Below are 285,425 nucleotides of genomic sequence, written 5' to 3'. Positions count from 1 at the left end.
ATATGCCCACCTCAGCCTCCCAAAGTGCTGGGATTATAAGCATGAGCCACTGTGCCCAGCCTACAGCCTCAAATTTCTAAGCTAAAGTGATCCTCTTGTCTCAGTCTCCCAAGTAGCTGGGAATACAGGTGCTGATACGGTTTGGCTGTGTCCCCACCCAAATCTCATATTGAATTCCCACATGTTGTGGGAGGGACCTAGTGGGAGGCAATTGAATCTTAGGGGCAGGTCTTTCCCATCCTGTTCTCGTGATGGTGAGTAAATCTCAAAGAGATCTGATGCTCTAGGCCCGGATGCGGTGGCTCATGCCTGTAATCCCAGCACTTTGGGAGGCCAAGGCGGGCGGATCACGAGGTTAGGAGTTTAAGACGAGCGAAACCCTGTGTCTACTAAAAATACAAAAATTAGCTGGACATGGTGGTGCATGCCTGTAGTCCCAGCTATTTGGGAGGCTGAGGCAGGAGAATCGCTTGAACCCAGGAGGTGGAGGTTACAGTGAGCAAGATCGCGCCACTGCACTCCAGCTTGGACAACAGAGTGAGACTTCGTCTCAAAAAAAAGAAAAAGAGATCTGATGCTTTTATAAGGGGGAGTTTCCCTACACAAGCTCTCTTTGCCTGCTGCCATCCATGTAAGACATGACTTGCTCCTCCATGCCGTCCGCCATGATTGTGAGGCCTCCCCGGCCATTTGGAACTGGCTTTTGTAGACCTCTTGCTTTTGTAAATCACCCAGTCTCAGGTATGTCTTTATTAGCATTGTGAAAACAGACTAGTATAGTAAGTTGGTACCAGTAGAGTGTGATGCTGCTGAAAAGATACCCGAAAATGTGGAAACAGCTTTGGAACTGGGTAACAGGCAGGGGTTGGAAGAGTTTGGAGGGCTCAGAAGAAGACAGGAAAACGTGGGACAGTTTGGAACTCCCTGGAAACTTGTTGAATGGCTTTGACCAAAATGTTGGTAGGGATATGGACAATGAAATCCAGTCTGAGCTGGTCTCAGATGGAGATGAGGAACTTGTTGGGAACTGGAGCAAGGGTGACTCTTGTTATGTTTCAGCAAAGAGACTAGCAGCATTTTGCCGCTGCCCTAGAGATTTGTGGAACTTTGTACTTGAGAGAGATGATTTAGGATATCTGGTAGAGTAAATTTCTAAGCAGCAAAGCATTCAAGAGATGACTGCTGTTAAAGGCAATCAGTTTTTTTTGGTGTTTTTTTGGTTTGAGACGGCGTCTCGCTCTGTCGCCCAGGCTGGAGTGCAGTGGCGTGATCTCGGCTCACTGCAAGCTCCGCCTCCCGGGTTCCCGCCATTCTCCTGCCTCAGCCTCCCGAGTAGCCAGGACTACAGGCGCCGCCACCTCACCTGGCTAGTTTTTTGTATTTTTTAGTAGAGATGGGGTTTCACCGTGTTAGCCAGGATGGTCTCGATCTCCTGACCTCGTGATCCGCCCGTCTCGGCCTCCCAAAGTGCTGGGATTACAGGCTTGAGCCACCGCGCCCGGCTGGCAATCAGTTTTATAAGGGAAGCAGAGCATAAAAGTTTGGAAAATTTGCAGCCTGACAATGTGCTAGAAAATAAAATTCCATTTTCTGAGGAGAAATTAAAGCCAGCTGCAGAGATTTGCATGAGTAACAAGGAGCCAAGCGTTAATCCCCAAGACGGTGGGGGAAAATGTCGCCAGGGCATGTCAGAGGTCTTCATGGCAGCCCCTCCCATCATGGGCCCAGATGCCCAGGAGGAAAATATGGTTTCCTGGGCTGGGCCTAGGGTTCCTCTGCTGTGTGCAGCCTAGTGACCTGGTGCCCTGCATTCCAGCTGCCCCAGCTGTGGCTGAAAGGGGCCAACATAGAGTAGAACTCAGGCCGTGGCTTCAGAGGGTACAGGCCCCAAACCTTGGCAGCTTCCACATGGTGTTGAGCCTGCGAGTACACCGAAGTCAAGAATCAGGGTTTGGGAACCTCCACCTAGATTTCAGAGGATGCATGGAAACACCTGGATGCCCAGGCAGAAGTTTGCTGCAGGGGCAGGGCACTCATGGAGAACCTCTGCTAGGGCAGTGCAGCAGGGAAATGTGAGGTCAGAGCCCCCAAGCAGAGTCCCTACTGGAGCACCACCTGGTTGAACGGTGGGAAGAGAACCACTGTCCTCCAGACCCCAGAATGATAGAGCCTCTGACAGTTTGCACTGTGCACCTGGAAAAGCTGCAGACACTCAACACCACCCCATGAAACAGCTGGGAGGGAGGCTGTACCCTGCAAAGCCACAGGGGTGGAGCTGCCCAAGACCTTGGGCACTCACCTCTTGGATCAGCATGACTGGTTGTGAGACATGGAGTCAAAGGAGATCATTTTGGAGCTTTGAGATTTGGACTGCTCTGCTGGATTTCGGACTTGCATGGGGCCTGTAGCCCCTTTGTTTTGGCCAATTTCTCCCATTTGGAATTACCCAATGCCTGCACCCCCATTGTATCAAAGAAGTAACTAAATTGCTTTTGATTTACAGGCTCATAGGTGGAAGGGACTTGCCTTGTCTCAGATGAGACTTTGGACTTTTGAGTTAATACTGAAATGAGTTAAGACCTTGGGACTGTGGAAAGGCATGACTGGTTTTGAAATGTGAGGACATAAGATTTGGGAGGGGCCAGGGGTGGAATGGTATGGTTTGGCTGTGTCCCCACCCAGATCTCATCTTGAATTTCCACATGTGGGAGGGACCTGGTGGGAGATAATTGAATCATGGGGGCAGATCTTTCCCATGTTGTTCTGATGATGGTGAATAAGTCTCACAAGATCTGATAGTTTTGTAAGGGGAAGTTTCCCTGCACAAGCTCTCTTTGCTTGCCGCCATCCATGTAAGATGTGACTTGCTCCTCCTTGCCTTCCATCTTGATTGTGAGGCTTCTCCAGCCATGTGGAACTGTTAAGTTCATTAAACCTCTTTTGTAAGTTGACCAGTCTCAAGTATGTCTTTATCAGCATTGTGAAAACGGACTAATACAGGTGCACACCGCTGCACTGGCTCCAGTCCCGCTTTTAAGGCTCCATTTGTTTCTTAATTGTGACTGTTTTTACTTGCAATGTAAAGGCTTCATTTCCCCCATCTCTGAAATTATTTTTTTTCTTTTTCAAAAACGCTCTGCCATGTATTCAAGGTATCTGCCATCTCTTTCAAGCATGTGATCAGCTTGATAACTTTTGCTGGGGGTCAGTGTTCGGAATGACAGGCTGGAGTGCAGTAGCACAGTCATAACTCACTTTAGCCTCGACCTCCCTGGGCACAAGCAATCCTCCCATCTTAGCCTCCTGAGTAACTGGGACTACAGGCGTGTGCCACCACAGCCTGCTAGGTTTTTTGTTTTTTTTTTTTTTTTTTGGTATTAATATTTTGTGGAGAAAGAGTTTCACTGTGGTGACCAGGCTGGTCCAGAACTCCTGGGCTCAAGCAGTCCTGCCTCAGCCTCCCAAAGTGCTGGGATTACAGGCATGAGCCTCTTTCCTGGCCCTAGAGTTTGCTAATTTCATTCTTTTTGTTTGTTTGTTTTGAGGCAGAGTCTCACTCTGTCACCCAGGCTGGAGTGCAATGGTGCAATCTCGGCTCACTGCAACCTCTGCCTCCCGAGTTCAAGGGGTTCTCCTGACTCAGCCTCCTGAGTACCGGGGATTACAGATGCCCGTCACCATGCCTGGCTAATTTTTGTTTTTTTAGTAGAGTTGGGGTTTCACCATGTTTGCCAGGTTGGTCTCAAACTTCCAACCTCAGGTGATCTGCCCACCTCGGCCTCCCAAAGTGCTGGGATTACAGGCATGAACCCAGACCTTGATAATTTCAGTGGGGAAAAAAAAATCTTATTTACATGTTTGGGCCAAGTGCTGTGCTAATGGGTGGGGACACCTTGATAAGTATTTGATAAGTTATGTTTCTTGTCTTAAGGGAGTATAGAAGGAATGGTTAAGTCAGCACTGGGAGGAGTGAGAGAAATTGAAGCCCTTTGAGGTAGGCCTTGAATGAGCAGAAATTCCCCCAAAGGGTGGGAGTGGCAGGACCAACCTGGCCAACTTCGGACCTTCTTTGAGTTCCAAAGTCAGGTACTTTGAACTGGCTTCCAGGATTCCTGGAGTAAAGTACAGTTCTGCTTGAAGTGTTTGTTTGGAAACATGAGTTTGTTCCAGTGAGGCTGCTGTATTAGATAACCACTTGAGAGTTTGCTGTACACCATGTCATCTGTGAGAAACGTTAGGTGATCGTGAAAAGTTGAGGCCAGCTGTACCAAGCCATGTAATATACACCCCTTCAACATAGATCAGTCACCTCAGTTGACTTGTTGTATGTGAGCCACAGTTGTGTACATCGGATGTTACAGCATTCACTCGCTTTGCAAACTCCACTTCTCAATAACTCACAAGCTGTAAACCGTCTGAGGCCCACTTCCACAGAGCAAGCCTCAGGCCTTTTTCAAGGTAAAGTATCACAGTTACTTGTTTTTTTTTTTTTTTTTTTTTTTTTTTTTTTTTTTTTTTTTTTTTTGAGACGGAGTCTCACGCTGTTGCCCAGGCTGGAGTGCAGTGGCGCGATCTCGGCTCACTGCAAGCTCCGCCTCCCGGGTTCCCGCCATTCTCCTGCCTCAGCCTCCTGAGTAGCTGGGACTACAGGCGCCCGCCACCGCGCCCGGCTAATTTTTTTGTATTTTTAGTAGAGACGGGGTTTCACTGTGGTCTCGATCTCCTGACCTTGTGATCCGCCCGCCTCGGCCTCCCAAAGTGCTGGGATTACAGGCTTGAGCCACCGCGCCCGGCTTTTTTTTTTTTTTTTTGAGACGGAGTCTCGCTGTGTCGCCCAGGCTGGAGTGCAGTGGCCGGATCTCTGCTCACTGCAAGCTCTGCCTCCCGGGTTTTTACGCCATTCTCCTGCCTCAGCCTCCCGAGTAGCCGGGACTACAGGCGCCCGCCACCTCGCCTGGCTAGTTTTTTTTTTGTATTTTTTTAGTAGAGACGGGGTTTCACTGTGTTAGCCAGGATGGTCTCGAACTCCTGACCTCGTGATCCGCCCGTCTCGGCCTCCCAAAGTGCTGGGATTACAGGCTTGAGCCACCGCGCCCGGCCACTTGTATTTCTTAACCATTTAACGTGTAGAACTTTACTACCATTTTCACTAGATTGTTTTGTGTATGTGTGTCACTGACAAAATTTTTTAGTGTTGTGCCCCTAATTCCATTTTTCCTCACAAATGGTGGGTTTTTGCGTAGCAAGATGCTTTTTTATTTTTTTTAAGAAACACATGTCTGTAACTGCAAATGAACCCAGAAAAGTGAGGAGGAGTTGGGAGAGGAGGTTGGCTATATGATATGAAGACTTTGGCGTATGTTCTGTAGGCAATGCTTGTGATTATTTGGGAGCACTTGCAATATTCTTGGATATTTTGGAGCCTGGTGATTCTTTGCATTACCTTGTGGTGCTTTTAACTTCCATGAACCTCCTCCTCCCCCTTCTCCCTTCTGCCTTCTGTCACCTTCAGAGCATTCCTGTTGTGTGTGCCTGTTTTTCTTTATCTTCACCGGGAGCCAGTGATTTTTTGACTTGCATGTGTGTTTTTGTTTTGTTTATGATATTTTTTTGAGACAGTTTTGGTTTTTTTGTTTTTTGTTTTTTGTTTGAAGACAGAGTCTTGCTCTGTTGCCCAGGCTGGAGTGCAGTGGCACAGTCTCTGTACACTGCAAGCTTCGCCTCCGATGTTCACACCGTTCTCCTGCCTCAGCCTCTGGAGTAGCTGGAACTACAGACGCCTGGCTAATTTTTTGTATTTTTAGTAGAGACGGGGTTTCACTGTTAGCCAGGATGGTTTCGATTTCCTGACCTCGTGATCTGCCCACCTCGGCCTCCCAAAGTGCTGAGATTACAGGCGTGAGCCACCACACCCGGCGTTTTTGTTGTTTTTAAGACAGGGTCTCACTCTCACCAAGGCAGGAGTGCAGTGGCGCGGTCATGGCTCACTGTAGCTTCAACCTCCCACTCTCAAGTGAGCCTCCCACCTCAGCCTCCCAAGTAGCTGGGAGCTGGGACTAGAGTCACACACCACTATGCTCAGCTAAGTTTTTGTATTTTTGTGTAGAGACGGGGTTTCCCCATGTTGCCCAGGCTGGGACACTGACTTGTTAGTTTACTTTCTAGGTAAAGTGTTGAGAGTTGAAGAGGGTCTAGATTAGGACTTCTGGATGCTGGATTTCTCCACCAAGATGCAAGCCCTTAAAGAGCTGGGTTTGGCTAGCCCTTTGGTGACAGCTTGTATTGCTCCTCAGCCCACAGATGCACCTGACTAAGGATAGAAGAACATGTCTCTGTTGAGGAGCCTGGAGCCGGAGAAAGTGCTGTTTGAGATGAGGCCTCCTCTGGTGTGCCCTTCAGAGAATCCCATTGTGGGGCACTGCTCAGCTGCTCCCACCTGGTATGGGTCAAATAATCAGATTTGTGAGCGTCTCACAACCAACTCTATAGCCCAACCAACCCTGAATTCTGGATACAGTAGAGGCAGCTAAGCTGCTAGCTGGTCTTCTCCAGCAGGCTTTGTGCTCAGTGGCCATTAACACCAGGTAGCTTGGCAAGCCTGCCTCCTGTGCTGACTGTGGGCTCTGGGGAAGTGTCGAGAATGTTGACGGCCTCTAGCAGTACACCTGCCCATCGGCCTCTGGAGGAGTTGATCCTTCGATTTCCTTCATGATCTTACCCTTTCTCCTGGCCTCCAGAAATTACGTTGTGTTTGTATGAGACTCCAAAGCCTAGGCCATCTTGGCTGAAAGATGGGAAAGCCCTTTGTGCCTTTCAGGACCCTGGGGATTTTGGTTGTAGCCTGATCGCTGGTGGCAGCTTAATCAGGGCCATAAGATAATTTTATGGAAGACCTGGTTACTTGGCATCTGAACCTGCCTCATTGCCTCTCTGAGCATAGTCTGCTGCTTTCTGCTTTGATCAAATTCATTCCTCTTGTCCCTGCAAACCTTCAAGGGAGGCCAATGTTCGAGGCCCCTGAGCCTTAGGAATAAATAACTCTGGGTGAGAACTGCCTGTCATTGGCTCTGTGCCGGCTTTCTTCAACCTCCTCTGAGTCCTCCTCTAAGTCTAAGCCATTGTGATTAGCTACATCCTGCCAAGTCTCTTCTGGAAATGAATAAAGCCCTTGCTAAGAGCCGGAAACATTGGTTCCAGTTCCTCCTGGGGTGAAGCTTTGTTTTATTGAATAGCACTCATACCTGTAAGAAGAGCCATTTTCTCCAGCCCTTCTGATATAACATCTATTTATTACTTAATGTGTTGATCATTTGTCCAGCTAGGATATATGCTCCTTGGGTGGTTTTTTGTTGCTGTTTCCCATTCTGTTCCTAGCCCCTGGAGCAGTGCCTTACCCAGACTAGGCACCTGTGAATAGTGAGCGAATTAGCTGATAGAGTTGCCTTCTGGGTGCGAGGAACCATACTGCGTGTTTCATTCAGCGGCCACTGGTTCCACAGAGGTGAGGCGTTCTACTCAGTTAAAGATGCGGACACTGAGGCACAGAGGGCAAGTCTTTGTCCAAGGCTGTAGGGCTTATTGGCCAGCCACATCATTGCTGACCACTTACCACATACTCTCATTTGTATAATGAGCAAGAGGCTCGTATTTCTTCTGAGTATTAAGATGTGGTTTTTAATATGACTGAGGGTATCAAAGTTCCGTTTAAGAGGTGTTTGTGACCAGGTGCAGTGGCTGACTCTATAATCCCAGCACTTTGGGAAGTTGAGGTGGGCAGATCACTTGAGGTCAGGAGTTGGAGACCATCCTGGCCAACATGGCAAAACCCCATCTCTACTAAAAATACAAAAATTAGCCGGGCATGGTGGTGGGTTCCTATAATCCCAGCTAGTTGGGAGGCTGAGGCATGAGAATTGCTTGAACCTGAGAGGTAGAGGCTGCAGTCAGCCAAGATCACACCACTGCACTCCAGCCTGGGTGACAGAACAAGACTGTCTCAAAAAAAAAATTATGTGTTTTTATTTATTTGTTTATTTTGAGACTGAGTTTCACTCGTCGCCCAGGCTGGAGTGCAATGGCACTGTAAACTCTGCCTCCTGTGCTCAAGTGATTCTCCTGCCTTGGCCTCCCGAGTAGCTGTGATTACAGGCGCCCACCACTACATCCAGCTAATTTTTGTGTTTTTAGTAGGGAGTAGGTTTCCCCATATTGGTCAGGCTGGTCTCGAACTCCTCACCTCAGGTGATCTGCCCACTTTGGCCTCCCAAAGTGCTGGGATTACAGGCGTGAACCACCATGCCCATTTCAGTGGGTGATTGTATCAGACCCTGCCTCCCAGGCAGGATTTGAGGGTTCTGTGTACCTGATGTAGGGCTGGGCTAAACAGAAGAGCTTCTCATTAGAGCATCTCCCCGTGGACTGGCTGCAGAGTTACAGCATCATTCTGGTTCTGGTGTGCTCCCCACTGCCCCTTTTCCGCTGACTCACTCTTTGCTCATAGGAATACAGTGATATGAGATAGAGTTGTAGAATTTGGTTCCAGTCTAACCCTCTTCCTGTTTCCTGCCCGCCTGACAGTCTGTCTCTGTCAATTAGCAGACTCTCTTATATATGATAGAGACACATGCACATATGAATACACCGTCTCTGACTTAGTGGGGTTTTTTTTGTTTTTTGTTTTGTTTTGAGAGAGAGCCTCGCACTCTTGCCCAGGCAGGAGTGCAGTGGCGCCATCTCGGCTCCCTGCAGTCTCCGCCTCCCTGGTTCACGCCATTCTCCTGCCTCAGCCTCCCGAGTAACTGGGACTACAGGCGCCCGCCACCGCGCCCGGCTAATTTTTTGTATTTTTAGTAGAGACCCGGTTTCACCGTGTTAGCCAGGATGGTCTCTATCTCCTGACCTTGTGATCTGCCCACCTCGGCCTCCCACAGTGCTGAGATTATAAGGCGTGAGCCACTGCGCCTAGCCAATTTACAGTGTTTTATTTAGGATTTTTCAACTTAAGATTTATTGGGAGTTAACCTCATTGTAAGTCGAGGAGCATCTGCACATCATATACATCCATAAATATACATAATTAAATGTCATACTCCTGCTAGAGTTGGGGGGGTCAGTATCTGAAGTGCTTATAATAGCTTTATGTGGGGGTGATCCTCTAAGAATAAGAGAATAGTTACGTAGACCTTAAATAATAAATTATAAGAATGAAGAAAGCCCCGAAGCCCCCCCGACTTCCACCCTGTCAGTCACCTCTCTGTCCTATACTCTGTCACTACCCCTGAGCCTCACGGCTTTCTTCATGCCTGGTCTACCCTGAATCTCCTCCTTGGTCTACCGTCTGACTTGTTCAGTCTCCCATCTGTTCTCTTCGGCACCTTTGTTGTCCTCAGTTCTCTCCCCACCTCCACACAGTGCTTGTCTGGGACATCCCTCTTCCTTCCGCCCACCCCACCCACATACATTGTTTCTTGACTGACACCTCCTGTCACTTTAGGCCCCATTCAGTGCCGCTTCCTCTAGACAGCCCAGCTTGATCCTCCGTGCAGTTAGGCTGGGACTGCAACTCCTTTGCTGCTGCTTCCACTTGCTTAGGTCACCGTGTCCCACTTCTGTGTCTGAGCTCACTGGCTGCCTTTTAGTTCCTCAGCCTGTGCATTGGAGCTGTTCATTGCTTCTTCCTCCTTGAAGAAGGAGGTTTTGTCTAAGTGACAGCTCCAGGTTATCATCCTAGCTTTGTTTCTTTTAAATTCTCTTTTACAGATTCTATCTACCTGCTTCCCCAAGTTTTCACACATTCTGAAATCTCTACGTCCATCCCAGTTCTCACTCTTGAGTTTCCAGCTACCTTCGGCCCTTTCTCCCTGGGTATCTCACACCCCACTTTTCTAAAAGTACACTCAGCTCCTGTTTCTATTCTCCCTTCCCTCGTTGGGTTTTGTGGTATCACTCTTGCAGGGTAAAAAGCTAGATAACCTTGACATGAGTTGTTTCTCCTTTCACCTTGGAACTTTAGGGCTCTCTTGACCATCCCCAGTCAGGAATGACCACTTCTCTACCCCAGCTCCTCTTTTCTTAGTGGCGGGGGTGCCATCAGCACCCCACTCTTACCCTCATTTATTCCTTCAATAAATGTGAGCATCCGCTTTGTGTAAGGTCTTAGCTAGGTACAAAGTAAATCGAGCCCTGTCCTCGTAGCACTTGTGTAAGTGAGAGCATCCTGGACGAGAGGCTGGAGGATGGTGGGGCCCTTTCCTGAAATGGAGTGTATGTTGGCGGAAGGAGGAGGCATGGGTTCCTTTTGGAACACACTAAATTTGAGATATCTGAAAAATCACCATCAGTGTTCCAGCTAGTTTCTAGAATTGATGTATTTGATTCTGGCACTAACATACCTATTTGAGGGTGCAGGTTTTGGTGTCAGACTGCCCTGGTTTAAGTCTAGGCTCTGTTTACTAGGTGTGGACGACTTTGGGCAAGTTACTTAACTTTAATCCTTAGCTGCTTCATGTGTAAAAAGGGGACCATAACAGTGCCTGTTTCCCTACTGGGTGATACGAGGAGCACATGTGGTAATATTTGGGAAGCACAGTGCCTTGTGCAGATGCATAGAAGGCACATCTCAGTGTTGTTAGTTTTCTTATTCCACTGGACTCTCACCTACATGATCCTTTGTAGTTGGTGAGGGCTACTTTCCCATGACCCCTAAGGTCTCCTTTCACTCTGCATTTCTACATTTCTGCATTTATTTATTTATTTATTTATTTATTTATTTATTTTGAGATGGAGTCTCGCTCTGTTGCCCAGGCTGGAGTGCAGTGGCCGGATCTCAGCTCACTGCAAGCTCCACCTCCCGGGTTCACGCCATTCTCCTGCCTCAGCTTCCCGAGTAGCTGGGACTACAGGTGCCCGCCACCTCGCCCGGCTAGTTTTTTGTATTTTTTAGTAGAGACGGGGTTTTACCGTGTTAGCCAGGATGGTACATTTCTGCATTTCTACATCCCCACTATGAATGAGGCAGGGAGGTATGCAGCCCCTTCTTAAAGCTGGGTGGGAGGTCGGGCGTGGTGGCTCATGCCTGTAATCCCAGCACTTTGGGAAGCTGAAGCAGGTGGATCACCTGAGGTCAGAAGTTCAAGACCAGCCTGACCAACCTGGTGAAACCCCGTCTCTACTAAAAGTAGAAAAATTAGCTGGGTGTGGTGGCACACGCCTGTAATCCCATCTACCTGGGAGGCTGAGGCAGGAGAATCGCTTGAACCTGGGAGGTGGAGGTTGCAGTGAGCTGAGATTGCACCACTGCACTCACTCCAGCCTGGGCAACAGAGTGAGACTCCGTCACAAAAACAAAACAAAACAAAACAGTGGGATGTGATATCACACAGCGTTTTAGGGCTTGAGCAGAAGGTTGGAGCTGGGCACTGGAAAGGTGAATTTGGAGAGACTGTCAGCCTGTGCTGTGGGGCTGAGTGTGGTGATGGGTATGTGTCAGCCCACAGACCCTGAGCCTTTACAGTGTGTCTGCACTGCTCCAAACACTCTCTTCTAATAACTTCTGGAATCCTTACACACCATTGAGGTAGGTGCAGTTCTGTTCTATAGACAAGAAATGGGGCACAGAGAAGTTCAGTGCCATGCCCCAAGGTCACAGGTTGGGGTTCAGGTGCCTGGATTTTTTTTTTTTTTAGATGGAGTTTGGAGTTGGGCTCTCGTTGTCCAGGCTGGAGTGTAATGCTGTGATCTCAGCTCCTCCACCTCCTGGGTTCAATAGATTCTTCTGCCTAATTCAAGAGTAGCTGGAATTAGAGGCATCCACCACCACTCTCGGCTAATTTTTTGTATTATTTAGTAGAGATGGGGTTTCACCATGTTGGCCAGGTTAGTCTCAAACTCCTGACCTCGGGTAATCCACCCGCCTCGGCCTCCCAGAGTGCTGGGATTACAGGTGTGAGCCACCGCACCCAGCTGGTGCTTGGATTTCAATCCCAGTTGCCTGGCTCAAGAGATGTGCCCTGATTGCAGTGCCAGCCTGGCTCCACACCATGCTTAGGAGTTAGGTCTTGATAAGGATCCAGGGAAAGTTGCTGCGGCAAATGTTTTGGAAAGATGGCCTGGCAGTAGGGTAGATGGGCACCCAGGGACAGGAGACCCAGCATGAGCAGGCATGGTAATGGTGCAGAGAAGGATGACACGGCAGCAGCACTGGGGATGCACAGAGGGTGGATATGAAGAGCGTTCCTGTTGTTTCCACCACCTAGATCCCTTTCACCTGTGTCTGCTTTGCAACTCCATCCCATTATGCTACTTCAGTATGTACCATGGTGTAGTCTCTGGAACAGCAGCACCTGGGAACTTACTAAGACGTATAAATTGGAGGGCCTAGCAGCCTGGGCTTAACAAGCCCTCTGTGGGGGAGCCTGATGCTTGAGGCTCATGCTTGAGAAGCACTCTCCTAATCTAAGCTGCTAGCACCCAGCAGTGGGTGACCACAAGGGTCTTGTCCTTGCTTTGGCTCTCTCCTAGTCCCTCAGCCTTGTCCTGTGCTCAGGGCTTGTGGCTCCATTACCCACTGCATTGCTGACACTGAGTTTACCGTGTTCAGCCTCACTTCTCAGTGAAATCCAAGGGCCTCTCAACCTCTGCATCTGGTGATTTCTCTGCCTTTGCTCAAAGCTTCTACTTGGCTGCCTAGTCCACAGTCTCCTGGTTCACCATTCACCTGGTCCCAGCAACAGAAGTCTCAGCTGGACACGCAGTGTGCTTTAGAGTGAATGGCTCTTGTCTCCTCAACTCTAGATGGTGACAGTGAAATTGTGGGAAGAGCCTGAGGCTCTGAGCTCTGTTTGGCCTCAGAAGCTCTTTCCCTTCCCTTCCGGTTACGGTTACTGAGGAGTTGGTGTGGTCGTGTGTGGCAGTCCTGACTTGCACCTCTTCCCAGGCGTTAGCACAGTACCTTGCCGAGATGGCAGGAGCCAGAAAGGAGGTACCATAATAATTACAGTTGCAGACTTTAGGATCAGGAAGTCCTATATGCAACAAGAATGCTTGCTTCCTAAGATGAATATAGAATTAAGGATGTCATTGCGTAACATATTCAGCAAAGAACCTAGGGACAGAAAGGACCAGTACTTTATCGAGCTGAGCTTTGTTTCAGTGATGTAAGTGGCAGCATTTATCAAATCAGTATCTTTGTTTTTCAGGACTTGAAAATACTGGAAATCTGTCCGGATCCAAACTCTTTTGCAAGCCAGATGAGTAACCAGATGGCATGAAAGGTTGAGAACATTTGACTTCCCTGCAAACCTTGGTATAGATCACTTCCTCTCCTGTAGGTTGGCACCAAAGAGCACAATGAGTACAGTAAGTTTTATCTCTTGAATTTGTGATTTTTTAGGGCTAATTAACTACCTTCTTCCTTGTAGCACATGAATGAAAGTGAGTTCCATAATGGCACTTCAGAGTAGCCCCACTTCTTGAAGGAGTGTGTATAGGATCTTTCTGGTAGTTACATCAGCTCACTTATCGACACTGAACTAAATTCCAGTCATAAAGGGCAGTGCCCAGAAGACAAAAGGCTAAGAAGGAATAGCTTAGGGTTTGGTAATCTCAGACCTTCACAGCAGTCGTACTAAGACTTTTTGCTTTTTAAAATTATTTGTAGACTGGGCATGGTGACTCACACCTGTAATCACAACACTTGGGAGGGGTTAAGGTAAAAAGATCACTTGAGCCTAGGAGCACCCAGGGCAACATAGGCCCTATCTCTACAAACAAATAAACAAAAAAAAAATTGAGCCAGGCGTGGTGGGGTGCACCTGTAGTCCCAGCTACTTGGGAGGCTGAGGCAGGAAGATTCCTTGAGCCCAAGAGTTCAAGGCTAGCTATGATGACACCACTGCACTCCAGCTGGATGACAGAGTGAGACCCTGTCTCTATAAAAGTCTTTCCACCCAGTTTTCCATTTTTCCTTCTATTTTGTTTCTCTGTGACGTTCTTGGTTCATTCATTGTGAGCATGATAGTAATGATCCATAGTGAAAAGTTTCTTATATTCTGTGACCAAAGTTGATTCGTCATTATAATAACTGTTTAGAGCTTTTGTTTATTTTCTGAAACAGGGTCTTGCCCTGTCACCCAGCCTGGAGTGCAGTGGCCCGATCTTGGCTCACTGCAACCTTCATCTTCTGGGTTCAAGTGATTCTTGTGCCCCAACCGTCCACATAGCTGGGATCACAGGCGTGCACCTCCCCGCCCAGCTGATTTCTGTATTTTTAATAGAGACAGTTTTTGCCATGTTGGCCAGGCTGTTTTTGTTTGTTTTTTGAGGTGGAGTCTCTCTGTGTCGCCCAGGTTGGAGTACAGTGGCACTATCTCGGCTCGCTGCAACCTCTGCCTGCTGGGTTCAAGCAACTCTCCTGCCTCAGCCTCCTGAGTAGCTGGGATTACAGGCGCCTACCACCACACCCAGCTGATTTTATATTTTTAGTAGAGACGGGATTTCACCTTGTTGGCCAGGGTGATGTCAAATTCCTGACCTCAAGTGATCTTGGCCTCCCAAAGTGCTGAGATTGCAGACATGAGCCACTGTGCCCAGCAGTTTTTGTTTGTTTTTAAGAGACAGGGTCTCTGTCTCCCTGTCTGGCGTGCAGTGGTGTGATCATAGCTCACTGCAGTCTCCAACTCCTGGAGTCAAGCAGTCCTTTCACCTCAGCATCCTGGGTAGCTAGGATCATAGGCATGCACCGTCACACCTATGATCACAAAATTAGCCACACCTGGCTAATTTTTAAGAAAATATTGGTTAGGGCCGGGCGCGGTGGCTCAAGCCTGTAATCCCAGCACTTTGGGAGGCCGAGACGGGCGGATCACGAGGTCAGGAGATCGAGACCATCCTGGCTAACACGGTGAAACCTCGTCTCTACTAAAAAAAAAATACAAAAAAAAAAACTAGCCGGGCGAGGTGGTGGGTGCCTGTAGTCCCAGCTACTCAGGAGGCTGAGGCAGGAGAATGGCGTAAACCCGGGAGGCGGAGCTTGCAGTGAGCTGAGATCCGGCCACTGCACTCCAGCCTGGGTGACAGAGCGAGACTCCGTCTCAAAAAAAAAAAAAAAAAAAAAAAAAAGAAAAGAAAATATTGGTTGGGCGTGGTGGTTTACACCTGTAATCCCAGCACTTTGGGAGGCCAAGGTGGGTGGATCACAAGGTCAGGAGCTCAAGACCATCCTGGCTAACACGGTGAAACCCCGTCTCTACTAAAAATACAAAAATTAGCCGGGCATAGTGGCAGGCACCTGTAGTCCTGGCTACTCGGGAGGCTGAGGCAGGAGAATGGCGTGAACCCAGGAGGCAGAGTTTGCAGTGAGCTGAGATCGCGCCACTGCACTCCAACCTGGGGGACAAAGCAAGACTCCGTCTCAAAAAAAAGAAAAAATTTTTTTTGTAGGCATGGAGTCTTGCTTTATTGCCCCGACTGATCTTGAGCTTCTGGCTTCAAGCAATCCTCCCACCTAGGCTCCCAAAGTGAGTGACCATATCCAGACTGTTTAGAGCTTTTATTGCATCTGTGAGGCAGCTCTGGTTTGGTGTAATTCAGGTATCATGTGGAACCCCTTGAGCTCTAGAGGAGATTGCCTGAAGGTCCCCCTGTCCCAGTTTATTCCCTACTGATAGAGTTCCCACTGCAAGGTGGTTTAAATGATCTAAACTCTAAAACAACTGTTGTCTGAGATCCTGAATTCCTTGTCAGACAGACCAGATGTGAAATAGCCTGCTGATTTCTTCCAGTGCTCCAGAGATGCTGTGAATGGTATGGGAAGATGGATGGTGGGGGCAGGATGAGGCTGAACAAACAGCTCTCAGAGGGAACGGTCACGGAAATGCTGGTCACACCCTCTGAGTCATTTGAGTGCTCACCCTCTTCTGTTACTTCCTTTCCTGGCCCCCATTTTGCTCCAGGACCCACTTTTGATGGTGATACACAAAAAAGCCTGCTTCTTTGACCTCCCACCTTGGTGCTTCACCTGCAGGTTACCACGTAGCTCACCTATAGGGAAATAGGTGCTCTAAGCCTTACCTCTGAAGCCCCATCTCTGCTTAGGCTGGATCAGAACAGGCAAAACAATGTAGCCTTTTGTGAGTGTGTGTGAAGAAATTGGTTAAAATTCCTGAAAGTTATGGTGTGGTTATAGCTTATGTGGTTGTGATTGGATGGTCAGTTTTCACCAAAAGCTATGGACCTCTGAGGGCCCTGCTAGTAAAAAGGAGAAGAGTTATGACCAGAATTATGGGAGGGCGAGAGGGGAGAGTTCTGCAGATATTCCTGGATTTATTGAGCCTGTCTTGAGTGGTGCAGGGAAGCTACTTGGGGGGAGGAGGGGGCTCAGAGAAAGCAGAGTGGGAGGGTGAAGGATGTCCTCAGGAAGGAGGTGACATTTGAGTGGGTTCTGGAAAGCTGGGCAAGAATTGGCCAAGTGAAGAAAGGGAGGGATGGGTACTCCAGGCAGGGAAGAAGCTCTGGATAAAGGCATGGAGGGGTCGATAGAGCAGGCAGGAAAGAGGATTCCTGAGGTTAGGGAGGGGTGGGGACATTCCTGTAATTATCCATGAGGGGAGATTTGGGGTCCAGGACCCATGGCTGCTTTCTTGGCTCCCTCAGTGGGGCCCCGAAACCACACAGGTAGCTGTGGGACATGAAGGTCTGCTTAGCAGTGTCTAGTAAGAAAGACTTGGTCTGCTACAGACTGGGCATGGTGGATCACAGGAGTTCGAGACCAGCCTGGCCAACATGATGAAACCCTATCTCCACTAAAAATACAAAAAAAATTAGCTGGGCATGGTGGCAGGTGCCTGTAATCCCAGCTACTCGGGAGGCTGAGGCAGGAGAATTGCTTGAACCCAGGAGGCAGAGGTTGCAGTAAGCTGAGATCGTGTCACTGCACTCCTGCCTGGGCGACAGAGCCAGACTCTGTCTCAAAGAAAAAAAAAGACTTGGTCAGCTACAAGGGAAGGAGGGTACAAGGACAAAGGACATTATCAAAGAGAATGGGATAAATTTTTTATTTATTTATTTTGAGACAGAAGTCATGCTCTGTCGCCTAGGCTGGAGTGCAGTAGGTGCAATATTGGCTCACTGTAACCTCTGCCACCCGGGTTCTAGTGATTGTCCTGCCTCAGCCTCCCAAGTAGCTGGGACTACAGGTGCGTGCCACCAGGCCCGGCTACTTTTTGTGTTATTAGTAGAGACAAGGTTTCAGCATCTTGGCCAGGCTGGTCTTGAACTCCTGACCTCGTGATCCATGAGAATGGGGTAAATATTAAAGAGTCCTAAGTGTTTGAAATGCTTGTTTTCCGGTGCTGTAAAAAAACAGCATTTGAACATAAATTTAATATTTTCAGCAAGGCCTTTTTTTTTTTTTTTGAGACGGAGTCTCACTCTGTCGCCCAGGCTGGAGTGCAGTGGCCGGATCTCAGCTCACTGCAAGCTCCGCCTTCCGGGTTCACACCATTCTCCTGCCTCAGCCTCCCGAGTAGCTGGGACTACAGGCGCCCGCCACCTCGCCTGGCTAGTTTTTTGTATTTTTAGTAGAGATGGGGTTTCACCGGGTTAGCCAGGATGGTCTCGATCTCCTGACCTCGTGATCCGCCCGTCTCGGCCTCCCAAAGTGCTGCGATTACAGGCTTGAGCCACCGCGCCCGGCCAGCAAGGCCATTTTTATACTTTCTGCAGAAAGGGTACACTCACCAGTAGTTTTGCCGTGAGAGTACATTGAATAAAGGAGACAGGGTTATTTATAACTTGGTGTGTTTACCCTATTGCTGTGTTCGGTTTTTATTGGCTGGAATGGGACCTCACATTCTGTATTTGTCCCAATTGGTTAGTAACTTACAACTTTTTGTTGTTGTTGTTGTTGTTGTTGTTGTTGTTGTTTTTGAGACGGAGTCTTGCTCTGTCGCCCAGGCTGGGGTGCAGTGGCCGGATCTCAGCTCACTGCAAGCTCCGCCTCCCAGGTTTACGCCATTCTCCTGCCTCAGCCTCCCGAGTAGCTGGGACTACAGGCGCCCGCCAACCCGCCCGGCTAGTTTTTTTGTATTTTTTAGTAGAGACGGGGTTTCACCGTGTTAGCCAGGATGGTCTCCATCTCCTGACCAAAGTGCTGGGATTACAGGCTTGAGCCACCGCGCCTGGCCGTTGTTGTTGTTGTTGTTGGGGGGGAGGGGAGATGGAGTCTTGCTCTGTCTTCCTAGGCTGGAGTGCAGTGGTGTGATCTCGGCTCATTGCAAGCTCTGCCTCCTGGGTTCACACCATTCTCCTGCCACAGTCTCCTGAGTAGCCGGGACTACAGGCGCCCGCCACCACGCCCGGCTAATTTTTTTTTGTATTTTTTTAGTAGAGATGGGGTTTCACCGTGTTAGCCAGGATGGTCTCAATCTTCTGACCTCGTGATCCACCCACCTCAGTCTCCCAAAGTGCTAGGATTACAGGCGTGACCGCGCCTGGCCAGAACTTTGTAAAAGAGGCAAAGGCAGAGGAGAATAAAGGAATGAGGAAGTAACTTATGGAATGCTGAGAAAGGTAAAAATAACCTTTAAATAAGGAAGAGAAACAGGCTATGATCTAATGCTTGCTTGGACTAATATAAGCATGCTAGGGTAAATATTTAGGCTAAATTGTGGGAGCTAAGAATATAAAGTACATTGATTTCTTTTTTATGGCTAGCAGATATTTAATGTTAGTACAGGTCTTTGAGTAAGTTTTGCTTTTAAGAGAAGTTACTGTTTATTTGTAATTAGATGGGGAGGAAAGTCTTTGAAGAGGAACGTCTACTTTTTACATAAGTAACCTAGTAACTGCTGGGGAAACCCTTAAAACACTAGGCAGTAGAACTCCACTGAGGTTGTTGTCAGCTCACTTGAGGCCAAGAGCAACTGCCCACCTGGGAGTTATGGCTGCTGTCACTTGGCCTCTGGGCCCTCCTGGGGCTGTTTTTGTGCTCCTTAGTCGGTGGGAAGTTGCTAGACCCAGCTTCATTTCCAGAACATCTCAAGCTGCCATTTGATAAGAGTAGCATTGCAACACAGATATAATTAGGCTTATCCCTGTTACCTGGCATGGGCTTGGCTGGGTGGTGAGTGTTCCTAGATCTTGTATGAATCTCACTTGCAATATCTGGTCCTTTCAGAGTTTCCTGGGACAGATTGACCCTAGTAAGGCTAAGGAATTGGCATAGTAGCATATTCCACCTCTGTGTAGTACTTTACATGCATGATCTCATTTAGACCTTATAACAGTTCTGCAAGGCTGGTACTGGTGGGGAACTTGAGACTTAGTAGTGTAGTACTTGTCCAGGTGGTCCAGTGTGAAGGATAGCAGGACAGGGCACAGGGGAGAAGAGCACAGAAATAAACAGTGGGAATAACAAGGCGACAGGCTCTGTTGGGAGGCTCTGTCTCTTGGTTAAGGTGGAGGGTATTCTCAACTTGTCTTTTGGGACCAGCCAGCCCAGAAATGGCTAGAGCATATTGGCAAAAGGCAGCCTAAGGATTTGGAAGAAAGGCTGGTCAGAGCGTCAGTTGCAGATCAGCCAGTTGAAAGCCTGAACCTTCCGGAAGACATGGCTCTTGGGTAGCCACTGGGAACATCCTTAAAACAGGTTTGGTTCTCTGAGTTCTTTGTGGGGGATGATTGTCTGGTGTGAATCACAGTTGATAATACCCTGAAAGGTTCAAGGCCACATTTCCCCGGGGAAGATGAGCTTTCCACAATGTATAGAAACTCAGAAAACTCCAAGTTCTTTATGCTAAGAAACAAAAAGGGCTCAGAAAGGCTGGACACAAAGTCAGGGAAGAGAAATTGATAACTTGGTTAAAGGGAAGGGTTTCCAGCCTTTTGGCCAGGGCATCCACGACAAGTCCAAATCCTGACTTGCCCTGAAGCTTTTGTAAAGGGATGCATCGTGTCCCTTTTGACGTGCCAATAGTTTTTGTTTTTTTGGGTTTTTTTGTTTGTTTGTTTTTGAGACGGAGTCTCGCCCTGTTGCCCAGGCTGGAGTGCAGTGGCGCATCTCAACTCACTGCAAGCTCCGCCTCCCGGGTTCACGCCATTCTCCTGTCTCAGCCTCCCAAGTAGCTGGGACTACAGGCGTCCGCCACCACGCCCGGCTAATTTTTTTTGTATTTTTAGTAGAGAGGTGTTTCACCGTGTTAGCCAGGATGGTCTCGATCTCCTGACCTCATGATCCACCTGCCTCGGCCTTCCAAAGTGCTGGGATTACAGGCATGAGCCACCACGCCTGGCTTGTTTTTGTTTTTTTGAGATGGAGTCTCACATTGTTGTCCAGGCTGGAGTACAGTGACATGATCTCAGCTCACTGCAACCTCCGCTTCCTGGGTTCAAGCGATTCTCCTGCCTCAGCCTCTGGAGTAGCTGGGATTACAGGTGCCTGCCACCAGGCCCAGCTAACTTTTTGTATTTTTAGTAGTGATGAGGTTTCACCATGTTGGCCAGGCTAACCTTGAACTCCTGACCTCATGATTCTCCTGCCTCAGCCTCCCAAAGTGCTGGGATTACAGGCATGAGCCACCACCCCAAGCCGACCTGCTGATGGTTTGATAAAACAGAAGTTTTACTTTCTAGAATTTCTACTTGTTGTATGTCTTGGATGATTTCTCTCTATATAAGCATTCAGTATTCTGGAATCTCAAGTTTTGAGAGGAACCCTAACTTCAAGTCTACTCACTGACCTGTTAGTGAGGTGAACCGTTTCTGTTGTTGCCCCTTTAGTTCTTCCTGAAACCCTGACATTCTGATGTTCATGTGACTATTCTTTCCCCCTTGCTACTCAGAGAAAACGTCGTGGTGGAGCAATAAATTCTAGACAAACCCAGAAGCGAACTCGGGAAGCAACCTCCACCCCCGAGATTTCCTTGGAAGCAGAGCCCATAGAACTCGTGGAAACCGGTAAGATTGCCAGGGACACTACAACTGTGGGATGTTAAAGTGGAGAGAGGTGGCTCACTGTACCAGGGTGAGCTATTAGAAGGTGTTTTCCGTGTCTTTAGAAGGCCTATGCAATCTCAGCTCACCATTTACAACTCAAAGCTTCACGGATTCTGAAATAGCCTCTCAGCTGGTTTAACTATTCAACTCTGATAATGTTTAGCAGTGGGGTAGGACCCATTTAGAAAAGTCTCTAGTGCCAATGAGATAGCCCACCTTTTCTTTTTGAAATTACATCCCCAATTTGCTTGACCTCATAAAGGACTTGGCCTTCCTCCTCTGGTTTTCATTAAGACACAAAGTCACCCGCAAAGGTAAACCTGTCCACAGAGCTCTCTGTGTTGGAGCTTGGTGTAGGCAGAGTCCAGATTGGATTTCGCCTTTCTGCCTGCTCAAGAAGTGGTTGATGACCCGCCTGAGTTAAGTCCCTTTGCTCTGCATATATTGTTTTTATAACTAGGATATCTGCAAACTGGCATTTTAAACAGAAGCAACTTAGTGCAAGATAAATTTCATGGGCCCCCCAGGAGTAGTGAAGTTCTCTATGTGGTCTCTGAGTTTCACTTCTACAAGTGAATTCTTGAAAGCCTTGACTTGAGGCTAAGATCCTGGCTCTAGACCAAAAAGGAATCAACCGCTTTCCAGCATGGCACTTGTCATCCTCTAGGCAGTCTTACCCCTGTGTGTGCTTAGGGCTGCCCATTAGAGCACTTTTTTGTTTGAGACGGAGTTTCACTCTGTCACCCAGGTTGGAGTGCGATGGTGCGATATCGGCTCACAGCAACCTCTGCCTCCCAGGTTTAAGCGATTCTCCTGCCTCAGCTTCCCAAGTAGCTGGGATCACAGGTGCCCACCACCACACCTGGCTAATTTTTTTGTGTTTTTAGTAGAGATGGGGTTTCACCATGTCAACCAGGCTGGTCTCAAACTCCTGACCTCAGATTATCCACCTGCCTTGGCCTCCCAAAGTGCTGGGATTATCAGCATGAGCCACTGCTCCAGGCCTAGAGCACTGTTTTTGTAAGAGCCCAGAATTGTGTTCACCAGAAAGAGAATGGTTCAATAAATTGTTGTATATCAGTATATGGACTGTTGGGCAGCCCTTCTTTTTAATAAAGAATGCAATAATGTTATATAAATTATATTGTATATCTAAGGTTATCATGGTTTTTATTCCTGTGAAACTTTATGATACAAGAAAATAAAACAGGCCAGCCAGATTGCTTGAGCCCAGGAGTTCCAGACGAGCCTGGACAGCATAGCAAGACCCTGTCTCTACAAATAAAAAAATTAGCCAAGTGTGAGAGGCTGAGATCAGAGGATCACTTGAGCCTGGAACATTGAGGCTGCAGTGAGCTGTGATCATGCCACTGCACTCTAGCCTGGGCAACAGCAAAACCCCACCTAAAAAATAAATAAAAGAAGTTACGTTAGGCTGGGCGCTGTGGCTCACGCCTGTAATGCCAGCAGTTTGGGAGGCTGAGGCGTGCGGATCACCTGAGGTCAGGAGTTCCACTGTGCCTGGCCCATTTAGTGCTTTTAAATATTAATAGTAATCAGAAACAAAATGGTTGTGAGTCATTTTTTACTTTCTATAAATGGAAGTTGTACATTAACTGTTTGGTCCATGTCCTTTTCACCTTCATCCTGTGCTCACGTAGACATCACAGTATACCCTAAGGGCTGAAAGGCAAGCTTCACAAGAGATGCAACCCATTTTGTGTGCTGAGGTTCTAGGGACCAGTAAATATCACTGTTATTCTCCATCCAAGTAGGGAGACACTTGGGAGATAAATGGAGATTAAAAGTTTGTCCTTGGCTGGGCATGGTGGCTCACGCCTGTAATCCCAGCACTTTGGGAGGCTGAGGCGGGTGGATCACAAGGTCAGGAGTTCAAGACCAGCCTGGCCAAGATGGTGAAACCTCTTCTCTACTAAAAATACAAAAAAATTTAGCCAGGGATGCTGCCGGGTGCCTGTAATCCCAATTACTTGGGAGGCTGAGACAGAATTGCTTGAAGCTGGGATGCCGAGGTTGCAGTGACCCGAGATGATGCCACTGCACTCCAGCCTTGGCGACAGAACGAGACTCTGTCTCCAAAAAAAAAAAGAGTTTGCCCTAGATCCCTAGATTAACCAATGAAGTCATTAAACTAAGCCTGACTTTTGGTCCTTAGGCCAGGGGAGAGTGGTCTGCTTCCCCTACTGGGAGGAACGAAGGTTTCAGGCTTGTCCATCCCAAAGAGAAAGGCCCAGGGCTGGGCATGCATGGTGCCTTCTCCCAGATGGGGCACAGAGGCATAGCCGTGTGGAAGTGGGATGCCGTGGCATAGAGGTGTGCGCGTGTGCACACATATATAACCGCCAAAGTACATTTGTAAAAACCATACATCCCCACTCAGAGGAGAATTCTGGAAGGGTGTTGACTGGCTTTCCCTCCTGAAGGAGGTGTTGGTCCTGGTGCTCTTTACAGTGTGTACTTCAGGATTATTTTAGTTAGGGGTAAACGTATATTACGTTTGCAGTCATACTAAAGAGTAGAGGGATACAACCTTATTTTCCTCTTAATGCTTGTTGAAATACTTTCTTTTGAAGCTGGAGATGAAATTGTGGACCTCACCTGTGAATCTTTAGAGCCCGTGGTTGTTGACCTGACTCACAATGACTCTGTTGTGGTAAGTGTTGGAGTGTGAGAGTCGGCTCTTTCTTGGGTGTGGGTCCCTGGCCAGTGCCAGCATCTGACAGCCTTGGTCACAGACTACAGGTCAAGGTTATAGCTTATGCTAAAGAAGTTCATGCATCTTGTGGAATTGAGCTTTTAGAAAGAAACTGTAACAACAACAATAATAAAGAAGTACATGCGGCCGGGCGCGGTGGCTCAAGCCTGTAATCCCAGCACTTTGGGAAGCTGAGATGGGTGGATCACGAGGTCAGGAGATCGAGACCATCCTGGCTAACACGGTGAAACCCCATCTCTACTAAAAATAAAAAAAAAAAACTAGCCGGGCGAGGTGGCGGGCGCCTGTAGTCCCAGCTACTCGGGAGGCTGAGGCAGGAGAATGGCGTAAACCCGGGAGGCGGAGCTTGCAGTGAGCTGAGATCCGGCCACTGCACTCCAGCCTGGGCGACAGAGCGAGACTCCGTCTCAAAAAAAAAAAAAAAAGAAGTACATGCATTCAGTGATGAGAGCCCAAAATGAAAAATGTTTCAGGAAAAATTTGTTATGGCCTTGTTGCCTATGGAGTAGGTCTTTGTAATCTGACCTTGCCACACCTGGGCACAAAAGTGGTTTGGGGAAAATCTCAAGGCCCCCACATCTGCCTTCAGTCCCTGATTACTCAGTTTACACCAGCTGTGTGACCTTGGGCATGTGACTTAGCCTCATTAGCCTCATTCACTTTCCATGAAATGGGGACAGGTCACTCATGTCAGTAGGGCATGGTGTAAGAGATCTTACAAGAGATGCCATGTTTGAGTGCCTGACACCTAGAATGGTGCCCAGTCACTGTGAGTTTATGCCCTCCCACCTGAAAGGAAAGAACGTTGGCCCAGCACTGCCAGTGGGAAATCTCTCAAGTTCTAAAAGCACCTGCTGTTGAGCATGGCCTCGGGATGCAGGCTCCCTGCATTGCCACCTGATGCCTGCTGTGTCCTGATGCCAGGGAGGCCGGAGTCCAGGAGGCTGCCTGTGTCCCTGTCCCATGGCATCGGTTGCAGACTGCAGGGGACGTGTGTGTTGCGTGTCCTGCCTGCCAGGAGGGAGGCCTTGTCTGGTCAGAGGACACATGGAGAAGCTATTTCTAGTAGACCTGTTTCATGGTACATGCAGGTCTGGGAGTCTGGTCAGCATCCTAAGTGCCGGTTTGCCTCCGCAAGATGCCACTTGAGCATTTTCTGACAGTGTGCTCGGACTGCAGATCAAGGGTAGGGGCAGTGGCACACTTGGCAGCATTGGCAGTGGGGTGGTAGGTGCTGCTGAGGAGGACTGTAGGGTGTGGGGGCTGCTAGTAGCTGAGTCTTCGCCTTGGCCCTGGGCTCACTGGTGTTTGGGTTATCCTGTCTGGCTGATGCCAGGGTATCTGAACAGGGACATACCATAGGTGTTGCTTCTTAGCTGTGCTGAGAACTTCAGAATAGGGTTATACTGAGAAGTTTCAAGACTTCAATCCATAGAAAGGGGCAGGGATAGAAAACCATCTGAGATAAGCAGCAGTGGGTTTAGTTGTAAGTGGTCTCTGCTTAGGTCTCATTAGTGTTTTCTCTGAGGTGCATATACACATACGACTTTGCGTATCGTCCCTGTGTACTCCGTGGATTTCTGCAAAGAGAACTAATTTGGTATGTTAACTGAAAGCTACAGCACAGTCACTGATTTTTTTCCCTGTTTTTCTTTTTCCCAGCTGACACCTTGGTTTCACCAGTTGCTAATTAAAGCTGAAAAGTGGTGTCTGCAAAAGTTTTTTTTTTCTTGAATACTCCATGTTCACCAGTCTTCTTGGCCTTTTCTTTCTGCCGGACCCTGAGGAGAGAGCTAGGATTCTGACCACAAAAAGACAATTACTGATTTTTTGTTGGCTGACAAACCAACATCATTTCCCCTTTCACACTTGTGTTTTCTTTTGCTTTAGAAACAGGATCTCGGCCGGGCGCGGTGGCTCAAGCCTGTAATCCCAGCACTTTGGGAGGCCGAGACGGGCGGATCACGAGGTCAGGAGATCGAGACCATCCTGGCTAACACGGTGAAACCCTGTCTCTACTAAAAAATACAAAAAACTAGCCGGGCGAGGTGGCAGGCGCCTGTAGTCCCAGCTACTCAGGAGGCTGAGGCAGGAGAATGGCGTAAACCCGGGAGGCGGAGCTTGCAGTGAGCTGAGATCCGGCCACAGCACTCCAGCCTGGGCGACAGAGCGAGACTCTGTCTCAAAAAAAAAAAAAAAAAAAGAAACAGGATCTCAGACTGGGCGGGGTGGCTCACGCCTGTAATCCCAGCACTTTGGAAGGCCGAGGTGGGCGGGCCACGAGTTCGGGAGTTTGAGATCAGCCTGGCCAACATGGTGAAACCCCATCTCTACTAAAAATACAAGGATTATGGCGGGCACCTATAATCCCAGCTACTGGGGAGACTGAGGTAGGAAAATTGGTTGAATTCAGGAAGTGGAAGTTGCAGTGAGCCAAGATCATACCACTGCACTCCAGCCCGGGCGACAGAGTGAGATTCTATCTCAAAAAAAACAAAACAAACAAACAAAATATAAAACTTAGACAGGCGTGATGATGCGCACCTGTAATCCCAGGTACTCGGGAGGGTGAGGCAGGAGAATTGCTTGAACCCAGGAGGCAAAGGTTGCAGTGAGCTGAGATCACGCCACTGCACTCCAGCCTAGGTGACAGAGCAAGACTCTGTCTCAAAAAAAAAAAAGAAACAGGGTCTCACTGTGTTGCCCAGGCTAGAGAGCAATGGCATGATAAGACCTTACAAATGCAGCCTCCAACGCCTGAGCATAAGTGATTCTCCCACATTATCCTCCTGAGTAGCTGAGGCTACAGGTGCATGCCACCATACCCTACTAAATTTGGGTGGGGTGGTGGTGGTGATTTTTTAATATTTTTGTAGAGACAGGGTCTCACTGTGATGCCCAGTCTGGTCTTGAACTCCTGGGCTCAAGCAGTCACCCACCTCACCCTCCCAAAGCACTAGGATTACAGTTGTGAGCCACCACACTGGCCAGCTTTGTTTTGTTTTGATGACTAAACTGCTCTTGCTACAAGGGCTTCCTCTCTGCACTTCCCTACCTTCCTTCTGTTTCCCTGCGCTAGGGCTCTATGTTGTCAGTCCTACTCCCAATTAACCTGGGGCTGCCTGGTTAACCTTTATAAGATCTGCAGTCATTGGGAGACCCAGGGACTGGGAATATTGGCATTGAGGGAGCTGCCCTGGAAAATGGATGGGTGGCCAGAGGGAGAGCTGATAGGTAAAAGGGAGACACTCCTGGCTTGGGAGGCAGGAGTCTTAGGTTCTGGTCTGAGATCTACTGGTCAGTTTGATCAGTGGATTTATCTCACACTGTCCTTAGTGTTCTCAGCCACAAAATAATTGTTTTGGACTTGATAGCTCTTGCTAATCATTCTCCACTTATTTTTGGTTTTAATAAGTCCATTTAATAAATGCCAGTTTATGAATTTACACTGAGACATATACCTGAGTTTGGAATTCTGCCTCTCTGAGCGAATCTGTTTGGGAGGCCTCTAATGCTATTCACTGAGGACAAGGGGCATCTATAGATGGATCATGTGTTCAGGGTGACCCTAGACTCCACCTGCAGGAGAATGTAAAATGGATAAATGTATTATTTCTGGAAGTGGGGTAACCTTCCTTACCAGTTCCACCAGGACCTGTTGAATAGCTTGAGTGCACTGCTTTAGCTCCTGGAGCTCTGTACCTTTAAGACAGGAATCCCTGGATACCAGGATCCAGAGGTAGCCGTCAGAACATCAGGGAACCCTCCAAACTCTGTGCCTGTGGTCCCAGCTACTGGGGAGGCTGAGCAAGGAGGATCTCTTGAACTCAGGAGTTCAAGGCCAGCCTGGGCAACGTAGTGAGACCCTGTTTCCTTCAAAAAAGAAAAAAAGACTGGAAACTCTGCATGCAGGTGTGCACCTTCTTCCAACTTTCAAAGGAATTCAAAGCCCCTGAAATATGAAGGGAAATGAAAAATGTGGTAAGATGCAGTGAGAGACTTTGTTCATCTCGCTTTATTACTTTCCCTCAAAATGAACTTTCATTTTTGGCATTGCATTGCCTAAAAAAGGCGTCACTGCTGCGTCCCGAGGTGTGAGTGTCTTTGAGTTTTACTGGATACATGCCAGACTGTTTTCTAAAGAGGGAGCAGTTCACATTCGTGCCAGTGTTTGAGGTTCTCCACATCCTCATGGTCACTTTTAATTTTAGCCATTCTGATGCTTGTCCAGTGGTGTCTCATTGTAGTTTTAATTTGTGCTTTTTGATTACTGATGGGATCAAACACCTTTTCATGTTTATTTTTCTCTTTTGTGAAGTGCTTGTTTTTTTTTTTTTGTTTTGTTTTTTTGTTTTTTTTTTTTGAGACGGAGTCTCGCTCTGTCGCCCAGGCTGGAGTGCAGTGGCGCAATCTCGGCTCACTGCAAGCTCCTCCTCCCGGGTTCCCGCCATTCTCCTGCCTCAGCCTCCCGAGTAGCTGGGACTACAGGCGCCCGCCACCGCGCCCGGCTAGTTTTTTTGTATTTTTAGCAGAGACGGGGTTTCACCGTGGTCTCGATCTCCTGACCTTGTGATCCGCCCGCCTCGGCCTCCCAAAGTGCTGCGATTACAGGCGTGAGCCACCGCGCCTGGCCTGCCATTTTTAAATCACAGAACACATTTTGTCATGGGTAAGACCCGTGCATGGAAGCTAGGCAGTTTTTGCCCTGAACGTCTTGAACAGTCAGCTTGAGTTTTCTGCAAATCAGCAAGCCTTCAAACATAACCCTTGAGGCCATCAGATACAATTTTGGTTCCTTGAGTCCTATCAGCTTTTTAAATAGTTGAAGAAATTGAACTAGAACAAAGCAAACTATTGGTTGTCTTCTTTTCCCTCCCCGAGACAGAGTCTCCCTCTGTCACCCAGGCTGGAGTGCAGTGGCACAGTCTTGGCTCACTGCAACCTCCATCTCCAGGGTGCCAGCGATTCCCATGTCTCAGCCTCCTGAGTAGCTAGGATTACAGGTGCATGCCACCTTGGCCAGCTAATTTTTGTATTTTTAGTAGAGATAGGGTTTCACCATGTTGACCAGGCTGATCTTGAACTCCTGGCCTCAAGTGATACACCTGAGTCAGCCTCCCAAAGTGCTAGGATTATAGACGTGAGCCACCATGCCCAGCCTCCTTGGTTGCTTTTAAATAGCAAATCTTTTTTTTTTTTTTTTTCTGTTTTGTGTGCCTTTTCCAAATTTGTTGATTTTTTTTTCTTTTTTTTTTTCCCCCTTGAAACAGGGTCTCACTTTGTTACCCAGGCTGGAGTGCAGTGGTGCCATCACGGCTCACTGCAGTCTATACCTCTTGGGCTCGGTTGAGCTTCCTGCCTCAGACTCCTAAGTAGCTGGGACTATAGGGGTGTGCCACTATAGTGATTTTTTATATTTTTTTTGTAGAGACAAGGTCTTACTATGTTGCCCAGGGTGGTCTCAAACTCCTAGGCTCAAGCAATCCTCCCACCTTGGTTTCCCAAAGGGCTGGGATTATAGTTGTGAACCACTGAGGCTGGCCTTGGATCACTTCATGAGCATTTTCAGTATGCCCATCTCTGCTCTGGCTGGAAGCAATGCAGTGGTAGAAAAGAGACTGGCACCTCTCTTCAAGGAATCGAGATTTTTTAGGGGGAGATTATTGAAAATGTTACTTAGGCTGTTTTTCTTAAATTTCCAAATATTGTCTCTTAGGTTGATTTTTCTGGAATCTTTTTTTGGTCTGTTTCTACAGTGTATTAATAAGTCACACTATTTGCTTTTTATTCTGTATCCTGCCTGGTTTTCCATTTATGAGACTCTGTAGAAAGGATGCTTGATATTTCTGGAAGGAAGGACGAGACAGAACCCTGTAGATCTCTGGGTATAAAGGACACAGGAGGCACACTCTTGGAATAAGTGAGCCAGCCCAATTCTATAGGAAGAAAGAAGAGCTCAGAAAAGCCCAAATATCATATCCAGGAATTAGCCAAGATGGGTTGGCTGCTCAGCTAGAACGTAATTGTCAGCACCAGTCTTCCCAACACTCCTGCCAGTGCTCCACTTAACAGGCATCAGTAACTGCATGATGTGTGTAGCTGTTGGACATCGAGTAGCCTTTTGTGTGCACAGTGCTTGGAGATGGCTGTGTCTCCAGTGGAGCAATGTGCAGTGCTGTGAGCTGTGAAGTTGTCTAAAGCAAGTGTGTCTCGGTGCTCTTGGCTGGGTGAACATTCCTAGAAATGCTAGGGGCCAGCCTGAGTGCACGGGACCCCAGTGATTCCTATACTTGTTTCTTTCATGCAGAGGTGTTCTGAGGCTCACTTGTGCTTTTAGAAGCACAAAGGGGCTTTGAGTGACCAATCAGATGTGCCTGCTGCAGGCCCACTTGTCTCTAAATGCTCTGACCTGTGGACTCTTCTCCATAGTTAACAAGTTAGAGTAAAGTGGAATGTATGAGAGAGTGAATCTTGTTCTTTTCTTTTTTCTTTTCTCTTTTTGAGACAGGGTCCGTTGCCCAGGCTGGAGGGCAGGGGCCCAATCTCAGCTCACTGTTGCCTCAACCTCCCAAATTCAAGAGATCCTCCTGCCTCAGCCTCAGGAGTACTGGGACTACAGGCACTCACTGCCATGTCCAGCTAATTGTTTGTATTTTTTGTAGTGACGGGGTCTCGCCATGTTGCCCTCCCAGGATGGTCTCGACCTCCTGAGCTCAAGCGATTCAGCCCACCTTGGCATCCCATGGTGCTGGGGTTGCAGGTGTGGGACACCATGCCCAGCCCAGGAAGTGTGAATTTCTGATCTTGGGCTAGCTTACCACCGTACTAATTAAACTATTCAGTCCAGGGGATTAGTTCATTGTTCTTATTTCAGTTTCGGTTTTTCACTTATCTTAAAGGCCTCTCAAATGGATTAGAGGCCGCAGAGCTTGTGTTGCACCTCTATCCATCTCTCAACTCATCTGGTAGGCGTTGATGAAGCGCTGGTACTCTTCCCCTTGCACCCATCTTCTGTGCTAGGCAAGCACTGCGTCACCCGCGGGGCCACAGCTGTGAGTTAAGTACATTACAGAGTTCTTGGCATGTCTGCAGGGATTCTGGAATTTGATGTGACTCGGCCACTGTGTGGAGGGAACACCAGTGACCAATACTGTCTTGTCCACCAGCTGAGAGGCCAGGCTGTGGTGTGTGTGTGTGTGTTTGAGACGGAGTTTCGCTCTTGTTGCCCAAGCTGGAATGCAATGGTGCGATCTCGGCTCACCACAACCTCCGCCTCCCAGGTTCCACCAAGTGAGTCTCCTGCCTCAGCCTCCCAAGTAGCTGGGATTACAGACATGAGCCACCACACGCCCAGCTAATTTTGTGTTTAACTAGTAGAGACGGGGTTTCTGCATGTTGGCCAGGCTGGTCTCAAACTCCTGACCTCAGGTGATCTGCCCACCTCGGCCTCCCAAAGTGCTGGGATTACAGGCGTGAGCCACCGCGCCCAGGCGTTTTTTTTTTTTTTTTTTCTTTCTTTTTGAGACAGTTTCACTATTGTTGCCTAGGTTGGAGTGCAATGGTGCGATTTTGGCCCACTGCAGCCTCTACCTCCCGGGTTCAAGTGATTCTCCTGCTTCTGCCTCCGAAGTAGCTGGGATTACAGGCGCCCACCACCACGCCCAGTTAATTTTTTTTTTTTTTTTTTTTTGAGACGGAGTCTCGCTCTGTCGCCCAAGCTGGAGTACAGTGGCCGGATCTCAGCTCACTGCAAGCTCCGCCGCCCAAGTTTACGCCATTCTCCTGCCTCAGCCTCCCGAGTAGCTGGGACTACAGGCGCTCACCACCTCGCCCGGCTAGTTTTTTGTATTTTTTTAGTAGAGACGGGGTTTCACCGTGTTAGCCAGGATGGTCTTGATCTCCTGACCTCGTGATCCGCCCGTCTCGGCCTCCCAAAGTGCTGGGATTACAGGCTTGAGCCACCGCGCCCGGCCTTTTTTTGTATTTTTTAAGTAGAGACGGGGTTTCACCGTGTTAGCCAGGATGGTCTCGATCTCCTGACCTCGTGATCCGCCCGTCTCGGCCTCCCAAAGTGCTGGGATTACAGGCTTGAGCCACTGCGCCCGGCGCCCAGCTAATTTTTGTAGTTTTAGTAGAGGCGGGGTTTCACCTTGTTTGCCAGGCTGGTCTCCAACTCCTGACCATGAGTGATTCACCCACCTCCGCCTCCCAAAGTGCTAGAATTCCAGTTGTGAGCCACTGCGCCTGGCCTGTGGTGTCATTCTTATGCTGAAGACTCATCTGTAAGCTGTTTTTCTCTCATTGAAAGTGGGGACCGTCAGAATTGTTACCAGTGAGGAAACACTCTGGCCCCCCTGTTCTTATGCACCCAGTAGTTGTGTGTATATCACCTGCTGCTTGCCAGCAGCCCCCGGGCTCAGGGCTCAGGACAGGCCTCAGTTTGGCACTATCCAGGGGCAAACTGGGTATGACTCATAGGAGACCATAAAGACTCAGTACCCACACTCTCATGGCTGGGGAACTGGGAGTGTCATAGCCCTTCCAGGTGTCCACACCTAACTAGTGGGTCATCTTGGCAGAGGGTGGAGGCATGCTGGAGCTGTAGAAAGCTGGGGTCATTTCGAGCCACAGAAGAATTTGCTTCTGCTCCCAGCTAAACGTTTCCACAGGGGCCAACACTGTTACCAGAGCCTCCTTTCTAGATTTCATGTGGACAGTACATTGTGCTGGCCCTGGTAAGTTTGGTCCTGTTGATGAGGTTGACTGATTGTCCCCGGATTTCCCTTTTCACCTTCTGCAGTCTCCTCTAAGAGGAAAGGGGAGCACTTTTCAGTGCCTCCACATGTGTGGATTATATTCTCATCTGCAAATCGAAGACCTTTATGCTCGGGCCTACATTCTTCCTGCATGGCCATTTGTGTATGTCAGGATGCCATTTGGGAAACAAAATCCACTCTAATTATTCTTAAGCTTAGTGGATTTTAACATGGAATCAGCAGTCTCTGGGCTGCGTCGCAAGGAATAACTCTTGACCTCGAAGTATTGACCCACCTAGGGAGCTGCTATGTCTGCTCCACGAAGAAAGTCTGGAGGTGGGATCCACCCCCTGCACTCATATCTTTGGGTTCGAGTAGACAGTACTGCAGACCCTTTCTAGGGAGGAGAGGCCTGGACTCAAGACATAGCAGCCTCTGCCAGAACTGTGTCTTCACGATGCAGCTGTGCCTGCCAGTGCCAACACCCACAGCAGCTCAGGTCAGCCTCCACCCCCTGCCCTGCCAGTAGCGTGAGTGTGTCTGTTTGAGGGAACATGGTTCACGTCCAGGATCCTAGCTGTGCGGGATCCAGAGTAGAGGATTAGAGCTTCTTGTCACTGTGGGGCAGATATCCTGCCCAGGGAACAGACAGGGTGAGGTGAGCAGTAGGGCTTTGGCGGTGAGAACTTTTCCTGAAGCAGCCCCCCCTGCATGCTGAGCGAGAGGGAAAGGGCGTTCCACTGACCTCCCTAGATGGGTAAGAGCACTTGGCCAGAAGGCGGGAGGAACCGAATTTGAAACTGTTGGAGCAGAAATCGTCTAGCTGTAAGTTCTGAGCTGGCAGGTGAGGGGCTTGTCAGGTTCTTAGACCCCCAGGACACAGAATTGGATTGAGCTCTGTCCTTGGTGTGTGTCACACGCATTGGTCATGCATAGCCTGCTTTGCTTTGTTAGTTATTTGTAACAACCTACTGAGCAATGCAAATCCTCCTCCACATGAAGGCTCCACCTTGGCAGGGGCCTACATTGGCCGTGTCAGCTTGCGAAAGCATGGTGCCCCTAGTGCTGTCTGAATGTTCACTGCCTCATGTAATCCTCACAACACCACAGTCAGAGGTGGGCTCTGGTGTTTTTCAGAAGAGGAAGCTGCAGCCCCCAGATAGTAAGTAAGGTCCCCAGGTCTTGCAGCCAGCACATGGTGTGGCTATGGCTGTGGCTGTGGCTGTGTTCACGCTCCCAGAGACTCCACTAAACACCCAACAGGGAGAGACACAGCCCATCAGCTGGGAGATGGAGTGACCTGGGAAATGGGCTTGATTGACTGGGGGAGGTGCACAGATACTCTGCAGGTGGGAGGAGGGTGGGGCCCCTGCTGCTCACCGGAGGGTTCCACAGAGGGTGTCACAGGTCAGAAAAAAGAAATGCCTTCATTTATCACTTATATCAAACTGATTGCTTGTTTCTCTTTTGTTTTTCTCCTTCTTTTTACAAGATTGTTGATGGTAAGTGGTTTCATTTCCTTTTTCACTGGGTTTGGAGCAAAAACTGCCTTAGGTGAGAGCTGCGGTGCGACAGGCCTTGGCAGACCTTCCCCAAGGGCTTGGAGCTCTCCAAGCAGGAAGATCCCTTCACACATACTGTGGTCAGACCCGCACAGGCAGTCCACTTGTGCCTGCTGAAGAAACTTCACCCCTATCACTGACACTGAGCTGTCGTCCTTTCTTGTGGCCTACCAGATTTTGGGGAAGGCTGGTAGCTCACAGCAGGGGTTGGGGCATTTCTCCTGAGAAGATAAGATAGTGGCCTCCAGAGCTGGGCAGAACCTTCTGGGTTATAGCTGAGCATGGCAGCAGTTTCTTTCTGGGGGTCCCAGGCAGGGAAGGAAGAGGGTCTTAAGAGGCATCAGGATGGGGGTGGTGAGGATGGTAAGAGTAGGGAGCCTCCAACCTGAAAATGTGACCTACCTTAGAAAGAAGAAGACCAAGGAGGAATGCTAGGAGGCTGCCCCAGGACCATGCTGACAGCTGCGTGGTGAGCAGTGACGACGAGGAGTTGTCCAGGGACAGAGACGTGTATGTGACTACCCACACTCCCAGAAACACCAGGGATGAGGGCGCTACAGGCCTCAGGTACCAACATGCCCCCAGCTCTGCTGCTGCCGTGCTAGGGGGTGGGGCCAGGGCATAGGAATGCTTTTCAGCAAATCTGTGAGCGCTTGGCCCTGGCAGGGCTTGACCAAGCCTCTCCCCAGCATCTGGATACAGTTGGAACCTGGCCCAGAACTGAGCCCAGCTGTTTCCACTGTAACCAGAGTATGCTGAGCGCTGACAGAGTGGGCGCAGGCAGTCCCAGTGGCTCCAGACAGGGATCCTGGGGCCAGTAGGGACCTGGGGGAGGGCAGGGTGACTCAGGTTGTCTGCACCTTCTGATGTTCACCATGCCACATGCCCTTGGGGCAGTTGGCTTTTCTGAAAGTCTCTTGGATGCCTGTGCTAAGGCAGAGTCAGAGGAGGCCGGGGTGGTTCTCTTGTAGGGGATGCAGGCCACTTACATGAAGGCCACTTATGGGGTATAATAAAATATTTGCATTGACTGAAAAACTAATGTGAAGCACTGTGCTCTTAGGCCCTCGGGTACTGTCAGTTGTCCTATCTGCATGGATGGATACTCTGAGGTAAGTAAACCAGGCTGTATCTTCCTTGCTTCTGGTTTCTAAACTTCATTGAAAGAACTGGATGAGACAGGATCTTCTCCCTTGGTGGGGCTGGACAGCCCTACTCGCAGTCGTGCCTGGGCATCACTTGCTGCAGATCTGCTTGTGAGTGGAGAATGTGCCAGTTTCTCCTTGGACCCTACAACTTTCACCTTCAGCGCCTGTACCCCTGTATGCCTTGAGCTTCCGGGTGTAAATGCGTCCTCCTTTTGTGTCCCGCATCCTGACTCTTCTGGAAGCGGCTAGTGTTTACTGGCGTCCCTCATAACCTTGGGCTGTCACACTGTTGAGATGCCATGGCCCCTGCCTCCTCCTCTCCAGCTTAGAGCGATCGCAGCAGGCACAGTTAGCTCTCCAGACCCCTCCCTGTTGCAGCCTGGCTCTTGTTTTCCTTCAATTGGTCATCTTAGGCATAGATGGGTGGGATTCTCTGGGGACCATGGCTGCTCTGGGATAAGGACAAACTCAGAGGCTCTTCTTTTTAATCCCTTCTAGATTGTGCAGAATGGACGTCTCATCGTTTCCACAGAGTGTGGCCATGTCTTCTGTAGCCAGTGCCTCCGCGATTCCCTGAAGAATGCTAATACTTGCCCAACTTGTAGGAAAAAGATCAACCACAAACGGTACCACCCCATTTATATATGAAGTATTCAGAGTCGCCCAGGAGACACGGATGGACAGACAGACAGACAGGTTCTCCAGTGGTCCTCCATTTTCCTGAGCTCAAAAAGACTGTTTCAGAACCAACGTCTCATATGTAAACTGCTCTTTTGTTTCCAACCCCTTCTTTTTGTTATCTCCAGTTTGATGCTATGGCGCTGGACCCAGGGCCCTCCCAGGCCATCTCTGTTCGTCTGGGGTGGTCCAGTTCTAGAGTGGGAGAAAGGGAGTCAGGCACATTGGGAATCGTGGTTCTAGTCTGGTTGCAGAACCTGCACATTTGCCAAGAAATTTTCCTTGTTTGGAAAGTTTGCCCCAGCTTTCCCAGGCACACCACCTTTTGTTCCAAGTGTCTGCCGGTCGACCAATCTGCCTGCCACACATTGACCAAGCCAGACCCAGTTCACCCAGCTCGAAGATCCCAGGTGCAAGAGTGGCCCCTTGAGGCCCTGGAAAGACCAATCACTGGACTTCTTCCCTTGAGAGTCAGAGGTCACCCGTGATTCTGCCTGCACCTTACCATTGATCTGCAGTGATTTCTGCAAATCAGGAGAAACTGCAGGGCAATCCCCTGTTTCCTAAGAACAAAAAAGTGCAATAAAGGCCATTTGTTACCTACTTTTCGGCACCCCACAAGATGTAGCACTATTAGCGTCCCCCTCAGAGGCCTAATGTTGCCTGGGGAGCAGTGCCCATCCCAGCCCGTTTCTGCCCGCCAGTTGTTCTCAGGAACCTTACCCATGCTCCAGCGTCCTTCACCTGGCACAGGACATGCAAGATAAATAGGGCAGGCACGTGTTTGGGTGTCCTCTCTTTTCTGATAAAATCCATCCTGTATTTGCCACACGCCCTCCAGTCCTCAGTTCCTCGGTTTCCACTGCCTAATGTCTGCCCCCGCGTAGATACTGAGAGGTGGTGGCAGTAATTGTGGCCTTATCAGCCGCTCAGTTCCAGGCTTTTGCCCAAGTCACTGTTGCTCCATGTTTCGGAGAACCTGGCCCACCTGACTTGGCTTTCTCATCCTTCCCAACCCAGTGCCATTTGTTTCAGAAGCTACTCCTCTGGCCAGCTGGGCTTGGATCCTTTGGGCTTTGACTGCTCCATAGGTTTTGATGGGTGAAACACGGGCCCAGATGACAACCTCTCCCTCACTCCACAGGTATGTGGGAGCCTCAGGTTCTCTGAAGGGCAGCAAAGTGGCCCACGCTGCCTCTGACAGCACAGGGCCTGGGGGTGGCTAACAAGAGAGGCCTTACAGTGCCAGCCTGCCTCCTCTTCCGCTGTCCTCCTTCCTCAGAGGGCTTCAAGCCAAACAAACGGCCTTTTCGTGTGAAACATCTTCAGAGTGGGAAAGGGGCCACTTCTGGCTTTGTTAGCAATAACTGACCTTCAGTTTACCCTTCTGAAGGAGCAGGGACTCAGCACAGAATTCACTTTAGACGGGGCTGAAGGAGTGTCCCTCCTCTATGTGAAAAGAAAATTGTTTTATTCTTCATTCTGACTTTTTAACTGTTTGGCTCACTTCCAGTTAGTTTGAATGAAAATAATAATTTTCTACTTGGAGTTGAAGAGGGCAGAATCCTCAGCTCTCATCATTGTGATGTGTAGCGTGTCTGCCCTCTGACTGAACATCATTGCCATTAACTTTCTTCTGGGCATCATGCGAGTGTCATGATGCCCAGACTTGGAGCAAGGCAACCTTGGAGTCAGTCCACTAATAAAATATGGTACCACCCATTTTTAAATTTCTTTTAAGTTTTATCCTTAAAGACAACTTCAGTGGTTAATTATAAAAGTTGTGTTACTTCGTCCTAAATTAAATTGATAAAAAGATTTAAAAATGTGTTTTGTTTCTACTATTCAGAAACTGCGAACTAGGGAAAGGTTGGTATGAAAAAAATGTCTTTCCTTTTTTCAATGTACATAGTTCAACTCTTTCTTTGTTACATTTAAACTGTATCCATGGATATCAGTCTGCTTTGGACTCCTCTGCTAGTGTTAAAGATGGAAATAAAACCATTAATTTGAACCAAGTATCTTTCACACACTCATTTGCTCTTTGGAACTAGAATCGGTTTCCCCCCTTTGTCTGCCTCACGTTGAGTGTATTTTGCGTTGGTGTGTGTTCGGGAAGTTCGCATGTCCGAAATCCAGCACGCTTGTGGGAGGCTGTTCTCGGAGCAGAGCCGGAAGCCCAAGCCCTGGAGTCCCTGAGAGAGCAGAGTCTACCCTGAGAGGCAGGGTCGACCGAGGAGCTGTCTGCTCAGCTCAGCCAGTCTCAGAGGTGTTGGGGTGCTGCTCTGAGTGCGATGGACTGAGATTGCCCTGGATGTCTTGCATTGCAGTGCCCCCCTTTGCCACCTAGATACAAAATTTGCCCTCTGAGTGGGAGTCAGCACTGGGAGTGCATGGATGTGCCAGCCACTGCCACAGGCGAGCAGTGCCAGCAAAGCCACAAGGAGGAAATGGGCTTGGCAGTGTGGCCAGGCTCTCCCTTTGCCTCTGGCCTCCTCTGTACCTATCCAGCTGTCCGCAGGGACTAGAAAGGCTCACATGCTGGCTGCCTGGGTCCCAAAGGCCTACCATCCGGTGCGGTTTCTTACCATGCTCCTGGCACTGCACTTTTGGCTCTGTGGGCAGTGAGGCAGACATCATGGAACATGTTTACAGAGGAGACAGTCCCCCAGGCCAGCGGAAAATTGAAACTGACGAGGGTGAGGTACAGGAAACCAGGAGATTCAGCAGGAGGAAGTTGAACCTGTCCAGAAAGCTCTCCCTGAGTAAGGGCTGCTAAGTTGCCATCTTCAAGGTCCAGAAAGCTCTCTAGGGAAAAAGGAGAAGAAGGAATTCCAGAGACTCCAGGCCAGGCCTGTGAAAGTTAGGAGAAAGACCTGCTTGCTGGCATACAGTAGGGTCTGCAGGCCCCCCTGATACCTCAAGGCACTGGACCAGACACTTCTGGTGGCTACCCGGGGGAGGCAGGGAGCAGTGTATCCCTAACACTGGTACTGCTGGAGTGGGTCTGGTCCTTTCGGGAGCCCCCAAGGCTGGCTGTGGAAACTCAAAAAATGTCTGTATTAACTGGGTTTTTTCTTTTGTTTTGTTTGGCAGCATAGAAACAATTGAGTTTTGTATATTGTGTATCCAGAATCCTTGCCAACTGTTTTTTTTTTTTTTTTTTTTTCCTCCTTTTTTTTCCCTCTAAGACAGAGTCTGGCTCTGTCGCCAGGCTGGAGTGCGGTGACTCGATCTCGGCTCACTGCAGCCTCCGCCTCCCGGGTTCAAGCAATTCTCCTGCCTCAGCCTCCCAAGTAGCTGGGATTACAGGGACACGCCACTTTGCCCAGCTAATTTTTGTAGTTTTAGTAGTTACGGGGTTTCACCATGTTGGTCAGGCTGGTCTCGAACTCCTGATCTCAAGTATCTGCCCGCCTCGGCCTCCCAAAGTGTTGGGATTACAGGCCTGAGCCACCACACCCAGCCCCAACTCTGTTTTTTTTATTTTTTATTTTTTCTATTTTTGTATAGACGGAGGTCTCACCATGTTGCCCAGCCTGGTCTTTAACTCCTAGCCTCAGGTGATCCTCCTACCTCAGCCTCCGAAAGGCACTGGAATTAAAGGTTTGAGCCATGACGCCAAGGCTAGCCCGGTTCATTATTATTAACACACAAATGGTGTGGGTGGACACCTTTGTGTTTCAGTGTTTCATCAAGATAGATGTTTACTGTAGGTTCTTGTTAGATAACTATCGGGCCGAAAGTCTGTCTTTAAAAAAAAAAAATGGCCGGGCGCGGTGGCTCAAGTCTGTAATCCCAGCACTTTGGGAGGCCGAGACGGGCGAATCACGAGGTCAGGAGATCGAGACCATCCTGGCTAACACGGTGAAACCCCGTCTCTACTAAAAAATACAAAAAACTAGCCAGGCGAGGTGGCAGGCGCCTGTAGTCCCAGCTACTCAGGAGGCCGAGGCAGGAGAATGGCGTAAACCCGGGAGGTGGAGCCTGCAGTGAGCCGAGATCCGGCCACTGCACTCCAGCCTGGGCGACAGAGCGAGACTCCGTCTCAAAAAAAAAAAAAGACAGAGTTTCACTCTTATCACCCAGCTGGAGTGCAGTGGTGCAATCTCTGCTCACTGCAATCTCCACTTCCTGGTTTCAAGGTATTCTCCAGTCTTAGCCTCTCGAGTAGCTGGGATTACAAGCATGCCACCACCACGCCTGGCTAATTTTTGTACTTTTAGTAGAGATGGGGTTTTACCATCTTGGCCAGGCTGCCCTCAAACTCCTGACCTCAGGTGATCCGCCTGCCTCAGCCTCCTCAAAGTGCTGTGGTTACAGACTTGAGCCACCGCACCTAGCGGCATTTGTCTTCAATTTCTGTTTTTTGTTTTTTGGGTTTTGTTTTTTTGTTTTGTTTTGTTTTGTTTTGTTTGAGACGGAGTCTTGCTCTGTCGTGGCCCAGGCTGGAACGCAGTGGCCGGATCTCAGCTCACTGCAAGCTCCGCCTCCCGGGTTTACGCCATTCTCCTGCCTCAGCCTCCTGGGTAGCTGGGACTACAGGCGCCCGCCACCTCGCCCGGCTAGTTTTTTGTATTTTTTTTAGTAGAGACGGGGTTTCACCGTGTTAGCCAGGATGGTCTCGATCTCTTGACCTCGTGATCCGCCCGTCTCGGCCTCCCAAAGTGCTGGGATTACAGGCTTGAGCCACCGCGCCCGGCCTTTTTTTTTTTTTTTTTTTTTTTTAAAAACGAGACAAGAGTCTTGCTTTGTTGCCAAGGCTGGAGTGCAGTGGCACAATCTCGGCAGGTTCAAGCAATTCTCCTGCCTCAGACTCCTGAGTAGCTGGGATTACAGGAGCCGCCAACACACCCAGCTAGTTTTTGTATTTTTCGTAGAGATGGGGTTTCTCTATTTCTGTTTTTGGTCACAAGTGAATGTTCAATCTTATCAGTCCTTTTTCTGCTTCTATTGAGACAAGATTCATTAGCCTCTCTAATAGTTAATGTATTGTGTAACACAGGTATATGTAGTTTAACTACAGGGATATATTCTTTTTTTTTTTTTTTTTCCTCCCCCTAAGACAGAGTCTCACTCCGTTGCTCAGGCTGGAGTGCAGTGGCACAATCTCAGCTCACTGCAAACTTCATCTCCCATGTTCAAGCAATTCTCCTGCCTCAGCCTCCAGAGTATAGCTGGGATTACAGGTGTGCACCTGTTAATTTTTTCTATTTTTAGTAGAGTCAGAGTTTTACCATGTTGGCCATGCTGGTCTCGAACTCCTGACCTCAAGTGATCCATCCACCTCAGCCTCCCAAAGTGCTGGGATTACAAGCGTGAGCCACTGCGCCCCACCTTACAGGGATATGTTGTGAGAAATATGTTGTTAGGCAATTTTGCTGTTGTATGAACATTGTAGAGTGTAATGTGTAATTAGATAAACCTAGATGGCAGATCCTACTACACATCTAGGCCATGTGATACAGCCTATTGCTCCAGGCTACAAACCTGTACATGTTACTATACTGAATACTGAAGGCAGTTGTAACACGATGGTAAGTGTTTGTGTATCTAAACATAGAAAAGGTACAGAAAAGGCAGGGTGCCATGGCTCACTCCTGTAATCCCAGCACTTTGGGAGGCCAAGGCGGGTGGATCACCTGAGGTCAGGAGTTTGAGACCAGCCTGGCCAACGTGGTGAAACCCCATCTCTACTGAAAATACAAAAACTAGCTGGTGTGGTGGTGCACACCTGTAATCCCAGCTACTTGGGAGGCTGAGGCAGGAGGATAGCTTGAACCCGGGAGGTGGGGGTTGCAGTGAGCCAAGATGGTACCACTGCACTCCAGCCTGGGTGACAAGAACGAAACTATCTCAAAAAATAACAACAATAATAGAAGGACTACAATCTTACAATGAATAAGCCAGTAACATAGTCATTTATTATTATTATGTACTGCACATAAATTATATGTGCTATACCTTTATACAACTGGTAGCATCACATGTAACAATGTACTACAGTATGACAGCTAAGCTGTCACTAGGCAATAGGCATTTTTCAGCTCCATTATACTCAATGGGACCACCCACCATTGTGTATGTGGTCTGCTGACTGAAAGGTCTACAGCAGCACATGACTGTATTTGATTTTCTAGCATACACTATACTTGCATTTCTCTGATAACTTCACTCTATTTATGATACTTTGTCCTTCTATATGTTTTGTTTTTGTTTTTGTTTTGTTTGTTTTGTTTTTTGGTTTTTTTTTTTTTGAGATGGAGTTTCACTCTTGTGGCCCAGGCAGGAGTGCAATGGCACGATCTTGGCTCACTGCAACCTCCGCCTCCTGGGTTCAAACAATTCTCCTGCCTCAGCCTCCCGAGTAGCTGGGATACAAGCACCCACCACCATGCCCGGCTAATTTTTGTGTTTTCAGTAGAAACAGGGTTTCACCATGTTGGCCAGGCTGCTCTTGAACTCCTGACCTCAGGTGATCTGCTGTCCTTGGCCTCCTAAAGTGCTGGGATTACAGACGTGAGCCACCATGCCCGGTCACTACTGTATATTTCAAGACCCCCAGTGGATACCTGAAACCTGAGTACCAAATTGTATATATACTGGTTTTTTCTTATTTATATATACATACATATAAAGTTTTAATTTACAAATTAGGCACAGTAAGAAGTTAGCAACTAATAAAATACTGTATATGCAGTACTTTTTTTTTTCTTTTTTTTTTTTTTTTGAGACGGAGTCTTTCTCAGTCACCCAGGTTGGAGTGCAGTGGCGCGATCTCTGCGCACTGCAAACTCGGCCTCCCAGGTTCAAGCAATTCTGCCTCAGCCTCCTGAGTAGCTGGGATTACAGGCATGCACCACCGTGCCCGGCTAATTTTTGTATTCATAGTAGAGAGAGGGTTTCACCATGTTGGTCAGGCTGGTCTCGAACCCCTGACCTTGTGATCCACCTGCCTCAGCCTCCCCAAGTGCTAGGATTACAGGTGTGCGTCACTGTGCCCAGCATAGTACTTTCTTTTCCAGTTTTTTATTTGTGTTTTGTAGAGACAGGGTCTCACTATGTTGCCCAGGCTGGTATTGAGCTCCTGGCCTCCAGCAATCCTCCTGAATATGGTCTGAAAATATTTCATGGTAGTGTGTGCTGTGGGTGACTGTGTTCTCAAAGCAAAAGCATAGAAAAGGGTGTACTACTGTATTATATTGTAAGATTCATTGATGTTTGTAGTTCATTTTTCTCACTGTATGTTATTTTATTAGATGGATATGCTTCAATTTATCCACTATTCGGGTCATTTAAGTTTTGGGGCTATTAATAGCCAAAAAATGAACATTCTGTGTGTCTCTTTTGGTGCAATTTTGCTCACGTATCTAATGGGTATATACTTAAAAGTGAAATTACTGGACTTGCAGTACGAACATACTGCAAAGCTCACAAATATATGGAACTTGAATAGAACACTGAACCAGTGGGTCAAAGAAGAAATTACAAGAGAAATTAGAAAATACCTGGAGAAGGGTGAAAATAAAAAGACAACATACCAAAATGTATGCAGCGGAAGCTCTGCTCGGGAATATTTGTAGCTGTAAACACCTACATTAAAATATCTCAAACCAATACAGAATTCTATACCTTAAGAAACACACAAAAAAAAACTAAATAAAAAGTTAGCAGAAGGAAGGCCATAATACAGATTAGAGTCAAGGTAGGCCGGGCGCAGTGACTCACGCCTGTAACCCCAGCATTTTGAGAGGTGGAGGCAGGTGGATCACTTGAGGGCAGGAGTTCAAGACCAGTGTGGCCAACATGGTGAAACCCCATCTCTACTAAAACTACAAAAATTAGCTGGGTGTTGTGGTGCATACCTGTAATCCTAGCTACTAGGGAGGCTGAAGCATGAGAATCGCTTGAACCTGGGAGGTGGAGGTTGCAGTGAACCAAGATCACGCCAGTGCACTCGAGCCTGGGCAACAGAGTGAGACTCCGTCTCTAAATAAATAGATAAATAAATTGGCTGGGTGTGGTGGCTCACGCCTGTAATCCCAACACTTTGGGAGGCCGAGGTGGGCAGATCACCCGAGGTCAGGATATTGAGAACAGCCTGACCGACATGGTGAAACCCTGTCTCTACTAAAAATACAAAAATTAGCTAGGCATAGTGGCGGGTGCCTATGACCCCAGCTACTTGGGAGACTAAGGCAGAAGAATCGCTTGAACACGGGAGGTGGAGGTTGCAGTGAGCCGACATTGCACCACTGCACTCCAGCCTTGGCGACAGAGTGAGACTGTGTTTATTTCAAAAAACAAAAAAATAAACCGGTCGTGGTGGCTCATGCCTGTAATCCCAGCACTCTGGGAGGCCAAGGCAGGCAAATCATCTGAGATCAGGAATTTGCTACTTAGGAAGGCTGAGGCGGGAGAATCACTTGAACCCAGGAGGCAGAGGTTGCGGTGAGCTGAGATAGTGCCACTGCACTCCAGCCTGGGTAACTAGAGCAAAACTCGGTCTCAAATAAATAAATAAACAGTTAAGGATGGCTGGGCACCGTAGCTCACGCCTGTAGTCCCAGCACTTTGAGAGGCCAAGACAGATGGATCACAAGATCGGGAGACCGAGATCATCCTGGCTAACACAGTGAATCACCATCTCTACTAAAAATACAAAAAATTAGCTGGGCATGGTGGCAGGCACCCGTAGTCCCAGCTACTTGGGAGGCTGAGGCAGGAGAATCGCTTGAACTTGGGAGGCGGAGGTTGCAGTGAGCTGAGACCATGCCACTGCACTCCAGCCTGGGTGACGCAGCGAGGCTCCATCTTAAAAAAAAAAAAGATAGGACATGACTACCGACTTTACAGAAGAATTATCACACATTACTGTGAGCAACTGTTTGCCAAAAAATTGGATAATATAGATGAATTCCTAGAAACACACTACCAAAACTGATTCATAAAGAAACAGAAAATTAATTAGTCCTGCAACAAGTGAAACTGAAACAATCGAAAAGTTCCCAACAAAGAAAAGTCCAAGACCACATAACTTCACTGGTGAATTTTTTTTTTTTTTTTTTTTTTTTTTTTGAGACGGAGTCTCACGCTGTTGCCCAGGCTGGAGTGCAGTGGCGCGATCTCGGCTCACTGCAAGCTCCGCCTCCCGGGTTCCCGCCATTCTCCTGCCTCAGCCTCCTGAGTAGCTGGGACTACAGGCGCCCGCCACCGCGCCCGGCTAATTTTTTGTATTTTTAGTAGAGACGGGGTTTCACTGTGGTCTCGATCTCCTGACCTTGTGATCCGCCCGCCTCGGCCTCCCAAAGTGCTGGGATTACAGGCTTGAGCCACCGCGCCCGGCCTTTTTTTTTTTTTTTTTGAGACAGTCTTGCTCTGTTGCGCAGGCTGGAGTGCAGTGGTGCGATCTCAGCTCACTGCAAGCTCTGCCTCCCAGGTTCACACCATTCTCCTGCCTCAGCCTCCTGAGTAGCTGGAACTACAGGTGCCCGCCACCACACCCGGCCAATTTTTTTGTATTTTTAGTAGAGACGGGGTTTCACTGTGTTAGCCAGATGGTCTCGATCTCCTGACATAGTGATCCGCCTGCCTCGGCCTACCAGAGTGCTGGGATTACAGGCGTGAACCTCTGCGCTCCAGCCATTTTTTTTTTGAGATGGAGTCTCACTTTGTCACCTGCACTAGAGTGCAGTGTCACCATCTCAGCTCACTGTAACCTCCGCCTCCCAGGTTCAAGCAATTCTCCCGCCTCAGCCTCCCGAGTAGCTGGGATTATAGGTGCTGACCACTATGCCCAGCTAATTTTTTGTATTTTTAGTACGAGATTTCATCATGTTGGTCAGGCTGGTCCCGATCTCCTGACCTCGTGATCCACCTGTCTCAGCCTCCCAAACTGCTGGGAATACAGGCATGAGCCACCACACCCGACCTTCACTGGTGAATTCTAACAAACATAAAAGAAAATGAAGACTAATCTTTCTCAAGCCAGGCATGGTGGCTCACTCCTGTAATTCCAGCACTTTAGGAGGCCAAGGCAGGCAGATCACCTGAGGTCAGGAGTTCGAGACAAGCCTTGCCAAGGTGGTAAAAGCCTGTCACTACTAAAAATACAAAAATTAGCCAAGCATGGTGGTGGGCGCCTGTAATCCCAGCTACTCAGGAGGCTGAGACCGGAGAATCACTTGAACCTGGGAGGTGGAGGTTGCGGTGAGCCGCGATCATGCCGTTGCACTCCAGCCTGGGTGACGAGCAAAATTCTGTCTCAAAAAAAAAAAAAAAAGACTAATATTTCTCAAACTTCATTTTAAAATGAATACGAGGCCCGGCACGGTGACTCAAGCCTGTAATCCCAGCACTTTGGGAGGCCCAGACGGGCGGATCACGAGGTCAGGAGATTGAGACCATCCTGGCTAATCCGGTGAAACCCCGTCTCTACTAAAAATACAAAAAAACTAGCCGGGCGAGGTGGCGGGTGCCTGTAGTCCCAGCTACTCAGGAGGCTGAGGCAGGAGAATGGCGTAAACCCGGGAGGCGGAGCTTGCAGTGAGCTGAGATCCGGCCACTGAACTCCAGCCTGGGGCACAGAGCAAGACTCTGTCTCAAAAAAAAAAAAAAAAAAAACAATAGGAAAGAAAACTTTCTAACTCATTTTGTGAGGTCAATAGTACCCTAATACTGAAGCTACCTAAAGACATTGCAAGAAAATAAAACTGCAGAACTGGCTGGGCGCAGTGGCTCACGCCTGTCATCCCAACACTTTGGGAGGCCGAGGCGGACTGAGAGATCGAGACCATCCTGGCTAACACAGCGAAAGCCCGTCTCTACTAAAAATACAAAAATTTAGCTGGGCGTGGTAGCGGGCGCCTGTAGTCCAGCAGGCTGCAGCAGGAGAATGGTGTGAACCCGGGAGGCGGAGCTTGCAATGAGCCGAGATTGCGCCACTGCACTCCAGTCTGGGGGACAGAGGCAGACTCCGTCTAAAAAAAAAAAAAACAATGCAGAACTGGCCGGGCACAGTGGCTCACGCCTGTAATCCTACCACTTTGGGAGGCTGAGGTGGATGGATCACCTGAGGTCAGGAGTTCAAGACCAGCCTGGCCAATGTGGTGAAACCCTGTCTCTACTAAAAATATAAAACTTAGCTGGGTGTGGTGGTGGGTACCCTTAATCCCAGCTACTCGGGAGGCTGAGGCAGGAGAATTGCTTGAACCCAGGAGGCAGAGGTTGCAGTGAGCCCAGATCACACCATTGCACTCCAGCCTGGGTAACAAGAGTGAAACAAGTCTCAAAAAAAAAAACAAAAAAAAAAACTGTAGAACAATGTATTTTATTAATATAGACGCAAAAATCCTAAACAAAACACCTTTTCATTAGAAAAACCCAAGCGCAGAAGAAAACTAACTCAACATTATAAGGGCCATATTAAAAAGCCCACATTTCACCAGGCGTGGTGGCTAATGCCTGTAATCCCAGCCTCAGCCTTTGGGAGGCCTAGGCAGGTGGATCACTTGAGGTCAGGAGTTCGAGACCAGCCTGACCAAGAAGGTGAAACCCTGTCTCACCATGTATACAAATACTCATTTTGTATTTCTAAAACTACAAAAATTAGCCGGGCGTGGTGGTGCACGCATGTAGTCCCAGTTACTTGGGAGGCTGATGCAGGAGAATCGCTTGAATTCAGGAGGCAGAGGTTGCAGTGAGGTGAGATCATGCCACTGCGCTCCAGCCTGGGCGACAGAGTGAGATTCTGTGTAAAAAAAAACAAAAAAAGCACACATTAACATTATATTCAGTGGTGAAAGATTGAAAGCTTGTCACCTAAGATCTAGAAACAAGACAAGAATGCTTGCTGTTGCCGCTTCTACTGAACCAAATACTGGAAGTTCTAGTCAGAGCAATTTAGCAAGAAACAGTCTCCATCCAAATTGGAAGTGAAGAAGTAGAACCATCTCTGTTCACTTCTATATAGAATATATAGAAGTATATATTCTATATAGAAAAACGGCCAGGCCAGCCAGAAAAATTACGGCTCATGCCTGTAATCCCAGCACTTTGGGAGGCTGAAGCAGGCAAATCACGAGGTCAGGAGTTTGAGACAAGCTTGGCCAATATGGTGAAACCCCGTCTCTACTAAAAATACAAAAATTAGCTGGGCGTGGTGGCTCACGCCTGTAGTCCCAGCTACTTGGGAGGTTGAAGCAGAAGAATCACTTGAACCCGGGAGGCAGAGGTTGCAGTGAGCCAAGATTGCGCCACTGCACTCCAACCTGGTGACAGAGCAAGACTCCATCTCAAAAAGAAAAAAGAGGCCGGGCGTAGTGGCTCACGCCTGTAATCCCAGCACTCTGGGAGGCCGAGGTGGGCGGATCATGAGGTCAGGAGATCGAGACCATCCTGGCTAATACAGTGAAACCCCGTCTCTACTAAAAACTACAAAAAATTAGCTGGGCACGGTGGCAGGCTCCTGTATCCCCAGCTACTCGGGAGGCTGAGGCAGGGGAATAGCATGAACCTGGGAGGCGGAGCTTGCAGTGAGCAGAGATGGTGCCACCGCACTCCAGCCTGGGCGACAGAGTGAGACTCCGTCTCAAAAAAAAAGAAGAAAAAAGAAAAACCTAAAGAATACACAGTGTTCGTTTATAAATGAATTCAGCAAAGTTGCAGGATATAAAACACACGAATCTGTTGTATTTCTGTATACTGTCAATAAGTAAATCAAAGAGGGATATAAGAAAACAATTCCATCTTCAGTAGCATCAAAAAGAATAAATACTTACGGGCCAGGCGATGTGGCTCATGCCTGTAATCCCAACACTTTGAGAGGCCAAGGCAGGTGGATCATTGGAGGTCAGGAGTTCAAGACCAGCCTGGCCAACATGGTGAAACCCAGTCTTTACTAAAAACGAAAAAAATTAGCTGGGCATGGTGGCGCTCTCCTCTAATCCTGGCTACTGGGGATGCTGAGGTAGGAGAATCGCTTGAACTCTGGAGGCAGAGGTTGCAGTGAGCCGATATCATGCCACTGCACTCCTGCCTGGATGACAGAGCAAAACTCCACCTGAAACAAAACAAAACAAAAAAGAACAAATATGTATAAATAAGGAGGTGCAAAATGTGCATGCTGAAAATATTGCTGAAAGAAATAAAAGAAGTCCTAAAACAGGCATCTCATGTTCATGGACCAGAAGATGCTATTGTTAAGATAGCAATACCACACAAAGCACAAAGTCATAAAAATAAGTTGAACTTCATTGAAACAAAAGGCTTCAATGAAATGAAAAGAACTGCCAGGCGCAGTGGCTCACGCCTGTAATCCTAGCACTTTGGGAGGTTGAGGCTGGTGGATCACTTGAGGTCAGGAGTTTGAGACCAGCCTGGCCAACATGCTCAAACCCCATCTCTACCAAAAATACAAAAATTAGCTGGGCCTGGTGGCAGGCACCTGTAATCCCAGCTACCTAGGAGGCTGAGGCAGGAGAATCACTGGAACCCAGGAGGTGGAGGCTGCAGTGAGCCAAAATCGCGCCAGACTTGGAGCGAGACTCCATCTTAAAAAAAAAAAGAAAAGGCCGGGCGCGGTGGCTCAAGCCTGTAATCCTAGCACTTTGGGAGGCCGAGGCGGGCGGATCACAAGGTCAGGAGATCGAGACCACAGTGAAACCCCGTCTCTACTAAAAATACAAAAAATTAGCCGGGCGCGGTGGCGGGCGCCTGTAGTCCCAGCTACTCAGGAGGCTGAGGCAGGAGAATGGCGTGAACCCAGGAGGCGGAGCTTGCAGTGAACCGAGATCGCGCCACTGCACTCCAGCCTGGGCAACAGCGTGAGACTCCGTCTCAAAAAAAAAAAAAAAGAAAAGAAGAAGAAAGAAAAGAAACAAAAAGAACTTGTGTATCAAAGGACGCTATCAAGAGGAAATGGCATATTTGCACATAATTTACAAAATAAATTTTTTTAAATATGAAAAGACAGCCTGCAGGATGGGAGAACATATTTGCAAGTCATCTGATATGGGATTAATACTCAGAATATATAAAGTACTGCAACTCAGCAACAAAAACAGATACCCCAATTTGAAAATGGACAAAGGACTTAAATAGATACTTCTCCAAAGAAGGTATATAAATGGTCTACCTACTCCAGGGGCTTACGTGGGAAGATTGCTTGAGACCAGGGGGTCAAGGCTGCAGTAAGCCATGAACAGTGCCATTGCATTCCAACCTGGATGACAGAGCAAGACGCTGTCTCTAAAAAACAATAAATGAAAAATTTAAACAGTAGAAGTTATCGGAGCCTGAGGGTAGAGGGGACATAAAGTTTTTGTTAATGACTACAGAATTTCTGTCTGAGATGATAAAAAAAAGTTCTGAAAATAGTGGTAAAAGCTGCCCAACATTCTGAATATAGATAATGCCGTGGACTTGTACACTTAATGATTAAAATAGTCAGTTTTGGCCGGGTGTGGTGGCTCACCTGTAACGCCAGCACTTTTGGGGGGCTGAGGTGGGTGGATCACAAGGTCAGGAGATAGAGACCAGCCTGGCCAACATTGTGAAACCCTGTCTCTACTAAAACTACACAAATTATGTAGGCCAAGGCTGGCGGATCACCTGAGGTCAGGAGTTCAAGACCAGCTCGACTAACGGAGAAATCCCGTCTCTACCAAAAATACAAAATTAGCCGGGCGTGGTGGTGCATGCCTGTAATCCCAGCTACTCTGGAGGCTGAGGCAAGAGAATCACTTGAACTCAGGAGGCGGAGGTTGTGGTGAGCCAAGATCATGCCATTGCACTCCAGCCTGGGGCAACAAGAGTGAAACTCCATCTCAAAAAAAAAAAAAACTGGGCATGGTGGCTCAAACCTGTAATCCCAGCACTTTGGGAGGCCGAGGTGGGTGGATCACAAGGTCAGGAGATCGAGACCATCCTGGCCAACATGGTGAAACCCCGTCTCTACTAAAAATATAAAATATTATGCAGATGTATGTGGTGGCACGAGTCTGTAATCCCAGCTACTTGGCAGGCTGTGGTGGTGTACACCTGTAATCCCAGCTACTAGAGAGGCTGAGGCAGGAGAATCGCTTGAACCCCGGAGGCAGAGGTTGCAGTGAGTGGAGATCGTGCTGCTGCACTCCAGCGTGGGCAACAGAGCAAGACTCCATCTCAAAAAAAAAAGTAAGTTTTGGTTGGGCATGGTGGCTCATGCCTTTAATTCCAGCACTTTGGGAAGGCAAGGCAGGCAGATCACCTGAGGTCAGGAGTTCGAGACCAGCCTGGCCAACATGGTGGAACCCCGTCTCTGCTAAAATTACAAAAATTAACCGGGCGTGGTGGCAGGCGCCTGTAATCCCAGCTACTCCGGAGGCTGAGGCAGGAGAATTACTTGAACCTGGGAGGTGGAGGTTGCAGTGAGCTGAGATTGTACCATTGCACTCCAGCTTGGGTGACAAAGTAAAAAAGAAAGAGAGAAAAAAAGTTTTGAAATGAAAGGAGAAAGTCTTCGTGATTTTGTCTCAGGAAAGAATTATAGTAGCATGATGGGTAAGAGAAAAACAAGTTGGATTTGATAAAAAATAAGAACTTTTGCACCTTAGAACACACCATTAAGGCCAGGCGCGGTGGCTCAAGCCTGTAATCCCAGCACTTTGGGAGGCCGAGACGGGTGGATCACGAGGTCAGGAGATCGAGACCATCCTGGAACACGGTGAAACCCCATCTCTACTAAAAAATACAAAAAACTAGCCGGGCGAGGTGACGGGCGCCTGTAGTCCCAGCTACTCAGGAGGCTGAGGCAGGAGAATGGCGCGAACCCGGGAGGCGGAGCTTGCAGTGAGCTGAGATCCGGCCACTGCACTCCAGCCTGGGCGACAGAGCGAGACTCCGTCTCAAAAAAAAAAAAAAAAAAAAAACCACACCATTAAGACAAAGAAACAGCTGGGCTCAGTGGCTCATGACTGTGATCCCAGCACTTTGAGAGACCGAGGTGGGCGGATCGCTTGAGCCTGGGAGTTTGAGAACAGCCTGGGCAACATAATGAAACTCCATCTTTACATTAAACAACAACAACAAGAACAACAACAACAACAACAAAAAAGGCCTGGTGCCCGGCGGCTCACCCCTGTAATCCCAGCACTTTGGGAGCACTTTGAAGCGAAGGAGGGCGGATCACGAGGTCAGCAGATCAAGACCATCCTGGCTAACACAGAGAAACCCCGTCCTGTCTCTACTAAAAATACAAAAAAATTAGCCGGCCGTGGTGGTGGGCGCCTGTAGTTCCAGCTATTTGGGAGACTGAGGCAGGAGAGTGGCTTAAACCTGGGAGGTGGAGCTTGCAGTGAGCTGAGACCCCACCACTGCACTCCAGCCTGGGCGACAGAGCAAGACTCCTTCTCAAAAAACAAAAGCTGGAAATGGTGGTGCACACATATGGCCCTGGATCCTTGGAAAGCTGGAATGGGAAGATTGTTTGAGCCCAGGAGTTCAAGGCTTCAGTGAGCCATGACCACACTACTGCACTCCAGCCTGGGTTACACAGTGAGACCCTATCTCCAAAAAAGTGAGACCCTGTCTCTAAAATAAACAGTAAGTAAATAAAATAGGCCAGGTGCAGTGGCTCACACCTGTAATCCTAACACTTTGGGAGGCCAAGGTGGGGGGATTGCTTGAGCCCAGGAGTTTCAGACTACCCTGGGCAATATAGTGAGACCCCATGTCTACAGAAAAATTTAAAAATGACCCACGCATGGGCCGTGCGCGGTGGCTCACGCCTGTAATCCCAGCACTTTGTGATCTGAGGTGGGAGGATCACGGGGTCAGGAGATCGAGACCACACTGGCCAACGTGGTGAAACCCTGTCTCTACTAAACATACAAAAATTAGCTGGGCGTGGTGTCGGGCGCTTGTAATCCCAGCTACTCAGGAGGCTGAGACAGGAGAATTGCTTGAACTACGGAGTTGGAAGTTGCAGTGAGCCGAGATTGTGCCACTGTACTCCAACCTGGCCACAGAGCAAGACTCCATCTAAAAAAAAAAAAAATTACCCAGGCATGGTGGTGTGTGCCTGTCGTCCCAGCTACTTGGGAGGCTGAGGTGAGAAGACTGTGTGAGCCCAGGAGATTAAGGTGGCAGAGAGCCCTGATCATGCCACTGCACAACAGCTCGGGTGACCCTGTCTCAATGAATAATAAAACACTAGGAAATGACAAGCCATAGGCTTGGCGAAAATTTTTTTTTTTTTTTTTTTTTTTTTGACATGGAGTCTCACTCTGTCCCCCATGCTGGAGCATAGTGGCCGGATCTCAGCTCACTGCAAGCTCCGCCTCCCGGATTTACGCCATTCTCCTGCCTCAGCCTCCCGAGTAGCTGGGACTACAGGCGCCCGCCACCTCGCCCGGCTATTTTTTTGTATTTTTTTTTAGTAAAGACGGGGTTTCACCGTGTTAGCCAGGATAGTCTTGATCTCCTGACCTCGTGATCCACCCGTCTCGGCCTCCCAAAGTGCTGGGATTACAGGCTTGAGCCACCGCGCCCGGCCGGCGAAAATATTTTAAAATCACACATCTGATAAACGACTTGTATCTGGAATACAAAAAGAACACTAAAATCTCAATAATTAAAATGCAAAGAAATGAGCAAATGATTTTAGTAGACTCTTCCTCAAAGAAGATATGTGGTGTGGATAGTAAGAACGTGAAAAAGCAGCACAATTATTAGTAGTGAAATGCAAATTAAAATCACAATAAGGGCCAGGCGCAGTGGCTCACACATGTAATCCCAGCACTTTGGGAGGCCAAGGCAGGTGGATCACCTGAGGTCGGGAGTTCAAGACCAGCCTGACCAACATGGAGAAGCCCTGTCACTACTAAAAATACAAACAATTATCCGGGCGTGGTGGCGCATCCCTGTAATCCCAGCTACTCGGGAGGTTTAGGTAGGAGAATTGCTCGAACTCGGGAGGTGGAGGTTGCGGTTAGCTGAGATCGCACCATTGCACTCCAGCCTGGGCAACAAGAGCAGAACTCCGTCTAAAAAAAAAAAAAAAAAAAAAAAAAAAAAAAAAAAAATTCACAATAAGATATTACCACACATTTTAACCCATTGGAATATCTAAAATTAACAATACTCACCACATCGGCCATTGGCAGAGATGCAGAGTAGCTGAAACTCACATACAGTGTTGATTGGGAATGTAAAGTGATACAATCACTTTTGAAACAATTTGTTGGTTCCTTAAAAGTTAAGCATATTGGCTGGGGCGTGATGGCTCACAGCTCATGCCTGTAATCCCAGCACTTTGGGAGGCCGAGGCAGGCTGATCATGAGGTCAGGAGATCGAGACCATCCTGGCCAACATGGTGAAAACCCATCTCTACTAAAAATACAAAAATTAACTGAACATCGTGGCACATGCCTGTAGTCCCAGCTACTTGGGAGGCTGAGGCAGGAGAATCACTTGAACCCAGGAGGCGGAGGTTGCAGTGAGCCAAGATTTCACCACCACACTCCAGCCTGGTGACAGAGCGAGACTCTGTCTCGGAAAAAAAAAAAAAAAAAAAAAAAAAAAAAACTCACGCCTGTAATTCCAGCACTTTGGGAGGCCGAGGTGGGTGGATCATGAGGTCAGGAGTTCAAGACCAGCCTGGCCAAGATGGTGAGACCCCATCTGTACTAAAAATACAAAAAAATTAGCCTGATGTGGTGGCAGGCACCTGTAATCCCAGCTACTCAGGAGGCTAAGGCAAGAAAATCCCTTGAACCCGGGTGGCAGAGGTTGCAGTGAGCTGAGATTGTGCTGGAGTGCAGTGGCACAATCTCGGCTCACTGCAACCTTCATATCCCAGGCTCAAGTGATTCTCCTGCCTCAGCCTCCCTAGTAGCTGGGATTACAGGCGTGTACCACCACGCCCAGGTAATTTTTGTATTTTTAGTAGAGATGGGGTTTCACCATATTGGCCAGGCTGGTCTTAAACTCCTGACCTCAGGTGATCCGCCCACCTTGGCCTCCCTAAGTGCTGGATTACAGGTGTGAGCCACCATGCCCGGCCTCAAGCTGTACTTTTGTATGCATTAACCAACCTTTGGCTATCTCCCTCTTCCCACTACTCTTCCCTACCTCTATAAACCACTATTCTAAGCTGGGCACAGTGGCTCACGCCTGTAACCCCAGCACTTTGGGAGTCCTAGGCAGGTGGATCACAAGGTCAGGAGTTTGAGATCAGCCTGGCCAACATGGTGAAACCCTGTCTGTACTAAAAACTTAGCCAGACATGGTGGTGCGCCTGTAATCTCAGCTATTCGGGCGGCTGAGGTGGGAGAATTGCTTGGACCTGGGAGGCAGAGGCTGCAGTGAGCTGAGAGATCACGCCTCTGCACTCTATCCTGGGCAACAGAGTGAGACCCCACCTCAAAAACAAAAACAAAAATTACCCAGGTGTGGTGGTGGGCGCCTGAAGTCCCAGCTACTTGGAAGGCTGAGGCAGGAGAATCACTTGAAAGAAAGAAAGAGAGAGAGAGAGAGAGAGAGAGAGAGAGAGAAAGAATCATTATTCTACTCTCTTCTCTGAGATCCTTTTTTTTTTTTTTTTTTTTTTTTTTTTTTTTGCTTTATTTCTCTTTTGAGATCGAGTTTTGCTCTTGTCACCCAGATTGGAGTGCAGTCGGATGATCTCAGTTCACTGCAACCTGCGCCTCCTGGGCTCAAGCGATTCTCCTGCTTCAGCCTCCCGAGTAGCTGGGATTATAGGTGTCTGCCATCACGCCTGGCTAATTATTGTAGCTTTTTTTTTTTTTTTTTTTTGAGACGGAGTCTCGCTCTGTCTCCCAGGCTGGAGTGCAGTGGCCGGATCTCAGCTCACTGCAAGCTCCGCCTCCCGGGTTCCCGCCATTCTCCTGCCTCAGCCTCCCGAGTAGCTGGGACTACAGGCGCCCGCCACCTCGCCCGGCTAGTTTTTTGTATTTTTTTTAGTAGAGACGGGGTTTCACCGTGTTCGCCAGGATGGTCTCGATCTCCCGACCTCGTGATCCGCCCGTCTCAGCCTCCCAAAGTGCTGGGATTACAGGCTTGAGCCGCCGCGCCCGGCCAATTATTGTAGCTTTAGTAGAGACAGGGTTTCACCATGTTGGCCAGGCTGGTCTTGAACTCCTGACCTCAAGTTCAAGTCCTGACCTGCCTCGCCCTCCCAAAATGCTTGGATTACAGGTGTGAGCCACCGTGCCTGGCCAAGATCAACTTTTTTAGCTTGCACACATGAGTAATAAAGTGGTATTGATCTTTCCATGCCTGGCTTATTTCACATCACATAATGTCCTCCAAGCTCATCTATGTTGCAGCAAATGACAGAAATATGGGGTTTTTAATGGCTAAATAGTATTCCAAAAAATTGTGCTCCCTGTCCTGTGTCTGTAACATTTTATCAGTTCATCTGCTGATGTGCTCTTAGGCTGATTCCTTATCTTGGCTATTGTGAATGGTGTTGCAATAAACATGGCAGTGCAAGTATCTCTTTAACATCCTAATTTCCTTTCCTTTTGATTTTTGAATCACACTAACCCAGTAGTGGGATTACTGGATCATATTACTAAATCAAAAATAGTCCTATTTTAGTTTTTTGGATTTATCTCCATACTGTTTTCCACAATGGTTGTACTAATTTATAGTACCAACAATGTATACTCATTCAGCCAATAATGTATAATAATTCCCCTTTGTCCCTTCACATCCTTGCCACCATGCTGTTTTTTGACTTTTTTTTTTTTTTTTTAAAGACACTCTTTCACTATCACCCAGGCTGGAGTGTAGGGGTGCAGTCAGCTCACTGCAGCTTAGAACTCCTGGGCTTGTGGGGCATGGTGGCTCACACCTGTAATCCCAGCACTTTGGGAGGCTGAGGTGGGCGGATCATGAGGTCAGGAGTTCCAGACCATCCTGGCTAACAAGGTGAAACCCCGTCTCTACTAAAAATACAAAAAAATTAGCCAGGCGTGGTGGCAGGTGCCTGTAGTCCCAGCTACTCGGGAGGCTGAGGCAGGAGAATGGCGTAAACCCGTGAGAGGGAGCTTGCAGTGAGCCAAGATCATGCCACTGCACTGGAGCCTGGGCAACAGTGGGAAAATGCGAGACTCCATCTAAAAAACAAACAAACATGGCCGGGCGCGGTGGCTCAAGCCTGTAATCCCAGCACTTTGGGAGGCCGAGACGGGCGGATCACGAGGCCAGGAGATCGAGACCAGCCTGGCTAACACGGTGAAACCCCGTCTCTACTAAAAAAAAAATACAAAAAACTAGCCGGGTGAGGTGGCAGGCGCCTGTAGTCCCAGTTACTTGGGAGACTGAGGCAGGAGAATGGCGTAAACCCGGGAGGCGGAGCTTGCAGTGAGCTGAGATCCGGCCACTGCACCCCAGCCTGGGAGACAGAGCTGAGACTCCGTCTCAAAAAACAAAAACAAAAACAAAAACCTCCTGGGTTGCGGGTTCAGGCAATTCTCCCGCCTCAGCCTCCCGAGTAACTGGGATTACAGGCGCGGCGCCTGCCACCATACCTGGCTTATTTTTTGTATTTTTTAATAGAGACGGGGTTTCACTACGTTGGCCAGGCTGGTCTTCAACTCCTGACCCTGTGATCCGCCCACCTCAGCCTCCCAAAGTGCTGGGATTATAGGCGTGAGCCACCGCACCTGGCCCCACCTAATTTTTTTTTTCATAGAGACTGGATCTCACTATGTTGCCCATGCTGATCTTGAACTCCTGGGCTCAAGAGATCCACCCATGTCGGCCTCCCAAAGTGTTGGGATTACTGGCATAAGCCACCATGCCTGGCCTATTTTTTGACCTTTTGATAATAGTGGGTCTAAGTGGCATGAGGTGATATCTCATTCTGGTTTTAGTTTGCATTTCTCTGATGATTGGTGGTGGTGAGCATTTTCTGTGTGTATGCCTTCTTCTGCAAGACGTCTATTCAACTCATTTGCCCATTTAAAAATTGGATTATTTTTCTCTGCTGAGTTGTTTGCATTCTCTGTGTATTCTGGATATTAATCCCTTGTCACACAAATAATTTACAAATATTTTCTTCCACTCTGCAGATTGTCTTTTCACTCTGTTGGTTGTTTTGTTTGCTGTGCAAAACCTTTTAAGTCCCATTTGTCTATTTTCTTTTTTTTTTTTTTTTTTTTTTTTTGTTTTTTTTTTTTGAGACGGAGTCTCACGCTGTTGCCCAGGCTGGAGTGCAGTGGCGCGATCTCGGCTCACTGCAAGCTCCGCCTCCCGGGTTCACGCCATTCTCCTGCCTCAGCCCCCTGAGTAGCTAGGACTACAGGCGCCCGCCACCGCGCCCGGCTAATTTTTTGTATTTTTAGTAGAGACGGGGTTTCACTGTGGTCTCGATCTCCTGACCTTGTGATCCGCCCGCCTCGGCCTCCCAAAGTGCTGGGATTACAGGCTTGAGCCACCGCGCCCGGCATTTGTCTATTTTCGCTGCTTTTGTTGCTCATGTTTTTCAGTTCTTCTTCATGAAATCATTGTCCACAGAAATGTCCTAAAGCATTTCTTCACTGTTTTCTTATAGAAGTTTCATAGTTTCAGGTCCTAACTCATTTTGGATTGACTTTTGTATATGTTAAGAGATAGATACCAGGCGGGGCGCGTTGGCTCACGTCTGTAATCCCAGCACTTTGGGAGGCTGAGAGGGGCGGATCACCAGGTCAGGAGATCCAGATCTAAGCCGGTGAAACCCCGTCTATACTAAAAAATACAAAAAAACTAGCTGGGCGAGGTGGCGGGCGCCTGTAGTCAGCCACTCGGGAGGCTGAGCCAGGAGAATGGCGTAAACCCGGGAGGCGGAGCTTGCAGTGAGCTGAGATCCGGCCACTGCACTCAAGCCTGGGCGACAGAGCGAGACTCCGTCTCAAAAAAAAAAAAAAAAAAAAGAGATAGATACCAGCTTGACCAACATGGTGAAACCCCGTCTCTACTAAAAATACAAGACATTAGTCAGGCGTGGTGGTGGGCACCTGTAATCCCAGCTACTCGGGAGGCCAAGGCAGGAGAATTGCTTGAAACCAGGAGGTGAAGGTTGCAGTGAGCCGAGATCATGCCATTGCACTCCAGCCTGGGCTACAAGACCAAAACTCCATCTCAAAAAAAAAAAAAGATAGTCATCTGGTTTCATTTTCATGCATATAAATATCCAATTTTCTCAGCACTATTTATAGATCACTTTTTTTTTTTTTTTTTGAGACAGAGTCTTGCTCTGTGGCCCAGGCTGGAGTGCAGTGGCCGGATCTCAGCTCACTGCAAGCTCCGCCTCCCGGATTTACGCCATTCTCCTGCCTCAGCCTCCCCAGTAGCTGGGACTACAGGGGCCCGCCACCTCGCCCGGCTAGTTTTTTGTATTTTTTAGTAGAGACGGGGTTTCACTGTGTTTGCCAGGATGGTCTGGATCTCCTGACCTTGTGATCCGCCTGTCTCGGCCTCCCAAAGTGCTGGGATTACAAGCTTGAGCCACCGCGCCCGGCCTATAGATCACTTTTGGTAGTATGGTCATTTTCACAATATTAATTCATCCAATCCACGAACATGGATTTTTTTTTTTGAGATACAGTTTTGCTCTTGTTGCCCAGGCTGGAGTACAGTGGCACAATCTCGGCTGACTGCAAGCTCCAACTCCCAGGTTCATGCCATTCTCCCTCCTCAACTTCCCAAGTAGCTGGGACTACAGGCACCCACCACCACACCGGGCTAATTTTGTTTTTGTATTTTTAGTAGAGATAGGGTTTCACGGTGTTAGCCAGGATGGTCTCGATCTCCTGACCTCGTGATCTGCCCGCCTTACCCTCCCAAAGTGCTGGGATTACAGGTGTGAGCCACCGCGCCCAGCCTTTTTTTCTTTGTATTTTTTAGTCGAGACAGAGTTTCACCATGTTGGCCAGGCTGGTCTCCAACTCCTGACCTCAAGTGATCTGCCCACCTTGGCCTCCCAAAGTGCTGGGATTATAGACGTCAGCCACCGTGCACAGCCTATTTGCTTTTTAATGTTTTTATTTATTTTTGAGACAGGGTCTTGTTTTGTCCCTTAGGCTGGACTCTATTGGAATGATGATCGCTTGATCTCCCAGGCTCAATCCTCCCAGCTCAGCCTCCCAAGTAGCTGCGACTACAGGTGCTTGCCACCATTCCTGGCTAATTTTGTAAAATTTTTTTTTTTTTTTTTTTTTTTTGAGACGGGGTCTCGCTCTGTCACCCAGGCTGGAGTGCAGTGGCCAGATCTCAGCTCACTGCAAGCTCCGCCTCCCGGGTTCACGCCATTCTCCTGCCTCAGCCTCCCCAGTAGCTGGGACTACAGGCGCCCGCCACCTCGCCCAGCTAGTTTTTTGTATTTTTTAGTAGAGACGGGGTTTCACCGGGTTAGCCAGGATGGTCTCGATCTCCTGACCTTGTGATCCACCCGTCTCGGCCTCCCAAAGTGCTGGGATTACAGGCTTGAGCCACCGCGCCCGGCCTGTAAAATTTTTTTATAGAGACAGGATCTTGCTATGTTGCCAGGGCTGGTCTTGGACTCCTGGGCTCAAATGATCCTCCTACCTTGGCCTCCCATAGTGCTGGGATTACAGGCGAGAGCCACCCCACCAGGCAGAATCTTTTGAACCTTAAATCTTGTCTTAAAGTCTTTTTTTTTTTTTTTTTTTTTTTTTTGAGACAGGGACCTACTCTGTCACCCAGGCTGGAGACCAGTGGCACAATCAGGGTTCATTGCAGCCTTGGGCTCAAGTCATTCTCCCGCCTCAGTCCCCCAAGTAGCTGGCCACTTATAGACGTGCACCACCACACCCTGATATATTTTTTTACTTTTATTTATTTATTTATTTGAGACGGAGTTTCACTCTTGTTGACCAGGCCAGAGGGCAATGGTGCAATCTCGGCTCACAGCCACCTCCACCTCCCGGGTTCAAGTGATTCTCCTGCCTCAGCCTCCAGAGTAGTTGGGATTACAGGCATGTACCACTCTGCACGGTTAATTTTTTGTAGTTTTAGTAGAGACAGGGTTTCTCCATGTTGGTCAAGCTGGTCTCAAACTCCTGACCTCAGGTGATCTGCCCGCCTTGGCCTCCCAAAGTGCTGGGATTACAGGCGTGAGCCACTGCGCCAGGCCTATTTTTTTTTTTTTTTTGAGACTGAGTCTGGCTCTGTCACCCAGGCTGGAGTGCGGTGGCCGGATCTCTGCTCACTGCAAGCTCCGCCTCCCGGGTTTACGCCATTCTCCTGGCTCAGCCTCCCGAGTAACTGGGACTACAGGCGCTCGCCACCTCGCCCGGCTAGTTTTTTGTATTTTTTTAGTAGAGACGGGGTTTCACCGTGTTAGCCAGGATGGTCTCGATCTCCTGACCTCGTGATCCGCCCGTTTCGGCCTCCCAAAGTGCTGGGATTACAGGCTTGAGCCACCGCGCCCGGCCAATTTTTTACTTTTTATAGAGACAGGGCTGCCTCATGTTGCCCAGGCTTTACAGTTTTTTGTTTTGTTTCTGAGACAGGGTTTCACTTTGTCTCCCTGGCTGAAGTACAGTGGTGCAAGCACAGCTCACTGTAACCTCAAACTTCTGGATTCAAAGGATCCTCTTGCCACAGTCTGGTGAGCAGCTAGGACTATAGGCACACACCATCATGTGCCACTCATTAAACTTTTTTTTGTTTGTTTGTTTTTTAATAGACAGGGTCTCACTAAGTTACCGAGGCTGGTCTTAAATCCTGGCCTCATGTATACCTTCTTGGCATCCCCAAGTGCTGGGATTATAGGCATGAGCCACCATGCCTGGCCTAGTATTTCTTTTTTTTTTTTTCGAGACAAAGTCTGGGTCTGTCGCCCAGGCTGGAGTGCAGTGGTGCAATCTCAGCTCACTGCAAGCTCCGCCTCCCGGGTTCACGCCATTCCCCTGCCTCAGCCTCCGGAGTTGCTGGGACTACAGGCACCCACTACCAGGCCCGTAATCCTGTACTCGACTCATGCCTGTAATCCCAACACTTTGGGAGGCCGAGATGGGCGGATCACAAGGTCAAGAGATCGAGACCATCCTGGCTAACATGGTGAAACCCCGTCTCTACTAAAAATTACAAAAAATTAGCCGGGCGTGATGGCGGGCACCTGTAGTCCCAGCTACCAGGAGGCTGAGGCAGGAGAATGGCGGGAACCCGGGAGGCAGAGGTTGCAGTGAGTCCAGATCACACCACTGCACTCCAGCTTGGGCGACAGAGTGAGACTCCGTCTCAAAAAAAAAAAAAAAAAGGATGGCGGGCTCCTGAAGTCCCAGCTACTAGGGAGGCTGAGGCAGGAGAATGCCGTGAACCTGGGAGGCGGAGCTTGCAGTGAGCGGAGATCGTGCCACTGCGCTCCAGCCTGGGCGACAGAGCCAGACTCCGTCTCAAAAAAAAAAAATTATTTTGAACAATCATTCTTTCTTTTTTCTTATCCTTTTTATTTCCCAGACATAAGGAAACAATTTCTTTTTTTTTTTTTTTTTTTTGAGACAGAGTCTCGCTGTGTCTCCCAGGCTGGAGTGCAGTGGCGCGATCTCGGCTCACTGCAAGCTCCGCCTCCCGGGTTCACGCCATTCTCCCGCCTCAGCCTCGAGTAGCTGGGACTACAGACGCCCGCCACCGCGCCCGGCTAATTTTTTGTATTTTTAGTAGAGACGGGGTTTCACCGAGTTAGCCAGGATGGTCTTCATCTCCTGACCTCGTGATCCGCCCGTCTCGGCCTCCCAAAGTGCTGGGATTACAGGCTTGAGCCACCGCGCCCGGCCTGGAAACAATTTCTTATGCTTTGTATTGGAGTATTTACTCATTTATAGTTTGTGTAATCTATTTAGACTCATGTCTACCATTTGTTACCTCTTTGACACACGTTTTGTGTTTTTTTCTTCCCTTCTTTCTTGCTAGATCATTCAATATTCTTCATTTTTCCTTTTGTTCTCTTCTCTCAAATGTATTTTTTTGTTTGTTTGTTTTGAGAAAGATTCTTGCTCTGTCGCCCAGGCTGGAGTGCAGTGGCGCCATCTCGACTCACTGCAACCTCTGCCTCCTGAGTTCAAGTGATTCTCCTGTCTGAGCCTCCTGAATAGCTGGGGTTACACGCGCACGCCGCCATGCCTAATTTTTTTGTATTTTAGTAGAGACGGGGTTTCACTGTATTACCCAGTCTGGTCTCCAACTCCTAAGCTCAGGCAATCCACCCACCTTGGTCTCCCAAAGTGCTAGGATTACAGGTGTGAGCCACTGTCCCTGGTCATATTTAGTTTTTAATTTTTTTTTTTTTTTTTTTTTTTTGGTGGAGTCTTGCACTGTTGCCCGGGGTGGAGTGCAGTGGCGCACAATCTCAGCTCACTGCAACCTCTGCCTCCCGGCTTCAAGCGATTCTCCTGTCTCAGCCTCCTGAGTAGCTGGGATTACAGGCGCCCGCCACCACACCCAGCTAATTTTTTGTATTTTTAGTAGAGACAGGGTTTCACCATGTTGGCCAGGATGGTCTTGAACTCCTGACCTGGTGATTCGCCTACCTCGGCCTCCCAAAGTGTTGGGATTACAGGCATGAGCCACTATGCCCGACCTATCATTATTTTTATTCTTTTCTTCCTTTCGTTTTGTGTTTTTGAGGAGTCTCGCTCTGTGGCCCAGGCTGCAGTGCAATCTCGGATCACTGCAAGTTCCGCCTCCCAGGTTCACGCCATTCTCCTGTCTCAGCCTCCCCAGTAGCTGGGACTACAGGTGCCCGCCACCACGCCCAGCTCATTTTTTGTCTTTTTAGTAGAGACGGGGTTTCACCGTGTTAGCCAGGAGGGTCTCAGTCTCCTGACCTCGTGATCTGCTTGCCTCTGCCTCCCAAAGTGTTGGGATTACAGGCGTTAGCCACCGCACCCCACCTCTTTTTTTTTTGAGATGGAGTTTTGCTCTTGTTGCCCAAGCTGGAGTGCAATGGCACTATTTCGGCTTACTGCAACCCTCGCCTCCCGGGTTCAAGCTATTCTCCTGCCTCAGCCTCCCGAGTAGCTGGGATTACAAGTGTGTGCCACCATGCCCAGCTAATTTTTGTATTTGTAGTAGAGATGGGGTTTCGATTTGCTGGCCAGGCTGGTCTTGAACTCCTGACCTCAGGTGATCCGCCCGCGTTGGCCTCCCAAACTGCTGGGATTACAGGCATGAGCCAAGGCACCCAGGCCTAATGGTCATTATTGTCATTCATTGATTCAGCAAATAGTGGGGTGCTGGGTGCTCAGCCCCTTGCTTTGCAGTAGCTTGGGTGTCAGAGGTGTGTGAGGCAGGCATTCCCAGGTTCTCTCCTGCCCAACAAAACCTTTTGTCTTTGGGTATACTGGTGACACTATGAATCCCAATGCTGTCCAATGTGCTATGACAAAGGAAAGGACAGGGGTTGAGGCAAGGGGCAGGTGTGAAGGCAGGCACAGTCTATGACACTGAAGGCGGCCAGAATCACATTCCTACCTGCTCTCTCAAACTCCATGTTCAGTGGCAGGATCATTCAAGACCCTCGGATGGGGCGGGGGGCCTTTTTTCTGCTAAGATGGTATCTGAGTGGCTTTAAGGGTAGCTTTCTTGTGATCACATGAGATTTCTGCTTGTGTCATGAAGAATGGGTCAGAGATTCAGGAGGCTGTGGCTGAAGCTGGGGCGGGTTGCGGGGACCCAGCACGAACAGTAGGGCTCGGTAAATGCTGCAAGTGGAGCCTGGCAGGCCGCACATCCCAATGCCAAGTCCGCCGCCTCTCGGCCTGACACCACCCCTGAAACCGAAAAGGGGAAATCATGTCCTTTGTGCCTCTGTGTCTGTGGTAAGCGGGGCCCTCCAGGGGGCGGGGCCGCCGGCAGGGTCCCCCGTGGCCCGGGTCTCAGGGCAGAGCTGTGCCTGGGGCTCGCAGATGTCTGCAAGGCCGCGGAGGGAGGAGGGTCCGGACACAGGCCCTTATTTCTGACCCGAACTTCTGCGAGGGTCTGACCCGGCTAGTCGTCCCTGAGGTGCGTGAGTGCGAGGGTGTGGGAGGCGGCCGGATCGTCCTGGGGCTCCGCGGGGTAGCAAGGCACCGGGACCTCTGGAGCGGGCTTAATGGGGTAGCAGGGAGAGGGCGGGCTCGGGAAGAGCACCCTTTAGGCGAGGGGTTCTCGGGAACCGACCGGCGTGTCCCAGGCCCGGGCCCGGTCCAAGCTCCGCCGGCTCCGCCGCTGCCTCCGCACCCAGGCGGACCCCGTTGCGCCGCGCCCCGCCCGGCTTTCCAGCGCCGCCCGAACCCCCGCCCAGCCCACGAGGCAGGGATTCTGTGGTCCCCACTGAGTCATCTGGATCCGAACTAGACTAGCCCAAGGTCACCGGGCGTTCCTGGCGAGGCCAGGGCCGCGCCGCGCCGCGCCGCCCCTAGTGCATCCCGGGAGCCGCGCCGGTCTGCGGCACCTGGGCGGTGGACAGGGGCGCGGGCGGGGGGGGCGGGCAGCGGGCGACGGTCAGAGAGGCGGAACTCCTCGCCACCAGCCCTGTAGTTCGCCTCGCGGGCGGCGGAGCGGCCTCCTGCCGGCCCAGCCCTACGTCCGACCACAACGCCCAGAAAGCCGCGCGGCGCGGGCGGGACCTACAGCGACTAGCGCGGCGGTGACATCACCGCCGCATCCAGCTCCCTGGCCCCAGCTCCTCCCAGGGTCCAGGCCCTCGGCCTCGCACAGCCTGACTGGAATCGTGGTCCGTCCCCGGGCGCCGCCAGCGGCGGCACCGGTAGCACGGACTTCAATTCCCGGCGTGCCCTGCGCGCCGAGGCACGTTAACGGCAGGAGGGGGAGGGTAAGCAAAGGGAAAAGCGGCGCCTGGGGGGCGGAGTAAGGCGGGGTGGGGGGGCCCACACCCCTCCCCCTCCCCGCTGCTCCTTCCCCCTCCCCCGACGTAAACTGGGATCCCTTTCCCCTTGTGTCCGCCATATTGGACTCTAACTCTGGTCAGCCGCGGCGCCGGGACTGTGGACTCGCGGTTCCTCCCGCCCAGCGGCCTGCCCCGCAGCTCCCGCCCGCCCCAGCCCTCCCCGCCCCGGACGCGACCCCGCGCAGCGCCCCCCGGCTGGCCGGAGCGCCCGCCGCCGCCGCCGCCTCAGCCTCCCCGCCTTCCCCGCCCTCCGCCGCCGCCCGCGGCCCCCGCGCCCGCTCTGCGCCCCTCTCCCCGCCCGCCATGAGCCCAGCCGACGCCAAGCGCGGGGCCAAGCGCCGGAAGAACAAGCGGGGCGGCGGCGGCGGCTCGGGCGGGGGTAACGGTGGCGCGAGCAGCGGCAAGGCCGGCCCGGCGGCGGCGCTGCGCGGCTCCCAGGCCGCGGGCCTGGCGGCCCCGGGCAGCGCGGCAGGCCTGGTGGGCGGCGCGGCGGCGGCCAACGGGCCCCTCGGCGCGGGCGCGAGCGCGGGCGGCGCCGCCCCCGGAGGCTACTTCGAGGTAAGCGGCGGCAGCGGGCGGGGGTCGATGGCGGTACGCGGTCGCAGTCCCCCCGCGCCTTGGCGGAGCTCGGCCTCCCGCTGTTGGCCCGGGCGCCCCGGGCCTGGGAGCGGGATGCTGAGGGCGGGCGTATAACGGGTTCTGCGGCGCCGCGCTTGCCGGGGTCCCGGGGCACGGCGGCAGGTGGGCCGTGCTCGGCGTGACGCGGTCTCTGTCACTCTCTTGAGAGGAGAACCTGAGCAGAGGCGGCGGGAGGGCGACACCGGGGCCGCCGCTCACGGCGACGGGCTGGTCCGCAGGCTGGAGCAGCCCCTGAACGGGCGGGGACGGCTCCCGGGTGCAGCTCCGCGCACGGCGCTTCGCCTTCCGCTGGACCCAGCGGGTGATGCCCGCGAGGCCCGGGCTTCTGTCGTGGAGCCTCGCCCGCTGCGGCAGCTCCAGAGCAACTGCGATTCCAGGGGTGAGCAAAGCTGCCCTTTCGCTCCCAGGGCTTTGAAATGTTTCTCTCTGTCCACCTTCGTAATGCCCTGCGCGTGATGATTGAGAAAGGCCTCCCGGAAGTTTTCCTTTGGTTCTCCTGTGTGGTTATTTGAAATCTACCTGACAGCCACCTGGAGCTGGCAGCCCTGGTCCCTCCTCCCCGGCTTTGTTAAGTTTTCAAGGATGTTTAGTGGTCTGGTTACTCAGGTATGTATTTAGGGTTCGAACTTAAGGAATTTGAAAGGTGTTTTTTTCAGTTTTGTTTATGAAGACAGCTAGCACACGTTGCACCTACCAACTATGGATTCCTGCCACTTTTATTCAACCGTTGGTCACAACATTTTAGAGGGTACAGTATTTACAAGGGGGTATGCAATTGGCGCAGTCATTTCCAGTTATCCCATTGTTTCCTGAAAGAGAATAGATTTTTGTTTGAAAAGTTGCGTTCTTACAACGTTATTTGAACTCTTAAATTATGTAGTTTTAAAGGCATTGCAATTAAAAACGAAATAAGCTTTGGGAGTATTTTTGTGCAAAATCATGACACAAATTGTTCTTTTTTTTTTTTTTTTTTTTGAGACGGAGTCTCGCTCTGTCGCCCAGGCTGGAGTGCAATAATGGGACTATCTCAGCTCACTGTAACCTCCGCCTCCCAGGTTGAAGCAATTCTCCTGCCTCAGCCTCTCAGGTTGCCGGGACTACAGGCATGCGCCACCATGTCCGGCTAATTTTTGTAGAGACAGGGTTTCACCATGTTGGCCAGGCTGGTCTCGAACTCCGGACCTCAGGTGATCCTCCCGCCTCGGCTTCCCAAAGTGCTGGGATTACAGGTGTGAGCCACCGCGCCCGGCCGTTTTTATTATTATTATATTGTTGTATTAGGGTCTTGGGCCGTAGTCCTGGACTTCAGTCTCCCGAGATTGCCCTCATCCAGTATCCTGTGATCAAAACAGGCTGGAGATCAAAACAGGCTGTAGTTCTTGAGATCAAAGATGAGGCGTGAGCGTTTGGATCATTGGGGTTTTTAAGGGCAGTGTTTGCTGCTGTCGGGAAGGATAGGGTGGGGGGTTTGCCTGTGCATATCCTTACAAAAAATATTGATAATTTTTGCTGTAGCTGGATGTGAAATATATTCATTTCTGTTGATTCAATAAAAACCAGTTGGTGGCACAATAAAATTCTTAGGTTTAGTCTTTCATACCATTTCAAGTTTTAATAATTCACATTTGCTTTGCAGTACTTAGGTAAAATATAACTTTATTATTATTTTTATTTATTTATTTTTTCTGAGACAGAGTCTCACTCTGTCTGTTACCCAGGCTGGAGTGCAGTGGTGCAATCTTGGCACACTGTAACCTCCGTTTCCTGGGTTCAAGCGATTCCCCTGCCTAAGCCTTCCAAGTAACTGGGTCTACAGGTGCCTGCCACCATGCCTGGCTAATTTTTTTTGTATTTTTAGTAGAGACAGGGATTCACTATGTTGGGCAGGCTGGCTTTGAAGTCCTGACCTCGCGATCCACCTGCTTTGGCCTCTCAAAGTGCTGGAATTACAGGTGTGAGCCACCATGCCCGGCCCTACCTTTATTATTTTTGTCACATTATTCAAAATCAGATAACTGTATGCATATTATTATTATTACTACTATTATCAAGATAGTATCTTGCTAAGTTGCCCAGGCTGGCCTTGAGCTTGTGGTGTCAAGTGATACCTCTCATCTTAGTTTTACTAATGGATTAGGGTACAGACCCTTGCCACTGTGCCCACCTGAGTATTATTTTTGACAGGACTGTGATATTCTGTTAAACTGGTATGCATTAGGGTTTTGTCGTTGTTTTAAAAGAGACATGGTCTCTGTCTGTTGCATAGGCTAGAGTACAGTTGCGTGGTCATAGCTCACTGTAACCTCAAATTTCTGAACTAAGTAATCCTTCCAAGTAGCTAGGACTCTAGGTATGTGCCACCATGCCTGGCTAATTTTTTCTTTTAATATAGAGACAGGGTCTCACTATGTTACCCAGGCTGGGCTTGAACTCTTGACCTCAAACTATCCTCTCATCTCTGCCTCCCAAAGTGCTGGGATTATAGGCGTGAGCCACTGCACCTGGCCTATGGCTTTTGACCATAACCCACTCTTAAGAAATAAAATCCGTTAAGATCTAGGAAGCATACACATAAACACAAACAACAAAAATTTCACAAAATATTTTAGGACCAGGCATGGTGGCTCATGCCTGTAATTCCAGCACTTTGGGAGGCCGAGGTGGGTAGATCACCTGAGGTCAGGAGTTCCTCAGCCTGGCTGACAGATGATGAAACCCCAGAGATGGTGAAACCCCATCTCTACTAAAAATGCAAAAATTAGCCGGACATGATGGTGTGCACTTGTAATCCCAGCTACTCGGGAGACTGAGGCAGGAGAATTGCTTGAATCTGGGAGACGGAGGTTGCAGTGAGCTGAGGTCTAGCCATTGCACTCCTGCCTGGGCAGTAAGAGTGAAACTCTGTCTCAGAAAAAAAAAAAAATCCCATCCTGGCTAACACGATGAGACCTCATCTCTACTAAAAATACAAACAATTAGCCAGGTGTGGTGGCGGGCGCCTGTAGTCCCAGCTACTCCGGAGGCTGAGGCAGGAGAATGGCATGAACCCTGGAGGCTGAGCTTGCAGTGAGCCGAGATGGCGCCACTGCACTCCAGCCTCGGTGACAGAGTGAGACTCGTCTCAAAAAAACAAACAAATGAACAAAAACAAAAAAAACAGGCCGGGTGGGGTGGCTCACGCCTGTAATCCCAGCACTTTGGGAGGCTGAGGCAGGTGGATCACCTGAGGTCAGGAGTTTCAGACCAGCCTGGCCAATGTGATGAAACCCCATCTCTACTAAAAATACAAAGATTAGCCAGGAATAGTGGTGGATGCCTGTCATCCCAGCTACCCTGAATGCTGAGGCAGGAGAATTGCTTGAACCTGGGAGGCAGAGGTTGCAGTGAGTCCAGATTGCGCCACTGCACTCTAGCCCAGGCGACAGTGCAAGACTCCGTCTCAAAAAAAAAAAAAAAGAAGAAAAGAAAAAAAAAGAAAAAAGGCCAGGCGCAGTGGCTCACACCTGTAATCCCAATACTTTGGGAAGACGAAGCAGAAGGATCAGCTGAGGTCGGGAGTTTGAGACCAGCCTAACCATCATGGAGAAACCCCGTCTCTACTAAAAATACAAAATTATTTGGGCGTGGTGGCGCATGCCTATAATCCTAGCTACTCTGGAGGCTGAGGCAGGAGAATCGCTTGAACCTGGGAGGTGGAGATTGTTGTGAGCCGAGATTGTGCCATTGCACTCCAGCCTGGGCAACAAGGGCAAAACTCTGTCTCAAAAAAGCAAAACAAAAAACAAAATATTTTAATACTTTTCTGATCTTTTCTATTCCATGTAATCTCATTAATAAAATCTGTTTTATAGTTCACAGAATTAGTTCATTGTGTATTTTTTTGTTTCTGAGACGGAGTCTCACTCTGTCGCCAGCCTGGAGTGCAGTGGCTCGATCTTGACGCACTGCAATCTTCACCTCCTGGGTTCAAGCGATTCTCCTGCCTCAGCCTCCTGAGTAGCTGGGACTCAGGCGCCGGCCACCACACCCAGCTAATTTTTGTATTTTTAGTAGAGACAGGGTTTCACCACGTTGGCCAGGATGGTCTCTATCTCTTGACCTTGTGATCCACCCACCTTGGCCTCCCAGAGTGCTGATATTACAGGTGTGAGCTATTGCAGCTTCTTTTTTTTTTTTTTTTTTTTTTTTTTTTTTTGAGACGGAGTCTCGCTCTGCCACCCAGGCTGGAGTGCAATGGCCGGATCTCAGCTCACTGCAAGCTCCGCCTCCCGGGTTCACGCCATTCTCCTGCCTCAGCCTCCCGAGTAGCTGGGACTACAGGCGCCCGCCACCTCGCCCGGCTAGTTTTTTGTAGTTTTTAGTAGAGACGGGGTTTCACAGTGTCAGCCAGGATGGTCTCGATCTCCTGACCTCGTGATCCGCCCGTCTCGGCCTCCCAAAGTGCTGGGATTACAGGCTTGAGCCACCGCGCCCGGCCTGCAGCTTCTTTATTATGTACTGTTGAGTTGTGTGCTGCATCTTGACAGTTGCTTTTACTGTATTTTAAGCTTTTAAAATATGCCCACATCTTGGATGGTATTTTATTTTATTTTTTTACTTTTGAGACAGAGTCTTGCTCTGTTGCCCAGGCTGGAGTACAGTGGTGCCATCTTAGCTCACTGCCAACTTCTGCCTCCTGAGTTCAAGTGATTCTCCTGCTTCAGCCTCCCGAGTAGCTGGGACTACAGGAGTGCACCACCACACCTGGCTAATTTTTTTTTTTTTTTTTTTGAGATGGAGTCTCACTCTGTCGCCCCAGCTGAAGTGCAGTGGGGGTGATCTTAGCTCACTGCAACCTCTGCCTCCTGGGTGCAAGTGATTCTCCTGCCTCAGCCTCCTGAGTAGCTGGGATTACAGGCACGTGTCACCATGCATGGCTGATTTTTGTATTTTTAATGGAGGCGGGGTTTCACCATGTTGGTCTAGAACTCCTGACCTCGTGATCTGCATGCCTTGGCCTCCCAAAGTGCTGGGATTAGAGGCGTGAGCAACCGCATCCGGCCATTTTTTATATTTTTAGTAGAGACGGGGTTTCACCATGTTGGTCAGGCTGGTCTCGAACTCCTGACCTCAAGTGATCTATCTACCTGCCTCGGCCTCCCAAAGTGCTAGAATTACAGGCATGAGCCGCTGCACCTGGCCGATATTTTAAACTTTTAAAGCTGTCTTTAGTTTTTAAGTTTCTTTGTAAGTATTTTAGTAATTGTTCATTAAAGAAAGTCTTCGTGGTAATTGGGGTAAAATATTCTTGACACAGATCACAGAAAGTCTTAATGTAATTCTGAAGCTTCTGAATTGTTTCCCCACAGATAGTGAGCTTTTTGGAATACCTTGTATGGTGCAAAATGGCACCCAAAACAATGTCAGCAAGAAACAGTGAGTGGGTTCTGGTCCTATGCTTCCCAGGGAGGCTTTCTGAGTCCCGGCAAGCAGCCTCTACACTCCGTAGTCACCAAGCCAGAAGGTGGATAAGAGAGAAGGCAGAGTGGAAGGAGTGTCCTGATTTTCAGGAGTGGTCGCAGTCCCACTGTCCTGTGTGCTGGACACAGCACTATGTGTTATACCCAGGACCACCTTCATCGAGGTGGCTGCTGAGCCAAGGAGGCTGTTGTTTCTGCATGTGGGTAGCTTCAACAAAGGAGGAGGACATGGGAGGAGCAGGACAACACAACTTAGCTTATCAGGTCTTTGACCCAAATCAGAACTCTTACACACAAAACTTGGGGAACCACAAATTCGATAGGCTCTGTTCCATGGACAAGGTATCAACCTTGCACTACCTCAGTTTTCTTTTTTTTTTTTTGAGATGGAGTCTCGCTCTGTTGCCCGGGCTGGAGTGCAGTGATATGATCTCGGCTCACTGCAGCCTCCGCCTCCTAGGTTCAAGTGATTCTCCTGCCTCAGTCTCCCAGGTAGCTGGGGCTACTGGCGTGCGCCACCACGCCAGGCTTATTTTTTGTATTTTTAGTAGAGATGGGGTTTCACGATGTTAGCCAGGATGGTCTCGATCTCCTGACCTCGTGATGCACCTACCTCGGCCTCCCAAAGTGCTGGGATTACGGGCGTGAGCCACTGCACCTGACCACTACCTCAGATTTCTAAATGATAGGGCACCATAGGCTTGGTGACTCATACCTATAATCCCAACATTTAGGGAGGCCAGGGCGGGAGGATCCCTTGAGTCCAGGAGTTCAGGATCAGCCTGGGTGACATGGAGAGACCCTCCCCGCCACCGCTCTACAGAATATTAAAATAAAAATTAGCCACCATAGGGACTGGGTGCGGTGGCTCACGCCTGAAATCTCAGCACTATGGGAGGCTGAGGTGGGCAGATCACTTGATGTCAGGAGTTTGAGACCAGCCTGGCCAAGATGAAGAAACCCCATCTCTGTCAAAAAATGCAAAAACTAGCCGGGTGTGGTGACGAGCACCTGTAATCTCAGCTACTCGGGAGGTTGAGACATGAGAATCGCTTGAACCCAGGGGTCGGAGGTTGCAGTGAGCCGAGATTACACCATTGCACTCCAGCCTGCACAAAAGAACAAATCTTTGTCTCAAAAAAAAAAAAAGTTAACCACCATACAGTGTATCCTCTGCTTTGCTGGTATGATCATTGTGTAAACAATGCTGGTGTGATTATTATGGGTCTTTGGGGTACATCATTGTACATGAGGGTGCACTTAGAAGCCTTCCCTGTGTTGTAGAAATTACTACCATGGTGAAATTAGGTTATCATTAACTCTAGTTCACATTTGCCTTAGTGACCTGAGGGAATAGATTGAAGAAAAATGTAGAACTTCCTTTGTCTTAACTAAAATTAACAATTCTAACTTTAAAAAGTTTAAATGATTACCATACAGGCTTTAGAAATGGTACAGCTGCAGAGAGCATGTCTGTGATTCAGTGTTTTTTGTATGTGTACACCTGTGTAATGGATATATCAAGATAAAGAGTATAGGCCGGGCGCGGTGGCTCAAGCCTGTAATCCCAGCACTTTGGGAGGCCGAGACGGGCGGATCACGAGGTCAGAAGATCAAGACCATCCTGGTTAACACGGTGAAACCTCGTCTCTACTAAAAAAAAATACAAAAAACTAGCCGGGCGAGGTGGCGGGCGCCTGTAGTCCCAGCTACTCGGGAGGCTGAGGCAGGAGAATGGCGTGAACCCGGGAGGCGGAGCTTGCAGTGAGCTGAGATCCGGCCGCTGCACTCCAGCCTGGGCGACAGAGCGAGACTCCGTCTCAAAAAAAAAAAAAAAAAAAAAAAAGAGTATAGTTCGGCACAGTGGCTCATACCCATAATCCCAGCACTCTGGAAGGCCCAGGTGGGAGGATCACTTGAGGCCAGGAGTTCAAGACCAGCTTGGGCTATGTAGTAAGACTCTGTCTTAACAAAAAACTTAATTCTAATTAGCCTGGCCAGGCGCCGTTGTTCACGCCTGTAATCCCAGCACTTTGGGAAGCCGAGGTGGAAGGATCATGAGGTCAGGAGTTCGAGCCCAGCCTGGCCAACGTGGTGAAACCCCATTCTCTACTAAAAATACAAAAACATTAGCTGAGTGTGGTGGCGGGCGCCTGTAATCCTAGCCTGACCAACATGGTGAAACTGTGTCTCCACTAAAAGTACAAAACTTAGCCGGGCACGGTGGCATATGCCGGTAATCATAGCTACTCGGGAGGCTAAGGCAGGAGAATTGCTTGAACCCGGAAGGTGGAGCTTGCAGTGAGCTGAGATTGTGCCACTGCACTCCAGCCTGGGTAACAGAGATAGACTCTATCTCAAAAAACAAAAACAAAAAAAATTTTTTTTTTTTGGAAAGATGGGAGTCCCACTGTGTTGCCCAAACTGATCTCAAACTCCTGGGCTCAAGCAATCCTCCCACCTTGGCCTCCCAAAGTTTTGGGATTACAGGTGTAAGCCACTGTCCCAGCCAAAATTGAATGTTTAAAATGTGCATTTTGCGTTTGAATTTTAACAACTGTAGATTCACATATCTACTACCGCAGTCAGGATACAGAACAGTTTAATTGTTCACAAAAACTCCCTCATGTTATAGTTATACTCTCCCTAACTCCTAAAGTCTTGGCAGCCATTACTCTGTTACTTGGTATGATTTTATCTTTTGGATGAGTCCTATAAATGGACTCATACAGCGTGTAGTCTGAATTTCAGGAAGGTTTATTTCACTCAGCGTAATGACTTTGAGAGTCATCCAAGTTGTTGCATGTATCAGTAGCTTGTTCTTTTTTGCTGCTGTGTAGTATTCTGTTGTGTAAATGTACCACAGTTTGTCCATTTTTCCATTGGTGGACATTGGGGTTGTTTTCAGGTTTGGTGATTATAAGTAGAGTTGCTGTAAACATGTCTATAAAGGATTTTTGTGTGAAAGTAAATTTCAGTTTTCTAGGTGAATACCAAGGAGTAGGAGCTGGCCATATGGGAACATTTTGCGAAACCGCCGAACTGTTATCCAGAGTGGATATACCATTTTGCCTACTCACAGCAATGTCTGAGAGTTCTAGTTGCTCTGCTAGTACTTGAGATTTTCAGTCGTTTTTGCCTACACTATTATTATTAATATTTTTTAGTAGAGGTGGGGTTTCACCATGTTGCCCAGGCTGGTCTCAAACTCCTGAGCTCAGGGAGTCTGCTTGTCTGGCCTCCCAGAGTGCCAGGATTACAGGTGTAAGCCCTGGCCTAAACTATTTTTTTAAAAACTCATTTTATGGGCCGGGTGTGGTGGCTCATGCCTGTAATCCCAGCACTTTGGGAGGCCGAGGCAGGCGGATCACCGGAGATCAGGAGTTTGAGACCAGCCCAGTCAAGGTAGTGAAACCCCGTCTCTACTAAAAATACAAAAAGTAGCCAGTTGTGGTGGCACACACCTGTAATTCCAGCTACTCGGGAGGTTGAGTTGAGGCAAGAGACTCAATTGAACCTGAGAGGTGAAGGTTGCTATGAGCCGAGATCGCCCCACTGCACTCCAGCCTGGGCAACGAGATCGAGACTCTGTCTCAAAAAAAAAAAAAAAAAAAAAAAATTCTTTTTGTGGAAATGGGGTCTCACTATGTTGCCCAGGCTGGTGTCTTATCTTCTGGGCTCCAGTGATCCTCCCACCTTGGTTTCCCAGTGTTGGGATTACAGTTGTGAGCCACTGCACCCAGCCTTAAACTATATATTAGTTTATAATTCCTGATCTTAATATATATATGTGTGTGTGTGTGTGTGTGTGTATTTTTTTTTTTTGTTTGAAAGTAGAGTCTCACCCTGTCACCCAGGCTGGAGTGCAGTGGTACTATCTTGGCTCACTGCAACCTTTGCCTCCTAGGTTCAAGCGATTCTCCTGCCTCAGCCTCCCCAGTAGCTAGGATTACAGATGTGTGCCACCACACCTGGCTAATTTTGTACTTTTAGTAGAGATGGGGTTTCACCATGTTGGCCAGGCTGGTCTCGAACTCTTGATCTTAAGTGATCTACCCACCTTGGCCTCCCAAAATGCTGGGGTTACAGGCGTGAGCCACTGAGCCTGGCGTCTTAATATTGTAATAAATAGGTCTGTAGTGGTATCATAGTTTTAATTTGCATTTCCCTAGTGCCTAATAATATTGAACATGTTTCCTGTGTTTATATGCCATTCCTGTATCCTCTTGGGAGAAGTGTTTTATCAAGACTTTGCCTATTTTTTTTTTTTAACTTTTTTTTTTTTGGAGACGAAGTCTTGCTCTTATCCCCCAGCCTGGAGTGCAATGGCACCATCTCAGCTCACTGCTACCTCCGTCTCCTGGGTTCAAGTGATTCTCCTGCCTCAGCCTCCTGAGTAGCTGGGATTACAGGTGCCTGCCACCACGCCTGACTAATGTTTGTATTTTTGGTAGAGACAGGACTTCACCATGTTGGCCAGGCTGGTCTTGAACTCCTGACTTCGGATGATCTGCCTGCCTCGGCCTCCCAAAGTTCTGGGATTTCAGGCGTGAGCCACCGTGCCTGGCCCACTTTGCCTATTTTTTGAAAGTTCTCCATGATTCTGAATTCAAATCCTTTGTCACATATAATTTGCCAACATTTTCTTCAACTCTGTAGCTTATCTTTTTATTGAGACAGTGTTTCATTCTGTCACCCAGGCTGGAGTGTGATGGCGTGATCTCGGCTCACTGCAACCTCCGCCTCCCAGATTCAAGTGATTCTCGTGCCTCAGCCTCCTGACTAGCTGGAGTTACAGGGGTGCACCACCACGCCTAGCTAATTTTTGTATTTTTAGTGGAGATGGGGTTTCACCATGTTGGCCATGCTAGTCTTGAACTTCTGACCTCAAGTGGTCTACCCGCCTCAGCCTCCCAAAGTGCTGGGATTATAGGTGTGAGCCACCGTACCCAGCCTGTTAACTGTTTTTTTGCAGAGAAAAAAAAAATTAATGTGAATAAACTTCATTTTACCAATTTTTTCTTTTATGGATCATGGTTTTGGTGTCATTTGTAAGATCTCTGTTTTAGCTCAAGATTATGAAGATTTTTTTCCCTCTATGTTTTCTTCTAAAAATTTTATAGTTAACCTTTTTTTTTTTTTTTTTTTTTTTTTTGGTGAGACGGAGTCTCATTCTGTCACCCAGGCTGGAGTGTAGTGGTGTGATCTTAGCTCTCTGCAACCTCTGCCTCCCGATTTAAATGATTCTTGTGCCTCAGCCTCCTCAGTAGCTGGAATTACAGGCGTGTGCCATCATGCCTGGCTAATTTTTGTATTTTTAGTAGAGATGGTGTTTCACCATGTTGGCCATGCTGGTCTTGAACTCCTGACCTTAAGTGATGGGCCGACCTTGGCCTCCCAAAGTGGTGGGATACAGGTGTGAGCCACTGCACCCAACCTGTGAACCGGTTTTTTGCAGAGAAAAAAAAAATTAATGTGAATGAAGTTCAATTTATCAATTTTTCTATGTGGATCATGGTTTTGATGTCATTTCTAAGATCTCCATTTTAGCTCCAGGTTATGATGATTTTTTCCTTCCATGTTTTCTTCTAAAAATTTTATAGTTTTACTTTTTTTTTTCCTGAGATGGAGTCTCGCTCTGTTGCCCAGGCTGGGGTGCAGTGGCACCATCTCGGCTCATTGCAACTCTGCCTCCCGGGTTCAAGCGATTCTTCTGCCTCAGCCTTCCAAGTAGCTGTGACTACAGGCGTGTGCCACCGCACCTGGCTAATTTTTGTATTTTTAGTAGAGATGGGGTTTCACCATATTGGCCAGGCTGGTCTCGAGCTCCTTGTGATCTGCCCTCCTCGGCCTCCAAAGTGCTGGGATTACAGGCATGAGCCACTGTGCCTGTCAGGTTTTTTTTTTTTTTTTTTTTTTTTTTTTTTTAGAGAGAGAGATATTTATTTATTTATTTATTTTGAGATGAGTCTCACTCTTGCCCAAGCTGGAGTGCAGTGGTGCAGTCTCTGCTCACTGCAAGCTCTGCCTCCCGGGTTCACGCCATTTTCCTGCCTCAGCCTCCCAAGTAGCTGGGACTACAGGCACCCACCACCACGCCCGGTTAATTTTTTGTATTTTTAGTAGAGACGGGGTTTCACCATGTTAGCCAGGATGGTCTTGATCTCCTGACCTCGTGATCCGCCCACTTCGGCCTCCTGAAGTGCTGGGATTACAGGCGTGAGCTACGACGTCTTACCTGGTCATTTATTTTTTAATTACTAGACTTAAATTCACTAAATTTTAGTAAGCATTGTTGGTCTGTTTCCATGAGGGATGTTTGTCACTAGCTTTCTTATTTTTGCCTGATTTTTTTTTTTTTTTTTGAGACAGAGTCTCGCTGTGTCGCCCAGGCTGGAGTGCAGTGGCCGGATCTCAGCTCACTGCAAGCTCTGCCTCCCGGGTTTTTACGCCATTCTCCTGCCTCAGCCTCCCGAGTAGCCGGGACTACAGGCGCCCGCCACCTCGCCCGGCTAGTTTTTTGTATTTTTTAGTAGAGACGGGGGTTTCACCGTGTTAGCCAGGATGGTCTCGAACTCCTGACCTCGTGATCCGCCCGTCTCGGCCTCCCAAAGTGCTGGGATTACAGGCTTGAGCCACCGCGCCCGGCCTGATTTTGGTTTTACAGGTTGAATATTTCTTATCTCAAATGTTTGGGACCAGAAGTGTTATATAGATTTCAGATAATTTCCAATTTTGGAATATTTGCATTATGCTGATTGAGCACACCAAATCTGAAAATCTGAAATCAGAAATGTTCCAGTGAATTTTTCCATTGAGTGTCATGTCATTGCTGAAAAAGTTTCAGATTTTGAAGCATTTAAGATTTCGGATTTTTGCATTTGGAATGCTTAATCTGTAGTATTAATGCTGGCTTCATTAAAGTAAGGTGGGAATTATTTCTTTCTCTATGTTAGTAGTTTCTGATTTTCAAGGAATTGGTTCATTTCATCTAAGTATTTGAATTTACGCATGTAGAGTTGTCTGCAGTATTCCTTTATTATCCTTTTAATGCCTGTAGGAGTCTGTAGTGATGTCTGCCTTTTCATTCCTGATATTAGTAATTTGTTTTTACCTTTTATTCTTCCTTGCCATTCTTGATAGAGGTTTTTTCCTTTTTTTTTCCTTTTTTTTTTTTGAGATGGAGTTTCCACACTGTTGCCCAGGCAGGAGTGTAGTGGTGCAATCTCAGCTCACTGCAACCTCCGTTTCCCGGGTTCAAGCGATTCTCCTGCCTCAGCCTCCCAAGTAGCTGGGATTACAGGTGCCTGCCACCACACGCAGCTAATTTTTTATATTTTTACTAGAGACAGGGTTTCACTATGTTGGTCAGGCTGGTCTCAAACTCCTGACCTTGTGATTCCCTCGCCTCAGCCTCCCAGAGTGCTGGGATTACAGGCGTGAGCCACCACACCTGGCCGGTTTCTTCATTTTTTAAACCTTTTTGAAGAACCAGCTGTTGGTTTTACTGATTTTTCTGTTTTTCCATTTTCAGTATCTTTGATTTTTTTTTTTTAACCCTTTTCCTTAATACTTGCTTTGGGTTTGTTTTTTATTTTTATGTTCTATTTAAGAGGCAGGGTCTTGTACTGTCTGCTAGTCTGGAGTGCTGTGGCTTGATCATAGCTCATGTAACCTTGAACTCCTGGACTCAAGGGATCCTCCCACCTCAGCCTCCTGAGCGGCTGGGACTACAGGTGCAAGCCCTTATGTCTGGGTAAATTTTTTTTTTTTTCTTTTTTTTGTAGAGACGAGGTTTTGCCATGTTGCTCACGTTGGTGTTTAACTCCTGAGCTTAAGCGATCTGCCCGCCTCCCCCTCCCAAAATGCTGGGATTATAGGCGTGAGCCGCTGTGCCTGGGCTTTTCTTTTCTAATGTGAATATTTAATGCTATGAACTTCTCTCTGAGCCGTACTTAAGCTGTATCCCACAAATTTTGGTATGTTGAACTTTTTTGTTTTTGTTTTTGTTTTTTTTTTTGAGACGGAGTCTCGCTCTGTCTCCAGGCTGCAGTGCAGTGGCACAATCTCTGCTCACTGCAAGCTCTGCCTCCTGGGTTCACGCCATTTTCCTGCCTCAGCCTCCCAAGTAGCTGGTACTACAGGCGCCCACCACCAGGCCTGGCTAATTTTTTGTGTTTTTTAGTAGAGACAGGTTTCACCGTGTTAGCCAGGATGGTCTCGATCTCCTGACCTCGTGATCCGTCCACCTGGGCCTCCCAAAGTGCTGGGATTGCAGGCGTGAGCCACCGCGCCCGGCCACAGAACTTTCTTTCTTTCTTTTTTTTTTTTTTTTGAGACAGAGTCTTGTTCCATCGTCCAGGCTGGAGTGCAGTGGTGCAGTCTTTGCTCACTACAACCCTCTGCCTCCCAGCCTCAAGCAATTCTCCTGCCTCAGTCTCTAAGTAGCTGGGACGACAGTGCCTGCCACCATGCTCAGTTAATTTTTTGTATTTTAGTGGAGTCAGCGTTTTGCCATGTTGGTCAGGCTGGTGTCAAACTCCTGACCTCAAGTCATCCACCTGCCTGGGTCTCCCAACGTGCTGGGATTACGGGCTTGAGCCACTGTTCCTGGCCGAAGTTTCATTTTCATTCAATTTAAAATACTTTCTAGCTGGGTATGGTGTTGTGTGCTGTAGTTCCAGCTACTCAGGAGGCTGAGGCAGGAGGACCACTTGAGCTCAGGGGTTCCAGGCTGTAATGTGCAGTGTTAGGACCTGTGAATAGCCAGCCATTGCACTCTAGCTAGGTCAACATAGCAAGATCTCATCTCTAAAATAATAAAATTCTAATTTCCCTTCTCCTTTTTTTTTATTTTTTGAGATGGAGTCTTGCACTGTGGCCGGGTTGGAGTACAGTGGTGCAATTTTGGCTCACTGCAACCTCTGCCTCCCGGGTTCAAGAGATTCTCCTGCCTCAGCCCCCGGAGTAGCTGGGACTACAGGCGTGCTCCACCATGCCCAGCTAATTTTTTGTTTTTTTTTTTGTATTTTTAGTAGAGACGGGGTTTCCCCATGTTGGCCAGGCTGGTCTCCATCTCTTGACCTCGTGATCTGCCCACCTCGGCCTCCCAAAGTGCTGGGATTACAGGCGTGACTTCTCGTTTGACCTACAGTTTATTTAGAAGTTGATATGGTTTGGCTGTGTTCCCACCCAAATCTTGTCTTGAATTGTGGCTCCCACAGTTCTCGTGTGTTGTGGGAGGGACCTGGTGGCAGGTAATTGAATCATATATGTAGGTCTTTCCCCTGCTGTGCTGCGTGATAGTAAGTCTCATGAGATCTGATGGTTCTGTGAGTGGGAGTTTCCCTGGGCAAGCTCTTTCTCTTTGCCTGCCACCATCCATGTAAGACCAGGCTTGTTCCTCCTTGCCTTCCACCATGATTGTGAGGCCTCCCCAGCCTTGTGGAACTCCTTTTTTGTTGTTGTTGTTGAGACAGAGTCTCGCTCTGTGGCTCAGGCTGGAGTGCAGTGGTGCAATCTCGGCTCACTGCAAGCTTCACCTCCCGGGTTTACGCCATTCTCCTGCCTTAGCCTCCTGAGTAGCTGGGACTACAGGCGCCCGCCACCACGTCCGGCTAATTTTTTGTGTATTTTTTTAATAGAGACAGGATTTCACCATGTTGGCCAGGATGGTCTCGATCTCCTGACCTTGTCATCTGCCCGCCTCGGCCTCCCGAAATGCTGGGGTTACAGGCGTGAGCCACCGCTCCTGACCAGAACTCTTTTTAAACTTGTTTTTCTTCCCAGTGTCGGGTATGTCTTCATCAGCAGTGTGAAAATGGATTAATACAGAAGTGTACTGTTTAACTCTGTATCTCTCCCATTTGTTTGTTTGTTTGTTTATTTATTTATTTATTTATTTATTTGAGACAGGGTCTTACTCTGTAACCCAGGCTGGAGTGCAGTGGCATGATCTCGGCTCACTGCAACCTCTGCCTCCCGGGTTCAAGTGATTCTTCTGCCTCAGCCTCCCTAGTAGCTGGGATTACAGGTGCACACCACCGTGCCCAGCTAAGTGTTGTATTTTTAGTAGAGGCAGGGTTTCACCATGTTGGCCAGGGTGGTCTTGACCTCCTGACCTCGTGATTTGCCCGCCTCGGCCTCCCAAAGTGCTGGGATTACAGTCTTGAAGCCACTGTGTCCGGCCACCTGTATCTCTCTAATACTGAATTCTTGTCTGATTTTTACCATTATAGTCCGAGATCATTCTTTTTATGATCTACAGGTTTTCAAAAAATTTAAGGTTTTATGGTCTGTTTAGGTGAATGCATATACACTTAAAAATGTATGTACTACTATTATGGGGTGTTTTCTGAATGTCAGTTAGATCCAGTTGGCTGATAGTTTTATTTTGGTTGATGGTTTTGTTCGCTTCTATATTCTTGCTGAGTTTTTGTCTACTAGTTCTTTTGATTGCTAAGAGAGGAATGTTGAAGTCTTTGCCTAAAATTGTAGATTTGTTCACTTTTCCTTACAGTTTATTTAGTTTTTGCTTCATGTACGTTTGAAGCTGTGTTTGGTGCATATACATTTAGGATTGTTAGGTCTTGGTGAATTGACCCTTTTGTCATTTAAGCTGTATCCCTCATCCTTGGTAGTTTCCTTGTCTCTAAAGTCGCTTTTGTCTGATACTACTAATATAGCCTCTCCAGCTTTCTGCTAATTAACATTCACATGTTATATTTTTTCTATCTTTTTGCTTTAAATCTATCTGTATTATTTGAAATGAATTTCCTGTACATAACTGCCTGATTAATTTTCATTAATTATGCTTATTCGTATTTTCATTTTAAATTGTAATGTGTATGTGAAATATACTTATTGGAGACCTTTTTTCCTGGCTTAATTACTAATTTAATATTTATTTGTTGCTGTTATAGGATGCTGCTTTGAATTGTATTTGATAAAGTTCTCTTTGCTAGACTTTTTGACCCTGTAGGCTTTGTAAACTGATTTGCTAGATTACATGAACATAGTGACACGAGCCATCTTCATTTTAGAGTTTGACCAGTAAGATTTCAAATCATAGACCTCTATATGCCATGGGCCTCTATAACATTTATTTTGTTTTTACTATAGAAGTAAGTTTCAGCTGGGCTCAGTGGCTCACACCTGTAATCCCAATACTTTAGCAGGCCAGAGATAAACATATAAATCCCAAAAACATCTAAAAATCTGTAACTTGGTGACCAAATTCTAGATAATATTGGGGTCCAACCGATTATGAAAACTTACTTTATTTTAATGGAATTAGCAGCTGGGTGCAGTGGTTTACAACCATAATCCTAACACTTTGGAAGGCCAAGGCAGGAGGATCCCTTGAGCCCGGGATTTTGAGACCAGCCTGGGCAACATAGTGAGACACTGTTTTTTTTGAGATGGAGTTTTGCTTTTGTTGCCCAGGCTGGAGTGTCATGGCCTGATCTCAGCTCACTGCAACCTCCGTCTCCTGGGTTCAGGCGATTCCCCTGCCTCAGCCTCCCAAGTAGCTGGGATTACAGGCATGTGCCACCACGCCTGGATAATTTTGTATGTTTAACAGAGGTGTGGTTTCACCATGTTGGTCAGGCTAGTCTTGAACGCCTGATCTCAGGTGATCCTTACGCCTTGGCCTCCCAAAGTGCCGGGGTTACAGGTGTGAGCCACTGTGCCTGGCCAGTGAGATACTGTCTTTTTTTTTTTTTTTTTTTGAGACAGTCTCACTCTGTTGCCAGGCTGGAGTGCAGTGGCGCGATCTCGGCTCACTGCAATCTCCACCTCCCGGGTTCAAGTGATTCCACTGCGTCAGCGTCCTGAGTAGCTGGGATTTCAGGCGTGCACCAGCACACCTGGCTAATTTTGTGTATTTTAGTAGAGATGGGGTTTTACCATGTTGGCCAGGATGGTCTCCATCTCCTGACTTCATGATCCACCTGTCTCGGCCTCCCGAAGTGCTGAGATTACAGGCGTGAGCCACCATGCCCAGTTGAGATACTGTCTTTACAAAATAAAAAAAATGAGCCAGGTGTGGTAGTGTGCACCCGTAGTTCTAGCTACTCAGGAGGCTGATGTGGGGGGATCGCTTGAGCCCGGGAGGTCGAGACTGCAGTGAGCTGCGATCGTGCCACAGCACTCCCACCTGAGTGACAGAACAAGATCCTGTCTCAAAAAAAGAAATGTTTCAATTTCTAAACTACCTTGGAGTAATTCCAGTAATGTTTGTGGTATAGAATTACTGCTTGTTGTTTTCCTGAGGAAATTGACTTTTTCCCTTACATATGTTAATAGATGGTGATGTCAAGTAAAGAACATTTTTCTCTTGAATATTTTGAGCACAGTATTAGATACAACTTGAAACTGAATGAGAGGTTGTAGAATCTAATTCTTTTGGCACAGGATTTTTAAAAATAAACACTTTATTTTAGAATAATTTTAGATTTACAGAAAAGTCACCAAGATAGTACACTACCCCATTACCTGCAGGGGATACATCCCAAGACCCCCACTGGATGCCTGAAACTGCAGATAATACTCAAACCTAATATATACAGTGTTTTTCCTATATGTAATACCTTTACCATAGGTAAAGCTTAATTTGTAAATTAGGCACAGTAAGAGATTAACAAAAATAACTAATAATATATAGGTCAATTATAACAATACACTGTAATAAAAGTTATGTGAATGTGGTCTCTCTCACTCAGAATATCTTCTTATACTGTCCTCACCTGTTTTTGAACCACAGTTAATCACAGGTAACTCAAACCACTGAGAAGTGCCCTGTGGATGAGGGCAATGAGGGCATACTGTTGTGCCTAGAGTTCTCTTCAGCCAGCTTTCCCTAATATGGATATTCTAGAGAACCTTGGTATATTTGTCAAAACTAAGAAATTAGTATTGGTACAATATTATTAACTACGGATTATTTGGATTTTTAAAATCTCCTGTTTCTGTTCCAGGATCTAATCCAGTACACCACAGTGCATTTAGCAGCCCAGAATTTTAATTTTAATTCTTTTTAGTTTTCTCACCTATGAAATGGTGAAGCCTTTTTTTTTTTTTTTTTGAGTCGGAGTCTTGCTCTGTCGCCCGGGCTGGAGTGCAGTGGCCGGATCTCAGCTGACTGCAAGCTCCGCCTCCCGGGTTTATGCCATTCTTCTGCCTCAGCCTCCCGAGTAGCTGGGACTACAGGCGCCTGCCACCTCGCCCGGCTAGTTTTTTGTATTTTTTAGTAGAGACAGGGTTTCACCGTGTTAGCCAGGATGGTCTCGATCTCCTGACCTTGTGATCCACCCGTCTCGGCCTCCCAAAGTGCTGGGATTACATACAGGCTTGAGCCACCGTGCCCGGCCGGTGAAGCTTTTTATTTTCTTCAAAGGATTCCTGAGAGGCTAATTAATATTCAGATTTATAGTATGGTAGTAATTTCATGTTCATGCTAAAATTCAGTAAAATAGTTAACTATTGGCTGGGCATGGTGGCTCACGCCTGTAATCCCAGCACTTTGGGAGGCGGAGACGGACGGATCATGAGGTCAGGAGAGCAAGACCATCCTGGCTAACATGGTGAAACCCTGTCTCTGCTGAAAATACAGAAACTTGGCCGTGTGCGGTGGTGCGCGCCTGTAGTCCCAGCTACTTGGGAGACTGAGGCAGAAGAATCGCTTGTCACTGCACTCCAGCCTGGGTGACAGAGTGAGACTCCGTCTCAAAAAAAAAAAAAAAAATTAACCGTTTAATAATGTACTACAAGGCTGGCGCTATGGCTCACGCCTGTAATACCAGCACTTTGGGAGGCTGAGGTCAGTGGATCAGTTGAGGCCAGGAGCTCAAGACCAGTCTGGCCAACATGGTGAAACCCTGTCTCTACTAAAATACAAAAATTAGCTGGGTGTTGTGGCGCATGCCTGTAATCTTAGCTACTGGGAAGGCTGAAGCAGGAGAAACGCTTGAACTGGGGAGGGGGTTGCAGTGAGCCTAGATCATGCCACTGTATTTCGTCGTGGTTGACAGAGCGAGACTGTATCTCAAACGAAAAAAAAAGTGTACTACAATCTAATTACTTCTCCTAAAAATACTTGGTAATTATTTCACTTAGGTGAAAGTAGCCCACCCAGGCAAACGTCTACAAGTTACTAGTTAGAGTCCAGTCCCTGTTGCCCAAGCTGGAATGCAGTTCCACTGTCATAGCTTACAGGCTGGAGTGCAGTTCTGCCGTCATAGCTCACTGTAGCCTCCTACTCCTAGGCTCAAGAGATCCTCCCACATCAGGCTTTCAAGTAGCTGGGACTACAGGCACGGGCCACCACACCCAGCTAATTGAAATTTTTCTGAGGGGGATGAGGATCTTTTAAATTTTTATTTATTTTAGGCCGGGCGCAGTGGCCCAAGCCTGTAATCCCAGCACTTTGGGAGGCCTAGACTGGTCTCAAACTGTTGGCCTCAAGCAATCCTCCTGCCTTAGCCTCCTGGGTATTTGGGATGACTGGGATCACAGGTAGGAGCCACTGTACCAAGCAGCTTTCTGTCTTTAAAAGCAAACAAAATCAGGCTGGTTGCAGTGGCTGCACTGTAATCCCAGCACTTTGCGAGGCTGAGGTGGACAGATCACTTGAGGGCAGAGGTTTGAGACCAGCCTGGCCAACATGGTGAAACCCCGTCTCAACTAAAAATACAAAAGTTAGCTGGTCATGGTGGCATGCACCTGTAATTCCAGCTATTCAGGAGGCTAAGGCAGGAGAATTGTTTGAACCCAGGAGGTGGAAGTTGCATGAGCTGTGATCGTGCCACTGCACTCCAGCCTGGGTGACACAGCGAGACTCCATCTCAAACAAAAACCAACAAGCGTAGGAAGACAGCTACAGCTATTGTTAATATTCTTCCTTCCTTTAAAAGAATAATGGGATGGTTTGGATCAATCATTTCAATTAAATACCTCTGCACAAACTGAATTGAACTGTTCTTTCTGTGTTTGTACATTTACAGATGTCCACACCTGTATGCCAGTGGGAAGGCTGTGATGGTTAAATCATAGATGCATAGAACTTCAGAACTGGAGGGGGCAACAGCAGAACCCCTGTTTATTGCCTAGATAGTATTTGTTAGCTGAGGAAACTGAGGCCCGAAGACTTGAGTTCAAAAAATTCCTCTAATTGTTCTAGTCAGTGTCCCCTCACATACCTTTCAGTTTCTGTTGGCTTTTGTCACGTCTCAGTACCAACTGAGATAAAGAAACCGTCTTGCTATTCTTTTTTAATTTTTATTTATTTTAGGCCGGGCACGGTGGCTCAAGCCTGTAATCTCAGCACTTTGGGAGGCTGAGACGGGCGGATCACGAGGTCAGGAAATTGAGACCATCCTGGCTAATAACACGGTGAAACCCCGTCTCTACTAAAAAAAATACAAAAAACTAGCCGGGTGAGGTGGCGGGCGCCTGTAGTCCCAGCTACTCAGGAGGCTGAGGCAGGAGAATGGCGTGAACCCAGGAGGCGGAGCTTGCAGTGAGTGGAGATCCGGCCACTGCACTCCAGCCTGGGCGACAGAGCGAGACTCTGTCTCAAAAAAAAAAAAAAAAAAAAAAAAATTTATTTATTTTAGAGACAGGATCTTGCTCCGTCACCCAGTCTGGAGTGAAGTGGCACGATTATAGCTCATTGTCAACTTGACTTCCTGGGCTCAAGCGATCATCCCGCCTTGGCCTCCCAAAGTGCTGGGATTACAGGTGTGAGCCACTGTGCCCAGCCCTGTCTTACTAGTCTGGTCTTCCTTACTCTTGCCGTAGTCTACTGCATTTTCTCTTCTTTGTGAATACACTCTGCTGCTTCCTCCTCCCTCTGGATGTCTTCCGCCTGCCTTTGTACCTGAGCACCTGAATGTCTTCAGCTTCCTTTCATGGCCCCTCACTTGCTCCTGCTACCCCTGTCTGCTAGACTCTGGCTGCACAGACAGCTGAGTGTCCTTCTTGCTGTTCGCTTCCTTCCATCTCGCTGTTCCACTGCTGTCGCAGTGCCTGTGGGGCACTGCAGTGATCCTGACCTGCTTGTGTAGTGCGGCCTGCATGGCCTGATCAGGCCAGGTTTTTCTTGACTCCGTGCCTTTGTGCATGCTTTTCTTTTCTTTCTTTCTTTCTTTTTTTTTTTTTTGAGATGGAGTTTCACTCTTGTTGCCTAGGCTGGAATGCAGTGGTGCGATCTTGGCTCACTGCAAGCTCCGCCTCCCTGGTTCAAGCTTCCCGAGTAGCTGGGATTACAGGCGCCTGCCGCCATGCCCAGCTAATTTTTTGTATGTTTAGTAGAGGTGGAGTTTCGCCATGCTGGGCAGGCTGGTCTCAAACACCGGACCTCAGGTGATCCACCCGCTTCGACCTCCCAAAGTGTTGGGATTACAGGTGTGAGCCACTGCGCCTGGCCTGTGCACGCTTTTCTTTCCGGTGTGTTCCTTTTTTTTTTTTTTTTTTTTTGAGACGGAGTCTCGCTCTGTCGCCCAGACTGGAGTGCAGTGGCGCGATCTCGGCTCACTGCAAGCTCCGCCTCCCGGGTTCACGCCATTCTCCTGCCTCAGCCTCCCGAATAGCTGGGACTACAGGCGCCCACAACTGCGCCCGGCTAATTTTTTGTATTTTTAGTAGAGACGGGGTTTCACCGTGGTCTCGATCTCCTGACCTTGTGATCCGCCCACCTCGGCCTCCCAAAGTGCTGGGATTACAGGCGTGAGCCACCGCGCCCGGCTCCGGTGTGTTCTTCTGTCTTTGCCTGGTTTAACCCCTTTCTTTCTGAGATGGAGACCATGCTCTGTCCCCGTGGGAAGCATTCCTTCACCGTCCAAGGCCAGGCTGTACTCTCCCTTCTGAGTTCCTATGGTGCCTGTCCTGGCTTAGCCACGCCACTTAGATTGGATTGGAACATCTAAACTGTGCGCTGTGGCCTGCTCGGCACATAGTACATGGACAGAAACGTTGCTCAGAGAGCCAGGCCATTTGATGTGAGCTTCTGCATTTCTTTCTTCTTCACCTTTTTTGGGACATCTTTTGTCTTTTGATTTGGAAGAAAGCATCTATCCATTTTTCCAAAGTTAACTGTGTGCTCCAGGGGTTGTTAACTGATGGTTTTTAATGAGTCTGTTAATTCATGGAAACTCACTGCAGAATTTATGTGTAGTACGTTATCTTGAGGCTTCTTCAAAACAGCTTCGTCGTTTCTCTCCTGTGTCTTGAATTTTTCCACTTATGTTGGGTTATTTTCCTTCGCATTCAGATTCTGTTTTCTTCCCCTCCCCTTCCTCAGTGTTTTTATTTTTAGTTTTTGTGGAGGCAGGATCTCACCATGTTTCTCAGGCTGGTCTTGAACTCCCGGGCTGAAGTGATTCACCTCACCTGCCTCAGCCTCCCAAAGTACTAGGATTACAGGCGTGAGCCACTGCACCTGGCTCCCTTTGAGCTTTTTGCACGTGACTGTGATATCCACCTTTCTGGAACTTTCTTTTCCTTCCTGTGCGTGGCACCATGCCATTGTAGTTCTCCTCCTGACTGTTGCTTTGCTTACTCTCCAGGCTTTGGTGAACTCACTTATTTATGTCCTTATAACGCAGGTTATTCTATGTTGGGTTCTTCCTCTCAAGTTCACACTTAATATGTTAGGCATATGCTGGTAGAGATTTCTTTTTTCTTTTTTTTTTTTTTTTTTTTGAGACGGAGTCTCGCTCTGCTGCACAGGCTGGAGTGCAGTGGCCGGATCTCAGCTCACTGCAAGCTCCGCCTCCCGGGTTCACGCCATTCTCCTGCCTCAGCCTCCCAAGTAGCTGGGACTACAGGCGCCCGCCACCTCGCCCGGCTAGTTTTTTGTATTTTTTAGTAGAGACGGGGTTTCACCGTGTTAGCCAGGATGGTCTCGATCTCCTGACCTCGTAATCCGCCCGTCTCGGCCTCCTAAAGTGCTGGGATTACAGACTTGAGCCACCGCGCCCGGCCTCTTTTTTCTTTTTTGGACAGGATCTCGCTCTGTCGCCCAGGCTGGAGTGCAGTGGCGCAGTCTCAGTTCACTGCAGCCTCTGCCTCCTGGGTCCCAGGCAGTTCTCCCATGTCAGTCTCCTGAGTAGCTGGGAGTACAGGTGCGCACTACCATGCCCAGCTAATTTTTATATTTTTTGGTAGAGACCATGTTGGCCAGGCTGCTCTCGAATTCCTGCCCTCAAGTGATGGGCCCGACTTGGCCTCCCAAAGTGCTGGGATTACAGGAATGAGCCACCGCCACCATGCCTGGCTACTTGTAGAGATTTTTTTTTTTTTTTTGAGACAGAGTCTCACTTTGTCTCCCAGGCTGGAGTGCAGTGGCATAGTCTTGGCTCACTGCAACCACCATCCCCCGGGATCAGGCGATTCTCCTGTCTCAGCCCACCGAGTAGCTGGGATTATAGGCGCTCGTCACCCACCTGGCTAATTTCTGTGTTTTTAGTAGAGACGGGGTTTCACCATGTTGGCCAGGCTGGTCTCAAACTCCTGATCTCAAGTGATCTGCCCGCCTCGATCTCCCAAAGTGCTGGGATTACAGGCGTGAGCCACTGTACCCGGCTGAGATTTCTGATGACAGTAACTCAAATGGGTTCTCAGTAACCCTTTATCATTGTGGATATTTATTTATTAGAATGTTGTTTGAGGCCTTTTCCCCCCATAGCTGTGACTTGTGAACTCAACTTGTCTATGTTTAGATCAAACTCTTCTTCCCATATTACAAAATGGTGCTTAGGTATTATTGGTTTGTTTGCTAAGTAATTTATCAAAAGGAGTTTTGTCTAAAGATCTCAGGTCATCTGTATGTGGTTGTGCGTTGGACACAGTTTCCACATCTGTCAGGTAAGAAGATTGTGTTAGTCTTGAAGGCCTTTTATAACTTTATGATAATTGTAATTGTCACTCAGTCAAAAGATTTCAGTGACTAGGCTAGGTGTAGTGGTTCATCCCTATAATCCCAGCACTTTGGGAGGTTGAGGCAGGAAGATTGCTTGAGCCCAGGAGCTTGAGACCAGCCTGCGCAACATAGGGAGACCCTCGTCTCTACAAAAAATAAAGGAAAAATCAGCGGGGTGCAGTGGTGCGTGCCTGTAGTCCTAGCTACCCAGGAGACTGAGGCAGAAGAATCAGTTGAGCTCAGGAGTTAAACACTGCCGTGAGCTGATTGCGCCACTGTGCTACAGCATGGTGGCAAAGCGAGACCCTGTCTTTAAGATAATTTAACATTTCAGTGACTACTCGTCACCCCTTTCAGGGGTCTCAGAAACTGTAAGATGTAAGCCTTTAGGCTGTGGGAAAAACATATTAGTACTTATATTTCTAAATAAGGCATTTAACTTTACAACAGTGGCATCCGCCCCCATCCCCCACAACTTGATCTGCATTTTTTTTTTCTTTTTTTAGATGGAGTCTTGCTCTGTTGCCAGGCTGGAGTGCAGTGGTGAGATCTCAGCTCACCGCAACCTCCGCCTCTCAGGTTCAAGTGATTCTCTTGCCTCAGCCTCCTGAGTAGCTGGGATTACAGGCACCTGCCACCATGCCCAGTTAATTTTTGTATTTTTAGTAGAGATGAGATTTCACCATGTTGGCCAGGCTGGTCTTGATCTCCTGACCTTGTGATCCTCCCATCTCGGCCTCCCAAAGTACTGGGATTACAGGCATGAGCCACTGCGCCTGGCCTTTGATCTGCATTGCAAACAGTCATGAGTGAGTCTTAATCTGTTCTGAGGCAAGAGAGACGCTTCCAACTCAGGAATTTGTGTGCTTGACACTTACAGCTGTGGAAGCCTTGGCAGTTAATGAGCGCTCAGTCAGTACATTCTTGAGTTCTGATGTCTAATTTTAATTAAACTGGTCTTCACAAAAACAGAGGCTGGGCACAGTGGCTCACACCTATAATCCCAGTACTTTGGGAGGCTGAGGTGGGAGGATTGCTTGAGTCAGGAGTTCAAGACCATTCTGGTCATCTCTACTAAAAAAAAAAAAAAAAAACCTCCCAAAACCAAAACAGGTAGTCTTCAGAGAAACTCTGGATCAGAAGTAATGCTAATAGTGTGTGTGGAACAGTAAGGACGTTTGTAGCAGAGCCAACACTTCTACTTCCTGAACAAGCTCTTCATTGGCCATGTAATGAAGTTTAAAACAATCTCAGCAGAACTGGGAATCAGCCCTCAAAGATTATTTAAAATCTGGATTCACATCCACTTTTATTAATGACAAGCCATGCCTGAAGTGTTTATCTTGCCTTGAGATATTAGGGAAGGAAAGTATAGATAGCCTTCACATTCACCAAAATATTTTAAGCATTCAAAAGAGAAACATAACCTGTAAATTTTGCAGCTATATTTGAAGTCATGCACTACACAATCTAGTATTTGTATTAAACTTAAAGAGAAACTCCTTTTTGAGGTTTCTTTTATTTCTGTATTGCTTAGGGTTCAGATGCAGAAGCAACTGTAGTTTTCTTTTTTTTTTTTTGTTTTTTTTTTTTGAGACGGAGTCTCACGCTGTTGCCCAGGCTGGAGTGCAGTGGCGCGATCTCGGCTCACTGCAAGCTCCGCCTCCCGGGTTCCCGCCATTCTCCTGCCTCAGCCTCCTGAGTAGCTGGGACTACAGGCGCCCGCCACCGCGCCCGGCTAATTTTTTGTATTTTTAGTAGAGACGGGGTTTCACTGTGGTCTCGATCTCCTGACCTTGTGATCCGCCCGCCTCGGCCTCCCAAAGTGCTGGGATTACAGGCTTGAGCCACCGCGCCCGGCCACAACTGTAGTTTTCATAGGCAGGCATTTAATATGGAGAATTAGGAGCATTTAAAATTATTATATCTGTTTATTTTTCGAGACAGGGTGTTGTCTAGGCACTGGAGTGTAGTGGCGTGATATTGGCTCACTGCAGCCTCAACCACTCAGGCTCAAGTGATTCTTTCATCTCAGCCTCCTGAATAGGTGGGACCACAGGCGCCTCTACCAACCTGGCTAGTTTTTTTTTTTTTTTTTTAATTTTTTTTGTAGACGGGGTCTCGCTATGTTGCCCAGGCTGGTCTCAAACTCCTGGGGTCGAGTAATTCTTCTGCCTTGGCCTCACTAAGTGGTGGGATTACAGGCATGAGCCACCACCCCTGACCAGGAGCGTGCAGGATTTTTGAAAGGTCTGGTGGAAAAGGCTCTTGTCTGGGCTTCCGTGAATGACTTCCAGCACAAAAGGACAACATTCAGCTGTGGAGGTGGTGGAGCCAGTCTGTAACTCTGCCAGAAGTATCTAATACTGGGGACAAAATAGCCACCTACTATTTGGGAAAAGGGTATTTTTCCAGTAGGGGATGGGGAGTGAGCAGAATGGCAGAAATAATACATGGGAAACAATATGGCAACAAAAGAAATACATTATTTTGTCAGCAAATATTTTTGGAGTATTCATAGACTCAATTCCAGGAGATTTGGAAGAGTAACTGGTTAGAATAAATGATGGTATAGGGGTTTGCTCTGGGCTGATGGAAGCACTTGTGGTTTTTTTTGTTCTTGTTTTTGATTTTTGAGATAGGGACTCACTCTGTCGCACAGGTTGGAGGGCAGTGGCACCATCCATTGCTCATTGCAGCCTAAACTCCTGGGCTCAAGAGATCATCCTACCCCAGAGTAGCTGAGACTACAGTCACGTGCCACCATGCCTGGTTAATTAAAAAAAAAAATTGCGGAGACAGGGGTCTTGCTGTGTTACCCAGGCTGGTTTTTAACTCCTGGCCTCAAATGATCCTCCCACGTGGCCTCCCAAAGTACTGGGGGAGTATAGGAGTGAGCCACTGCACCTGGCCACATGGGTATTTTTACAGGTGTTAGCCTGTTCTTTTTGATAGATTCTAGTTGAGTACTCTTTTGATGAGACACAAGCTTGTGGATTCTGAAATGATTTCATTAATAAACAAGGTTTTGTGGAAATACTGGATATACACAATGATAGAGTAGCTTTTTTTTTTTTTTTTTTTTTTTAGAGACGGAGTCTTGCTCTGTCGCCCAGGCTGGAGTACAGTGGCGCGATCTCGGCTCACTGCAAGCTCCGCCTCCCGGGTTCACACCATTCTCCTGCCTCAGCCTCCCGAGTAGCTGGGACTACAGGCGCCCACAACCGCGCCCGGCTAATTTTTTGTATTTTTAGTAGAGACGGGGTTTCACCGTGGTCTCGATCTCCTGACCTTGTGATCCTCCCGCCTCGGCCTCCCAAAGCGCTGGGATTACAGGCGTGAGCCACTGCGCCCGGCCCTTTTTTTTTTTTTTTTTTTTTAAGATGGAGTCTTGCTCTGTCGCCAGGCGGGAGTGCAGTGGCACGATTTCGGCTCACTACAACCTCTGCCTCCCAGGTTCAAGTGATTCTCCTGCCTCAGCCTCCTGAGGAGCTGGGACTACAGGTGCCTGCCACCACGCCCAGCTAATTTTTGTATTTTTAGTAGAGACGGGGTTTCACCATGTTGGCCAGGATGTTCTCAATCTCTTGACTTTGTGATCCACCTGCCTCGGCCTCCTGAAGTGCTGGAATTACAGGTGTGAGCCACCATGCTCAGCCAGAGTAGCCACTTTGTAATAAAAAAAATTAATATAGTCCATCAGGTAAGAAACAAAAGTAAAAGATTCTTGGGTAGGGCAGGATTGCAGAGAGAATAATACGAGAAATTGGTTTACCACATGATGCATAGGAAACTGCTGATAACAACCAGTTGAAGCCAGAAGCACTCATGGGTCAGCCTGAGACCTTTATAGAGTAGTACATCTTTACAATATTTTGTAATGAGGGGGAGTAACTGAAAATACTTGGCAAGACACAGGGGTTTGCTGGCTATCTTTTGGCAAAGGTAAAAGCATTGCCTATTCTGAAGGTGAATTGAGTGTTTTTCTCTTACATAAAGGTAAGTGGTCTAAATTTGCAGACCTTTGCTGTAATAAGTGGCTGTCAGTAGAAAGCCATCTAGCAAATTCAGTATTTTTGAGAAAAAGAAACACGTAACCTGTCCCCTCAAGGTAAAGGTGACACTTTAACAATGAGTGGAAAATTGCTTTTGGATAGAAAGTTGCTGTGATCAGCATTTTGAAAATGGACGTTTAAGCCAATCGCGGTGGCTCACACCTGTAATCCCAGCGCTTTGTGAGGATGAGGCAGGTGGATCACTTGAGGTCAGAAGTTTGAAAGCAACCTGACCAGCGTGGTGAAACCCTGTCTCTACTAAAAATACAAAACTTAGCTGGTTGTGGTGGTGTGCGCCTGTAGTCCCCAGCTACTCGGGAGGCTGAGGCAGGAGAATCGCTTGAATGTGGGAGGCGAAGGTTGCAGTGAGCTAAGATTGCACCACTGCACTCCAGCCTTGGGAGACAAGAGTGAGACTGTCTCAAAAAGAGAAAATGGATATTTAGAATTGTCTCCATTGTGTGTGTGTATGTTTGCTAAGAATAATTTAAATAGTCATCTTACTGCACACTTAAACTTGGAAATGAAATTTTTTAGCTTGTTTAAAAGCTTCCTTTTGTAACAATAGTGTCTTGAACTTATTTATTAAAAATACAAAAATGTGATACCTTCTGATTACTATGTAAGAATAAGGAACTCTAATGAAGAGGATGTAAATTGACTAGCTGAATTTCTTTTCCTTTTTTTTTTTTTTTTGAGACGGAGTCTTGCTCTGTCGCCCAGGCTGGAGTACGGTGGTGTGATCTCTGCTCACTGCAAGCTCCGCCTCCTGGGTTCACACCATTCTCCTGCCTCAGCCTCCCTAGTAGCTGGGACTACAGGCTCCCGACACCACACCCGGCTAATTTTTTTTTTTGTATTTTTAGTAGAGACGGGGTTTCACCGTGTTAGCCAGGATGGTCTCCATCTCCTGGCTTCGTGATCCGCCTGCCTCAGCCTCCCAAAGTGCTGGGATGACAGGTGTGAGCCCCCGCGCCTGGCCTGACTAGCTGAAGTTCAACAGAAACGTTGCATAATTAATTGGTGAGACTGAAAACCAGTTTTCATAATTGAGCAAGTGCAGCCAATGATCTACTACTTCTACTTCGCTTTATGTATCTTTGAGTGGGACCTTTTTCAGCAAAGATTGCCAGTAAAACTGACTCTCTAAGTAATTGAATTTAGAGTACTCCTAAGATCTGATTTTAACACAGAGTATTCAAACAAGATTTTTAAAATAATGAAGTACATTCAATTGTATTGATCTCTTTAAGTTTTTTTGTCATAATTTTTGGTGACACAACAAAGTTTTGTGTCGTTAATTAAAAATATGTGAAGTACATTCAATCATATTGATCTTAAGTTTTTTTGTCATAATTTTTAGTGACATAACAAAGTTTTGTGTTGTTAATAAAAAATATGTAAAAAGACAATTTTATTTTCATCTCATTGTATGTTTCTATATTTTGTGTATTTTTTTAATGAACATAAATTACATTCATTAACTGCTGCAGAGTGCCTTCTGCATTACCAGTAGGAGTTACATGGTGATCTCAAAAGCCATGCACCTTGTGCCATGCCCAGATGAACAGGCACGGTTGTGTAGACACAGGATATGTGTGCTCAGGCCTTACTTGGCCAGGCGTCCCTGCCGATGCAGCCTGCTGGTGACTGAGCAGGGACTCCTTGGGTGCTTCAGTCATCTCTCCAGGTGGGTCCCTTCCTCCTTTCTTCTGTTACCTTGTGCCTCTGCAGGGGTGTGGCTGTTGCCCTCCATCACGTCCTGTTTTCATGTTGGGGTCATGGCTTCTGCCTTCGCTCTTCAGAAGCCTGTTCTCGAGTACTTCTTGTCTCCATTTCCCACCCGTTTCTCCTGGTTCTGCCTCTGAGAATCCTTCAGGGCCTGGCTTGATGCTGCCTTTTCTTTTCCACTTACCTTCCAACCACAGTAGCAACTTCTCTAGTGATACTTTACACCTTTGTTTTACCTATACATTTATTATCTTTTATGAGATTGATATTTTAAAAAATATGATGTTAGCTGTGGGCTTGTAAAATTTTTTTTTTTAAGATTGGAAGTTTATTGAATGCAGAACAATTTTAAGGCATACTACCTTGTTCATAGCCAGTAAGTGTTGTTGACTGAATCAGGTAAGATACAGAATTAGGGATTTTAAAAAATTGTCTAGGCTGGGCGCGGTGGCTCAAGCCTGTAATCCCAGCACTTTGGGAGGCCGAGACAGGCGGATCACGAGGTCGGGAGATCGAGACCATCCTGGCTAACACGGTGAAACCCCGTCTCTACTAAAAAAATACAAAAAACTAGCCGGGCGAGGTGGCGGGCGCCTGTAGTCCCAGCTACTCGGGAGGCGGAGGCAGGAGAATGGCGTGAACCCGGGAGGCGGAGCTTGCAGTGAGCTGAGATCGCGCCACTGCACTCCAGCCTGGGCGACAGAGCGAGACTCCGTCTCAAAAAAAAAAAAAAAAAAAATTGTCTAAAAATTTTAATGTCTGTAGCTGGACTTGGTGGTGCACACCTGTAGTACCAGCTGCTCAGGAGGCTGAGGAGGGAGGATCACCTGCGCCCAAGAATTTCAGGCTACAGCGAGCTGTGATTGTGTCATTGCACTTTAGCCTGGGCAGCAGCAAGACCCTGTCTCTAAAAATAAATAATTTTAACATCACATTTGGGTCTGTAGAAGTTTTCTGCCATGTGAATTTAGACAGAGGCCAGCCAATTTCATCTGATTTTCAAACGTACGTTCTAATCCAGCAGTCCCCACAGTGAGGTGTGTGTTATTACCAGGTATAGTGACCAAAGTGTAAAGGGAAAAAATGAGAAGCATGCCAGTGAAAGAGCAGGAGTGATTATTTGGAGAATAGTAAATCTTAGGAACGATTGCTTGAATGTGGCTTTTTGTGTACAACACAGTTGATTCCAAAATTTAGTTACTTCTGATTCTGGATTCTAGAAGGATTCTGTTAAGATTGTTCTTTTCCTTTTCCTTTGGCATGGAAGCTCAGAAAGTACAGAATTAAGACTTTAGATCATTCTGGAAGTTTAACACTAATGTGGTTACTCATTCAGATTCTTTTTTTTTTTTTTTTTTTTGCCCGGCTAATTTTTTGTGTTTTTAGTAGAGACGGGGTTTCGCCGTGTTAGCCAGGATGGTCTCGATCTCCTGACCTTGTGATCCGCCCGTCTCGGCCTCCCAAAGTGCTGGGATTACAGGCTTGAGCCACCGCGCCTGGCCCAGATTCTTTTGTTGTTGTTGTTTTGCTTTTTTTTTTTTTTTTTTTTTTTTTTTCTGGTGTTGCTCTGTCGCCCAGGCTAGAGTGTAATGGCAGGATCTCGGCTCACTGCAACCTCCGCCTCCTGGGTTCAAGCAATTCTCCTGCCTCAGCCTCCTGAGTAGTTGGGACTACAGGTGTGCATTAGCACACCTGGCTAATTTTTTGTATGTTAGTAGAGATGGGGTTTTGCCATGTTGGCCAGGCTGGCCTCGAACTCGTGAGCTCTGGTAATCCACCGTGGCCTCCCAAAGTGCTAGGTTTACAGGCATGAGCCACTGCGCCAGGCCCAGATTCTTGTGTAGAGCCATCTGATCGGAAACCCATGTGTGGGGTTGTGAAATTGTCATGGAAACTGTTGCTAACAGTGGTGGAATATTGAGTTTTATTTAGCAGTAATACAAAAGCAGCCCAAAGGTAGTTTATTGAATCATATTTATTTTATTGTCATATTTAAGCACAGTTGTGCAGATGTGAGTTTAGTGCTGTTTGCCATTTTTATTATTATTAAAACAAATTCTTTTTGAGACAGGGTCTTCTCTGTCATCTGGGCCGGAGTGCAGTGGCCAATCATGATTCACGGCAGCCTTGATCTCCCAGGCTCAAGCTATCCTCCTGCCTCAGCCTCCCGAATAGCTGGGACCACGGGCATGCACCCCCACACCCGGTTAATTTTTAAAACATTTTTGTAGAGACGAGGTGTTGCTATGTTTCCCAGGCTGGTCTTGAACTCCTGGGCTCAAGTGATCCTCCTGCCTTGGCCTCCCAAAGTGTTAGAATTACAGTTGTAATCCACTGCACCCAGCTGCTAATTCCGTTAAAATAAAATAAATTTTCATAATCGGTTGGACTCAAGTATTATCTGGAATTCGGTCACAAAGTTACAGATTTTTAGATGGTTCTGGGATTTATATATTTATCTCTAGAATTTTAGGGTGGCAAATTGTTGAAGGTGACCATAATTTGGTTTCGTCTCATTCAGATGCTCTTGAAGTTTGAACCACACTGTTAAGGTCAGATGATGGGTAAGTCAAATACATCTGGAGGTTTTCACATCTAATAAGTTATAGAAACTGAGAGTGTATCTTCTCTTCTTCACTTTTGGGTATCTTCTGAAATTGTGACTGAACTGCTAAATAGCCCAAAAGTTCTTCAGAATCCGAAATTCTGGACAGTTTGTCGGTAGTGAATGTTCGTCGTCTCCACTTGCCATTAGTTAAACTCATGGGGCCAGTTTGAATCTGTACTTCCTTGGACAAATCATATTACCCTTCTGTCTACCTGCAGGGTTGAATTCAGTGTGTTCAGATATCTTCGTTTGTAAGAAAGCAGTACATTCTGTGAGTTACCATGGATTTGGTGACCCTAACCCTAAATCTCTAAGTTCAGAGAGTCATTCTGTGCTAACGAAGCAACTCTAAATCTCCGCAGTGAGCTTTGGTGACATGGCTCAGGAGATACTGAAATAAACCAAATCTCCTTATGTTTTCTTCTCCATATATCTTTAACTTTTCCCAAAGTTCCGTGAACTGTTATCCTCCTTGCAGAGGTCATGCCACATCTTTCAGTATAGGACACAGCAGTAAAGGGCCTTCTCGCCTGCTCTATTGACTGGAATAATGGGAACTCATTTCTCCCCATCATAGTGACACAGGAAATAAGACTTGCCACGTCTAGGTGCAAGGCTGTGGGCAGTTTAGGAGACAGTGTCTCTGTAGGTGGACCAATTACCCCATGGGTACAGGCCTTGGTGAGCTCCTCCTCAGATCAGGGCTAGGCTAGTTTTCAGCCCCACTCCCTGGCCTGGGAGCTTTTGTGATTTAGGAGAATGCGTATTTACTGCAAGTCTCACTCACAGATGGGCCTTACTCAGGTGGTCATGTCTCCCGTGTTGTAAGTCAAGCACTTTGAGTGCCGAGCACACAGGGCCTATTTCTCTTCTGCCTTACGCTTCCTCCCCTACCTCTGCCTGTTGTCTGCAGGGTTCACCCACTCAGTTTCGCTTATGGAGTGGGTGGGGGCATGGGCAGCTGTCTGTGCTGTGGCTGTCTCCCTGTGGGGTGACTTCGCAGGGCCTCTTTCCTGCCTTGTCACCTTACCCATAGCTCTGCTCTTATAGTGACTCCCCTCCGTGGCCCCAGCCCTTCCTTCTGGCAGCCTCTAATGATGGATTACTGACCAGTGTCGCTTTGTCTTTAGTTGACATTTCTCTTAAGTGGACCAAATTGTGTTTTTATGTCAGGCGTTGTCGTGGGTCCTGAAGAGAACAGCTGTATTGTACAGGCTGCCCTGTACCCTGTGGGTTAATTATCCATTCTGAGCCCTGGAGGAGAGGGCAGGTTCTGGGGTAGTAGGCACATGTGGCACCACCTTACCAGCAGCTTGGAGACTGGTACTTGTTGGCACAGTGAACTTCTGTTTGGTTATGTATAAAAAATTTACATTTGTGCTAGGGATTTGCAAATGAATGGCTTCTGAGGTAGAAGTCCTATTTAAAGAAGTCATTGTGGAAAGAGGTTTTGAGAGGTATGTGTAGAGTGAATTTCTAGACTAGAACTTTTTTTTTTTTTTTAGAGAGTTTCGTTCTGTCCCCCAGGCTGGAGTGCAGTGGCGTGATCTTGGCTCATTGCAAACTCTGCTTCCTGGGTTCAAGCGATTCTCTCACCTCAGCTCACGCCTGTAATCCCGGGACTTTGGGAGGCCGAGAGGGGCAGATCGCCTGAGGTCAGGAGTTTGAGACCAGCCTGGCCAACATGGTGAAACCCTATCTCTACGAAAGATACAAAAAATTAGCTGGGCAAGGTGGCGCATGTCTGTAATCCCAGCTACTCAGGAGGCTGAGGCAGGAGAATCTCTTGAACCCAGGAGGCGGAGGTTGCAGTGAGCCGAGATTACACTACTGCACTCCAGCCTGGGCAACAAGGCGAGACTCTGTCTCAAAAAAAAAAAAAAAAACAAAAAAACCGGGTGTGGTGGTGCGTGCCAGTAATCCCAGCTATTGGGGAGGCTAGGGCAGGAGAATTGCTTGAACCCGGCAGGCAGAGGTTGCAGTGAGCCAAGATCGTGCCACTGGACTGCAGCCTAGGCGACAGAGCAAGATTTCATCTCAAAAAAAAAAAAAAAAAAAAAAGCCCAAAGTACATTTTAAGTTTTCTAGTACCGTTTTCCCCTGAAATGAGGTCGTGTACGGTGCCTGAATGGAAACCTGATTGTCTGAGGTTGTGGCCTCACAGTGCTCGCTGCAATGGGGACTTGGGCGTTCTCCAGTCTTCCTGGGGACACTGTACGTCCTCCTGATTTATAAACTGAGAGATGGAAGTGAGATTAAAGGCTGTAGGGTGAGCCCAGGCTGTGTGTAGGTTGGAGTTGTCAGTTCCAGGTAAGAGGAGCCCTGCGCCACAGCTTGGTGTGGGAGGGGACATATTGCTGGCAGCTGGACATAGAGGAAGGGGCCTAGAGGAAGTGGGGGAGCTCATGTGGGACCTGGAGGGCTGGGGTGAGGATTTTGGTCTTTAAGTGTAGTTGGAAACAGTTGAAGGGCTTTGAGCAGAGAAGGAATTTTTTTTTTTTTTAAGACCTCTGGCTGCAGTGAGAATAATGGTTTGCTGGGTAACAGTGGAAGGCAGATAGAAGGCTTTTCTTCTGTGAGAATCCAGGTAGAAGCAACAGTGGCGATGGGGGTAAGAGAGAGATATGGGTTGAACGTAGCAGGATCAAAGCTAATTCTTAGGATTCTGACTTCAGAAATGATTTCCTCTGGCACAGGGAATACTAAAGAAGGGCTAGATTTGGGGAACAGCTTGTACCTTTTGTTATGTTTCTTTATTTTGGGTCTCATGCTCTTGGGTTCGTGGTTGACTCAACGTCAGATAAGCAGGAATCTCCTTTCTTCTTCTTCCTTTTTTTTCCTACCTCACTCTTAACCTCATGTCTCTCCGTCTCCTGAGTGTGCTCTACTCTCAGAGGTTTGTGTATCTGGACATGTGTGAATCTGTGTTTTAAGAAGCCCCTGAGGCCGGGTGTGGTGGCTCATGCCTGTAATTCCAGCTCTTTGGGAGGCCGAGGCTGGCAGATCAACTGAGGTCAGGAGTTTGAGATCAGCCTGGCCACCATGGTGAAACCCGTCTCTACTAAAAATATAAAAATCAGCCAGTGCGTGGTGGCGGGCGCCTGTAGTCCCAGCTACTCTGGAGGCTGGGGCAGGAGAATCACTTGAACCCGGGAGGCGGAGGTTGCTGTGAGCTGAGATCGTGCCACTACATTCCAGCCTCGGTGACAGAGTGAAACTGTTTTCAAAAGAAAAAAAAAAAAGCCCTTGTGTGGATGTGTGTTTTTATTGCCACATGTGGGACATGGGTCCTTCTCTGCTTTCACCGCTTTGACTGTCTGCTCCATGCCTGCACTCCCTCAGTGCTACTACGCCACCCCTCGCTTGTGCATTTGTTCCAGGAGTGTCTGCTGGGCACCTCCCTGTCGGGCTCTGTTCTAGATTCCCTACTGCTTGAAGTGACTTTCCAGCTGGGGAGGCTGATGGACAAAGCCTGTCCCATGGTGGGAAGAGGTAGGGAGGGGTGGTCAGGAAAGGCCTTGCCAGTGTGGTGATACTTGAACAAGGCCTGAGGGAGATGAGGGGTGCGCCCAGCTCTTTATCTGGGGGAAGAAGTTTCTAGTCAAAGGCAGACAAGCAGTACAGAGGCCTCGTCTGGGAGCACCCTTAGGTGTCCAGGTAATAAGGAGACCTGTGAGGCTGGAGCAGAATGAGTCAGAGAGGCTCAGGACAAATATGAAAGATTTTTATTAAACAACTTTGGTTTTTGTTGTGTCATGAGGGGAGTGTGGGAGAGTTTTGTGCAGAAGAGTGATGTTGTGTCAGTTCTGAAAGAGCTCCTCCAGATGCCTTGTGGGCGTGGGGGCAAAGGCTGGGACAGGAACACCAGTTAGAGATGCGGTGTCAGTGTGGCATGGGCGTCTGATGGGGCATGTGCTGCACCCTCTCGATGTGTGCTGTGGAACATCGGGAGTGGGGCGAGGGGTCTCTTCTGTGGAACATGGGGAGTGGAGCACAGGTGGAGATTGAGAGGGCTGGCCTGTCTCATGCCGAGGCTGCTGCATCTGCTCACCTGCGTTGTCTCTGCAGTAGATGGTGCCCGGGCATCCTGTGCTCTCGTTCACTGCTGCTGCAGATGCCACCACGCATAAACTTGGCTTGGGACATGTTGAGTTCAGAGTGCCTTTGAGATATCCAAGGGGATACGTGAATTAGGCAGTTGTACTACAGACATTGACCCCTAAATCCAACTTCTGGAAGTTGTGTGTATTGATGGTCATGGATGTGGTTGGTGGAAGAAGAGCATCAGGTGGGGAGCGGCTGAGAATGGAGCCCTGAGGGTCTCTAATGCTCAGAAGCGAAACGCATGCTTTCCAGGACTGCAGCCTCTTCTGTGGCATCCACGTTTATGTATAACCTGCCTTAAATAAATGTGGAGCTGGGAGAGGGTAAATAAATACTACATGCATGGCATTTTTTAATGAGATGAATTAATCATTTTAAATTAAAAACAAACATTTAAAAATTTTATCTTTTTAGTGTTTCTTCAAAAATAACATTAAGTCATTAATTCTGACCTTTTGGCCTATTGGAAGCATTGAAAAGCTGAATGAAATCAAGAAAAACTTCTGGAGAATAGAAGCTTCCAGCCTTTTGGGTTCGTGACCCGCCTGTGGGAAGGAGGCCTGGCATCCCTCCCCTCTGTTGGTTCACACTCCTCTAACTTCTTCCTCCTCCTCTTTCTCCCACACACAAATGCGTGCCATGCTCCTCTGCCCAGGCCTTGGGTTAGAGCCAGCACTAGGCCTTCCAGCAAGGGACATGAGTGACTGATCAGGCCAGGCAGCAGAGTGCACAGCAAGCTTCGGGGCCAGGGTGGCCGGGACACTTCTCAAGTGAGAGATGTCAGAGGCCTATGCCACAAGAAAGCATAGAATCAGGTCAGGTGACGAGATGGTGGAAGAAGATCCCAGGTAGCTGTGGCAGCATGTGCAAAAGTGTGGTACACCAGGGGCTTGGACATGGTGGTTGTGGAAGTTCGAGAACAGGAATAGTAGTGCTCAGTCAGGGCTAGGCATGAAGGAGGATCAGGAGCATGGACTTCATGGGGAAATCGTTTTGAAGATGCAGTTTATTAAGCAAATAATAATTGAGTTTTTAAATGTGTTGGGCATTTGTTAGATACTGGGATTTTTTTTTTTTTTTTTTCTTGACATGGAGTCTCGTTCTGTCACCCGTGCTGGAGTGCAGTGGCGTGATCTCAGCTCACTGTAACCTCTGTCTCCCGGATTCAAGTGATTCTCTTGCCTTAGTATCCTGAGTAGCTGGGATTACAGGCGCCTGCCACCACACCTAATTTTTGTATTTTTAGTAGAGATGGGGTTTCACCATGTTGGCCAGGCTGATCTTAAACTCCTGACCTCAGGTGATCCGCCTGCCTTGGCCTCCCAAAGTGCTGGGATTACAGACATGAGCCATTGTGCCCGGCCAGATACTGGGATCGTAACATTTAGAAGAATTATGCTCCCTGCCCTTCACGAGTACACACCATCAGCCATAAAGATGGGCCCTCTGCCCTTCACTGGTGGACACTATCTTCCCTACATGTTCTTGTGTGTTGCTTGCCATGGTCAAATTACAAGGACGTGTCACATGGAGTGGTCTCTGCCCTCAGGAGGCTTATGTCTCAGGTGAGTTAGACAACAGTGAGGGATGCAAGTAGCAGCAGTCCAGGACTCTAATAGAAGAGAGGTCAGATTCCTTATAGTTCTTTTGGCACTACTGAATGATATATGCAATAATACTGAGTAGCTGTGGCACACACCCAGTTATTTTTTATTTTTTATTTTATTTTTGAGATGGAGTCTCGCATTGTCGCCCGGGCTGGAGTGCAGTGGCATGATCTCAGCTCATTGCAACCTCCACCTCCCAGGTTCAAGTGATTCTCCTTGCCTCAGCCTCCCAACTGGCTGGGATTACAGGCATTCCCCACCTCGGTGCCTGACTAATTTTTTTGTAATTTTAGTAGAGACGGGGTTTCACTGTGTTGGCCAGGCTGGTCTTGAACTCCTGACCTCAAGTAATCCTCCCGCCTCAGCCTCCCAGAGTGCAGGGATTACAGGCGTGAGCCACCGCGCCTGGCACACCCAGTTATTAATATTAGAGCAGGATGCAGTGGCATGCACCTATAGGTCCAGCTTCAGGGGGCTGAGGCAGGAGGATGGCTTGAGCCCAGGGTTTTAAGGCTGTATTGCACAGTGATTGTGCCTGTGAATAGCCATTGCACCCCAGTCTGGGTGACATAGTGGCACTTGCTGTTGCTCTGCCTCTGTCTCCCAGGCTGGAGAACAATGATACTATTGTGACTCAGCCTCTTGAGTAGCTGGGATTACAGGTGTGCACCAACTGGTAATGCTATGGTGATGCCTGGTGAGACCTTATTTCTTAGAAGCAAACTAAATCTGAATATCTAAATACTAGCCAATGCTTATCAGACACTGTTCTCAACATTTATATATGTGTGTGCTTCTAGTCCTCAAAGTAATTTGAAGTAGTAGGTGCTGTTGTTACCCCAGTTTTATGCTGTGGTAATAGGCACAGAAAGGCAAAGGCCTTGTTCAGCGCTTTGGGCTAAAGGGGCTCATGGAGATACTGTAGCAGATACAGAGGCAGCAGGAATAGTGATGTGCCGATTCTCTGACCAGTCTTTGTAGTTTAGAGCCAGTAATTGCTGTAACATATTCACAAAGCAATTTCTTGAGATTTACATTTGGTTGCTTGGTTTTCTTACAGGTGTTCATTTTAAAGTTACATTATCTAAGGTTTTAGTTGACATGAGGACTAAAACACCTGACTTTCTTTGAGAATGTTATGGGGTCCATGTAATATTTATTCCAGGTAGTTACTGTTATTACTACTTTTTTCTTTTTTAAGACGAAGCCTCCCTGTGTTGCCCAGGTGACATATCATACCTTACAAGATATTTTTGGTGTTAAACATTTTAATTTTCAACTCCATGAAGTAAAAACACATTGTTAGTGCTTGGGACTATTGTGTTCCTTAGAAGACCCATTAAACTTCTAGACCTGAAAATTTCTTTGTGGTCATCGGTCTAGGTTTAATGTTTCTTGCTGAATCAATTTTGACAATCTGTTCACTCAATTAAAAGTGTTTTTTTTTTTTTTTGGAGACGGAATCTCACTCTGTCACTGAAGCTGGAGTGCACTGGCATGATCTCAGCTCACTGCAACCTCCACCTCCTGGGTTCAAGCGATTCTACTGTCTCAGCCTCCTGAGTAGCTGGAATTACAGGCACCTGCCACCACACCTGGCTGATTTTTTTTATTTTTAGTAGAGATGGGGTTTTGCCATGTTGGCCAGGCTGGTCTTGAACTCCTGACCTCAAGTGATCCACCTGCCTCAGCCTCCTGAAGTGCTGGGATTACAGGCGTCAGCCACCACACCTGACCTCTGATTCATTAACTTCTGTTTTAATATTTAGTAACAACTGGTGGGCGCCTGTGGTCCCAGCTGCTTGGGGGGCTGAGGCAGGAGAATGGTGTGAACCCAGGAGGCGGAGCTTGCAGTGAGCAGAGATCGCACCACTGCACTCCAGCCGGGGCGACAGAGCGAGACTCCGTCACAAAAAAAAAAAAAAATTTAGTAACAACTCATTCCCATCCTATTTAGGGCATTTCTGAATTGATTTCTAATCTTGAGCTGTTCAAAATAATACTAGCAATTAGAGCTATGAACTTTAAGCACAGCATTGGCCAGACATCTAAAGTTTTGTTATACTGTATAATGTTCTCAGTTTTATTGTTTTTCTGAATCTGTTCATTCAACAAACATCCATTAGCACATTATTATGTACTGGTTACTGTGGTAGCTACTGGGAATATAATGACTATCCCCTATCCCTCTCTTCAGGTACTAAATATTGTTAGGACTGTAACTGTAGATTTATTTCTTCTGTTTTTTGTTGGTTTGTTTTTGAGACAGGGTCTTGCTCTATCACCCAGTGGTGCAGTCAAGCTCACTGCAGCCTTTACTTCCCAGGCTTAAGCAATTTTCCCACCTCAGCCTCCTTGAGTAGCTGAGACCACGGGTGCATGCCACCCTGTCCATTCCTAGTAAAGTAATCTGTTACTTATAGTATTTTTCTAATTTTAATTTTCTACCCATGCGTTTATTTTTTTGCATTTTCCTGCTTTATTTTGCTTGTGTTTGAAATTTCATCATCTTAATGATAATAAATAGCTGCCATTTTGACTAATGATTACTATGTGCTAGACTCTGTATCAAGCACTTGATTTACCATATCTCATTTGATTCTATGACAACCTTCTGAATAGGTTTTTTTTTTCCCCCTCAATCCTCCATTTACAAAAAAGGAACTGAGGCTTGGAGGGGTTAATTCTTGCTTAAGGGTAAACAGTGAGTTTTCTTCAGTCATTCTTATACTGCCTGTTTTAAGGACAGTTGACCCTTGAACAAAGCAGGGGTTAGGGATGCTGACCCTCTTGTGCTGTCAAAAATTTGCTTATACCTTTCAACTCTCCAAAACCTTAACTACCAATAGCCTACTGTTGACCAGAAGTCTTACCAATACTATAAACATTCGATGAACAAATACTTTGTTTCTTATAGGTATTAGCTACTGTATTCCTACAATAAAGTAAGTTAGAGAAAATAAAATGTTTACTGTTTATTAAGTGGAAGTGGATCATGATAAAGGTCTTCATCCTCATTCTCTTTACATTGACTAGGTTGAGGAGGAAGAGGAGAGGTTGGTCTTGCCCTCTCAGGGGTGTCAGAGGCAGAGGAAGTAGAAGGGAATGCAGGCACACAGTGTAACTTTATTTTTGTTGAGGCAGGGTCTCGTTCTGTAACCCAGGCTGGAATGCAGTGGTGTGATCACAGTAAATGAGATGGAGGTCTTGCTTTTGTTGCCCAGACTGGTCTTGAACTCCTGGCCTCAAGTGGTCCTCCCATCTCAGCCTCCCAAAGTTCTGGAATTACAAGTATGAATCACCACTACGCCTGGCCAGCAGTATATGTTTTAAATTAATCCAGAGCGTACCTTCAGATGATAGCATGACTGGGTGCGGTGGCTTATGCCTGTAATCCCAGCACTTTGGGAGGCTGAGGTGGGTGGATCACGTGAGGTCAGGAGTTCGAGACTAGCCTGACCAACATGGTGAAACCCCGTCTCTACTAAAAATACAAAAAAATTTGCCAGATGTAGTGGTACATGACTGTAATCCCGGTTACTTGGAAGGCTGAGGCATGATAACTGCTTGAACCTGAGAGGTGGAGGTTGCAGTGAGCTGAGATCGTACCTCTGCACTCCAGCCTGGGTGATGGAGTGAGACTCTGTCTCAAAAAAAAAAAAAAAAAAAAAATGCTGTCGTATACCACTTCACAGTAGTACAAGAACCTTGTACAGTATATTGCCAATTCCTCCCTTCATCCTTTGTGCTATTGATGTTACACATTTTGCTTCTACATATGCTATAAACACATAGTACATTGCTATTTTTGTATTTGAAAATCAATCTTTAATTGCACTAAAAGTGCAATTAAAAATAAGGCTGGCTGGGCGTGGTGGCTCACACCTGTAATCCCAGCACTTTGGGAGGCTGAGGCAGGAGAATCACTTAAGCCCAGGTGTTGGAGACCAACCTGGGCAACATAACAAGGTCCTTTCTCTACAAAAAATAAAAAATATTAGCCAGGCATGATGGCACTTGCCTGTGGTCCCAGTTAGGAGGCTGAGGTGGAAGGATTGCTTAAGCTTGGGAGGTTACAGCAGCAGAGACCAGGGATCATGCCAGTGTGCTCCAGCCTAGGTGACAGTGAGGCCCTGTCTCAAAAACAAAACCAAAACAACAACAACAAAAAAAAGTGAAAACACTGATTTTTCAGCAGTGAGAATGACTGTTATTAAAAAGTTAAAAAATAACAGATGGTGATGAGAGAAAAAGGAACGCTTATACACTGTTGGTGGGAGTGTAAATTAGTTTAACCATTGTGGAAGACAGTATGGCAATTCCACAAAGACCTAAAGTCAGAAATACCATTCAACCCAGTAATCCCATTATTGGGTATATACCCAAAGGAATATAAATTGTTCTGTTACAAAGACACATGCATGCATGTGTTTATTCAAAGACATGGAATCAACCCAAATGCCCATCAATGATAGATAGATTGGATAAAGAAAACATGGTACATATATACCATGGAATACTATGCAGCCATATAAAAGAATGGGATCCTGTTCTTTTCAGGGACTTGGATGGAGCTAGAGGCCATTATCCTTAAACTAACACGGGAACTTTTATATTCTCACTTATAGGTGATGAGAACACATGGACACATAGAGGGGAACAACACACACTGTGGCCTATCAAAGGGTGGAGGGTGGGAGGAGGGAGAGGATCAGGAAAAATAACAACTGATGGCTACTAGGCTTACTACCTGGGTGAAGAAATAATCAGTACAACAAACCCCTGTGATACATGTTCACCTGTGTAACCTGTACATGCTGCACATGTACCCCCAAACTTAAAAAAATAAAATGACACATCCCCCCATTTTGGAGCTAGGGTCTGCTGGGAAGTGTTGGATCATGGGGGTGGGTCTTCATGAATAACTTCATGAATGCCCTCCCCATGGTAATGAATGAGTTCTTGCTTTGTTAGTTCACTTGAAATCTGGTTGTTAAAAAGAGTCTGGGGCCTCCCCGCTCTATCTCTGGCTCCTCACTCTCTTGCCATGTGATACATTTGTTCCTCCTTTGCCTTTTGCCATGAGTAAAAGCTTCCTGTGGCCTCACTAGAAGCTGAGCAGATGCTGGTGCCATGCTTGTATAGTCTACAGAACTGTGAGCCAAATAAACCTCTGTTCTTTATAAATTTTTTTAAAACCCACTGATTTGGCCAGGCGCGGTGGCTCACGCCTGTAATCCCAGCACTTTGGGAGGCCGAGGCGGGCAAATCACAAGGTCAGGAGATCGAGACCATCCTGGCTAACACGTTGAAACCCCGTCTCTACTAAAAATAAAAAAAACTTAGCCGGGCATGGTGGCGGGCGCCTGTAGTCCCAGCTACTCTCAGGAGGCTGAGGCAGGAGAATGGTGTGAACCCAGGAGGTGGAGGTTGCAGTGAGCCGAGATCGTGCCACTGCACTCCAGTCTGGGCGACAAAGCAAGACTCCATCTCAAAAAAAAAAACAAAAAACCCCATTGATTTATTTTATTCCATTTTTGGGATTGCCATTTCTTTTGTAGATCTAGGTTTTGGTCTGATACCGTATTCTTTCTTTCTGAAATGTTTTCTTTCTTTCTTTTTTTGGAGACGGAGTCTCGCTCTGTAACCCAGGCTGGAGTGCAGTGGCACAATCTTGGCTCACTGCAACCTCTGCCTCCCAGGTCCAAGCAGTTCTCCTGCCTCAGCCTCCTGAGTAGCTGGGATTACAGGCGCATGCCACCACTCCCAGCTAATTTTTTGTATTGTAGTAGAGATGGAGTTTCACTGTGTTGCCAGGCTGGTCTCGACTCCTGAGCTCAGGCAGTCCGCCTGCCTCGGCCTCCCAAAGTGCTGAGATTACAGGCGTGAGCCACCATGCCCAGCTTCTGAAATACTTCAATGTTTTACGTGGGTTATGCTGGCAATAAATTTCCTGTTTTTGTTTGAGAAAGTCTGTCTTTCTCATTTGTATTATTTATTTATTTATTTTTATTTTTTGAGATGGAGTCTCGCTCTGTCTTGCTCCAGCTCAGGCTAGAGTGCAGTGGTGTGATCTTGGCTCACTTCAAGCTCTGCGTCCTGGGTTCACACCATTCTCCTGCCTCAGCCTCCCGAGTAGCTGGGACTACAGGTGCCCGCCACCACGCATGGCTAATTTTTTGTATTTTTAGTAGAGATGGGGTTTCACCGTGTTAGCCAGTATAGTCTCAATCTCCTGACCTCATGATCTGCCTGCCTCAGCCTCCCAAAGTGCTGGGATTACAGGCATGAGCCACTGCGCCTAGCCCTTCTCCTTTACTTTTAAAAGATCCCTTTGCTGGGTATAGAAGTCACAGTTAAAAGCTATTTTTTCCCCCAGATTTTAGAAAAATTACTCTCTTCTGGTTTTTATGGTTTCTCACAAGAATCCTGCTGTAATTGTTTTTGTTCTTCCATGTGTAATGTTTCTTTTATCCCTAGCTGCTTTCAATCTCTCTTTTCCTCCCCCGGCCCCCATTCTTTTCAAGACAAGGTCTTGCTCTGTTGCCCAGGCTGGAATGCAGTGACATGATCACAGCTCACTGCAGCTTCGACCTCCCATGCTCAAGCATTTCTCCACCTCAGGCTCCCTAGTAGCTGAGACCACAAGTGTGGTCTAATTTTTTAAACTTTTTTGTAGAGATGAGGTCTTGCTATGTTGCCCAGGCTGCTCCTGAACTCCTGGGTTCAAGCAATCCTCTCACCCCAACAAGTGCTGGGATTACAGGCACGAGCCCCGCTGTACTTGGTCAGTGTTTGTTTCCTTCCTTCCTTCTACCTCCTTCTCCCTCCTGTCTCTCTCTTCTTTCTTTCTTATTTTCTTATTCTTGGTTGAGCCTGACTTTTGTCCTAATTAGTTGTGTATCCGGTTGTCTTTTGTTTTGAGAAGTGAGGAGTGATAGGACCAGGTGTTTGTTTTGTTGTTGTTGTTGTTTGTTTTTTAACGTTCTCTGTGCTTCTTGGATCTGCGGTTTGGTGTTTGTCATTAATTTTGGAAAATTCTCAACCATTATGTTTTCTGCTCTGTTTAGAGTTGGCCTCAGTTTATTATTTGATGTGTGTTATGCAGCACAGGCTTTGAATTTTTGTAGAGGCGGCTTGGATCTAGGATGAGGAGTGTTTTACCAGGGCAGTGTTTGAAATTCTGTTTTAAGTCTTCTTTCTTTCTTGTATTTCACAGGCGGTTTCTTTGCATATTCTTCTCCCAGCTGTATTCTGCTGTTGGCTGTTGTTTGAAGCTTTTTGACTTGGAAGTGTGTAGTGATAGTGGGGTGCAGCCTCCTTTTTTGGTTAAGGCTCAGTTTGTTGTTGTTGTTGTTGTTGTTTTTTGAGATGGAGTTTTGCTCTTGTTGCCCAGGCTGGAGTACAGTGGTGCAATCTCAGCTCACTGCAACCTCCGCCTCCCGGGTTCAAGCGATTCTTCTGCCTCAGCCTCCAAAGTAGCTACAGGCACCCGCTACCATGCCCAGCCAATTTTTGTATTTTTAGTAGAGACAGAACCCTGTCTGTATTTCAGCATGTTGGCCAAGCTGGTGCCAAACTCCTGACCTCAGGTAATTTGCTCGCCTCAGTCTTCCAGAGTGCTGGGATTATAGGCATGAGCCACCGCGCCTGGCCGAACCTGAGTTTTAGACGTGTCTAGTAACCCTGGACTTCAGAGGTGCGGCTGTCTCAGCTCCGCCTTTTCCCTGACTCGCTGTGTAATCTTGCCCCTTTTGCAGAACTAGGTCCCTCCTCTCCCTCTTCCCTTCCCCTAGTCACAGTAAGTGTTCACCAAAGCCTTCCGCCCCCCCCCCCCCCGCCCCGGCCCCCCACAAATTAGGACTTTTGTTTCTGAGTGGAGGTTGAGAGGAAGGATTTGAGTGGAATTTCTTGCCCCTCCTTCCTGGCTCCTGGTCCCCTCCCTGCGTTCTGCACTACTGTCTGTGATTCTTAGGGCTCCTTCAGATCTTTTCAGTGATTGCGTCCTGAGTGCCACGGAGAAAGAGCCTGTGAAGTAGTGCAGGCTTTCCCAGTTTCTGCAGCTGCCAGAAAATGTCTTGACAGCCTGTACTCAGCCTTTTGCAATTTGTCTTTTATTCTTGCCGAACTCTTCTTACCGGTGTCTGATTGTGTCTACCCCAGGTGAGTGGATGTGTTTTCTTTCCCTGACAGCACTTGAGATTATGGGCCAGTGTTTGTTCTGTAACCTCAGCAGGTTCAGAAACAGTCATAGATATGAAGTTAGTCTGGCTGTTTTGCACTGTAAGGGTGAGCAGTATGCTCGCCCAGCTCTCTTCATCCTAGTGCAGAAGCCAGAAGCAGCCATGTCTTGAGGAACAGAAGTTTTTTGGTGTAAGTCCAGTTTACCAATTTTTTTTAATGATTAGTGCTTTTGGGGTCTCAAGAGATCTTTGTCTACTCCACGATTGGGAAAACTTTCTCCTTTGTTTTCTTCTAGAGGTTTTGTAATTTTAGCTGTTATATATGTATAGGTTTGTGATCTATTTCAAGTTAATTTTGGGTATGGTGTGAGGTGAAGTTGGAGGTGTCCCCCCCTCCATATTCATATCCCGTTGTGTATCATTTATTGAGAGATCTCTCCCTGTGGAATCACCTTGTTCATTTGTCCAAAATGTATTTCTTTAAAGAACGTTTCTTTAAAAAATTAGCCGTGCGTGGTGGCTTACACCTGTAATCCCAGCTACTCAGGAGGCTGAAGCAGGAGAATTGCTTGAACCTGGGAGGCAGAGGTTGCAGTGAGTGAGGATTGTGCCACGGCATTCCAGCCTGGGCGACAGAGTGAGACTCCGTCTCAAAAAAAAAGACCCCATTTCTAAATAATATTTCTCACTGTTACTGTTATATACTATAAAAATGCATAAAAGTAATGTACAGGTTTGAAAATTAATTTGACCCCTGGTATAAGCACCATTCAGATGAGGAAATAGAACATTACCAGGACTCCAAAAGCCCACTAAAGGCTACTACTCGATTACAGTTTCCTTTCTTTTCCTTTCGTTAAACATACTAAACAGCAGGGTGTGGTGGCTCACACCTGTAATCCCAGCACTTTGGGAGACTGAGGTGGGTGGATCATGAGGTCAAGAAATCTAGACCATCCTGGCCAACATAGTGAAACCCCCATCTCTACTGAAAATACAAAAATTAGCTTGGTGTGGTGGTGCGTGCCTATAGTCCCAGCTACTCAGGAGGCTGAGGCAGGAGAATCGCTTCAACCCGGGCGGAGGAGGTTGCCATGAGCGGAGACCGTGCCACTGCACTCCAGCCTGGTGACAGAGCAAGACTCTGTCTAAAGGAAAGGGAAAGGGAAAAAACTAAACATCTCAGCACTATAGTTTTGCCTGTTTTTGTACCTTATATAGATGGAAGCATCCATACTGAATAATCTAGGGTATACAACTTGTCTCACCCAACAATATTTGAAAGATTTATTTGTTTTGAACTTAGCTATGGTTTATCCATTTTAATTCCTATGTAGTATTTCACTGTAGAGATGACCATTCATTCTACAGTTTATGGGTTATTTCTAGTTTGGGACTGGCATGAATACTCTTGTACACGTATTTTGGTGCATACAGGACTTATGAGGAAAGGTAGATATCCAGAAAAGGAATTACTGGGTCACAGTCTTCATGTAATGCCTGTTTCCCGAAGTGGTTATACCTATTTTCACTCTGCCAGCAGTGCTTGAGAGTTCCCATTGTTTCATGTTTTTGGTTGAGCATGGTTTGTGTCCTAATTTTTTATTTCAGCCTCTTTGGTGGGTAAATGGTGGTACTATGATTTAATTTATCTATGATATGTAACATCATCTTTTCGTGTGTTTATGTCTATAGACCATTTGGGTCATCTGTTGTGAAGAACCTGTTCAAGTCTTTTGCCCAATTTTTTCAACCAAGTTGTGTAATCTTTTTCCTATTTTTCTCATTTTTCACGTTTTTTTGGTCATTTTTTTCATTTTCTTAATGTTTATCTAATAGAAGTTTTAAATTTTAGGCTGGGTATGGCGGTTCACACCTGTAATCCTAGCCCTTTGGGAGGCTGAAGTGGGCAGATCACCTGAGGTCAGGCATTCAAGACCAGCTTGGCCAACATGGCGAAACTCCATCTCTACTAAAAAAACAGAAATTAGCTGGGCATGGTGGTGGGCACCTGTAGTCCCAGATGCTGGGGAGGCTGAGGCAGGCAGAATTGCTTGAACCTGGGAGGTGGAGGTTGCAGTGAGCCAAGATTGCGCTACTGCACACCAGCCTGGGTGACAGAGCGAGACTGCATCCCTAAAAATAAATGATTTTTAAATAGTTGAATCTGGGCTGGGCGCAGTGGCTCATGTCTGTAATCCCAGCACTTTGGGAGGCTGAGGTAGGCAGATCACTTGAGGTCGGGAGTTCATGACCAGCCTGATCAACATGGAGAAACCCCATCTCTACTAAAAATACAAAATTAGCCAGGTGTGGTGGTGCATGCCTGTAATCTTAGCTACTCAGGAATCTGAGGCAGGAGAATCACTTGAACCCAGGAGGCAGAGGTTGCAGTGAACTGAGATTGTGCCATTGCACTCCAGCCTGGGCAACAAGAGCGAAACTCTGTCTCAAAAAAATATATGTATGTAGTTGAATCTGTTGATCTTTTCCTTTATGCTTTAGTGCTTTTGGTGTCTGTCTTGAAAATGTTTTCCTTTACCCAAGGTCAAGAGGATATTATCCATCATCTTTCACATTTAGGTCTATAATTATGGAATTTATTTTTGTGTATGGTGTGAGATGGGGCCCAATTTCATTTTTTCCCCTGATTTGGGTATCTAGTTGTTCTGTGTTAACTTTAAAAGGCCATTCTTTCCATAGTATTGTAGAATGCCATCTTGGTTATAAATTTAGTGTCTGTGTATCATACGTTGATTCTATATTGTTCCTTTGTCTATTTTTCTTTCTTTCTTTTTTTTGAGACAGAGTTTCGCTGTGTCGCCCAGGCTGGAGTGCAGTGACGTGATCTTGGCTCACTACAAGCTCTGCTTCCCAGGTTCATGCCATTCTCCTTCCTCAGCCTCCCTAGTAGCTGGGACTACAGGTGCCCACCACCATGCCCAGCTAATTTTTTCGTATTTTTAGTAGAGACGGGGTTTCACCATGTTAGCCAGGATGATCTCTATCTCCTGACCTCGTGAACCACCCGCCTCGGCCTCCCAAAGTGCTGGGATTACAGGCGTGAGCCACCGTGCCCGGCCCCTTTGTCTACTTTTCTATCCTTGGGTGGCCAGTACTGCATTCTCTGAATTACTATAGCATTTTTTGTTGTTGAGAACAGGGTCTTGCTCTGTTGCCCAGGCTGGAATGCAGTGTCAGGAGGATGGCTCATTGTAGCCTCAACCTCCTGAGCTCAAGCAATCTTCCCACCTCAGCCTTCTGAGTGGCTGGGACTACAGGGGCACGCCACTATGCCTGGCTTATTTTTAAATGTTTTGTAGAAACAGGGTCTCCCTCTGTTGCCCAGGTGACCTTGAACTCCTGGGCTCAAGCAGCCCTCTCACCCAAGCCTCTCAAAGTGCTGGGATTACAGGAGGGAGCCACCATGCTCAGCCTAGTATAGCTTTTTAATAAGCCTTAATAGTCACTCTGTATTGTTCTTCATGAGTGTTTTGGCTATTCTTGGCCCTTTACAATTTTGTATGCTTTATGTGAAATTAAACTTCTATGTCTTAGTTCGTTTGTGTTGCTATAAGGAATACCTGAGGCTGGATAATTTTGCTCCTGGTTCTGCAAGTTGTATAAGAAGCATGGTGCCGCATTTGCATCTGGTGAGAGCCTCGGGTTTTTTCCACTTATGACACAAGGTGAAGAGGACCCAGTGTGTCCAGATGACATGATGAGAGAAAAAGTAAGAGAGATGGGGAAGGAGGTGCCAGGCTCTTTTTAACAGCTAGCTCTCGGGGAACTAATAGAATGAGAACTCACTCAGTGCTGCAAAGACAGCTTCAAGCCATTTGTGAGGGATCTGCCCTTATGACCCAAGCGCTTCCCATTAGGCCCACCTCCAAAATTGGGTGTGATGGCACATGCCTGTGGTCTCAGCTACTCAGGAGTCTGAGGTGAAAGGATCGCTTGAGCCCAGAAGTTCAAGACTGGCCTGGGTGACCTAGCAAAACATCGTCTCTACTAAAAATACACAAATTAGCCGGGCGTGGTGGTGCATGCCTGTAGTTCCAGCTACTTGGGAGACTGAGGCAGGTGGATCACTTGATAGCCCGGGAGGTGGAGGTTGCAGTGAGCCAAGATCGTGCTACTGCAGTCCAGCCTGGGCAACAGAGTGACCCTATCTCAAAATATGTAAATAAAAGAAAAAAAGTTTAAAAAGAAAGAACTGGGGTGGACAACTCTGAAGGAGTTTGCTAGAGAAAGGAAAAGATAGGCAGTGAGAAACTGGGGCAGAAGTGCCACTGAGAGGAGATCATTGTGTTTCTTCAGAATGGGAGACACAGCATGTTTGCATCCTAATGGAAGTGATGCAGGAAAGAAAGAGAAACTGATGATATGAGAAGAGGATGGAATCAATGGGGTGGTCCTCAAGTGGTGACAGGGTGGGGTCTGGTGCACGTGGTTGTGAAGAGGTAGTTGGAGGACGTTGGAAAGGAGGGCACAGGCGCAGGTCTGTGGATGTGTAGGAGCTGTGAAAACTACTGCCAAGTGCTTTTCCAAAAGATTGCTGGCGCTCACACCACCCTCAGCAGTCTGTGAATACCCGTCTTCCTTCATACTCCTCAGCACGGAGTGCCATGTCCCTGTTCTTCCCTACTGGGCACCCTGCTCTGCACTGACCAAGCTGGAGATCCCCACATCTACTCCACAGCTCCCCTTCCTCTCAAGTTCCCTCGTTAGGCTCAGGGACCTTGCTCCTTTCCTTGTGTCCTGCCATGGAAGTTCCGGTGCCTCCTTACCTTAAGTCATCTCCTCATCTTTTGAATTATGTGGACCATAAAATTTTTAGTCGTCAGCATGGTGACTTAGCTTTATCAACATTGTATTACGGGAAGGAGAGGATTCTATAAAAAAGCAAGTATTCCCTGTGGGCCCCACTGTTTTAGGTCACTGGCTAGCCTCTGGTTTGGCTGTCCTTGGGCCAGATGCCTCCCTGCTGCTAGGGGAGCACAGGTGATGGTGATGGACAAGGTCCCATCACAGAGGTGTGGGTGACTTGGGGCTTGTCAGGTGTGCAAATGACTACTTTGGAATTGCTTCAGGTCAGTTAATTTTCAGATGCTACCTACCTATTCCATTTATTGTCTCTGAATAAAAGCCATTTTCAGCCATTTTTCTATTTAAGTAGTTTTATTTTTCCCTCTGGTCATTTCTGGGTATTGCTGTAAAGACTGTTAATACCTTATGCAAAATGACTGGTTACTTTGATTTTTCAGGAACCTTCAGAGATTGAAGGGGATACAAACTGCAGTGTGAGAAGTTAGCCCTTTTATACCAACTTTTTATTTGACCTTAGTAGATTAATTTTACTTTAAAGATTGGCAAAGAACAGTATGTTAGAAAGACATGTAAGTCTGCTGCTATTAATAAATTCAAGCTGTTTTGCTCTTTTGCTGTATGGAGCTTGAATGTAGAGACTTGAAGTATTTTGTAGATACTTGTTGTGCTGTCCCATGACAGAGCAGGGATACGAAACTTGCCCTGGCATCCAGACGTGTTCTGAGGCTGGCTCAGACATTTGTTTTCTTCTGGATAAGTAGCATCAAAACAAATAGTAATTATGTTGTTTAGTAGACTTAGAACATAGCAACCACATTTGTATAGGAAAAACCACATTAGTAACATTATGTGGAGAAAAACATTTTATGTAACTATAGTTCCAGCAAATGCCACTATGCCTTCATTAATGCCTTAAAACCATCTTATTTACATCTATGGAACCACTGGCCATTTAATAGGGCAATTCAGGGGCAATCATTAGAAACAGTTGCAGTTTTCATTAGATTTTTCTCTTTTTTTTCTAATATGTAAACTGAAATTAAAAGTAAATCCTTCAGAGTTCATTCTTTAAAAAATGTAAGTCCTGAGGAAAACTGTTATATTAGCTATTTAAAAGGATGCTGTAATAATGTAGAATCAATCACTGTTCGCTGAATTTTATTGAGTTTCCATGGAAAAGCCTTGAAATTATAAATTGCTGAGTATTTACTCTGTAAGATTACAGAAATTATTTATCACAGAGCCCAAAATACTTAAGGTAGTCTTGTACCTAACTCATGATACGATTGTTACCAATCTCTTTGTAACCACTGAGAAGGAGGTTTAAGTATTGATGTTAGTAATTGCTCTCCAGGCAATGCCTTTTGCTCAAAGAACCTGCATATGCTTTAGGAAAGCTGAGTTCAGGAAAGAAAGGGAAAAGGGCACAGATATTTTAGTGACTACACATAACAGTGTTCCCTGGACTTGAGTGCAGGTAGCTAATAAAATATCATGTATAGGCTGGTCTTGGTGGCTCATGCCTGTAATCCCAGCACTTGGGGAGGCCGAGGTAGGCAGATCACAAGGTCAGGAGTTTGAGACCAGCCTGACCAACATGGTGAAACCCTGTCTCTACTAAAAATATAAAAATTAGCCGACTGTGGTGGCACAGGCGTGTAGTCCCAGCTACTCAGGAGGCTGAGGCAGGAGAATCGCTTGAATCCGGGAGGCAGAGGTTGCAGTGAGCTGAGATCGTGCCACTGCCCTCCAGCCTGGGCAACAGAGTGAGACTCCATCTCAAAAAAAAAAAAAAGAAAAAAAGATCATGTATAAAAATGCAGAAAATTGGCCAGGCACGGCGGCTCACGCCTGTAATCCCAGCAGTTTGGGAGGCTGAGGTGGGCAGATCATGAGGTCAGGAGATCAAGACCATCCTGGCCAACGTGGTGAAACCCCGTCTCTACTAACAGTACAAAAATTAGCTGGGCGTGGTGGCTCCCGCCTGTAGTCCCAGCTACTCGGGAGGCTGAGGCAGGAGGATCACTTGAACTCGGGAGGTGGAGGTTGCAGTGAGCTGAGATGGCGCCACTGCATTCCAGCCTGGTGACAGAGGGAGACTCTGTCTCAAAAAAAAAAAGAAAAGAAAATTGTGGTTGAGGTAGACAAGACAAAGCGTAGATTATTGATTTGGACTAGTCATTTCAGTTCCCTTAGCATTTACTGGGTGCCTACCAGATGCTGGGTGCATTATGGACATTCATAATGTTGAGTATCTAATGGGAAGATGGATATGTGAAAGATAATTTTGTAGTATAATGAATATATGATAGTCTATAGAAAGTGTAGAAGTTGGCCAGGTGCGGTGGCTCACACCTGTAATCCCAGCATTTTGAGAGGCTGAGGCGGGTGGATCATGAGGTCAGGAGATGGAGACCATCCTGGCTAACATGGTGAAACCCCATCTCTACTAAAAATACAAAAAATTAGCCAGGCGTGGTGGCAGGCACCTGTAATCCCATCTGCTTGGTAGGCTGAGGCAGGAGAATCACTTGAACCTGGGAGGTGAAGGTTGCATTGAGCCGAGATCATGCCACTGCACTCCAGCCTGGATCACAGAGCAAGACTCCCTCTCAAAAAAAAAAAAAAAAAAAAAAAAGTGTAGAAGTTGTACAGGAGTTGTTGTAATTAGCTGTGTGTGACATGTATTGATTGAAGGGTAGGGAGCAAAATTCAAAAAAAAGTTACCATAGTGGGGTTTGAAGGGATGCCTCGCAGTTGTCTCATAAAGGAAGGGCGGGGAGATTGGTGTTTTAGGGAAGCAAGTAGCAAGTATGAAGGAAGGAAGAGATAAAGCCACATAGTTGGATGGGGTGGGAGTGTGGAACTGTAAGAGTTTCAAGTGGGTGATTTTGCAAGAACACACTGACCAAGGGCCTGGTGTATCCTGCTTGATCCTTTGCTGAGGACTTGATCTTTTTAGGCAGCAGGAACAATAGAAGGGTTTAAGGCAGAGAATGTTCTGGTCATAGGTACAGTGTGAGGGGGTTTTGACAGGAGATGGAGGACATGTGGGGAGCAGACAGCCCTGAAGGCCAGTCGACAGGAGGTGGCAGTGTCACCAGCACGGGGCCTTTGTTTTGTGTGCCTCCTGCTTTAGCCGTCGTGGGGTGGTCTAATCTGGGTTGTGCTACCGTTACCGGAGAGGATATTGCTTTTACTGTTTTTTTAGCCCTAAAATGCCCTTTTTTCTTCATGTTTATAAGAAGTTTATCTGTAAAGTATTTTTAGTAAGTCTGAGTTTTCATGTTTAATTTGGAATTTCATTTTGGAAACAAATTTCAAAACTAGAATATAAGCCTAGCAAGAAAACAAACGCTATTATGATTTAGTGTCTTTTATGATACACACACACACCTCCCTCCCCCATGCACACAGGCCACAATCACTGGGTGGTAGAAAATCAGTTTATTCAGAAAAGGTAAAATACATCATAGATGTAGAACTCAGCTGTTAGTAGTGTTCCCAAAGTGTTTTCAGCAATACTGCCATCTTAGCCATATGTCCATATTCTCCTATGCAAAAATTTCTGAGTTATCTTGGTCCCTTACATGGATATATATACACATTTTATGTATTTACATATTTCGTCTATGTGTGTGTAGGCTTTGGGGGATGATACTAGTATAATGTTCATTCTGGGGGGTGTGTGTGTGTGTATATGTTTTTTTTTGTTTTGTTTTTTGAGACGGAGTGTTGCTCTGTTGCCCAGGCTGAAATGCAATGGTGCGATCTCCGCTCACCGCATCCTCCGCCTCATGGGTTCAAGTGATTCTCCTGCCTCAACTTGAGTAGCTGAGATTACAGGTGTGCACCACCACACCTGGCTGATTTTTTGTATTTTTAGTAGAGACGGGGTTTCACCGATTTGGCCAGGCTAGTCTTGAACTCCTGACCTCTTGATCTGCCTGCCTCGGCCTCGCAAAGTGCTGGGATTACAGGCATGAGCCACCATGCCCAGCCTGGTACATTTATTTTTAAAAATATGAATGTAACTAGACTTCTGCTTCCAAGCAAGAGGTAGTAACTAAAAGTGGATTTATCTTCCTCCTTCAAACAATGAAACAAAACACAAAATGTACCAAATAGTAGTTTTCCAACATTGGACCACAGGCAGGCAGGACAGTGATCCCTGGGAGAAGGAGAATAACCGCAGCAAGCCCCAGCTTTGCCCAGGCTTCCTGCCTGGAGAGAGTCTGAAGGTTAGGACTTGGAGAGCTGCCCAGACCGAGCCTGAGGATCTCCTTGATTGAGAAGGCTGAGTTGAGACTTTGGGGAGGCCAAAGTAAATTTGCAGAGCAGAGTACCAGAGCGGAGAGAACTGCAAAGAGGCGAAGGAAGAGCTCTACATAGGGTTCTCCCCAAGCCCAGTTGAGGGCTCGTAAGCACGTGCATGTGGGGAAGCTCTCCGCGCCTGGGCTAGCATCCTGGAAGTGAGGAGCGGGACAAACCTAGGAGCTCACACAGGGCCAGGAGCAGTGTGTGTTCCCACCAGCCATTGTGGGAAAATCTTACAACCTGCAGGACCCTGGGTGGCAGCTCAGGGGGATATTGCCTCAGTTGTGGAGAAGAGGAAAGGCGCTCCTATGCTGCCTTACAGAGCCTATAAGCCCTAAAAGGACCACACTCTTCCCAAACAACCCTACTATGGCCCACGACTAAGCTCAGAAACTGAAGGAATGAAAAAATACCCAGCACCTGACGCTTCATGCTTGCCCCTGGCTCTTCTTCTCCTCTCACACCTGACAGGTGGCTCCTTCACAGCCTTGTCCACTTCCCTTCCCGCAGCCCTGGTCCAAGCTGTTGCCGTCTGGCTCCTAAATTGCAGATAGTCGTTTCTTCCCATTCTCCCATCCCATCTCTCTGCACGCAGCCTCAGAGTCACGTCTTGACTTGAGTGGCCCTCAGCTCTCCTCCATCTCCCCTTCTGCTCTTGCCAGCCCAATGCCAGCCGCTGGGCTCCCCACAAGGTACAGCCATGTGGGTTTCAGGGGTCTCCCCAAGGAGACCCTCACTGGCCACCAGATTAAAGGGCACAGATCCTCTTTGCTGTTACGTTTTTCTCCTTATCGATGTTTAATTAGTTAATATTTTTCATGTATTTGTCTTATTTATTGCCTTTGTCTTTGACAGTTTTCTTCACCATTGTGCTCCCAGTGCCTGGACCAGTCCCTGAGCATGTGGTGGGCTCAGTAAATCCTGGATGACTGCTGAATGTCCGGGAGCTGAGCTGTGTGCCCTCTAGTCTCTCTGGTCATTTCTGGCTCTTACATTATGATTTCAGGCTTGGGAACCTTTGGGTCTGTAGAGCCCAGCATCTCATTCTGTAATTAAAAGGGCAGGCCAGAAAGCTCTGATGGGTGTGGCTGTTCTGCCAGCAATGGGAGCTGTTTTCTAAGACCTGAGGGAAAGAGATGGCTTTATATGGGAGTAAATCGATGTGCTTTTTTTTTTTTTTTTTTGGGGTCATCATTTAGGTTTTTGGGATTTGTTGGTATGGAAAAATACATGGATTCTCATGGTACTCAGTGGTTTGAGTAGTCTGGCGCTCCCTAGGACACTGTGGGGAGGTAGGACCCAGTTCTCTGCCCCTGTGCCCCGAACATTCAGCTCAGGATGGCTGCTGAGCTGGGTTCGGGAAAACTCTGAACCCTGTGGATGTAACAGGAGTCAGCAGTTTTGATCACTGGGTCATGGAAATGTGAGAATATATATGAACATCTTTTGAGTCTTGCTGGTGTTGTCATTCATTCTTTCAATCACTAATTCATTTACTTATATATTCAGCCCCTTGTTTAAATATGTGCTTCCTGCCAGTCAGCAGGAAGTCTTAAGAATGGAGCCTGGTGTCCAAATGAGAGCCCTCAGTGGCCGTTGAGGGGCCAATCTGTCATGCACACGGGGTCCTTTTGAATACCACTGGGTGGCGGGATAGGGAGACAGCTCGAGGCTGTGGGAAGAGCTGTGGGGCTGGCCGGCCTTGGAGAAGCTTTTGGGTGGAGATGGAGACTGAAAAGCCAGAACAGCCTCAGCCATGTCTGCTCTCTTCTCACCTGGCATGTCCTGCAGCAAGGGCACCCCACATGGCAGGAGAGACCAGCGGGGGTTCTCTCACCCCTCCACCTCACTGTGTGCCCTGGTTCTGGCTGCCTCTGGAATGCCAGGCGAGGCTTCCCTTTGCCCTGCTCCCTGGGAGTGTGTCTCTCCAGCCTCTCCTCAGAGTTCAAGGGGGATTCCTCCTAAGGTGCAGAGGTAGCCCTGTGTGAAGGACCCGTCTTAGGATTGGGTTGATAGGGGTTAAAATCTTGTGTCTCCCCCACCAGCCCCACACTTGCTGACCTTGGGACTTTACCCCCATTTCCAGGCGTGTGAGACTCAGTTTCTTTCTTTTTCTTTTTTTATTGTCTTTTTTTTTTGAAACTGAGTCTTGCTCTGTCGCCCAGTTTGGAATGCAGTGGCGTGATCTCGGCTCATTGCAGCCTCCACCTTCCTGGTTCAAACGATTCTCCTGTGTCAGCCTCCTGAGTAGCTGGGATTACAGGTGCACACCACCACGCCCGGCTAATTTTGTGTTTTTAATAGAGACAGGGTTTCACCATGTTGGCCAGGCTGGATGGACCGATTCTTTCTTTCTTTCTTTCTTTCTTTCTTTCTTTCTTTCTTTCTTTCTTTCTTCCTTTCTTCCTTTCTTCCTTTCTTCCTTTCTTCCTTTCTTCCTTTCTTCCTTTCTTTCCTTTCTTTCCTTTCTTTCCTTTCTTTCCTTTCTTTCCTTTCTTTCCTTTCTTTCCTTTCTTTCCTTTCTTTCCTTTCTTTCCTTTTTTCTTTCTCTCTTTCTTTTCTTTTTTCTTTTCTCTTCTTTCTTTCTTTTCTTCCTTTCCTTTCCTTTTTCTTTCCTTCCTTTCTTTCCTTTCCTTTCTTTCCTTTCTTTCTTTTGACACAGGGTCTTGCCCTCTCACCCAGGCTAGAGTGCAGTGGCATGATCACAGCTCACTACAGCCTCAACTTGCTGGGTTTTAGCAATCCTCTCACCTCAGCCTCCCCAGTAGCTGGAACTACAGGTGTGCACCACTACGCCTGGCTAATAGTTGGATATTTTGTAGAGGCGAAGTCTTGCTGTGTTACCAAGGCTGGTCTCAAACTCCTGAGCTCAAATGATATCTCACTTCTGCCTCCCCAAGTGCTGGGATCACAGGCGTAAGCTGCTGTGCCCAGCCTTCAGTTTCTTTTTCTGTATTTGTGTTTTAAAGGCTAATTTTATTTTATTTTTTGATAGAGTGGGTGGTTATCTTTTGAGAGGTTTTAAGGTATAATAATCTTGCCTTTTTCTTCTACCTCTAAGGCCTCTTCCCCTTGCCCCACATTGTAGGACCTATTTGAAAATGCAGATGTTTATTTACATCAGGTGATAGGAGATGAGCTCAGCATCATTATTGCTGGGCCTGGATGGGAGGCTGGGCCTTGGATGTGCAGCTGCCATCATTTCCCTGTTTATCTTGAATCTGGAATTTGGACAGCCCACCTCAGAGATGGTTTAGATCTGCAGACACACTTAAGCCAGAATTGCCATCTTGGGCCTGAGCCCTGGTATACAGACGCCTCTAGAATAGTGGTTTCAGACTTTGTTGGTGGTAACCAGTTCTGGTAAACAGTCTGAAAATCGAGGCTGATAATTTCTAGCATGTGGTGGAAAAGTAATACAGAAGTCAAGGTGAAGGGGTTAATTGGACAATTTTCTAACTCGTACTATCTAAGATTTTCTTTATGGCACTGTTATTTTATTTGAAGTATTATGAATTTCTAGAACATTAGGTTTAGTTTTATTCAATAAATGTCCTATTTTATGTTTCTGTATATAAGCATACACATGCATTTTAGTTTTAGTTTTACAACTATACATGTATTTTAATATTGGCTTTATAGACGAGGTTTTGAAAATAGAATTTTTTTTTTTTTTCTATTCCAGACTCCTTTTAATTTTGGCATGAATCATAGGACACCACCCTACCCCGCTGGGGATTATTGTCTTCTGTGCAGAAGTGAACGGAAAGACTCCTCATTCTTAGAGAGTGGAATTAAGACTGCGAGCAAATTGGCCCTTTCCATGGCTCCCAAGGGCAACAGTGTGCTGCACCTGCCGCTATGGGTGTGCCCGGACTGCCGCAGGACCGTGGAGAAGGAGGAGAGGCATGGCGGCCTTGACCAGCCAGTGGTGAGTGGCTGCCAGCACAGGCAGCGCAGGGTGTTGGCTCCCCCGACCCCAGGTTATGGGGCCAGCTGGCAGTGAAAGAAATGGATTTGCTTTTGCTTCAGAGGGCACTCCCTCCTGCATCACCTTCTAGTCTGTTCCTCCTGGTCTTCCCTGCCGACACTGCAGTAGGTGGCAGGACACCTGCCTGCCTTGTCTGGACATAATTCAGTCGTCAAGCTTTGTGGCCCTGAAGGGTGATTTTTGGCTTTGAGCTTAGTATTTCTTTGGTGGTGCAGTTTCTTGAAAAGGGAGTACAGTTTTCATGTGTTTAGTTCTCGGCAATTCGACATGCAGGTTAATTCTTTATCCGAGGCAGCTCTTAAGCCTGGCCTTCCCCTTTACTTGTTTGTGCCGCTTCAGCCTCTTGGAGGCCACAGCAAGGCCAGCAGGCTTGGCTGGGAAGACCACACCCTTACTCTCATCTTTGACCGGATGGAGTTTTGGTGGGCCCTTGTTCCGGGCAGGCTTTCACATGTGCTGTTTGGGATCTGGAAGGAGTTGGCTTTTGCAACTGTGTGAGGTCCCACATTCTAGGGCTCTTCTGTGCCCTTTGATTTCTGCTTGCAAGTGGCTAATTATTGTCTGAGCTCTTCTTTTCCTTCTGATACCTTGCTATGTGCAGCCAGGAAGCATGTGCATTCCCTGCTCCTCTGTTTTCTCCTGCAGAACTGCCTTGGGGAAGTCCTGGTGACAGTCTGAAGAGCATGTCCCCACTGCCTGGTGTGGGTTTCCATCTTTTCTGGCCTTAGAGGCGTGCTCCATCTCCAGGGCCAGTTTCTATCCTTGGGGTCTCATTGTCTGCATTACTTTCTCACTTGGTCCCTCCCACACGTCCCCCTTTCCTGCTGTACTTCTCTTCCTAGCACTTCTTTCTTTCTTTCTTTCTTTCTTTTTTTTTTTTTTTGAGACGGAGTCTCGCTGTGGCACCCAGGCTGGAGTGCAGTGGCGCGATCTGGCTCACTGCAAGCTCCACCTCCCAGGTTCACGCCATTGTCCTGCCTCAGCCTCCCTAGTAACTGGGACTACAGGCGCCCGCCACCACGCCCGGCTAATTTTTTTTTTTGTATTTTTAGTAGAGATGGGGTTTCACCGTGTTAGCCAGGATGGTCTCGATCTCCTGACCTTGTGATCCGCCCACCTCGGCCTCCCAAAGTGCTGGGATTACAGGCGTGAGGCACCGCGCCCGGCACTAGCACTTATTTCTAACATACTATGTATTTTACTTACTCATTTGGTTTGCTTTCTTCTTCATTAGAATATAAACTCCACAAAGGCAGCTATTTTTATGGTTTTCTTTGTGTGGTTTTCATTCGTTTGTTTACCAATACCATTTGCTTTGCTTTTTGTGGTGTTTTTTTTGTTTGTTTGTTTTCTCCTTAAACTTTGTCAGCTCTTCTTCCAATTCCAGCCAGGCTCTTGTATTTCAGCCTGCCTCTGCCCTTGGGAACAAGCTTCTGCTGTTTGCCCTGGTTCAGAGGCCAGTGGAAGTGCCTATGGTTCCCTGCAGTTCATCTTGCCTGGGTTGGGGGAGGATCTCATTTCCCAGCCCCTGGCTTGTCTTGGTAATGGATAGTTTGTCAAATGAGCCTTTCTGTCCTCACCAGAAACAGTGACCTTGGGAACAGCAGAGGTGTAGTGCTGACCTGTGTTTGTGGACTCAGACCATCTGTTGCTTTGTAGGTCGGCTTCTTTGTTGGAGCTGGCCTTTAAAAAAATAATATAATTTACCTTCCATTAAGATTCACTTTTTTTTTGCTTAAAAAATGTTCACTACTATAGTTAAGCTACAGAACATTTGCATCACCCCATAAAGTTCTCTTGTTCCTCTTGGTAGTCACTTCCCTTTCCCCGCACTAGCCTCTGTTAACCGCTGACCTGAATTTTTTTTTTTTTTTTTTTTTTTTTTGAGACAGTCTCACTCTGTCACCCAGGCTGGAGTGCAGTTGCACTATCCTGGCTCACTACAACCTTTGCCTCCCGGGTTCAAGCAATTCTTCTGCCTCAGCCTCCCCGGTAACTGGGACTACAGGCGCCTGCCACCACCACGCCTAGCTAATTTTTGTATTTTTGGTACAGACGGGGTTTCACCATGTTGGCCAGTATGGTCTCGATCTCTTGACCTCGTGATCTGCCTGCCTCTGCCTCCCATAGTGATTATAGGCATGAGCCACCGCATCCAGCCTGACCTGATTTTTTCCTACAGTTTTGCTTTTTTCAGAGTGTCACATACACTTCTGTAACTTGCATGATGCTTTTGAGAGTCATCCAAAATGTTGCATGCATCCGTAGTTTCTCTTTTTCATTGAGTAATTGTACAGATAAACCAATTTATGCATTCACCAATTAATTGATGGATGTTTGTGTTGCTCCCACATTTGGGCTATTTTGAAAAAAGCTGCTATGAACATTATTTTTCTTTCTGTGGACATCCTTTTTTTTTTTTTTTTTTTTGAGACAGAGTCTCACTTAGTCGCCCAGGCTGGAGTGCAATGGCGCGATCTCGGCTCACTGCAAGCTCCGCCTCCCGGGTTCATGCCATTCTCCTGCCTCAGCCTCCCGAGTAGCTGGGACTACAGGCGCCCGCCGCCTCGCCCGGCTAATTTTTTGCATTTTTAGTAGAGACGGGGTTTCACCGTGTTAGCCAGGATGGTCTCGATCTCCTGACCTCGTGATCCGCCCGCCTCGGCCTCCCAAAGTGCTGGGATTACAGGCGTGAGCCACCGCGCCCGGCCATCTGTGGACATCCTTTTTATGTGTTGCTGGATTGATTTGCTAAAGTTATGTTAATGATTTTTGCATCTGTGCTCATGAAGGCTATCTGTCTGTAGGCCTCTTATCTTATAGTGGTCTTTGGGGCCTCATAAAATGAGTTGGAATGTGTTCCTGTTTCTTCTCCTTTCTGGAAGAGTTTGTTAGAATTGGTATTATCTCTTCCTTAAACGTTATTGGTTCTTGCTTTCTGTTTCTCTTGTTCTGTTTGGTCAAATGCCAGACAGTGTGCAGAGAGCGTCAGGCTGAAGTTGTTTCCTGTTGTGCACCTGGGAGGCCAGGTCAGTCCAGTTGGCCTCAGCTGGGCTGTCTCTAGCACTGTGTGTGCTTGTGTGGGCCTGTAGAGGGGAGTTTCTCTCTACTACCTCCTTGGCAAGCTCTCCGATGGTGGCACCTTCTCAGTGCCCTCCTCTAGCCTGACTCTTGGGCAGCTCTCTGCTCACGGCCTTGGGGGCAGCTTTCCCAGCGAGCCTGCCTCTGCCCGGTGGCAGCCAGACTCTGCCTTGTATCTGCAGGGGTCTGACCGGCCCCGTGTCTTGTGCTGGTCCTGGCCTGTGTGTGGCACATGCCTTTCTCCAGGACAAGGAGAAAGGCATGTTCCCTTCCTCTCAGCTAGTGGATTAGCCTGGAGACTTGGGCGCAGGTCTCCTGGGAATGAGTGGGAACGTTTCTTTTGGGGCTTTCCAGGAGTTAAACTCCCACACTTGACACTCTCAACCTTTCAGAATTTGTTTAAAGTTCAGCTGTTTTTTTCTAACCACTTTTATGGCCTCCTTCCACTTTCCTTCCTCTGCCAAAGGTGAAACAGTAAGTGTGTCCCGTTCTCCCTGGAGGGGCTGCTGCAGTTTGTTGTGTAATTCCCTCCGGCAGCCTGGTCACTTCAGCCCTCCAATGGCCCAGAGATAGGATTTTATCATTTGTCCTGCTCTGGCTCATCCTTGGGGTCAGGGCTCGCCCTCCCTCCACTTGCTGCATCCAGAGGGGAAGTGGGTCTGAATTGCTGTCCTCTAGATAAGCATTCTGTTATCAGCAGTTGTAGGAGAATATTGGTGGGAATTTCTCTTGAATCCTACCTGACAGTTGCATGTTGCAGATTTCTCTGGAGACCTCTTCTTCCAAGACTGACCCATCCTAGCATCATGTCCTAGACATTGTCATGTCTGGAAACCTAAGAAATCTCCATTTCAAACTTTCATCTTGATCATTGTCTTTGTAGCTCACTTGCTTGACTGTCTTCTCTTGCCATAGTTTTTTTTTTTTTTTTTTTTTGAGACAGAGTCTTGCTCTGTTGCCCAGGCTGGAGTGCAGTGGCATGATCTCAGCTCACTGCAGCCTCACTTCCTGGGTTCAAGAGACTATCGTGCCTCAACCTCCCAAGTAGCTGGGACTATAGGCATGTGCCATCACACCTGGCTAATTTTTTTTTCTTTTTTCTTTTTTCTTTTCTTTTCTTTTTTTTTTTTTTTTTTTTTTTGAGACACAGTCTTGCTCTGTTACCCAGGCTGGAGTGCAGTAGTGCGATGTTGGCTCACTGCAACCTCCGCCTCCTGGGTTCAAGCGATTCTCATGCCTCACCCTCCCAAGTACCTGGGACTATAGGCGTGCAACACCACACCTGGTTGATTTTTGTATTTTTAGTAGAGATAGGGTTTTGCTATGATGGCTACACTGGTCTCAAACTCCTGGCCTCAAATGATCCACCTACCTTGGCTTCCCAAAGTGCTGGGATTACAGTCGTGAGCCACTGTGCCCGACCTGCCATAGTTCTTTGACCTCATCCATCCCTATCAGTCCACGGATTCCATTCCTGTTCTGTTTATCATGTCTCCCTGACCTCACTTCTAGGAGCCTGAGTTCCCTGACTTGACACTGTGGCTCTTCCATGGCTCTCAGGCAAAGGCCCTGAACTTTTTTTGGTTATGCTGGTCCAGCCCTATCTCTTCCCTCCATGTGGCAGAATATGCCTGGAGAAAATTGCTGGCCTCAGTTTACTGCTTCCTCCTAATAATTTCATGACTCCAAGCCATGCATAGGCATCTAGTGCATTTTTCTGGCTTAAGTACCTCCCTAAACTCCTTGGCAGGAACCCTTCCTTTTCCTTGCTTGTTAGACTACCTGTACCCTCTTCACCCACCCCTTGCTCAGCTCAGCTATTGACCTTCATGCTTCAGGGAGAAAATCAAAGCTAACGTTGGGCACCTTCCTGTATCACCTCCAAAACCCCATAGCTGAGGGCATTTTCTCCTCTCTTTCCTCTCCAAGGCCCACCCCCACTGGGCTTTCAAGTGCCTATCTGTTTTCATCTTCTTCAAGACTTTGTTGCTTTGATTATTGTTTTCCTCTGCCTTGGCCCATGACCAGTGGAATGCAAATACTCTGGGGCTACTCATTTATGAATGACCCACCTTTGGCCTCACCTCCCCTTCACAGCCATGTGTGTCTCTAGATAGATTTTAAAGTTGTGGTTCACTTTCTTTAATGGTTAAAATCTTGTCAAGTTAGTTTTGGTAAGTTATATTCTAAGAAATTGTCAGAGTTGCCGGCCGATGTGGCACATGCCTGTAGTTCCGGCTACACAGGAGACTGAGGCAGGAGGGTCACTTGAGCCCAGGAGTTCTGGGCTGTTGTGTGGTATGACAGCGCCAGTGTACTGCACTCTGGGCAGCACAGTGAGACCCTATCCCTTTTAAAAAAAGAAAAAAAGAAAAATTGGCAGAGTTACTGGTATAAAGTTTTGTGTAATGGTCTCTTTTCACTTCCTACCTGATTTGTAGATTTGACTTTTTATTCTTTTTTTTTTGTATTTTTCCCCCTAAGATGGAGTCTCGCTCTGTCACCCAGGCTGGAGTGCAGTGGTGCGATCTTGGCTTACTGCAACCTCTGCCTCCCGGATTCAAGCGATTCTGGTGACTCAGCCTCCCAAGTAGCTGGGACTACAGGCACGTACCACCACGCCCAGCTAATTTTTTTTTTTTTTCCTGCTAATTTTTTGTATTTTTAGTAGAGACTGGGTTTCACCATGTTGGCCAGGCTGTTCTCTAACTCCTGACCTCAGGTGATCTGCCCACCTTGGTCTCCCAAAGTGCTGGGATTACAAGCCTGAGCCACCATGCCCAGCGACTTTTTATTTCTCATTATTTGTGCTTGCTTTCTTTTTTTTTTTTTTTTTGAGACGGAGTCTCACGCTGTTGCCCAGGCTGGAGTGCAGTGGCGCGATCTCGACTCACTGCAAGCTCCGCCTCCCGGGTTCCCGCCATTCTCCTGCCTCAGCTTCCTGAGTAGCTGGGACTACAGGCGCCCGCCACCGCGCCCGGCTAATTTTTTGTATTTTTAGTAGAGACGGGGTTTCACTGTGGTCTTGATCTCCTGACCTTGTGATCCGCCCGCCTCGGCCTCCCAAAGTGCTGGGATTACAGGCTTAAGCCACCGCGCCCGGCCCGTGCTTGCTTTCTTTTTCTTTTAAACTAGTTTTGTTAGAAGTCTGTCAGTTTTGGCCCAGCACAGTGGCTCACACTTCTGACCATAGTCTTTGGGAGGCCGAAGCAGGAGGGTTGCTTGAGGCCAGGAGTTCAAGACCAACCTGGCCAACACAGCAAGACTCTGTCTATATAAAAAAATATATATAGGCCAGACATGGTGGCTCACGCCTGTAATCCCAGCACTTTGGGAGGCTGAGGTGGGTGGATCACAAGGTCAGGACAGGGAGACCATCCTGGCTAACAAGGTGAAACCCCGTCTCTACCAAAAATACAAAAATTAGCCAGGCATAGTGGCGGGCATCTGTAGTCCCAGCTACTGGGGAGGCTGAGGCAGGAGAATGGCGTGAACCTGGGAGGCAGAGCTGGCAGTGAGCTGAGATTGTGCTCCTGCACTCCAGCCTGGGTGACAGAGTGAGACTCTGTCTCAAAAAAAAAAAAAAAACAAAAAACAACCAAAAAAAAGTCTATCAGTTTTGTCTTTTCAAAGAAGCAGTTTTTAACTTTTAAAATGCTTTTACTTTGTCTATTTAATTAATTACTGCTTTGTATTATTATTATTTTTAAGATAGAGTCTTGCTTTGTTGCCCAGGCTGGAATGCAGTGGCGTGATCTTGGCTCACTATAACCTCCCCCTCAGCCTCCTGAGTAGCTGGGACTACAGGCATGCACCACTGTGCCCAGCTAATTTTTGTATTTTTAGTAGAGACAGAGTTTTGCCATGTTGCTCAGGCTAGTTTCAAACTCCTGACCTCAAGTGACCCTCCCGCCTCGGCCTCCCAAAGTACTGGGTTGACAGGCGTGAGCCACTGCACCCAGGCAATTGTTGCTATTTTATATTCATGCATTATAAAATAGCATGTATATAAAATTAATAAACGTGCTGTATATTAATATTTGATTAGTTAATGCTCTGGTGAATGTGATATTAAAAAGATTTTTTTAGAGGCCCAAAAGAGAACAGTGCAAAGTTAGTTTCCTCTGGCTCTCTTTCTTTATCCTGTTTGCCTTCCCAGAGGCTTCCACTGTTGGCAGATGCTTGAATCTTCCTCTAGAGATTTTCTGTTCTTTTTTTTTTTTTTTTTTTTTTTTAAAGACAGTTTCGCTATTATCTCCCATGCTGGAGTATAATTGCATGATCTCGGCTCACAGAAACCTCCACCTCATGAGTTCAAATGATACTCCTGCCTTCGCCTCCTGACTAGCTAGGATTATAGGCATGTGCCACCAACCCAGCTAATTTTTGTATTTTTAGTAGAGACTGGGATTCACCACGTTGGCCAGGCTGGTCTTGAACTCCTGACCTCGGGTGATCCACCCACCTTGGCCTCCCAAAGTGCATGAGGCCGGCCATGTGCCATGTGTGTTTTTTTTTGTTTTGTTTTGTTTTTTGTTTTTTGTTTGTTTGTTTTTGAGAAGGAGCCTCTTTCTGTCACCCAGGCTGGAGTGCAGTGGCATCATCTTGGCTCACTGAAAGCTCCGCCTTCCGGATTCACGCCGTTCTCCTGTCTCAGCCTCCCCTGTAGCTGGAACTACAGGTGCCTGCCACCACGCCTAGCTAATTTTTTGGTTTTTTTTTTTTTTTTTTTTTTTTTTTTTTTTTAGTAGAGACTGGGTTTCACCGTGTTAGCCAGGATTGTCTCAATTTCCTGACCTTGTGATCTGCCCGCCTCGGCCTCCCAAAATGTTGGGATTACAGGCGTGAGCCCCCGCACCTGGCCTTTTTTTTTTTTTTTTTTTTTTTTGCAGATGGAGTTTCGCTCTTGTTGCCCAGGCTGGAGTGCGGTGGCGTGATCTTGGCTTACCACAACCTCTGCCTCCTGGGTTCAAGCCATTCTCCTGCCTCAGCCTCCCAGTAGCTGGGATTACAGGCATGCACCACCACGCCCGGCTAATTTTTTTTTTTTTTTTTTTTTTTTTTTTTGAGACGGAGTCTTGCTCAGTCACCCAGGCTGGAGTGCAGTGGCACAATCTCGGCTCACTGCAAGCTCCGCCTCCCGGGTTCACGCCATTCTCCTGCCTCAGCCTCCCAAGTAGTTGGGACTACAAGTGCCTGTCACCACGCCCGGCTAATTTGTTTTGTATTTTTAGTAGAGGGGGGATTTCACCATGTTAACCAGGATGGTCTCGATCTCCTGACCTCGTGATCCACCCGCCTTGGCCTCCCAAAGTGCTGGAATTGCAGGTATGAGTCACTGCACCCGGCCGATTTTCATTATTTTCTAATTTTTATTATTCTGTTTTCACCCGTGAATTATTTAGAAGTATGTGTAAGTATCCAAACACACATCTCTTGAATTATTATTATTATTATTATTATTATTATTATTTTGAGACGGAATCTCACTCTGTCACCCAGACTGGAGTGTAGTGGCACGATCTTGGCTCACTGCAACCTCTGTCTTCTGGGTTCAGGTGATTCTCATACCTCAGCCTCCCGAGCAGCTGGGATTACAGGCATGTATCACCACGCCTGGCTAATTTTTGTATTTTTAGTAGAGACAGGGTTTCACCTTGTTGGCCAGGCTAGTCTCAGACTCCTGACCTCAGGTGATCCGCCTCAGCCTCCCAGCGTGCTGAAATTTCAGGCGTGAGCCACCACGCGCAGCCACTTGAATTACTTTTAATCATACTGACTTTTAATTTAACACTGTTATAGTTGAAAATCATGGTCTGTATTTTAGTGATTCCTTATTAATCAGCTGTATTTGCTAGTTCTGATACATAGTTACTTTTTAAAAAATAGTTTGTGCTGGAAAATAATGTTTTCTCTGAGTTTAAGTGGAAGGCTCAGGACCTCATTAATTGTGTTCTTAAATCAGTCTGTGTTTCTGTGGTTTTATTACTTTTTTGTGCTTAATCTGTCAATTTCTGAGTGATATTTAAAATATCTTACTATGAATGTGTCTTTTTCCTTTCTTCCTTAAAAAATTTCTGTTTTTGCTTTACGTGTTTCAAGACTGTGCTGGGTAGAATACAGGTTAAAATTATTAAGTCTTCGTGTATCATTCCTGTTACTGCATGGACCCATCTGTGGTCATGCCTTTCTCCTGAAGGGTGTTGTTTTCCGTTTGTTTAGCTGTGGGAGCTCCCTCCCATTCTTTTTTTTTTTTTTTTTTTTGCACATCTGCACATCCTTTTAATTTTGACTTCTTTGTGTTAGTCTGTTTAGGTGTTCTCATGCAGTATATATAGAGGTAGACTTTATGTGGTTTTAACTGAGAGTCTGCTTCTTTTCTTCTTTCTTTTCTTCTTTCTTTTCTTTTTTCTTTCTTTTCTTTCTTCCTTTCTTCCTTTCTTCTTCCTCTCCCTTTCTTCTTCCTCTCTTCCTCTCTTTCTTTCTCTCTCTCTTTCTTTTCTTTTTCTTTTTCTTTTCTTTTCTTTTTTGATGGCAAGGTCTCACTCTGTCACCCAGGCTGGAGTGCAGTGGTGCGAAAACAGCTCACTGCAGCCTCGACTTCCTGGGCTCGAGTGATTCTCCCAGCTTAGCCTCCCGAGTAGCTGGGACTACAGTTGCATGCCAACAGTCCTGGCTAAGTATTTATTTATTTTTTTAAAGTTTTTGTAGAGATGGGTCCCTACTGTGTTGCCCAGGCTGGTCTTGAACTCCTGTGCTCAAGCGATCCTACAGCCTTGGCCTCTCCAAGTGCTGACATTACGGGTGTGAGCCACCATGCCCAGCCGAGAGTCTGTATCTTAAATGGTGAAATCAATCCTTGTCACTTACTGTAATGGTTAATAGATGTGGGGTTGCCGGGCGCAGTGGCTCACGCCTGTAATCCCAGCACTTTGGGAGGCCGAGGCGGGCGGATCACGAGGTCATTCTGGCTAACACGGTGAAACTCCGTCTCTACTAAAAGTATAAAAATTAACCGGGCGTGGTGGTGGGCACCTGTAGTCCCAGCTTCTCGGGAGGCTGAGACAGGAGAATGATGTGGACCCGGAAGGCGATGGAGCTTGCAGTGAGCAGAGATCGCGCCACTGCACTCCAGCCTGGGCGACAGAGCGAGACTCCGTCTCAAAAAAAGAAATAGATGTGGGATTGTTTCTGCTACCATGCAGGTCAGAAATCAAGCATTGCCCTTAACCCAGATCCCTTCTTGAACCCCTTCCAGTCATTACCCTGTTGCACCAAGTTCACACTTGCCGCCTGCTCCCAGTCCTCACTCCTACTTTTCTTTGTTATACCACTTGAGCATCTACCCACAAACATTGTAGTACAGTTTTTCTGGTGTTTTGAATTTTACAGAAATATAATCATACTGTATGTGTTATTTTGCTCAGCATTGTGTCTGAGAGTCATAATCTTGTTTCTCTATTTTCATTGCTAGATGCCGTCTTCCTTTATGAACATGTTGCATTTTAGTTGTTTCCAAATCTTGCTGATCGTGGAGCACACATGACATTCTGTTGTCTATAAATGAAGAAATTGCTGAGTCATAGGTGGTTTATATTCTTAACTGATTACATGTTAAGATCAATAGCATGTTTTTAAATAAAAACTATTTTCCAAAAACAAGAATGGTTTAGTAAATAGGGCCAGTCACAGCAACTCATGCCTGTAATCCCAGCACTTTGGGAAGCCAAGACGGACGGATCACCTGAGGTCAGGAGTTCCCAGACCAGCCTGGCCAACATGGCAAAACCTCGTCTCTACTAAAAGTACAAAATTAGCCAGCCATGGTGGCACACGCCTGTAATCCCAGCTACTTGGGAGGCTGAGGCAGGAGAATCACTTGAACCAGGGAGCTGGAGGTTGCAGTGAGCTGAGATCGCACCACTGCACTCTAGCCTAGGCAACAGAGTGAGACTCTGTCTCAAAAAAAAAAAAAAAAAAAAAAAAAGAATGGTTTAGTAAGTAGAGTGGCAGTGTTTTGTATTTTTTTCAAACCTCTTTTTTTTTTTTTTTTTTTTTTTTTTGAGACGGTGTGCCTGTCACCCAGGCTGGAGTACAGTGGCATGATCTCAGCTCACTGCAACCTCTGCTGCCCGGGTTCAAGGAATTCTCCTGCCTCAGCCTCCCATGTCGCTGGGATTACAGGTGCCTGCCACTATGCCCGGCTAATTTTTGTATTTTTAATAGAGATGGGGGTTTCACCATCTTGGTCAGGCTGGTCTTGAAATCCTGACCTCGTGATCCACCCACCTCTGCCTCCCAAAGTGCTGGGATTACAGACGTGAGCCACCGCATCCTCTTTAATATCTGAATGATAGAACAAAGCTGGGTTCTTATATCTGCCTCTGTGTGGAACCTGTTGTGATAGGTTGTTCTGATTGAAGTATTTGAACAAATATTTTGTTGACTTTTTTAGAGAATTGTGAGTATTTTTCTTTGATGCTGTATCAAACCATGACAAGTTAGTTTCTCAAGAGTTAGGCGTAGTGTAGAAACTAAAACCAATTAGTGGCTTTTCCCTACACTGTTATGTGAAAGTCCATTCGTCTGTCTTGTCCTCTGAATGGATATCTTGCCCATGCATGGCTTGTAACATCACATGTTGGTTATTTGTAAAGTATTGGTTTACTAAGGTAGACAGATTTTCCTGACATTAATACTTTTCATCATTATTTTTAAAAAATCATATTTGTTACAAAAAAATAATGTTTGTTAATATCACCACTGATCTCATCAGAAAGTTCTTTAAATGTTGAGTTTTCAAGCCCACAGTGGCAGGTGCAAGTTTTCCAGAGTTCTAATTCTTGCTCAGAAAAATGATGGTGATAAGAAAAGCTTATGGTCCCAAATAATGCCAAATTGCCTTGAAGTGACAGACTCACTTTGTTCATCTTGGAAAATGTCTGACAAATATCCAAGTCCAAATAACCATAGTTTGGCCCATCATTCACTCTTTTGAAGTAAAACTGAACGTTTCACAGGTGAAGGGCCATTCACCTCCCAGTGCACAGTGAGATTCCTTGAGGCCGGCTCCTCCTGGGACATGCCGGAGAAATGCTTCATGTGTACTTCCCACTTCCTCACGCAGAGTAGTCAGAAGACTTGTGCTCAGGGGTGGAGATTTATACAAAATAATTATTTTTACTGCATCAAGGACATTCTTAAGTGAAACTGGCTTTTTTCCCCCCTCACAGCTCTGAAGCGTGTGGCAGTGAAGAATGCAGCAGCCACTGGCATGCTTTGCTCCTACAGTCTTCGTCCTTGCACTGGCGCTTAGCTCTTTTCCCCACCATTGTTTTTGCCCTGTCCGTGCGAATGTCAGCACAGTGAAAAAGGCAGAGGAAATTTTGGTACTAATTTGAAAATAGTTTTGACTCGTGGGCCTGCTGAAGGGGGTTAGAGTGAAAATCCTATTTTGCTAGCCATTAGTAGTTAACCACAGATTTCTTTCTGTCTGGTGATACATATTTAACATAGGTACCAACCAGATTTTTTTCTAGTATTTGGAAAATAATGCTTTCCCTTCTAATTCTTCATTATAGCTTTAACACTGAAATTTGTCAGAGAACTTAATTATCAATGATATGTTCAGGTTGGCGACTAGGCTTACAGCATGGCCTTAACCTTGCTGCAGCTCTAGGCTGTGCTGGACCATCTGAATGGGGTCCTCGGACCATACTCTGAGAACCACATCTCTGTTGGGTTGTCTTTTTCTTATTGACTTGTGAGATTTCTTTATATACACTCAGTAGTAGCTCTTTATTGGTTATATGTGTTGCAGATATTGCCTGTTTTTTTTTTTGTCTGTCTTTCACTGTGTGATGGTGTTGCTTATGAACACAGATTCTTTTTTTTTTTTTTTTTTTTTTTTTTTTAACTTTGAGATGCTACCAGGGCAGCCACTCCCCACAGCCCCTGCTGGGGTCTGAATGTGCACAACGCACTTCACATCCGGGCGTGCAGCATAAATTGCAGCGTGTAAGGTGTAGCCAGCTTGATTTACTCCCAGATTAGTGCTTCTACGATCTACTATATCTCCTTGTAGATTGATCTTAACCTGAAAATTAAAAAAAATATTTTTTTAAATATCAGGAGGACTTCATTTTTCTTTTCTGTTTTCGAGACAGTAGCTCTCTCCCAGTATGGAGTGCGGTGGTGCAATCCCGATTCTCTGCAGCCTTCACCTCCCGTGTTCAAGCAGTCCTTCTGCCTCAGTCTCCTGACTAGCTGAGACTACAGGTGCGCACCACCATGCCTGGCTAATTTTTGTATTTATAGTATAGATGGGATTTTGCCATGTTGTTCAGGCTGATCTCAAACTCCTGGGCTCGATCAGTCTCCCTCTGTTGCCCTGGCTGGACCTCAGATGATCTGCCTGCCGCAGCCTCCCAAAGTGCCGGGATTACAGGAGTGAGCCACTGAACCCAGCCAAATATGATCATGAACCAGGGGTAGTGGGAAGCATGTTTAGATCGTGGGCAGGTCAGCAGTATGCCCATGGGCTTTGCCACCAGAGTCCTATGTCCTGGTGTGCCTCGGTACACTGTTTGCCACGGGCTTTGAGGAGGGTGTTGGTTGGCTTAATAACATTCTATCTCGGGCCCAGAAGTAGCCCCCTGAAGGAGAAATTGAGACAGGGAAGAGAAATGGGATGGTTGAGACATTTTTGCATAGTCCTGCAAGGGGACAGGCCTAACTAAAAAAATCTTGCTCCATAATAGTCAGGACCAAGCCTGTGTTGAACTTAGCAGTTTGGTTTCAGCTAATCATTCACCTGTCTCTTTAAAATACAGTTGTTAATTCGAAGTCATCTTTTTTTTTTTTTTTTTTGATATGGAGTCTCGCTCTGTCGCCCAGGCTGGAGTGCAGTGGCGCCATCTCGACTCACTACAAGCTCCGCCTCCCGGGTTCACGCCATTCTCCTGCCTCAGCCTCCCGAGTAGCTGGGAATACAGGCGCCACCACCACGCCCGGCTAATTGTATTTTTAGTAGAAACGGGGTTTCACCGTGTTAGGATGGTCTCGATCTCCTGACCTCGTGATCCACCCGTCTTGGCCTCCCAAAGTGCTGGGATTACAGGCATGAGCCACTGCATCCGGCTGAATTTCACCATTTTAAAAATATTTCACTTTAAACCACCTTGAGTTTTTATAGTTATATAAAAGCTAAAAGACATGTTATGTTGCATTTTAACATTTGCATATGTTTAAGTAACAAAAATAATTTTAGTCTGGTGGGAGATGTGGTAAGGGGGATGGCACTTTGGGGTAATTATTTATTCTTTAAAGGGCCCTGAACTCAAGCATCCTGTCATAAAGAAGACTACTCGGCAAGTAGTCTTACGTTTCTATTTTTCTGTTTTTTTTTTTTTTTTTTTTTTTTTTTTGAGACAGAGTCTTGCTCTGCTGCCCAGGCTGGAGTGCAGTGGCGTGATCTTGGCTCACTGCAAGCTCCGCCTCCCGGGTTCACGCCATTCTCCTGCCTCAGCCTCCCGAGTAGCTGGGACTACAGGCGCCCGCCACCTCGCCCGGCTAGTTTTTTTGTATTTTTTAGTAGAGACGGGGTTTCACTGTGTCAGCCAGGATGGTCTCGATCTCCTGACCTCGTGATCCGCCCGTCTCGGCCTCCCAAAGTGCTGGGATTACAGGCTTGAGCCACCGCGCCCGGCCTATTTTTCTGTTTTCAAGGCTGTTTTAGACTCCATTCTGATTATGGGCATTAGCAATTGTTGTCTTTATTCTCATATATTATTAAAACGTAAGTTGCATTTTACACTAAGGAACCAGATTCTCCAGTAGTTATTATTATGCCCATAAATTAATCAAGGCATATAGTTCCAACTTGAACCAGCTGTTTAAATTTGCTGGCCTAGGGGCGTGGTGGCTCACACCTGTAATCTAGCACTTTGGGAGGCCAAGGTGGGCGGATCATGAGGTCAGGAGATCGAGACCATCCTGGCTAACACAGAGAAACCCCGTCTCTAACAAAAATATAAAAAATTAGCTGGGTGTGGTGGCGTGCACCTGTAGTCCCAGCTACTCAGGAGGCTGAGGCAGGAGAATCCCTCTAACTTGGGAGGCGGAGGTTTCAGTGAGCTGAGATGGCGCCACAGCACTCCAGCCAGGCGACAGAGCGAGACTCCTCAAAAAAAAAAAAAAAGAGTTTGCTGGCCGGGCGCAGTGGCTCACACCTGTAATCCCAGCACTTTGGAGGGCCGAGGCAGGTGGATCATCTGAAGTCAGGAGATTGGGACCATCCTGGCCAACATGATGAAACCCCATCTCTACCAAAAATACAAAAATTAGCTGGGCATGGTGGCAGGTACCTGTAATTCCAGCTACTCAGGAGGCTGAGGCAGGAGAATCACATGTGAGAGTTCCAGCTGATCTTCATACTTGCCAAGTGCTTGATATTGGCAGTCTTTACTTATAGCCATTCTAGTGGTTTGTAGTGTTATCCTTCATTATGGTTTTAATCTGCGTTTTCTTAACGACTTGTTGAGCATCTTTTCATGTACCTATTTTCCATTTGTATCTCTTTGGTAAAGTGGCTGTTCAGATCTTCTGCTCATTTTTATTGAGTTGTCTTAATGAGCTGTGAGATATTTTTATATAATCTCAATACAAGCCCTTTATTAGACAGGCTTCACAAACATTTTCTCTCAGTGTGTGACTGGCATTTTCATTATACAGCGCTGTCCTCTGAAGAGCAAAAGTTTTATATTTTGATCAGATCCAATTTGTGTTTTTAAATGATTTTGTGCTTTTGTGTTCAGTGTAAGAAATCTTTGCTGCTCAAGGTTATAAAGATTTTTTTGCCCTGGCCAGGCGCGGTGGCTTACGCCTGTAATCCTAGCACTTTGGGAGGCGGATCACAAGACCAGCCTGACCAACATGGAGAAACTCTGTCTCTACTAAAACTACAAAAATTAGCTGAGGATGGTGGCACACACCTGTAATCCTAGCTACTTGGGAGGCTGAAACAGGAGAATCACTTGAACCCAGGAAGTGGAAGTTGCAGTGAGCTGAGATTGCACCACTGTACTCCAGCCTGGGTGACAGAGCAAGACTCCATCTCAAGAAAAAAAAAAAAGGTTTTTTTTGCTGTTTGTTTTTTTCGGTCTTAATAGTTTTAGCATATACATTTAGGTCTGTGAGCCAGCCACCTTGAATGAAGCTTTTATCTGTTGTAAGGGTTAAGAGTCATCTTTTTTTGCATATTGATATCCAATCGTTCAGAATGATTTATTGAAAAGACAATTTTATCTCATTGAATTACTTTGGGACCTTTGTCAAAACTCAGTTGGTCCTGTATGTATGGAACTATTATTGGATGCTATGTTCCACTTTACATATATACCTGTTCCTTTGCCAGTACCATACTATCCTGATTCTTGAAGCTATTTATAGTAAGTCATGAAATTACGTAGATGTCTGCCAACTTTCTTCTTTTTCAAAAGTGGTTTCGATATATTAGATCCTTTGCGTTGCTATGTAAACTTTAGAGCCAGCTTGTCAGGTTCTACAGAAGAGCCTGTTGGGATTTTAATTGGCATCTATAGATCAATTTGGGGGAGAATTGACATCTTAGCAATATTGAGTCTTCAAGTCTAAGGAACATGGTAAAACTCTTCATTTATTTAGGTCATTTAAGTTTATTTTCAGCATTGTTTTGTAGTCTTCAATATATGTATGTAGTCTTTGCACATCAGTATATTAAAAATTTTCTGGACAGGCACGGTGGCTCATATCTGTAATCCAGCACTTTGGGAGTCCTACACAGGTGGATCGCTTGAGGCCAGGAGTTTAAGACCAGTCTGGGCAACATAGTGAGATCCTGGCTTTACAAAAAATAAATACATTTTCCCAAAGTATTTTATATTTTCTTGCTATTTTAAATGTACTCTAAAAAGTTTCAATATTTGTTTATTGCTAGTACATAGAAATTCAGTTTTTTTTTTTGTTTTTTTTTTTTTGTTTTTTTTTTTTAGGGGGAGGGATATTGGCCATATATACTGTGAAAACTTACTAGTTCTGTGGGCCTTTTGGTAGATTCCTTAGGATTTTCTTTCTTTTCTTTCTTCCTCTTTTTCTTTTTTTGACAGAGTTTTGCTCTTGTTGCCCAGGCTGGAGTGCAATGGCGCCATCTCAGCCCAACACAACCTCCACCTCCTGGGTTCAAGCGATTCTCCTGCCTCAGCCTCCCAAGTAGCTGGGATTACAGTCATGTGCCACCATGCTTAGCTATTTTTAGTAGAGACAGGGTTTCTCCATTTTGGTCAGGCTGGTCTCGAACTCCTGACCTCAGGTGATCCTCCCTCCTTGACCTCCCAGAGTGCTGGGATTATAGGTGTGAGCCACCATGCCTGGCCTTTTTTTTTTTTTTTTTTCCTTTCTTTTGAAACAGAGTCTCGCTTTATAGCCCAGGCTGGAGTATAGTGGCATGATCTCGGCTCACTGCAACCTCTGCCTCTTGGGTCCCAGTTCAAGCAATTCTCTTGCCTCTCAGCCCCCCGAGTAGTGGGATTACAGGTGCACACCACTGTGCCCAGCTAATTTTTGTATTTTTAGTAGAGATGGAGTTTCACCATGTTGACAGGCTGGTCTTGAATTCCTGGCCTCGTGATCCACACGCGTTGGCCTCCCAAAGTGCTGGGATTACAGGCCTGAGCCACTGCGCCCGGCCTTCCTTAAAATTTTCTGTGTAGATGATCATGTCGTCTACACATAATGTGTTTCTTCCTTTGCAATCTGTATATCTTCATTTTTTCTTGCCCAATTCCACTGACTAGGTCTTCCAATGTGAGATTGAATAGGAGTGGTGTGAGCAGGCATCCTTCTCTTCCTCACGATCTTAGGGGAAAGCATTTGGTCTTTTATCATGTAGTATAGATCAGATTGAGGAAATTTACTTACATTTTTAGTTTGCTAAGAATTATCATTATGAATAGATATTGACTTTTGTCATACTCTCTACATCTGTTGAGATGATAACAGAGTTTTCCTTTTTAGTTAATGAAATAAATTATGGTGATTTTCAAAATGTTGGAAAACCTTGCATTCCTGGGATAACCCACATTTGATTGTGATGTATTATCTTTTTGCTAGGTTGCTGGATTGGATTTACTAATGTTTTGTTAAGGATTATTGTGTCTATGTTCATGAAGGATATTAGTCTATAAATTTCTTGTGTCATGTCTTTGTGTGGTTTTGATGTTAGGCTAATACTTCGTTTATAAAATGAGCTAGGATGTATTTTCTCTTTGATTTTCCAGAAAGGAAAAGTTTGTGTAAAATTAGCATTATTTCTACCTTAAGTGTTTGGGAGGATTCACCAGTAAAGCTATCTTGGTCTGAAGTTGCTTTATTGGGAAGATTTTGAACTACAAGTTCAATTCATTTGATAGAGGCTATCTGTTTCTTTGTTAGTGAACTGTGCTAGTTTTTGTCTTTAAGGAAATTTGCCCATTTTATATTAAATGTTGTGACATAAAGTTGTTCAGAATATTTATTATCTTCTTAATTTTCATAGAATCTGTAGTGATTGCTTCACTCTTCTTGTTATTCCTGATACCAGTTTTTTTGAGTTTTCTCTTTTTTCCCGCTAAGACTGGCTAGATAATTTAACTGATCTTTTCAAAGAACCACGTTTTGTTTTAATTCCTTCTCCATTTTCTTTTTTGTTAATTTTGCTCTTTATTAATTTCATTCCTCTACTTATTTTTTATTTATTTATTTATTTTTAAGAGCAGTCAAACGAAGCAGTGGGAGTCAAGAAGGAACAAAGAAATCTGTAGTGGTTGTGAACAGTTAGTTATCAACAGCACTGCATTTGTACCAGCCTGTTTTGGTTTCTTAAGGTGGAAGTTTACATCGTTTTATCTGAGACCTTTCTTCTTTTCTAATGTGTTTAATTCTATACATTTCTTTTAAAATTTGCACCAATCACACAGGATCTATAAGTTTTTGTCTAAGCATTCCTTTAGCTGCATCCCACAAATTCTGATACGTAATGGTTTTCATTCTACTCAAAATATTTTATAATTGCCTTTATGATTTGTTCATTGACCCATGTTTTGTTCAGAAGTATGTTTTTATTTTATTTTTTATTATTTTTTTGAGACAGAGCCCCTCTCTTGTCACCGGGCTGGAGTGCAGTGGCGCAATGTTGGCTCGCTGCAACCTCTGCCTCCCGGGTTCAAGCAATTCTCCTGATTCAGTCTCCCAAGTAGCTGGTACTACAGGCATGCGCCACCATGCCCAGCTAATTTTTGTATTTTTTGTAGTGATGGGGTTTCACCATGTTGGCCAGGATGGTCTTGATCTCCTGACCTCGTGATCTGCCTGCCTCGGCCTCCCAAAGTGCTGGGATTACAGGTGCGAGCCACCGTGCTCAGCCTATTTTATTTTTTTAGACAGAGTCTCTCTCTACGCCCAGGCTGGAGTGCAGTGGCACGATCTCAGTTCACTGCAACCTCTGCCTCCCAGGTTCAAGTGATTCTCCTGCCTCAGCCTTCTGAGTAGCTGGGATTACACGTGCACGCCACCATGCCCTGCTAATGTTTGTATTTTAGTAGAGATGGTGTTGCCCAGGCTGGTCTTGAACTCCTGAGCTTGGGCAGTCTACACGCTTCAGCCTCCCAAAGTGCTTGGGTTAAGGCGTGAGCCACCACGCCCAGCCGAAACTTCTAAATGTAACTATGGATTGGTATATTTCTTTCAATTTCTACTTTATGTATTTTGAGCTCTGTTGTTAAAGTATTTACCATTTAGCACTGTTATTTCTAATTGTTGAATTAATGCCACCGTCGTCATCATCAGCATCATCATCTCCCTCTTTGTTGTTACTGATACTCCTTGTTGTGAAGCAAATTTTGTCTTATACTGAGAGCCACCTAGCCTTTTTTGATTAGTGTGTACAAGGAATATGGCTTCCCAACCTTTCTTTTTAACCTCTTTATCATCTCTTGTAGCTTAGGAGCTCTTGCTTTTTTAAAGACCAGTCTGACCTTCTCTGCTAATAATTGTAGTATTTACACTCTTTCCCTTTAATGTAATTATTGATCTGTTTGGGTTTAAACATACCATCTTGCATTTTTTTCTCCTATTTTTCCCATCTGTTATTTGTTACTCTTTTAAATGAATTTTTTTTGAAACGGGGTCTCACTCTGTCATCCAGGCTGGAGTGCAGTGGCGCGTGATCTCTGCTCACTGCAAGCTCCATCTCCCAGGTTCATGCCATTCTCCCACCTCAGCCTCCCGAGTAGCTGGGACTATAGGCACCCGCACCATGCCTGGCTAATTTTGTTTTTGTATTTTTAGTAGAGACGGAGTTTCATTGTGTTAGCCAGGATGATCTCGATCTCCTGACCTCATGATCTGCCCTCCTCAGCCTCCCAAAGTGCTGGGATTACAGGTGTGAGCCACCATGCCCATCCAATGAATTGAATATTTTAAGTGGCTGGGCGTGGTGGCTCTCGCCTGTAACCCTAGCACTTAGGGAGGCTGAGGCGGGCGGATTACCCAAGCTCAGGAGTTCGAGACCAGCCTGAGCAACACGAAGAAACCCCATCTCTACTAAAATGCAAACATTAGCTGGGTGTGGTGGCATGTGCCTGTAATCCCAGCTACTCGGGAGGCTGAGGCAGGAGAATTGCTTGAACCCAGGAGGCGGAGGTTGCAGTGAGCTGAGATGCGCCACTGCACTCGGGGTAACAGAGCGAGACTCCATCTCCAAAAAAATTTTTTTTAAAAATGAATATTTTTTTATCCATGTGTTGGTCAGAAGTATGTTTTTATTTTATTTTATTATTATTATTTTTTGAGACAGAGTCTCACTCTGCGCCCAGGCTGGAGTGCAGTAGCGCCATCTCAGTTCACTGCAGCCTCTGCCTCCCGGGTTCAAGTGATTCTCCTGCCTCAACCTCCCACGTAGCTGGGATTACAGGCACCTACCACTGCATCCGGCAAATTTTTTTATTTTTAGTAGAGGCGGGGTTTCACTTCTTGGCCAGGCTAATCTCGATCTCCTGACCTAGTGATCCACCTGCCTCACCCTCCCAAAGTGCTGGAATGACAGGTGTGAGCCACCATGTCCGGCCTATGAATATTTTAAATTCTTCCATTTTGTCTCCTGTTGACCTTACTACCTGTATTTCTTTTTCTTTGTTTTATAATTTTTTAGCTATAGCTTCCACTTTTCAGCCTCTACTCTCAAAGAATAGCATACCACTTCTCATGTAGTGTAAGTACCTCACAGTAGTACACTTGGAGCACCACCATTTCTGGTGCTAATGTTGTGTATTTTTCTTACATGTATTTATACACCTCAGCATACATTGTGGTGGGTTTTTTTTTTTTCCGCTTGCTTTAAATAGCTAATTATCTTTTTTAAAAGACCTTATAAATAAGTTCTTGACCCACATCTTTATCATGTGTGGTGCTCCCCATTCCTTTGTGTAGATTCACTTTTCATTTGGTATTATTTTTTCTCTATCTCAAGAACTGCCTTTAACATTTCCTGTAGGCCAAGGAAGCTTCTGTTTGAAAGCTTTTATTTTGCCTTTGTTTTAAAAAGATATTTCTGTTTGGAATTTGAGGTTGTTGGTCATTTCTTTCCTGGCCTCCCCAGTTTGTGAGGAGAAACATGTTGTCATCCTTATCTTTGCTCCTGCATGTGTAGGGTGGTGACTCATTTTCCTCTGCTTCTGAGATTGGCGCTTTGTCACTGGTTTTCAGCAATTTGACGGTGACGGACCTCTGTGCTTTGCTTTGTGTTTAGTGTGCTTTGGGTTAATTGAACTTGTAGTGAGTGTGGGCTTATGTGTGTGAGTTTATAGTTTCATCAAATTTAGAAATATTTCAAGTATTTCTTCACATAGTCCTCTTTTTTTCTGGGATGTTAGACATCTTGAGTTTGTCCTACAAATGCTTTGTCCATTTTTTTGGTCTTTTCTGTGCTTCATTTTGGATTATTTAATTAATTAATTTATTTATTTCGAGACAGAGTCTTGCTCTGTTGCCCAGGCCCAGTGCAATGGTACGATCTCGGCTCACTACAACCTCCGCCTCCTGGGTTCAAGTGATTCTCCTGCCTCAGCCTCCTGAGTAGCTGGGATTATAGGCATGCGCCACCATACCCAGCTAATTTTGTATTTTTAGTAGGGACGGAGTTTCTCCATGTTGGTCAGGGTGGTTTCGAACTCCTGACCTCAGGTAATCCGCCCACGCTTGTTCTCCCAAAGTGCTGGGATTACAGGTGTGAGCTACCGCGCCTGGCCAATTTTTGTATTTTTTAGTAGAGGTGGGGTTTCACCATGTTGGTCAGACTGGTCTTGAACTCCTGACCTCAGGTGATCCACCCACCTTGGCCTCCCAAAGTGCTGGGATTATAGGCGTGAGACACCGTGCCTGGCCTGGATTATTTTTATTGCCTGTGTTCAGGTTTATTGGTATTCTGATCTGCTTAATCTGCCAAGTCTATTTAGTGTATTTTTTTCTTTTATATCTTATTTATCAGCTCTGGAAGTTTCATTTGATTTACTTATTGACATCTTCAGTTTCTCTTCCCATCATGTTTATTTTTCCTTTGTTTCTTGAACATACGGAGTTTCTTTATAATTGCCAATTTTAGATTCTTGACTGTTAGTTGTATCATCTCTGTTTTTTGGGAGATCTGTTTCTTTTTTATTTTTTCGAGATGGAGTCCTCGCTCTGTCACCCAGGCTGGAGTGCAATGGTGCGATCTCGGCTCCCTGCAACCTCTGCCTCCTGGGTTCAAATGATTCTCCTGCTTCAGCCTCCTGAGTAGCTGGGATTACAGGCACGTGCCACCACACCCAGCTAATTTTTGTATTTTTAGTAGAGATGGGGTTTCATCATGTTGGCCAGGCTGCTCTCAAACTCCTGACCTCAGGTGATCTGCCTGCCTCTGCCTCCCAAAGTGCTGGGATTACAGGCGTGAGCCACCATGCCTGGCCTGGGGAATTTATCTCCCTCCCTCCCTCCCTCCCTCCTTCCCTCCCTTTCTTTCTCTCTCTCTCTCTTTCTTTCTTTTTTGAGATAGTGTCTCTCTCTGTCACCCAGGCTGGAGTGCAGTGGCACGATCTAGCAGTGGCACGATCTAGTCTCACTGCAACCCCCCTTCCTCAGTTCAAACGATTCTCCTGCCTTAGCCTCTTGAGTGGCTGGGATTGCAGGCTTGTGCCTCCATGCCTGGCTACATTTTGTATTTTTAGTAGAGACGGGATTTTGCCGTCTTGGTCAGGCTGGTCTTGAACTCCTGACCTCAAGTGATCCACTCGCCTCATCCTCTGAAAGTGCTGGGATTACAAGCGTGAGCCACCACACCTGGCCTGGGGGATCTGTTTCTACAGATTGGCTTTTCCTCCTTCTTAAGAGTCATTGTCCTGCTTTTGATTTTGTTACTGGATGGTGGACATTGTGAATTTTACATTGTTAATAGCTGGATTTTGTTATTTTTCTTTTAAATTGTGTTAGACTTGGGTGAAACGTGACTGAGGTTAAATCTGTATATTGTGAGTTCTATAATGGGACACATTTAAGGATTTAATATGTAGTCATCACGTACCCTATTTTAAGACTTACCTTCATCTCGTCTCCAGGAAATGTTGCTTTCAAGTTCTTGATTGCTCTTCTGAGTGTACTGCGTTCCAGCCATCATCATAGGTGCTGATGTACCATAGTGAGCGAGTAGATAGGTTGTGGCTCTCATGAACTGATTTTCCAGTGTTGAAGACAGCTAAAAAAAACAAGAACGCGAGTAGAACACCGGGATTTCAGATAGCAGTTTAATAGGGATTAACTGGGATGTTTAGGTTGATGGGGAAGCCAGAGCTCAGGAGATGGGCACTGCACCCATAATCAGAACAAGCACGTGTTTAACATAAAGATAATTAACAAGTGGTGGGGTGCGGTGGCTCACGCCTGTAATCAGCACCTTGGGAGGCTGAGGCAGGCGGATCACCTGAGGTCAGGAGTTGGGAGACCAGCCTGGCCAACGTGGTGAAACCCCTGTCTCTACTAAAAATACAGAAATTAGCCCGGCGTGGTGGTGAGCTCCCATAATCCCAGCTACTTGGGGCTGAGACAGGAGAATCGTTTGAACCCAGGAGGCGGAGGCTGCAGTGAGCTGAGATCACAGCATTGCACTCCAGCCTGGGCAAGAAGAGTGCAACTCAAAGTAATTAACAAGTAGCAAGAGGTCAGCCACCCAGATCTGTGAAGTGAACCCTAAAGAGTATGGCCAGGGCAGATCTAGGGGGCAGCCACTAATGGGAGCTTAGGGAGGGGACTCGAGAAAGGAACAAACTTGGAAGAGGCCCTGACATGGAGGGGGTATTGTTATGCCCCACTGGGTAGCAGAGAGGCTCCCTGAGGTCCTGCAGGCGCTGGGACTGAGTGCTGGAGAGTGCTTGCCTCTCAGTCCCCTGCACACCACTGACGAGGAGCTGCCTCGGGGTAAGAGCAAGATGAGAAAAGCACAGGAACCTGGAGGGAGACCCCTTCTTCAGTGTCCCTGTAGCACCTTCCACCCACACGACCACAGATTGTACCTACCTGCTGGCAGAGGAGAAATGTTTATAGGGTGCAGCTCCTTTGTTGTAAGTGTGGTGAAGAAGGGTAGATTTGGAGTTGAGAGGCAAAAAAATCATTTGGCTCAACCAGCCTCCCTGAGTAGGTGATCTTTTTGCTGAGGCCTACCTAATGGGACAGCACTCTACAGTCTACCAGAAGCCAGTCAGAGGCTCATGGGCTAAGGGTACGAGGCAAAGGGAGCGAGGGCAGTGACTTAAAAGCAGAACTTTGACCTCAGCAGCCTTGAAAGCTGTGGTAAGAAATACAGTGTTTGCTCCTAAGTGATAACAGAGGAGCAGTTACAGTGCTCCTCTGTGTTAACAGAGGAGTGATACAGTGTTTGCTCCTAAGGAGAACAGAGGTTTTATGTTGGGAGCTCTGTGATGTCACTCTGCTGCTGCCTGGAGAATGCATGATTAGCAGGTACCTGTGGAAATAAGTGTGCCACTAGAGAGAGGCAGTGCAGCTGTGCAGGCAAGAGGTAGGTAATGATGGCTTAGACTGGGTTAGAAGCAGTGGAGGAAGAATGAGTGGATTGTGGAGGTATTTAGGATTGAGGTGGAGTGGACAACTTTGCTGTTAGATGGCTGTGGGATGGAGGAGACTGTGAACCTTGCTTGTTGAAGGGAACGGACCCGCTTAGGAAACAGCCTCCTCTACCACTGCCCTCTTCTTGTCCTACCATGCCTCATCAATCAGAACCCCATGGCCTTCCAGCCACTTTTGGTATGGGAGTAGCCTCATTTTCAGGTACTCAGGTCCAGTCTACATAAAAACCTAAATATGGCTGAGCATGTTGGCTCACGCCTGTAATCACAGCACTTTTGGAAACGAAGGCAGGTGGATCACTTGAGCTCAGGAGTTTGAGACCAACCTGATCACCATAGTGAAACCCTGTGTCTACCAAAAATACAAAAAGTTAGCCAGGCGTGGTGACGCACGCCTATGGTCCCAGGTGCTCAGGAGGCTGAGGTGAGACGATTGCTTGAGCGTGGGAGGTGGAGGTTGCAGTGAGCCGAGATTGCACCACTGCACTCCAGCCTGGGTGATAGAGCGAGACCCTGTCTCAAAAAAAACCCAAAAAAACAAAAACAAAAAAACCTGTATGTCTCATCTAATTAATCCAAAGCCTCTTCCCCTCAAGTTAAGTGGTGGCAGGAGTCCCCATGGGCGGAGGCGGTGGTGTATGTCCTGCCTCCTTATGCCTGCCCAGTTCCTCCAGGATGGAGAAGGGGCTCTGGAGTGGAGACTTGGGGGTCTTTGTTCTCTTCTGGGTTGTCGCGGGTTCTTTTTGGCCCACTAGCACTAGGTCTGTGGTCCTAATGGGTGGCCCAGTGGTTGCTGGCTCTTTCTTGGGGGAGGCTGCTGTAGTGTGCTCAGGCTGCTACAACAAAATACCACGGGCTGGGCTGCTTATAAACAGCGGACATTTATATCTTACAGTCTGGAAGGTTGGAAGGTCTAAGATTAAGGTGCTAGCGATTGGTGCCTGGGGAGGGCTGAGCTTTGGTTCATAGCTGGTGCCCTCTCGCTGTCCTCATGCGGTGGAAGGATGTGGCAGCTCTCTGGGGCCTCCTTTATAAAAGGACATTAATCCCATTCACGAAGACGCCGTCCTCATGACCTAATCGCTTCCTAAAGGCCCCACTTCCTGATACATTCCCTTAGGGGTTAAAATTTCAACTTATGAACAGGGTCGGGCGGGAGCACAAACATTCAGAACAGAGCAAAACCTTCTCAGACCTTTGGGCACTTTTGAGACCTCGGTAGGGACTTCATGCTGGACTGTCTGGTTGAGACTCTGTGTGGCACAACCAGCCTGCCCCCCTCCCCCTACCACTGCCATCCCGCACTCTGCCCCCCCTCCCTCGTGGTGTAATTCTGGGGTCAGCTTCCCAGCAGGACCTGTTTGGGGTGGGATTCTTTCAGGATGACACAAGCTCTTGCCCTTCTGTGTGCTGGTGGCAGCTGAGCTAGGTCCCCTGCTGTCTTAATCCTCTGCCCACTTAGCAATGCTCAGGCTCTTCTGCTGCAGGGTCTTTTCTGTGAGGCCTGCCCCAGTGTCTTTGTGTCCCAACTCCACAGCACCCACCACAGGCCCTTGGGAGTTTCCTTGTGCTTGGCTCAGCAGCAGACTGGGGTGGTGCAGGCCTCTGAACAGACCTGGCCAAGTCCAGCCCAGGGTGAGCCCCAGGCTCCTTGCCATAGGCCACCACCTGTCTCTCTGAGGGCTTGTCTCAGTGGCTTCATGCTTGATTGGGGGAGGGGTTAGTAAGGAGAGCACACTTTTCCTTGTGGGAACCAGAGTGGGAATGGTGCAATACTCGTGACTTAGGTGAATTCCTTTCTGGAAGTCTCTCTTGTGACTGTGATTCTCTTCCTCAGGCTGTGGGGATCAGGGGAACGCAATGATTATGGAGCTGGCAGCCCCTATCGTGAGCCTGGGGAAGCCTTTCTAGCACCCTGCATCACCCTGTGGGCACCCTCAGCTCTGAGACCTGTGCCCCTTTTCCCAAGGAGCAGAGTCCTTCTCAGGACCTGTTCTAGAAGGAGCCCCGGTGCCGGATGGGTGGGTGACTGAGCGGGAGGAGGAACCTGAGGTTATGTTGTGTTTCTCTAGTTGTTGTTGGTGAAATCCTTTTGGTGCTTACTGTTGGGCATGGGACATAGGAAAGTCTTTGCCCAGTGTTCTCTCTCTCTTTTTTTTTTTTTTTTTTGAGACAAAGTCTCTCTCTGTTTCTCAGGCTGGACTGCAGTGGCGCGATCTTGGCTCACTGCAACCTCCGCCTCCCAGGTTCAAGCGATTCTCCTGCCTCAGCCTCCCGAGCAGTTGAGATTACAGGCGAGCACCACCATGCCCGGCTAATTTTTGTATTTTTAGAAGAGATGGGTTTCACCACGTGGGTCAGGCTGGTCTTGAACTCCTGACCTCAGGTGATCTGCCTGCCTCGGCCTCCCAAAGTGCTGGGATTACAGACCTGAGCCATCGTGCCTGGCCAAGTGTTCTCTGAAGCCTCCTTGTTCCTCAGTCAGAGCAGGCAGTGCAGGCTGTGGGATTCCCCAGGGCGGAGAGGCCTCTGCCCCGGCTGCTTGATGCCAGGCTCAGAGAGGTCACTAGGTTTCTACCAAGTGCTGTCTCAGGCGACCGTGGGCATATGTCACTTTCCAGAGGTGCCCACTGAGGTGATCATCATGTGTGATGATTAGGACACTGGGAGTAAAACTGTTCCTTTTTAAATTTAATATCAATTAATTTTTATACTTTAAAAAATTTTTAAATAGAGACGAGGTCTTGCTATGTTACCCAGGCTAGTCTCAAACGTCTGGGCTCTTCATGTGGTCCTCCCATCTCGGCTTCCCAAAGTGGTGGGATTACAGGTGTGAACCACCATGCCCAGCCGAATTGTTTCCTTTTTGTGTGCATGTGTCTGTGTGACAGTGTCTCTGTCATCCAGGCAGAAGTGCAGTGGGGCATGATCACAGCTCACTATAGCCTCAACTTCCCAGGCTCAAATGATCCTCACACCTCAGCCTCCTGGGTAGCTGGGACTACAGGCAGGCTCCGACACGCCCAGCCTGTTTTTTGTATTTCTTGTAGCAGTGGTGTTTCACCATGTTGTCCAGTGATCCACCCACCTCAGACTCCCAAAGTGCTGAGATTACAAATGTGAGCCACTGCATCCAGCCAAGATAGTTTCTTTTCAATGTCTACGTTTTACAGTTTTTAAAAGGCATTTTCCTGAGCAGTTAATAAAAAATTGATGCCTTGAACATTTTAACATAACTGGTCTATTCTGTTCTCTTTTTAAAGCAGAGCCAAGATTTTCTTCTTCACTCCTCGCTTGGTGGCTCCCAGCCGGAGGCCGGCAGTGGTGGGAGGCTCGCTCTGGGTGCACAGACGCTGCCTTCGGACACCGCATGCTCGTGCGAGGCCTGCAGTGAGCGCAGGTATGTGACGTGTGTGCCACGTTGCTCACACCTGTCCACAGTGACATGCAGACCTGCATATTGGAGCTGGACCGAGAAACTGGGCTAATGTGACAGACAGCAACAAGAGTAAGGCAGTTGCTTCGCTATTGTGGGAAAGAACCAGATGAGTAAGACAAAAACTCCCGCTCTTGAGGAACTGGCACTAGGAAGCATCCTCACAACAAGAGGAGGAGTCCTTAAATAATCAGAATCTAAGAGCAGCCTCAGTGAATGAGAGGAGTGAGGGGGGAGAGCCTGACTGGCTGCCGCTGAGTGGCTGAGGGAAGAGCCCAGGAGCTCGTCTTTTTTTTTTGAGGCGGGGTCTGGCTCTGTCCTCCAGGCTGGAGGGCAGTGGCGTGATCTCGGCTCACCACAACCTCCGCCTTCCAGGCTCAAGTGACTACTCCCACTTCAGTCCCGGTATCTGGGACTACAGGTGCGCACCACCATGTGGAGCTAATTTTTGTATACTTTGTAGAGATGGGGCTTTGCCATGTTGCCCAGGCTGGTCTCAAACTCCTGGACTCAAGCAATTAGTCTGTCTTCACCTCCCAAAGTGCTGGGATTACAGGCATGAGCCACCATGCCAAGCCCGGGAGCAGATCTAAAAATGCTCTGTGCTCTGGCTCAGGAAGGAATGCATGTAGCCAAGTGGGGGTCAAAGGGTGGGGGCAAGGCTGCCCATTAGGTACCTTGGAGGTGAAGGCCAGATCAGCAGTGGGGATGTGGGTACCCTTATTATGGACAGTAGCCACAGATGCTCCTGTCATCTGTGCAGTGGCTAAGCTCTTACGCAGAGTGCACCCTGGGAGCTGTGCTGGGGATGCCATCACCCTGATTGCTGGCTCCTGGGAGCTGGGCAAGGTACAAGAGTCTGGGAGGTCCTCTGCGGACAATGTGCTAGGTGAGGAAGGGCAGCAGATTGTGGTGAGTTTCTAACCTTCCTGTGTTGTCTCACAGAGAAATTTCGGCAGAGGCGGACCGGGAACCTCAGCAGCTGCAGAACTACTGGTCAGAAGTGCGCTACACAGTGCGCTGCATCTACCGCCAGGCAGGGACCCCGCTGGCAGATGACCAGGACCAGTCTCTGGTGCCTGACAAGGAGGGAGTAAAGGAGCTCGTGGATCGGTACATACCACCCCTTCCTGTTTTGGCCCTGTGCAAACCCCTGCCCTGCCCGCTGCGCTTGGAGCCGCTCCTTTCAGGATGGGCTTTCCTTACAGTGCTCAGCTGGGCTTGCTCAGCCTTTGGTGCCTGTTGAGTCTGCAGCAGATGGACTGGCAAAAGCGAGCCCCCTAGGCCAGACATCTTGAATTTTTCTGATTCCGATGAAACGCTATTGCCTGTGTAATTACACAAGAAATGTTTCTGTCACTTGTTTGTGTGAAGACTGATGATAATACCTGCCTTTCTGAGTCCCCCTGTGCCCCGGATGATGCAGAGTACTTTTACAAGCACTCTTGCCTTTATCAACCCAAGGAGAAAGGCGGAGTTAGCCCATTTACAAAGTGAGAAAATGGGGCTCTGTGAGGTTGGGTAGCTTGTGTATGTGCCTGTGGCTCATGAGGCCGAGACAGCCGAGGCGTGCCTGGCTGTGTGGCTGTTTGTCTTGATGCCGCAGCTGTTCTTCAGCAGATACCTTATGCTCAGTAACCACACAGAATTTGAGGTGGCCATAATTTTGATTCTTCCTTATAGTTTGATGTAACTTTTTTTTTTTTTTTTTTTTTTTTTTTTGAGACGGACTCTTGCTCTGTCACCCAGGCTGGAGTGCAATTGTGTGATCTCAGCTCACTGCAACCCCCGCCTCCTAGGTTCAAGCTATTCTTATGTCTCAGCCTCCCAAGTAACTGGGATTACAGGTGCCCACCACTGTGCCCAGCTCATTTTTGTATTTTAATAGAGACGGGGTTTCACCATGTTGGTCAGGTTGGTCTCAAACGTAATCCACCTGCTTTGACCTCCCAAAGTGCTGGAATTACAGGCGTGAGCCACTGTGCCCAGTGACGTAACGTATTTTTATTTTATTATTTTATTTTATTTTATTTTATTTTTTTGAGGCAGAGTCTTGCTCTGTTGCCCAGGCTGGAGTGCAGTGGCGGGATCTCAGCTCACTGCAAGCTCCGCCTCCCGGGTTCACACCATTCTCCTGCCTCAGCCTCCCGAGTAGCTGAGACTACAGGCGCCCGCCACCTCGCCCGGCTAGCTTTTTGCATTTTTTAGTAGAGACGGGGTTTTACCCTGTTAGCCAGGATGGTCTCGATCTCCTGACCTCGTGATCTGCCCGTCTCGGCCTCCCAAAGTGCTGGGATTACAGGCTTGAGCCACCGCGCTTGGCCTTATTTTATTTTTTTATTATTTTTTTTGAGACGGAGTCTTGCTCTGTCGCCCAGGCTGGAGTGCAGTGGCGCAATCTTGACTCACTGCAAGCTCCGCCTCCCGGGTTCACGCCATTCTCCTGCCTCAGCCTCCCGAGTAGCTGGGACTACAGGTGCCCGCCACTGCACCTAATTTTTTGTATTTTTAGTAGAGACAGGGTTTCACCGTGTTAGCCAGGATGGTCTCGATCTCCTGACCTCATGATCCTCTCGTCTCGGCCTCCCAAAGTGCTGGGATTACAGGTGTGAGCCAGTGCGCCCGGCCTTTTATCTTTTTTGAAATGTTTCAAATGAAAGCAACAGATTTGAGATGGCTATTTCGTGGGTTGATTCTCATTTGGGTTTCTTTCTCACATTTTGAATGCATCACATTTGGGAGAGATTTTTGTTTTCCTCCCTCCCCTCAGAGTCTCACTCTGTCGCCCAGGCTGGTGTGCAGTGGTTGTAATCTCAGCTCACTGCAACCTCTGCCGCCTGAGTTCAAGCGATTCTCCTGCCTCAGCCTCCTGAGTAGCTGGGATTACAGGCGCCTGCCACTGTGCCCAGCTAATTTTTGTATTTTTAGTAGAGATGGGATTTCACCATCTTGGCCAGGCTGGCCTTGAACTCCTAACCTTCTGATCCACCCGCCTCGGTCTCCCAAAGTGTTGGGATTACAGGCGTGAGCCACTGTGCCTAGCCGGGAGTTTTATAAACTGATGTTTGCTGTGCGGTAGATTTTATCCTGGAGGCAAGGATAGTGATTAGCCGTAGATTAGGTTAACTCATTGAATTCAGCCAAGTATGTTCAGGGTTTGACCTGCGAGCCACTGGTATTGCAAGAGGTCCTTCTCTGTGGTATGTGCTTTTATTAGAAGTTAGGTTTCCAGCCAAGCATGGTGGCTCACATCTGTAATCCCAGCACTTTGGGAGGATTTCTTGGGCCCAACAGTTCAAGACTAGCCTGGGCAACATAGTGACTTGTCTCTACACAAAATAAAAAAATTAGCCAGGTGTAATGAAGCACACTTGTGGTCTCAGTTGCTTGGGAGGCTGAGGCAGGAGCAGCTCTCAAGCTCAGGAGTTCAGTGCTGCAGTGAGCTAGGATTGCTCCACTGCACTCCAGCCTGGGCAACAGAGTAAAACCCTGTCTCCAAAAACAAAAACAAAAAAACAACAAAGGAAGTTAGGTTTCCTAGTGAGTATTAGGAAAAAATGTATAACCTTCACATCAAACCTATGATTTCACAGATCATTAACGTTGCAACTTCAGTACCTTAGAGTAGCAGCCAGTGTGTGGTTGATGTACCAGTATCTGTTGAATGTATGTGAGAGTTAGCGAATGAGCTTCCATAGCATCTTCAGCATATCGCTGTCTCCTTTTTTTTTTTTTTTTTTTTTTTTTTTTGAGACGGGGTCTCACTCTGTCACCCAGGCTGGAGTGCAGTGGCGCAATCTTGGCTCACTGCAAACTCTGCCTCCTGGATTCACGCCATTCTCCTGCCTCAGCCTCCCAAGTAGCTGGGACTACAGGCACCCGCCACGACGCCAGCTAATTTTTTGTATTTTTAGTAGAGATGGGGTTTCACCGTGTTAGCTAGGATGGTCTCGATCTTGCCTCACAAAGTGCTGGGATTACAGGTGTGAGCCACCACGCCCAGCCTCGCTGCCTCCTTTTTATATAACTTAAAAAAATCTGTTTGCGAAATTATCACATGGTTATTTCCTTAAATTTATAAAATACAGAAATAGACCCCCCAAAAAATAAATAAATAAATAAAAGGGACGTAAGTCCGACATGCTTAGAGAACAGTCCGGTGTCCAGTCTGCTTCTGAGTTTGGTTGTCTCTGTCAAAATTTGACTCTTCTGTGGCTTTCTTCTAGCAGATGAAATACGTTCTATTTCAGAGGACAGTTTTTTATACTAGTAGTTGAAATTACAATTGTCATACTCAAAAAAATTAATGTCTATCTGAAATGTACTAACCATAATAGGAATCCCATCCATCAACACTATTTTTTAATCCACATTTTCCATAAGGCTTCACATGTTCCATTGCAAGATTTTACTTGGCACTTGTCTTTTACAACCTAGCTAGATAGTATGGCAATTTAAAAATAGAACAGGTGACAACTTTCTTTTCTTTTGACATAATATGGTATGTAGAAGGTGAAAGGATTTACTATGTAAATTCCAGGAGCTGTAGTTTAATACATTTTACAACTCATTTTTATTAGAGTGATGAACTCAAACTGGTTTCTCCTGGTGATGGGTTGTAGATGAATTTTTGTTATTACATCAACGGTTTTAGGTTTCCATCTAGAGGCTCCTGGATTAAAATACAATTAAATTTAACCATAGCAATGCCAGTACTGTAGAATAAGTTTCAAGATGTGGATTATCATACACATATTTGTGTCAATAAAAAAATGGATTATCCCAAAGTTTGGAGGGAAATTCATGAAAATGTTCATTGCATTTGTGGCTTAGTCATGGGACATGTATTATTTTTTTCCTACCCTTCAGCCTACAAATTTCCTTTTTTTTTTTTTTTTTTTTTTTGAGACAGAGTCTCATTCTGTTGCCCAGCTGGAGTACAGTGGCGCTATCTCGGCTCACTGCAAGCTCCGCCTCCTGGGTTCACACCATTCTCCTGCCTCAGCCTCCTGAGTAACTGGGACTACAGGTGCCCGCCACCACGCCCGGCTAATTTTTTGTTTTTTTTGTTTGTTTGTTTGTTTTCAGTAGAGACAGGATTTCACCGTGTTGGCCAGGATGGTCTTGATCTCCTGACCTCGTGATCCGCCCGCCTCGGCCTCCCAAAGTACTGGGATTATAGGTGTGAGCCTCTGCGCCCAGCCTTCAGCCTACAAATTTTATTTTACACACCTTTATTGCTTTTTTGGTGGGATAATTTTTAAAAAAGGATAAATTGCGTCTAAAGTTTCCTCTTTTGATAAGCCTATTACAAACCCATTTGGATTGTACACTGAGCCTGTAGAAAGAAGGAAAGAGCAGGCTGCCCCAGATCTGCAGCCAGGTGGCACCTCTACTGGGATCAGTGCTTTTTACTTGTTAACATATAAGCCTTTAACGGAGTTGTCCCCAGCCTCGTGTCTGAGCGTGTTCGTCTGGGGCCAGCTGCTGAGAGGTGGTAGCGTGCTCTTCCAGCTGTGTGAGTTCATGCAACTCACCCAACCTGTGTGGGCCAAAATGTCCCATCTGTAAAGCAGGCACTACACGCAGCAAACTGAATTAGTGCATGTGCATGAACTGTGCTGTACAGGAGAAACTCAATAAATGTCACTTTTCCTGTTAGTTCCTGGTGACACTCTGTGCCCCGGATTCTCCATCCATTAGGTGGGGTGATCATGCGTCTCACAGGTGGTTATGAGGAAGATGACTGTGTGATCATCCAGAGGTGGTCACCTGTTGAAGGGCTTCAGAAAAGATGCCCACTGACATCACAGCACCCACGGGCCCTGGTGGGCAGGCCCTGGTGACCCTCTTCTCTGTGTAGGCTCTGCGAGAGGGACCCCTACCAGCTCTACCAGCGTCTGGAACAGCAAGCTCGAGAGTACGTGCTAGAGATGAAGGTCCGCCTGCTCCGGCAGCTGTCGGCTGCGGCCAAGGTGAAGGCACCATCTGGCCTGCAGGGTCCGCCACAAGCGCACCAGTTCATCTCCCTCCTGCTTGAGGAGTACGGCGCCCTCTGCCAGGCTGCACGCTCCATCAGCACCTTCCTTGGCACTCTGGTAAGAGAGAAAACGTGTGTTTTTCTTTCTGTTTGGATGAACTGAAGAGAAGAGAAGCATGTGGCAGGAGGAAGCTTCTCATGCTTATATGCTGACCTCGCTGTCGCACCCCCACACACTGTCATAGGCCCCTCTCCTCTGTGGGAGAGGACCTGTTTGTCTTTCCTCTGGACTTTGCCACTGGATAAGAGCATTGGGTGGATTGATAACCAGGTGTCACCTCATGGAAGTACCGTTTGGAGGACCTTGAGGCCCAGGGAATGAGGCATGGGGCAGTTTGAGGGGAGCACCTGTGTGTGCCTTTATAAGGAGACAGAGAAATCTCCAGTGTCCTACTTAGGTTGTTCATTCTTTTGTTGCTGTAGACAGAGCTGTTATTAGGTGAAATGCCCATGAAGAGCGTGAAGGCTGTAGAGAACAACTTGTTTACAGCCCAGTGGCATTCATTCATTCATGCATGCATGCATTCACCCAATAAGCCAGCACTGAGTTAAGGATCTGCTTGCAGTCTCAAGACAGGCCCTGTCCCCATCCTTGCCAATGGGGATCTGGCAGTCGTAACAAGAGAGACACACAGATGGGTCTGGCCCCCTCAAAAGAGGAATCACCATATTGGGCGGAAGGAGCATGGTATAGAAATATGGTTACGGGTACGCTGTGGTCAATTCTCAACAGCCTCAGTGCCCCCGTGGTTTGGAAGGAGACCATGCGTCCCAGAGATAAGCCCTCAAAGCTTCCTTGACTGTTACTATTCGTCTGTGGAGTTTTTCATCATCATTTAAACTTTATTATTAAATAATACTTATGTGTATTTGGGTGCTAGTTTTAGGTGCTTTCTTTCTTTAAATAAAGAAAGGAATTTATTTCTTACGGTTAGGAAGGCTGAGAAGTCCAAGTTTGAGGGGCCACATCTACCCATGTAGATAGGTAGAGCCTTCTTGCAGGTGGGGACTTGGACTCTGAAGAGTCCAGAGGTGGTACAGGGCATCACATGGCGAGAGGGCTGAGCATCTAGTTTTGGGTGCTTTCTTAGTGGTAAAACTACATTTTGAAACAAATATAGTAAGCACCGGCATTGGTCTTTATCTGATTCTCAAGTTGACGGACCCTCTTGGAAAAATTTACATATAGCCTGGGCATAGTGGCTCATACCTGTAATTTTGGGATTTTGGGAAGCCAAAAGTGGGAGGATCGCTTGAGCCCAAGAACTTGAGACCAGCCTGGGTAACATGGGGAGACCCCATCTATACCAAAAAAATTTAAAATTAAATTAACCAGGCGTGATGATGCGTGCTACTCAAGAGGCTGTGAGGCAAGAGGATCATTTGAGCTCAGGGTTGAGGCTGTGGTGAGCCAGTGCACTCCAGCCTGGGCAAGAGAGTGAGATCCTATCTCAAAAAGAAAAGAAAAAATTACATACATATATTGTGAGTCATTTCAGGGGGTTCACAGCCTTCCTCAAGCTTCACTGCACCAAGCCATGGGGAGGTATCTATTCTGAGAAGAGGTAGCGAGGTGAATGGGTAGGGTGAGGGGTGGGGGCGGGGTGGGGGGCAGTTATCCTGTTTCAAGGTCTGAGTCCACTGGGTAGTGCCACCAGGCTTCCTTCTGGTACCTCTTCCTTCCTCTGGCATCTCTCGCAGCACTGCCTCCCCATCTCTACCTGAGAGTCTGCCTGCCCTTCAGAGGCAGAGCCCCTCCTCTGTCTTTTACAAGAACATTGGCTCAGGTTAAGAAGGATGCTGTCCAGCCCACCTAAACCTGGTGCCCAGAGAGACTCTGGTAGTGAAGAGAGCTGCTGTTGCTCTCCAGAAAGTGCTGGGGAGATCTGTGCCTCCTCACATAGTTACTGTAGGACACTGTTTTATGAAGCTGACAAAAATTAATTTGATTATTAGAGCAAATTCCTAGCAGTTTACATAGAAATAATTTCTTGTGGCTTGAGGCCAGGTGCAGTGGCTCACACCTGTAATCCCAGCACTTTGGGAGTCCGAAGCGGGCGGATCACCTGAGGTCAGGAGTTCGAGACCAGCCTGGCCAATATGATGAAACCCTATCTCTACTAAAAATACAAAAATTAGCCGGGCATAGTGGCAGGCACCTGTAGTCCCAGCTACTTGGGAGGCTGAGTCAGGAGAATCGCTTGAACCAGGGAGGCAGAGGTTGCATTGAGCCAGGATCGTGCCACTGCACTGCAGTCGGGGTGACAGAGCGAGACTGTCTCACACACACAACAAAACCAAACAAAAGAAAAAAAAAAGAATTTCTTGTGGCTTGAAAAAAATGCATATACTCTGAAGCTGTTTGATCAGTGTCTTTTTTCACTTCCTTTACACATAGAAATATCCACATTGATTTCTAGGGGTCCAGCAGACTAGATAGCCTTAACTATTCCTTCCTTCAAGGGAAACAACTGGATTTACTAGATAATTAAAAAATAAGCCGGGCGTGGTAGCTTACGGCTATAATCCCAGTATTTTGGGAGGCCGAGGTGGTTGGATTACCTGAGGTCAGGAGCTAGAGACAAGCCTGGCCAACATGATGAAATCCCGTCTCCACTAAAAATACAAAAACTTAGCCAGGCATGGTGGCACACGCCTGTGATCCCAGCTACTCGGGAGGCTAAGGCAGGAGAATCGCTTGAACCTGTGGAGATTGCAGTGAGCCGAGGTTGTGCCACTGCACTTCAGCCTGGGCAACAAGAGCAAAACTCTCTCTCAGAACAAAGATGAAATGTTTTAAAGTGTATAACTGAGATGGCATGAAAGGGAATAAGTGGTAGTGGTGAAAAACCAGTTGAAAGCTGGAATCCTGAGAAATACATGGGCTTGAAAGTCAGCATTTGCTGCGGGGATTTCTTCTGATCCCGGAGACAAGATACAACCTAGCCCAGGATGGGGTCTGCACATAATGCCGGGACTGTAAGTGACAACACCCTCAGTAAGGTTGAAGTGGAAACTCCGGGCACTGAAAGGGACAGCAGGGATCTGCAGCTCTCATGGCCTCGGGGTGGGGATGCAGGGAGTATAACTTCCCAGAGACTTGGTAGCTATCAGCCAGCTGCCACATGAGCTGGAGTCTGAATAAGTGTTGGTGTGGTATGAAACAGCCCAAGCGTGGAAGTTGCTTTACAGTGGTCCAAGATTGCTGGTAAAGTCAGGTAGCATGCAGATCACCTCCGGAAGTCTTCAGTCTGACCTCAGAGAATTCGAATAGATAAAATCCCCGCAAATGAGCAGCTCACAGTAAAAAAAGTCATAAAACACAAGGTTCATGACAGCACATTTGAAAGCCAGCAGAAGCAATAGACACAATCACATAACAAAGACATTTAAGTGTTCAAAAAAGAATATAGAGTAACTATGTTAACTGTGCTTAAAGAAACTTTGTAATAGTTTGAAATTGGAAGTTAAGGATTAATGCTCTAAAGAATGATCATTCAGATTTGAAAAAATTAAAACTAGAAACAAAAACATAATTTTCTGGAAAAGCTTAATGGATAGATGAAACAGAATAAACAGCTGAAAAGAGAACTGGTGAGTTGCAAGAAGGAAGTACGGGAATTCTATAGAATGTAACTCAAAGAAACAAAGAGATGGGCCACGGAAGAGAGGTTGAGACCTGAAGGATGCAGTGAAGATGTCTAGCCACCAGTAATCAGAGTCCCCAAAGAGAAGCAGAATAAGGGTGGAGATGATAGCTGAGAAATTCTCAGAATTACTGAAAAATACTAGTGTTCAGCAAGGAAGCTTATCAGATTTCCCAAGTAAAATGTTGAAAAAGCCTTCTCTGGATATAGGATAGTGACAGCTACAGAACATCAAAGAAAAAGTGATCTCAAACACAAAATACAGGACTTCATTGGAAATGGTCTGCGAGATGTTGTAATGTAGAATTCGGGATTCTGGGTGGAGACTACAACGAATCTCTATGTACTCCTTATCCAGATCCACAGTTAATCAGCATTTTGCCACTCTGACTTCATTATGCCTTCTTTTTCTTCCACTTTCTCTTCCACCCTCTTTTTGATGCAGTATTTTAATATGGGTTCCAGACAATGTGCCTTTTTGTCTTAGAATATTCCAATAAGTGTCTCTAAAAATAGTCATCCATTATCTTACGTAGCCACAGTTCCATTGTCACATCCATGAAGACTGACAGTAATTTCTTATCGACTAATGCCAGCCAATCTCTTTATGGTTGGGTTATTCCAGTCAGGACCCAAAAATCTTCACACATTTATAGCCACATTATTACACTGCCATCCAGTGATCTATGCAGTACCAGCTTAAGATAAACTCAGTGTCTCAGGGCAGTAATTCTCAACAGTTTTGGACTCAGGCCCCTTAATACTTAAAAATTTAGGACCCCGAAGTGTGCTCTTTTATGCAGACTTATATCAGTACTTGCTTTATTGAAATTCAAATTGAGAAATTTTTTTTTTTTTTTTTTTTTTTGACGCGGAGTCTTGCTCTGTGCCCCAGGCTGGAGTGCAGTGGCGCGATCTCAGCTCACTGCAAGCTCCGCTCCCCCGGGTTCATGCCATTCTCCTGCCTCAGCCTCCCGAGTAGCTGGGACTACAGGCGCCCGCCACCTCGCCCGGCTAATTTTCTTGTATTTTTAGTAGAGACGGGGTTTCACTGTGTTAGCCAGGATGGTCTCGATCTCCTGACCTCGTGATCCGCCCGTCTCGGCCTCCCAAAGTGCTGGGATTACAGGCTTGAGCCACCGCGCCCAGCCAAACTGAGAAATTTTTTAAATGCTTATTGTCATTTTAAAAATGTAAGCTCTCATTAGATTACATAAATTGCATATTTCACATATATTAGAGAATGTAACAAGCAATACACTTTTATATTAGATAATGTAACATAAACTACACATGTAAAAATAACTGTTTTCCAGAATAAAACATTGTTGCCCAGGTTGGAATGCAATGGTGTGATCTTGGCTCACTGAAACCTCTGCCTCCCGGGTTCAAGTGATTCTCCTGCCTCAGCCTCCCAAGTAGCTGGGATTGCAGGTGCCCGCCACCACACCTGGCTAATTTTTTTGTATTTTTTTTAGTAGAGACGGGATTCCACCATGTTGGCCAGTCTGGTCTCGAACTCCTGACCTCAGGTGATCTGCCTGCCTTGGACTCCCAAAGTGCTGGGATTACAGGCATGAGCCACCGCACCCGGCCAACATATTTCTTAAGAAGAGTGGGTCACTCACACCTCTTAGATCTCTCTGTAGAAGCAGTGGGAGCTTCATCTTCTGCATTCAGTCTGTTGTCATAGGTTGTCTGGTTGAAGTTACTGAAGAAAATTCAACTTTTTACAGATAACGTAGTTGGAAAAAGGAAGAATAATTTTTTTTTTTTTTTTTTTTTTTTTGAGATGGAGTCTTGCTCCGTCTCAAAAAAAATCTCGCTCTGTCTCTTGTGATCTCGGCTCACTGCAACCTCTGCTTCCTGGATTCAAGTGATTCTCCTGCCTCAGCCTCCCGAGGAGCTGGGACTACAGGTGGGTGCCACCACATCAGGCTAATGTTTTGTATTTTTAGTAGAGACAGGGTTTCACTGTGCTAGCCAGGATGGTCTTGATCTCCTGACCTCGTGATTCGTCTGTCTTAGCCTCCCAAAGTGCTGGGATTACAGCCGTGAGCCACCGCGCCCTGCCAGGAAGAATATTTTAATAGCCTCTTCAAATCCTGGTAGATTTCTCTGAGAGTACACCAATGCGTTAGAGTTTCTTAATGGTTAGTTGCGATGTACAGTCTGAAACTATATCACAGAACTTACCCTACTCTGTTCCATTCAAATCCACAGGTTCCAGCTCACTCCATGAATGGACTCCCTACTTATACATGTTTTTCTAGTGTCATTCATAGGTCATTTTGCAAATACTGGTTCACTGAATATCTTCTGGATGTTGACACTTTTATTAATATCAAAAAATGATATTTGTTCGTATCACCACTGATCTCATCAGAAAGGCCTTTAAGTGTATAGGACCTTTCAAGCCAACAGCAGCAAATGCAAATTTTCTGAAGTTTTCTTTTTTGCTTGAAAGCTCAGATTTTATGATTCGCCACAGATTGTGTCACTTGTTTTCTTTGAAGCAACATGTTAATTTGCTGTACAAACTCTGCCAGCTAATTAGCTCCTCTGTGAATAGCACCCCCATTCTGCTGTTTTTGCTGAACTCAGTGGATGCTTTTGGACATAGAAAGATGTTCTCAGAAATGCAACTTCACTGGAGAATGCCCTCATGTGAGGTTTATTCTACACTGCCTGGGGGATCAAACTGGATAATGAGTCACATTTTTTGTACTTTAAATATTAAAATAAAATTGGGGGACTGGGCGTGGTGGCCCACACCTGTAATCTCAACACTTTGGGAGGCCACCGTGGGCGGATTACTTGAGTGCTTGAGTCCAGGAGTTCAAGACCAGCCTGGGCAACATGGTGAGATCCCGTCTCTACAAAAGATATAAAACTTAGCTGAGCATGGTAGTGCGCACCTGTAGTCCCAGCTACTCAGGAGGATGAGGTAAGAGGATTGCTTGAGCCCGGGAGGCGGAGGTTGCAGTGAGCCAAGATTGCACCACTGCACTCCAGCCTGTGCGACAGAGCGAGACCCTGTCTCAATCAATCGACCAATCACTCAATTTTTTTTTTTTTAAGAAATCTAAAAAAAATAATAAAATTGGCACGAGGCTTAAGTTATGCTTCTAGTCATCTAGCAAACGCCTCACCAGGCTGTAATAGTGAAGTCTAAATTTTCATCCACAAATAAGAAATATTCAGATATCCCGTTATTTCTGTCTATTGTAGGAACTTCATTCTAAACATCTTGTCTTCCTTCTTCCAAACCCCCAAGCCTTTTTTTGTAGTGGGAATCGAGAACAGTCTGCAAAGCCTGCCCTTAGGTCACTGACAAGCCTTTCTGCCTGTAGCTCAGGAGTTCTTCCATAGGCCTTACCTCTCGTAGGAGCTGTGACAACATACCCTGCAGAGCCCATTCCTGCATGCCCCGGTCCAGTTATTTGAGCCCCTCTATGCTGGTTCTACACCTGTCGATGGGGCATGGCAGGGCAGTACCAAATTCACAGGGAGCTTACTGGAGGCACTGAATTCAGCGCTGAGGACAGTGCCTGGCCATGCTAGACACTCCAAGTTGATTTCAGGTTGTGAAGTGAGTCTGATATCTGTTTGTCTTGCATGCCTCACCTAGAGGTGTAATTTTAGATTTTATTAAAAATACTGAACATCTTTATAAATCGGCCTTCACCCAGTGACCACTAGCAGCTGGCCCAGAAAGCCAGATTTGTTATTCCACTCATAGGCAGGCAAGTGGAAATGGCTATCCTAGAGGTTTCCAATGGAGGCCAGGCAAAGCCTCAGCTCTTCCAGGAGGCCCCTCCATCAACTGGTTGCCATCCTGGTCTGATCCGGGTGCTGCATTCATTCCCATGTACTCTTTGTCCTGTAGCTGAATCGTAAGTCAGGTCACTGCCTACTGTTCTGTTCTCCGGGAACCCCTGGAGAGCAGCAGACTACTTTAGCAGGAGGTAGTCTTTGTGTCCTCGTACCTGGCACAGGGCCTGGGCAGCATGGGCTTGGCACTTCACCTGCTTCATTATTACGAGCACATTTGTGGGTTCCAGCCTGGGGCTGGTTATCAGTTACCTGGCCCCAGTCTCCTGCGACATGCATTTTTCCTGTACCGAACGTGCTTGCTCTGAGATATGCTTGGTGTGAAACAGGAGTGATGATGTTTCAATCTGGGAGGCACTGGTGAAAACACGATGAGGAAAAGTGTTGGAAATGTTAACAAAATGGAAGGTTTGAGGTTTTCTGCAGATGGCATAGATTCATTGCTGAATCTTTCAATCCTTGTGTTTCCAGGTATGAAAACAGAGCTATGACCAGCAAGGCTAGCACACAGTGGTCTAGCAGTATCACTGGTGTGCTGTCTCCAAATGTGTTTATAGGTGTTTACTTTGAAGAACAGAAGTTAATCATTATAATTTGTTCTCTCAGCCCCCATACCAACTAGGGTTATCAGGTGACATAACAATGAAATCTTTGTGTCGTTCATTTGCTAAGGTCTCCATCAACTCAGCTTGGCTATATTGTAAACAGGAGCAGACCTCTAAACCCAGTCCCTGTGAGTGACCCGACTCAGGAGACGTGGAGTAGCCAAGCATGATGAAGTGCAGCTTCCAGAGCTGGCGGTTGTTGAAGTCAGGAACATTCACCCAAAGATGTAACGTGATCTGAACACAAATAGTGTCCGTGTAGTTGACAGAGGGAAGCATGGATTCACACACGCATGGTTGTAGCAAGACTTATTACATGTGACCATTACATTTAGGAAAGGTAATAATGGCATCAACCTCAGTGGTCTTGTGTTGGGGGCTTGCTGTACATTTCTGTTGACATGACTCTCTATGATGACTGGGACACTTCTAGGTTTTCATGGTATTGGCTAAAGTGATTGACGAGTTTGCCTATGTTTATTAGGAAGACAAAAAAAAAACCTTACCTCTAATAGGGTCTTGCAAGTGGAGAAATTTTGTGTATTAATTAGAATGGAAGGTTTCTCCAAATAGGTAAGAAAATTATTATCCTTTGGCATTGAGGGACTTGATGTATCTAAACTGTCTGAACTGTAAGGGCTGTCATTACAATTTAAAAGTATAATTGTGAGAATTGACTCTCAAACGTTTGGTTACTGCTTTGTCTCTGTGTGCACCTGTCACCCCGTCTTTGCGGCCCTTCTAAACTTGCCATCTAGACTGACTACATGTCCTTGTAGTCGGAGTTCTGATCCACTGTGTGCCTTGGGACATACAGGGAACAGCACTTACCATAAACTGAACGCTCTGGGCCTGTAAAGAGGGATGTGTGTGTGGTGTGGGGAGAGGGAGAGCGGGGAGGGAATCCCTTTGGGAATTTTCAAGTCTTTAGCAATTCACTACATATTCTGTTTTTCTTTTTCTAAACTAGGAAAATGAACACTTGAAAAAGTTCCAAGTGACGTGGGAACTGCATAATAAACACCTGTTTGAAAATCTGGTCTTTTCAGAGCCACTTCTTCAGAGCAACTTGCCCGCACTGGTGTCACAAATCAGGTATTTGGCCTTAACCCGTATACGTCTTTGTGGTGTGACAGCACAGTCTTTTCTCCTGACTGGTGTACCTGAGTACCATCAAGTATGAAAGTTCTTGCAGGAAAAATAACAGGGCTTAGAGAAAAAGATAGTTTGGGCTAAAAACTCAAAACCCGAGAAGTAATACAATTAAACTTTTAAATGCTACTAAGATTTTACACCATAAATTCCTCATACAGAAAAGCTACAGTAAATATAGCACTTTTCCTTGACAAGACCCATCCTTGGCCGGGCACCTGTGATGTGGTTCATGCTATGGCTCTTGGACATGCATGGGAAACGGAGGAGGGAAGAGGCTCAAGTCTGAGGGTGCCTAAGGCCCCCTGGATACAGCTTGGTGTCTCCTACACATTCCCTTGCTACCCGGGGCTCTGTTGTTTTGTCTCCTTGTGTAGCGCTTCCATATGGCTTCTTCACGCTAGGGAGGCTGGCTGGGTTCTGTGCTTTCACTGAGAAAGGGATGCAGGTGCAGCAGTCACTCATGGGGTATCTGCTCGGGGTCATGTGTTTGCCCTGTGGTACCATGTTCAGTTAGGAGGCGTGTTCCTCCTGATGTGATGTCACTCAGCAGAACGCTGAGGTCAAGACCAGCCTGGCCAACATGGTGAAACCCCGTCTCTATTAAAAATACAAAAATTAGCAGCAAAAATTACAAAAATTGAACAGCAGAACACTGTTCCCTGCACTGAGTCATGCATGAGCTACCACAGGTCTGCAGTTTGGTGATTTTGTTCTTTGGTGTTTTGTTCTATTTATCACGTGAGCACATTCCAATAATACAGACCCATCGGGACAGCAGCCATCTACATTTGACCACATTAATACATACTTAGGGGCCAAGTGTGGTGGCTCATGCCTGTAATTCCAACACTTTGGGAGGCCTTACGTGGGTGGATCACCTGAGGTCAGGAGTTTGAGACCAGCCTGGCCAACATGGTAATACCCCATTTCTACTAAAAATATAAAAATCAGCCGGGTGTGGTGGCACACACCTGTGATCCTGGCTGTGCAGAAGGCTGAGGCAGAAGAATTGCTTGAACCCCAGAGGCAGAGGTTGCAGTGAGGCGAGAGTGCACCACTGCACTCTAGCCTGGGCGATAGAGTAAGATGCTGTCTCCGGGGAAAAAAAAAATTGTTAGCTTCACAAAGCAAGGGAATAAATTGTTCTGTTGACTACACCAGTTATTGCTATTTTATTTTTATTTATTTTGTTTTTGAGACAGTGTCTTGCTGTGTCACCAAGGCTGGAGTGCAGTGGCACGATCTCAGCTCAGTGCAACCTCCACCTCCCAGGTTCAAGCGATTCTCCTGCCTCAGCCTCCCAAGTAGCCGGGATTGGGATTATAAGCTTGCACCACCACGCCTGGCTAATTTTTGTATTTTTAATAGAGACGGGGTTTCACCATGTTGGCCAGGCTGGTCTTGAACTCCTGACCTCAAGCGATCCACCTGCCTCAGCCTCCCAAAGTGCTAGGATTACAGGTATGAGCCACTACACCCAATCTGCCTTTTTTCTCTTAAAATCCGTGTATTAGGCTGGGCACAGTGCTTCACACCTGTAATCCCCGCACTTTGTAATCCCTGTGATCCTGGCCGAGCCGAGCGGATCACGAGGTCAGGAGATCAAGACCATCCTGGCTGACATGGTCAAACCCCATCTCTACTAAAAATACAAAAAATTAGCCGAGTATAGTGGCACGCGCCTGTGGTCCCAGCTACTTGGGAGGCTGAGGCAGAAGAATGGCGTGAACCCGGGAGGCGGAGCTTGCAGTGAGCTGAGATTGTGCCACTGTACTCCAGCCTGAGCCACAGAGCGAGATTCCATCTCAAAAAAAAAAAAAAAAACAAAAAAACAAAACAAAACAACAACAAAACCAAAATCCGATTATTGACCCAGTCTTTGTTTCCTGTATTCACAAATTTGCTTCGAGGGGTCCTGACCATCTCCACTTCATAACCTTACTTCTAGAGAAAGCAGTTAAGTAAAAGAGAATTGAGGACAAAAAGATCAGAAGCTGCGCGTGGTGGCTCATGCCTCTAGTCCCGGCTACTTGGGAGGCTGAGGCAGGAGGATTGCTTAAGCCTAGGAGCTGGAGACCAGACTGGGTAACAGCAAGACCCCATCTGTTAAAAAGCGAAAAAAAAGGGCCAGGCGCAGTGGCTCATGCCTGTAATTCCAGCACTTTGGGAGGCTAACGGGGGCAGATCACGAGGTCAGGAGATTGAGACCATCCTGGCTAACACGGTGAAACCCCGTCTCTACTAAAAATACAAAAATTAGCCAGGCGTGGTGGCACCCACCTGTAGTCTCAGCTACTCGCGAGGCTGAGGCAGGAGAATGGCATGAACCCGAGAGCGGAGGTTGCAGTGAGCCGAGATCATGCCACTGCACTCCATCCAGCATGGGGGACAGACAGAGCGAGACTCCATCTCAACAAAACAGAAAAAAAAAAAAAAAAAAACCAAGAACAGAACAAGGTGTTATGGGGGGTGTGGCCAGCTGGCAGGTGGGCCGCAGACCCTTCCAGTGTTCCCTGTGCCCCGACCTGCTTCTTAGCCATTCCTTCCCTTCTGTGGCCACTGTGTATCAAGATTGGAAAGTCCTTAATGTGACCCTTGCAGAATAAAAGGTATCGGAAGAGGATTCACAGTGGTGAATCTGGAATGTGGAGTAGACTTTGTTCCTGGTTATGACGTTCAGATTTATCAAAAGCACTTTTCATGAGAAGACATGCATCTTGGGAGAGGGGCTCTAAAAACAAGATTCCAGGTATCTACCTTAAAAAAAAATTTTAGTGGTAAGCCAGTGAGTTTCGTCAGCCTGTCAGACTGTGGGTGGGTGACTGAAACCTGAAGTGCATCATAAAGCTCCCATCTTTTTCTGTGCCCTAGTTCTGGATTTTCTGTTTGGTCATTGGGTATTAATGGTCATACTCCAACCGTGAGCCATGTCTCCAGTGTGGATGCTGGGGCTCAAGCTGCAGTCTCACTTCTCACTTTCGAGACCCAGAGACAGTTGAGGGAGAAGGATAAACACAGACAGGGACAGAGTGAGACCAACCAGCGTGTTCTCTGAGCAGCACTGATGACGCCAGGACACGCCATGCCTTTGTGCTCTGCACCTGACTCCCTTGTCAGCCTGAGACTAATTCAAGATAATTCAGATTTGCATTGCTAGTGTACAGATATACATTTAACAATTCATAAAAATTTTGCTACTGATTACATACAAACACCCCCTAAAGCTTCTGTATCATGAAATACATATTGTACAATTCATCCACCTAAAATGTACAATTCAATGGCTTTTGATATATTACATTTTTTTAAAATTATGGTAAAGTATATATAACATAAAGCTTACCATTTTAACAATTTTAAGTGTATATTTCATTAACATTAATTATATTCGTAGTGTTTATAACCATTACCACTATGTACTTTAAAATTTTTTCCTCAACCAAAACAGAAACTCTACCCATTAAACAGTAACTCTTCATTGCCCCCTTCTTTTTTTCCCCATAGCCTTTGAAAGTCTGTAATTGGCAGGCTCCTTCCCCTGACTCCCCACTCCTTTTTGTCTTAAAATGTATCTATGAAAGAACTGGGCCATCTGTCCTGGGGGTGCCTTGGTCTGATCCTGCGTGGGCGTGTTCACAGAGCAGTCTGGCCACCTCCATCCTCTGTCCTGCCTGAGAATTGGTAGGATCTGAAGGCTCTGGACGGCTCTGCTCAGATCCCCTGGCAGGCCGAGGCGTAGATGGGGGTTGTTTCTATCGGGGTGCATCCCTCAGGCCTGCTTCTCTTTGTTGTGGGTGTCAGTAGCCCAATGTGGGCTTCACTTTAAATATATATTAAATTAGGCTTATAAAATTTACCCAAACCAATGTTATTTTATTCTCTTTATCAGTAATAACGTTTCACATACACATTATTGGTAATGTTACAGTAAGCCTGTTTCCATGCTGCTGTCTTGCATTTGCAGTCTCAATATTTAGATAGAAACCTGTTTGCTGAGCCATTGATTTAACTCAACCCTGTGGATAGTCCCTGTGACTCTTTTGATCCTAGCACAGCTTTGCTTGTGGGGAAGCCCTGTGCCTGCAGATTGCTTTCCAATTACACCACCAAAGATATCCACAAACCGCCTCCCCCACCCACTTTGCTCTCCCTTGGCTCCAAATTACCTGAATTCTATAAATTGGAAGAGGTAAATTCTTACTTCCAGGAGGAGCGGAACAAGGAACACATGACAGGGTATAATGCCGCATCCCAGCATTCCAGGTGGAGCAAGTAGGGGCAGGATGGAATTGGGTAGAAACTAGGTTCTGTATGAAGAATGGAAACCAGTCACAGAAGAGCAAGGCTGGCAGAGGAGAAGCGGGAGAAAAACTACTTCACGGGCTGCAGTGTGGCAGAAGCCCGGCGCCACTGGAGTCCGTGTCTTAAGGAGTTTTGTCTCCTGAGGGGCAGAAACAGACTTAGGAGAATAGCTTTGATGTTTTGAAGTAGCCTCAATCCATGTGCATCAGTGTTGTTTCTTTCCTTTGTGCTTCCCTAAATGACTGTCCAGTTACACCTAACCTCTGCTGCCTCCCCTGGAGAGACTGCAATAGGTGAGCGCACAGATGGCTTCAGTAGCTGCGAGGTTCCCAGGTGCGATTCACCTGAGGGTGGAGATAGGTCAGAGGAGAAGAGGGAGTCATTCCTGCCCATTTCACCCATGAAAAGATCCTGATTTCCACATAGCTTTCTTTATTGTTTATTATAAAATCGTTAGATTGTCATTACAAATAAAATTCTGAAAATATAGAAAATCATAAAGTTAGGTTTTATAAATAATTTAGTATTATACATTTTTTCCCTATGTCCACTACACGTATTTTTAAACATGCTGTAGTCATATCTTTAGTTACCATGGGCATATTTCCATTTCAAAATATGTATGTGTATATATACATGAATGTGTGTGTGAATGGGTAGACATAATTATAAAATTGGTAATAAGTATCTAGTTATCAAGTACTGATTCTTCTAGATGTGCCGTTATTCGTTTGGTGGCTTCTAGTGTTTTATATAAACAGTGCTGATCCCTAACCCTGCACAGAGTCTTTGAGCTCTTGATATATTATAAACGTTGTATTTGATTGTAAGCTGTCCTTGTCAAGATGTCTTTATTTCACTTATTTTGGCTCACACTGATAGATTTAGGTATTAGGAACATGAGGTTTTTCTGGTGATGATCTACATGTGTCTCCACACCTCTCTGTGTCCTCCTCCTAACCCCGGCCCCCAGCCTTCTGTCTCCCAAGCGCCATCTTGCTCACGGTCTCTTCAGAAATCGAGGTGTTTTTTCTCACTGTCCACCTGCATGTTTGTCTTTTGTTTCCTGTTTATTTTCTCATTTTCCATCTTGCTATCTTTCTTTTTTTTTTTGTCTTTTTTTTTTTTTGAGGCAGAGTCTCACCCTGTCTGCTAGGCTGGAGTGCAGTGGCGCAATCTCGGTTCACCACAGCCTCCACCTCCCAGGTTCAAGTGATTCTCCTGTCCCAGCCTCCTGAGTAGCTGGGATTACAGGCATGCGCTACCACACCTGGCTAATTGTTGTATTTTTAGTAGAGACGGGGTTTCTCCATGTTGGCCAGGCTGGTCTTGAACTCCCGACCTCAGGTGATCTGCTCCCCTTGGCCTCCCAAAGTGCTGGGATTACAGGCGCGAGCCACTGTGCCCGACTGCCATCTTTCTTAATACAGTATAATATAGTAGACAGAAAACTGTAACTGTATTTCTTCAAGTAAATCAAATTTTGTTTTGCTTTATTTGAAAACCAGATCTAAATTTTATGTCTCATTAAATGTTTTGTTTTCTCTGAGCCAGTTGCATTTTCAAGAGTAAAATAACTTTGCATCCCCATATTTTTTTTTATCATTTTTAATTTTTATTTTTATCTAATTTTTTTATTTTGCAATTCCATATTTGGTAAACTGAATTGTTAAGCCATAGTCTTTAGAGACATGTTGTTCAGTGCTCATTTGTTTTCTCAGAAGCTGTTGTTTCTTTGAGCTTCTCTTTTTTTTTTTTTTTTTTTTTTTTGAGACGAGTCTTGCTCTGTCGCCCAGGCTGGAGTGCAGTGGCGTGATCTCGGCTCACTGCAACCTCCACCTCCTGGGTTCAAGCAGTTCTCCTGTCTCAGCCTCCCAAGTAGCTGGGACTATGGGTGCCTGCCACCATACCCAGCTAATTTTTTTTGTACTTTTAGTAGAGATGGGGTTTTGCCATATTGGGCAGGCTGGTCTCGAACTCCTGACCTCAGGTGATCCAGCCACCTCAGCCTCCCAAAGTGCTGGGATTACAGACGTGAGCCACCGTGCCCAGCCGAGCATCTCCTTTTTACAAGTCTGTCCCAGTGGCCTTGCATGGGGATCTGTTGATCCCTCACAGCTCCCTGCTGTGGTGCAGAGTGGCACCCCGTTTTCCATGTTGGGAGGCGAGTTGACAAAACAGAATAGTAGCAGCAGGAAGCGCATTTCTAATCTCTGCTTCAGAGCCTTTGAGTTCTTTCCTTTGTTACAAGGCCTTCTCTCTCCTAGGCTAGGAACCACCACACACGACACCTGCAGTGAGGACACATACAGTACCTTGCTGCAGAGGTACCAGCGCTCCGAGGAGGAGCTGCGCAGAGTCGCTGAGGAGTGGCTGGAGTGCCAGAAGAGGATCGATGCCTATGTCGACGAGCAGGTGAGTGCCACCCGGGACCACCACACCCCGCGCACACCCTCGCACAGCCACGTTGAAGGCAGCACCAAGACACTAGCTTTGTCCTGAGCTGCAAGCCGGGAATTCCCGACTGAGGCCCAGAGGCGCATGTGGGTAGCCCCTGTGTGCGTGCCAGCTGCTGGTTTTCCAGAAGGGATGGGAAACCTGTTGGCATCACAGATGGCTTGGGCCTCCTGTGCCTGAGGTGTGGTGGCAGCAGTTGGTCAGGTTCGCCTTGGCCTGGGCATACCCGCTGTCACTCACACAGGCTGTCACCCAGGCTCTGCACCCCAGGTAGAAGGTTTTGTTTTGTGTGTGTGTGTGTGTGTGTGTGTTTTTTGAGATGGAGTTTCGCTCTTGTTGCCCAGGCTGGAGTGCAATGGTGAGATCTGGGCTCACCCCAACCTCTGCCTCCCGGGTTCAAGTGATTCTCCTGCCTCAGTCTCCCGAGTAGCTGGGATTACATGTGCCACCATGCCCAGCTAATTTTGTATTTTTAGTAGAGACAGGGTTTCTCCATGTTGATCAGGCTGGTCTCGAACTCCCGACCTCAGGTGGTCTGCCTGCCTCAGCCTCCCAAAGTGTTGGGATTACAGGTGTGAGCCACCAAGCCCGGTCCAGGTAGGAGATTTTTAAGTCCAGGAGCCATTTACTGAGCACTCTGCTGTTGAGAGCTCATTGTCCATCTGTCCTAGTCTAGAAAGGAGTGCAGACACATGCACAGGTGGCAGGTGGCCGATGAAGTGGAAGACAGAAGAGGGAGGGCATCTGCTGGAGGTGGATCTGAAGGGAAGGTGCTCAGGTAGCCCAAGCCTCTCAGACAGAGCAGGGCTTTGAGATGGCGCCCCCTCTTTCTCACCCCTGGCCTGCCTGCTCTCCTAAAGCGGGGTTGGGCCAGGAAGGAATTGAGAGCGGCCCTGGTTTAAAGATGACAGTAGTGTGAGCAGTGGTAAAGGAGGAGTGACTGAGTTATTTATCTGTTGCACTTTGGAGACTCTCTGTAGGAAAATGGAACCTGGGCTCTAGCCTAAGACATGTGCTGTTTCCATGTCTGCCCTGGCATGGTGAGTGCCACGTGGATGCCAGCCGTGGCTCCTTGTCAGTGTTCCTTGTCAGTGCTGTGAGGGACTGGGAAGAAGGAAGGGACTAGCATGTGCTCACTGCTCCCGAGAAGCGTGTCACTGATTTCACAGTTACAGGCCGTGTTTTCTGTTGCTGTTCTCTACTGCAGCCACAGGGACTAGAGCTACAAATGGTCTGTTGTTTGGATTTTCGCGGGTTTTCTCCTACTCCATTCTTCTGCGTTCTCAGCCTCCCAAAGTACTGGGATTACATTTGTGAGCCACGGCGCCTGGCCTGCTGGCTTTTTTTGAACCTTCATCAGCTTCAGTGGAATAAGTTCCAACTTTGTCACATGCGAAATTCTGTGCTGTTGAGCTTGTCTTAGGGCGGGTGGCCCTGAGATTCTCCCATGACTCTGTCTGCGCTTCTTCCTTGGCCGCTGTACGCACAGCACATCAGGGTGAGAAGGGGCCTTCGAGGTCAGTTTGGTCCTGGGAGACTCCCTCTGTGTCCTGAGCCTCATGGTGAGGCCTGAGAGAGCAGTTGCTGTTTTGTGTTTTCTTCAAAGTGGGCATTCCTAATTCATGTTTTTGTCTGTTTTTGCAACCAGAGACTTTCCAGCTGTGGTTTGTCACTGACCAGCGACTTCTTAGCCTGACTACTGAGTGAGAGCAGGGTCTGGATGCCAGGTGGGGAGGGCAGAGTCTCCCACTGCAGCAGCACCTCAGCAGCCTTCATCTCGTGAGGCCTGGAGCATCCCAGGGGCTGCAGCTGTGCCATGTGGGGACAGCACAGCAGAGAGGGCGCTGAAAGCTGCATTCCCCTCTGCCATCTGTGGGTGTACCAGCCGATTTTCACAAGTTTGCTGTTCTGGTAGAGGGAGCAGGAGTTGGGGGGAGCTAGGATAGTGGGCATTAACCTGCTCCAGGAAGTGGGCATCTTGAGCACAGGCTCTTCGGGGCTGTGGCCGTGCAGGAGGGCCAGTAGTGTGTCCAGGTCACCACTCCCTGGGATGTTCTTGACTTGGGTCCCAGGGAGAACCCTGCATGGCAATCAACACCAGAATGCAGTCCTGGATCTGCCCTCTGAGTGTTTTCCCTCCCTAGTCTTAGTTTCCCACCTGCAAAATGAGATAATGACATTAGGTGATGTTTTAGTTTTACACGAGCTTTTGATTCCAAATAAGTTTTTTGTGTGTTATTTTTAAAAAGCAAAACTGGCCAGGTGCAGTGGCTCACACTTGTAATTTCAGCACTTTAGGAGGCTAAGGTGGGAGGATCACTTGAGCCCAGGAGTTTGAGACCAGCCTGGGCAACATAGTGAGACTTTGTCTCTACAAAAAATTAGGCTTAGTGCCATGTGCTTGTGGTTCCAGCCACTCCAGAGACTGACAAGGGGAGGATCACTTAAGACCGAGAGTTCGAGGCTGCAGTGAGCTATGATGGTGCCACTGCACTGTAGCCTGGGTGACAGAGTGAGACCCTGTCTCAGAAAAAAAACAAAAACAAAAACAAAAAGAAAACGGCCAGGCTCAGTGGCTCACACCTGTATTCCCAGCACTTTGGGAGGCTGAGGCAGGTGGATTACTTAAGCCTGGAAGTTTGAGACCAGCCTGGGCAACATAGATAGACCTTGTCTCTACAAAAATACAAAAATTAGCCGGGCATGGTAGCGTGCACTTGTGGTTTCAGCTACTTGGGAGGCTGAGATGGGAGGATCGCTTGAGCCTAGGAGGTCAAGGCTGTGGTGAGCTATGATCATGCCACCTCACTCCATCCTGGGCAACAGAGTGAGACCATATCTCAAAAAATGAAAAAAATATATAGGCATAGGGACAGTAAATAGTCCCTGTGTTGGTATTGTACTGTGGGCCGCTGGTTACTGGGTACCCTATAGGGCAGGGATCCCCGACTTTTGGGTCACAGACCAGTACTAGTCCATGACCTGTTAGGAACCAGGCTGCACAGCAGGAGGTGAGTGGCCGGTGAGCAAGGGAAGTTTTGTCAGGATTTATAGCCACTCCCCATACCTTGCATTACTACCTGAACTCCAGCTCCTGTCAGATCAGCAGAGACATTAGATCCTCATAGAAGCACAAACCCTATTGTGAGCTGCGCGTGCGAGGGATCTGGGTTGTACACTTCTCATGAGAGTCTAATGCCTGCTGATCCGTCACTGTCTCCCATCGCCTCCAGATGGGACCATCTAGTTGAAGGAAAACAAGCTCAGGGCTTCCACTGATTGTGCATTGGGGTGAGTTGTATGATTATTTCATCCTGTATTACAGTGCAGTAATAATAGAAATAAAGTGTACAGTAAATGTTATGAACTTGAATCATCCCGAAACCATCCACTTGCCTCACCTGGTCTGTGGAAAAGTTGTCTTCCATGAAATCGATCCCTAGTGCCAAAAAGATTGGGGACCACTGCTCTGGAGCACATCCCATGGCACCTAAGCAGGGTGGTTTATTGAGAGTACAGAGGAGGGGAGGAGCAGTGAGATCTCAGGTCATCAGCAGACACTGTGAAGGAAAGACCTTGAGAAGGAAAAACAAAAGGCGAGAGGCTGATTTTTCTTCCTGGCTCACTCTTGTCACTGGGGCTCGAGGGAGTGAAGCTGATCTGCTCTGGCCTCACAGAGGAGCGAGGTGTGAGAAGCCACAACCACCCTGGCTGGGAGCAGGGATAGGAGCTCAGGTCTCTGAAGCCCAGGGAAGAGCCACTGTGCAGGGCAGGGTTTCAGAACTCCCAGAGAGGCTGCTTGTGGGAAGCACGTGAAAGGGTCCTTAATCCGAGAGTGTCTCCGTTGACGACATAGTGTCACCTGCTGAGTCTCTGTCTTGCCAGCATGAGTTGCAGTCAAGTTGTATTGCGTTAGGTCATTGAAACCTCCCAAGTGCATAGGATCCTGCCTGCCTTTACCAAGGACCTCTTAAAAAAAGAGGTGCCTCAAGCACCTTCTGAGTAGGCATGGATAGCTGCCCACAGTACACTATAATGGCAGCAATGGTGGTATTTGCCTTTGGCCCAGAGAACACTGTGTCAGAGCCCTCCTCCACAGTCTTGTTAGTGTTTGTAGCAGTAACAGATGTGCGGATGGAGAAGCTGAGTGTTGATGAATCCACTGGAGAGTGTCATCAGACCCAGAAGGGTGGGCGTATCAGTCTGTTTTCACACTGCTATAAAGAACTACCTGAGGCCAGGTGCGATGCTCACACCTGTAATCCCAGCACTTAGGGAGGCCAAGGTGGGCGGATCACCTGAGGTCGGGAGTTCAAGACCAGCCTGACCAACATGGCGAACCCCCATCTCTACTAAAAATACAAAATTAGCTGAGTGTGGTGGTGCGTGCCTGTCATCCCACCTACTCGGGAGGCTGAGGCAGGAGAGTCACTTGAACCCGGGAGGCAGAGGTTGGGGTGAGCTGAGATCGTGCCATTGCACTCCAGCCTGGGCAACGAGAGCGAAACTCTGTCTCAAAGAAGGAAAAAAACAACCTACCTGATTCTGGGTAATTTATAAAGAACAGAGGTTTAATTGATTCACAGTTCCTCATGGCTGGGGAGGCCTTAGGAAACTTATAATCATGGCAGAAGGAGAAGAGGAGGCAATGCACGTCTTACGTGGTGGCAGGAGAGAGAGAGCAAGAGGGGAAATGCCACACTTCTAAGCTATCATATCATCTTGTGAGAACTCACTATCATGAGAACAGCATGGGGGAAATCCGCCCCCATCATCCCATCACCTCCCACCAGGTTCCTCCCCTAACATGTGGGAATTACAATTTGACATGAGATTTGGGTGGGGACAAAGGTGAACCATATCAATGTAACAGGTTGACGTGATGTCACAGGGCAGACGTGGAAGGTCCTGTAATCAGGGTGGTGGCAGCCTCGCTGCATGTCCTCAGGACACCTCTAACCAGGCTGGACACCCCTGGCAGGGAAGCATAAGGGACTTGAGGTTGCTGGCCTGAGCGGTCAAGAAATGACCAGTGTGAAGCAAACATTGAGTTCGTCCCAGACAGCCCCCGGGAGCAGAGTCTAGACCCCATGTAGATGTGTGTGATCAGAAAGAGTCCCTTGCAAGGGTCGTTCGAAGGCAGAGTGGGCTGTAGTGTGGAGATGAGTTCCCCATGATAGGGAATGTGGAGAATAGTTGGAGAGGTGTTTGGACTAGGTGACCATGAGGTCTCATCTCAGATTTCATTTCAGGGACACATCTGTCCCTGACTGGGGCTGGTGGCCTCTGTGCCTGGTACTCATTGTTTCCTAGGGATTTGCAGAGTACCCTTCAGGGGAGGCACCTGTCTGCAAGCTTAAGTGCACATCAGCTTTGCCTGTCAACAACGGTGATTTGCGTGTGTCAGTGGTTCCTGTCCTGGTGTTGAACAGGAGATGCTGGCCTGTTGTGGAGAAGCTTTGAGTCTGGAAGCTTTTCTGCGTGGAACTCCCACCTCCCTTTCTCCTGCATTTGGTGTTTTTCTTCTGTAGAATTGACGCTGTTCACTTGATTCATCCCTGGTGGATTAGTCCATTCTTGCACTGCTATAAAGAAATACCTGAGACTGGATAATTTATAAAGAAAAGCAGTTTAATTGGCTCACAGTTCTGTGGCTGTATAGGAAGCATGGCTGGGAGGCCTCGGGCAACTTACAATCATGGTGGAAGGGGAAGGGGAAACCAGCACATCTTACATGGCCGGAGTAGGAGGAAGCGGGGTGGGGAGGTGCTACACACTTTTAAACAACAACCAGATCTCCTGGGAACTCACTATCACTAGAATAGCACCTTTGGGGAAATCTGACCCCATGATCCAATCACCTCCCACCAGGCCCCACCTCCAACATTGGGGAATACAGTTTGACATGAGGTCTAAGCCATATCACCTGGCTTTCTCATCATGTGTCAATATAAGTTTCTGAGGTTGTGAATAACTTGTAACCTTCAGGTGACTTCAGAAAAATAGTATAGTTAGTGATAACATAGGGGAAGAGATGGAAGAGAAGGAAGATGAACCCTTACTGAGCGCTGGGCCAAACCCAGTGTGGCTAGAGCCTCACTACTGCTTCCTGGTGTTACCACATCTGCAGGTGAGAGGAGGCTCCCGAGGGCCTCAGGCAGGCCTATTGGGGTTTAGGTCAGCGGTGGCCTAAGTAGCATAACATCCTGCCCCTAGGAGCCTGGGGTGCTGTCCTTAGTTCCACATGTGATGGAAATGGCAGATAAAGTTCTAGTTTCAGAGATTCATTTCTCCAATTGAACTGTAACAAAACGCAAAAATGCCTCTAAGAAAATTCCTTTACTAAGACTGAAAAATCCTTTGGGAATAGTAATTTCTTGATGTATCTGTTTCTTGAAGTTAAACATTTATTTTGAACTATTATATATGGTATTATATATTGCAGTTGTTCCAGGAAAGATAGTATATATGTAAAAATAACATATACATATTCTCTCTAGGGAAAAAATACAGTGTCACTTAAAAAGTAAAGTGTATTTCTTTAAAATTGCATGTTACATCGTTTTTACAAAGAGAAGATCAGTCTCTTCACTAAAAGAACCAGAAGATGATTTTTTTTTTTGAGACGGAGTCTCTCTCTGTCGCCAGGCTGGAGTGCAGTGGCGCGATCTCGGCTCACTGCAACCTCTGCCTCCCGGGTTCAAGTGATTCTCCTGCCTCAGCCTCCCGAGTAGCTGGGACTACAGGCATGCGCCACCACGCCCCGCTAATTTTTGTATTTGTAGTAGAGACAAGGTTTCACCCTGTTGACCAGGATGGTCTAGATTTCTTGACCTCATGATCCACCCACCTCAGCCTCCCAAAGTGCTGAAATTACAGGCGTGAGCCCCCACACCTGGCCAGGAGATGCGTTTTTATTTTAACTCTCTTTTGAAGAAACCATGAGAAACAATCCGCCACTAATACAATTGAGGGAAATTGAGAGAATAATAGTCATTCTGGAACCACGTATGCATGGGTGGGAGGTTGGGGGGAGCTGAAAACAACGGAAATTTATGCTCACAGTTCTCGAGGCCAAAAGTTCAGAATCAGTATGTTAGCAGGGCTGTGTTCCCCTGAAAGCTTTGGGGGCGGCTGCAGTGACCCCTGGAGTTCTTGGTTTGTGGCCGCTCCACTCTCCACTGGAGCCATTGTAATGCGCCATTTAATTTAAAACCTTTGAATGAACATTGGTTTCTTCTAATAACATTTTAGAAATTTTATACTGATTCAAAGGTTTTAAAATGTTGAATACATGTAAAATAATTGAGTCTCTGTTCACAAATATGTATGTATGTGGCAAGAGAGTGGTAGGTTTTTGTTTGTTTGAGATGGAGTCTTACTCTCACCTAGGCGGTGGTGTCATCTGGGCTCACTGCAACCTCCGCCAGCTGGTCTCAAGCAGCCCTCCCACCTCAGCCTCCAGAGTAGCTGGGATCACAGCACACACCACCATGCCTGGCTAATTTTTTTGTTTGTATTTTTGGTAGAGATGGGGTTTCACCATGTTGCCCAGGCTGGAAGTTTGAAATAAATTATTTTTATGTTTGCTTTCTAAAATTCATTCTTTGTTGTTTGACACATACATAAGCCTGCAAGTACCCAAATTTGTTCCCCCCCCAAAAAAAAAAAAAATTTCCCAGAAGCTGTAAGGAGTCAAGGAAGAGGTTTTAATTGATGTTATTTATCAAACAACTCTTAAGCTCTACACTAAGATTTTACAATAACTGCAGACATATACAGTGAAAAGGGAGAATTGGCACCCATATTGAATCTTCCCATCTAAGAATATGGTATGTCACTCTTTTTTAAGGTTTTAAAAAATATCTTGTATTATGGTTTTATAGTTTGTAAATCTTGACCCATTTTCTGCCTCCATAGTCTGTAGTTTGAGGGGCTACTATGCCCGGCATCTTGAGCGGGGAATGTGTGTTTAAAGCGTTCATGCTGGAAACTGGGAAAATGGAGATGCCCTGTGACCAGTTGTCTCGCCAGATGCCGGCATTAACTCCTGTAGTTTTTGAGTTGAGTCTTGAATCTGGGAGTCTAGGAAATCACAGTATCTTCTACAAATAATGATAGGTTTATCTCATCTTTTCCAGCATTTGTCCCCTTTTTTTGGCTTCCACTAGGACCTTCAGACCAGTGTGAATAAGAGCATTGATACTGGCACCCTTGTCCAGTCCTGGCTTCGAGGGGCTGCTGTGAGTGTTTCACCATGAAGTTTGATGCTTGCCATACAGACTTTTGATACTTTCTAGCAAATTAAAGAAGTTTACTTTTATTTCTAGTTTATTTAGGCTATCATTTAAAAAATAAAACAGGAAGATGTCAAAATTGGTGGTATGATTTTTCTTACATCAATTTCTATATGAATTAAGAGTTTAGGTTACCTAATTTTGACACATTCTTGCATTCCTGGGATGAAACGCTAGTAGATCATGATATGTCATTCTTTATTCCATTATTAAATTTGTTAGCTGATATTTGATTTAGGACGTGTGTGCGCGTGTGCGCCTGTGTGTGTGTGTATGTGTATTTGGACAGCTATATAAAATTATTTTTAGAGACAGGGTTTCACACTGCTGGCCAGGCTGGAGTGCAATGACAAGATATTAGTTCTCTGCAGCTTCGAACCCCTGGGCTCAAGCTATCCTCCCACTTCAGCCTCCTGAGTAGCTGGGACCATAGGCACGTGCCAGTGTGCCAGCTAAATTTTGGCTTGGCGCAGTGGCTCGCACCTGTAATTCCAGCACTTTGGGAGGCCAAAGCAGAAGGATCGCTTGAGCCCAGGAGTTTGAGACCAACCTGGGCAACATAGGGAGAACCCCATCTCTACAAGGAAAAAAAAAAAAATTAGGTGTGGTGGTGTGTGCCTGTGGTCCTAGCTACTTGGGAGGCTGAGGTGGGAGGATCACAGGCCCAGGAGGTTGAGGCTACAGTAAGTTGTGATCACACCACTGTAGTCCAGCCTAAGAGACAGAGTGAGAGACTTTGTCTCAAAGATAATTTTATTTCCAAACAAATGAAATTTTTTGTAGCGGTGGGGGTCTTACCTTATTATCTAGACTGTTCTCAAATTCCTGGCCTCAAGTGATCCTCCCACCTTGGCCTACCAAAGCACTGGGATTACAGGTGTGAGCCACTGCATCCAGCTAGGACTTTTATATCTATATTCTGAGGTATAATTGAGTTGTCTTGGTCTTTGAGGTCTTACTTGTTTTGTATAAAGGTTGTGCTAGCTTCATAGAATGCATTGAGAAACTCTCTGCGTTTTTGCAGTTTTCGGGAATAGTTTAAATTTTCTGTCCCATAAAGGATTTGATAGAACCTACCGTAAAACTTTGGGGCCTAATTCATTTTTACAGGGAAGAATAACAAGAACTATAGATCTTGTCTGCCTTTTTCATGTATATCACATTTATTAGTCTATCTCAAGTTTCCTTCTATGTCGAGTCAGTTTTACAAATGGAATTTGGCTCAAGAAGTTATCCACATCATTTAGTAAAGGGTTGTAAGCTCACACCTGCAGGGCTAGGGAAAGTCACAGAAATGAATGATATGGGGTAGAGCAGCCCCAGAGTTCCTGTGGTGCTCATGGCCATCACCACCCTCACCTTAGAAAGTGCCCTCAGTTGGGATAGGCCCTGGTGGAGCGTGGGGCATGGGTAGTGAAGGCCACACCTGGGTGTGCGTGCATGTGTTCTCCTGTTCTTTGTTAGGGGCAGTCCAGCAGTCTTCACAGGGCCACCAGAGCCGCCGAGTTGTCAAGAGAAGCCAGAAATCTGGATTATTAGGTGAAATCTTGAAAATTTTTTTAAAAAGGCATTGTGCAAGTGGGACAAAACAGCCCATGAGCCCCTTGTTTGCAACTCTTCTTTAGATACTGCAAAGTATCAACTTAAAAAGATACTTTGTCTCATAGTTTAAAAAACAGCCTTCTGGCCAGGGAGTGCAGTGGCTCATGCTTGTAATCCCAGTACTTCGGGAGGCCGAGGCAGGTGGATCACTTGAGGCCAGGAGTTCAAGACCAGCCTTGCCAACATGGTGAAACACCGTCTCTAGTAAAAATAGAAAAACGAGCTGGGCGTGGTGGTGGGCGCCTGTAATCCCAGCTACTCAGGAGGCTAAAGCACAAGAATCGCTTGAACCCAGGAGGCACAGGTTGCATTGAGCCGAGATTGCACCACTGCACTCCAGCTTGGGTGATAAAGCGAAACTCAGTCTCAAAAAACAAAACAAAACAGTCTTCATACGTACCCATATCCTTTCTCAATCCTGGTTTTTTTTTTTTTTTATGTTACCTTTTTCCCCCTTTTTCAGCCTTGGCAGAAGTTTACAGAACCGACTTTCGGTTTTATTAATCACATTTGCTTCTCTGTGTTCTCAGTAATGTCTCTTTTTGCCTTTAATTCCTTCCTACTTCGTTAGTTTTGCTTTGCTTTGCTTCTTAAGTCTCATATGCCTGTTAATAGCTCTTCCTTTCCTGTAGTCTGAGCTCTTCGTGTGGCAGGACCAAGTTGCCATCATCTTGCTTATTTCTAACACATTCAGGGCACATAATGGGCATTCAGTAAATAGTGAATGTTCATCCACTGTATTGACAGATTTAGTCAGAATATTTTAATTTCTTTTTTTAATGTTTATTCATCTCTTTCATGTGAGAAAAGTACTTGTGATGACTGAGTAAAACAAAGAAATACCTGTTAACATATTTGTAGTATTGTATCTTTATTGTTTGCAGATGATGTTTCTCATATATATATCATTTTAAGAAAATCTCCTCGTGAAAGTGTCTTGTATAATTGTCGCAGGTATTAAGGTTTTTCTTTTTTTTTTCTTTTTTTTTACATCCTCTTACTAGATGACAATGAAAACCAAGCAGCGCATGTTAACAGAAGACTGGGAGCTTTTTAAACAAAGAAGATTCATTGAAGAACAGGTAAGTTGTCAATAAGAGAGGCAATTAAAGGAAGTAGAAATCTGTCCTGACAGCAAATGACTTCTCTGCACGTTGATGTGCTCCGTTAGAACAGCATTGGAGGACCACATTGGCATGTGCTGCCAGCATTAAAAACTGTTCAAGATGGTGTTTTTAATCTCAAGATAAACTAATTTTGTTCACCTATTTCCTTATTTTCCACATACGCCTCAAGAAAAACCCATGTGTATTGAGTGGCCCCTCTATCCCACAGCAGCCCTGGGTATTTTGCAAAGGATATTACCTGAGTCCCCACAGTCCCTTATGAGGCAGGTGGTGTCATCTGCAGTTTACATACGAAGGAGGGTGATAGGGTGAGGTTAAGGATGTCGCCTGATGTCCCAGAGCTGGGATGGGGGCCCAGCATCCCCAGACAGAGTGCTCAAACCTCCACACAGTGCCAGGCGCAGTGCCTTCAACATGGCAGCTGGGAGATCTGGACTCTCCCTTCCTCAACTTCCTGGCAGTGCCTCCTCCAGGCAGGTTTGTGCTCCACCTTTGCTGGTACTGTTTGGCAGAGCTTGCTAGCAATATCCTGCATCTGGTCTTGGGGCCCTTGGCTTCATCTGGAAACTTGGCTTCCTCTGATCTCCCATCCACGTGTCACACCGACTCTCTTCCTGTTCTCTGCCACTTGTCTCCATCTCCTTTACAAACTCCAACTTCATTGGCCTTTCTGCAAATATTGGTGGTTCCCTGGCCTTGACCCCATGCCTGTCTCCACAGTTACGTGCTTGTGGTCGCCTCTGGGCACCACAGGTATACAGATGGCACCAGTGTTTTGGCATGCTCACCTCTTCCCTTTCCCCATTCTGCATGTGTCTTGTGCTTTTGTTGTTGTTTTGAGACAAAGTCTCACTCTGTCACCCAGGCTGAAGTGCAGTGGCGTGAATTTGGCTCACTGCAACCTCTGCCTCCCAGGTTCAAACGATTCTTGTGCCTCAGCCTCCCAAGTAGCTAGGATTACAGGTGCCAGCCACCACGCCTGGCTAATTTTTGTATTTTTAGTAGAGATGGGATTTCACTATGTTGGCCAGACTGGTCTCAAACTCCTGACCTCAGGTGATCCGCCTGCCTCTGCCTCCCAAAGTGCTGGGATTACAGGCGTGAGGCACCTTGCCTGGTCATCCTGTCCTTTTGAGTGGCCCTTCCAGCTGCCACCTGTCCCATTGCCAGAGTGGGTCCAGAGTTCTTCTTTGAAATGCAGATGCTCACCTTGTCTATTGGAAGTTGAGACTCCATTTCGTCAATAGCTCCCAGGCCTACCCCTTGCCCTCCACGTACCAGTTTTCATTCCTACAGCTCTGTTCTCAGTACCTTGCAAATACCAAGCACATGGCAGACAGGGTAAAGGCCGGGTGTCTGCAGCAGGTGTCTGCTCTGAGGGCGCACTGCAGCATGTTTGCTGAAGACAAAAGCGATTAGGGTTTCCTGGTACCTGAGCCCTTTGTGGCTCAGCCCCCTGCTTGCTACCACCTCCAGGTCTGCTGCCCCTCTGTTCCTGGTCCTGTCCCGCTGAGGAAACAGTGTCTGTGAACATGATACATGTTAGCAGAATTACTGAAAAATAATGAGCCATGTCTTGGGGAAGGGTCTTGCAAGATTAAAGCATTTTAAAATTTCCTCTAGTTAACCAATAAGAAAGCAGTTACTGGCGAGAACAACTTCACGGACACCATGAGGCACATGTTGTCGTCCCGGCTGAGCATGCCCGACTGCCCCAACTGCAACTACAGGAGAAGGTAAGCCTGGATTGTGGTGCTGGCGCGGCAGGCCTGTGAGACCTTCACTGGGCTGAGCAGAGGCCCAGAACTGACCCTTAGAGAGCGTGGTCTAGTCTTCTGCATTGGCTGGCTTGGTAACTGTCCTTAATTCCTGATCAGATGTGCTTGCGATGACTGCAGCCTTTCACACATCCTCACGTGTGGTATCATGGACCCCCCCGTCACTGACGACATCCACATTCACCAGCTCCCACTTCAGGTGGATCCTGCTCCCGACTATCTTGCTGAGAGGAGCCCACCCAGCGTGTCGTCTGCAAGCTCGGGGTCGGGCTCCAGCTCTCCCATCACAATTCAGCAGCATCCCAGGCTCATTCTCACAGACAGTGGCTCAGCACCAACTTTGTAAGTTGTGGCTTTGTAATAAAGTTTCAGAAATTTAAGTTGTCCAGTAATGAGAAACACATACAATAATGTCCACGGAAGTATGGACATCATTATTGTGCTTTTCGTGACAAGGGACCCTGAGGTTTTTAAAGCAACTTTTAAAACATGAAATCAGTAAACCCAAACTTTTAACACTGTTTATCTGAAAATAAAAATGGTAAATTAACAAAGGCCAGTAAAGAAAAAACATGTTAGTATGCAGAGAAGAAGTGTCTCTAATTCTGGCTTCACATCTCCTCATTCTGAAGGGTGACCAGTCTGCCATCCGTCCTGTCTCACTGTCAGCCCAGCACTCATGCTTATTTCACGTCTTGCTAAGCCTCAGGTGATCGCTTTAGCAAAAGCAGTTAAAGGTTTCTGTTTCTCATGTTCCCGCATGATGAGAAGTGCATTTTGTATTAGCGAGGTGACTGTGTAGCTGTCACCAATTCACATTGTAGTTGGCCAGTCCCAGATTTCTTCAGAGTTGTGACCCTTTCATTTGGGGAGGCTTCACGTGCTGATTTCCAAAAGGGTTGTGCATGAACGTATGTAGTTGCTAAAGTCAGCTCGGGTTTATTTTACATGTGTCGTAGAGCACACAGGCATCATGTTCCCTGTGGCGGTGTGCAGTGGGACAGATTGTTGTTCCTGACCTTGGCCGTGTAGCGTTTCTGGGATTTCTCTGACCAGCTGACTTGTGTTCATTCCCTCCGTCTCGATTTCTCATGGTGACTGGCGTTTTCCTTCAGTCTTTCCATTTTCAATTTGGGCTTGTTCTCAGACAAAATAATTCTTAAAGGACTGGTCTAAACTGACTGACTCTCTTCGTACAAAGATTGCAGCTGCTGTTTATTGCCTTAGAGACACTGTGTTCTCTCCAGGGCACAAGAGTGTTGACATTTTTGCAGCTGGCTGCTATCCAACTTCTTACTGAAACATAAAAATTAAACATATATAGCCTAATGAAAATTTAAGATGGAAAATTTCGTCCCTGTTCATTTGTCACAGCTGCTGATGTCAGTTATGGTCTCTTGTGCCACACGTGGTAGTGGAAGAAATTGGCTGTGGGAGCCTTTCTCCTTGGGCCGGAACTGCCCATCACCAGTTACCAGGAGGCTAGGTTCTCAGGGCATCTGGGCCTTCAGCAGCTTGTGATCAGTGTCTTCCAGACGTAAACTATGATTTGAAAATCTCCATTGTTATCTTTTGGTTTATATTGTCTCTTTCTTGGTGCCTTTTCTAAGTTGGTTAAAAAGAACAATGTGATTGTAGTCACTGTACCACAGTACTTCTTGGACCTTATGGGTTGGATCTTTATGGAACTAGGGCTGGTGAAGCCTCCTGCCATCACATGGAGCAGATGGCTGAGTTACTTCACTAGAACCTCAGTTTTCTCATCTGTAAATGGTGCTGGTGGTCATCCTCAGGAGTGTGTGTGAGCACTGGCCCAGGCAGTGTCCCAGGTGCAGTGGGCCTGCAGGAAGCCCTAGGACTCTGCACCTTGTGGGTGCTGTTTGTACTTCCCTCTGGTGAGCTCCAGACTCTAGCACGTTACTTGTAATGTGTTGAAAAGACACCTGAATTTGGTAGTCCTGGACACTCTTCACTCATTGTAGGAAGTGAGATCACAGCGAGTTCCCACGGTTTTGCCTTCTGGAGGTTGCTGTGTGCCCAGGCTGAAGATGGACTCAGTGCATGTTTTTGTGGACCTTGGAGCATCTGTTTGCACTGAGTTTGAATGTGCCAGTTCTTTTAATGCACCAGAAGATTATACATCTTAAGTAGTCTCTGTAGGCTAAAGCCTTGAAATCTGTTTAAAATTAATTTCAGTAAATTTTTCATTTGCCTGTTGCTTAGATGTCTTGCTAAAGCTGATGTTTAATTATGATCATTAGTGACCAGGCCATGACTGACCTTAAAGCAAAAAAAAAAATAGTCTTCTGTTACATAAGTGCCTTTAAAGTTTTGTTCAACTATTTCTGAAAATTTCAGCCCTAAGTTGAAAAAGCAAACACTAAACAGCTAAGGTTAAAAAAGCAAACACTAAACACCTAAGGTTGCCATCTGTACCCCTAAATTGTGTTGACTTGGGAGTAGCAGAGAGACTAGTTTTATACTAGCACTCTTCAGGTCAAATGGAAACGTTATGTCAATCAGTCTGGTTAAATTTTTATAGTTTCCTTGATATTTCTACTTTCGGAGGTTTTTTTGTTTGTTTTTTGTTCTTCCAGATGTTACATTGTGTTATGTTAATGTTAATTAACATTAGCAAATGTTAATCTTCCAAGCATTTTTGTCATGTTCAGGTTACTAAGACATGTTAGTAGCATGAATGATACTTAACTGATACTCTTTGTAAATGAAAGCAGTGATCTGTCCAGGAAATATCTGTGCTTAGTGACTGGTTTACTTACCGTCCTTCACAATTGGATGACCTCACAGTGCCCATCTCTGCTTGTGTCAGTTGTAGTGATGATGAAGATGTTGCACCATTGTCAGCCAAATTTGCTGATATTTATCCATTGAGTAATTATGATGATACTGAGGTGGTGGCCAACATGAATGGAATCCACAGCGAATTGAATGGTGGCGGGGAAAACATGGCCCTGAAGGATGAGGTATGGACATGGCTTCTTCGTAGCAGCAATAAATGACATAAAATGATGGTCTGACATTTTAATTTTTTATATTACTCTGTTTTGAAAAGTGCAAATTACAAACGATTGTCTTTAAAGTCTCCTCAGATAAGCAGTACCAGTAGTAGTTCCTCAGAAGCTGATGATGAAGAAGCAGACGGCGAGAGTAGTGGGGAGCCCCCAGGGGTCCCGAAGGAAGATGGAGTGCTGAGAAGCAGGAGTCCCAGGACAGAGGAGAGCAAAGCAGACAGTCCACCCCCATCCTACCCAACACAGCAGGTAGGACTTTGCTTTCTGTTTTGCCAAGTGTCTCTTTTTCTGTGTATATTTTTTCTAAACGTTAACATTACTGAATACAAAATTATTCTGTTTCCCGTAATTTCTGAAGGTTAGAACTGAAGAGAATCAAGGCATACTTACAATCTCCATTTGAATCTTGTTTTTCTTGCTCAAATATCAATCCGGATTTCGCAACACCCCATAGCAGCTCTATGGAGGCCTTTTTTGTCTGTATAGAAGCAAAGAGAGGAGTTAAAAAAAATAGTGGAGTATTAAAATTTCAGGAAAGATTTGTTTTTCCTATTCATTATCTGTTTTTCTGTTAGCCAAAGGTGAGGGTACCTTATTAGCCTTTTTTCTCAGAATTTCATAAATAGATGCTTAACCAGTTTTTGGCCGGGCACAGTGGCTCACGCCTGTAATCCCAGCACTTTGGGAGGCCAAGGTGGGTGGATCACTTGAGGCCAGGAATCCAAGACCAGCCTGGCCAACGTGGCAAAACCCTGTCTCTACTGAAAATACAAAAATTAGCTGGGCATGGTGGTGGGCACCTGTAATCCCAGCTACTTGGGAGGCTGAGGCACAAGAATTGCTTGAACCCGGGAGGCAGAGGTTGCAGTGAGCCAGGATTGTGCCCCTGCACTTCAGCCTGGGCGACAAAGCAAGACTCTGTTTAAAAAATAATAATAATAATACAATAATAATAAGCAGTTTTTAAATGAAAGAACAAATGAAGGTCAAAGTGCTTGACTGATTTATTAGGTAATATAAATGTAACACTCAGATGGTAAAGGTGATGTTGAAAGGTCTATCTGGGAAGTCTGACCACATCTCCTTACCAGTTTTTTCTTCTATGTGTAATGTTTTTGATGTCTTATCCAAGAAAACTTTGCCTAACACAACACTGTTTTCTTTTAGAAGATTTATAATTTTAGTTCTTAGATTCTATGGTCCATTTGACTCAACATTTGCTTATTGTGAGGTGAGGGTATAATTCACCTTTTCAGCATAGGTAGAGATCCAGTTGTCTCTGTACTGTTTTGTCAGAAGTACCCTATTGAATTGCCTTGGCCATTTATTGAAAATGAATGGACTATAAATGTAAGAGTTTATATTTGGACGTTCTGTTCTGTTCATTTGATCTCTGTGTCGGTCCTTACACCCATAGTGCATTTGACAACTACTTTATGGTAAGTTTAGGAAAATGGGATAGGGTCTGCCCTCCAGCTAGGTACACCTTTTTCTCTCTTTCTTTTTTTCCTTTGAGACGGAGTCTTCCTCTGTCACCCAGGCTGGAGTGCAGTGGCGCGATCTTGGCTCACTGAAACCTCTGCCTCCCAGGTTCAAGCAGTTCTTCTGCCTCAGCCTCCCGAGTACCTGGGACTACAGGTGCACACCACCACGCCCGGCTAATTTTTTGTATTTTTAGTAGAGACGGGGTTTCACTATACTGGCCAGGCTGGTCTCAAACTCCTGACCTCGTGATCCGCCCGCCTTGGCCTCCCAGAGTGCTAGGATTACAGGCGTGAGCCACTGCACCTGGCTGGTATACCTTTTTCAAAATCGTTTATGCTGCTGAAAGTTCTTTGCATTCCCATATAAATTTTAGGATCTACTTGTCAACTTCTACAAAAAGCCTCCTTGGATCTTGATAGGGATTGCATTGAATTCTTAAATATATATTTAGAATTCTCTAGTGAAATCCTCTGGATGTGGTTGTGGTCTTTTATTTGTGGGATGATATAGATCAGTTTAGGGAGAATGGAATCCTGACAAAATTGAATCTTTTAATCTATGAATATGCTTTTTCTTTCCATTTATTTAAGTCATCTTTAATTTTTCTCAGCAGTTCTAAAAAATTTCCAGTCTTTGTGTCTGGAATATGTAAGTATTATGTGTTTTCATTCACAGTAAAAGGTATTTTCTAATTTTGATTTCCAACTGACCGTTGGTAATACATAGAAATACAATTGGTTTTTTTATATTGGTCTTGTGTTCTGCAGCTTTACTAAACTTGTTTATTCTAGTAAGGTTGGTTTTTTGTTGTTGTTTTTTTGATAGATTACTTTGGATTTTCTATATACAAGATCATGTTGTCTGCAAATAAAGTTTTAGTTCTTCCTTTCCAATCTGGATGCAATGTTTTTAATTTCTCTTCCCTTCCCCTTCCCCTTCCTTTTCCCTTTCCCTTTCCCTTTCCCTTTTCTTTCTTTTCTTTCTTCTTTTTAAGAAACAGAATCTCGCCGGGCGCGGTGGCTCACACCTGTAATCCCAGTACTTTGGGAGGCCGAGGCAGGCGGATCACAAAGTCAGGAGATCGAGACCATCCTGCCTAATACAGTGAAACTCCGCCTCTACTAAAAATACAAAAAATTAGCCGGGCGTGGTGGCGGGCGCCTGTACTCCAAGCTACTCGGGAGGCTGAGGCAAGAGAATGGCGTGAACCCGGGAGGCGGAGCTTGCAGTGAGCCGAGATCGTGCCACTGCACTCCAGCCTGGGCAACAGAGCAAGACTCCGTCTCAAAAAAAAAAAAACAAAAACAGAATCTCACCCTGTCACCCAGGCTGGAGTGCAGTGCTGCAATCATGGCTCACTGCAGCGTCAAATAGCTGAGCTCGAGCAGTCTTGCTCCCTCAGCCTCCCGAGTAGCTAGGACTACAGGTGTATTACAACTACAGGCATGCGCCACCATGTCCAGCTTAAAAAAAAAAATTTTTTTTTTTAGAGATAGGGTCTCACTATGTTGCCCAGGCTGGTCTTGAACTTCTGTCCTCAAGCGATCCTCCCATCTCAGCCTCCCAAAGCTTTAGGATTATCGGTGTGAGGCACCACACCCAGCCTGGATGCTTTTACTTTCTCTCTTTTTTTTTTTTTTTTTTTTTTTTTTTTGAGACGGAGTGGTGCTCTGTCACCCAGGCTGGGCTACAGTGGGGCTCTCTCAGCTCACTGCAAGCTCTGCCTCCTGGGTTCATGCCATTCTCCTGACTCAGCCTCCTGAGTGCTTTTAATTTCTCACTCTTGCCTTTTTGAGCTAGCTGGAAACTTAGTACAGAATAGAAATGTTGCAAGCAGACATCTTTGCCTTGTTCCCAGTCTTAGGGGAAAAGCATTTAATCTTTGACCACTCTTTAAATGTGATATCAGGTGCAGGTTTTTCATAGATGCCCTTTGGGCTGAGGAAATTCTATTCTACTCCTAATTTCTTGAGTTTTTTCGTGATTTGAATATTGAATTGTATTGAATTATATTGAATATTGAATTGTTTGATTTTTCAAATGTCTTTTCTGCATATATTGCAATCCTGTGGTTTTTGTTTTTTATTTTGTTACCGTGGTGTGTCACATCAGTTGATTTAAGGATATCAAATCAACCTGTGGTCCTTGGGATAAATCCCACCTGGTGGTGGTATATAATCCTTTTCATATGTTCCTGAGTTGGTTTACTAATACTTTGTTAGGATTTTTGCATCTGTGATAATATTAATAAAATATATTGGTCTGTAGTTTCCTATCTCTGTGCTGTCTTTGTCTGACTTTGGTATCAGAGTAATACTGGCTTCATAGGATGACTTAGGAAATGTTTTTTTCACCTGTTTTCTGAAGGAGTTTAAGGTTGAGCGTTCTTAAATGTTTGATAGAATTCACCAGCAAAATCCTATAGGCCTGGTCTCTTTTTGTGGGAAGATCTGTAATTACTAATTCAAGTTTCATGTGCTTGGAATAGGTCATTTCCAATTCTCTATTTCTTATTTGAGTGAATTTCAGTAATTTTTGTCTTTGTAGGAATTCATTCATTTATGTTGTCTAATTTGTTGGCATAAAGTTACTCTATTCTGTTGTAATCCTTTTTAATTCTGCAGTGCCTGCAGTGATGTTAATTCTTGATTTTGGTAATTTTATCTTCCTTTTAATGGCTTCAGTCACTTGGGCTAAAGATTTGTCAATTTCTCTGTTTTCTTTTCTGTGTTGTTGGTTTCCATTCTGAAATTCATTATTTCTTTCTATGTTCTTTGGGTTCGGCTTGCTCTTCCTTTTCTAGTTTGTTGAAACAAAAGCTTAGATTACTGATTTTAGAGCTTCCAAATTTATTGAGACTTGTATATGGCCTAACATATGGTTTACCTAGGCCGTGTTCTATGTGTACTTGAAAATAATTTATATTTTGCTCTTGTTGTGTGGAGTGTTCAGTAAATGAAAGTTTGATCAAGTTGGTTGATGGCATTGTTCAAGTCTTCTCTATTGTCTTGGTCTGTTCAGGCTGCCGTATGAGGACAGTAATCCCATTCCTGAGAGTAGAGCCTTCCAAAGTCCTTATCACCTAATACCAGCACTTTGGAGGTTAGGCTATCAACATAGGAATTGTGGAGGGGCACAGATACTCAGTTCATAGTATATATTCTTACTGATTATCTGTCTGGTGGTTTTATCGGTTACTGAGAGAGGCATATTAAAGCCTTCAAGTTGAACTGTTGGATTATTTCCTTCTCCTTTCAGTTCTTCCTGGGTTTGGTTCATGCATTTGGGGGTGATGTTATTGAATTATTGTGATAGCTCCCCTGGTGTATTGCCCCTTTTATCATTATAAAATGTTTGTCTACTAGTGTTGCTTAAAGTCCATTTTATTTGTTAATATAGCCACTCCACCTTCTTGGGTTACTGTGTACATGTTGTATTTTTCCATCCTTTTACTTTCAGTTTCTTTGCATCTTTGGATCTAAAATTTGTCTAACATCTTTTAGTTGGGCCTTGCGTTTTTATCCTGTGTATGTCAATATCTGCCTTTTAAAATATTAAACAAAATTTTTAGTGTACCATTTTAATTCTTTTGTTGATTATTTTTTTAATTTTCTTAGCGGCTGCTGTAGGGTTACAGTATGCATCTCTTGTGAATGTTGGTGTAAAAAATAAAAAGAAACAAAAATTAAAATACAACATGTGTCTCTTTTTTTCTTAGAGACAGGGTCTTGCTCTGTTACACAGGCTGTAATGTGGTGGCATCGTCAAAGCTCACTGCAGCCTCAAACTGCTAGGCTCAAGCAGTCTTCCTGCCTCAGCCTCCTTAGTAAGCTGGGACTATAGGCGTGTGCCACCATGACCGGCTAATTTTTTTAATTTTAGTAGAGACAGGGTCTCCCTGTGTTGCCCAAGCTTGTCTCAAACTGCTGACCTCCAGTGATTCTCCCGTCAGGAACTCCCAAAGTGCTAAGATTACACTTAACCACCGTACCCGGCCACAATATGCATCTTTTTTTTTGTTTTTTGATACAGAGTCTTGCTCTGTCACCCAGGCTGGAGTACAGTGGTGCAGTCTTCGCTCACTGCAACCTCTGCTTCCCGGATTCAAGCAATTCTCCTGCGTCAGCCTCCCAAGTAGCTGGGATTACAGATGTGGATCACCACACCCCGCTAATTTTTGTATTTTTAGTAGAGACAGTGTTTTGCCACGTTGGTCAGGCTGGTCTCAATCTGGCCTCAAATGATCCGCCTACCTCAGCCTCCCAAAGTGCTGGGATTACAGGTGTGAGCCACCGTGCCTGGCCACAGTATGCATCGTAATTTATCACAGTCTACTCCAGGTTACTACTGACTTAATTCCAGTAAAATATACAAACTTTTCTCCACAGTAGCTCCATTTCCTTCTTCCTCCTTTGTGCTATTATTGTCCTATATATGATTACATTTGTATATGTTATAAATCAATAATATGTTTTAATTACTGCTTTATACAGTTTTATAATTTCTAGAGCAAATAAAAGAGAAAAATACATTTATATAGTGCCGGCCGGCTGGCCGACCTGCCTGCCTTCCTTCCCTCCTTCCTTCCTTCCTTCCTTCCTTCCTTTTCTTTCTTTTTGTTTTTGTTTTTGTTTTTGTTTTGTTTTGAGACAGTCACACTCTGTTGCCCAGGCTAGAGTGCAGTGGCACGATCTTGGCTCACTTCAACCTTCGCCTCCCAGGTTCAAGCAGTTCTCCTGCCTCAGCCACCCGAGTAGCTGGGATCACAGGCAAGCACCATGGCACCCGGCTAATTTTTGTATTTTTGGTAAAGATGACATTTTGCCATGTTGACCAGGCTGGTCTCAAACTCCTGGCTTCAGGTGACCTACCCGCCTTGGCCTACCAAAGTGCTGGGATTATAGGCGTGAGCTACCACGCCTGGCCTGTATCTATACAGTATTTTCTATTTGCTAGCTGGCTAGTCATTTCTGGCATTCTTCATTTTAAATTCTGCCGAATTTAAGTTACCATCTTGTTTTTACCTTCCTGTAATATGTCTTACAGGACTAGTTTGCTTGCAGTTAATTCTCTGTCTTTTTGTATAAATGTCTTTATTTGGCCTTCATTTTAAAAAATAGACCGGTACAGGGGTGGCTCACGCCCAGCACTTTGGGAGGCTGAGGCGAGTGGATCACCTGAGGTCAGGAGTTCGAGACTAGCCTGGCCAACATGGTGAAACCCCATCTCTTCTAAAAATACAAAAATTAGCCAGGCATGCTATCATGTGCCTGTAATCCCAGCTACTTGGGAGGCTGAGGCAAGAGAATTACTTGAACCCAGGAGGCAGAGGTTGCAGCGAGACAAGATCGCGCCATTGTACTGCAGCCTGGGCGAGAAGTGAGACTCCGTCTCAAAAATAAATAAATAAATCAATAAATAATAGAGTGGCTGTTTTTAGGAGTAGCTTTAGATTCACAACAAAGTTGAGTGAAAGGTACAGAGAGATCCTATACTCAGTGTCCCTACACAGAGCCTTCCCCACTATCAAATTCTACACCAGAGTGTTACTTTTGTTACAGTCATCAGGTGTCAGACTGTTAGAACAGTCAATTCTCTTGGCAGCCTGGCTTTCTCAGGAAGGTGTTTTAGTAGGGTCTGGGGTCATCCTAGGGACTTGGCCTTGGGCTGCAGGAAGCCTTAGGTGGTCATTGTGTGCCAGAGTTCTGCAGCTCTCAGTATCTCTTTGTTTTTATCCATCTTAAGGTTCACTGAGCTTGGATCTGTAGATCAGTGTTTCTCATCACATTTGGGGAGTGGAATGTCCGGGTGTTATTATTTCCTTCGGGGCTGGGTTCTGCCTGTGCTGGAGTGGTTCACTGCTCTCCACGGGCCTCTGAGCATCTGCATACTTTCCCCTTGTCTCTTCTCTCTGTTGTTAGATCAGTTCCATTGCTCTTCTTCAAGTTCACAGATGATTTTTCTGCTTTTAAGTTTGCTTTTGAGCCCCTTTAGTGAAATTTTGGTTTAGCTATTGTACTCTTCACCTATAGAATTTATAGTTTACTGTTTTTTTGTTTCTCTTTTTTTATGGTAATTCCCTACATGTTGAATCTTTATTTTCATATTTTCCTTTAATTCTCTGAACATGTTATAACAGCTACTTTGACATCTTTGTGTGCTCATTTAATATCTGAACCCACTCCTGTTAACCGTTTGACTATTTACTTCCTGCTTATTGGTCACATAACTTTTTTTTCCAGACAAGGTCTTGCTCTGTCACCCAGGCTGAAGTGCAGTGGCATGATTACAGCTCACTGGAGCCTTGAGCCTCGACCTCCTGGGCTCAAACAGTCCTCCCACCTCAGCACCCCAAGTAGCTGGGACTACAGGCACACACCACCATGCCTGGATAGTTTTTGTACTTTTTGTAGAGATAGGATTTTGCCATATTGCCCAGTCTGGTCTTGAACGCGTGGGCTCAAGTAATCTGCCCACTTCTGCCTCCCAGAGTGTTGGGATTACAGGCATGAGCCACTGCGCCCAGCCTAGGTCATACTTTTATCTTTGCTTGTCTCATAATTTTTTGTTGAAAACTGGACATTTTAAATAATGTAATGACTTTGCATTATCATTTTTTCCTTTGAGGGTCTTTTGTTGTCTTTTGTTTGTTTCTTTGTTTTTGTTATTTCCTGAACTTCAGTTGCAGGATCTGTATCTCCCACATTATGTGGCTATGGATATCTCAGCTCACATCTTCTCTTCTGCTTTTTAGCTTGGCTTCGAGAGGTCTGCCCTTTGTCCACCTGGCTGACTGGCCAGCTGATGATTTGGGCGGGGGTTGCCCATGCACCTTGAATCCACAGGGGCTCCACTGTTGGTTGAGGCACTGTCAGCTGTGGGGTGAATGCGCTCAGCGCTCAGCCAGTTCTCAAGCCCTTGTTGGCGCCTTCCTCCAGCCCCTGAGGTGTCCTCAGTGCATGCTCTCCCGGTCAGCCGGCGAGTTGTGGACAGTTTAAGAAGCCCTTCTGTGGCGCTCTCATTTCCAGGTTCTCCCTGTTAGATTTCTGTCTCCTCTGCCACTCACCCCAACTGGGACCTCAGTCTCACGGGAACAGAGCTGCAGGCTTCCCTATTTATTCCCTGCTGAGTTCACTGCTTTTACCGCTTCACCCTCTGCCTGACCAGGCTGCTGTTTTTGGCAACAGGGTTGGTTTGCACTGGCATCCCTGCAGTCACAGAACTCCTGTGCCCGATGCAGACTGAGTCAGGGGCGGAGTACAGGTGCAGGAAATGGAAAGGGTCCCAGACAAGAAAGTCTGGCGACTTGCTGTTCTTCCCTGAAGTTCTAGCTGATTTACATGAATAGATGTGTCTCAGTATTTTCCTTGGGCTGATTTCCAGAGCCTCAGAATGGTTGCCTTTGACAATTGTGTTCAGTTTTACATTTGCCCTGAGGGAAAGGAGCCACTGACCTCTTCACTCCACCATATCCATAACCGGAAGTCACATCTCTGCTTTGTTTTGGAGAATCTGTGTGTAACCATTTAGAAGCAGTGTGAGCCCAGTGGAGCACGGCCATCCCCTCTCTACTCTGTCGTCTTCACCAGTTCCCTTGTCCCTGTTCACACGTGGGAAGTGAAATTTTCTGCATTAGGCATAGGATGCAGAACCAGTGGCTCTACCTGAGTCTTTCTGTGGAATGAGGTACACCTTTCCTCTCTGTGCAGCTTCTTCAGTCCCAGTCTCTTGGGGTCCCTCCTTTTCCTTGCATGGAAGGCCCTGGTCAACTCAGGGTGTCAGGAAAAGCCCACTTACCTTTGTATTTGCTTTGTAACTACTTGGCAGAATGTGACTGACTTTAATTCATACCATTTATTGTTTCACTAAATAGGTTTTTTTTTTTTCTTTCCTCTTAGGCTGAACAAGCTCCAAACACTTGTGAATGTCATGTTTGTAAACAAGAAGCTTCTGGACTGACACCATCTGCAATGACAGCCGGAGCCCTTCCTCCTGGCCATCAGTTCATGAGCCCAGAGAAGCCCACACACCCTGCACTGCACCTTTACCCTCACATCCATGGACACGTGCCTTTGCACACTGTTCCACACCTGCCACGCCCCCTTATCCACCCCACCTTGTATGCAACGCCCCCCTTCACACACAGTAAGGTAAGTCAGGGCAAAAAGGGTCTGAAAGCTCACTCTTCCCTGAGATCTTGCAGAAGTATGTGGTCAAACAAACAGAAATCTATGAATTAGCAACTTGCGTAGGATAGCATCTGCTCTCAGTAGGAAGGTCTGCAAGGGTTTCCTTTCACCATAATCTCTTAAGCCCTGTAATTTTGAACCTTTACAGTTGTAACAATCATTAAAAACAACTGTGAAGATCATAGTCCTTTTATTCAGAATTAAATAGAACAGAAGGATTTTTCAGGTGATACTTCTAACAGGTTAAACCTAGGGAATACTTCCACAGAAGACCAGTTATCTGCTTGTGATCTTCCAGGGCTTGCTCTTTTTCTTAACGTGATAGGTAAAATAATGTGAATATAACATGAGTCCTCTAACACTGGCTGGACTCCACAGGGTCTAAAATGACTATGCTTCTTTAGCATTTAGAAATACACAAGCCTAAATAAAGGAGGAGCCCTAAGCGTGATGCCACAGAAAATTATAACGCCCTGCAGGTTATGGAGCACTGGGGAGGGGAGGGTACAGACAGGAGAAGCTGCCAGAAACCCAGTGTGAAGAGCCCATTCAGGAAGTGGAGTGAGGATCTAGAAATAAGTTGATTTTTATGCATTTTCTTCTAAGAGAACCTCATGTGTTTACTTAGTATCTTAGCCGTTACAGCGAAATTTTTAGGCTGGTTTCATTCTTTGGACCTTAGATAGCTTTTCCTCTCTAGTTATTTTGAGCTTACCTTTACTAGAATGACTCACTGTAATTCTGATTGTTTTCTTTTTTTTCTTTGTACCAGTTATTCTTGTCCAAAGGTAGCTCTGATCAATCAAAAATATAATTTATTTCAAACTCTAATTTATTATTTAAAACAATGATTTTAAGCTGCAACAGAAAGGAGGACATGACATGGAATGATTTTTTCCAAACACGTGTGTTTTCTCCCCTCCAGGGGTCACTGTGAAGTGGGGTACATGTAGCCCATAAGTGAGCTTTGTTGTCTGTTTGCTAGGGAGAGGCGCAGGTGGAAGATTAACAGACACAGGTTTAGAATAGAGTGTAATAAGTTTGTCACATCTATTGTAATTACTTGACACAACCATCCAAATTCATGCTTAAATTTTGTTAGATTGAATATTGCTCAGTTTGAACATTTAATGATGTCTTAATAATAGAATGCTTTTTAATAGCATTTTTCAGGTATATAGTCAGAACTAGGCTATCTTCATGGCCCGCCTGGTTTGTAGCCTGATTTTCTCTGGGTGTATGTGTAAAGTTAGGAAGTTTTTCACTCCTTGCTATTGCCTGAATAGAGGTCTGTTACCTAGTTCCAAGAAAAGATAATATTCTGTTATATATTTTTACTGGTGGAAGCTATTCAAGAATTAGTTCCTAAAAATACTCAAGTAAAATAGTAAAATAGATTATTACTAAAGACTGTGGGGCCCCTTTGGTTAAAAATTGATTATTTTTCCCTGGCTTTTGGCCTTTTCTCAGGAAATTAGAGATCTATATATGGGTAAAAGAAGAAAAACATTTTAGGAGCATCATTTGTATCTATTATTTGTTCTTTTGATACCTGTTAAACTGTAATCATATAGAAAGATTAGAATAGAAAAGCAAATATGGATAGAAAAGCAATTATGGAGGTCAAGCCATATGCGGTAGAAGTCGTATAGAAATTTAGAAATTTATAACTAAATGTTATTTCTACCACTTTTGTCAACTGAAGACTATTCACTGATTCATTTAAAATATGTTATGTGGTGGCCATTATTATGTGGAAACATAAGATACAATTATCAAAATATTTCATTTGCATCTGGTATGAAAATGTTCATTACTATAAACAAACTTGAATTGTCACTTACCAGGTCTTACAAGATTAGTTTGTGTTATTTGACTTAGTTTGATTTAGTTGGATGCTGTGACCACATCTGTGCCTAAATGCATAATGCATTAGCAGCCCTGAAGGGGTCTCCTGGTCCACCAGCGAGTTGTGGACAGCTTAAGAAGCAAATGAGCTGTATCAGAATAGCACAGATTTCAGTGACATTGGAGGATGTTTCAGAAAGCAAACGAGCTGTATCAGAATAGCATGCATTTCAGTGATATTGGAGGAAGTTTCTTAGAGATAATCAACAGGAGGATTATTGGGTAAGAAGTTCTGAATGTAGGGAGGCAGAAGGTGGGTGCTTAACGTGGAGGGGGCCTTGTGTGCTTCTGACCTGCCACTGTGTCTGCCATCACTTTTGCATTGTTGAGGCCTTGGGGAGTTCCTGCTGTGCTGCAGTCACAGTTGTTGCCTTTTAAGACGTTATGTCATTGTAGTTGTAATTCTTTTAATTCATATTTTTGGCATTGTGGGTAAATATTTAGTACCTAAAATGTTTAGCATGAGTACTATGAAAAATTTATTTTCTGGCCAGTTGTAGTGGCTCACGCCTGTAATCCCAGCGCTTTGGGAGGCTGAGGTGAGAGGATTGCTTGAGCCTGGGAGCTCAAGACCAGGGCAACATAGTCCTGTCTCTACAAAAAAAAAAAAAAATTCTTGAAATTAGAAAGACTTGAAGACTAATTTCTATTTTGAAGTGTCTTCATACCAGTGACATATTGAATTTATATATTGAGTATAAGTTATTTGAAAGTTCAAAGTAATTGCTGAGAAAAATACAGTAATGAAATACTACATAAAATAAAAACTGTAAGTGCCAGAGCATTTAATTTCCAAATATTTGGGGATCTCCCAACTATCTTTTTGTTACTGATTTCTACTTTAATTCCATTGTAATCTGAAAGCATACAGTGTATAATTTCTGTTTTTTTGAGTTTATTAAGGTATGTTTTATGGCCCAGAACATGGTCTGTCTTGGTGAATGTTCTATGTGAGCTTCAGAGGAATATGTGTTCTGCCGTTGTTGGGTGAAGTGGTCTTCAGATGTTCGTTATGTCCAATTGATTGATGGTGCTCTTGAGTTCTGTCAGTCAGCAACTATGTTCTGACTGATTTTCTGTCTGCTGGATCTGTTCATTCTGATTGATGGCTCTTGAAGACTTCCATTGTAATAATGGATTCATCGGTTTCTCCTTGCACAGTTCTATCAGGTTTTGCCCTACAAAGTTTGATGCTTTGTTATTAGCAGCACACACATTGAGGATTGTTATGTCTTCTAGGAGAATTGACCCTTTATCATTATGTAATGCTCCTCATTACCACTGGTAACTTCCCTTGCTCTGAAGTCTGCTCTGCCTGAAATTAATATAGCTCCTCCAGCTTTCTTTTGGTTAGTGTTAGCATGGTATATCTTCCTTCATTGCTTTACTTTTTGAAAAGATTTATTATAGTAACATATGCATAATATAAAATTTACAATCTTAACCATTTTTAAGTGTAGAATTCAGTGGTCCGTCTCCATAACTCTTTTCATCTTGTAAAACTGGAGGTTTTTACCCACTAAACAATAACTCCACTTTCCCCCAACCCTGGGCATCGATCATTCTACTTTATGTCTTTATGATTGTGACTATTCTAAGTACCTCATGTACATAGAATTGTACAGTATTTCTCTTTTTGTGACTGGCTTATTTCATTTCACTTAATGTCCTCAGCATTTATTCATGTTGTCGCATATTGCAGAATCTCCTTCCTTTTTAAGGCTAAACAATACTCATCATATGGCTGTACCCTATTTTGCATCTCCATCAGTGAACACTTGAGTTGTTTCCATACAGTAGCTACTATGAGCAGTGCTGCTGCAAACATGAGTGTGCAAATATTTCAGGACCCTGCTTGCAGTTGTTTGGGGTGTGTACCCAGAAGTGGAATTTATAAATCGTATGGTAATTGTAGTTGTAAGTTTTGGAGGAACTGCCACCGTTTCCTACAGTGGCTGCACCATTTTACATTCCCACCAACAGTGCACAAGGGTTTCAGTTTCTCCACATCCTCATTATCACTTGTTATTTTCAGTTTTGCTTTTTTAATAGTAACCATCCTCATGGATGTAAGGTGGTACCACATTGTAGGGCTTTTTTTCTTGTGTAAATGACCATAGACACATCGTAGTTTTGATTTGCGTTTCCTTAGTGTTTAGTGATGTTGGCATCTTTTCATGTGCTCACTGACTGTTCGTGTATCTTCTTTGGAGAAACGTCTGTTCAAGTCCTTTGCTCATGTGTGGATCAGGTTTGTTATTGCTGTTGCATTTTAGTTGTCTCTGTATTCCGGATATTCGTCCGTTATCAGATAGATGATTTGCAAGCATTTTCTCCCATTCTGTGGCTTGACTTTTGACTCTGTTGATAGTGTCTGTTGATGCACAGCGGTTAACAGTTTTTGATGCAGTACGATTTGTCTGTTCTTTGTTGCCCGTGCCTTTGGCGTTACATCCAGTAAATCATTGCCAAATCCAACGTTGTGAAGCTTTTGCCCTCTGTTTTCTTCGAAGAGTTTTGTTCTTTGCTTACATTTAGGTCAGTAATCCATTTTTTAGTTCATTTTAAAATATGGTGTTAGGTAAGGGTGCAACTTCATTCTTTTGCATGTGGATATTCAGTTGTCCCAGTACCATTTGTTAAAAAGACTGCCCTTTCCCTATTGAAGGATCTTGCCATCCTTGTCAAAAATCGTTTGACCATATATCTGAAGTTTCATTTTTGGGCTTTCTGTTCTGTTCCATTGGTCTGTATGTCATGCTGATACCACATTGTTTTGATTGCTATATCTTTGCAGTAAGTTTTGAAATCAGGAAGTGTGAGTCCTGAGTCCACCAGGTTTGGTGGTTTTTGTTTTTTGTTTTTTGTGTAAAGATCGTTTGGGTTGGCCGAGCGCAGTGGCTCACACCTGTAATCCCAGCACTTTGGGAGGCCAAGGCGGACGGATCACGAGGTCAGGAGATCGAGACCACCCTGGCTAATACAGTGAAACCCCATCTCTACTAAAAATACAAAAACTTAGCCGAGCGTGGTGGCGCATGCTGCAGTCCCAGTTACTCGGGAGGCTGAGGCAGGAGACTGGCGTGAACCCGGGAGGCGGAGCTTGCAGTGAGCCGAGATCGCGCCACTGCACTCCAGCCTGGGCAACAAGAGGGAAACTCTGTCTCAAAAAAAAAAAAAAAAAAAAAGATTGTTTGGCTTATTCAGGATCCTAAGAGATTCTATATGAATTTAGGATGGATTTTCTATTTCTTCAAGATACATCATTGGGATTTTGATAGGGGGTGTGTTGAATCTGTAGATCACTTTGGGTAGTGTGTACACTCTAACAGTATTGTCTTCTAATCAATGAATATGATATGTGTTTTCAATTTTTTTTTTTTTTAATTTCTTACAGCAATGTTTTGTAGTGTTGTTTGAGACAGTCTCCCTCTGTTACCCAGGCTGGAATGCAGTGGCATGATCCCGGCTCACTGCAACCTCCACCTCCTGGGTTCAAGCAGTTCTCCTGCCTCAGCCTCCTGTACAGGCGTGTGCCACCATGCCCGGCTAATTTTTTGTATTTTAATAGAGATGGGGTTTCACCGTGTTAGCCAGGATGGTCTAGACTCCTGACCTCATGATCCGCCCGCCTTGGTCTCCCAAAGTGCTGGGATTACAGGTGTGAGGCACTGCGCCCGGCCTGTTTTGTCAGTTTTTTAATTTTTATTTTATTTTATTTTTTTTGAGACAGTCTCGGTCTGTTGCCCAGGCTGGAGTCCAGTGGTGCCTCCTCGGCTCACTACAAGCTCTGCCTCCCGGGTTCAAGCCATTCTCCTGCCTCAGCCTCCCGAGTAGCTGGGACTACAGGCGCCCGCCACCACGCTTGGCAAATTTTTTTGTATTTTTAGTAGAGACGGGGCTTCACTGTGTTAGCCAGGATGGTCTGTATCTCCTGACCTCGTGATCTGCCCACCTTGGCCTCCCAAAGTGCTGGGATTACAGGCGTGAGCAACCGTGCCCGGCCTGTAGTTTTTATGGTACAACTCTTTCACTTCTTTGGTTAATTCCTGTTGGTGTTTTGTTTTGGTTTGGTGTTTTTTTGAGACAGAATCTCACTCTGTCGCCTACACTGGAGTGCAGTGGCATGATCTTGGCTCACTGCACCCTCCACCACCCAGGTTCAAGTGATTCTCCTGTGTCAGCCTCTGGAGTAGCAGTGATTACAGGCACGCGCCTCCATGCCTGGCTAATTGGCTAATTGGCTAACGCCTGGCTAATGCTGGGATTACAGGCATGAGCCACTGTGCCCAGCCCTAAATTATTATTTTTGATGCTTTTTGAATGGAATTGTTTTCATCATTTCCTTTTCTGACTGACCATTGTTAGTGTATAGACAAGCAGCTGATTTTCGAGTGTTGATTTTGTATCTTCCTACTTTGCTGAATTCATCTATTCTAAGAGACTTTTTTTGTGGAATCTTTAGAGTTTTCTACATGTAAAATCATACCATCTACAAAGAGAGATAATTTTACTTCTTCCTTTCCAGTTTAGATGCCTTTTATTTTTCTTGCCTATTTGCTCTGGCTGAAATTTCTAATACTATGTTGAATAGAAGTGGTGAAAGCAGGCATCCTTGCCTTGTTCCTGTTACTTAAGGAAAAGCTTTCATTTGTTCACCATTGTTTGCTGTGGGTTTTTCATATATGGCTTTTATTATGTTTTGGTAGTTTTCTTTCTATTCCTAGTTTGTTGGGTATTTTTGTTATGAAAGGGTGTTGAGGCCGGGCGCGGTGGCTCACGCCTGTAATCCCAGCACTTTGGGAGGTCAAGGCGGGCGGATCACGAGGTCAGGAGATCGAGACCATCCTGGCTAACACGGTGAAACCCCGTCTCTACTAAAAATACAAAAAAATTTGCCGGGCGTGGTGGGGGGCGCCTGTAGTCCCAGCTATGCGGGAGGCTGAGGCAGGAGAATGGCCTGAACCCGGGAGGCGGAGCTTGCAGTGAGCCAAGATCGCGCCACTGCACTCCAGCCTGGGCGACAGAGCAAGACTTCATTTCAAAAAATAATAATAATAAAAGGGTGTTGAATTTTGTCACATGCTTTTTCTGCACCAGGTTTGATGATCTTTGGCGTTTTCCAGTCTGTTAATGTGGCATGTTAACATTGATTACTATTTATACATTGAATCATCCTTGCATTCTGGGAATAACTCCCACGTGGTCATGGTGTATGAATCTTTTAATATGCTGCTGAATTCAGTTTGCTAGTATTTTGTTGAGGATGTTTGCATGAATGTTCATAAGCGATACTCATTTGTAGTTTTTTTTGTTTGTTTTGTTTTTGAGACAGAGTTTCGCTCGTTACCCAGGCTGGAGTACAATGATGCAATCTTGGCTCGCTGCAACCTCCGCCTCCCAGGTTCATGCAATTCTCCTGCCTCAGCCTCCCGAGTAGCTAGGATTACAGGCATGCGCCACCAGGCCTGGCTAATTTTGTATTTTTAGTAGAGACGGGGTTTCTCCATGTTGGTCAGCTGATCTGGTACTCCCAACCTCGATCCGCCACCTTGCCCTTCCCAAGTGCTGGGATTACAGGCTTGAGTTGCTGCGCCCGGCCCTGTAGTTTTTCTTACAGTGTCTTTGGCTTTGGTATGGGGATATGCTCAGGACACGAGTTAGAAAGTGCTCACTTCTCTTCAGTTTTTTGGAAACTTTGAGAAAGATTGATATTAATTCTTTAAATGTTTGGTAGAATTGACCAGTGAAGCATCAAGTCTGTGGCTTTTCTTTATTGGGTGATTTTTTTTTTTTTGAGACGGTGTTTTGCTCTGTCACCCAGGCTGGAGTGCAGTGGCACAATCTCCACTCACTGCTACCTCCGCCTCTCAGATTCAAGCGATTCCCTAGCCTCAGCCTCCAAAGTAGCTGGAACTACAGGCACTTGCCACCACACCCAGCTAATTTTTGTATTTTTAGTAGAGACAGGATTTTGCCATGTTGACCAGGTTGGTCTCAAACTCCTGACCTCAGGTGATCCACCTACCTCGGCCTCCCAAAGTGCTGGGATTATAGGCATGAGCCACTGCGCCCAGCCTATTGGGTGATTTTTGATTACCAGTTCAATCGCTTTACTAGTTATAGGTCTGTTCAGACTTTTCTATTTCTTTATGATTTCGTCTTGATAAGTTTTGTGTTTCTAAAATTTTTTTCATTTCATCTGTTTTACCCAGTGTGTTAGTGTACAGTTGTTCATAATACTTTCTTTTTCTTTGAAACAGCGTCTCACTCTGTCACCCAGACCAGGAGTACAGTGGTATGATCATAGCTCATTGCAGCCTCAAACTTTTGGGCTCAAGCATTCCTCCTGCCTCAGCCTCGCAATAGCTGGGACTACAGGCATGTGCCACCACTCCCAGCTAATTTTTTTTTTATTGTTTTGGACTCTACCAAAGAGAAGACAGGGTCTCACTATGTTGCCATCTGGACTGAAACTCCTGGGCTAAAGCAGTCCTCCTACCTCAGCCTACCAAAGTGCTGGGCTTATAGGCGTGAGTTACCAAGCCCAGCCAATACTTACTTTTTTTTTTTTTTGAGATGGAGTCTCTCTCTGTCGCCCAGGCTGGAGTGCAACGGCACCATCTTGGCTCGCTGCAAGCTCCGCCTCCCGGGTTCATGCCATTTTCCTGCCTCAGGACTACAGGCACGCGCCACCATGCCTGGCTAATTTTTTGTATTTTTAGTAAAGACAGGGTTTCACCATGTTAGCCAGGATGGTCTCGATCTGCTGACCTCGTGATCCGCCCACCTCGCAAAAGACTGGGATTACAGGCGTCAGCCACCTCACCCAGCCAACTTCTCAGGGTTTTCATATGCAAAGCAGGTTTCTTACAGACATGTGTAGTTGTGTGTGTTTGTTATTTTTAGAGATGGAATCTTGCTGTGTTACCCAAGCTGGACTTGAACTCCTAGGCTCAAGCAATCCTCCCACCTTGGTCTCCTGAGTACCTGCGACTATAGGCACATGCCACCATGCTTGTTGTTTTTTGATATACTCTGATAATCTTTGTCTTTTCATTGGTGTATTTGACTATTCACATTTAAAGTGATTTTTTAATGTGTTTAGATGAATATCAGCCATGTTTGTAATTGTTTCCTATTCATTATGAGTCTTTTCTGCCTTCTCTACTTTTAATTAAGCATTTTATGATTTTGATCTCCTCTCTTATTATATCAATTTTATTTATATTTTTTAAAATTTCTGCAGTTGCCCTAGTGTTTACAATATACATTTTGAACTAATCTAAGTCCCTTTTCAACTAACTAATGTAAAACAGGTAACATTTAACAGATTACTCCCGACCCCTCCCTATTCCCTGTGACATTGCTGTCATTATTTTCACTTATCCGCATGTTAATCACCCAGTACAGTGTTGATGATTACTTTCAACAGTTATCTTTTAGATTAATAGGAAGAAGAAGATACTTTACTTTGTCTTTATTCCTTCTCTAGTATTCTTCCTTTCTTTATGTAGATCCACATTTCTGACCTTCTGTCTGAAGGAAATCTTTTGACATTTCTTGCAGGGCAGGTCTGCTGGTGATGAGCTCCCTCAGTTTTTGTTTGTCTGAGGAAGTCTTTATTTCTCCTTCACTTTTGAAGGATAATTTCGCTGGACACATAATTCTAGGTTGGTAGTTTTTTTCTTTGAACACTTTAGATCTGTTTAACTTCCCTCTGTCCTTGCTGGCATGGTTTCTGGTTTCTGACAAGGTGTCCTCTGGAATTCTTTCCCTGTTCTTCTGTAGGTCCACTCACCCCCACCCAGCTGCTTTCAAGATTTTCTCTTTTTGTTGTTGTTGTTTGTTTTTTTGAGATGGAGTCTCACTCAGCCACCCAGGCTGGAGTGCAGTGGCATGATCTCGGCTCACTGCAACCACTGTCTCCCAGGTTCAAGCGATTCTCCCATCTCAGCCTCCGGAGTAGTTGGGATTACAGGCACCCACCATCATGCCTGGCTAATTTTTGTATTTTAGTAGAGACGAGGTTTCACCATGTTGGCCAGGCTGGTCTTGAACTCCTGACCTCAGGTGATCTGCCCACCTTGGCCTCCCATAGTGCTGCGATTACAGACGTGAGCCACGGCACCTGGCCAAGATTTTCTCTTTTTCTTTGGTATTCTGCAGGTTGAATAGAATATGCCTTCATGTAGCTTTGGGGGTATTTATTCTACTTGATGTTCTCTGAATTCCTTGGATCTGTGCTGTCAGTTGTTAATTTTGGAGACTTTTCACCTATTACTACTTCAACTGTTTCTCTAGTCTCTCCTTCCAGCATTCCACTTACCAGGTGTTATATCTTTCCAAACTGTCCCGCAAGTTTTGGATGTTTTGTTCTACTGGGGGGATTGTTTCTAGTTTTGTTTTTAATTCTTGTTTCTCTTTGCCTTGCAGTATGGGAAGTTTCTGCTGACATATCTTGCAGCTCCCTGACTCTTTCCTTGACCGTGTCGTCTCCTGATGAGCCCATCACTGATAGTCTTCGTTTCTCTTACATTGTTTTTATTGCCAGCATTTCTTTCTATCTGTCTGCTCACACGGCCCCCTTGTTCTTGCATGCTGTCTACTTTTTCCATTAGAGCCTTTAACCTACCAATCATTTTCAATTTCCTGTTTGATAATTGCCATCCGTGTTATCTCCATGTTCCTGCAACCATTCAGTTGTCTTTCTCAGCCTCTGATGAGATTGGTGTTAGACTTTCTTCTGTTCTGCATCCCTGACACTCTCTTGCAGGTTTCTCATCTCCTTATCTCTCAGTTCAGTGTTCTGAGAACTTTTTTGGGATCAGTCCTCCAGTTAAGTGATTCTGTAGTGGTGCCTAGCCTGCCACTTAAGTTCTAATTCCGACTATATTTACATGTTTAAATATATTATATTTAATTTACTTTTTTTTCCAAAGATATCTAGTAGCTTTTTATATTCTCTTGTTCCTTGTTTTCTTTCTTTCTTTCTTTCTTTCTTTAAGCATTTTACACATAGTTACTCTGTGTTTGAAACCTTGAGCATCCAGATTCGTTTTCTGCTGATGTCACCTGTGGTATATTATTTCCTTGTGCAGATGGATTCTATTAGGAGGTTATGTTTTGCTCAGCTTACTCTGTGAGAACCCAGAGGCCTCCATAGTGGATGCTTCCCTATGAGGGTTGGCATCTGCTGGTGCGAGAACTACCTGAGACCTGGGCTCCTCTCAAGGGTCTCCAGACTGCGGCCCCCACACGTCACCGTGGCGATGGTGTGCGGCCATTCCTTCCCTTCACCTCCACTTCGCTTCTCTCATCACCTCCTAATACTTCTTTTCGTCCTTTGCCTTTGTTGATAGCAGTTAGTTACCAAAGTGTTCAGTGTCATTTCTCTCAGATCTAGAGCTAAGTAGCCCCTCTTACCCGACAAAGCCCAGACCAGGGGGGAAGAATGGCCTTCTTCAAGCGAAGAGCAAAGCCGAGCAGGTGTGGCTGCACCTCGCTGCTCCTCCCACCTGCTGTCCACGTGGCCTAGGAGTAGGAAGTCACAACTACAGGGCCTGAATCTATACCGGAACCCAAGTCATGTGACTTTGAATCCTGAGTCTTTTTCATCCAACACGGAGGATGTACTGTAAAACAGTTGATGTACTAAGAAAGGGCCTAGAAGTGAGGACAGGGATGTCTCAAAGTCTCCACTGAGAACTTTGCAGTGGAGCATTTGCAGTGGCCACTGGGTTCTGGCCCTCCGGAGTTTGGTGTATCAAGTGGAGCCTGGTGACGTGGTGCAAGAGGAGGACCGGGTGCCAAGTAGCCTTGGGTCCCTTGTTAGCTTCGAGGGCCAGGGTGTGTCTTTACACTCCCTCTCTAGGTTACTTTGAGACTTAAGTAAAACCACTGGAAAAGCATTTAATACAATTAAAACACGATTCGGTTAAATACAGTTTAAAGTACAAGTTCAGATTTAGATTGGAGATGTAAAGCTGTGTGGACAATAGGGTCATAAATAGGTTGCAATTTGGGGATCAAATTGTGATCTTTGACTTGCATGTTCTTTTAGAGCTGAGATTCAGCTCTTCCAGCCTGAAAACTGGCACAGCCAAAGCAAAGGTGGTCCTTTGCCTCTTTACCATCTCTGGGAGAAATACCAAGAAACCCAAGTTAAGCAGAGAGTTCGTCATCTTAACCTTTTCGTTACCTGGGATACAGGTGGAACTCATTTTTGCTCGGATGCTTAGTGTTGGGAACCTCTCACGTGTGAGCCTCGTGACTCAGTCTGCGGCTCTTGCTCAGTCGTGTCTTGCACCCATGTTCCATGTGCGAGTGAGTGTGGGTGGTAGAGGACAAGCAAGTCACCCAGCTCCTGGATAGACTCAATGTGTGCCCAGTGGAAAGCAGTTTGTTGTGTTTGCATTTGTGTCAGAGCTTTTATTTAAAGCAACAGTTTTCCTTTCCTATGGATTACTTCTTTTGTCTCAAAGTGGATAAAAATGCAAAACAACTGCTAGTTGAAGCTTTGTGGGTTTGTATGAGTGAAGTCGGTGTTCAGATTCAATAGCATGGTCCACATTCTGAGAGAGTTACTTTACAGTTAGCTCATTGGTGGACTTATAAAGTCATGGTCCAAAAATGGTCTAGGTGACAGACACCTATTTTTTCCTGAAGGAAATCCATAAGCTATTGAGATCAGTAGGCATCTTCTGCAAAAGCATTAAAGAAAATACAACTTTTTTTGCTACTGATCCCTGTTACTTTTGTCCCTACTACTGGGCCTCCGTTTTTGAGTAGGTGGGGTTCTGCACAGTGTGTAAATCGAATGCGTAGAATCATTACCATATGTTTCCAATATTACAGTTGTATAGATGCATTCCCTTATTCCTCTAAGCTAGACACTGTTCAGCAGACACTTATTGAACACCCAATATGTGCCAGGCCCTGTGCTATATTCTAGGAAGACAAAAATCGGTTAGTCCTGGCCCCTCTTTTCAAAGAGTTCACAGTCTAAAGAGAAGACAAAAACAAGATCAAAATATGAAAATGTTGTGACATACCTGATGGAACTCACAGATGCTAGGCAGAAAAGTAACATTGAAGAGAGAACATTTTAAATAAGCCCACGGGTGGTTTTGCAGTGGAAATGATGTTGAAACAGGGTTTTAAAGCATAAGCAAGAGCTCTCTGCACACACATGGGTGGTGGAGCCAAGGCTGTCAGCCAGGCTTTTCAAACCTGAAACCAAACAACTCACGGTCGTGTCTTGAGGAGTCCAGGAAGTACTTACATAGATTCAGAGCCCTGAGAGTGCTTCTGGTCAGGGTTTACCAGCTGGGCCAGCACAATGAGACTGCTGCTCAAAGCCAGCAGGTTGGCATCTGTCAGATGTTTCTGCCCCTTACTATAGAAGGTACTCAAGACCCAAGTCTTCTACTTGTTACTTTTCATCAATTACTTCTCAGCAAAGCAGCTCTTAGCTTATCACTGCTTTGTAGAAATAGGTATTGAAATGCGTTTTTTTTTTTTTGGTTTTTTTTTTTTGTTTTTTTTTTTCTCCTGGCTCTTGTCCCGTGGGGCTTCCATACCAGAACAATGACTTCAGCCCTTGCCTGTAGCCTGGATGGTCCTTCTGGACCTGTTTCTTCCTGCTGTTGAATCTTGAGTGTCTGCTCTACCCTCCTCTCCCCCTTTGCCATCCTGGGCCTGTTTCAGGTCAGTGGACTCACTGAGCTGTCCAGCAGCCCAGAGGGGCGTGCTTCCTCTCTGCTCCGAAGCACTGTGGGAGAAGGGCAAGGTGGAAAGGTTTGGTTGGTTGGTCAGGTGTTTTGTGTCCAGGGACTGTATGTCTATATAAGTAGTCTCTCTATAGAAGTCTCTAAGACTGTTGTCTTAGAAAATGAAAGCAGTGCACCATCACACTCACTGAATACTACTATGGGCCAGACAGTGTGCTCAATTCTTACCATAACCCTGGAGGTAGGTATCTCCAGATTACAGATGAGAAAACTAAAGCACAAAAAGATTGAGTAATTTGCCTGAGGTCACACAGCTAGTAAAAGGGAGAGCTGGCATCCGAGCTCGCCAGACTGCAGAGCCCAAAGGCCAAGACGTGGGACTAGAGTTAAGATCTGTCACCTGAACGTGCCTCCTCATAGTGGAGCCAGCAGTGGTAGCTCCTGGACTAGATGTGCAGTCCCAGCTTTCATCTCGATAGCTCCAGAATTCCTCCTTTCCTTGCCACTTTCACTGCCATTGCTTCATCCTTTCTCACCCCGACTAACCACTTGTCCTCCTTCTGCCTTCTGATTCATCCACAGTATTGCCACAAATTGATCTTTCCACTGAGCTGACCAAATCATCTCACTTTGCTGCTTAAATCCCTCTGTGACTCCCCAGCCCCTTGAGGACAAAGTGATACAAAGTTGTCTTTGGCCTGGCTGCTGCCCCCACTCAACCTGGAGCCTGTCAGGGTATGGCACTGTCATACCTGTATATGCACCATCCCTTTGCTCCTAACCCCTTCGTGTCCTCCCTCTGGCCAAGCCAGGCCTGCAGGATTCTGCCGAACCATTGCCCATTCTTCAGAACCCTCCAGGGAACCCTCCCACTTGAGTTTCCAGAATCCAGTGCTCATTTCTGCGTCCCAGAGGATGTGGTGACCAGGTTGCCCATGACTGGGCGTTCCTCCACTCCAGCAGACAGAAGTCCTGCTGAGGGAGAGCCGTGTGTCTGCCCAGCATTAGCAAGGACTGGGGGGGAAGGGCCAGGATCCAGATGTCCCACCTCATCCTAGAGCTCATGTAATCTGGGGAAAGGCAGACATTAAACCAATAGGCTACAAGTAGGTCTTGAATTATAACTATGGTAAGTGCTAAGAGGGAAGATGACGGATTTTAGTGTGTTCAGTGGGAAGGCTCGCCTTGGTCTTGGGTGTTGGGTCCTGGGTGGTCACAGCAAAGGCAGTGCCAGCTTCTCTGAGGAAGTGATCTTTAGGCCAAGGCCTGCAGGATGAGTGTGAGTGCGGTAACGAGCTGAGGCTCACACACTCTAGAGCATGGACACAGCACAAGCAAAGCTTAGGGCCAAGAAGGTGAATAGGTGTGTGCTGGTCAAGGGGAGGCCTGTGTGTCCAGGGCCTTGGTGAGCCGGAGGGTTGGAGGAGGTAGGCCCAGCTCCCTTGGATCTTTTCAGGCCAGAGCCTTGGGAAGCCATTGTTGCGTCCTGAGCAGAGGAGTGACGTGCTCGAATTTACATTCAACAAAGATCACTCTGGCTGTGATGGGAAGAAGGACTGGGAAGAGTTCCTGGTGCAGATGTGTAGGCTCTTGTGCTGCGCCGCTGTGAGAACGTGGTGCTTAGGATCTCCTAAGGAGGTCAGCAGCCAGGGCCTGGTGCCTGGATAGCGGCTGAGGCAGAGGGAGGACCCAAGGGGGCCCCAGCCTGTGCAGGAGCAGCCAGATGGCTAGTCACTCAAAAAATGCATGGATGTTGGCTAGCCAGCTGGCCAGACCCTGATCACCTTCCCTTGGTGCCTTCAACAGTGGTCTGCCCCACAGGGCCCAGGGCAGGGCTTGCCAGTGAGGCAGCTCCTTTGAGAATGCCCTGGTCTTTAGAGCACTGTATACGAATTCCTCTAGTTCATTAGATTTGCGCTGTACCTTGCCTGGGTATAAGAGGTCAGTGTGTAAGGGTTTTATCCATTTTCATCAGTGATTCCAAAGTTGACTTATCAGTGATGATCATTAAAATGCTTGCTGAGATTAAGCCGTAGAAACAGATCTTACGACGCACATGACACACTCACATGTGACCCAGTAGGAATGTGACAGGTTACTGAGTTGTCTAAAGTTTGTTCAGATATACTCCTCAAGGCATCGGTTGCTTTTCATATCTACATCTGGTTGAAATTTGACCTGCCGTGTACAGTCTCATAAATCAAGTCCACGTTTTGTGAGATGTGCGCCCTGTGGGCCTCAGCTCATGGCGAGCACATCCCATGAGGCTCATAATGAATTGTCTGTCTGTAGTTTACTTACCTAGGTAAACAGAATATTAATTTTGATATGTGATTAGAAAATTTTTTTTTGTAGGCTTTACCGCCAGCACCTGTTCAGAATCACACAAATAAGCATCAGGTATTCAATGCATCTCTTCAAGACCATATTTATCCGAGCTGTTTTGGGAATACTCCAGAGTGGAATAGTTCTAAATTTATAAGTCTTTGGGGATCAGAAGTGATGAATGATAAGAACTGGAATCCTGGCACTTTCTTGCCAGATACAATTTCTGGTAAGGAATTTGTTAAAACTTTCTTAAAGTTTTAAAATAACCTGAGTAGATTGACATCTTTGCCGTAGTCTCCCGTGGAAACCCTGGCGCAGCTGTAGCCAGCCGCTGCTCCACCACCTCGGTCTCCAATCCTACTCCATCCTGTTGCATCTGCCACCAGTCAGTCCCACTGCGTGACTGAGCAGAGCAAGACTCTGACTCGGTGGCTCCCTGTCAGACCGGTGAGCCACATGGGCGTGGCCTCCGCACTGCTGAGGGTCTGGTGACCATGGTTGGGTGCCCGGCCTTCAATTCTCGAGCAGTGGTGACAATCAGACCTCAGGCCCCCCAGTGCACAGGGGCAGGAAGAAAGTGCCACAGTCGACTTAAATCTGTGACTCACACTCCTTCCTCTGGTTACTGCATTGGCCCCACATGGCATCTCTCCCCTTTACTAGCTCCTTCCTCCCCAGCCGCCTCAGCCACTGAGGCCCAGCTGTTACTTCAGTCGCAGGGTCGGGGCACCTGAAAAGGGGCTGGTGCCTACCCCTCATCTCTGTCTTCCTGTGGCCAGAGCTCCTGGCAGCCCCACACCCAGCCCCCGCGTGTGCCAGAACAGCAGGCTACACTTGACATCCTGATCTCTGCTTGGGAAGGATTTCTAGCTGTGTGACCTTGGGCAAATTGCTTGGCCTCTCTGAGCCTCAGTTTCTTCATCTTCTTAGGATGGGAGTAATAGTATCAACCTCAGAAAGTAGTTTTAAGACTTTACGTAACTTTGGAAAGCACCTAGCACAGGAATTGGCACATAGTAGGTGCTCAATACAGTTTTTTCTTAGATTAAGAACTGGTTGACTTAGCGTCATCCCAGTGGGATCCTGACTTCAGTAGCACCCCCAGTGTCAAATGTTCAGTCATCAGCATGTCTTTTAGGGTTTAGCTAAGTATGATTGCTGTCAGAAGCCATAATTTTCCTGTTCTTCTTTGAAGGGAGTGAAATATTAGGGCCAACACTCTCAGAAACAAGACCAGAAGCCCTTCCACCTCCATCTAGCAATGAAACACCTGCAGTCTCGGATAGTAAAGAGAAAAAGAATGCTGCAAAAAAGAAGTGTTTATACAATTTCCAAGATGCTTTTATGGAAGCAAACAAAGTTGTCATGGCCACCTCATCAGCCACGTCCTCCGTGTCCTGCACAGCTACCACAGTGCAGTCCAGCAACAGCCAGTTCAGAGTGTCATCCAAGAGACCTCCTTCAGTAGGTAAGGCTTGAAGGCTCACTGGCCCTCGGGGTCTGCAGGAAGGCTGGGTTTACTGACTTCTCATCTTTGTAACTGCCTTTTACTTGGCCCAGCCCGAGGCGTACGTGTAATTAACTGTGTAATTAACTGACCAAAAATGCTCACACACACAGAGCTGATCCCGAGAGCTGATCCCTAGGACTTTGATTAGAATTGTAGCTATTATGCTAGATTCCTCTGGGGCTTCACTGCACCGTCTTGCTTTTGTCTCTGTTTCTGTTGTTCTTCTGTGATAGGAAGAGGTTATTGCTTGCTTTCTCTTCTCTTTTTCTTTTTCTTTTTCAAGATAGGGTCTTGGCCGGGTGTAGTGGCTCACGCCTGTAATCCCAGCACTTTGGGAGGCCGAGGCGGGCGGATCACGAGGTCAGGAGATCAAGACCATCCTGGCTAACACAGTGAAACCCTGTCTCTACTAAAAATACAAAAAAATTAGCTGGGCGTGGTGGCAGGTGCCTGTAGTCCCAGCTACTCGGGAGGCTGAGGCAGGAGAATGGTGTGAACCCAGGAGGCGGAGCTTGCAGTGAGCCGAGATCGCGCCACTGCACTCCAGCCTGGGCGACAGAGCGAGACTCCGTCTCAAAAAAAAAAAAAAAAAAGGTTGGGTCTCACTCTTGTTCGCCCAGGCTGGAGTGCAGTGGCACAATCTCAGCTCACTACAGCCTCCACTTCTTGTGTTCAAGCGATTCTCCCACCTTGGCCTCCTGAGTAGCTGGGACTACAGGCGCCCACCACCATGCACGGCTAATTTTTGTATTTTTTGGTAGAGACGGGGTTTCACCACGTTGGCCAGGCGAGGAGGTCATTGCTTTCTGAGCATGTGGCAAGATTTCTCAGAAGCTGCTTTAGGAAAATGCTGAGCAGATGTGAGCTGGCTCGAGGAGGCCTCACTAGCCAAAGCTGGGAAAGATTGAGCATTAAAAGGAATGAAGAGGCTGAGTGCAGTAGCTCCCAGCATTATGGGAGGCTAAAAGGGGAGGATTGCTTAAGCCCAGGAGTTTGAGACTAGCCTGGGCAACATAGTGATGAGACCCCGTCTCTAAAAACAAAATTTAAAAAACAGTAAGGAAGTTTGACTATAGCATACAAATAAAGTCAAGAATCCAAAGGGATTAGGGTGCTCAAACAGAGCAGTAGGGTGGGAAGCTCCTTCTTCTAGAAGCACACCTCCTCCAAATGTGTAAGAAGGATAGGAGTGACACTTCAGCATGCTGCGCCCCTGGGGTAACAGCTGGTGCAAGTACGCAGCATTCATGGAGGTTAACGAGGGATGTCAGTTTGGGGAATGGAGTATTTCTGCTGTTCAAAAGCAGCACCCACAGGGAACTGACAGATTACACAGGAATGGTGGGTGCCTGTGTTAATCCATTCTCACGGTGCTATGAAGAACTACCCAAGACTGGGTAATTTATAAAGGAAAGAGTTTTAATTGACTTTCAGTTCCACATGGCTGGGGAGGCCTCAGGAAACTTACAATCATGGTGGAAGGTACCTCTTCACGGGGGACAGAACGAATACCCAGCGAAGGAGAAGCCCCTTATAAAACCGTCAGATCTCGTGAGAACTCACTAGAACAGCATGGGGGAAGCCCCCACCATGATTCAGTTATTTCCACTGGGTGCCTTCCACTACACAGGGGGATTATGGGAACTACAATTCAAGATGAAATTTGGATGGGGACACAACCAAACCCTATCACTGGGGACTGACAGATTACAAAGGAATGGTGGATGCCAGACTCTGGAGGAACCTAGCAGACAGTGCCATGCACATCACCATGAAACAGAGAGACACTGGTTGCATCCCATTGCCACAAACTCAAAAGAATCCAACATAATATTTGCAGGATTTGTGCCCAGAACATTTTATCTAAATCTACCAAGACAAGACAAATCCAAATGGGCAGACAGGTGGCCTATTAAAAAAAAATGTTAGGCCAGGTGCGGTGGCTTATGCCTGTAATCCCAGCACTTTGGGGAGGCCAAGGCAGGCGGACCACGAGGTTAGGAGATCGAGACCATCTGGCTAGCACAGTGAAATCTCGGCTCTACTAAAAATACAAAAAAATTAGCTGGGCGTGGTGGTGGGCTTCTGTAGTCCCAGCTCTGTGGGAGGCTGAGGCAGGAGAATGGCGTGAACCTAGGAGGTGGAGCTTGCCGTGAACCAAGATCGAGCCACTGCACTCCAGCCTGGGCGACAAATCGAGACTCCGTCTCAAAAAAAAAGTTAGTCTTGTGAAAAGAGAAAAGGGTTGGAAGAGGCTGGGTTGGTGGGAAAGCTATAATGGACATGTGAAGGAAATTGGAAAATTAAATATGGGTTGCACCTTAGATGAGAGTATCTTGTCAGTGTTGTTTTTTGTTTTTTGTTTTTTTTTTGAGACAGAGTTTCACTCTGTCGCCCAGGCTGGAGTGCAGTGGCCAGATCTCGGCTCACTGCAAGCTCCGCCTCCTGGGTTCACGCCATTCTCCTGCCTCAGCCTCCCAAGTAGCTGGGACTACAGGCGCCCACCACCTCGCCCGGCTAGTTTTTTTGTATTTTTAGTAGAGACGGGGTTTCACCGTGTTAGCCAGGATAGTCTCAATCTCCTGACCTTGTGATCCGCCCATCTCGGCCTCCCAAAGTGCTGGGATTACAGGCTTGAGCCACCGCGCCCGGCCTTCCTGTCAGTGTTAAATGCCATTGAGATGATCATAGTATTGTGGTTATTCAGCAAAATGTCAAAAAGAGAGAGAGGGAGGGAGGGAGGGAAAGAAAGAAAAGAAAGAGAGGGGAGAGACGGGAGGAAATTTTTAAGTAAAAAGTGGCTCACACCTGTAGTCCCAGGACTTTAGGCGGCCCTGATGAGAGGATCGCTTGAGCCCAGGGGTTCAACACCAGCCTGGACAACATAGTGAGACCCTGTCTCTTAAAAAAGAAAAAGGTGATTTTTTTTTTTTTTTTTCCTTTGAAATGGAGTCTGGCTCTGTCGCCCAGGCTGCTGGAGTGCAGTGGTGTGATCTGTGATCCTCCTGCCTCAGCCTCCCGAATAGCTGGGACTACAGGTACATGCCACCATGCCCGGCTAATTTTTTCTGCTTCTAGTACAGACAAGGTTTCACTGAGTTAATCAGGCTGGTCTCTATCTCCTGACCTCGTGATCCGCCGGCCTGGCCTCCCAAAGTGCTGGGATTACAGGCGTGAACCACCGCACCCAGCCAAGAAATTTTTTTGAAAAAGCAAACTGTCGATGTTCTGAGGAGCTCATGCCGAAGTGTTTTAGAGGCAAGTGCAATTGGCAGACATTCAGCCGAAAAGTGTGTGTGCATGTAAGAAATAAAGTTTATAAACAGGACAGAATATTAGGTCGTGATGATGAAGCAAGGTGAAGGATGAATGGGTTCTCTGTGTGTTCTTTCAGATTTTCTGCAGGTTTGAACATTTTTGAAACAAAAATTTGGCAGTGACTCTCACCTCTCTAAATGCAGGTGACGTGTTTCATGGCATCAGCAAGGAGGACCACAGACACTCGGCCCCAGCCGCCCCGAGGAACAGCCCCACGGGCTTGGCCCCCCTCCCAGCGCTCTCGCCTGCTGCACTCTCACCTGCCGCGCTCTCACCTGCTGCTCTTTCACCTGCTTCCACACCTCACCTTGCAAATCTTGCAGCCCCATCATTCCCCAAAACAGCAACCACAACTCCCGGGTTTGTGGACACACGCAAGAGTTTCTGTCCTGCACCCCTGCCCCCGGCCACAGATGGCTCCATTAGTGCCCCTCCAAGTGTCTGCAGGTGAGCCAAGTCCTGATTGGGGACATGGGAGCACTTTGGAAAATGGGTGTTACACTGCACTAGCACAGCTACAGAAACTTCCCTGGGACCATGCAGTTGAAAAGCCTAGTGAAATGCTGAGGGAATGCAAGGATGTCCCCAGCAGAGGCCAAGTGTGGAGGGGCTCCCATCTCAGCCTCTAGTTCTGCAGACAGAAGAGCAGGGGCAGTGGGCTGCCATGGAAAGGTAGGCCAGTTACCCCTAAACACTGACAGCATCGGGGGCGTACATTGTTTGTTATTTGTTGTATAAGTTGTATTTGTTATACCTAGGGTGGAATCAGAAGAAAATGAATGAAATGCGTATAGTAAAAACACAATACGACAAACACTCAACAGGTTTTTGTTTTGTTTTGTTTTGTTTTGTTTTTGAGACAGAGTCTTGCTCTGTCGTCCAGGCTGAAGTGCAGTGGTGGAATCTCAGTGCACTGCAACCTCCATCTCCTGGGTTCAAGCGATTCTCCTGCCTCAGCCTCCCAAGTAGTGAGACTACAGGCATACGCCACCATACCTGGCTAGTTTTTGTATTTTTAGTAGAGATGGGTTTCACCATGTTGGCCAGGCTGATCTCGAACTCCTGACCTCAGGGGATCCGCCTTCCTCGGCCTCACAGAGTGCTGGGAGTACAGACGTTAGCCACTGCACCCAGCCAGACTTTCCTTTTAAGACAATTTCTGTTACCTTTGAACTCGCCCATTTGAAGCTATACCCCTTCTCCCCCTTAGTATGGAAGCTGTGGTGGCAGGGACAGTCTTAGAAGGAGTCATTGGAGAGACTGCGTGTTCCTGTTCAGTGGCGCTGTATGAGCGCTTTGAGGGACCGCCTGCATGCGTGCGCACACGCCATGCCTCCCACGTGAGCCCCTGGCCAACGTCTTTGGTGCATGTGTATGACTCCCTAGGAACCTTGGGGCTATGCATCCTCTGCGCTGCCTCTTGTCTGTGAAATGGGCAGGACAGTGGGTGGTCATGCTCAACAATGGGAGTCATTGCCTCCCGGGGCCGGCCACTTGCCGATGAGCTTGTGTGCAATTTTGCAGTGACCCTGACTGCGAAGGGCACCGCTGCGAGAATGGTGTCTACGACCCACAGCAAGATGATGGGGATGAGAGTGCAGATGAGGACAGCTGCTCTGAGCACAGCTCCAGCACCTCAACCTCCACCAACCAGAAGGAGGGCAAGTACTGCGACTGCTGCTACTGCGAATTCTTTGGGCACGGCGGGGTGAGTGCGTGAGGTCAGCACGTCATGATGTGGGAAGTGTGCAGCACATGGGCTCCTCTGCAGAAATTCTGCACCTCTAGGATATATCCATCGTAAAGAAGCAAAGAAAAATATTTGCCCAAAGATTTAGCCATAATGATTTTTTGCTTCATTTTTGCATTTTGTTTGTGGTTTTTAAGGTAATTGGTAAATCAGGGGTGCAGTATTCCTACTGAATACCCATTGGTAGGAGGTTGTTAACCATGGTGTATCCATATGGTGGAACATTGTGGCCAGTGACAGCAGCGTTGTGTGTGTGCAGTTGGATTTCTCTTGCTTGAATACAGAGGGCGTTGGTACACACAACGTACTTGTCCATCTTTCCAGAGCTGTGATTTAATTTATACAACCAGTTATCACCCGCAGTTTAAGAGGGATGGGTGGTAGGAATAGCAGGGGCTTATAGTTGTTCTTTTTCTGCTTTAGCTCTGTTTGCATTTCCTAAAATGTGCACATATTTTTATAGTAAGAAATTTGGCAGTAGGATTCAGGGCAGGTTTTTTTTGTTTTTGGCACCAAAAAGGAAACCTACAAATGGATGGAAAGATACTACAGACACATTTATTGACATGAAAAGATATTCACACCATATTAAATAACAAGTAGAGGCCAAGCACGGTGGCTCATGCTTGTAATACCAGCACTTTGGGAGGCCAAGGGAGGAGGATCTCTTGAGCCCAGGAATTGACCAGCTTGGGCGACACCGTGAGACCCTTTCTCTACAAAAAATGAAGAAAATTAGCTGTGGGTGTGACGGTACATGGCTGCTTTGCTTGAGCCCAGAGACCAAGGCTGCAGTGAGCTATGATCGCACCACTGCACTCCGGCCTGGGTGACAGAGCAAGACCCTGTCTCGAAAATAAGTAAATAAATAAATAAATAAATAAAGTATATTAATCAGAATTTGTAATTGTTTCCTTTTTAGTTTAAAAATTCACTTATGTGCATAGCTGTACATGTTTTACCAGGTTTTTCATGAATATGTAAAATTTGAGGATAGGTATCAAAATGCCACTTTTGGATGACTTGCTGATAGGTTTTTCTTTTTTTCTGCTGGTTTTATTTCCTTATTTTTCACAACAAATATATACTACTTGAATAATAAAACAGTTTATTTTTGGAGGTGTGGTCTGAAATTTATTACATTCAAAATTTTTGAAACTTAAGCGTAACTGTTGTTTTTCTCAGCCTCCAGCTGCACCAACAAGTAGAAATTACGCAGAAATGAGGGAAAAGCTTCGCTTACGGCTGACCAAGAGGAAAGAAGAGCAACCTAAAAAAATGGATCAGATCTCAGAAAGGGAAAGCGTCGTTGACCATCGGAGGGTGGAGGATTTATTGCAGTTTATAAACAGCTCTGAAACCAAACCAGTGAGCAGCACGCGTGCAGCAAAGCGGGCAAGGCATAAGCAAAGGAAGGCAAGTGACAGGTCTCAGCACCTGGAGGTGCCAGGTCTGAGGGCATTTGAGGGTGTTGTGCAACACCAGTCTCCAGGCAGGGCTGAGCTACAGAAGGCTGGGGCTCTGAAGTGAGTTTACTTGCCCACAACATTGCTCCGAGAGCCAGCCTGTCGCTGGTGGCCTGAACTGGAGACCGGTAAAAAACTTCACTTTGTTTGTGTTTTCAGGAAATTACTTCCCCTTTTGTAGAATGGGTTTGTTCTTGTGCTGGCTGTCACGAGGGCAGCAGCAGACACTCCAGCTTTATCTGTTGGAGAACCTTCTTTTCCAAGAAAGGAGCCCTCAACTGTAGAGATGGTAGAAGAAAGGCCCAGGTGGGCTTTTGGGGCCTGTGGGTGAAGAAGTGTCTTTGATATGAGGCTGGGGCGGGGCACTTGGCACAGGGAAGTCTTCTGGACTCAGGTCTGAGCATGTCCCCCATGCTCCTCTTGTCCCACTGCTGTTCCAGATGAAGACCAGTACATGGCATTGATTAGAGGGGAGGAAAATAAGTCTTCATGGGAAGGCATGAGCAGTTCTCTCCTTTCCAGTGGGCATGGTGTGTCACAAAAAGCAAATGTCAAATAGACAAAAATAATTAGCCAGGAATGGTGGTATACGCCTGTAGTCCCAGCTACTCAGGAGACTCAGGTGAGAGGATCGCTTGAACCTCAGAGGTGGAGGTTTTAGTGAGCCAAGATTATGCTACTGCACTCCAGCCTGGGTGACTGAGAGTGTCTCAAAAGAAAAAAAAAAAAAAAAAAAAAAACCTTTTCTCTTGGAGGATTTTCTAAATGCCCCTATGCTGGAGCAGTTCCAAAGAGCCTTCTGGTTTCAGCTCCCTAAAAATGTCAGGCTCCAAGAGCCAGACCTCAGTGAGCAGATGTGGGCTGCATGCAGAGGGAACTTGTAGGTTCCTGGGGTTCTGACAGTAGGACAGTTGTCTTGGGAAGAGGCCAGGTTTCTGTCCGCGGCATGGTCAGGCAGAGAGGTGAGGAAGAGGATGATCCCACAGTGGACCAGAGGGTGGGCCCGATGTCCTGTGTTGTTACTTCTATCTTAGCTGTTGCGATTGTTCTACCCTCAAGAACTCTGCTCATGCCTCGCAGTCCTGAAGTAGGTTTAGACTGATTATTGGGCCTGATTGGGAGGCTTTAGGGGAGAAGCCTTGTTCTGTGCCCCAGAAGACTGGAGACTGCTGGAGTGGGGAGAACATAGTGTGTCCTCCATTCAGGAGTGTTCAGCATCAGGGGCCCCCACGGTGGTCCAAGGCTCTGAGACCTCCCATTGAGATTCACTGGAGGCCTCTGGGACCCCTTCCTGAGTTTTCAGGGTACTCTCCATCCCAGGCTCTTGCCCTCTGACCTTGCAAGTGGTCTGGATCCAGACTTGAGGCCCAGCTGATCCTTAGAGGCTGATGTCATAGGCCCTGCTCAGCAACCAGTCCCACCTCGAGGGACCGCCTCCTGGTGCTTGCTACACCGCACCCATTTTACAGAGCAGCTCACAGATGTGTGTTGAGGCTCACTGGCTGGCTGCTTGTTGAAGGGACGGCAATAGTTCACCTGTTTTGTCCCGTAGCAGGTCCAACCCGGAGGCCTGTGCTGGGGCAGCCACCCTGCTAAAGACCAGGGCACCTGCCCTCACGTGCTTGTTATTGGTCCACATATTGACAAGACACCCATGTTGGATTTAGATCGGCTCTGAGAGGACGCCAGCTGACCAGTGTGTGCCAGCAAGTGTCCTGATGGAGTCAGTCTCCCCACTTCTGCAGTGCAGCCCCACAACTCACTCCAGACATTGGACTGTAGGACCCACCATGAGGTGGCTGCTGGGTGCTGCTCCTGACATACACATGGAGAAGGATGTTAAATAATTTTTACTTGAATTGTCAAATGAAATTTTTAGTAACATACCAATGTTAAATTTGTATCATAATTTTTAAGTTTTTCAAAAGATAATTTTCCTGTTAATAATATTGTGAAAAATAATTTACACTTGGGGAGTACTTTTCTATTTCTCTAGGAGAAATGCTTTTGCCAGAGTTTCTCATAAGCCCCAGCATTTCTAAAGGTTGGTGGTGGATGGAGCTGTGCTCCTGACACTGATGACTCCCATCTGCTTTCTGAACACAAAGAACAGTTTCCATTTGTGCCCCTGGAGTATGTATGTATACATCACTACTCAAAGGCAGTCTTCACTTGGGATGAAAATTAATTTTCCATCAATTTGGACAGTGAGTCATTTGCTCTGTCCCACTAGTGAAAATATATGGCACTTTTGTTTATCTGCTAGGGTGGGAAGAAGGAATTTCTGTTTCTTTTACTACACATTTCTTTTTGTGGTGCCATCACAGCTCATTGCAGCCTCGACCTCCTGGCTTCAAGCGATTCTCACCTCAGCTTCCCAAATAGCTGGGACCACAGTCGTGCGCCACCACATCCAGCTAATTTTGATACTTTTTGTAGAGAGAGGGTTTTGCCGTGTTGCCCAGGCTGCTTTCGAACTCCTAGGATCACAGGTGTGAGCCGCTACACATTTCTTACATTCCCTGTTCAGGTGAATGCATTAGCCTTCACCTGGAAAGGTGGCCAGAGTTCTGGCAGCACGTGTGCAGCCTCAGTACTGCCCAGGCAGGCTGTGGTACTGGTTCCATCATCCATTCCTCCAGGCAGCACGATGCCCTGCCGCACCTGTGAAGGGGTAGCTGGCTCCCTGGATGTGTGCTTTGCAGCTGCTTTGCCCTTGGTTACTGTGTTTAGCACCAGGTCAAAGGCTATGGGGAATTTTTTGTTAACTACCACCCCCCCACCCAAAAAAGTAAGCATATACTTTAGTAAATAGATGAAGTTTGACAATCCTGTAGAGTAAGAGAATTGGAGGTGGGTGTGTGTTAAGTTCTGATGTATTACAGCCTCTTCAGAGTTTATGTTCCATATGTGATTCGTTTTTAAAATTATCTTAGTTTTTCTGTATGACTTAAGTTTTAGCACTCACTGTAGTCTTAAACTGCCTTCTTTTCGCATTGGCAGCTGGAGGAGAAAGCTCGCCTGGAAGCAGAGGCCAGGGCCCGGGAGCACCTGCACCTCCAGGAGGAGCAGAGGCGGCGGGAGGAGGAGGAGGAAGAAGAAGAGGAGGAGCGTTTCAAGGAGGAGTTTCAGCGGCTTCAGGAGCTTCAGAAGCTAAGAGCTGTAAAAAAGAAGAAGAAGGAGAGGCCAAGTAAAGACTGCCCCAAGTTGGACATGCTCACTGGAAATTTCCAGGCAGCAACAGAGTCTGTCCCTAACTCTGAAAACATCCACAATGGCTCACTAGAGCAAACTGAAGCACCAGAAACCTCTTCTCAGTCCCCATCTAGGCATATGAACCACTCAGAGCCCAGGCCAGGGCTAGGGGCTGAGGGGGATGCTGCAGACCCCGTCATCACCAGAGACTCCAAATTTCTCCTCCCCAAGGAGGTGAATGGGAAGCAGCATGAGCCACTCTCTTTTTTCTTTGACATCATGCAGCACCATAAAGAGGGAAATGGCAAGCAGAAGCTGAGGCAGACCAGCAAGGCCAGCAGCGAGCCAGCAAGGAGGCCCACGGAGCCGCCCAAGGCCACAGAGGGGCAGCCCAAGCCTCGGGCCCAGACTGAGTCAAAGGCTAAGGTGGTTGATCTCACATCCATCACAGAGCAGAAAAGAGAGGAGAGAAAAGTCAACAGTAATAACAATAACAAAAAGCAGCTGAACCACATCAAGGAAGAAAAGTCAAACCCAACCCCTATGGAGCCCACCTCTCCCAGTGAGCATCAGAACAACAAGCTAGTGCTGGCAGAGTCCCCTCAGCCAAAGGGCAAGAACAAGAAAAATAAGAAGAAGAAAGGAGACAGAGTCAACAATTCAATTGGTAAATACAGAATAGCGGGAAGGTATTTCTGAGCGGTGCCTGGTTTTCCACGTGTGATGTGCTAGTATGGGAAAACACCGGGTTTGGCGTGCTCTCGCCATGTGGCCTCCCTCCTGTAGAAAAGAGTGTAGAGGGGCCGGGCATGGTGGCTTGCACCTGTAATCCCAGCACTGTGGGAGGCCAAGGTGGGCAGATCACCAGAGGTCAAGAGTTCGAGACCAGCCTGGCCCTGTGAAACCCTGTCTCTACTAAAAATACCAAAAAAAATTAGCTGGGCTTAGTGGCGTGCCTGTAGTCCCAGCTACTCGGGGAGGCTGAGGCAGGAGAATCGCTTGAACCCAGGAGGCAGAGGTTGCAGTGAGCCAAGATCGGGCCATTGCACTCCAGCCAGGAGACAGAGGGAGACTCCATCTCAAAAAAAAAAAAAGGAAAAAAAAAAAAAAAGAGGATTTCTACCCCCTCCAGTTCCCCAACTGTAGTTCCCCAACATCAGTATTTCCCATGTTTGCTTCGTCATTCTCTCTCCCTCTCTCTCTCATTTTTCTGGACAGAATGCGAGTCACTTCATACATGACACCCCTTTAATCTAAAATACTTCTGTGTATATTTCCTCAAGATAAGGACACTTGGACACATAAAACCACAGTACAGTGATCAAAATGAAGAAGTTGACACTGATCCAGTGCTATTCTCTAATGGTACACCTTACTCATGTTTCTCCAGTTGTCCCTTTAACATCCTTTATAGCAAAAAAAAAAAAAAAAAAGCTCTGTTGTTTCTCCTGACGTGGGATCCAGTCCAGGATCCCCTGTCATATCTCTTTAGTTTCCTTTCCTTTGGATCGGTTTCTCTGTTTTTCATGACCTTGACTTTTTTGAAGAGTACAACCCATTTATTTTTTTAGAGTAACCCTTGGTCAGGGTGTATGTCCCATGTCTTCCCGTCAGATTCAGATTCCATGTTTTGGGCAGCAACACCATTGATGTGACCAGTCCCTGCTGGTGTATCCCACCAGGAGTGGATGATGGCGTCTGTCCCTTCACTGGGAACGGGAACTCTGATCCTGGGTTGAGCTGGTCTGCCCATTTTCACTACGGTCAAGTTAGTATTTCTTCTTTGATAATTAGTAAGTGTCTTATGGGGAGACGAGTATCCCGTTTTTATTGAACATTCACCAACTAGTTGTAGCATCCATTAATGATTCTTGCCTGAAATGTTTATTACTGTGTTGTCATATGGTGATTTTTTTTTTTTTTTTTTTTTTTTGAGATGGAGTTTCGTTCTTGTTGCCCAGGCTGGAGTGTAATGGCGTGATCTTAGCTCACCACAACTCCCACCTCCCGGGTTCAAGCGATTCTCCTGCCTCAGCCTCTTGAGTAAATGGGATTACAGGCATGCACCACCACACCCGGCTAATTTTGTGTAGTAGAGGTGGGATTTCACCATGTTGGTCAGGCTGGTCTCAAACTCCCGACCTCAGGTGATCCGCCCGCCTCAGCCTCCCAAAGTGCCGGGATTACAGGCGTGAGCCACCGCCCCCGGCCCCCGGCCCCAGTGGTGATTTTTCTAATATTATTCTTTCTGTATTTGTTACCTGCCATTCAACTGTAGGAAGAGCTTTCCAACCCCATGTTTTTTTTTTTTTTTCATTTAGTTGTATCAGGATGGATCCACGAATTTTTACTTGATGCTATAGATTAGAATCTTTTACAAACGCTATTTATGTTGCTGTTCTGATTGTCTGAGATTTGGTCAGTGGGAGACCCTCGGAATGGCTTTTTCCTTAGATGGTTTGAGGTGGCCCTACCAGCCTTTAAGCACTTTATACTTTCTGTCATGGTTCGATGCTCTGGGCTCATCTCATGTCTTCTCTCTCCCAGCCCTGAACCAGCCGTTTCTCCAAGGAGCCCTATTCTTTCTTGAATAGTGGTGTTCAGAAACCCAGACCTGGACACTGCCATATGGCATTGCTTCTAGGCCCTCTCAGTCAGCAGAGCGGGAGGAGTGGGGGTGTGAGCGTGTGCACATGAGCACCTGCCACCTACACACGCAGAGATGTCTATTTTATCTAATTGCTATGTACAGGCCGTGCGTTCCCACAGATATCCCAGCCCCACTCCTGTGCTACAGCAAGTGTTCTCCCTTCCCCCGCCCACCTTTTTAACTCCTTAGATAGTAAGAACCTGGACCCCATCATCCACGGTGCCTTTACTGACTTGCCGAGTCCTACAACACAGGTAAAGGGTTCAGAAGTGCCTGCCTTGACCCTGATGGGAAACTCTGGGCATGCTTTTGGTATTTGTTCAGTTCTTTGTGTCTTTAGCTAACTCAGGGTGTGGTGATAACACTGAATTTACAAATGACTTAAATTAGTTCTTTGCACCTTTAGTACAATTATGCTACTCATTTAAAACATATTTGATTGCATTTTTCCATTTGTATTCCATTTTGTTTTCTCCCCTACCCAATCCCTCTTTTTTTTTTTTTTACCTACTCCCTGTAAGTAACTAATCAGTTTCTTATTTGCTTTTCTTTTTTACGTAAAAGGTAGTATATTACAGATTTAATATTGAGTTTTGGATTTTTTTCTACTTAATATATTCTGGGAATCACTGCACATCAGTTCCTAGAGATTGTCCTCATTCTTTCTACAGCTACACAGTACTCCATTTAAAGTGTACTCTGATTTCTTCAGTCACTCCTCTGTGTGCAAGCATTTAGGTTGTTTCTAATGCTTTGGTTTTTTGTTTTTGTTTCTGTTTTGAGGTGGACTCTCACTCTGTCATCTAGGCTGGCATGCAGTGGCACAGTCTTGGCTCACTGCATCCTCCACCCCCCAGGTTGAAGCAGTTCCCTCAGCCTCCCAAGTAGCCGAAATTACAGGCAGGTGCCACCATACCCGGCTTATTTTTGTATTTTTAATAGAGATGAGGTTTCACCATGTTGGCCAGACTGGCCTTGAACTCCTGACCTCAAGTGACCTGGGACTACAGGTATGAGCCACCGTGCCTGGCCTCAGTGCTTTGTTTTAATCATTACACCCAGTGCTACAGTGAGTACTTGTGTGCATATGTATTTCCATATTGTTTGGAGGTGCTTCCTTGGAGCATTTTCCCAGAAGGGAGAGGGCTGGGTCAAAAGGTAAGTGTGTTCCCTGTGTGGTGGCTCATGCCTGTAATCCCAATACTTTGGGAAGCCAAGGCAGAAGGATTACCTGAGATCGGGAATTTAAGACCAGCCTGGGCAAAGTAGCAAGACCCCGTCTCTACTTAAAAAAAAAAAAAGAAAAAGACACTTAGCTGAGCGTGGTGGCGCACGCCTGTAGTCCCAGCTACTCGGTAGGCTGAGGCAGGAGAATCACTCGAGCCCAGGAGTTTGAGGCTGCAGTGAGTCATGATTGCACCACTGCACTCCAGCCTGGGTGACAGAGTGAGACCCTGTCTCTTAAAAGAAAATTTAAAGCAGCCAGGCACAGTGGCTCACTCCTGTTATCCCAACACATTGGGAGGCTGGGGTGGGCGGATCACGAGGTCAGGAGATCGAGACCATGCTGGCCAACATGAAACCCCTTCTCTACTAAAAATACAAAAATTAGGTGGGCATGGTGGCTCATGCCTATAATCCCAGCTACTTGGGAGGTTGAGGCAGGATAATCACTTGAACCGGGGAGGTAGAGGTTGCAGTGAGCCAAGATCACACCAGTGCACTCCAGCCTGGCAACAGAATGAGACTCTGTCTCAAAGAAAAAAAAAAATTTAAGGCTGGGCACGGTGGCTCACATCCATAATCCCAGCAGTTTGAGAGGCCAAGGCAGGCAGATCACTTGAGGTCAGAAGTTCGAGGCCAGCCTGGCCAACATGTGGAAAGAACCCTGTCTCTACTAAAAATACAAAAATTAGTCGGGTGTGGTGGTGCTCTCCTATAGTCTCAGCTACTGGAGACACCGATGCAGGAGGATCACCTGAGCCCAGGAGACGGAAGTTGCAAGTCAAGATCACGCCACTGCATTCCAGTCTGGGCGACAGAGCAAGACCCTATCTCTAAAACAAAATAAAATAAAAATTTTTAAAAAGGTAAGTGCTTTCATAGTTTTTTTGCTAGCTACGTCCAAGTTCTCCAAACCTTCCAGTCAGCCTACCCACCAGCAGCATCTGAGTGCCTGTTTGGCCACAGCCTTGCTTACAGAGTATGTTGTCAGGCTTTCTAACTTTTGCCAATCCATTAGCTGCAGTAAGCCCTCAGTGTACTTTTCATTTGCATTTTTCTCTAATTACAATGAGGTCAATATTATTAAGGTCTATTTCTTTTTGTGTGTATGAATTTTCTTTTCGTATCTATTTCTCATTTCTTACTAGGTTTTTGGCCTTTTCCCTTTTGTATTTAAGAATTTTTTATACGGTAGGGACATTAACCTTTTACTCATGCAGTGTATGCTGCAGACGTTCTCTCTCAGTTCGTAAGTCGTCTTTGACTTGATGTATGCTCTTCAGTCAGGAAATGTTCTTCCTTTTATGTGGTCAGCTTCTTGATTTTGTTATTGCCTCTGGATTTTGAATAATTGTTAGAAAGCTTTACCCTAACATTGTGGTTAAAGAGGAACACACCCATGCTGCCTTCCAGTATCTGTGTAGTTTCATTTTTTTTTCATTTATATCCCTGATATGTTTGGAAATTTTTCTTCTGTGTGGTGTGAAATATGGATCCAATTTCTCTTTTTCCAAATGGTTAACGAGTTGTCCCAGCACATTATTATTATTTATTCTTTTTTTGGGGGGGTGGGGTATAGGGTCTCGCTCTCTCACCAAGGCTAGAGTGTGGTGGTGTGGTCATAGCTCACTGCAGCCTTGAACTCCTGGGTTCAAGTGATTCTCCCGCCTCAGCCTCCTGAGTAGCTGGGACTACAGGCATGTGCTACCATGTTGGCAATTTTTTTTTTTTCCTTCTTTTAGTAAAAACAGGGTCTTACTACATTGCCTTAGCTGGCTCTAACTGCTGGGCTAAAGCAATCTTCCTGCCTCAGCCTCCCACAGTGCTGGGATTACAGACATGAGCCACCATGCCCGGCCTTAGCACCAGTTATTATAAAGTTCATCCTGGACCAGGTGTGAGGGTGATGGCTCATGCCTGTGATCCCAGCACTTTGGAGGGCCAAAGCAGGAGGATCACTTGAGCCCAGGAGTTTGAGACTAGCCTTGGGCAACATAGTGAGACCCCATCTCTACAGATATTTTTTTTAAAAACAGCAGGGCATGGTGGTGCACACCAGTAATCTCAACCACTTGGAAGGCTGAGGCAGGAGGATCACTTGAGCCCAGGAGTTTGAGATTACAGTGAGCTATAATTGTGCCATTGCACTCCAGACTGGTCTATAGTGAGACCTTGTTTCTACAAAAACAAAAAAAAATGATAAAATCATCTTGTCCCAGTGATTCAAGATGCCACCTTTGTCTTACAATAAATTCCTTCCTTTCCTTTCCTTCCCTTCCCTTTCCCTTTTCCTTTCCCTTTCCCTTTCCCTTTCCCTTTCCCTTTTTGAGACAGAGTTTCACTCCTTTTGCCCAGGCTGGACTACAGCGGCATGATCTCAGCTCACTGCAACCTCCGCTTCCTGGGTTCAAGCAATTCTCCTGCCTCTACCTCCCAAGTAGCTGGGATTACAGCCATGCACCACCACGCCTGGCTAATTTTGTATTTTTAGTAGAAACGGGGTTTCTCCTTGTTGGTCAGGCTGGTCTCAAATTCCCAATCTCAGGTGATCTGCCTGCCTTGGCCTCCCAAAGTCCTGGGATTGCAGGCGTGAGCCACCGTTCCCGGCCTGTCCTACAGTAAATTTCAATATTCACTTGGGTCTGTTTCTGGAATTTCTCTTCCTTTCCTCTCTGTTTACTTGTGTCATTATTACATTTAGTTATTTTTAGAGGCTCTACATGTTTTAATATCTTGTAGGGCTATTCTCTCCTAATAGCTTTTCCAGCTCAGTATTTCCCAGGCTATTTCTTGTTTGTATTTCCATATGAACTTTAGCGTCAATGTGCCTGGCTCCATTTTAAAAAAAGACTTGTTGCCGGGCGCGGTGGCTCAAGCCTGTAATCCCAGCACTTTGGGAGGCCGAGACGGGCGGATCACGAGGTCAGGAGATCGAGACCATCCTGGCTAACACAGTGAAACCCTGTCTCTACTAAAAATACAAAAACTTAGCTGGGCGAGGTGGCAGGCGCCTGCAGTCCCAGCTACTCGGGAGGCTGAGGCAGGAGAATGGCGTGAACCCGGGAGGCGGAGCTTGCAGTGAGCTGAGATCCGGCCACTGCACTCCAGCCTGGGTGACAGAGCGAGACTCCGTCTCAAAAAAAAAAAAAAAAAAAAAAAGACTTGTTGGGGCTGGGTGTGGTGACTCAACACCTGTAATCCCAGCACTTTGGGAGGCCTGGGTGGACGTATCACCTGAGGTCAGGAGTTGGAGATCAGCCTGGCCAATGAGATGGTGAAACACCGTCTCTGCTAAAGATAAAAAAATTAGCCAGGCATGGTGGCGAGTGCCTGTGGTCCCAGCTACTTGGGAGACTGAGACGGGAGAATTGCTTGAACCCGGGATCCAGAGGTTGCAGTGAACCAAGGTTGCTCCACTGCACTCCAGCCAGAGCAAGAGTGAGACTCTCCCCCCACAAAAAAGCAAAACTTGTTGGTATCTTTATTGGAATTGCATTGTACTTGTACATTAATTTAGGGAGAATTGATGTTTTTATGATATTGATCATTTCTTCCAAGAACAAGAGATGTTTTTCCATTTGTTCAAGTTTACTTTCAGGTCATTCAGGAATATTTTAAATTTTCTCTTATGTATTTTTCACATTTCTTACTAAGTTTGTTTCTCAGCATTTAATCACCTTTGTTTTTAATTTAAGTGGAGTTTCTCCACCATTATATTTCTAATTCTGAACTATCCAGTACAGTAGCCACTAGTCACATGTTATTGTCAAGCACTCGAAATGCGGCCAGTTCAAATTGAGAAGTGTTACAAGTGTAAAATATACACTGGATTTTGAAAACCTAGTGTGAATTAAAAACAGTGAAATATCTCAGTATAATTTTTAATATTGGCTACATGTCTAAATCATACTATTTTGGATATATTTAATTAAATATATTACTGCAATTAATTTCACCTGTTTCTTTAAAAAAATTTTTTTTAATGTGGCTTTTAGAAAAATCTTATGTGTGTGGCTCAGACTCAGACTCTCTCTCTCTCTCTCTCTCTCTCTCTTTCTTTCTTTCGTTCTTTCTTTCGAGGCAGAGTCTCACTCCATCACCCAGGCGGGAGTGCAGTGGCACAATCTCGGCTCACTGCAACCTCCGTCTCACTGCGGCCTCTACCTCCCAGGTTCAACTCCACCTCCCGGGTTCAAGCAGTTCTCATGCCCCACCCTCTCGAGTAGCTGGAATTATAGGTGCCACACCAGTACACTCATTTAATTTTTGTATTTTTAGTAGAAACCAGGTTTTACTATGTTGGCCAGGCTAGTCTCAAACTCCTGACTTCAAGTGATCCTCCAACCTTAGCCTCCCAAAGTGCTGGGATTACAGGCATGAGCCACTGCGCCCAGTCTCAGATTGTATTTCTGTTGGATAGTGCTGCCCTACCTGGTTATTTGTGTGTGAAAGCTATTGATTTATATATGTATGATTGATTGATTGATTGATTGATTGATTTTGAGATGGAGTTTCACTCGTTGCCCAGACTGGAGTGCAGTGGTGCATTCTTGGCTCACTGCAACCTCTGCCTCCCAGGTTCAAGTGATTCTGCTGCCTCAGCCTCCCAAGTAGCTAGAATTACAGGCAAGCAAAACCACGCCCAACTAATTTTTTGTATTTAGTAGAAACAGAGTTTTACCATGTTGGTCAAGTTGGTCTCGAACTCCTGACCTCAGGCGATCCACCCATCTTGGCCTCCCAAAGTTCTAGGATTACAGGTGTGAGCCACCACGCCCGGCTGTATTTTTATTTTTTAATTTTTATTTATTTTTATTTTTATTTATTTTTTGAGATGGAGTTTCACTCTTGTCACCCAGGCTGGAGCGCAATGGTGCGATCTTGGCTCACTGCAGCCTCCGCCTTCTGGGTTCAAGCTATTCTCCTGCCTTGGCCTCCCAAGTAGGTGGACTATAGGCGCACACCACCACGCCCAGCTGGTTTTTGTATTTTTGGTAGAGCTGGGGTTTCACCATGTTGGCTAGGCAGGTCTCAAACTCCTGACCTCAAGTGATCTGCCCTCCTTGACCTCCCAAAGTGCTAGAATTACAGATGTTAGCCACCTCGCCCTGCCTATATGTTAGGTTTATATCTTCTACTTTACTGAATTGTTCTATTGTTTGAGTCTTACTGTTGATTCTCTGGGGTTTTCCAGGCATTCTATTACATATGTGTACAAATAGAGAAAGCTTTACCTCTACTTTTTCCATTCTTATGCCTCTAATTGTTTTCTTTTACTTAACTGCATCTTTTCTGATCTTAACAGAAATGTCTCTGGTGTTTCCACATTAAGTAAGATGTTGGCTTTAGGTTTATATATTATAAGATAATTATTTGAAATTAGCCACATTAAAAAAATTTAATGTTAAAAAAAAATCCAGCGATTCCTCATCTCTTGAGTGTTTTTCGTTAGGAATGGGTGTTAAACTTTCAAGGTTTTCTAGCATCTGTGGAGATAACCATGATGTTTCTTCTTAGACGTATTAATATGGTGTTTTATGTTACTTGATTTTTAAGTATGAACTGAACTTGAATTCCTGCAATAAAGCTCACTTGATTGTGGTATATTCTTTTGTTTTGGAATCTGTTTACACTATTTAATATATTTACACCTATATTATTTTTAGGAGAGATGGGTCTGTGACTTCCGTTTTTGTTCTGTCTGTATTATCTTTGAGTGTCAGTATTATACTTGCCTCATAAAAAGAATTAGGAAGTTTTTGGCTGGGCACGGTGGCTCATGCCTGTAATCCCAGCATTTTGGAAAGCTGAGGGGGGTGCAGATCACGAGGTCAGGCGTTTGAGACCAGCCTGGCCAACATGGTGAAAACCCATCTCTGCATTTTCAGTGGTCTGGAACAGTTCACTCTGGGACCATCCAGGCTTTAAAGGTTTGATAGAAATCCCTTTGCAGGCCCCGTGGACCGGGTGTGTTTTCTCTGGTCCTTGCTAGCAGTCTTCTCTCCTCTCTGGAAATTATTCTATCTCTAGTGAGGTTAATTATGGTAAACCATCTTTCTGTAGTAAATTATTCTTTTCAACTAGATTTTCAAATTTATTTACATAGATGTTTGCAAGGTAGGCTCATCATAGTTTTAAATTTCTTTGCAATGACTATTTTCACCTGTCATTTCTTAGTTTGTATATTTTTCCTTTCTCCCTATTTTGCCTAAGTTAATGGTTTGTGTATTTTGTTAGTTTCTTAAAATCTTGTTAATTTATTTTTAGGTTTACTGTTTTTCTTTTTTTTTTTTTTTTTTTTTCCAAGATGGAGTCTTGCTCTGTTGCCCAGGCTGGAGTGCAGTGGCGCCATCTCAGCTCACTGAGCTCCGCCTCCCGGGTTCACACCATTCTCCTGCCTCAGCCTCCCCAGTAACTGGGACTACAGGTGCCCGCCACCACGCCTGGTAACTTTTTTGTATTTTTAGTAGAGACGGAGTTTCACCATGTTAGCCAGGATGGTCTCCATCTCCTGACCTCGTGATCCAGCCGCCTTGGCCTCCCAAAGTGCTGGGATTACAGGTGGGAGCCACCACACCCAGCCTACTGTTTTTCTTTACCTCCTTTCTTTCTTTTTTATTTTTTATTTTAAGACAGAGTCTCACTCATTGCCCAGGCTGGAGTGCAGTGGCACAATCACGGCTCACTGCAGCGTCAACTTCCCCAGGCTCGGGTGATCTTCCCCTGCCACCTTCTCAAGTAGCTGGTACCACAGGTGGGCACCATCACACTCGGCTAATTTTTTTTGTAGTGTTTGTAGGAACAGCATTTCGCCAGATTGCCCAACCTGGTCTCAAACTCCTGGGCTCAAGCCATCCGCCCACCTAGGCCTCCCAAAGTGCAGGATTACAGGCATAAACCACCGTGCCCAGCCTACCTCGTTAATTTCTGCTTTCATCTTTATTTTCTTTCTGTGTTTTCTTTGGTTTTACTTTGTTGGGGTTTTTTCTAACTTTTTAATTTAGAAATTTAGTTCATTTTGTTTTTTTCTTCCACGTTTATTGATAAAAGTGTTCAGCACATGGAACTTTCCTCTGATCTTTTTCTTAGCCATATCCCATAGAGTCTGATAGATAAACAAAGTTTTGTTTGATTTGTTTTTGAGATGGAGTCTCTTTCTGTCACCCGGACTGGAGTGCAGTGGCACGATCTCAGCTCACTACAACCTCTGCCTGCTGGGTTCAAGCAGTTCTCCTGTCTCAGCCTCCTGAGTAGCTGGGATTACAGGCATGCGCCACCACGCCCGGCTAATTTTTGTATTTTTAGTAGAGACGAAGTTTCACCATATTGGTCAGGCTGGTCTTGAACTCCTGACCTCATGTGATCCACCTGCCTTGGCCTCCTAAAGTGCTGAGATTACTGGTGTGAGCCACCACCCCCAGCCTCCATCATTTTTTTAAAGAAATTCTGGGCTGGGCGCCATGGCTCATGCCTGTAATCCCAGCACTTTGGGAGGCCGAAGCAGGCCGATCTCTTGAGGTCAGGAGTTCAGAAACCTGTATTTACTACTAAAAATACAAAAATTAGCTGGGTGTGGTGGCACGTGCCTGTAGTCCCAGCTACTGGGGAGGCTGAGGCAGGAGAATCGCTTGAACTTGGGAGGCAGAGGTTGCGGTGAGCTGAGATTGTGCCACTGCACTCCAGCCTGGGAGACAGAGTGAGACTCCATCTCCAAAAAAAAGAAAGTCTGTAAATTCCATGTGTTTTTTTTCTTTCACTCGATAGTGTAATAGGCAACTTTTAAGTTTCCAGGTAGGAGAAACTTTTTTATTGTTAATAATTTATAGGTTTTTTTCATTGCGATCAGAGAATATTGTTTTTCTGTTTTGCAAAACCTAGTGATACTTTCTGAGGCCCAGTGTATGTCAGCTTTTGTAACTCCTCCATGTGTACTTGATAGAAGTGTATTTTCTTGGGTCTTGGTATAGAGTTCACTGTGAGTGTGTATATATGTACATATGTATTTACATATGGAGATACATATATGTATACACCTCCATGATACATTAATTCTGTTGTTTAGGTCTTCTGTATATCCTTATTTTGTGTCCTCATGGCCTGTCTTCTGTGGCTTCTTATTACTATTATTATTATTTTTTTTATTATTGTTATTTTTTTTCTGAGACAGAGTTTCATTCTGTCTCCCAGGCTGGAGTGCAGTGGCACGATCTCGGCTCACTGTAAACTCCGCCTCCCGGGTTCACGCCAGTCTCCTGCCTCAGCCTCCCAAGTAGCTGGGACTACAGGCGCCCACCACCGCGCCCGGCTAAATTTTTGTATTTTTAGTAGAGACAGGGTTTTACCATGTTAGCCAGGATATTCTCGATCTCCTGACCTCGTGATCTGCCCGCCTCGACCTCCCAAAGTGCTGGGATTACAGGCATGAGCCACCGCGCCCGGCCCTATGGCTTATTATTAATACGGTTCTGTTTTTCTTGCATCTCCTGTTTCTGTGTGGTTTGGTGCACATTCCTGTGATATACTCTTAGTTACTTGTGGCTTTTTGTGTTGAGAAGCGGCCACCTTCTGGTTGTGCTTTGTGCCTGCGGCCTGAGTCCTGCTCTGTCTGCATTGTGATTGCTGCCCCTGCTCTCTTCGGCCCATTTGCCTGACAAGGCAGCCTTGTCCTTGGCCCTTTGTTTCCAGCCTTTTCCTGAGTGCCTTGGGTTTAGGTCGTTCTTCTGTGTGAAGCACACCTGAGGTTTGCTTTGTGAGCCAAATTGAAAATCTTCTCTTCAGTCAGTTTAGCCCATTGACACTTAGTGATATAACTATGTGGTTGGTCTCAACCCTGTCATTATTTTATAATTTCTGTATTTTATATTTACTGTGTGTTTTTCGTGTGTGTGTGTGGATGGGTTGTGGGTTTTTTTGCTTTTTAATTTCTAAAAATATTTTGGGGCCAGGCGTGGCTCATGCCCGTAATCCCAGCACTTTGGGAGGCTGAGGCAGGCAGATCACCTGAGGTCAAGAGTTCAAGACCAGCCTGGCCAACATGGTGAAACCCCGTCTCTACTTAAAAATACAAAAATCAGCCGGGCATCATGGTGCATACCTGTAGTCTTAGCTATTTGGGAGGCTGAGGCAGGAGAACTGCTTGAACCCAGGAGGTGGAGGTTGCAGTGAGCTGAGATTGTGCCACTGCACTCCAGCCTGGGTAACAGAGCTAGACTGCCTCAAAAAAGAAAAAAAAAAAAAAAAAATGGCCAGGCACGGTGGCTCACACCTGTAATCCCAGCACTTTGGGAGGCCGAGGCGGGCAGAGCATGAGGTCAGGAGATCAAGACCATCCTGGCCAACATGGTGAAAACCCCGTCTCTGCTACAAATACAAAAGTTAGCTGGGCGTGGTGGCGGCGCCTGCAGTCCCAGCTCTCAGGAGGCTGAGGCAGAAGAATCGTTTGAACCCAGGAGGTGAAGGTTGCAGTGAGCTGAGATCATGCCACTGAACTCCAGCTTGACAATAGAGCAAGACTCCATATCAGAAAATTTTTTAAAAATTGGAGGTATTAGGAAAATTGGTGCTTTTCTCCTAGTGCCTTCCTATAGACTTGCATACCCCACTCATGCTCCTGGGGTCTGAGTTCCCTGTGTACCCCCTCGTGGCCTGCCGTGTTGGCATTAGGAGGTCCTCTGACACCCACTCATTGCCTCCACAGCAGGCAGTGAGTGGATTCCATTCTTTGTGTTTTGCTCTTTTCCTGTCTCCCTGCCTCTCCTCTTCCCATTTATTTATTTATTTTTATTTATTTATTTATTTATTTATTTTTTTGAGACGGAGTCTCGCTCTGTCGCCCAGGCTGGAGTGCACTGGCCGGATCTCAGCTCACTGCAAGCTCCGCCTCCCAGGTTCACGCCATTCTTCTACCTCAGCCTCCCGAGTAGCTGGGACTACAGGCGCCCACCACCACGCCCAGCTAATTTTTTGTATTTTTATTAGAGACGGGGTTTCACCGTGGTCTCAATCTCCTTACCTCGTGATCTGCCCTCCTTGGCCTCCCAAAGTGCTGGGATTACAGGCGTGAGCCACCGCACCCAGCCCCATTTTTCATTTGTGTTGTTTCTGCTCTGTCAGAACACACGATATTCTTAAGTACACAGTTTACTACAACAGGGCTCCCGCTTGCTTCTGCTGAGTGTTCCCAGGAGTCTTCAGGTTGGTGAAGCTCATCCTCAGGCAGTGGCCTTGAGTAGGGCCACAGAATTCCCTGAGCTCTGGAGAAGTAAGCTTTGGCCTGTTGTATTGTCAATGAACAGATAGTTTGGTTGGATATAAAATCCTTGGATCAACTGATTTCTCCTGTTTAATATAGTGTGGTGGTTGTAAAAAATTTCTTCCTGATACCAAATTGGTTAAAGTTGTGTTTCATGTTTTTCTTACACCAAGATTTTATAGACTGATTATTCTAGCTCTAGTCAGGAAAAGAGAATATTATTAGAAATCTCTTTATTATGACAGCACTTCCAGCAGGCATGCCAGCTCTGTTTCCTTCTCAAGTTGGAGCTGTTTTCTTCTAGAACTTCTTGTGGGTGGCTGCTGACATCATGCTTTCTTAGGTCTTCACTTTTTGTACATCTGGAAATGCTCCGGCCTCCTCTCACCCTTGCTTGTGCATCAGTTTCCTGGGTCAGTGGACAGTGTTCTGTGCTTGCTTTCTGCTGCTTGAGTTTTTAAAAATGGAGACTCAGAATGCTTTCCCATACCCTGAAGCACCTCTCTGTACAAACATGTGGAGCCTGCTGTGGCTGGGGGCTGTCCTCACTCTCCAGTCACATCTGCTGTTCTGTGCCAGGATTGAGCCATTGACTGCGTTTCATTTAACCTAATCTTTCCCTTCCTCCTAAGTGTAGATTACTGAAGGTTGACTTTCCAGGCCGTTCCCTGAGCACACCCAGCCTTCATTCCTAAACCACCCAGTCCCCAGTGGCACCAGTGACTGTGGCCTCCACCCCGCTGTGTGCCCTCAGGGATACAGTTGGGATCCGAGTAGCCAAGGCTGTCATAGAGCAGGTCCTTAGAGGAGACTCGTAAGTGACATTTCTGTGAACAAACACATTTGAAAGCACTTGCCTGGTGCTGTGTGAGTCGTCAAAAATATTAGCTATTACGCAAGTAAAACATGCCTCATGCTACCATGGCAATTCCCCAGTGGTAGAAAGAAATGGAGTGTTTATTAAAGGTTCTGAAAAATTGTCCCATGTTGAGGACTGCGGGGAAATGGAGACTCACCTTTAACAAAGAAATGTCAGTGGTTCCTGTCCTCTTTGTTCACATTGATGGGGCTGGATGCTAGGTGCACTGCACCCCCCACCCCATCCCAGCCCAGATATGTGCTGCTGGAGTCACTTTGATACTAAAGGCTCAGATAAGGCCCCGGGAAGGTGCTCAAGATTGAATTAGATGAGTGACCCGAACAGAACAGAGGAGTAGAAATTCTCAAACTTGCCTGAGAGTCTAGGAAATTGAGTAATCCTTAATGATTTCCCTGCTATCCTGCCTGTTTTCAAAGATGGTTGTGTAATTGCAGCATGAAATGTAGCCTTGGTTTTTGTTTGGAACAACTTGAAAGTGTTTGGCCAGGCACAGTGGCTCACACGTGTAATTCTAGCACTTTGGGAGGCTGAGGTGGGTGGATCATTTGAACCCAGGAATTCAAGACCAGCCTGGGTAACATGGTGAAACCCTGTCTCTACCAAAAATATAAAAATTACACAGGCCTGGTGGTGTGCACCTGTGATCCCAGCTACTCAGGAGGCTGAGGCAGGAGGATTGCTTGAGCCTGGGAGATGGAGGTTGCAGTGAGCCGAGATCATGCCTGGGTGACAGAGTGAGACTTCATCTAAAATAAAAGAAAAGAAAAGTTTTGATGAAATCTCTGGATGTCATATGGGTGAGATGAATGCCTGGGAGAACCGCCTTCCTGTAGGGTTGATGTCTGGGTCCTCTTCCTGTCAAGGGCACATTCGAGGGACAGCACTTTCCTTAATATGGGCCTGCCCTCTGGATAGCTTCTGCTGGCAGCTATGCTCTGCCTGACACCAGCAGAAATTTTGGGCAGTCCCTGGGCTTGCATGCAGTTTAGATTTCTGGGAATGTTCTTGCTAAAGGGCTCTCTGATGGGCTGCCTGTCACGTAATGACCAGTCACATGGGGAGTCTAGGTTCTAGCAGACATGTCTTCTAATGGGACCTGAAGCCACGGTTGCTTTGCTTAGCGGACATGTGAGTTCTGTAGTTTCCAGGTCAGACCTGGATGTTCATAAACACACCAGAGAGCTGTCCTCCTTTGGCCTTCTGTAAAATCTCGTTTGAGAAAAACGTTTACAATTTTTGAAGTTGTTTAAATTGAGCGAAGCCAAATGATTTCTTCTGTTCTGATAAGATAGCCTGCTACTGTAATTTGACTTGCTGCTTCTCTTTTATTTTACAGATGATGTCTTTCTACCTAAAGATATTGACCTAGACAGTGTGGATATGGATGAGACAGAGAGGGAAGTGGAGTATTTCAAAAGGTAAATGTGGAGGCTGTGTGTCTGAAACCGTGGTGATTGTGTGCTTGCCATACATGTTTGGTTTTCTGTCTTTCCACGGCACTTCTAGTTGTCTTAGACGAAGTTACATCAAGCAAGCCATGCAACCTGGCTACTAAAGAGCCTTGTAGCAGGACAGGCCAGCCACACACACCCCTCCCCCACTCCCAGCACTCACAGTCTCACTTCTCCTCCCCCTCACATGCTAGAAAAATAGTTGATAGCAGTGGCTTCCCCCCACCCCTCCCCACCGAGGCGGTGACTCTCAAGGTGTCCTGGGCCAGCAGCGTCTCCGGGGGGATACAGGCCCCTCCCTAGACCTGCCGGATCAGATTCTGGGAAGGGGCCGGCATCTGTGTTATTGAAAGCCTTCCGGGTGACCCTCACATATGCTGATGGTTGAACACACTGGAGCAGTATGCTTTTAAGAAGAAAAGTAGCATTTTAGATACTTGCTGTTTTCCTGATGGGCAAATTTTATCAGTGCTATGTTCTATAATGTTTTATCTACTGTGTGAATTAATGGTAACAAAATTTTGTTTTATTTTATTTTATTTTTGAGAGGGAATCTCGCTCTGTCACCCAGGTTGGAGTGCAGTGGCACCATCTCAGCTCACTGCAACCTCTGCCTCCTGGGTTCAAGCAATTCTCCTGCCTCAGCCTCCGGAGTAGCTGGGATTACAGGCACCCGCCACCACACCTAGCTGATTTTTATATTTTAATAGAGATGGGGTTTCACCATGTTGACCAGACTGGTCTCAAACTCCTGACCTCAGGTGATGTACCTGCCTTAGCCTCCCAAAGTGCTGTGATTACAGGCGTGAGCCACCACACCCGGCCTATTTATTTCACTTTTTTATTTTTTGAGATGGAGTCTCTGTCACCCAGGCTGGAGTGCAATGGTGTGATCTTGGCTCACTGCAATCCCCACCTCCCAGGTTCAAGCAATTCTCCTGCCTCAGCCTCCTGACTAACTAGGATTACAGGGGCCCGCCACCACGCCTGGCTAATTTTTGTATTTTTAGTGGAAATGGGGTTTTACTCTGCTGGCCAGGCAGGTCTCAAACTCTTGACTTTAAATGATCCACCCACCTCGGCCTCTCAGAGTGCTGAGATTACAGGTGTGATTAAGCATTTATTTGTATTATAATAAAAACAACAAAACTGGACTAGAGGCTGCACCTGGTGGCTCACGCCTGTAATCCCAGCACTTTGGGAGGCCAAGACAGATCACTTGAGGTCAGGAGTTCGAGACCAGCCTGGCCAACATGGTGAAACCCCATCTCTACTGAAAATACAAAAATTAGCTGGGCATGGTGATGAGTGCTTGTAGTCCCAGCTACTCAGGAGACTGAGGCAGGAGAATCGCTTGAACCTGGGAGGCAGAGGTTGCAGTGAGCCGAGATCACACTACTGCACTCCAGCCTAGGGGACAGAGAGAGACTTTGTCTCAAAAAAAAAAAAAAAAAAAAGGTGAGGTAGGCATGCACCTGTAGTCCAAGCTACTCAGGAGACTGAGGCCAGAGGATCACTTGAACCTAGGAGTTTGAGGTTGCAGTGAACTATGATCACGCCACTGCACTCGAGCCTGGGCAACAGAGCAAGACCCTGTCTGAAAAAAAAATTTTTTTTCCCCAAAGAATAGATAATGTTCTTTAACCACAACATATTTTAATCAGAGATTTATTATAAATCAATTTTTAAATCACAGAATATTTGGAAATCTAAAAGTATAGAAGTTTAAATAACTCATGAGTCAAGTAAGAAACCAGTCTTTTTTTTTTTTTTTTTTTTTTTTTTTTTTTGAGACAGAGTCTCAGTCTGTTGTCCACACTGGAGTGCAGTGGTGTGATCTCCGCTCACCGCAACCTCCGCCTCCTGCGTTCAGGCGATTCTCTTGCCTCAGCCTTCCAAGTAGCTGGGATTACAGGCGCCCACCACCATGCCCAGCTAATTTTTTTTATTTTTAGTAAAAATGAGGTTTCACCATGTTGGCCAGGCTAGTCTCGAACTCCTGACCTCAGGTGATCCACCCGCCTCAGCCTCCCAAAGTGCTGGGATTACAGGTGTGAGCCACCATACCCAGAGAGTCAAAATTTCTAAATACATAGAACTGAAAGATAATTAAAACAGTGCATATGGAAACCTGTGGGATGCCGAAAAAAGTTAACTTTTTAGAGCTGTTTATATAAGGCTATAATTGCCTAAATTCATTTTTAAAAACCCTGGAACATAATGAGTTAAAGATTTCCCTTGAGAAATTAGGAACAGAACAACAGAATAAACCCAAAGAATATATAAAGAAGGAGATAAGGGAGATAATTAAATAGAAAACAAAGACTTGGTAGAGGCCGGGCGCGGTGGCTCAAGCCTGTAATCCCAGCACTTTGGGAGGCCGAGACGGGCGGATCACGAGGTCAGGAGATCGAGACCATCCTGGCTAACACGGTGAAACCCCGTCTCTACTAAGAAATACCAAAAAAAAAAAAAAAAAAAAAAAAAAAAACTAGCCGGGCGAGGTGGCAGGCGCCTGTAGTCCCAGCTACTCGGGAGGCTGAGGCCGGAGAATGGCGTGAACCCGGGAGGCGGAGCTTGCAGTGAGCTGAGATCCGGCCACTGCACTCCAGCCTGGGCTACAGAGCGAGACTCCGTCTCAAAAAAAAAAAAAAAAAAAAAAAAAGACTTGGTAGAGAAGATCAACAAAGCTAAAATTTGATTGATTGAAAACACCAAATCTTTAGGAGACAGATTAAGAATAATAGGGAAAAAAAGACACAAAATATAGCATAATTAGATGGAAGAAGAATTAGGATGTTGATAATTATCAAAGTCAGGTGATGGCTATGTTCATTATACTGTACTATCTGTTTTTGTGTGTGTTTGAAAATGTCTGTAATTAAAGAACAAAAAAATAAAAACAGTTTTGGCCGGGTGCTGTGGCTGATGCCTGTAATCCCAGCACGTTGGGAAGCCACTTGAGGTCAGTTCAAGACCAGCCTAGGCAACATGATGAAATCCTGTCTCTACAAAAAATACCAAAAAATTAGCCAGACGTGGTGGCATGCGCCTATAGTCCCAGCTACTCAGGAGGCTGAGGTGGGAGGATGGCTTGAGCCCGAGAGGTGGAGGTTGCAGTGAACCAAGATTGTGCATCTACCCTCCAACCTGGGTGACAAGAGCCCTGTCTCAAAAAAAAAAAAAAAATTTTTTTTAATTTTGTAAATATATAAGTGAAAAGGAGGAAATAACTACACAGATACTGGAGAGATTAAAATAAGAGAACACTAGGAACAACTTCATTACAATTGACTTTAAAACTATGAAATGCAAAATCAATCCAAGGTAAAAATAGCCTGAATGGTCCAGTAACTACTAAAGAAATGAAAACAATAGCTGTAAGTCTCAGTGAGAAAACTACATTTTAACAGTTTTACCGAGAATTCTACCAAACTTTCAGACTTTCAAAGAATGAATTATCCAGTCGTGAGCAGACTCTACCAGTGAATTTAAATGAGTGAGACAGCACACACACAAGTGAATACTCCCTACTTTGTCTTACAAGACAAGTAAAATTTTGATACCAAAATCTGCCCAAAACAATACCAGATAAAAGGAAAAATCACAGGTTTGTCTTGCTCATATTAGATGCAAAAATCCTAAAGAAAATATTTTCCAGGAGGCTGAGGCTCCAGGAGAATCGCTTGAACCCAGGAGGCAGAGGTCGCAGTGAGCCAAGATCATGCCATTGTGCTTGAGCCTGGGCAACTAGAGCAAGACTCCCATCTCAAAAATATTATCATACCTACATCGTTGTAATTAAAAAAAAAAAAAAATTAATATACCAAATCCAGCAGCAGTGTATTTTAGAAAGCAGTATACCATGATCAAATTGGTTTATCCCAGGAACGCAAATAGTGTTTCATATTAGAAAATTCACTTTATTGGCCAGGCGTGGTGGCTCATGCCTATAATCCCAGCACTTTGGAGGCTGAGGCGGGCGGATCACCTGAGGTTGGGAGTTTGAGATCAGCCTGACCAACATGGGGAAACCCTGTCTCTACTAAAAATACAAAATTAGCCAGGCGTCGTAGCGCATGCCTGTAATCCCAGCTACTCGGGAGGCTGAGGCAGGAGAATCACTTGAACCTGGGAGGCGGAGGTTGCAGTGAACAAAGATTGCACCATTGTACTCCAGCCTGGGCAACAGAGAGACACTCCGTCTCAAAAAAAAAAAAAAAAAAATCCTCCTTCCTCCCTCCCTTCTGACAGGGTCTCACTCTGTCACCTAGGCTTGAGTGCCATGACACAATCACTGTTCACTGCAGCCTTGACCTCCCCAGGCTCCAGCAGTCCTCCCACCTCGGCCCTCCAAGTAGCTGGGACTATAGGCACGTGCCACCATGCCTGGCTAATTTTTTTTCTTCTTCTTTTTGTAGAGACGGGATTTCGCCACATTGCCCAGGCTGTTCTCGAACTCCTGGCCTCAAGTGATCTGCCCACCTCAGCCTCCCAAAGTGCCAGAATTACAGGTGTGAGCCCCCGCACCCATCTAGAAAATCCACTTATGTTAGTTGCTACATTAATATATTAAAAAGAGTCATACGATCATGGTTCAGTAGATCATGGATCAGTAGATTCAAAAAAAAAAGTATTTTACATTCAACCTTAAATTGTAATTCCTAGGCTAAAGGAGTAGAAAAGAGGAACTAAGGCTCAGTTTTACAGGTGATCTAATTGTCCTCACAGGAAATATAAAAGAACTGACAGCAAGGGGCTAACTGTGTAGGATCAGTACAGAAGTTATTTGCTTTTGTTTTTTGTTTTTAAACAGAGCACGGTGGCTCACGCCTGTAATTTCAACATTTTGTGAGGCTAAGGTGGAAAGATCACTTGAGCCCAGGAATTGGAGACCAACCTGAGCAACTTAGCGAGATACTGACTCTACAAAAAATGAAATAATTAGCCACGTGTGGTGACGTGCACCTGTGGTCCCACCTACTCAGGAGGCTGAAGTGGCAGGATCCCTTGAGCCCAGGAGATCAAGGCTACAGTGAGCCAAGATGGCACCACTGCACTCCAGCTTGGGCAACAGCGAGACCCTGTTTTTTTTTTTTTTTTAATTTAAAAAAAAAAACTTATTTTTCTCTATACCCACACCACAAATAATTAGAAATGTAGCTCAAATTAAAAGTGTTTATAATAGCACCAAAATCTCTGCAGTATCCACAGATAAATGTGACAAAAGTTGCATAAGACTTGTATACAAAAGACTATGAAACTTTACTGGAAAACATTAAAGAAGGTCTAAATCACAGAGATTCATTATCCAAAGATAGGAAGGGTTAGTATCATAAAACTGTCAAGGACTGGCCATAGTGGCTCATGCCTGTAATCCCAGTGCTTTAGGAGACCAAGGCGAGGGGATTGCTTGAAGCCAGGAGTTTGAGACCGACCTGAACAACACAGACCACAATTCTACAGAAAAATTAAAAATTAGCCAGGCGTGGGCCAGGTGCGGTGGCTCACGTCTGTAATCCCAGCACTTTGGGAGGCCGAGACGGGCGGATCACGAGGCCAGGAGATCGAAACCACCCTGGCTAACACAGTGAAACCCCGTCTCTACGAAAAATACAAAGAATTAGCCAAGCGTGGTGGTGGGCGCCTGTAATCCCAGCTATTCGGGAGGCTGAGGCAGGAGAATGGCGTGAACCCGGGAGGCAGAGCTTGCAGTGAGCTGAGATTGGGCCACTGCACTCCAGCCTGGCTGACAGTGAGACTCCATCTCAAAAAAAAAAAAAAAAGAAAAAATTAGCCAGACATGGTGACACATGCCTGTAGTCCCAGCTACTCAGGAAATTGATACAGGAGAATCCCTTGAACTCAGGAGTTTGAAGCTTCAGTGAGCTATGCTTACGCCACCTCACTCCAGCCTAAGCAACAGAGAGATCCTTTCTCCCAAAACCAAACAAAAAAACAAAGGCAAAAGATTAGGATCCCACAGCAAGCTTTTGACCAATAAACTACAAATTCAGCCTGACCAAGGAGCCCCATAGCAAGACCAGGGGAGGTGCTGCTGTTTCATGGGTTTGTGGCCGGTGAGCCCTCCCTCTCTCCTGCTGGAGGAAGGCGTGGAGTGACGGGATTCCCTACCCACCACTCCGGAGAGCATAACTGTTAAATTACTTTGGAAAAGAGTTTGGCAGAATCTAGCAAAATTGAAGTTGTGCCTCCCATGCAAGCCAGCAAATAGCTGAGAGGTTCTCCTGCATGTCCTGTGGGGGGCGGGGCAAGCAGGAGGCAAGCAGTAGCTATGTGTTCACTGCCGTGTTCATACCGCAGTGAAGACGAACAGACTGCCGCCTCATGGAGAACTCTCACAGACATAATGTTGAGTGAAATAAGAAGCTGTGGCCGGGCGCGGTGGCTCACGCCTGTAATCCCAGCACTTTGGGAGGCCGAGGCGGGCGGATCACAAGGTCAGGAGATCGAGACCACGGTGAAACCTCGTCTCTACTAAAAATACAAAAAATTAGCCGGGCGCGGTTGTGGGCGCCTGTAGTCCCAGCTACTCGGGAGGCTGAGGCAGGAGAATGGCGTGAACCCGGGAGGCGGAGCTTGCAGTGAGCCGAGATCGCGCCACTGCACTCCAGCCTGGGCTGGGCGACAGAGCGAGACTCCGTCTCAAAAAAAAAAAAAAAAAAAAATAAGAAGCTGTAAGTACAGTTCCCTCGATATGAGGCCACACAGCACAACCGTACTACCATTTAGGACGCCATAGAGAAGTCATGAAATTACCAAAAACTATGGTGGACTAATGACTCCAAACACTAGAGCACTGGCTACCTCTTGGGAGAGGACAGCACGGTGCCATGGTTAGCAGTGTCAGGTTTCGTGACCTGGGGGTGCTGTGACTCAGGATTCTGCATGCTGGTTATGTGGATGTTCTGTGTGTCAGATCCTGTGTGCATGTCTCACGTAGTCTGCAGTTGACAAAACAGGCCTGATGTGGAGGCCACTGTGTCTGGGGTGCAGGTGGTATGGGGAGGGACAAAGCCAGGTCACACTGGGCCTGGGGGCCTTAGAGAGCAGCGTGAGTTCTGTGCCCATGCTGCAAGAACCTGTTGAAGCCGTGCGATGGTTTGGATTGGATTTCTTCCTTGAATGACTTGGAGCAGGAATGTGGTTGATGTTCTCGAGCGCTCTATTCTAGCTGCCGTGTCGAGAAGGGGCTCGGAGGACAGGGTCACACATGCACTAATGGAGACAGGATTACTGATTGTCAGAGTTAGAAGGGGACGGCAGAGGCAGGAGGTAACATCACAAACTCAGGGCTTGACTAGCTAGGGCCAGGGAAAGAGAAATTGGATTCTGGGAGATGACACAGTCAGCCCTTCCAGTTTTGGGGAGTGAGGGGCCCAGTCTCATAGAGGCTGCCAGGCAAGAACACTGTTGGGCATTCACAAATGTTTGTGGTTGAATGAATGAACCACAGTTTAAGCAACCATAATTATACCTAGTGGATGGGTGACAATAATAACCATTTTCAGGTTTCATTCAGATTTGGAGACAAATAAATAAAAAATAAATAAATAAATAAATAAATAAATAAATAAATAAATAAATAAAAGGGTTTTGCCGTGTTACCCAGGCTGTTCTGGAACTCCGGAGCTCAGAGGATTCTCAAACCTTCCAGAGTGCTGGGATTGCAGGAATGAGCCACCACACCTGGTCCAGTGTTTCAATTTTGCTTACAAAAGTATACTTTAGGCTGGGCGCGGTGGCTCATGCCTATAATCCCAGCACTTTGGGAGGCTGAGGCAGGAGGATCACAAGGTCAGGAGATTGAGACCATCCTGGCTAACATGGTGAAACCCCATCGCTACTAAAAATACAAAAAAAGGCCGGGCGCGGTGGCTCAAGCCTGTAATCCCAGCACTTTGGGAGGCCGAGACGGGCAGATCACGAGGTCAGGAGATCGAGACCATCCTGGCTAACACGGTGAAACCCCGTCTCTACTAAAAAATACAAAAAATTAGCTGGGCGTGGTGGCGAGCCCCTGTAGTCCCAGCTAATCGGGAGGCTGAGGCAGGAGAATGGCGTGAACCCAGGAGGTGGAGGTTGCAGTGTGCCGAGATCGCTCCACTGCACTCCAGCCTGGGTGACAGAGCGAGACTCCGTCTGAAAAAAAAAAAAAAAAACACAGAGGCTAGAGAAAGAATTTAAACTTTCCAGTCCATGAAGCTTTACGTTATTCTTGGCAGAAATCATGTCAACAAAAAGAAAAGTCGGCTGAGAAAGTGCATATAGTTATCAAGGGTTACAGAAGAGAGGAATTCAGTCAACTGAGAAGCTTTTATTATTACTTTTTTTTTAACTTTTTGAAATGGAGTTTTGCTCTTGTCACCCAGACTGGAGTGCAGTGGTGCAATCTTGGCTCACTGCAACCTCCGCCTCCCAAATTGAAGCGATTTTTCTGTCTCAGCCTCCTGAGTAGCCTCGATTACAGGCACCTGCCACCACGCCCAGCTAATTTTTTTGTATTTTTAGTAGAGAGAGAGTTTCACCATGTTGGCCAGGCTGACCTCGAACTCCTGACCTCAGGTAATCCACCTACCTCAGCCTCCCAAAGTGCTGGGATTACAGGCGTGAGCCACCTCGCCTGGCCCTCTTTTTTAATTAAAAAATAATATATATATATATGTGTGTAGATATATATAGATATATATAGAAGGTGCTTGCCTGGGCAACACAGCAAGACGTCATCTCTACAAAAAGTAGAATCAGCTGGGCATGGTGGCACACTAGTAGTTCCAGCTACTCGGGAAGCTGAGGTGGGGGAGGGTCACTTGAGCCCAGGAGGTCCAGGTTGCAGTGAGCTGTGATTGCACCACTGCACTCCAGCCTGGGCAACAGAGTAAGACCCTGTCTCAAAAAAAAGAGTATCACATCCAGAGAGGCAGTGAAATGTGAGAGCAGGCACATCCTACGCCCTCCCCCACCTCGAACTAAGTAATCCACCTGCTGTATAGACTCTAGATAGAGTGTGGCCAAAGTAGCGGTAAATTAACCTCTTAATGTTGTCATATACTAGATAACTCATATCCTATAGTTTAACAGTTTATAGGCAATCACTATCAATATAATTTCTATAAACCAATGAGAATTCTTGACAACTTTTTTTTTTTTTTTTTAAGACAGTAGTATTGCTCTGTTACCCAGGCTGGATTACAGTGGTATGATCTTGGCTCACTGCACCCTTGACCTCTCAGGCTCAATTAATCCTCCCACCTCAGCCTCCTGACTAGCTGGGACTACAGGCGTGGGCCACCAATCTCAGCTAATTTTTAAAATGTTTAGTAGAGACGGGTCTCATTATGTCACCCAGGGTGGTCTCAAACTCCTAGATTCAAGTGCTCTATCTGCCTCGGCCTTCCAGACGTTGGGATTAGAGGCGTGAGCCACCAAGCCTGACTCTGACAAACAACTTTTGTAATCACCTCCTCTCCTAATTTGTTCTTTTTTCTTAAAAACTTGAGTTGTTGATTCTAACCCCGTTCCCTTTCTAAAGAGGCGAGAGATTCGGGTTTCAGGGGAAAAGAAGGAAAACTGCCTTCTCTGGCCTCGCTTCACAGCATGGGATCCGGGTCCCGGTATCGGCAGTTTGGCTCCCTTCCTCCTCTGGTTTAATTTTTTGTCCTAAATTACACAGCATGCTTTTAAAATTGCTGCTTCCCATTGTTTGTAATTCGGACCCTTTTTTCTCCTTAAATTTGTGACCAGGGCCAGGTGCAGTGGCTCATGCCTGTAATCCCAACACTTCGGGAGGCCGAGGCGGGTGGACCACTTGAGGTCAGGGGTTTGAGACCAGCCTGGACAACATGGTGAAACCCCACCTCTACTAAAAATACCAAAAAAATAAAAATTATCCAGGTGTGTTGGTACACATCTGTAATCCCAGCTACTCTGGAGTCTGAGGCAGCAGAATCTCTTGAACCCAGGAAGGGGAGGTTGTAGTGAGCCCATATCATGCCATTGCACTCCAACCTGGGCAACAAGAGCAAAACTCTGACTCAAAAAAAAAAAAAAAATTGTGACCAGCTGGTCGCGGTGGCTCACGCCTGTAATCCCAGCATTTTGGGAAGCCGAGGCTGGTGGATCATGAGGTCAAGAGATCGAGACCGTTCTGGCCAACATGGTGAAACCCCATCTCTACTAAAATACAAAAATTAGCTGGGCGTGGTGGCTCTCACCTGTAGTTCCAGCTACTCGGGAAGCTGAGGCAGGATAATTGCTTGAACCCGGGAGGCGGAGGTTGCAGTGAGGCAAGATCGCGCCACTGCACTCCAGCCTGGCAACAGAGCGAGACTCCATCTCAAAAAAAAATTGTGACCAATTCCTGTTAGTTTTAAACTGGTGCATGAAGGTGAGTTCTCTCCCTGGCCCTCAAGAGATGTGGAAGTTTGTTTTACAGAGTGCTCTCAGTCACTTAAGGATGTAAATCTTTATTTATTGTTTTGTTTGTTTGTTTTGAGACGGAGTCTCGCTCTGTCTCTCAGGCTGGAGTGCAGTGGCCAGATCTCAGCTCACTGCAAGCTCCGCCTCCCAGGTTCACGCCATTCTCCTGCCTCAGCCTCCCGAGTAGCTGGGACTACAGGTGCCCACCAACATGCCTGGCTAATTTTTTTTCGTATATTTAGTAGAGACGGGGTTTCACCGTGTTAACCAGGATGGTCTCGATTTCCTGACCTCGTGATCCGCCCGCCTCGGCCTCCCAAAGTGCTGGGATTACAGGCGTGAACCCCCGTGCCCGGCTATTTATTGTTTTTTGAGACACGGTCTCTCACTTTGTCATCCAGGGAATTAGCTAAGCAGCATTCCTGCTGAACTGGATTTGAAACAAAGTTACAGTTCCTTAGAGCCGCTACAGATTTCTTTCCTCAGTGGATACCTTTAGCTTAGGATAACCACTAATAGGAATTAATTTGAATTTACTTAAAATTATGATTTGACCATTTGGGATACCCATTTGTCATCTTTTCTACTAAAGGAAGCTAAAACATTCCTCTCTCAAATACTGGGTATTGTTGAACTGAAGACAGTACAGGGGGCTCTCTCCACCTCTCTCATGTTTGCCTAAAGGTAGGACATAAATCCTTTTTTACTGAAGACAGCTACTTAGCAGCCCACAGGTGGTGCCAGCGGGGACAGAGGAATCTGTGAGCAAACTTTAAACCCCAAAAGACTTTTTAAAAATAAAGTCTTAGTTCAGGCTGAAGTGAAGTGCCCTGATCACAGTTCACTGCTGGGACTACAGATGCGCCACCGTGCCTAGCTAATTTAAAAAAAAAAAATTTATTTATTTATTTTTTTTGAAACGGAGTTTCACTCTTGTTGCCCAGGCTGGAGTTCGATGGTGCAATCTTGGCTCACCGCAACCTCTGCGTCCCGGGTTCAAGCGATGCTTCTGCCTCAGCATCCCGGGTAGCTGAGATTACAGGCATGTGCCACCATGCCTGGCTAATTTTCTGTTTTTAGTAGAGGTGGGGTTTCTCTATGTTGGTCAGGCTGGTCTCGAACTCCTGACCTCAGGTGATCCGCCCACCTCACCTCAGCCTCCCAAAGTGCTGGGATTACAGACATGAGCCACCGCACCCAGCCCAGTTGTTTTTTTTTTTAATTCGGTAGAGAAGGCATCTCTTTATGTTGTCCAGTCTGGCCTCTGGGTATCTTTCACCTCGGTCTTCCAGAGTGGTAAGATTACAAGCATGAGCTACCACCCCAGCCCAACCCCATACCTTTACCTTCCCTCATTTTCCCAACTTTTGGCACTAGTCCCATGGGCAGTTTCATTTTTCTACTTTCCTGTCTCTTTAAATCTTCCACCTGGCATTTGTGCATAAACTGTCAGCTGAGAAGCCGAGACCTTCGGAAATATGGCCTGACCGACGTGGGTTACGCCCTATTTGCAGCTAGCAAGACTTTCTTTAAGCTGCTCTTGAGAGGGCTTGGGGCTGAAATTTTGTTCCCTCTTTAGAGACCTTGGTTAAAGCCGTAAAGGGATTCTTAATTTTGGTCTCATGCATGTCTGTGTGTGTTGGTTTTGAGTCATTTGTGCAGGTATGCCCTTGAATGGTTGTGAATTTCTGGTTTACATTTAGAATATGATAGGGGTTTTTTGTTGTTTTGTTTAGCCTTCTCCTAAGCTAAATGAAACCATATACTCAGAAATGAAACAGTTTATTAAAACATTCAAAAACAAATAGCTTTAAATAGTGATTACCCTAGACCTCTAATAAGCAAATATGTTCCACCTCCAAAACCTTTTTTTGTTTTGTTTTTGATGAGAGGACAAAGTCTGGTTCTATCCGCCCAGGCCAGAGTGCAGTGGCACATTCTCAGCTTGTTACAGAGGGCAACTAGTTAGGCGTGAGCCGGGCAGGGGAGGGCCTCCTCCATCCACCAGGGACGTCAGGCGACCATCAGTGATGGTTAGGCAGTTGTTGCACTGCCTAAAATAGTCATTGGTCCCAGCCAGCACCAGGGAAAGGCAGTTTCCCCAGTAGACAAACACGTGAAGCTGGTGCTCAGCAGCTTCCTGATCAGATCTCAGGAGTTGGGCACGTGAGCTCAAGCATGTGCACTAAGGCACAAAATGGTGGAGTTTAACTGGTGTGTGACCTTCCAGGTGCATTCCACCGGTCAGGGAAGATCGCCTCAGGTGAGCACGCACATGCTCCAGTAAACACTGCGCATGCTCTCTCCCAAGGGCTAGCAGACCACTGTGTGTGCTGGCAGCCCACCCCAAGGGAAGAATCAGGAGAAGGGACACAAGACCCTCAATTATGCCAACATCTAGAACCCTACGTCAGAGGCCAGACGGGGCACTTGTCTCTCAAGTTGCCCACTTGGCCTCTTCCAAGTACACTTTCCTTCCTTTTGTTTCTGCTCTAGAGCTTTGTGGGTTTTGTTTTTTTTGTTTGGTTGGTTGGTTGGTTGGTTGGTTTTTTTTGAGACGGAGTCTCGCTCTGTCTCTCAGGCTGGAGTGCAGTGGCCAGATCTCAGCTCACTACAAGCTCCGCCTCCCGGGTTTATGCCATTCTCCTGCCTCAGCCTCCCGAGTAGCTGGGACTACGGGCACCCGCCACCTCGCCCGGCTAGTTTTTTGTATTTTTTAGTAGAGACGGGGTTTCACCGTGTTAGGATGGTCTCGATCTCCTGACCTCGTGATCCACCTGTCTTGGCCTCCCAAAGTGCTGGGATTACAGGCATGAGCCACCGCGCCTGGCCGAGCTTTTTAATACTTTCACTCCTGTTCTAAAACTTGCCTCAGTCTCTTCTTCCGCCTTATGGCCTTTGGTCAGATTCTTTCATCTGAGGAGGCAATAATTGAGGCTGCTGCAGACACGTATGGATCTGCCACCAGCAACTCAGATACCTGCCACCGGCAACAGGCTCACTGCAGCCTCTGCCTCCCAGGCTCAAGGCATGCTCCCACCACAGCCTCCCAAGTAGCTAGGACTACATGTGTGTGCCACCACACCTGGCTAATTTTTGTATTTTTTTGTAGAGATGAGGTTTTACCATGTTGTCCAGGCTGCCCTTGAACTTGTAAGCTCAAGCAATCCACCCACCTCAGCCTCCCAAAGGTCTGGGATTATAGGCATGAGCCACCACAGCAAGGCTTTATTATTTTTGAGACAGGGTCTCACGTTTGTCATCCAGGCTGGCATGTGGGGGCACCATCACAGCTCACTGCAGCCTTGACTTCCCAGGCTCAAGGATCCTCCCACCTCAGCCCCGAGCAGCTGGGACCATAGGCACGTACGTATGTGTGCTGCCACTCCTGGCTAACTTTTTACTTTTTGTAAAGATGAAGTCTCACTATGTTGCACAGGCTGGTCTCAAATCCTGGGTTCAAGTGATTCTCCAACCTCAGCCTCCCACAGTAGGATTACAGGCATGAGCCACCATGGCCAGCTTCAAACCTCCTTCTTGATGGTCAATTTCAGGAAGGAAAAACCAAGAAACAAGAATATTGACTATTTGCCCAGCTAAAACCTGACACAGGAATGCTTTTAAACAGCTTTAGAGTTGAAAGTTGACTTAATTAGAAGCTGATATTTAGGCTATATGTGTATACAATGTTTTTGAGGCCTCTGCTCTCTCTAAAAGCTTCTTGGCGGCCGGGCGCAGTGGCTCACAACTGTAATCCCAGCACTTTGTGAGGCCGAGGCAGGCAGATCACGAGGTCAGGAGATCGAGACCATTCTGGCTAACACCGTGAAACCCCATCTCTACTAAAAATAGAAAAAATTAGCCGGGCGTGGTGGTAGGTGCCTGTAGTCCCAGCTACTTGGGAGGCTGAGGCAGGAGAATGGCATGAACCCGGGAGGCAGAGGTTGCAGTGAACCGAGATTGCGCCACTGCACTCCAGCCTGGGCGACAGAGCAAGACTCGGTCTCAAAAAAAAAAAAAGCTGCTTGGCCAGGGAAGAAGCTACAAAAATTACAAAAATTAACTGGGTATTGTAGTACGTGCCTGTAGTCCTAGCTATTCGGGAAGCTGAGGCAGGAGAATCGCTTGAACCCGGGAGGTAGAGGTTGCAGTGAACCAAGACTGTGCCACTGCATTCCAGCCTGGGCAACAGAGTGAGACTCCATTTCAAAAAAATAAGTTAAAAAATTAGCTAGGTGGCCGGGCGCGGTGGCTCAAGCCTGTAATCCCAGCACTTTGGGAGGCCGAGACCGGCGGATCACGAGGTCAGGAGATCGAGACCATCCTGGCTAACCCAGTGAAACCCCGTCTCTACTAAAAAATACAAAAAACTAGCCGGGCGAGGCGGCGGGCGCCTGTAGTCCCAGCTACTCGGGAGGCTGAGGCAGGAGAATGGCATGAACCCGGGAGGCGGAGCTTGCAGTGAGCTGAGATCCGGCCACTGCACTCCAGCCTGGGCGACAGACCGAGACTCCGTCTCAAAAAAAAAAAAAAAAAAAATTAGCTAGGTGTGTCCAGGCACGGTGGCTCACACCTATAATCCCAGCACTTTGGGAGGCCAAGGCGGACGGATCACTTTAGGACAGGAGTATGGACCAGCCTGGTCAACATGGTGAAAGCCTGTTTCTACTAAAAATACAAAAATCAGGTGGACGTGGTGGCAGGCACCTGTCATCCTAGCAGGCGAAGGCAGGAGAATCACTTGAACCTGGGAGGCAGAGGCTGCAGTGAGCTGAGATCACGCCATTGCACTCCAGCCTGGACAACAAGAGCACAACTCCCTCTCAAAAAAAAAAAAAAAATGCTGGGCGTGGTGGTGCATGCCTGTAGTCCCAGCTACTCGGGAGGCTGAGGCAGAGAATTGCTTGAACCTTGGAGGTGGAGGTTGCAGAGCCGAAACTGCCACTGCACTCCAGCCTGGACAAGAGAGTGAGACCCTGTCTCAAAAACAAAAGGGGATTTCACCATGTTGCCCCAGGCTGGTCTCGAACTCCTGAGTTGAAGTGATTTGCCCTCCTCAGCCTCCCAAAGTGCTGGGATTACAGGTGTGAGCCACCGCACCCAGCCTGGGCCTGATAATTTAAGGGGACTCACAGTTCTCAGATTAAAAGTTTGTTTTCTTTCTCAGGACTCCCTCTGCCCACTCACTCCTCCTCCCGAGTCCTTTCCCCTTCTCAAGTGCAGCCTGTGGCAGGGCCTGGAGGGGACCCTTGACACCATGCCCCTCACCGAGAATCCAAACCCCTGACCCCGCAGTGAGTTTCTGGCAAGAACAGGAGCGTGGTAGGCTTTGCCGAGCACCAGCTTGGTTGTGGGCGGTTTCCTTCAGTGACTGTTTGGCTTTTTGTCTTTGCAGGTTCTGCTTGGATTCTGCTAGACAGACCCGACAAAGACTGTCTATCAACTGGTCCAATTTTAGCTTGAAAAAAGCCACCTTTGCTGCCCACTGAATGAGGACTGCCTGGAGAGGGACACGCGAGAGGCAGGCCAGGCTGCACCACTCCAAGAGCCAAGCCCCTCGCTGGCACCCCAGAGCCGCGGTGCTTGCCAAGGGCTGTGCGGAGCTGGTGCTGCCTGAAACCCCAGACCGAGAAGTTGATGCTCGGCCCACGCTGTTAGCTCGTGTGCGTGTAGTCTGTGCGTGAGACTCCTTCGATTGTAGCTCTGTGCTGTCGGATTGGAACAGTAGTTCCCGCCAAGTTCTCCCACTACCACGGCCTTGGAGGCCTGGGCCGTGGCCAGATAGGAGTTTGCATCATCCACGTGGCTCCGTTGCCTTTGCATTGCGCCCTGTCCTGTCATCTGTCCTCACCGGGGTATCGGCCATCACTCAGCTCTCCTGTGCCCCTGCGTCCCACCCTCGGCGGGCTGGGCGGGGCAGGCCTCCTTTGTTCTCCACAATCTACTGTCTCGGAGTGTACACGTTGCGCTGTTTGTGTTTGATCCCCCCTGACTTGTAGCCAGCTTGTGTAAGATCCCTTGCAGAACGAGAAAGTTAAAAGCAAGCCCACCCAGTACTCACACCATCAAGTCTGTTATAGAGTGTACGACTGTATTAACACGGAGGCCTGCCTGGCTACTTTTTTAACATATTGTTAAGTAATATTAAAATCATGTCTTTCTTTTTGAAAGATGGAATACATTAGTACAGCAGGAGACCTCGGCTGCTTCTTTCTGCTGGGGGGATGGGGGGATAGTGGGAGAGGGCATGCAGGTGATGTGTACACCATGGGGGAGCCAGGGCACCACCCTGGATCAGGTCCCAGGTCTCTCCAGGCAACAGCTCAGCGATCCTGGTGCCCCCGCCATCCTCTGTGTGCCAGGCAGAGCAGGCAGCAGGAGACAGAAAGCTCCCAAGGAGCTGCATCATGGTTACTTCTCACCACCTAGAACACTCAGTAGCTCCCACTTCTCCCAGCCTCATGTTCCACCTGCCTCTGTGCCCCATCAAAGTATGACCTCACCCTGAGTGAAGGTGAAGAGGGCAGGGCCTGGCTGGGGAGAGGGTAGGGAGGGCCAGCTTCTGGAGGTATTTGGACGATGAGGCCACAGGATTTCCTGGTGGACAGGACGCAGGTAGGAGGAAGAGGGGAAGACCTGCGCTGTGTACCTGGAGGTGGGACTGGAGACCAGTCGTGGACGGTGAGTCTGGGATGCCACCAGCCACCCAGGTAAGAGGTCTGGAACTGGGGACTATTGTTCATGGACTGAGCCTGGGTGAGGGCCCCGCAGGGGTGAGTCAATGGGATGGGGGCCGGAGCTGTGGAACCAGGAAGGCAGAGGGTGAGGAGGCTTCGAGGCAGGTCAGGGGAGACAAGGCCCAGGGCAGCCCCACCCAGGCATCAGTTTGCAGGAGAATGAGGTGGGGACAGCAGGTCCTAGAACTCTGGAGATTGCACAAGAGCTGAAAAAGGGTCACCAGCCAGGGGGAGGTACAGCATGAGGAGCTTTCCTCGCTTTTTTTTTTTTTCCAGGTGTGAGGAAGAGAACATTGCTTTGTTCGTGGGATGATAGGGCAGAGAGTGAAGCAGGTCAGGCCATGACCACAACAGTAGTGTCCTTGAGAGGCAGAAACCCCAGTGCAGGGCAGGCCCCCGGGACTCCAGCCTCCTCTTCTGACTGCGGTGGGGGCTGGGAAAAGGCCCAGGCCTGGGCCTCGCGCTATGGAGAAGCTGCGTGCCCAGGCCCCCAGAGCCTGCCCTGCTCTCTCCTTGGACAGCCTTGACACTGTGCTGGGGGACAGTCCCACATCTGCATCTCAGCCTCCTCTTCCATGTAGAAGAGGAGGAGTAGAACCTTGCCTGTTGCTGAGGGAAACTGCAGGGCCCTGAATGGTGATGGGGAACTCTGGGTGCCCCAACACACTGAGTACCATGCTGGGACCTAGAGACCCTCAGACGCCCACCCGACATGCCCAGTTCTGGGCACTCCCATCACCTCCATGGTGACCCTGCCTGCGGCTTCACAGCTCTGCCTGCTCTCGCCCCTGACCTGCACCTGCTCACTTTGGCCCTCAGGCTCCCAGCCATTCTCCTGGCCATGCCCATGCCAGGAAGGATCTTCCCCTATTTCCCTGGAAACCACTCATCCAGCATCCCAGGATGCTTGTAGAACATCCAGCTCCAGGGTCCCTGACTTGATGGGAGTCCCTGGGGTTCCTGGTGACATCACTCCCCTGTGGGGGAGGGTGGGGCCGCCCTGGGGGAGCCTCACACTTGACTCACTCAATAGTACAGGGTGAGTATCCCTTATCCCTTATCTGGCATCCTCAGTACCAGAAGTTTGTCCAGTTTCAGACTTTTTAGATTTGGAATATTTGCATCGTACTTACCGGCTGAGCATTTCTAATCCAAAAATCTGAAATCCAAAATGCTCCAATGAGCATTCCCTGGGAGCATCATCTTAACACTCAAAAGGATTTGAATTTTGGAACCTTTCGGGTTAGGCATACTCAACTTGTAATAGTCATGAAATGAAACAATAACAATAGCTAGAAAGTAAACATTAACAGTGAACAGTTTTATTGAGAAGCTTACTGTTTTCTGCACCCTCAGCTCTCAGCCCTGCTCAGAGATTTTGTCTGGGCAGAGAAACAGGCAGTAAAACAGATAGCTCCTAATCTCTTCCCAAAGAAACTGACTTCGTTTGCAACAAAGAATGAAGAGGTTCAAGCCTGAAGGCACTCTCAGAAACAGTGGAGGCCATAAAACCCTGGGAAGACAGACAAGATACAGGCTCAGCTATAGACCATAGAGTTTGCAGGAGATAACTGAGGAAGAGAAGAGCTGGGAGGAGGCATCCAGGGGTCAGAACGAATATCACACAGTGTTCCCAGAAACTCTTCAAAGGAGTCAGAATTTGATTGGATTTGTTTGTAGAGCCATTTATGCCCCAGGGCATTGTGGAAAACAATAGAGTTGGCAATGAGTGGCTTAACTGCTGAATGTGGTCAGGGAAAGAGGAAGAGAACTCTACCACAATGACTTTCATCCCAGGGTGACTGTGGGCACACACAAAGCTGCACACCCTGAGGAGCAACATCATGGGCTGAATACTAGTGGGTAGTAGAAAGAAAATGATACAATAAGGCTGCAGCAAATGAATATAGAAATTATTTTAAAGGAACCAAATGGAAATTATAGAATCTGAAAAGTTTATATATATATATATATATATATATATATATATATTTTTTTTTTTTTTTTTTTTTTTTTTTTTTTTTGAGATGGAGAGTCTTGCTCTGTCACCCAGGCTGGAGTGCAGTGGCAACATCTCCGCTCACCACAACCTCCAACTCCTGGGTTCAAGTGAGTCTCCTGCTTCAGCCTCCCCAGTAGCTGAGACTACAGGTACACACCACCATGCCTGGCTAATTTTTTTATTTTTTGTAGAGACGGTGTTTCACCATGTTGGCCAGGTTGGCCTCGAACTCCTGACTTCAGGTGAGCCACTGCACCCAGCCTAAATTTTAAAATTAGCAGAAGGAAGAATAAGTGGATTTGAAGATAGGCTGATAGAGATTATGCTAGCCAAAGAACATAGAGAAAAAATATGAACATAATGAAAATAAACAGTCTCAGAAAAATGTGGGACACCATTGAGCATACCAGCGTATGTGTAATGGGAATGTCAAAAGAAGAGCAAAGAGCAGAAAAAATATTCAAAGAAATAATAGCTGAAAACCTCCCAAACTGAAAAATGGTTAACACACATCCCAGAAGTTGAAAATGTTTATATTAAGAAAGAAGATAGATCCCAAATCAATAAACTAATTTGTCACCTTAAGACACTGGAAAAAGAGCAAACTAGGCCTAAAGTAAGCAGAAGTAATAAAATCATAAAAATTAGATCAGAAATTAATGAAATAGAGGATGCAAAAATAATGGAGAAAATAAAACCAGAAGTTTTAAAAAGGTAAACAAAATAGACATCTTTAGCAAGATTGACAGAGAAGGATTCAAATTACTAGAATCAGAACTGGCCACAAATAAAATGGATTTTAAAGGAATACTACAACAATTATATGCCAGCAAATTTGGTAATTTAGATGATGTCTTAGTCCATTCATGCAGCTATGACCAAATATCACAGACTGAGTAATTTATAAAAGAAGTTTATTTCTCACAGTTCTGGAGGCTGTGAAGTTCAAGAGCAAAGTGCACCAACAGATTCAGTGTCTGGTAAGGGCTCACTCTCTGCTTCCAAAGTGGCACCTTGTTGCTGTATCTTCATATGGTAGAAGGGCAAAAAGGGAATTAAGATGATCCCTTCAACCTCTTTTATAAAAGCTGTTATCCCATTCATGATGATGGAGCATTCATGACTTGAACACTTCCCAGAAGGCCCCACCTCTTAATACTATCACCTTGGGCACTAGGTTCTAACATATGAACATATAAACCATAGCAGATGAAATGGACAAATTTCTAGACAGGAAGAAACTATAAGAACTGACTCCAGAATAAATAGACAATCTGACTAGACCTATAATGAGTGAAGTATGTTGAAATAGTAATTTAAAACGAGAAAAAGTACCCACAAAAGCTCAAGCCTAGAAGTCTTCACTGCTGGATTTTACCATACACTTAGAGAAGAATTAAAACCAATATTTCTTTTTTTTTTTTTTTTTTTTTTTTTTGAGACGGAGTCTCGCTCTGTCACCCAGGCTGGAGTGCAGTGGCCAGGTCTCAGCTCACTGCAAGCTCCGCCTCCCGGGTTCACGCCATTCTCCTGCCTCAGCCTCCGGAGTAGCTGGGACTACAGGCACCCGCCACCTCGCCCGGCTAGTTTTTTGTATTTTTAGTAGAGACGGGGTTTCACCATGTTAGCCAGGATGGTCTCGATCTCCTGACCTTGTGATCCGCCCGTCTCGGCCTCCCAAAGTGCTGGGATTACAGGCTTGAGCCACCGCGCCCGGCCAAAACCAATATTTCAAACTCAGAAATAGAAGAAGGAACAGTTCCCAACTAATTCTATGAGGCCAGTATTACCTGATACCAAAACTAGACAAAGACATCACAAGAAAACTACAGACTAATATCTCTTATGAATATTGATGCAAAATTCCTCAACAAAATACTAGAAAACCAAATCCAGCAATATAAGAAAAAAAAATATACACCATGATCAAGTGGGATCCCAGGAGTGCAAGGGTGGTTCAATATCCAACATATAATTAATGTAATACATCATATTAATAGAAATTTTAGGCTGGGGGCAGTGGCTCAAGCCTGTAATCCCAGCACTTTGGGAGGCCGAGATGGGCGGATCACGAGGTCAGGAGATCGAGACCATCCTGGCTAACATGGTGAAACCCCATCTCTACTAAAAAAACAAAAAATTAGCCGGGCGCAGTGGCGGGCGCCTGTAGTCCCAGCTACTCGGGAGGCTGAGGCAGGAGGATGGCGTGAACCCGGGAGGCGGAGCTTGCAGTGAGCTGAGATCCGGCCACTGCACTCCAGCCTGGGCGACAGAGCGAGACTCCGTCTCAAAAAAAAAAATAGAAATTTTAATTGCATGATCATCTCAATAGATGCAAAAAAAGCATTTGACAAAATCCAACACTTCTGCACAATAAAAGCATTTCACCAAGTGTGAATAGATGAGAACTTCCTCAACTTGAAGAATGACATCTACAAAAAACTTACAGTTAATATCCATAATGTGGTGAAAGACTGCATGCTTTCCCCCTAAGATCAGGAACAAGGCGAAGATACTTGTTTTGCGGTTTCTGTTCAACATTGTGCTAGAGGTTGTAGCCAAAGCAATTAGGCCCAGGAGCTCAAGCCTGCAATGAGCCATATTCACACCACTGCACTCCAGCCTGGGTGACAGAGTGAGACTTTGTTTCAAAAAAATAAAAATACAACAATAAAAGAAATAAGAAAAAAAGAATGAAGCTAAACCCGTATCTTTCACCATATACAAAAATCAAATCAAAATGTATTAAGGTCTTAAATCTCAGACCTCAAGCTGTGAAACTACTAAAAGAAAACATTGGGGAAATTCTCTAGGATACTGGTCTGTGTGAAGATTTCTTGAGTAATACCCCAAAAGTACAGGCAACTAAAGCAAAAATGGACAAATGGGATCACATTTAAAAAACGGCCAGGTACAGTGGCTCATGCCTGTAATCCCAGCACTTTGGGAGGCCAAGGTGGGCAGATCATGAGGTCAGGAGATCGAGACCATCGTGGACAACATGGTGAAACCCCATCTCTACTAAAAATACAAAAATTAGCTGGGCATGGCGGCACATACCTATAATCCCAGCTACTTGGGAGGCTAAGGCAGGAGAATCGCTTGAACCTGGGAGCTGGAGGTTGCAGTGAGCCAAGATCACACCACTGCACTCCAGACTAGTGACAGCTAGACTCCGACTCAACAACAAAAAAAAAAACCTTAAAATGCTTCTGCACACAAAAGAAAACAATAAAATGGAGAGATAACCCACAGAATGGGAGAAAATATTTGCAAACTCTCCATCTGACAAGGGATTAATAACCAGAATATATAAGGAGCTCAACTCAATAGGAAAAAATGTAATAATTTGATTTTAAAATGGACAAAAGATCTGATTAAACATTTTCCAAAATAAGACGTTCAGGCCAGGCACAATGGCTCACACCTGTAATCCCAACATTTTGGGAGGTCAAGCTGGGTGGATCGTTTGAGGCCAGGAGTTTGAGACCAGCCTGGCCAACATGGTGAAACCCTGTCTCTAGTAAAAATACAAAAAAAAAAAAAAAAAAAAAAAATTTCAGGGACTTTCTATCTCAGTAAAATTTCTAGGGCTCCAGTGGTGTGGGGCCTGTTGGGATATTGCTTCCAAGGTGAAGGATAAGTTGCCTCATTTGGTCCCTCCTACAACCAAAAAGAGCCACAATGCTTAGTGGGTCTATTTGGATTTTGGAGGCAACACACTCCTCACTTAGATGTGTTTCTCCGGCCCATTTATCCACTGACCCAAAAGGTTGCCAATTTTGAGTGGGGTCCAGAACAGAAGGCTCTGCAACAGGTTCAGGCTGCTGTGCAAGCTGCTCTGCCACTTGGGCCATATGACCAAGCAGATCCAATGGTGCTTGAGGTGTCAGTGGCAGATAGGGATGCTGTTTGGACCCTTTGGCAGGCCCCCGTAGGTGAATCACAGCAGAGGTCTCTAGGATTTTGGGGCAAGGCCCTGCCATCTTCTGAAGATAACTACTCTCCTTTTGAGAGACAGCTCCTGGCCTGTTACTGGGCTTTGGTGGAAAATGAACATTTGATTATGGGTCACGAAGTCACTATGTGACCTGAACGGCCCATCATTAACTGGGTACTTGCTTTTTTTTTTTTTCCCCCCCCGAGACGGAGTCTCGCTGTGTTGCCCAGGCTGGAGTGCAGTGGCGCGATCTTGGCTCACTGCAAGCTCTGCCTCCTGGGCTCACGCCATTCTCCTGCCTCAGCTTCCCGAGTAGTTGGGACTACAGGCGCCTGCCACCTCGCCCGGCTAATTTTTTGTATTTTTAATAGAGACGGGTTTTCACCGTTTTAGCCAGGATGGTCTCGATCTCCTGACATCGTGATCTGCCCGCCTCAGATCACATGCTGGGATTACAGGCGTGAACCACCGCGCCTGGCCGAACTGGGTGCTTTCTGACCCATCACCATAAAGTAGGTCGTGCACAGCAGCATTCCATCATCAAAGAGAAGTGGTATATATGTGATTGGGCTTGAGCAGGTCCTGAAGGCACAAGCAAGTTACATGAGAAAGTGGTTCGAATGCCCATGGTCTCCACTCCTGCCACCCTGCCTCCTCTCCCCCAGTCTGCACCAATGGCCTCATGAGGAATTCTCTATGATCAGTGGACAGAGGAAGAGAAGATGAGGGCCTGGTTCACAGATGGTTCTGCACAATATGCAGGCACCACCCAAAAGTGGACAGTTGCAGCATCACAGCCCCTTTCTAGGACGTCCCTGAAGGACAGCAGTGATGGGAAATCTTCCCAGTGGGCAGAACTTGGAGCGGTGCACCTGGTTGTGCACTTTGCATGGGAGGAGAAATGACCAGATGTGTGATTATGTACTGATTCATGGGCTGTAGACAATGGTTTGGCTGGATGGGGCTTGGAAGAATGGGCTTGGAAGACAATGGTCAGAGGCTTGAAAGAAGCATGATTGGAAAATTGGTGACAAAGAAATTTGGGGAAGAGATATGTGGATGGACCTCTCCAAGAGGTCAAGAACTGTGAAGATATTTGTATCCCATGTGAGTGCTCACCAATGGGTGACTTTAGCAGAGGATTTTAATAATCAGGTGGATAGGATGACCTGTTCTGGGGACACCACTCAGCCTCTTTCCCCAGTCACCCCTGTCATTGCCCAATGGGCCCATGAACAAAGTGGCCATGGTGGCCAGGATGGAGGTTACGCATGGAGATTCAGCAACATGGACCTCCACTCACCAAGGCTGACCTGTCTACAGCCACTGCTGAGTGCCCGATTTGCCAGCAGCAGAGACTAACACTGAGCCCTCAATATGGCACCATTCTTTGAGGTGAGCAACCTGGTGGCAGGTTGATGATATTGGACCTCTTCCATCATGGAAGGGGCAGAGGTTTGTCCTCACTGGAACAGACACTTATTCCTGATATGGGTTTGCCTGTCCTGCATGCAATGCTTCTGCCAAGACTACCATCTGTGGACTCACGGAATGCCTTATCCACCGTCATGGTATTCCACACAGCATTGCCTCTGACAAAGGCACTCACTTTACAGCTAAAGAAGTATGGCAGTGGGATCATGCTCATGGAATTCACTGGTCTTACCATGTTCCCCATCGTCCTGAAGCAGCTGGATTGATAGAACGGTGGAATGGCCTTTTGAAGTCACAATTACAATGCCAACCAGGTGATAATACTTTGCAGGGCTGGGGCAAAGTTCTCCAGAAGGCCGTGTATGCGCTGCATCAGCGTCCAATATACGGTCCTGTTTCTCCCATAGCCAGGATTCACGGGTCCAGGAATCAAGGGGTGGAAGTGGAAGTGGCACCACTCACCATCACCCCTGGTGATTAAGTAGCAACATTTTTGCTTCCTGTTCCCAAAACATTACGTTCTGCTGGGCCTAGAGGTCTTAGTTCCAGAGGGAGGAACACTGCCACCAGGAGACACAATGGTTCCATTAAGCTAGAAGTTAAGATTGCCATCTGGACACTTTGGGATCCTCCTACCTTTAAGTCAACAGGCTAAGAAGGAGTTACGGTGTTGGCTGGGGTGATCGATCTGGACTATCAAGATAGAATCAGTCTCGGCCAGGCGCGGTGGCTCACGCCTGTAATTCCAGCACTTTGGGAGGCTGAGGTGGGTGGATCACATGCAGCCAGGAGTTCGAGACCAGCCTGGGAACATGGTGAAACCCTGTCTCTACAAAAGATACAAAAATTGGCGGGGCACAGTGGCTCATGCCTGTAATCCCAACACTTTGGGAGACCAAGGCAGGCAAGGTCAGGAGATCGAGACCATCCTGGCTAACATAGTGAAGCCTCATCTCTACAAAATACAAAAAATTAGCCAGGCATGGTGGCGGTCGCCTGTAGTTCCAACTACTCGGGAGGCTGAGGCAGGAGAATGGCGTGATCCCGGGAGGCGGAGCTTGCAGTGAGCTGAGATCCTGCCACTGCACCCCAGCCTGGGCGACAGAGCAAGACTCAAGTCTCAAAAAAAAAAAGATGGAATCAGTCCCTTACTGCACAACGGAGGTAAGGAAGAGTAAGCATGGAATACAGGAGATCCATCGGGCATCTCTTAGTATTACCACGCCCTGTGATTCAAGTTAATGGGAAACTACAACAGCCCAATCCAGGCAGGACTACAAATCACCCAGACCCTTTAGGAATGAAGGTTTGGGTCACTCCACCAGGAAAAAAACCCACCACAACCTGCTGAGGTGCTTGCTGAAGGCAAAGGGAATACAGAATAAGAAGGTAGGCATCAATACCCGCTACGACCATGTGACCAGCTGCAGAAACCAGGACTGTTAATTGACATGAGTATTTCCTCCTTTTGATGAAAACATTGGTGCATGTATACACTAGTACTAAGAAAATCTCTTCATTTTGTTTCCTTTCTCTTTTATCGTGTGACATAAGATTTACTGACTTCACATCAACATTTGTTACTTTGGCCAGGTGCAGTGGCTCACGCCTGTAATCCCAGTGCTCTGGAAGGCAGAGGCAGGCAGATCACCTGACGTCAGGAGTTCGAGACCAGCCTGGCCAACATGGCGATACCCCGTCTCTACCAAAAATATAAAAATTAGCCGAGCACGGTGGTGGGCGCCTGTAATCCCAGCTAATCAGGAGCCTGAGGTGGGAGAATCGCTTGAACCCGGGAGGCGGAGGTTGCAGTGAGCCAAGATTGTACCACTGCACTCCAGCCTGGGGAACAGAGTGAAACTCTCATTTCAAAAAAAAAGTATTGGTACCTTTATGTAATAGTATTTGGGTTGGGGATTGGTGTATTTCCGGTTATATGAAGGATTGTTGTATTATGTTAGATGTGACTTTATTTTTGTCTTTATTTGAAGATTATTATCTCAGGAATATGTATGGGTTCAAGTTGACAAGGGGTGGACTCGTGATGGTTAATATTGAGTGTCAACTTTTGGATTGAAGGATACGAAGTATTGATCCTGGGCGTGTCTGTGGGGGTGTTGCCAAGGAGATTAACATTTGAGTCACTGGGCTGGGAAAGGCAGACCCACCTTCAGTGTGGGTGGGCACCATCTAATCAGCTGCCAGTGCTGCTAGAATATAAGCAGGCAGAAAAACGTGAAAGGAGAGACTGGCCTGGCCTCCCAGCCTACATCTTGCCCTTGAACATGGGACTCCACGTTCTTCAGTTTCAAAACTTGGACTGGCTCTCCTTGTTCCTCAGCCCGCAGATGGCCTATTGTGGGAACTTGTGATCGTGTGAGTCGATACTTAACACACTCCCCTTTATGGATCTATCTATTCCATTAGTTCTGTCCCTCTAAAGAACCCTAACACAGCCAGGCTCCCACTCACCCCCTTGTCTTGGTGCCTTGGGAGAAGGCAACAGCAGGAGCGTTTTCCCGTGCCAGCTGCTGTCAATACTGCTCAGTCCCTGCACCCCAGCTTCCAACACACATTCTCAGAGCAGTCACAGTAGCAAGAATGTTTATTATAAAAATAGGTGGATAGAGTAAGTGTGCTTTAACTTCCGGACAGATGACAGTGCTACTGCGATGCAGTTTCTCAGGGCAGACATGCGGCTCTGCAATGGCGGGGGCGGCCCCCCTAGTGTGATGCACAGCCGCAATACTCCATTGGACAAACCTCCTGGTTCAAGGCAGAGAGGAGACACCTTATGCTACAGAACAGGATGGGGCTTCCACCCTAAGGACCATACAAGTGACCCCCATAGGCAGCCACCCCTTTCTGGCAAGCTGCGGCATGCCCAGGTGCAGGCTAGGGGAGGGGCTGGTACGCTAGCACTAGATTGCTCTGGCTTCAGCCTGATGGAGACACAGACCAGGACCTCCCTCTGCCAGATGTTCCTAACCCCATCTCCACCTCCAGCCTCCAGCCTCACTGGCAGTTCCCTGTGACCCAGCCTGTTCCATAGCCAAAGGGGGACCAAAGGGAATGATCACAGTGCCCCGCACCTATTTAGGGGCCTTGGATCTCAGGAGAGTTCAACCCATGGCATCTGAGAGTACCCACCCTGTCCCTGAGGGCAGCTGCACCGGGCCAGGGGGCCGTAAGGGCACGGGTGAGTCTCAGTCACTGGCAGCACTCAGCCACATGCCTGAGGAGCTCTTCACCTTGCTCGTCACTGAAGCACTCCAGGCAGTGAGGGCACTGAAGGTCCCCCTGGCCTCTCTGGGCCATGCCAGGATGCCCGCCCTCTGCAGGGGGTTCCAACTGCTGGGCCCCAGTCCCAGGCCTCCAGCCACCAGGCACCATAAGCTCCAATGCATCGGTGGCCAAGTACTTGGCAGCTTTGCTTCCAGCATGGATCCGGCAGGCGTCTGGCTCCTGAGAATCCTGGAGAAAAGGCAAAGGTCTATTTACATGGGCTGTGCTGAAGGTCACAAAGTCTGGTCTCAGGTTCCAGCAACTAGAGGTACTTCATCTCTCCCTGAGCAGAACTTCAGTCCCTCACTTTGCTTCCTGCTGTGCCCCAGAGCCCAGACAAGGGGGTGCTCAGTGAATGACTGAGGGGATCGCACCCACGCTCCCTCATGCGCTCATGAAGAAACAGGCCCTAGTATGGTCCACTCCGTAACCCCTTGGTGGAAGTCCTGTTCAGTTGGACCCATCGGCCCTAGGAGACCCGACTGATAAGTTGGCCCTGATGATGTAGCCCACACACCACTACAGAGTGGAGGTGGCAGAGCCTCTGGTGGGGAGCTGGGAAAACTGAGTCCAAACCCTACTCTGTACCTCCTCTGTGGGGCTTGGGGGTGCTCAGCACTCTGGGGCTCAGGAGGTCCTTCAGTAGCAGCAAGAGGTATCCCTGGCTTGGCCCCACCAACCACTTGGCACAGCCTGGCATGCGTTCTCCAAACATCCATCCTGAAGCACCGCAGCCTGCAGCCCTCACTGCTTGTCTGCGAACTTCATTCCAGTAGGCCTTGGTGCTTCCACTTCCTGTCTGAATGTGGACTTTCCCAGTGGGACTACAGCTTATCACCCAAGCTTCAGCACCATTGTCCCTGGCTGTGCCACCTAGAGACTGAGCAACCCTCGAGGGGCCACAGGCTACTGTTGAAAGGGACACAGAGGCCACTTAGTACAAAGTCTGCAGGCCCCACCAGAAACTTGACCCTCAGGGGTAAGAATCTGGGCCTGCAAGTCTGGAACCAGTTCCTCGGGTCCGAAATCTTTGAGAGGTGGCCTGAGACCATCCTCATGATTGTACCAACAGTGATCCTTCAGTCCAAATCACATGCTTCCTTGAATTCGTGAAGGCCAGAAAACCCACAGGCAAAACCAAATCCCAGGAAAACCCACAGGCAAAACCAAATCCCAGGAAAACCCACATGTAGGTCTGTTGCAAGATGTTCCCATTCCTGCCTAGGGGACATGCTGAAGAATCCCTGTGCCAGGGACTTAGGAGAATCTGAAATTGGGGGATGGGGAGCCACCCATACACATTCCATTCTGTGATGCCAAGAAGGCTGCGGGGGCTGGGCAGGGGCTTGAGGCAGGGCCTGCTGTGGCTGGTGAAGCCTCCAGTGCCTCCTTGTCAGCCTGTGAACTTAACGGAGGAAGACACAGTGCCCCGCCAGGTTCCTCCTCCCTCATGCACAAGTACAAACAGCTGCCTGTGTCTAGCCCTCTGCTGCAGACTTAGTCCAAGGGTGTGTTAGAAAAGGTGTCCACCATGACTCTCCTGTGCCCTTCAAGCAGAGAATCTGAAGCCACTGAGGCCCCGTGGCTGCTTGGAGCAGGGCAGTGGGGTGGCCTCACAGCCCCAGGATCCCTGTTCACACCCTGAAACACGGGGCAGCTCAGCTTGGCCTCCCAGCTCCAGCCCGGGGTGCATCGTTTCTCAAGAGGTATCACTACTGTTCAGGCTATGCCAGGAGAGGAAGCTCTTTGAGTGGGGCCCAGGGCCATTCCCAGGGCCAAAATTGTGTTAGATACTTGATGAGGAGCTAAATAAACAAACTTCTCCTGGATTTTTTTTTTTGAGACCGAGTCTGGCTCTGTCGCCCAGGCTGGAGTGCAGTGGCGTGATCTCGTCTCACTGCAAGCTCCGCCTCCCAGGTTCACACTATTCTCCTGCCTCAGCCTCCCAAGTAGCTGGGACTACAGGCGCCCACCACCATGTCCTGCTAATTTTTTGTATTTTTAGTAGAGATGGGGTTTCACCGTGTTAGCCAGGATGGTCTCGATCTCCTGACCTCATGATCCTCCCGCCTTGGCCTCCCAAAGTGTTGGGATTACAGGCGTGAGCCACTGCGCCCAGCACTTCTGGAGTTTTGCAAAGCACGTCAGTGAGGAGAAGGAAGAGGCCATGGGTCATACACTGAAGAACCTCACTGGTTCCCATTCACGCCAGGTCTCCCTCAAGGTACCCCATGGTAGGAAGAGCACTGAGCCCAGGGGTGGAGTGAGGGGCCCCTGGCCTGCAAGGCCCAGCTCCACGTGCCAGGCTGAGCTGGGGGATGTTACTGGACACCCAGGGCCATCATATCTACGTGAGAGGGTAAGCAGGGTTCCCGCCTCACAGACAGGTCAGGACATGTATGGAGCTCACGCTTTGAGGCCCGAGACATGCCCTCTGACTGCATGACAGTGACGCACGGGCCCTGAGAACAGCCACCTGTCCTCAGGCCACCATGCCAGCCTCCTCCATAACTAAACAGTGTAACAGGGAAGCTTTCCATGACCACGCCCAGGTACTAGGCCAGGTGGCTCTCCCCAGAGCAGGGAGGGGCCCACCACAACCCTCATCACCAGCAAATCAGGGCCTTGGCAGACACAGAAAGGCTCTAAACTCATGAGAAGGAAAACAAAAACGCTAAACCTAAGCAGGAAGAAAAACGCCGTCAGACTCTACCTGTCTCCAGGACACCTGGTGCAGCAGAGAGCTGACCCTCTCCTCCAGTTCTTGAATCCTACTTTGAGCCCGTTCCCGATCGGCCCTTTCTGACATGAAGTCATCCTTGTAAGCGAGAATCTGAAGAGGCGAGACACACATTTCTGCTCAAGCAAAGAGAAAGTGCCCCCCAGGCTTCTCCCACCCCCACCATGACCACTGCCCACTCAGTGCCACCAAGCCTTCAGCCCAGCCTGTCCCATGATTTTGGCCACCACCAGCCAGCAGCCATCTGGTTGGTGCCGTCCAGAGCCCGAGGGACAGACACCTGCTGTTCCAGCATCTGCACCCGCTCCAGTGCAGCATCCCGGGCCGTCCTGGAGGCCGCCAGCTCCTGCTTCACTTCTGCACAGTCGTTTATTTTCTCTTCCAATTGTCTGTTGAGCCGGGAGATCTCCTTCCTCATCAGCTCGGGCTCATGTGGGGTCTGCAGCCCCCTGAGCTGCGCATGGAGCCCCCTCACATATTCGTCCCTGCTGGCGTCGTAGCGCTGCCACTTGGCATTGAGGTCTTCAACCTGAGGAGGTGGAGCCGGAAAGCTCACGGCGACGGCAGCTGACAGAGCTGCTCAAGCCACACCCAGGGGGACTATTCATCAGCAGTGATTTGCTGAGTGAGCGTTTCCTCTTAAATGGAAGCTGCCCCTCCCTGTTCTGTAGAGAGCAGACACTAGGCCCACTAGAGAATCCCGAGGCACCGTGATGACACCCGTACGCAACCAGCATAAACAGAGGTGCACTTGGTGCAGCTTTGCTTTTTTTTTTTTTTTTGAGACAGAGTCTCACTCTGTCGCCCAGGCTGGAGTGCAGTGGTGCGATCTCGGCTCACTGCAAGTAGCTGGGACTACAGGCGCCCACCACCGCGCCCGGCTAATTTTTTTGTATTTTTAATAGAGACGGGGTTTCACCGTGGTCTCGATCTCCTGACCTCGTGATCCACCCACCTCGCTTTTCTGTCTTAGAAAAGGTACCTCCTGCTGCTAATTCTTGCATCTCCTTTACTGACTTGTGGATTAATTTTAGGGGATGGAGACGGACAGGACATATCCTGTACGTTGTTTTAAGCAAAAAAGTCCAGTCTCTAGGGACTGTGTGTATCAAGTCATAGTGGCCAGAGGGCGGGGGCAACCTCTGGGCCTCAGCCAAGGAAAGAACCCTCACTCACAGTTTGTAAGCCGCGTGTTCTCAAACAAAATGTGAAAGACACTCACGTGAGTCACCTTCTGTTTTAACAGTCGATTTTCTTCCTGCAGCTTCTCAATAACACTCTGGACAGAGGTGTGCCCACCTGTATGTTCTGACTGCATGAGGAAGGGACAGAGAGAAGACAATCTGTCACATGCAGCAAGAAGGGAGAAAGCTAGACCCAGAGGCTGAGGCCACAGATGATCACTGCATCCCCCAAGGCAGCGGTTAGTGATCATTCATTTGGTAGAGAAGCAAAGCAGGGACAAGGGACCACCTTCTCCCTGCCCAGGCCCACCCCTACCAGGCCCAGGCCAGAGCCCACACAGAGGGTCTTCAGGCCACATCACCTTTGACACCGTCCTTATCCCATCCTACCTACCAGTTTGAGCTGTTTGTCTTTTAAATATTTGGAATGTAAATATTCTAAAGTCATAATGTCTACAGGGATTGGCACACCAGACATGATCAAGTCTTCTCTTTGCCAGAGGTTTGCCATTATCATAGACAGCAGGGAGGGCAGGAAGCCGAATCCCATTGTAAACCAGAGGATCTCCAGCGAGGGGGCTCTCAGCTGCCCAGGGTGGGCCTGGCCATGCACCCTGCTTACCTCCTTTGGAGCCCATGACACTGTCCTGTCTGCAGACAATCGGGTTCAACCAGGTGATTCTGGACACAGCAATCTAACCTCTGCCCCACGCAGGGTCAGGAGTCATGGAGGCCACAGCCCAAACCAACCCCCACTAACAACTAGAGACCTGAACGAAAGTCTCATGAAACTCGTGTGTACTCTAGAATTCTGACTGTATATCAGTGACATAATTTTTGAGAATTCCCCCCGAGTGACAAAGGAAGTGCATGTCCTAACGCAGCCTACACCGGGAAGCCCCGGGTGACTCAGCTGAGTTCAGGGCTGAGAAGTGACACTTATTTAGAGACTGTGACGAGGGCCTACGCTGCCACTGGCCCCACCCCCGCCTCAGGCTCAACACTGTGTGTGGCTCCTTTCAACTCCCCAGAGGGAAATGACACACTGACTCAAAATCAGACCAGAACACCGGCCTCCGCCCCGACGGCACTTTCCTTTGGTTTCTGAATGCGGCTGTGTCCTCTCTGAGGTTCCCCGCCTGGAATCCACCCAGCTGAGGTGGGCAGTTCTCAGACCAAGCTTCTCCCCAGTAGGCGCCTTGGTGAGGCTGCCGATGGGTGCGGGAGGTACTGTCTGACGCAGAACATCCCAGCGTGTGTGTTTCTGCATGAACCTTGGTGCTGCCTCAGAGAACTGCCTAGAAATGACCCGAGCGAGAGGCCCTGTGCCCGGCAGTGCGAGTGCGGTGGCGCCTCAGCCTGGGTGGGATGTGCACAGAGTGCCTCCATTTCCCCGCCTGCCACACACAGACACCACGGGCACCAGCGAGATGGAAGGTGGCTGGCTCACACTGGCCACAGCACCTGGCACACACATGCCGTGGCCGCTGCTCCCTACTCTTCTGCCTAGGAGCCTCCTGGTTTCTCCTGATGCTGAAACTCCCACAGTCCCTCTCTCTCCCACTGGACCCCACAGAGAGCTACAGCCCAGATCCAGCCTATCCTGGAGGTCCAGTGAACCCTTCTTTGGCCCTCACTGTCACCTGGCACCGCTGTCCCCTGCTTTGATGAGGAGGCTGTGGCCCTGAGCCAGGTCTCCAAGCTTGTGGGAGGTCGCGCTGCTGGCAAGGACATGCCTAACGCCAGCTTTGGAGATGGCGGTTCCAGCTGTGCCCAGATCCACTCAGACACACTGAGCCTGCAGAAGGCGACTCACGGTCCTTCCGGGAGTTCTGGGTGTGGAACTGGAGGCACTCCCTGTCCCCAGCAGTACCACCCGGCTCTGCTTCAGTTTCCTCAGATGAGGAGGATGTGACTGCACTTCCTCCAGGCAGCTCTGCCACCCTCATGTCTTCCTCCTCATCCTCAGCTGAGGCAGATGAAAGCCAGGTGCCACCTCCCACCTGGGAGCAGGGTCAGCTACAGGCCTGGTGCTGGGCAGTGCGGTGGCTGCCTGCTTTCCTATTACACTGTGCATGTTCCATCATTTTAAAAGAAACCCTTGGATGAGCGAGCTTTGTCCCGTCAGCTGACTCTCGCTGCTGAGAACAGACTGGGTTCTGGGACAGCCCCTGGCCTCTGTGATGGGGGCCTGTAGGCAATGCTCCCAGTACACACGGTTCTTCACCACAATCTTACACTGTGGCCTACCTGGTCAGGACTTCTCTCCCCCACATTCCTGTGTGCATGCTGTCGTTCATCCAGACACTTGGCCAGATGCTGACACATGTGGGCAGTGGCGGTCAGCGTCCTCCGTAGCTGATGGGTCTCGTTGGCCAAGGAGCGGCACAGGACATCACTGGCGGCCCGGGCGCGCTCCCCTTCCGCCATGCTCCTCCGTAGCAGGACGACTTCCTTCTCTCGCTCGTGCTGGGGCTGGCTCAGTAGCTGCTGCATCTCCCTCTCTTTTTCTTCTAGTCGTTCAGTCAGCCTCTCAATTTCCTAAGTGGAAGATTTAAAAGCACAGTTTACTGAATTAAAAGAAGCAGTGTTGAGAGCAAATGTTCAGAAAGCAAAAGGAGACCTGGCATGGATGCCCCAGCACCAGACACAAACACACTCGCTCCAAAGTCGGGCATCTGAACTAACAATTACTCACTCAGAAGTCGGGCATTTGAACTATTAACTCTGGAGTTTTTCAGCCTACAATGTTCTGTTCTGAAACTTCATCTTAAATTTTTTTTTTTTTTTTTTTTTTGAGACAGAGTCTCACTCTGTTGCTCAGGCTGGAGTGCAGTGGCATGATCTTGGTTCACTGCAACCTCCACCTCCCAGATCCAAGTGATTCTCCTGCCTCAGCCTCCACAGTAGCTGGAATTATAGGCGCCCACCACCACACCCGGCTAATTTTTGTATTTTTTTTTTTTTTGAGACAGAGTCTTGCTCTCACCCAAGCTGGAGTGCAGTGGCACAATCTCGGTTCACTGCAAGCTCCGCCTCCCAGGTTCACGCCTTTTTCCTGCCTCAGCCTCCCGAGTAGCTGAGACTACAGGTGCCCGCCACCATGCCCAGCTAATTTTTTGTACTTTTAGTAGAGATGGGGTTTTACTGTGTTAGCCAGGATGGTCTCGATCTCCTGACCTCGTGATTGACCCACCTCGGCCTCCCAAAGTGCTGGGATTACAGGCGTGAGCCACCGCGCCTGGCCCAATTTTTGTATTTTTAGTAGAGACAAGGTTTCACCATGTTGGCCAGGCTAGTCTTGAATTCCTGACCTCAGGTGATCTGCCCACCTCGGCCTCCCAAAGTACTAGGATTATAGGCGTGAGCCACCATGCCCAGCCCTTTTTTTTTTTTTGAGGCAGGGTCTCACTGTCACCCAGGCTAGAGTGCAGTGGCATAATCATGGCTCCCTGCAGCCTCGGCCTCCCCAGGCCCAAGCGATTCTCCATCCTAACCTGAGTAGCTGGGACTGCAGCACGTGCCACTGTGCCTGGCTAACATTTTTGTATTTTGTAGAGACAGGGTTTTGCTGTGATGCTCAGGCTGGTCTTGAACTCCTGGACTCGAGCAATTCAGCCGCCCTGGCTTCCCAAAGTGCTGGGATGACAGTGTGGGCCACCGTACCCCGCCAAATTCTGTTTTCACAAGCAAGCACATCATTTTAGATTTCGTATCATCAAGATGTTGTTTTGAAATGAGGGTCTCGCCGGGCGCGGTGGCTCACGCCTGTAATCCCAGCACTTTGGGAGGCCGAGGCGGGCGGATCACGAGGTCAGGAGATCGAGACCATCCTGGCTAACACGGTGAAACCCCGTCTCTATTAAAAATACAAAACACTAGCCGGGCGTGGTGGCAGCGCCTGTAGTCCCAGCTACTCGGGAGGCTGAGGCAGGAGAATGGCGTGAACCCGGGAGGCGGAGCTTGCAGTGAGCTGAGATCCGGCCACTGCACTCCAGCTTGGGCGACAGAGCGAGACTCCGTCTCAAAAAAAAAAAAAAAGAAAAAAAAAGAAATGAGGGTCTCGCTATATATAGCCCAGGCTGGTCTTCAACTCCTAGGCTCAGGCAAATCCCCCCACCCCAGCCTCCGGAATAGCTGGGACTACAGGCTCAAGCCACTACATGCAGTTTTCATCAAATTATCCAAGTGGCAATTCCAAGCACTTTTTTGATAGGAAAGGTAGAAACTCCACTGTAGTGGGCAACCCCCAAAAGATGTCCACAACCAAACCCCCCATTCCCCAGTATCTGGGAACGAAACCTTATTTAGAGATAGGGTCTTTGCAGATGTAATTAGTTAAGGTGAGGACAAACTGGATGAGGACGGGACTGGTGTCCTAAGAAGAAGACGGAAGTCTGGACAGACACACAGAAGGAGGCCATGTGACAACAAAGATATGAGTGACATCTTGTCTTGTAGATAAAGGCCAAGGAACACCAATGATTGGCGGCCCCCACAGGAAGCTGAAGAGGCGAGGAAGCGCGTTCTTCCCTAGAACCTTCAGAGAGAGCCGATGCCTTCGTTTCTGGCTTCTGGCCTCTAGAACTGTGAAAGATTACATTGCTGTTGCTGGAAGCTCCCCCCCCCCCCCCCCCAACACACCCAACCCCAATTACTTCTTAAAGAAATGAAAAAGGTTCTTAAAATGACAATTTTTTTTGAGACAGGGGCTTGCCCTGTCACCCAGGCTGGAGTACAGTGGTGCCATCATGGTTCACTGCAGCCTCGACCTCCCAAGTTCAAGTGATCCCCTTGCCTCAGCACCCTAATGAGTTGGACAACAAGTGCAGGCCACTGTACCTAGCTAATTTCTCTATTTTTTGTAGAGACAAGGTTTCACCATGTTGCCCAGGCTGGTCCTGGACTTGAGTGATCTGCCTGCCTCAGCTTCCCAAAGTGCTGGGATTACAGGCAAGAGCCACCACATCTGACCTGACGATTTTTTAACACCTGGCCTTAAATTTGTGCTTTTCCATTTTCAAAGACTCCTCCAAAATAAACAGTACATTACATGAAGGAGGTGAAGCAGGCACAACTAGTCCATCCCACAAGTGAAGAAACAGTTTCAGAAAAGTCAGGGAGGAGCCCAAGCTTCCCCCAGAAGCGGCAGAAGAAGGGTCCAGCCTCTGTCTCTAGTACTTGAGGTGAGAAGAAACAGAGACCGGGAACCTAGAATGTTCTCATCACAATGGAACAAAATACTAAGCCCTATTACTGCAGGAACCCTGATTATTCTTTTTCTTTTTTTTTTTTTTTTTTTTTGAGACAGGGTCTCGCTCTGACACCGAGGCTGCAGTAGAGTAAATCAAAGCTCACCAAAGCCTTGAACTCCTGGGCCCAAGCGATCCTCCCATCTCAGCCTCCCAAATAGCTGGGACCACAGGCTCGAGGTCAAGGCTGCAGTGGGCCGTGATGGTGTCAGTGCACTCTAGCCTGGGTGACAGTGAGACCCTCTTCAGGGGTAAAAGACTTGGGGCAAAACCCGACTTCTGTTTCTGTTTTTTTTTCAATACAGACAGGGTGTTGCTATGTTGCCTAGGCTGGTCTTGAACTCCTGGCCTCAAGCAATCCTCCTCCTGCCTCAGCAGGAGTCACTGTGCCCAGGTAAAATCTGATTTCGGAGCTTCCTTCTTACGCTGGTCAAATGCTGACAGCAGGAGAAGCAAACGACCCACCAACAGGAGGGCGGCAGGCCCACAGCCCAGAGATCCTGACGGGCAGCTCTCTCTCACCTCCCACCTTAGTACTCAACACTGAGCCCAGCCCCACACAGATGCCCAGTAAATGGGAATATCACTGGGCCATACAGAGACACAGCAAGACCCAGGCTCTATGCTCAACCCATGGGGGCAGACCAGCCCTGCCAACGGCTGCCCCACATATCCTCCCCTTAGCAGCATGTAGGGCCCCAACACCCCTCCAGCCCCCAAGGTTCTGGCATTTGTCCCTGGCTCTGAAGTTGCAGAGATGTGCGCTGGTTTACCTGAGTGCCTTGTCCAGTTAGTAACAGTTCTTAGGACACAACAGCACCTTGACCACTGTGGCCAGAGAGCAAGGTATGTGCTGGAGTTGTGGCTCTACACACACGGGCACAGCACATGGACTAGTCAGCAACGGGGCGGCCATCTCTCAGGAAAGCATGTCACTGGGACCCACAACTCCACGCTCCACGCGCAGAACAAAAGTGTCAACAGCTCTATTCATAGTCTTATGGATTGGCCTTAAAAACAAGAGGCACAGGCCGGGCACGGTGGCTCACACGTGTAATCCCAGCACTTTGGGAGGCCGAGGCGGGCGGATCACGAGGTCAGAAGATCGAGACCATCCTGGCTAATACGGTGAAACCCCATCTCTACTAAAAATAGAAAAATTAGCCGGGTGTGGTGGCGGGCGCCTGTAATCCCAGCTACTCAGGAGGCTGAGGCAGGAGAATGGTGTGAACCCGGGAGGTGGAGCTTGCAGTGAGCCAAGATCACACCACTGCACTCCAGCCTGGGTGACAGAGCCAGATTCCGTCTAAAAAAAAAAAAATTAAAAAAGAAAAAAAAGAGGCACAATGGCCTCTTGGCTTACAGGGCTGCTGTAACAAAGTACCACAAACTTGGTGTCTTAAACAACCGAAGCGTATTCTCCCAAAGCCTGTAATCCCAACACTTTGGGAGGCCAAGATGGGAGGATCACTTGAGCCCAAGGGTTGGGACTAGCCTGGGCAACATGGCAAAACCCGGTCTCTACAAAAAATACAAAAAACATTAGCCAGGCAGGGTGGCGAGCACCTGTAGTCCCAGCTACTCGGGAGGCTGAGGCAGGAGGATCACTTAAGCCTGGGAGGTCAAGGCTGCAGTGAGCTATGATCATGGCACTGCTCTCCAGCCTGGGCAACGGAGTGACCCTGTCAAAAAGAGGGGAGGGGAAAGGAGGGGAGGAGAAAAGAAAAGAAAGGAAGAAAGAAACAAGGCAAGTGGCTGGGTGCGGTGGCTCACGCCTGTAATCCCAGCACTTTGGGAGGCTGAGGTGAGTAGATCACGAGGTCAGGAGTTCAAAACCAGCCTGGCCAACATGGTGAAACTCCATCTCTACTAAAGATACAAAAAATTGGCCGGGCGCAGTGGCTCAAGCCTGTAATCCCAGCACTTTGGGAGGCCGAGACAGGCGGATCACGAGGTCAGGAGATCGAGACCATCCTGGCTAACACGATGAAACCCCGTCTCTACTAAAAAATACAAAAAACTAGCCGGGCGAGGTGGCAGGCGCCTAGAGTCCTAGCTACTCGGGAGGCTGAGGCAGGAGAATGGCGTAAACCCGGGAGGTGGAGCTTGCAGTGAGCGAGATCCGGCCACTGCACTCCAGCCTGGGCGACAGAGCGAGACTCCGTCTCAAAAAAAAAAAAGATACAAAAAATTAGCCAAGCGTGGTGGTGGGCGCCTGTAATCCCAGCTACCCAGGAGGCTGAGCCAGGAGAATCGCTTGAACCCAGGAGATGGA

General features: G+C 46.9%; 4 protein-coding genes and 1 long non-coding RNA gene across 11 annotated transcripts in view; 3 read left to right on the top strand and 2 right to left on the bottom strand.

Moving 5' to 3' along the window:
- The window catches only part of LOC105483852 (cilia and flagella associated protein 99), a 72,918-nt gene extending 59,562 nt beyond the window's left edge, over positions 1–13,356 (top strand). The window contains exon 18 of the mRNA XM_011744875.3: positions 13,197–13,356. The gene's annotated coding sequence lies outside the window, so the exon portion shown is untranslated. The remainder of the gene's footprint in view (positions 1–13,196) is intronic.
- Positions 13,217–37,886, top strand: LOC105483937 (ring finger protein 4). The gene is made up of 7 exons (XM_071093917.1): positions 13,217–13,356; positions 20,838–20,952; positions 23,586–23,665; positions 33,977–33,986; positions 34,454–34,613; positions 35,110–35,158; positions 35,693–37,886. Exons 1-7 carry the CDS (start codon positions 13,348–13,350, stop codon positions 35,840–35,842), a joined length of 573 nt encoding a protein of 190 aa, XP_070950018.1. The 5' UTR covers positions 13,217–13,347; the 3' UTR covers positions 35,843–37,886.
- A 26,699-nt stretch (positions 37,887–64,585) lies between these two features.
- LOC105483855 (family with sequence similarity 193 member A) lies at positions 64,586–262,763 on the top strand. 7 transcript variants are annotated; one of them, XM_071093910.1, is made up of 22 exons: positions 64,607–64,705; positions 125,916–126,161; positions 154,750–154,886; positions 155,868–156,035; positions 160,786–161,020; positions 170,019–170,143; positions 176,773–176,920; positions 185,134–185,205; positions 187,866–187,943; positions 189,612–189,724; positions 189,866–190,108; positions 192,597–192,750; positions 192,868–193,047; positions 202,182–202,433; positions 218,468–218,666; positions 219,636–219,908; positions 223,412–223,715; positions 224,793–224,976; positions 226,204–226,434; positions 229,488–230,346; positions 246,022–246,103; positions 261,972–262,763. In XM_071093910.1, exons 1-22 carry the CDS (start codon positions 64,622–64,624, stop codon positions 262,063–262,065), a joined length of 4,461 nt encoding a protein of 1,486 aa, XP_070950011.1. In that variant the 5' UTR covers positions 64,607–64,621; the 3' UTR covers positions 262,066–262,763. The 7 variants fall into 7 exon arrangements, with proteins under 7 accessions (XP_070950012.1, XP_070950011.1, XP_070950013.1 ...); XM_071093912.1 differs by lacking the exon at positions 64,607–64,705 and adding an exon at positions 65,554–65,700; XM_071093907.1 differs by lacking the exon at positions 64,607–64,705 and adding an exon at positions 65,985–66,333 and having other exon boundaries at positions 154,753–154,886.
- Positions 139,259–151,059, bottom strand: LOC105483853 (uncharacterized). Its single transcript, XR_988619.3, has 3 exons — positions 150,921–151,059; positions 149,949–150,102; positions 139,259–139,398 (listed from the first exon to the last, which is right to left on the bottom strand). It is a non-coding gene; the product is annotated as an uncharacterized lncRNA (long non-coding RNA).
- A 10,513-nt stretch (positions 262,764–273,276) lies between the features above and the next one.
- LOC105483856 (TNFAIP3 interacting protein 2) lies at positions 273,277–280,470 on the bottom strand. Its single transcript, XM_071093905.1, has 5 exons — positions 280,149–280,470; positions 277,937–278,026; positions 276,995–277,243; positions 276,688–276,807; positions 273,277–274,163 (listed from the first exon to the last, which is right to left on the bottom strand). The coding sequence occupies exons 1-5, from the start codon at positions 280,392–280,394 to the stop codon at positions 273,900–273,902; spliced, it is 969 nt and encodes a 322-aa protein (XP_070950006.1). The 5' UTR covers positions 280,395–280,470; the 3' UTR covers positions 273,277–273,899.
- Between the last annotated feature and the right edge of the window lie 4,955 nt (positions 280,471–285,425).

The sequence above is a fragment of the Macaca nemestrina genome, chromosome 3 (genome assembly GCF_043159975.1).
Source record: "Macaca nemestrina isolate mMacNem1 chromosome 3, mMacNem.hap1, whole genome shotgun sequence".
Taxonomy (NCBI): Eukaryota; Metazoa; Chordata; class Mammalia; order Primates; family Cercopithecidae; genus Macaca; species Macaca nemestrina.
This window is presented reverse-complemented; position numbering and strand designations above follow the sequence as displayed.

Bases quoted from the DNA above. Each gene is read 5' to 3' on its own strand.
- LOC105483937 (XM_071093917.1), top strand. The intron at 20,953-23,585 runs GTAAGATTGCCA...TTTCTTTTGAAG, and splicing joins CATAGAACTCGTGGAAACCG to CTGGAGATGAAATTGTGGAC. The intron at 35,159-35,692 runs GTAAGTAAACCA...AATCCCTTCTAG, and splicing joins GCATGGATGGATACTCTGAG to ATTGTGCAGAATGGACGTCT.
- LOC105483856 (XM_071093905.1), bottom strand. From the start codon at position 280,394: ATGCAGCAGCTACTGAGCCAGCCCCAGCACGAGCGAGAGAAGGAAGTC. The intron at 277,244-277,936 runs GTGAGTGTCTTT...CCACCTCCTCAG, and splicing joins TAAAACAGAAGGTGACTCAC to GTTGAAGACCTCAATGCCAA. The intron at 274,164-276,687 runs GTAGAGTCTGAC...CCTTTTCTCCAG, and splicing joins ACCAGGTGTCCTGGAGACAG to GATTCTCAGGAGCCAGACGC.
- LOC105483855 (XM_071093906.1), top strand. From the start codon at position 66,079: ATGAGCCCAGCCGACGCCAAGCGCGGGGCCAAGCGCCGGAAGAACAAG. The intron at 66,334-125,915 runs GTAAGCGGCGGC...TTTCTATTCCAG, and splicing joins CCCCCGGAGGCTACTTCGAG to ACTCCTTTTAATTTTGGCAT. The intron at 246,104-261,971 runs GTAAATGTGGAG...TTGTCTTTGCAG, and splicing joins GAAGTGGAGTATTTCAAAAG to GTTCTGCTTGGATTCTGCTA.